The sequence below is a fragment of the Patagioenas fasciata genome, chromosome 11 (assembly GCF_037038585.1).
Source record: "Patagioenas fasciata isolate bPatFas1 chromosome 11, bPatFas1.hap1, whole genome shotgun sequence".
Classification (NCBI taxonomy): Eukaryota; Metazoa; Chordata; class Aves; order Columbiformes; family Columbidae; genus Patagioenas; species Patagioenas fasciata.
In genome coordinates, this window is record NC_092530.1 from 14,151,360 (window position 1) to 14,397,259 (window position 245,900).

Below are 245,900 nucleotides of genomic sequence, written 5' to 3' on the forward strand. Positions count from 1 at the left end.
AAAAATTGGAAAATTACAGTTAATATTTACTTTTGATTCGTTTCTTTTTTAACTGATGGAAATCTGAGAAAAATCTGAAAAATCTCAATAATGTTGAGCTATTAAAAGGTTTCCATAGTAATATTCATATTCAAACAGATAATAGAGAAAACAAAAACAAAAAAAACAAACAAAAAATCGAAACACCAAAAACAAACCAAAACAATCAAACAAAAAACACCCACAAAACTGAAGGAAACAGAAAGTTAGATGAACCAAAAACCACCTTCAGAAAATGAAACATTTCGACATCATCAACATGGAATCTGTCAATAATATAAAATAAAAATACAAATACCTATAACTTTTATTTTAGATTGCTTTAGTTATTTCTAAAAATGAACATTGATATTTTCAAGAAAATACTTTTCTGTAAAGTGCTTTTTTTCAGGAAAGTATTTTAACATTTCTATACATTAGATTCAGAGTTGTATCTGTATGTTTGCAGTTACAACTGTGATATATGTACACAAAATTGTGAATTGTATAATTTGAATCAATGATTGCATTTTATTTAATGCACTGGAGTAATTAAAAATCTAATTGCATCTCAAGGTGCCCTTCTTTGGATAGCAATCCTATAGTTACTATTTAATATGTTTTCAGTCTTGATATGTCATAACTGGTTTATAAGAACGGCCACAAAACATTCTGTTTCACTGTTAATAGCTTCATAAATGCAAAGATACCTAGAACACGTCAATTAAAGAGTGTTGAAAAGAAAGCTTGTTCTTTGTAATATTTCAGACGAAAGTGAAAAAAACGGCATATTCCAGCAACACATATCCACTCCATATTTAGGTAATCTTACCAAAAAACATGGATCATATCTTCACGCCCATAAAAAAATAACATCCTATTTTCACATGTTTCAGAAGCAGCAGAATAATATATTCACAAAGGAAGCTGAATATAAAGCTTGTGTTAAAATACGCTAATTAAAAATTGTATTCTGGAAGTAAAGCCTTCAAAACCTGCAACTATGCACAGGAAACATAGCAGTGAATGAGGAATAGAAACCTTTTAGAAACATCATTGCTCTGGAAGTCTGAAGTGAGCGTAGTGAGCATTCATAAGACTTTTGTTCCTTCACTTCAAGACAACATGATGAGCATTTCTTTTAACACATTCCTATATGGATAGTTGAGCATCCAAGCATTTAAAAACAGATGGGATGGAGGAGAAGCAAAAGTCTTAATGTGACCAAAATAGTAATTTTTCTTCAGAGTTTCAGCAGTTTGGAACAATCTCTCTTCAGGTCTGATCTAATGGGCTCGAAATGATACCCAGTACTAAGCTGGGTAGTAAACAGATTTTGGGCTACATATTGTAATATACATAGAGGATCTGGGATGTTCTAAGTAGAAAAAATACTGCCAGAATGAGTTTTCATGTTAGATTTTATTTATTCTGAATGTAACCTTTATATATTACAAATCTTTCTGTAGGTGGCAAGCAGCATACTTTAGACATTTCTTTTGCTTGAAGAAAAAAATGTTAAACTACGTACCATTGAAGTGAATTCCCTGATTTATTGGAAAAAATGTTCTAGTAATAAAGAATGGGTATTAAGCATGCATCACTTTTCACATCGCATAATCTTTCACGATACTTAATATTGTTTAAATAGAAGCAAATAAAAAGAACATTTAATATGAAAGCAATTACTGAACTGATAAATGTGATTCAGTAATTGAAAAATAATCTATCTGTTATTTTTATTTGACCATTATACCAACTACATCAAGATGGCATATGACCATCTTCCACAGGGTCGGAGTGGGAAAATGCAGCATAAATATACAGGAGTGAAAATAATTAACATGCACATCCTATATCTGCCTCCTCTATTGCAATGACTGTATATATTGTATACCTTTATTGTGCATGTTTGCATTTGTTTAGTGTTGTATATGCAAATGCAAAAGTGACCTTTGTTAAAGTTCAGCATCTGGAACATCCAATCTCACTGATGCTGACTACAGGAGAAAGGCATCAAAAAGAATTACGCAAGGACAGTATCCTGCCTTACATCACAGTTCTATCAGAGAGAGACATTAGGATAAAATCAGAAAGCTGTTTCTTAGATTAAAGCCAGAGTGTAGCGGGCATTCTCTTCTGTGTACAAAAAGCAGTATTAGCCTAGATGGTTGAACATAAGGTCAGTGTATGAGACTGTCCACTCTTTACAAATACAGTCAGAAACAGAAGCTGCAACAGGTTGTTACTAACCCTCACTATAGCAAAGGCAAGTTTTAGAAGTCAGGCATATACAGCCACTTTTTGGTGGCTTTGAAAACTTCTCTTCTAAAATTGATGGAACCACACTCATATGAAGTGTCTCTAACTCCTGTGAAAACCAACTTTCAACAATGCCATACAGTGATACCCTTCTGAGAAGAAGCAAAGAATATCCAGGTACGTTACTGTTATATCATTATTATATTGTATCACGCTGAACCATCCCCTAGAAGGAAGTTCTCATCCACACATGGAAATTCCACTTGATAGGCTTGAAACACCCTCTTTTATAAGCTTGATCTTAAGGGAAGACATTCTTCCTGAATTTTCAGGGAGAATCACGTTTTCCTAGCTCACAAATACTGTTTATTCAGGAATGCAAGACAGTCCAGCATCCTCAGATAACTGCAAAACAGATGCCAAAATCACCACTATAACCAAGTTTCTGTACAAATAGTGATGAGCTATTTGGCTTGCAGAAAAATTATAGATTAGCTAGTACACAAAATAGCAACTTCAATGTTATCTCCACGAAGCTGGTACCAAAAGGGAAAACACATGCATATTTTATTTTTTGATATTAAATATTCACAGAATGTTTATTAAGACAAATACATAACCTCATCAAGATGAAAGACTTGGGAAGACTTGCGAATTTTTTAAATTAAAAATAAAAACAATGTTAATAAGACTTAATGGCATAGTTAAATATTTAAAATATGTCTGTGAAAAACTTTTAATGTCTAGATAGCTAAATAGATTTTTCACTATGAAACAACATCAGTTACCAAAATTTTTTTGTGTATCAGTTGACTTAATCAAAATGGACTCTTTATGCTCTCTTACAGCTAAGCTCAGTAACTTTTATTGTCTTTATTCAGGAAGCTTTCATAAAATGACTGAAATATTTAAATATAATGTTTAAACAAATCAGCTCTATCAAACTTTGAACTATATTTTCGAAATTTAGATGAAAATACATGAGTAAACAGTAAAAAACTTTGCTGGAAGTGCCTGAAATGCTAATCAGAGTTTCAAATTACTTGATCCACTCAACCCAGGGATGACTACTGCCACATTCATGTTTCTTATGCTTCTTTTGGAAAAAAGTCTGATAGCCAATGCTTCTCACTGAAAAAAAAAAAAAAAAAAAAGTTATTGAAGCTGTAAATGAAGTTTTGTCTCCAGTGACCCTCATGGAGAGGGATAAATGAGCACGGTTTGTACAATAAGACCATCAGAGGGATTCAGCCCACCAAACTATCAGACTGATGGAATCATTTTGGTTGGAAAAGACCCTCAAGATCATCGAGTCCAGCCTTTAACCCAACACTTGGTACTAAACCACGTCCTTAAGAACCTCATCGATGTGTACACTCCTACTTGTACATCTTTCACTTGAAACATGACAAAAGCATTACACTAATCAGATCTTTTTATTCAGCTCTGACTTCACTGATGATTGTCAAAATTGGTAAACACAATAGCTTGACATATCCCCCAAAACTGCTTTAGCAGTCCATGTCTGAACATAGCTCCAATGTCACTTGCACAGCTTTTGCAAAGAGAGAAAAGATCCATGACATTGGAGTGTGTCTCACTGTTTCTTACCAACTGTAATGACATCCTTTCAAGAAAATCACATCAGTGTCCATATTTAAAGTATCAGTCCCTGACCTGACTTTCAATTTCATTAATTTTTAATCCTGAAGGTTTAACAGAATCCTGTACTTCTGCAAAAACAAAGTGATGCTAGATTGTTGTATTAAACACAGATGTTGCTGATCTACACAGTGATCCTGAAATCATGTTTTTCATCTCTTGCTCAAGAACTAGTGCGATGTCTAAACAGCTGCTTTGTTGAGTCCCACAGGTAGCCGCACTTTATTTTGAGAGAAACAATTTCTATATATAGTGTCCATATGTTCCTATTCTTTCAAAGACTTTAGGTAAACAAATAAAAAAATCCCACTTCAAACTGCAATGTACAGGCTATTATCTGCTTCTGTACAGATGCTAGGAAGTCTTCTGTGGAGATTATAAAGTTGAACCCTATAGTAGCATAAAGGTGGTAACTGGGGTAAAAAAAATCTCTCAATTTATGGTTGATCTTCAGTGTCAAAGCCAATAATGCAAATCCATGTTTAAAGCCTGGCACATGAGTCCTCAGCAATATTGGGGTCTTCATGTAGGTATTCAGACTGTTGACGTGTGCTCAGATGAGCAGTGAAAAAGTAGTAACAGACTGAACTAAAACTTTTACCCCAATCACATCTGCATTAGAAAAATGACGATAGCTCCAAGACAGAACAGCAAGCATTTCATGAAATGGGGTCAGGAATCTCATAATTCTAAGATGACCTCCTCTATTTTTCTCCAGCATGTTGCCACACAAATTGCAAGATAGTATTTATTTCATTCTTAAGTACAAAAGAGGCTCCTATCAATTTCTCCCAGTCCAAGTTTCAGCTCCTACAGTATTTGATCTAAATTCTTACATTACTTTTTTACAATTTTTGCTTGATTTGATTCTTATATTTGTGCCTTGTCAGAATACCATAAAAAATCTGTTCCATTTATGATGTGGGCAAAAATACCTTGATGCAGCTGACGTTCAGTCTGAGCTTAATTTGTAAGTGATAAGTTAGGAGGTTTGATCTCAGTGCAAGTTAGGAGGTTTGATCTCAGTGCCCATATGTCACATCTCAAAACCATATCATACTTTGGCATGAAGGGCAGGTTTTGCTTAGCAATGCTCTGGATTGACATATTGGAATGGGTTTGGGAGATGCTCCTGGGGAAAGCTTACTCATCTTTTATCACTGGTGGAAATATCCGTACTTCAGATATCTCGTATGGAAAAAAAGCATTTTCAAATCAAAGGATTCTTATGGACAACTATGAAATCAGTTTTTCTTGTAGTCAGTGATCTATGTGTAAAGATTGTTTTTACCTGAGCCAGTCCTCTAAATAATAGGGACAGTTTCCATCTAGCAGTTTCTGGTCCCATAGGATTGAAAACAGAATACAGAAAGGCAAGAACAGTCAGCAGATGCAGGGTGCAGATTTCTGTGTAATCATTGGTTTAATAAAATATTTTTTTTTTCTATTAAATATGTTCCTGTCTGTACTTGAGACTGTTGTAAGGCACTAAAACCCTATGTACAGCACACAGATACCTAGATGCCACATTTGAATATGTTTTCTCACTGCTTCAGAACTGGTTGTAAAAATTATCTCAAAAATGTAGAGGAAAAGAAAACTAACCCCTAAACTACGTTATCCAGTTCCTAAAAATGTAAGAGTAATAGAAAGACCAGTGTTTTGTTTTGTTTTTCATTTAGGGAATGTGTATTAGTATTGAATAAAATTAACCTGTGCTTACATAGTCTATTTTAGTTCTTGTATATCACAGTCTTTGCTCTGAGTAGTACCTATTGCAGGAAATAGTTTTTAAGAAGTACAGAAGCTTTCATTCAGTCCTGTTTACTTGTTTGATCATGCTGATACCTCCTGAGGAGACTCAATGCTATTCTGTTTCCTCATCACATAGAGTTTTAGACCAAATACCATGTTTTCTTTCACAAACATATTGAATGTGTTGGAGTGCATCTTAAACGCCACTGTTTCCACCAAAATCTTCTGCAGCTTCAAAAGCTAAATACGGCCAGCTAGCTGTCGCACCTTTAACTCAGCCTCAGACAACTCTTACTAAAACAGCCATTTGCTAAGGCTGGGGTCACAACAAACTGTTTTCTAACTACCACCTTATGTTAGAAGGGGGACATTTTGTGCCCAGAAATGCCATCTTAAATACAGCTTTATGGGGACACTAAACTCACTACTTGCAATCACATTATAAAGAAATGCATTCCAACTGCTAAGAGTAGAGAGAGAGAACCTTTCTTTGGAGTTGTTTCCCCCACCCAAGTGGGTCCTAACAACTTTACAAGGAATGAAAATGCCATTAAGAGCAAAATAACATGAAAAAATTTGGCCACATTGTTAGTAATCTCATACATAACTGCATGTTAGGAAGCCTATATAATTAGCTTATGTCACTGCAGAAGAACCTGCCAGTGGTCTTTGTTTCCCTCATTAAGTGGTTAAAAGAACAGAAGTTATTTAATTCTAGCTTTTCTGACAGGAAGGCTTAAGGGGGGATAACTGGAAAGGGAGACATTACAAGGTCTGATATGACAGATCAAGATAAACTAGAATGTGACAATATGAAATACCTTTAAAGTTTAAGAGAAATTTATTTCAAGAGCAACTTTTTTTCTCTCTTTTCTACTAATAAATCCATGTAATAGAAAAGTTACAAAAATTTAAAAGAGAACCTACATGTCATAGCCCATATGGTTGATTACTGGGGCAGATGCTGTCACGCTGTTGCCTGACCGTTAGGTGTTTTCCTGAGTGATGTAGCACTCCTGTAAGCTGGGTGACCCTGCTAGTCAGAACTGATCATGAAAAAGAAGATTTCTTCATAGTCTGTTGTGTACAACTGGCACCATCTAAATCACAGCAGCTTTGATTTGCTCTGAGTCACACTGGGATTGAAATTGGGGCTAAGATTTGTACAATATTGTAGATTCTAATTTTAACCTTTGCACTAGTCCTGTGACACAGTTCAGTAATTCACTTTGCTTTGCAGAGACCGAATTTTTATTCCTTTGTTTGTTTTTATTTTACCCTTTCCTTCTACAAACTTCATGTTGAATGAATTCTGATGTTGCCTTCTTGTTTCCTTAAACCTCAAAACAAACCGTCTTCAAGCAACGCAGCACTTCTAGGAATTCTGTTCTGCCAGCTGCTCAGCTCCGTTACAAAAGCACTTCCAGATGTAATTTTTCAGTGCTTCTCACATGAGCTCAGCTGTACAGAAGGAGATGGGTAAGAGTTATTCCCATGGAACAAGAGGCAGCAACTTGCTGGAAGAAGCTGACTGCATGGATAATTATCATCTTTGATATTTCTTCATCATTCCTGGAGAGCGCAGCTATCAATCCATGCATAATCCAGACAATATATTTCCAACATAAAGTCCCCATATAGCAGGAAATGACAACTGCGAAAGCTGATTTATCCAAGCTGCTCTGCTAACTCCTATTCCATGACAGAATAGTTAGTATGCTGACAGACAGACAGCTTAAGGCTGAGCTGTTACTTGATCTCATTATGTGCCAGTTGATGCATGTTAGCAACCCAAGTAGTAAATTGTCATGTAGACAAACAAACTTTTGCAGCAGCTAGTAGAAATAGTTTCATGCTAAAGCCAACAAACTTTCACTCTTTCGTATTCTTGAAAAGTAGCTTAGAAGTTGACTGCTGACACTATAAGTTCACTTGGAATAATTTAAATCAAAGCTTCTATACCAGAGAAATATTTTGAAGAACAGTATTTTACTAGTTTTCACGTATGTTTAAATTCAAAATTATTAGTGATTGATTAGGCCTAGTTATATCTATGTCAAAATATCAATTATAGATTGCCTGAGAAGTGCTTGGAGTGACGTTTATTCCTGATTCTTCCGCAAAACAACAATATTGTGTGACTCCATTCCCTTCTAGAAAAAATAAAGCAGAACAAGACTTTTGTGGTGAAACATCAGCAGTAATACCACCGACTGTCAAAGTCTATGGGAGGACTTCACAGCAGCAGTGCTGTCTTTATCTATAAGATAGTCAGTCCTACCTGAAGCTTGTAATCCCAAAGAAGAAGAGCTCTCTATTCGAATAATATGGGGGTTTGCCTACATTTTTAAACTTTCTCAACACGATACAATCTTCAACAAAAATGTTTGGTTTTGGATAGAGTCTGTTCTGTGGTATTGAATTAACAACAGCAAGTAAAAATAAGAAACCAAATGAGTGTTAATCCTGGAAAACAAATAAAATATTTACCATTTTATTTTTCCCTGGGCATTTCATTGACTTTGAAAGTCAGTCCTTTTTCCTGGCTTCATTTTGACACTTCATTAGCCAGTGGGTCATCACCTTTCGCTCTATTGAGTAGTGGTTATTTTTCATGCCAACACAGATAGAGGATTCCAACCCGATTCATATTGCAGGTAATAAATGGTAATTATCCGCAGCTTTTTTTTTCTGATGTGAATCTCTGTCTCTGAATTGGAGGAACTAAATCTTTGTAACTTTGATGACAGCAGATTAGACTGTAACCAGTCTTTCTCTGGTATACTTACTGGGGCAAAGACTTAGAGGTCATGCATTCAATTTTGTGTAATTACTGTCATTTTAATGATGAAGATGAAAGAAGATAGCATATACTTAATCAACCAGATAAGCATATGAAGCTTTTGCATTAAAGATTTAATGGAACAATAGACACGGAACTGGAAAATGGACAGTAGGCAAAACATGTCCTTCCTGTGACTGCTCCTGCTTTACTCATAATGGTCAGGACAAACAGTAAATACTTTCTTTTTCCTCCATCCTTTTTCTAAAGACACTTATAATGATGTCGAGGGTTAAGATTGCGGGGTGACAATCAAACCCTGGCAGATGTATTGTTAACCTCCTTTTCCCCCCCACTTCCCCCTTTTGCCCCTCCCTCTCCCCCCTTCCCACTCAGGACAGGCGATCGGGAGGGAAAGAAGGACAGAGAGAAGAGAGTTGGAAAAGTTAAAGATGTTTTACTAATGCTACTAATAAGAATAGAGAAAATAATACAAAATATACAAAACCAATCTTGAAAGTCTCAGCTACTGCAGAGCCAGCACCCAAAGTCCTGGATTAGACTCTGTAGCCAACCGGAGCTGGATTCAGTCTCTCACTAGGCCTCAGTTCACAGGGACGACCAGCAAGGTCCTCTCCTAATGTCAGCCATGAGGAAAAAGGGAAGGAAAAGGGAAAAAGGGACGAGATCCTCGTGATCTCCCACTTTTATATGAAGTATTCACGTGAATGGAATGTTATACACCATTGGTCAGTCTCTCGGTCACTAGTTTCTCGTTGCCCCTCTCACGAGATGTCCATCTGTGCTTATCAATAGGTTTGCATTCCATTGCTAGGTTTACCAAAACATGTGTCTGGTTCTCCAGGAAAATGCAGCTAATATGAAGGCTTTAGCTGACAGGCAAAATTCACTAAAGGAGAAACTTGTTCTTTTAACAAAACCATGACAAATGAAAATCAGGGAAATAGGAAGCCAAGAACAACTTCAGGAAATGTAGCTGAATTTCATATTTTTTCCTAGAGAATACAATTGTGAAAGGTGCCAGAATAGATGCACTAGAGTCTGAAACTATCCACAGAACAGAGACAATGTTGACACAATGGCACAAGCTTTGTTTTCCCTGACTGTAATGGTATCACAAGTAGAAATAGAATCTGCCATAGGTCATATATTTAAAATACACAACTTTTATTCTATTTCCCTCATAACACCGGTGATCACTGTGGTGTCTACAGTGTGTAAAACTCTGCATTTCCTCATCCTTGAAAGGCTCACACACTTAGGACTGGCTCTTACTGGACTGAGAGGCTCAGCATGGGTGTCACATCTAAACCCATTCAGGCTGTCTGGCCCCTCCATGTAGCACATCCCAGTGGGCTTTTCCTGGTCACACTGTACATGCATTATGACGCTCTGCGGGAAGCACAGCAAGCATAGCAGCTTGTCAGAGTAAAAGCAGTTGATTAGGGCTTCTTGTAATACAGCAGTTCAACAGTTGAAAAGATTGTCTGTATATTTTACAGAGAGAGGAGAAAAAAAAATGAGTGTTGTATAAACATATTCCATGGAGTAGGAAACACAAGCATGAGCCTACAGTACTGTGCTACAGAGGAATGCTAACACAAAGCTAGAGTAATGCTACCACCTGCTTCTGAGAAGATTATTTCCACCACTCAGAAAATTATAGGATCACAAAGTTGTTATATGAAAGGAGACAACAGGAAGCAGAAATACATCTTTCTTTAGATGTGTATGAAGAGAAAATAGTGATGATTATTGAGACATATTACACAGTTACCCACCTCCAGCTAAGATTCTGATCTAAGTTATACAACCTCAAACCAGGATTAGACTCCTAAACTGAGAAGGAATTTAAGTTCTAATATACAACCTCTTCTTCATCAATTCCTATTGATTACTGTGGATGATGTCCCTTCTTTGTGCTGATTATTATAAATTCCACTTCCTAATATCCCTTACTGCACAGGTATGTACCTCAGAGCTGTTGATCTCGCACTATCAGGTTACAACATACCAAGATGACCTGTGTATCCAGCTCTAAGGTCACAGACACGGTTACAGCCCAGCAGCAAATTGGATTCAGGTCTCCTGAAGATGATTGTATTTTCTAGCTTGTACAGGTTAGTCCACTAAAACGGTCATCACAGTTCTCAACTATATTTGAATACATGAACAGGAAATGTAAAGTTCTGTCACTCATTTTAGAAGCATATGAAATTTCAAGGGGATACAGTTCTAATTACCTCTCATATCCACTTTGCCAAGATAAGTAATAATTTCTATTCCTCTATTAAATGCAGATGTAAGGAGCATGTCAAACAGCTCAAGAGTACAGTTCTCCCCAGGTATTACACCTGCTTCTCATCTATCATTTTCCTCTGTTTCATTGTTTGTGTTTACCAGAAGGTTATGAATAGCTAAGATCTGCCACCAGGGAAGGACATCTCTAAATGATCCTTATTACTTATTACTACTATTTACTTACATCTCATTAATGGTCCACAGGCTCTACTCAGGATGTAACTTGGCTAAACGTTATAGAAACATATGGTGAATATCCCCTGCTGAACATTCTAAGCAGAGAAACAGATAACTGGCTGGAAAATGCTATACTGGAATGCGTATCAAAACTCGTTGGTATATTAGTTCCATTCTCTCTATCTATCCTTACTTCTAAATATTTCTCCACAAAATCAAATTCTAAGTTTTACTATAGTTGGCATTTAATCTACAATGATGTTTTTAAAAATTTTTATATATATATATATATATATACATATATATATATATATATGTATGGACTGGGATGATAAAAGAGAAGTCTGGTGAACAAATGATAATGTGAAGAGGAAATGAAGTTTTTTGGACTTCTTGATTCCATGTGCAATGAGTTCCTGCCACTATTTTTTATGAAGTTACATAAAATTGTGTTGACATGTTTGTTTATACAGAAACAATAGATTTCTTGTCCGATTATTAGAAACATTTTGAGCCATAAATACTCTCTGGATTTTAGACTCAGCAACTTCCCACAGATTTAGTGGGCTTCAGGTCTGATGTAAGTGTTTGGAGTGATCTTCAACAAAAGAGACTTAGTTGGATAAAGTGTATTAGACTAAAAGTCCAGGGGCTTTGTAGTCACCATCATTATGTACATGCTGACAAACAGGACCTGATACACAGTTCTGTGAAAGAATAGTACTACTGTAGGATATAGTATTGCGAGCAATATTAGTTATTTGCTGCATCTGTATAGATGCTCTAGAAGCAGTGGGACTGAAATCCCAGAGATACCTGAAGGCAAACAATGGAGAGGTGCACTTCAGTTTTTCTAAACATCAAATAATTGCAAGATAAGCCTTAGTAAAATATCTTACTGTGTCATTTCTATTTCTGAATGCAATTCTTCACCTTCTGCCATGATAGCTCTGTTTACCAGTGCAGCACTAGTGGTTAAATATCTCTTGTCTGCAACATCTGTTAAGAACTGGAGGGGTTTCAGACTGTAAACTGTAAAACTCTGATAATAAGACAGTAAGTCTGGCCCAGTGACCCAAAACAAAGGAAGCAATGGATGGAAAAGGGTAATGCTGGGAGAAAGAAGGAAAGTTCTGAATTAACCTGGGATGATTATGCGTTCTGACAGAATGAAGTAACTCCTACTCACTATACAAAAGCTACATGGCAGCAGAATGGAACAAAACCAGATGTAGACTTTGCATGCAGTAGATAATAGAGTATCTTCTCTCATACATGAGTAAGTACAGTTGCTGGAATAAATCCTGCCAACAGCCACTAAACGTACAAGTAATTAGACATATATTTAATACACCAGATATAATACATATCCTCATGGAAAAGTATATAAAGGTATAGCATAAAATCACAAAGGAGCACACATACTTTCCGTAAGATGTTATGTTTATATACAGAATATATTATTATTATTATCCTTATTCCAGCAGCTCCTGGTGCAGCTTTGCACCATCCACGTATCATTTCTACTAAAAACTGTGGAATAGCTGTATAAAGAAGGGTTTTATCTGTATTAACCTCCCAGTGTCCGTGCTGGCTCTTCTAGTTCATATCCCTTATAATTACAAGGACTGACACAAGCGATAACCCACATATTACTGGGTTCCACTGGACAGGGATCTCTTCCTTCTCCCAGAAGGATGATTACTTGTCTGCCTTAGATCTCTCTCTTTCACTACAGTGTCCTGGCACTGTTGAACAAATTTATGTTACCTATAAAGTAGTAACAGTAATACTGTGCTGTGCAAACAGCACTCGGCTGTGTGCCCCGGTTCATGCACTTCCCTGGCCTCTGACCAACATCTCCATGTGAAATGGAGCGCAAACAAAAAATGATGCAAGCAGCATCAACACCTCTACCAACTGACCATAGAACCCTTATTGCTCTTACAGCAGGCACTCATGCTGCCACTACTGCACAGAAATTGGCCTTGCCTGAAAGCAAAACCTTGACAGGATGCGATTTAATATCTGCACATTGACAACCTTCCCTATACACTAAAAAAAGGAATACAGTCATCTTAGATAGCCTGTGTATTGCTTGGCCAAACACTTTCAGCCAAAAGAAAATGTCAGCAGGATCCAAAGAAACAGGTATTGTTTTCACTGGTCACTTAGGGAGTTCAAGAGTTCTGAGGCAGATCTGGTCATGGTCAAGATATATTGGCAACAGCTTTCAGTGCAGCCAAGTGCTATAAGAACTGTACAGTCGATATTGCTGAGCCCTGAAGTAAACTTTGACTATTCACACCACGTTCCTGATGACATGAAGTAAGGCTGATAGCACACTGTGCTTAATGATACCTGCCACTCAAAGTCATTCTAAGGTCAGGATACTACTGCCCATTTTTCAGCCTCAGAGTTTACAACAAAGGACTAACAGGCATTAAGATAGACAAGGCTCATGCCAGCAAACCTGAACGGCATGGCGGTGAAATCCCAGACTCCTATATATATGGCTCTCACACAGTCACTATTGCTTTCTACAGAGACTCCTAATGCCAAATACAACTATGATGTTTGTACACAACCTATGTGAATACACACACCTTCACAGGCTTGGCTTCCTGGCTAATGGCTCCCACCTGGCTTTAAGGATCAAAAGTCAATGAAAAGGTCGATGGAAACCCCCAGAGCTTACAAGTTCTTGCTATTACCCAGTGTTTGTGAACAGACAAATAGATGAGCAATACTTTTGAAAGGTAATCTTCACATGAGGAAGAATGAAAGCCTGATGCGGTCACTGTTTTTTAAACTAAAGTGTGGGAGTCTGTGGAAAAGAAAATCAACAGCCAAAGGAAACAAAGCTTTTGGGGTATCTACTACTCTCCCAGACTGACAATCTTCCTTTCACCCTGTCAGTTTCCTTTCATAATTTTAAATGCTTTGGACTGTTAGCCTCAGATAAATATGGTATCAATGGTTGCACCTTTTCATGGGGGGAAAAAAAACATTAATAAAAAATAAAAAGCACTGCAACTTGTAAGATTCTTTTTCTTCTTCTCAGGATTTTTTTAAGCTTATTTGGAACTATGAGAACCTTTTCTGGGTTCTCATTTGAGCAGAGTCTCTAAAAGGACCAATCTGTTGTGTTTATTGGAGTTCCATAGTTTGGTTTGAACATTTCAGAAAAAGGAAGTGATGCTTGACTTGATATAACTGTAATTTGTCAATATTTCAAGATAATGACGGTTGAAATTCTGGTCATCACTGGATCTCAGAGAAATTATGTCTGAGAATGTCATGTTATTGGTTGAAAATGTGGATAGTAGCATCAAGTTCTGAAAGACACACTAAGTGAAAACAAAAATGATGATTCCCCAAACACCAGTGTAATAAATAATATTACACGAAACATTTGAAGAGATTTGAATTGTTCCTCTGAAAATTTCCGTTTGTGACATTCACTTCAAGACAGAAAAAGGGGCTATTTCTGCAATTACTTTTACAAATACTTCTAAATGAATATTCTCAACATATAATACCCTTCCTTTCCCACAGCCTCTAGAGTTAAAAGGTTTGCTATCATTCTTCTCCAGAACAAATTTCTGCTACCAAGGAATTCCTTAAGCTTGTTGGCTCATCATGACGGGAATGGTACCCAGGTTTGTGCCTGAAAGGTATTCCAAGAAAGCTGTCATGCAGATGAAAATTTGACAGTTGTCCCATTATCAGTGTAATTACACTGATGTGTCAATGTGGGAAGAAAATCTGTGTTCATTTATTTGAGGAGTTTCTTTGGTTCAGCAACTGTCTTCTGATATTACCACATAACATTAATATTAAATGGAATATTTGGGCCTACTTTTTCAACAGAAGTGCACTGTAGCAAGGTAAAATGTTAAGTCAGGCACATATAAATGTTTCTTATGTGAATCTAGTAGAGGCTGAATGACAGGCAGAGAGAGAAAAGTCTGTTCATATAAAAACAGGTAGTGTTGATGAAGGTTTCCTCCTCTTCTCTTCCATTTCTTCTCCAGTGGCTTACCAACATATCTGATGCTGAATTTGTGTGGCCTCAATGGCAGGCAACACAGCAGTTCAGTCTCAAGTCCATTCAGCCTTTAGCCTGTCTTCCAAAATCACAAACAATTTTGCAGATTCTTCAATTCTTCCCCATAAGGCACCAAAGGCATATTTGACTGTTGATGACTTGACCCACTATCGGATAGTCAGACAAAGACTCTGCATCTCTGTTAGGAGCAGATAAAGATCAAGCCAAACATCATCTGTCCAGCATTCAGGATCCTCTTCCTGCACCTTTATCCATGAACAAAGAAAGTCGCTTGCAAATGCCTCTCAGCCAAGGGACTGAGACTACTGTACAAATGGTTCACTCCCAGTGACTGTTCACCAGTCAGTGCGATGAATTCAGCATAGAAGCCAATGAATCCACAGAGTGACGGAGAGCTACGCCACTGCAGTGACAGATCTTGGGATCCCAAAGCCTTACAATACCAATTCAGAAGTCAGTTAAGAACAGAGAGACTAAGTTTAAGAATCTTACTTTAAATTTGATCTTCCCAATTTTTGAGACAAAGGAGGTACAATGACAAAGGAGTTGTGTTAAAAAAAGGATGTCCTTATGTGGAAAAAGCATAAGAAAAACATTGCTGCCCAGTAAACCAGGAAAATATGAACATAGATGGCTTGGCTTAAATCTCTGTATTCTCCTAAAAAACCTTTTGATATTGTTACAACAAAAATAGCCGAAACACTGTAAAAATTAGAAAGCTAGCTTCTTCCCTTTCGCACATTCTTGGAGGTCCTTTCTGCCATTAGCCTTAATGTCTGTTGTGATTATGTGGCGTTTCTGTAAATCGTACAAAATGTCTGGCCAGAAGCAAAAACACTGTAGTATGTCAAATAAAACAAATTTAATACCAATCAGCTGCACTAATTGGAATGACAGTGACATTCTGCACTACATTTGAGAGTGGAAATACCTTAAAGACAAGAAGACTGACATTTGACTGAGATTCCTTGTTTAGACTTACTACAGTGTTTAGAAATGCAACCCCTAAAATCGAAAGCATAGGGTTCAAAGTATTTTAGTCCAGTTACAGTATTTGTAAAATGTCTTAAGTCTTTTATACAAGAAATTCTGCTTATGAAAGGACCTTGTCAAAATAGTTCTGCCCTTACTCTGTGAAAGAAGGCTCTCCTTTAACAGTGTTAGTGAAAAAGGAAAAAAAAACGCACATGCTTCCTTCAATTATACCTTGAAATTCACTTCTGTTTTATAATCTCAGTTTAAAATAATGAGATTTTTTTTTTTCTTCTTTTGTTTTGGAGACCAAGCAAGAAATTCTTTCTGTCAGGCAGCAGAGAAAAATGGTAATCATCTGCCTGCAAGAGTCCTTGCCAGTTTACACACATTTATAACCCCCTCATCTCAGGGAGAAAATAAAACCATTGTTTAGTTTGAATGGCCTAGTCAGTCCCTGGTAAGACTAAATATCAGGTCTGGTGGCATTTTTGGAGTGGAGACACTTGTTTACTACAAATCAATCAACATTAGCAAGGAGAATTGTGTAAAAATGAGATTGTAAGTCCAAAACAAATAACAGTTTATAATAACTATTAACTGGACTAAAAGCTGCTTTGGGATGGAGGTCACTCTCTTTTCCAGGTAGTATCCATCTCAGAAGACTAATCTATGGTGACTCACAAATGCTAGAAAACAGAACCCATTCCACATAAAAGAACATAGGCCACATTTCTGAAGAAATCTCTAGAACAGATACCTTATTTACGACACAAACAACCGATGCAGATGACAGCTGTCAATACCTTTGGCTTTCAATATGAATCTTGTGACTTGCCCCCAACATAATCCAACATAATTCTCTAACCATCTAAAACTGAGAACAAAAATCAACGTGTGTAAGATAATGATGTTTAAAATTCAGACCTCAATCTTTCTGCACTTTTCCTTTTCCTAGCAATTACACAGGAAAAATGTTTAATTAAAAAATGTTAAAAAAAACCATACTCCACAGAGCTAAGGACATAAAAAACTTACAATGATAACGAAGTTCAGAGTATTTCTGCTATGTTAGTTGACCGATGATTAAATTGGTTTGAACATTAGCTATAGTTAGAGCTGTGCAAAATACACTTTGTTTTTCAGAAATTACACAGAACTTTTCAATTTCATAGAATTCTGCACTGCGTCAGTTATGGGCTTCATTTGCAGTGCTGATTAAGTAGATTTTTACACCAAAAATGCAAATATATACACATTTTTGATGCAAAACATTCTTTACTTGAATGCTGCTACGTCTGCTGTGATACTGGCCTGTTTGTGCTCAACAAATTTTTCTGTGTTACTGAAACTTCACAGTACATTACAGGCTCCAAACAGACCCAATTGGGGATAAAGAAAACAGCCTTAAAGTTATGCAAAATATTCATAACCAAATGCAAATACTGTTTACAGTTTTCAGCATCTCAGTATGGAAACTCATATTCTAAACTGCAAGCAGCTAGAAGCTATATGGAAAACTTTTACATCAGTCTGTGCTGGATACTTATATCATTGTCTTGTACAACAGATTTTGCAAAAATGCTTGGCTTGGCATTAGGTATAAAAATACTAGTTTTGGAGAAGGATAGTGCTATTAGATACATTTAACAACTGACACATTCAGTACGAGATTCATTTTTACTGCAACGATTTTCTGAGTAGGGCGTTCAGCCAGACAGGGGACTGTTTCCTCTGGGGGAGAAAAAACCTATAGCTAAAGGATTGGATTTTAATTCCACCAATGCTAAATTGCATCAAAAATGAATCCAGGACAAAATAATTATTCACATCACACACTGCTGGCTAGCTATAGATTGATGTATTTACATTTTGCCAGAACAAGCAATGTCTTCTGAGAAATATAAACCTCTTCTTTTACCCTTGCACCACTGGTGATACAATTCTTGTCACCACTCACTGACAGGGCGAACACACATCCTCTCTGTCCCCCACACATATTTACCTTGCTGTCTCCCTTGCACTAAGTAAAAAAGTCCTCCACATTTAGAACAAAATGTTCTCTTTCCTAACATGCTGCATCAATAAACTACTGACACTTGTGTCCACCTCTGGTGGTCAATTCTGCCTCCCCAAGAGATGTCCATAAACCTGACTATTTCTCTTGACTGTACCCAACTCAGCTTCACAAAATTATTCTGGGGAGAGAGAGGAAAACAGTTACATTGCAAAAGACTGTCAGCTTGCTGAAAAAGAAACACAGGAAATTATACGCATGAGATCTCCACCACCCTTTTTTAGCTCAGTGCCTCTGTAACCATTTTTCAACGAGTAGAGAAAAAGGAAGTATGTTTTAAAAGTACATACATGAGGACCTAGTCTCACTGTTTGTTTGCTGGATTTTGTTTCCTTAGAAAATTCGCCCATGCGTTCTATTGGACATTACTTGCTTTTGCAGTCTGAAAACATGTGGGGAAGATGTTCACTGGTAACTTCAATTTTTCACTCTGCAAAAGGCAGCCACCACATTGTCAGCTTGTGGAGAGACAATAACTAACTGAAAGGATATTGGATGTAAGACACAGTGAAAGGAAAATATTTCAGAATCTGTTCCAGAGATGAAAAAAATTTGAAGTTCACCAGACACCTTTTGGTGCAAATTAGGCATCAGATCCTACCTGATCTTTCACATCTGCTCCTTTTTAGACTCAGGCACCTGCAACTGATCTTCCATGAAAGCAATCTGATTAAAATTAAAGTGAAAGAAAATTATGACCATATTGGTACTGAATTGTACCAAAATTGGAGGCTATGTCTTAATTAGGAGCAAATGCTGAACATAGGAAAACTAGTGTACTTTGTAAGGGAAATAACTTCATGATGACAGATCTGTGTTTTATGTAATTTGGTTCCTTGATTATACAATACACTACAGTAAAATATAGTTTTGCTGACACAGCAGAATTTACACTAAAGGCTTCCCCTGCTTCTCTACATCAGCAGGGACTGGTGTCTCTTACCTGCCTTGCTCAATGACGTGCATTAGCTGGAAGTGGCAGGGCACACCTCTCCTCAGATGTCACAGTGCTCATCAACTTGGCTCAAACTGAAAACCAATAATGTGAAATTAGTGAGCAACAACAGAAACCTGGTTAGGTGAATAGTCCTACTAGTAATCAATATCTAAGACTAATCCTGGCATAACTCTTGTGCCAGGTACTTTATAATATGAATAAATAGATTGTATTCAAAGGCCACCATTTTCTAACAGTCCAAGCAAACCAAACACTTCAGAGGCAGCGATCAAAAGATGCATTTTTATTACATTCCAAGTTCTGTTTACTTTACATTTACTGTTTTAAATGTTCCTTCACAAGAAATTGTGCCTGACCCTCAGATTTGAGTCTGTGTAGCTCATACATAAGTAGCTCCAAGTCTGAATCACTTGTTGGGTAACACAAGGGAACAGATCAAGAGACCTTTTATCTACTGTGTTAGTTCTTTGCCAAACGCAGGAATCAAGAACATTCGAAGATTTTACAGGGCAAAACACATTGTGAGCTCAAGGCAAACGCAGTAACTAAATGAATGGGAGAAGACAACACTTTCCTGATACAGTTCACTGAAACCCATAAAAGTGAAGTTTATCCTTTTTAAATTGTTCCTTTGTGTAAAAGGGATTATACTGCCTATGATTTAGCGCTTCTTTAAATGGTTGCTGCTGGAAAAGTAAGATTACGAAAATGAAATTATTTAGGAAGAAAATACAAGGACAGATGCAATAAGCCCCCCCCAAAAGCACCTGAAATAGTTTTTGCTGAATTATTCAGTACAGCTATGTTCTTGTCTCCTTTTGCAACTTGTGTCTACTCTAGTTTATGATTATCATATTCTGGAAAAATTCCATTGTAAATTGGCATTAGAGAAACCTGTTTTCTAAGATATGCCTGCTTGTTCACGGCGTTTCTTAAGTGATTTTTTAGGAGGCTACTCATAGCTGGTATATGGTCCGTTTTACAGAGGCGTGGGCTGAACTTCATTAGTGAAGCGCTGTGGCAGTAATGCCTAAAGATGACCACTGAATCTCAGCAGGCAAGAAAATAATGGTTACTATTTAAAAAATGCAATATAGACAGCTGGAAACCAGTTCTGGCTGGCTGAGCGAGGTAACCCTTACCCTCTGCCCTTCCCCACATCGGCACCTCTCACAGCCTGTGCAACAGTATTAACCTGATGGACAAACATGCTGGTGCTTTATACAGCAAATGGAAGGATGAGAGCTGAGCAACACCTTGTGTTAGACAATAAAAACGAACCATACACTGTGAATTTGCTCCTTTTCTTCCTTAATACAGCAGAATTTTTCTCTTTGTGCTACCAATTCCCATGCTTTCTTTTTGAGGCATTTACATATTTTCATTTTTCTGAAACATCAGCTTTCATAAATCAATTTATAACACAATTTTATATGTGTTTTGTTCTTTGTTATTTCTTTCCTATCCTTTCTGGCACTATTCATTATACCAAATGTTGTTTTCCAGTATAAATCATGAAGCTCCACGAGATACTTTTACCAGTATGATTGAGAGCTGAGACTGACAGCTGATTATCACCATTCCACTCCCGTCTTTTGTTGATCCTTCAGTATTATGAAGCTGAATGTTTGTCTCCCACTCACTTCAGCTGGAGAGAGCTCTTTTTTTAGCAGTGAACATTCAGCTGGGTAGGAATGCTATGATAAAGTAATTATTAAATTATGTTGTTGTGAATGACCGCAAATTATTCATTTTCATTAAGTGACTTTACTGTGCAACCATAATGTAGAAGATCCATTTCCATTACATTAATTGACTTCACTGTAACTAGATAGATGGAAATACTTTCTCCTAAACAGAACCTATATCCAGTTTTGTGATAAAGAATTTATAAAATAATTTGTTCTATCAGCATATGAAGGGTATTAAAGAAAACAACAGATTTCAATAAATTCATACAATTGATATTACCCATTGTTTAAAAAAAACAATTTAATCATGGTTCAAGATTCAAAACTTATATGAAGTTAAATACTTATGTAGGCACTTATAGACAGTTTGGGGAAATGTTTAATATGAAGAAATTTTGCTTTTGATGGAGAACTTATCTATATCTATAGTTGTGATGAAAGGTAACTATAAATTGACATACAGATGGGGAACGATTCTGAAGTCCACAGAAAGGCTGAAATCAACAGAGCCAAGTTTTATATGCGTAACCTACACAGCAGCATCCGGGTGACTGTTGTACGCATAAACATTACAATAACACCTTAGGTAACTGCTCTAATAACACTAAACTGAAGAGCATTTTGGATGTATGGCTTGGCATATTAACCAGACATAAAGATCCAAATATGAGCTAATTAAGACTCTCTATAAATTATACAAGTCATATTTTGTATCTTATCACTACCTAACAAAAATTGATGGGGTTTTGTGTCTATTAGCTCTTGAAGTAGGGTTTTGTTTCTCCTAACACCTGCATTTTAGCTTCTGGTACCAGTAGGTCATAAGACGCTATAAATTACCCTCATTACCTTAATAATCAGAGGATTGCTGAATAAGCTTCATTCCATCATAGCATAATCACATTCCAGCATCTGCATCAGGCTTTAAAACTTCCTACTGCTTATAACAGTAGCCTGAGTCAATCAATACAAAAAGCATTAACATCGTGCAACATATTGAATATGCGATAGAGACACTTGCATACCATTACAGCAGCAATACTTCAATAATAAACTTCTGTATCTGAAGTGAATCAATACAAATCCTTGTTTCAAATAACACATGTAGGTCGTAACAACAAAACGTGTTTGTTGTATTTCATCTGAATACATTACTATTCTCAGTATTTTTTTCTTTCCACTGCAATTCACCGTTCACAATTCTACAGGAGGTAGCACTGAGGAAATGTAAATGGGTTTGCAGGCTAACAGCAGAAATCTGCTAATCTATCTAGTTAGTACAAGGAACAATTTTTTTGTCAAACTTTCAAAAATCAAGCTGATAACAGCATAATCTTGTGCAAGTTTTGCTAGCATATCTTTGCTTTAAAGATGCTGAAATTAAAGTCAGAATCTAAGCTATTCACTCTAGATTAGTAGTTGGTCTAAGAACAGAATCAATGGACTTTCCACCTCCTTCTCTTTCACTAGCTGTATATTTTTTCCCCTGAGTGTTTCTCAGCTATAACTAATACCAGCTTTTTCTGCTTTTCATTTGATGGTGAGATGTTTTACATCAATAATTTGTCTCAAAAGTGAAAAGTAAAAGGACACAGCTCAAAGCATTTCAAATAATCTGACTACTTTCTAGAAAAAAAAAAAAAAAAAGACAAAAAACCCACCGTATTATCACCACTGTAAAAACAGCCTAACCCCACCAGTTTACACTTTTCAATTTTACACTTTTCATAAACAGGGAGTAAAATATTTATTTAGACTCAATGATGCCATGACAACTGACTTATATTGCAATACTACTACTACTAAGCTTTATTCCTAACTGGCAACAATATCCTCTGATGAGATAAAACTCTCCAATAAAACAAACAAACAAAACAAACCAGTAAACCAAAAGCCTAAAAATAATAATAATAAAAAAAATCACAATCTCAATCATTATCAGTTTATTCTCAGCTTCGACAATCTTCCCAAAAAAAGGCGATTCACTGGGCAGACCACTTGGAACAGCGTCCATTCCTCTCTTTCCCCATGAATAACACCTTGGCAGGCTTCCTCGGTTAGGCAGCCTGCAAGCCTCATCTTAATTTCTTTGCGCTCAAGCATTTGAGTACAACTCCAGACAGCGAAATGCAATGAAGAAGAAAACACACAAATATATTCAGGTGAGATGTAAGAACCCTTTGAGTTTTGACTTCTTTATGCCATCTGAAATAAAAATGAGTTTATTAATGTTTGTATGTGCATCTCATCCTAAGGAAAAGACGCTACGACTCTTTCAAAACCAGTCACCTAGGCACAACATAAACAAGCCATATAAAATACTGTGTCACTCTATTGCAGGTACTATTTGAAACTCATCAAATCTTGTTCAAATTATTGTTCACTGGAATTAAAACTATAGCTTATTGAAAGTGATTTTAATTAGTTTCATATAAAATACATATTACATTTACACACACATTGCCAGAGATGAAATAAGATCTTTCTTGGCTTAACAGAATTTTGCAATATTTCCGGAAATACAATTTTTATTTGGCCTTTCTATGTTACCACAGCGTTCAAAATCTTACAGTCTTCACTAAAGCATAACAGATCCATCCCAAAATCTATTACACACAATGCCAAATGCATGTAGGCAAATTTGCCTCTCTCGTTTTTCTGTTTGGTTTCAGTACTACTCATTACATGTAGTGCAAAGGTCTTTTTACAGGTTTGTCATTACTTTTTGCCTTTGTAATCTCCTTTCTCTTCATGGCAGTGAATTCAGTCATTGATATATACCTATTTTTCTTTTAATCTGCAAATATTTCTGTTCTTTAAGTTGCTCGATCCTGTACCACTTGAATAGGAGAACTCCACTTGAATAGGTATGGAGTCAAGCTGCGGTACATTTAAATGCTATTTCTTTACAACTTTGAACAAAGTTTATAATATATATACCTCTGGTTAGCCCTTGTTATTATCTCCTCTAAGTAATCCTTTTCCCTTTTCATTACTTCATCAGATAAAGAAGGTTTGAGAAAGTGTGATCATTAACAACTTCTTCCACAATGGAACAGTCTTCTGAGACACTTCAGGGTATCTGCATTACTAAAGTGCTAAAACAACAGCCTGATATGAAGCTCTAACACTACTGAATCACCCGATAATTATTCATGAAGTCATCCTTGTACTCTCAAAGGTTGTTTGAAAACATACATTTCCAAGTGTTGCAGGAGTAACTTGTACAAATCAGAGGCCTGGGTATGTGGGGCTGGTGTAATGTCAGAGGAGAACCAGAATTAGATTACATAAGATTTGACCAATCTCTTACTGGGATCAGGTCTCGTTTATTTGTTGTGTTTTTTTTTTTTTCCGTAAGGAGTCAAGCACTTAAAAAAGCAGATAAGCATTTCACAGGGCTTTTCAGTCATCTGTGCCTCACGGATAATTTGCCCCTTAAGACGCAGAGATCAAATATTCCAATCGAAGAAGGTTGGGCACATTGCCCTTACACTAACCTGGCCTGAAGACCTGGCTCTGCTGCTGCTCCGTCGGTCCATCCACAGCAGTTACACCCAGGCTGACGCAAGTGGCTCCGTGCATGCCCCGGGCAGGCAGGCTGAGAGGCTGTTAACATCCAAAAGCCGTGTGATTTTGTTAGCATGGTGTCTGAGATAGTATCCTTTGCCTCTCACACGGGTTCCTTAGGTTGGCCTCATTACTACACAACCACAAATAAAAAGCTTTCTGTATCTTGTGAACCTAAAGTGGACTAAATTAGTGTTTCCTCACAGCCTACAGGCAAAAAAAATATTCCTTATTTGGATTTTTCTTCTTAATCTTAATTTCACATCTATTGAAAGGGATTAATTATGGCCATTACGTACCCATCAAACACTTCTGAGCAAATCAATTGAATATTTTTATAATTTTACTACAGTAATACCGAGAGCTTTAAACTAAAGTTGTCAGGGAAGGGTGTTAGTAACAGAATCAATTTTACAAGATGTGCCCTTCTGGAACAGGTGCAAAACTGATTCATCCTTTGCATATTGTGTTTTACCTAATAAGGGATTTGAGTATATTCTTATCTTATCAACCTAGCATTTATCTTAGCCCAAATATGTCTAGAATGAGAAGAAATATACACAGTATCTCTGGAAATTAAGCTAGTCAGCAGTTATGCAATTATAGAGTAGTGTGCATGTGCAGTACCCAAAGGTGAAAAGGACAGAAGTGATGAAGACTACTTACTTCATCCTGAAGACCCCCTGAAAGACCACCAGAGGACACTGCGCATGATCAAAGTAGTTCCAAGGTGTTGCAATCGATGTTGCAATAAATGTTGAGTAACTATTACGTATCCTAATGATTCTAATGAATATATGAATATGTATGTGAATGGACTGTATAAATACTGTGTAACTTAAACTGACTGCTGAAGCCAGCTTTGGGTGCGAACCCCTGGTTTCTCAGCGCTGAAATAAAGCACTGCATATAACTACGCCCGTGGTTATGTGTCCTGATTGCTAACAAGGGGAACATCAATCCATTCCATTTGTACCAGTTTGATGGGAGTGCCAGTGATGGATGCCGACACCCTGGAGCAGCATCATGGGTCAGCAGGAGAGCACCTGAAGAGCAGCACAAAGGAATTCCAGCCCCTCCAGCCAGTAACTTGGCTTCATTGGGAAAGCAACTGAAATGCCTCTGTGCAAACGCATGCAGCGTGGGGAAGAAGCAAGAGGAATTAGAGACGGGCACACACCTGTGGGGCTGGGAATTATCGCCACACTGTTGTGCAGTTCAGCCTGTTATGGTGACTTCATTAAGTTGTTTAAGGTGCAATATGCAAGTCTGAAGGTAAAACTCTGTCAAGTTTCTATTCCATTGAGACCATTTTGTGACAGAGTGAATTGAAAAATTTTGAAAACACCAACAATAGCTCTCTGACTTAAACTGGAATCCAGCCCTGAAAATAAATATGGACCCATGTAATTTGTTTAGTGATTCCCTTTTATTGTTATTTTTGTAAAAATAAAATGGTATCACCATGATTTAATTTTTTTTATCATATACTTTTTTTTTGATTGTTTAGTTTTTAAAGTGCTCCCTCGAATGGAAAAGGCATGTTTTTTCCCCAAATTCAAGTCAAATATACTTGACACCTTAGAAAAAAAAAAAGCAGAGATCCATAAAATGTCAGTAAGCTAAAATAACATCAGTGTGATAGTTTCATATAACATAAACATCCTGAGGTGATGGTAACTCAATAGGTAATAATCAGGATAAACAAGTAAAACATTGGTGCACCTAGCAAATTCATGTTATGTATATCTTTATTACAGTTTTCAGAATACATGGATTAACAATGGCCAGGCTGTGATTTCATCAAATTCCTATTTTAAATATTTATTACAAACACAAAGCTGTTTAAAAATAGAAATGCATGAGTTTTGTCACTTATTTTTTTTTTTGCATCAGGAGTCATATGACTTCCAAAAGGGAAACCAAATGGTGCATGACAGCAGACTGACTAAACTGTAATAGGTCATTGTTCACATTCTGTGGCATATGTATCACCTCAAACAGTGCTAAAAGAAGCACTACAAGAACAAATCTTTCTCCTTTAACGTTCTTCTAATGACATCAGTGGGTGCTGAGCGACAGCTTGCAGGACTGCAGAATTCACAGGCTTACACAACTCCCTCTCTTGGGCACAAAAACAATATGTGATCTGAAATAGAGACACCTGAAGCTGAGGCATTTGGCTTGATCTGCTTTGACTTATTTATTTACATTTTATGTGCATGCGTGGGCATGTGTGTAGCCACTGCAGAAAAGGAGATGTAGAGGTTTCTTACAATACTTATTTTAAAATTAATAACTGGCAAATACAGTATGGCACATAAGAGGTGGGCTGTACATTGCTTTATCGCTTAGCATTTGTTATGCCTGACCTCTCAGCAATTTCAATGCAAACATCAAAGTATAATTCAGCCAAGCCTTTGTTTAATGGCTAAGAAGCAATTTACATATACAGGTAAGTTTGCTCCCACATAACTATTACCAGCTTTAAATATTTACTAGCTATATCATTCTCACTACAGGAAGTACTAAATTCACCCATCAAAGCAGGATTTGCCTGAGGGATGCAAAAGCCGAATGATGCAAAATTTTCTTAATGAAAGCTATAGGAGGATTTCCAGAGCCAAACCTAAAAATCAGCCAGATTCTCATAGTTTTGCAAACCATTTGTCTGTTATGGGATGAATTTAAAGTAGGTCACTGATGAATTGTGGTTTGGATAGAAACCATGAAAACGTTTTTTTACAGCATTTGTCTGAGGTAGTACATATACCACACACAAAAATGCAAAAATATATGGATATTCATAACAATTTGCGTATTACTGAAGGGAACTAGAAGAAAGCTTGCATTTTCAAGAAATAACATAATTTTAGATAACATTTTTTCATACTGACCATGGTTCTCTAAAAGCAGAACAATTTCTGTAATAGTATTTCTGGGAGTACTTCCTGAAGCTGTTAGTCAATGCCCTCTGAAGCACTAATTTTGTTTTGGCTTTAGCATCAGTTCATAATACGATTAGCACTTCAACCAAACATCACTCATGTGCTGGGAAAGGACATTGAAGCACAAACAAACATACATGACAATCTGTGTTGCACTTTTTTTTTTCTCAGTAAATTGCATAAAACTTCAGCAAAGAATGTCTAGTGTCTTTATATTTCTGATCTGTACAGCCAGTAGCTAAGCAACAGAGATGTATATTTGTATATGACTTAAACATTTCATTCCCATGTCAATTGCAAATTTAGTTCAATTCATTGCAAAGGTAAGATTATTTTCCTCTTAAATAAACTAAGAAATGTAAACAGTGTAACATCATAAAAAAAAAATTTCTTCAGTACTTGTAACTGATAAAATGTGAATGCAAACAGATGTGCTGGTATATTGTTAACGTCATGTCTCAGAGGACATATAGTGAAACATAATTAGCAAGAAATTTATGTATGAACCCTCCAGCAATTTTCTTTCTGGGATTACTTGAATACAAATATAATTTAACTGATATATTTCATTTTTAAAAATTAGAAAATAAGGCAAGTGCATTTCTGAAAAAGGTGCTACTCCTCTACACTTCTAGATAAACATGTGACACTTCTGAAAATTAGATCAATAATAAAAACATTAAAAATATCTGCAATTTAATATAGACTGAAAAACTATCAAAAGACAAAGTGACCAGCATCAATTTCAGAAAATATTTCAGACTTCATAAATACGAGCACCCTATATTTACATAAATTATCTTCTAAACTAGTTTTCCTTTGAAAGACACTTTTGTTCTAACAGATATGTCCATTAAATTACATAAATGTTTCAAATATGAAAAAAAAAAAGTAGTAAAAAAGAAGCATCAGATGATGTTGTTTTGGGTTTGCCATTTTTTCCCCCCCTGTGATTTGGTTCCTGAAAATCTGTAGTCAGCTTTCATGGAGCTTTAAAAAAATATAACCCATGGTAATGAAAAAACTTGTGCACTAATAATTACTGCTACAATATAAAGATTCTGTTGTGAGCTTTTGAATTTTCCCGTATAAAGAATATACCAATACTTGTAAATCCCACCAAAATGATCATTTTAAAATTCGAATTCTAATATGCTGTTGATTATAGTACAAATTTAAATAGTATGCAGTTTATCCTTTTAAACTGGGTTTGTACATGAAGCACATTTCTGTAACTGAAAATTTATTAGTTCCATTTAAAAAAGTTACGCTTCAATATAAGGTTGATGATGACCTTGCATGAAACAATATAATTGTTTGTATCTCTTACTAATAAACAGGGAGATGGAAACCTGCTCCATGCATTGTTTTTTCCTGAAGTACCATACGACTCTTCAGTTTGACACTAAAACCACAAACAAAAATCCCAAAGAGTTTAGGAAGATTATTAATTGACAGCACACATTTCACTAGGCTTCAGTCGTATTCCTACGTTTAGAGATATAGCAATGGGCAAAACCCCTGTTTCCTTTGAAGACAATTGAAAAGAAAAATTCAATACTAGACTGAAAAGAAGCTGTATCTTTTCTTACAATAACTGGTTATTGTTCACCGTAGTTTGAAATGGTGAGAATTTATCTCAAACTAGTCAGATAGTCTTAAGAGTATCTTACCAGAGAAGCAAAAAGAATGCACTACTGTACAGATACACTTGGTTCAGCAGGTGTGCAAAGTTACACTGCCTCAGTATCAAATGCTCCTCTAGAGCTGGCAGCTTGTGCACAGAAAACAATGTGACACCTTACCTTCCAAATATTCTTTATATAAATTGAAAAGGAAAAAAGTTACCCATAAACCAGGCAATAAAAGTATTGATACTAATCCATCAATCAGTGAAAAGCAATAATAATTTGAGAACGAGTGTCATCTACTACATTGTATCCCATTTATTTAAATATCATAGCTGAGCAACCTACGAGTAGTTCCACTGGAACTCCTGCTTAAAATCCTCCATCCCATCCAGATAAGCAATGAACCTTTAATGAAAAGGATGGTGAAGATTGACCTGAACACCAAACAGGCTGTACATTCAACTAGAGTGTGGGGAGAAAAGGGAACAATCATTTCCCCTCGAGTGGCAGAACATCCACAGTGTCAGCGACTGACCTGACTGCTCACCTGAGCTACTGCAGTGCCGGGGCCTGGACACACAGGACAACGGGAGGAGCTGCCCCAAAAATCAGACTGCTGCAATCATTGATCACTGCTATGTAGTGCTCCAGGTAGAAAACCTGTTCTTAGCTGCTAAATCCTCAGCACTAAACCTCACCAGTAGAGATCCTGCTACATATTTTACCTGAGACACAGAAGAAAAACTCAGAGGCAGTTCTGAATAACTTTATAACGTAGCTTGTCTCTAAAAACCTACACAAAGGTATTTTGAGTGTAATTAAAATAGGACAATCATATTTTCTCCCAAATATATTTATAAAGAATATATAAATGCATAATTAGAAAAAATCCCTCTTTAGATACAATTTAAAACATATTCTGCCCTTGATATCATTTAATTTTAGTAAAATCCTATGCTCTGTTTTATTTATTTTTTTTAGCAGTGATAAGTAACTATACATCATCATATCACCAAAAGTGTAGATATGTGGTATAACCTACTTGCAGCCAAAATAGCGGAGACCACCAGGCTTTACATTGAGATAAGATTTTCAGCAACCTGACTTGGGCTGTGTGTTGCTTTTTTATGGTTAAAAAAAGATTCTGATAATGTAGACCAGCTTATCTCTGAATTTATTAACATACAATTTTATTATTTTTTCCTTTCATGTCCAAATCAGAACTTCAAATAGAATCCACAGCTGTATTCTTCCACAAATTTGTATTTTCTTACCCATATAAAACATAACCTAGAAATCCCCAACTCCTTTCATGTAAGTTGCCAGCTTTAAAAAGAAAAATAGGGTGGAAAAAAACAAATAAAGAAAGAACATAATAAAATAAGATATATATCCTGCTGTTTAACACTGTTTACAGATCTTGGTAGCTGGGGTTATAAGATACAGTATGTGGATTTTTTTTTTTTAGCAATAGCTTTTAAAATACATACTATTTATACACCTTCTCTTTCAATCAATACCAGTATTCCTTTATGATCATTGCCAATTCATATGATAAACTCTTTTCAAAGTATATCCATCTAACTGTAAATAAAACAATTCACTAATTCTTTGGCATCAGAAGAATCATACAGCTGCAATAGTTCCACTGTGGCGAGAACGAGACCTTTCCAAAGTTACTCGTCTGTTATCTGTAACACAAAGAGAGAAAAAACAAATCACTATAAGATTTGAAACACGGGTAATGCAATGTCAAGAGGTTTTCAAACAGTCTTGAAAATAATTTCAAATGAGATGTAAATAAGTAACTAGGAGACTGGATCAGAGAAGTTTCACACTGCAGCTGCCAGACTGAGTTCAAGAGTTCTGCAATCAGCAATAAATTACTTTCTTGATCAGAGAAGCCAGGTGATAAAAGCATTAGGAGAATCCTGAAACACAGTCCCCTTGGAAACAGCACAAAATAACTAAAATTCTGGGCAAAATCTTACTTTATAAACAATTTATGCGCAGAAGATCTGCAAAAATACATTTCAAGTTTCATGAGAATGCACTGACCAGTGTGGTGGTGAAAAGCCTAGTAGAAGTTACAAGTATAAAAGTGTTAACATTGTTCACTATAATTTAACACAAAGTAAAAACTAGAAGAGTTAAATCATCCCCTTCCTAAGCATTTCCTGATTGTGCAATGTGAACAACTTTTAGTATAAAATATTACACAGCAATTATCGCAATGAATAATGAATATGTCTCTATCACAGGAAAACAATCATGAAGTACCAGCCAGTTTCCTAAATGCCTTTAAAATAAAATTTTAAAGCGATGAATATATGCATTCACACATACAAAAGAGGCAGAAAACTAACCTGCATTTAGTTTTCTGAAGGTTTTGATCTTTCTTTTTAAAATATGGTCCTGCCACTTTGTTGTTGTTGGGTTTTTTTATTTTTTATTATTTTTTAAGTGACTGTTTGCTTTGGACCTGGTCTCTTCTATTCTCTCCTGTCACGTTCAGGTTGCTGCTCTTTGTTTGCGTCACTACAGTATCTACACTGCTGCAGCATCAGGGTGTCTCAGTCTATGGCTGCAACTCCTATGTAGTACTGGAGCATTTTAAAACAACAGTCATTTCAGAAGCAAAAAGTCTGACAGACAAACTGCAGGCAAGCAGTCTTTTTCAGCTTTTTTTCCAAATGAGCCGTTTTAGCTCTGTTTCCCCAGCATAGCAGACTATAACAGCATATGTTACTGGTACTGCTGGGACAGAGTCCTTAACTTGAGTCAAGGCAGAAGGTTCAAGCATAAAGCATGAGACCTCAGCACGTCTGAAGGTAGAAACACATTATTTGGAAAAGCTGCTAACTGAATCACTGTGTTCCAGAGACTGGTGAAAAGGCTGGAACAAAGACCAATCTGGGGTTTCATCAACGTATTATATATAAATATGTAAACGGAGGGTGCAAAGTGACTGCAGCTGGGGTCTTTTCATTGTTGTCTGGTTAGAGGACCTGACACAACTGGCACAAACTGCCTGGGGAGGTTGTGGAGTCTCCATACTCAGAGATATTCAAAACCTGTCTAGACACAGCCCTGGGCAATCAGCTCCAGGTGGCCCCACGTGAGCAGGGGGTGCACAAGGTGATCTCCTGAGGTCTCTTCCAACCTCAATAATTTTGTGATTCTCTTCTAAGCTAAAAAAGCCAGAAATAGTTCAAGCTCATCAAATAAGGGTCTGGAGAAGACAAAGAAAGTCATCTCTGGGATCTGTTTCTGGTCAGAGAAGACAGGATGCCTGTGGAGACTGCACAGACTCTGCAAAATCAACCTTCCTTTTCCCTGTTCAGTGAAAGTATCTCCAATGCTATAGGGAATTAATGGCTCCTTTAGCAAGATTATTAGTTCTTTTTATAGTTCTGCCTTGCCTCCTTTTCCTAATGAATCTATCCATGCATAAAGTATTCAAATTACCCTAAGTCAATCTGTTTTGCATGGGAATAAATCTCTACATGAGTTGCAGTGTCACTAGGCACTGGAAATTAACGCACAAAAATGTTGTCTAAAACCCAAGACGGAGAGTTGTCAACTCCAACGTGCTGCTGTTCCTCTCTAACAGCGAATGGTAAAGAGTCTAGTGATAGTTGCTCTCAGTGGGGAGAAGTGCCTTCACCAATAGACTTCCTGATACAATTTTGAGATGCCTACTGTACAAGTCAAAAATAGATTAAGAGCTGAATTGACCTTTTCTTGTAGCAGTGAAAGGTAGAGCAACAAAGGATTAAAATGGAAAACAAAGCATGTTTTTATATCATAAAATAATCTTCATCTTTTAGCTAGCTGGATCAAATTTATATGAAGTAAATATACAATTAAATACTGAGAAATCAAATCAGTAGTTCCTTTTTAGTATTTATAATACTGGGATGTAATTTTGACCATGTAAACTTTACACCTCCACTGGAAGAAATATATGCACTTTGTTATAATAGTAATTACTTGCTCAAGTCTTTCTGCACTCAATATAGTACTCAGACAGGAATAAATAATATCTACACCATACGAGACATTTGAAGAGGTGCTTTTGATACATACACATCATTCACCACATAATACGAATCTAAAATGTAATGTAAAAAAATAGGCAAAACCACAATAAGCTTAGTATATAAGTGCAATAAATAATATGACACAAAGTCAACAACAAAAATCTAGACTGGTATTTTTAGACAATGTATTTTAATTTTATGGAATTCAACAACTTCACCCTTAAGACGTTTTCCCTTATGCTTTATATATATAAAGCATTAGAAATTACAATCAATTAAAAACACATTGGTAGGGGAGAGGAAAATATTTCTGCAAAAAATATACTCTGCAAAATGTATTTCTCCTTTTCTTAAGTGCTCCTTCATTAGTTCTGTTATTAAAATAGAAGTCTCAATATCTGCAACAGATTTATTAACTCAGCAGCTTGTTATCAACATAAAACTCCATTATATTAGGGGAAAAATAAATTATATTTTGCAGAACTGCATTACTAAGATTAAGTGACTTTTCCATTTCACTTTCCTCTTATCCACTCTTCCAGGTAGTAACTTTGTGCTCTCCTAATTATAAACCTTAGTTTTTATGAGCAATCAATGCTAGGAATAATATAGATGTTGTGCTATTGAATGGACTAGTCATGAGACTGGGATATCTGATAACAGAAAAAGACAGAGTCTACAAAAACAGACCTCAAAGGTACTTGATTAGAATTTGTATTATCCTGCAACAACCACAAAAAAAAAAAGTTTTATTTTGACATGTCTTACATTGAAATTGTAAATGTATTAGAAACTGCTACCTTGGGCTTGGTACCTTGGCTGACTACCTGCCCAGGATTAATTTTTTTTTTCCAGTGAGTTGAAGCATTAAGAGTGCTTCTTTGAGCCTTAGTTATAGCAGACAAATCAAACACTAAACTGATTCTGAAATCTTATTTCCATGAAGACATTCCTAGAGTGCTCATCAGGAGACTACCTAAATTCCTCCCAAATGTAAATAACTGCAGCACCCCTAGATTAGCATGAAAAACCCAACAACAAAATCACCAAACCACGCAAAACCAACAACCAAACATAACTGGTGCAGATACTTACTTTTCACCTTTTTTAAAAACAAAAGGTTGAAACATTAATCTGTATGCAGAAGACAAAACATCTAAATGTTGTAGGAATGTGGGCTAAAAAGAATGCTAGGGGTTTCAGGAATGTGCACTACCAGAGCCACCTGGCCTCCTTCAAAGACAGTGGTCACAAGACCTTCATACCTGAACACCATGTATTTTAAACAATGTCTCAGTTAATAGATGCTATGTTTATCACATTAATAAGAGCTTAAAATAGTGCCAAAATGTTGAATTTGGAAGATGAGTAGTGTACAGCACTGCGTGCTCAGCTAGTGAATGCTGTGTTGGAGTACATGCTAGAGGGCACAACCCCAGTGAGGAGAGCTCTGAAATGAGCTTTTTCTCTTTTTCCCTCCTGACTAAGCACCTCAAGGTGAAAGAACTAACCTTCCCACAGCTGACAAGAATAAAAGGTGTTTAACGCTCAGAGAAGGAAGTTACCAGCTTGAGTTGGCTTGAAAATGGTTATATGAAGGTAGAACACTCAACAATGAATAAAATATTTAAAATTCCATGGTTTTGAAATAATGCAAAAGATGGAGAAATGCGTGCTGTAAGGGAATTTGTATGAGCTATACCTTTGGGAATCAATTAAAGCATTTACATAAAATATTTATCTATTCATTCATGTAAAATTTTCTTCACTGAGAAATCCTACTGAAACACATCTTGTTTTCATGAGCAGCCCAAGGGAAAATACTCATACAGTCCCAGGTACTTCAGCAAGCATCACAAACATATATAACATGGAAAACAATCAGAAAAGCAAGATAATTTCCTATTAGCATGGAAAGATTACACGAAAAATGAGTAAGCTGGTCACTTAAGAATGTTTTAAATGGAGATACTGTCACAAGAGATGCGAGGAGCAAACACTACCTCTGTGATATTGATGACATCAATATTTCTCCTTTAGAAAAGGTGGAAATCTGAATTGCACTTTACAAATGTCATTTTATTTCTGACAGAGATAAATAGTGTCATTGATTAAAACTGGGACAAGGTAGAATAAATGTAAACCACTTTATAGCTTGGGTAGTATGTAGTTTCCTCATTGAGGTATCTCTGCATAGGGAAAACCGAAGCCATGTTACAATGTCATTTATGTAACAGCGTATTACAATTGCTTTAAAGAGCAACCCATGACAAGAATTAACTTCATTATTTTTCTTTATTGACTGCCTGCACCTTCATCAGCTTAGCTTACCAACAATGAACGGTAAATCTTTTTGGAAATTGGAATTGATAGAACGTAAGACAGAAGCAGAACTGGTATAGAGAGTGGAACAGCAGGGAAGCCCATCAATCTCCAGCACCTCTTTAACAGCTACAGCTGAACACACTGTTCTCTGTGTTGCCTGGCCTGTACCTGTGACATTATTAGAGAATACCAACTGAGAAATAAGCTACTCAAGGAAATTAAGAGCTTCAAAACTGTTGTGGGTGTCCAGAAGAAAATCCTTTTGAGAAATAGCACCTTGAGAGAAAATGGCTCTCCTGACCTCAATTCTGTTAAGATTCAGTCCATCTCTGTGAGATTTGATTTCAAATTAAGCTTTCAAAATGTGTGGCCTATGTAAAAAATAGCAAGGGGTAAAAATCAGTTATGAGAGAAATGCAACCAAAATAGCACCTCAGAAAGCACTCTCTGAAACAGGCAAACTTTCCAAAAGTGCATTATTGCAAATAGATGAAACAAGCAAATAAAACAGTTTTCTAACTGAGTTAGGGGAAATCGTACAGTTATATGTTTTCCTTTAATCTTTTGCCAGTTTAAACACTCAACAGGCACCCTACACATGCCTGGCAAAATCTGAACCAGACCCTTTATAACCATCACACTGTGTCATTTTACATTCATTTGGATTTGATATTTTTGTAATCGAAAATGAGAAGAGATCAAGTGATGAGACATCCCTGTTCTCAGCTTTTTTTACTAAACAGAATGTCAAATTCTTGACATTCAAACTTAAATGACAGACACAACGGTTATTTTAGCAGCAATTTCAAAGAAAACATTGAGATTTCAAGCAAATCATGTCACTGTGAAGGTCAAATTCTATACAGTCTGTTTTATTTTAGTTTAGGTCCAATCCCAGACTTTTATTTGAAAGTTGAGTCATAACCTGAGCATATACACAGTATACATTGTTACGATGGAGAAAAAGAAACTTAACCTTAGGCCAAAGAAATAGCAGGTGTTTTTTTGGTGTGTGTGATTTTTGTTTGTTTGTAGTTTTTTGCTTGTTTATTTTTTTAAGCCCTCAAAACAACATAGCACATAAAAAAAGCCCAAACACATTAATTATAAAGGCATCACGTGCTGATCTTTTAATATTTTAAAAATTATGTTATTGACATGGTTAGTGGGATCTTTACCAATATATCGACATGTAAGAAATGGTGTTGAAGAATAAGAAACTGTTTTAGAATAAGGAAGAAGAAAAAATAAAAGGGTCTGCGCAGCTATTAAGAAGATTTCTAGGACAGGAAGAAAAACCATTCAAGAGAATTGTGATAGACCTAAAAGGACGTCTGGTTCCTCCTCAGAAAAACATAGAAACACACACATCTCCTGAGCTATCTGCAAAAGTCACAAGTGCCAACATTTTCAGCATAACATAACAAGCCTTCAGGTAAGGTAGATTTGTATGTAGATACATACTCTGTTTCAAAATATTTGCATCAAAAGTGTTAGTCACTTAGATAACCCACAGTACCTTCATTTTAAGAAGGTTCCCAGACCAGCCTACATGCACAATTCCTCATTGACAAGATATGTAGATGTCTGGAATCTTTTTAACTTGCTAAATAAAAGCTGTTAATATCCAAAAGCACAGTAGTACAGAGCCAGGTCTGAAAAATGGAGAGCTAAAGTAGTTAAGTCCTGACACAAAGGGGTTTCACTCAGATGAAAAGGGAACAAAGACATGTCTAATCTTCCCGCTGTCACTCAGACCCAGCTTGCTGGGCACCGTTAATTGTAGCCTTTGAGTCGCATGAAAATGCAGAACATCAGTAGAAAAACTACTTATGTTCTATGTGTTATACAAAAAATGCTTTAAAAATGAATAATGTGTGAAGTTTAAACGTTAAATGACATGTGTGATGACACTTAACCAGCTCAGTGCAACCCAACTGTGACCACAGTCAATGGGAACACACTAAAAGCAGCACTTTTGCAACCAAAATCTAGGAGGCGACTGTCTGTATCACAATTTCATTAAGGATATAAACACTTACCCTATTTAGAGCTGTAAAATATCTAGTAAATAGAAGTATTTATAGAATAAAAATTGATTTATAAACCCTATTTTCAAGTGATCTGCTTAAAATAAAATTTACTATTGCTTACTCCAGCAAATAATGAACAAACAGCAGCAAAATAAGCAAACAAGTAAAAAACCAAAACACAAACACCCCTCCAAAAAACCTCCGAAAACAAACCAACAAAACCTGACCTGTCTCAGTGAGTTAAGATTCCTCAAACCTTTAAATGATCTATTTAATATTTTAATTTGACTTTGCTTGCTTTGTTAATAGTATCACTTGGGATATGCATTGAAAGCTCTTCCACAAGAGTTGCAATGGAAAAGCCTTAGTTTGAGACAAGACTTGCCTGCCTCAGGGGTTACAAGACAAATCAATCTATTTTTCTCCTTTCCTGCAAGGGTAATTGGCCTTTAAAATTTCAGAGGAAAATAGGCCTTCATGTCAGTACAATGCAGGCACATATACAGCTATTTTCCATTTCTTTTTCAGTTTGAATTCTCAGCTGAGAACTAAACTTATAAAGGTGGGAAAATAAAAAGATGATGAAGAGGAACGATTGCATCAGTTCAAATCCTCTCCAATAACAACCAGCGCTGTGACCAGCATCTGAGTCTGGAATTCACTGAAACCTGCTATGAATAGCTGTCATTTCTCTAGTCAGTATTTTTTCACTCTTGTTTGTCATAAAATTTACTTGAATTTTTGTGACAATCTGTGCCACAGACATTCAATGCAGATTTGTCACAGAATTTAGTTAAACTGAGAAGTTATAATGATTGTTTCATTTGTTACACAATCTCACAAAACAATGCTGATTTTTACCTTATGAAATGGCGTTTTCCAAGAAGCAATGGGTATGAGTATCTCTGCAATCCTTACGCTGTGCTACACACACAACCATTTATAAACTCAGAGTTTCAGACTTAGAACACTGTTAAATTGTACACAGTAAATTCTAACCTGGTTAATAAATTGTTTCAAAGCAGTGAAATTCAGGTGATAGCCTTCGTATTTTTCCTGATTGCTATTAAACGTGATTTGCAAGGCATTACTCATATCATACCTCTAGTATGAAATTCTCATGCGAAAATATTTTCCAGTGCATAAAGATGAGTAATCAGCTAAACTACAACTGATACACAAACACAATGACAACAACAAAGTCGAAAAAAGTCAAAACAACTTGTTTTTTTTTTTAAAAAGAGTACTAAAATTCCCTTGAAACAGAGTATTGAAAATGTACCACTAAACCTTTTATATGAACTTGCTCGCTGGGACTGTGTATACAGGTGTAAAGCAATTATTACATTTGGTATCTGAATGAACTCAGGTTCCCATTAGAGCTTGAATGCTTCAGTGACCCATTTTCCTTCCAATGCTCCCAGACCTGATCAACTTAATTATTCTGACTAGTGAAACATTTAAGACATGAACATATGATTTGTTTTAAACTACATGAGACAACTGAAAGTACCTCATAAAATAACACACTCAAAAAAAGAACAAGATGTGTGGTGTGATGTGATGTGTCAGATCCTGGAAGAAGGTCAGGTCTAAGTAACAGTAGTAAAGAAACAGAAAGATAGACTCACTGCAATAAAACAACATTTATTCAGATATTTTCCCTTGAACCTCTAATTTGTAACCTTTATTGCAACTCATGTACAGCGCAAAAGATATATCTCTTGAATCAGAGGGTGAAACAAATCACAGTAAATAAACTAGGTCTGCTTCAGTAAGGAAAAAGCTCAAGCCTCAAAACACAGAAAATGTCTCTCTCCTTTCATGACTACATACACAATATCAGCAGTTCTCCAAAAGTAAAATTAGATCATCTGACAAAACCCCTTCCACGTCAGAGAGGACAGATTTGCTGATGTAAAAGATGTATTTACCTATTTCAATTGTACCTACTATTTTACCGTTAAGGAAAAGAGTGTAATATTGCAAAAATATGTATCCACATTTTGAACAGATTTGGTCTGATGGTAACAAACCATATTCTTCATAAATAATGTAATTTAAAATGGCTTCCAAAATGTCCTATTCCCAGCTCCCCTATTAACACTACCGCTCTTACAATGTGTATTTGTTTTGAAAGTATGTTGAGTGTAAGGTTACGAATAGGACAAAGAAATAAAGACGGTAATAGGTTCTGACCTTCAAGTACACAAGCAGCCATAAAGTTAGCATCTTCTCATCGGAATGCATTTGTCCTTAAAACGAATCAAACTGACATCAAAGTGGTCCCCTTGCCCCTTGCCTCCTTTCACTAATGATATGTAATGGCTGCTGAGCCTGCAATAAACGTGTTTATGTCCAGCTAGATTGCCATCATTTTACAATCTAATCTGATACTTTTAAGAAAGAAGAAATTCACGAGAGACCAGCACCAGCTTGTGCTGAAGGCATTTCTTGACATCAGCCTTCACTTCGCACTTCAAATGGAAGTATTCGATTTGACAAAACATACAGAAAGTCAAGAGAAAAGGCTCTTCACCTCTTCTCCAAAACTGCCTGATAGAAGTCAATACCAATTCCTTCACAAAGTTACAATCAAAACCTACCAGATGAAAGTCAAAGGCGAAGCTTTCTAGCTATTTCTTACAATATTTTATTAAAGAGTGTCATAGGAACACACTGATCTCGGTAAGATCACCCTACTCCACTGCGCAGTCTTACCCCTTAGCAGTTTAAATACTGGAAGTTACATCTCCCATGCACAGATGTTTTTTTCTTTGCATAGAACATGAAAGTGATGATTTCAAAGACAGGGGAAAAGGAGAAAGCTCTCTTTTCCATACAGGAATTTATTTCAGAACAGGAGTTAAATAACACTCCTGAAAAGCAAGTATTTTCTGCTGTTTCCTGTAAACTGGCTACCATAGTTTTTTCTCCACATTCCAAGAATTGACAGCCCTTGTCAAAAGCAAACAATTTTCCCTGTAGCCTGCAGAAGTCTGGCTCCTGTATTTTTTATGTATCAGAAACAAATTCTCTTTATATATATAAAAAAACCCATTCTGCAATAACTTGTCGTCTACATGTAAAATGAAATATTTTAAATAATACAATAAAGGCAGACTATCTATAATTATTTTTTGATTAAATAAAATATCAGCATTTTTTATTCATGGCTAGGTTAACATTTACAATTCAGCATTTTGCAATATTTAAATGGAATTGAATATGCTATGAGAAAACTTAAAACTACATCACTCTTATATGACCGGCTGGCACAGGCTGCAGTCTTCCATGCCCATCTGCACCTTCATCACATAACATTAAAGAAAAACTCCTGTCTGAGGCTGGCAAGGCGATTTCATCACTACCTGTTACTTCAACACTCCCCAGCTGAGAATAACTAGATACTGCATGCGACTTTTACTATAAATTAGCTGTAATGAAGGCATATGCAGGTTATGTCCATGTGAAATGGTTGCTTATTAAAAGAATTAATATAAGAAAGTAATTTAGATTCTACGTGACAGACTCTGAGGTACAGTTTAATAACATTTAGGAACTTAGGAGTTTAATTTCTTTCTTGACTGAGCACAGACAGCTCCCTTATGATTTAACCTGAGACCTCAGTGCTCACGTAAGGCAGAATTTGACCCTTTATGTTCACATAAAGAAAAAAAGTACAGAAGCAGTTAATACTGTGAGAGGGCAAATAGTTTTCATTAGAGAGCTCAACATAGTTTCTATTTATTATTTTATTTATTATTTTTACTACTTGTATCTGAGGAGTGTCATTTTCTAAGGTTTCCTGTTCTATTTCACTAACTCAGGCCAGTGGAAACGCCAAATCAACACCTGATCACTCCTTAATCTTGATCTATTTTGCTCGCAAAATCTGCCAGCGTATCCCTTCCCCATCAGCGTGGTTCCTTCTGACGTATAGCAAGGAGCTCAGAGAAATAAGGGCAGGGAGAGCACGTCATTACAGCACCACACCTGTGATTGGGATGGTTCCTAAGACCCTGCTGGTATTTCGGGACTGCCTTAGCATCCCTTTTGCAAAAACTAACATGTCAATGATGTTTAGGTGTACTGTTATTGCCTGCTTTTTAAAAACAGGTTGAAAAACTCCAGGGCAAAAATCTTATTTCCAAATGAGTCTGACTATCTAAATTAATCCCCATTTAGGGGAAACAAACAAACAAACAGAAAAACCCCAAGAAACCAAAAAAACAAACCACAAAAACGAATAAAAAAATAAACACACCCAAACCGAACAATATAAATGTGGACCCAACTGATCCAGATGCAGAATGCCTATATACATATTGTAACATCTTTCTGAAGTCAAGCTTTTCTGCCTTTCCCAGATGCATAATTACAAACCCTTCCTTTACTAAACAATGACCTATAATGGTGCTGATAGACTGTTTTATGCATTATGAGAAGGGGCCCTAAAAAGTTGTTATAATCTATATTAAAAGCAAGACCAGGTCTGGTTTGACAGACACTAAAGAATACATCCTATTTAGTAACAAGAATACGTAACAAGTTTGCAATGCAAGTTCTAGAAGCATTAAATAACAATTTCACTTGACTTTAAAGAAAAATTAACAATATAGAGCTAAAAAGAAGTTAAGTTCTTCTAACTGACTGAGATTCCTTCAACCCGCTATTTCTACCAAGAATGCTCTTGAGGTCACCAATTAACAGATGATACCTTGTTACAACTCACAAGTGTCGCACTCTTTGGACAAATGTCAAAAATTAAAAACTAATTGGCATCTTTCAACCTCTCAATAGCAGAGTTTTAAACTTTTAGGAAATTACCAAGCAATATCAAGGTTCACAATGACAGACATTGTTTTTTCAGGTAGTGATAAATCTTAGTATTGCTTACAAATTTTTTGAAATGTTTTGTTACATGTTTCTATGCTGACTTTTAGTTGAAATTAACTTACACTACGATTCAAAGCCAGGTGACAGATGAACAAGTTAAACAAGAAGTATTTTTCCATGAGATTTTAACTATTATTTTGGTTCAAAAATAGTTAATGCCAACACTCATAACATGAATAAAAACATTTTTACCTACATGAATGCTAAGAAAGCAAAATTATAGTAATGTGCTGACTGCACCAGAAAATTAGTCTTTCATAACTTCAGGCATGACCACCTTCATTTAAATAATACACTCATCCAAAATTTTCTGGCAATAGTCTACAGCCTGTTTTCCTGGAGATCTTATTTAAACAGATTCCCCTCCGCCCGCTTTACCATTATACAAGTTTATCAGGTCACCTAATCTTAATTAAGATAATACAGAACTGCTGTTCATGGACACCTACCTGGTTGCTGACTTCTGCCATGCAGTCTGGCTTCTCTAAGGCTTTACTGCCCCTCTTGCTCTCTGAAGAACTCCAGCTATACTGTGTTGGAAAAATATCATACACTTCTCCACTTGCACTAAGCAGTGAGAACTGCTGTTCTCTGCTTTCAAGTCTCACTTGGTTCCTGCATTGTTTCTGAAAGTTAAACCCCTTCATATAAATTGTTCACAAGCATCCTGTATTCTCTGACTTCATTGTCAGTTATTAATTTCCTTGATACATTATCTATCAGTTATTCTTCCCAGACATACTAAACCTACACTACGTTAAAATTCTCTTTAAGATAACACCAATACCATACTCCAACTTCTGCACTGATAATGAGTTGCATATTTAAATATGAACAGGAACTGAGAACTACTGAGCAGATTTATTCAGGGCAGGAATAGAAAATCATCAGTACTTTCTCAACTGTTGCCCAAGCTAGAAACCACAAATTCTAGGTAACATAGACAACCATAAGGAACCCTGTACTTCACCTTTTTGTTCAGCTAATAAACTCACTAGATGCTTTTCTCATTTATTTATGTTTTTATCAGCAAGAATCTGTAGCACATGATACAGCAAAGGACTGGTTAAATATGTTCCCCCACCTGATCACATTACAGGAGAACATACTTTCTTGGTTCCAGCAGTGATGAAGACAGAAAAAAAACCAGGGGGGGTGGGGATACTATAATTATTACACCAACTCTTGAAAACTTTTTGGAGTCTTCCCTCAACTTTCTCTCCACACTGAGCCCACTCTACCCATACCTCTGGTTTTGCTTTAATTTGTAGGTGAATCAGCTTCACTTTTACCTGCTTTTCCCTCCAAGTATTTTCAGAACATGGTTATACAGCCCTGCTTCCAAAAATTTTGATTGGTATCCACAACATTAGGTAAGCATCACACCATTCCCCTGCTACTCTGTATCTTCAAAGAAAAAGAGACAGTCACTCAGTCTTTTTATCTATCCTGATGCAGCGGTACGAGAACAGCCCATAGCTCATGCAATGTGTGTGAATGTAAAACTTTAAGAAATATATTTATAGTCACTTGGGTTGGATGGAAAGCAGTAATGATACCTTATACAAAGATGCTTAGGGAGGTTTTGGAATTTAAATTCTGCTCTTAGCCCTTTTCCAGACTGAAGCAACAGAAGGGAAGGGGAGGGCAAGGGTAGCTTGGCTGGGTATGAGGCAGCAGAAGAGGCAGGAACAGGTCACTGCTGAGACTGCAGAAAAACGAGCAAGTCATTCAGGGACAAACTTTGGCCTTAAGCATCTTCCGAACACACAGGACTTGATTGCTAATAAGGATAAAGGTTGTTAGGTAATCTTCACTGTCACATGGAATAGAATTTAGAATCCCATGTCTACTCTCAGATGTCTTCTAGCCTTGAAAGTAATTTTTATGCCACAAAAGAAACATTATTTTTCTTTTCAACTTTTTTTTTCCCTTTTAGAAATCTAGTTTACAGTACCACTCCAAAACTAGGTTTACCAAACAAACAAGCAAATTATGAATTTAAGTGGAAGTAAATAAAGTCAGGAGATTCTGTCTAGAGTGGGAGAGAATAGAAACCTATAAAGATTTTGCTGCCAGACAAAATTATTTGAAAAATACATCCTTAATGCCACTAAAAAAACATTAATCAATCAGATTTTTTTTTTTTTCCCAAAGCTGGCAATGTCCTTTAGAACTATGTTTTGCTGTATGTAAACAGTTTTAACTACAAGCTCCTTCAGTTCCATTTAAGGGAATATTTTTTCATGCCTGAACTAGTTTCATCTTTACAAATAACAAAGTGTTAGTGTGTTAATGGTTTACACCTATTTGCAGTTCACTAGACAGTGCAGCCTTTTAGCCATCACCCACCTCTTCCATGCATTTCCTTTTAATTTCTAAAGCCAAAGCAACAAAAATCATGAACAGGTTGTCCATTGTCCACCAGAATGGAGTGAATCAGATTTCAAACACACAAAGTCTGCTTTGTTGAATTAAACTTCTGATCAAAAGACACATTATCTTTTTTGTTTGTATTCTCTTTAACTACATGTTCTACACAGCACTTTCTACAAAACAGGACTGAGACTTTGCTGAACACTGATGATAATTCTTGATATCCAAGTGCTTCTCTTGCACTAGATACTCAAGGAAATGATGTGAACTTAAAGAACAAATTATATTTTGAGGCTCTAAAACTACCTTATCACCTGTTTATGTTGAATGAAAAAATCAATTAGCAAACTTCCTGTGTTTTCTAACGTAATATTTCAATTAAAAATAGCAAGAAAAACAATAGTAGACAAAAGACAGACTAAATTTCAGCTTAACAACCTGAGTTCCACGTTAGCCAGGCTTTGGATAGAGAAAGTCAACTCCACAGATTCATTTTTTTTTTTGTAGGGATGAGAACCTTAAAAAAATTTTTTTTTTAATTTTGTGAAATTTATATCGGTGATTTTAGAATATTCTACTCTGCAGAAATGGAAAAGCAAACTACAAATGAATTATTTTCAAAAGCTTTAATACACAATTTGTTGCAAAGATTTTTTCACTAGGTATGCAAATCTTGCCACTTGTATTCCAAAGATACTACTGACTGCAGTTTAAGGCAAATACGTATTTCATAAAACAGTATGCTTGCAAAGGGCCAAAAATAATATCTACAATACAGAAGGAGAAAAAAAAAAAAAATCAATGAGGATGATAAATGCTCTGAAGTATGTGTTTTCATAGCCCCTTTTAAAATTTTTGACAAGAATGCATTTAAATGCTCTTTGAACAGCACAGATGCAGAAACAGTAAAAAAGAGCCAAAGTGCTAACTGCAATTTGATATATTGTGTTTGTTTTGACTTAGAGTTCAAAAACAAGCCTTACGTACTTCAAGTCCAGCCCAGTGTGACACAGCCGTAACGTCTAGAAAGTCCAGGGGAAAGAATTAGTAAAATGTCACAATACCTTCAGGGTACAGTAGATCCTTAAGATAGGTAATGATTCAAGAGTTTAAACAGGAAAAGTACAGCAGGGTGCCTTGAAAAAAAACCCACACCAGGCTGAAAGGTCTAGTAACTTCAGCTTAATGATGAGCAAACTGAAAGGTCACTCTGCATCGTGATCAGTGTATGTTCAGTCACAGTTGTTTGATGTGACTGATGCAATTGCTTGGCAGTCCAGCAAAAGGACTACGAAAACTTTTCAAATCACAAAGTGCCTCTCAAAAAAAACTCCAAAATCATCCCCTTTTCTTTTCTGATATCCCATACAGATGATTACAAGACTGTTCACAGAAGGCACCTTAAATAAAAATGCCTTAATTGCACTGAAGAAACTATTTATTATTTCCTTCAATATGCAAAGTCTCACTAGAAAAAAATATATAATAGTTAATCTAAATAACTGATATCCAAGACTTCCGATTTTTATTTACAACATAGGTAATGACTACCTGTACAACATCTGGAAATTCATAAGCTTTATAATAAACTAGTAAAAATTACCATCATCTATGTTACTGTTCACATGTGGTCCTTTGACTATTGATCAACATATGAAAACAATTATGATTTTGAAGTTTAAAGACACTACGAGCAAATCACTTTCAAACTAGCTGTAAATTTTCATTCTTCCTTAAAAAACTCTCATAGTAGGGCATTGAATAAAAAAATACGGGTCTGAAAATGTTCCCAAAAAAATCCTAAAAATAACATTCGAATTAAGTCCCAATAAACGGACTAAATGAAGAACCAAACCCTTTTTTCTTCAGAAAAACACCAACATGGACTAATGAACAACTTTTAATACTTTTCCTGAAACTTTTTGAAAAGGATAAGTCAACTTTACGTATCTTTAAAAAATCCAAGGTCAAATACAGAGTCAGTATTTAAGCACACTGCTTAGCCCCGGATATTCTGGATCTAATCCTAGTAGTTTGGTCAGTGGTTAAGCTGTCTTTCCTTCTTTTCCTCAGAAAATTGCTTAATCATCCAGTCTGGTTTTATGCAATTAAAGATCTCCCCGCCTGTAAGTGACAAGTGATGTAACTAAACATTAAGTCTTATCCTACAGAATTTAAATTTTATCTATAACACTAATACTGATCATATTCAAATAATACACTAAAACAATTGATTCTTACATCTCCAATCCCCTGCCTTTGCAAAATTTACCTTTTGTACAAAACGCCAAATTCATTTGTACCATACAGCCTCTATATTTCTTCCTTATGAAAGGATGAAAATTCAGTTTGTTTTTTCTTTCAGATGATCTGTGAGATGACTGTTCACATGAACTATAAGGAGGCTGAAGGAGTTGGGCTTGTTTGCTCTTGTGCAGAGAAGGGTCAAGGAGGGATCTGCAGCTGCCTGAAGGTTCATCACAAAACCTGAGTCAAATGCTTCTTGGTCACGGCAGAATGTAAAGCAAGAGACAGCAGTCCAAACCTGCAGCTTAAATGTTAGGAAAAAAATTTCCACACTAGTAACGCAGGGCAGCACTAAAATGGGTTACCCAGGAGGTTCTACAGGTTTTTAGGACTTGGTTTGACAAATCACAGTTGATTCCTTCTAGTGTGGTGATATTCCTGCTTCAAGCAGGAAGCTGCACTAGATGATTTCCAAAAGCCCTTCCAAAGCTTTCTCACACCCTATCAACTCCCCAGCTCTCGGCAAGCACATTTCAGGGCTTCAGAAATAAGTATTAACAGCAGTTATTTTTGGCTTGTCATTAGTATTTTCATCCACACTCTTAGCAGTTCTAAATGCCAAGGCTCTGGTTGCAGAAATATTTTTCAAATAGGAAAAGGGGGTTTTGCCAATTTATCTTTTCTAATCTGTTCAAAGCTTAAGCCAGAACTCTTCAGTGAGGCTTCTTCCTAACTAACTGTACATAATTAAAATAAATTAACATCTATTATTTAGCTTCGTTCTTAAAATAGTTAACATATGCCCACAGGCTAAAGCATATATTGCAAAAATAAACAAAAGTTAGAGATAGGGGATCTTCACTGCTCTCAGAGGACTCAGTGATAAGATACGGTAGAACTAGGACTCCTGCTGCCTGATGAATTCCTGACTGCACAAAACTATCTGTAATGGTTCGCAATTTAATAGATGTAAAATATTGCTACTAACTTATTCATAACTACAACAGCCATAGTTAGGTACAACTCCACATCGGTGTTGCGGAGCAGGTGCATCCCTCAGTGAGGTTTCCTACTCGTTCCATTTGAGGCACCCAGTAGAGAATAAGCCAGGTCACTTCTGGCTTGTGTCTCTGGGTTTCTGTTCATATTGCCCAGAGGAACACTATGTATCCAGATGCAGATGCAACGAACACATGGACCAAGACTCTGGAATATGCCATCAAACATCTGTCCATGCCACAGACAGCCCAAGGGACTCGAGTCAGGACTGCAGTGGGGAGAACAGCCTCCCTGGATTAGGTAAAAGTAAAGAAAGAATAAGCTCTTGAGATTGTCTCCCATCACCTTGTACTAAAAGCCCAGCAAGGAAGTTGTGCAGGGGTAATAACGGAAGGCAGGAGAAAAATGGAAGACTGAGAAAGCTTAGTTATCCCTCATTAATTTAATTATGCCTCAATTTCTGATATATTTAACCAACAAAACAAAATACTGACAGAATCTGCTCTAACAGCAAATAAGAATATACCAAGAAGAGCAGCAACTTTTCACAAACTCTTGAGATGTCACTGACATTTCTATATGTTGCGTACCACAGGAAAAACGACACGTAACTGAGAAGAGTCAGCATGGGAAACAGAAGGAAATTAGCAGGTTAAAAGAAACCAAAGGAAAACAATAAAGCACTGACTTCTTTGTGAAACACCAAGAGGAAATAGATTTCTGCTAACTGAAACCTGTATAGGGTGATGGTGTGGTGGGTTTCTTCGGTGACTTTTTTTGGTTACTTTTTATGGCCTTATTATAGCGAAGACTGTATCTGTAAGGACAGGATTGATTGACAGATGGCTCTCTAGTGTACATGGTCTGAAAACATGAAGCACAAGTAATTTCAGCTTTACTTCATTGTAAATATATGACATATGCTAAGCTTATAGTGGAGTTTCCAGGAATTGGTAAATTATTTTGTCTAAAACTGTTGTGATAATCTTTTAGATTCTGCTTTCAGTTGTTGCATAACTATCAGTCACCACTGAAAACTGCATCTGCAAAGAAAACCCTTGTTTACGGTAGAATTATATCCAAAACAGAACTGAAGACAGGAACTACCAAAAGATACAAAAGAGTAATATGCTGTCATCTGATATGCCCACAAAGTTCGAATATACATGGATGTCAAAACCCTAATGAGTCCTGCCTGGAATGCAAACAAACTGATTTGAGGTGAAACTACATCAAATTCTCCTGCTCCCACACAAACAATATTTGTCTATTGAGATTTTGTGCCCTTTATCTGAATGGCATAACAGACAAAAAGTCATGAAACTAACAAAACATTATTAAAAATAGCTTTTGTTCTGGAAAGTATAAATATTATTTTAAATAGAAAGACTATGCATTGCCTGCAGGAAAGCAAAATGAGCTACATAAACTAACTTTTATAACAGTAAACCAGTACGGTTTCAACCTTCTGACTAAACACTTTCCTGTAGCTTCTAGTAAACCTGCTTGTTATCATTGTGTACTATATATGTACATTTACAATGTATGCAATATATTTTATGCATCGAGGTAGGACATTAAGTGGTGTGTAGCAGCACACACAAGTTAAATAAAGAGAATAAAGAAAGCAGAGAATAAAACTGCCTCTTGTAAAGCCATGATCCATGGGGGATGACTATACCGTGTCAACAGGAGAAGTCTGGCCTGTCGCTACAAGAGACTATAAGGTGCAGGGATAACATGGCTCTATATTCACTGATACTTAGACATAAAAGTGCATAAAACGTGAAAAAGACTATGAAAATCTCTTAAATGTTTGCAGCTTAATTGCTTTTTTCTCTCAGAGTTTCTTGTGATTGAGGAATTAAAATGTATCTACTCAACCAAAATACTGTCATAGATAATAAGAAACACTGGCTCTAAAGTTAAGTGGCCGTTCCTTGTGAGGTAGTATTAGAATATGAAAGTAAGTCCTTTATCTTTCCTTTAAAATAAAGTTGACCAATTCAATCAGAAACCAATTTTTTATTTTATTCTACTGAATATATTTTAAACTTTAATATAGCATTATATTTGATCTACACATAGGACTACATAAGTTCTTTATCAGAACTCGTATGAAAAGATGTTCTAAAGACAGGACACCCAAACAGCAATCCCCACCCAAAATCATATGCATTTTTAACCCAGCTGAGGGACAGGAGGTGGAAAAAAATGCAAAGAAGGATTTATGAATTGAATTTATTTTTTATCTACCAGTCAGCCTAGAGTTGAGACATGAATAACTGATTTAACACTGAAATGGTATTCAAATATTTGACTCCAATCCCCTATTGCTTCTAAATTAACTCAGAAGTCAAGATTATTAATTCTTCCTGACAGAAAATCAAGATTTAATGATCATCTGATAACCCTCAGGAATTAAAAAGTAAACTTAGATGATAATTCAGACAAAATAAAATGATCTTACATATATAAGAAAAACATCATGCAGAACGTCCATTTAGGCATTTCCCTTGGGGCAGTAAGTAATTTTAAGAAAATACAAAGCAAAAAAGTGTGTTTCAGTATGTACAGTAAAATGTTTACGAGCAAAAAGGGCACCTTTAGTAATATCTGCAGGCCTTTTACCATGCTACTCTCTGGTTAGATAAAACAGACAAGTAGAATCACTCAAACACACTTTCAAAAGAGCCTGTAACAGGAAAATGTATGAAAGAATTTTAACCCAACGACCTTGTTGTGATAATAACACTTACTTTAAGACAACATCTCTTCAAGATCAAGTTGTCTATTCACCAAGGCAAATGAGGCCAAAATAGTGACAGTAATGTGCTTTGTACAGTTTTATAGAGAAACTGATTTCAAGTTAATAAAAATGATGTGCCATGGTTTTTAGGTTAATTTTTAGCTTTCAGATCATGTCTGCAGGGAAGTAGAAAAAGTGTGAAAAATGGAGCTGGAGAAACTGAACAGCCTGTACATTATTTTTTTTTTTACCACAGAGCTCTCTTTGCCAGCAGAAACAATTTAAAACTAAGTACAAGCCAATAATGATCTATTTATATATGCCTATATTCATTTTTATTTTGTATACTGTTTAATATTTATACTTCAAAGCAATTAAAATTGTATCTCTCCAACATAGGTACCCTTTCCTTGATGCAAATTTAATATAAACACGAAAAATTCAACCAGAGCAGCATTCTGTCTCACTTGGAGTGAAATATCACACCAGAAATTCAGGAGCCCAAGTAAGCTCTAAAGGCAGCTCCAGTATGTCCTGGCTATAACACAAAATCCTGACAGATGCTTTTCTGAAATCCTTTCATTGTATAAACTTGAAACAGTATTTAGAGGTTCCCACTAATCTGACCTGCAAAAAAAATTCTTGCTGATGCCCAGTCTATAATATTTGTTTTACCCTGACCATTTTAGCAATGCATGTCAAATGGGCGAAAGAGGGGTGGGAGCCATGCCCTACTCTGACATTGGGGTATGTTTCAAAAAGGGAGACCAAAACAGCTGAGAAACATCCCCTGATCTCAGGTACTAATATAAAAGTGGTTAAGAAATATTAATGGTTTGAATGAAAGCTACAGCAAAATCTCAGGTTTACACCTTGCATAAAATCTGATGACCTATCAATGTCAAATACAAACAAACTTTCATAAAGCACCATTTGATTTTTATTTTTCCTTAACATTTCTGTACAGCAATTGAGAACAAGATTTGGAGACCTTCCTTACATCTGCAGAAATGATGGGTGAAAATGAAAGACAGGAACAGCTTTTCCTTTTTCCTTACTGTAATTCTAACTCCTTTAGCATTTTTGCTCTGCCATCACGTATTTCACCTCAATGTAGTTTTATTTTTAACAGTGCATTGCTGATATTGGCAAAGGGTTTCCATATATTTCCAGGACATTCACCAGCCACTGCATTTAATCATCTACATACAGTTCTTGATTTGTATACATCACTTGTATTACCTGGACTGCAGAATACAGACTGAGTTAAAGGTGAAAGCTTCTTTGAGTTGTCCTTCTAACTTTATATGACTTCTGGGTTCCCTAATGACACCATTCTTATCTTCAAAATCTACTTCTTTGCTATTTTAAACATAAAATTTAAAAGGCACACTGAAAAGTGCTGAATATCTTAAGTGGTATACGAGGAACCTGGGAGTTGCAGGAAGTAATTAACTCTCTTCTGCCTTTAAACCCCTCCCTTACTTTATCTTCCCATCCTGCTTTGTCAATTGGAAAAAGTATCTGGAGATACAATCTTGCTATTAAAGAGAGTGGAAGTCGGAAGCTTTAAAAGCAGCCAAAGTAATGATAAAAACCAGTCACTCAGTACCTGCAACCAAAAAGAATGGCCAAAATAATTTATTGTTCAATGCATCAATGCCTTTATTCTTCACTCAAGGTTTAAAATAAAAGCAAGCAAAGCAAAATGAAAACTGTTTTTAAAATCCATTTGGTACTTTTTTTACTTAGGTTTCAGGTAGTTTTTTTGATCAGTATGAATTTTCAGAATTACATGCACTTGATCTAATCCTAACAGTTTCCCCTGAAACTTCTTCCTCCTGTCCCCATCTCCAAGCAATGCACTGAGCAATGGATTGAAACACAAACATAATTTGGAGAAGAAATTCCTACAAAAACTCATATCACAAAATGTTAAATCAACAAACTCCCAACAGAAAATGCTTTAGACTGATAACCTGAACATATTTGCATACTAATCAAGTACCCCTTTAAGAATTACTAAAGCATAGATATACATATATTTATAATGAAGATTGGTATTACTGTATCTACTGCGTTTGTTATGATTAAGAAGACAAATCCTGTTAGAAGTGTTTTAGAGAGGAAGGGCTGATAATACACATAATACAAAAAAAAATTCAATGCCTGTGTTATATGACAGATTTCAGCAAGACCCACCACTTTCCATGTCTGTGTTTAGCCATAAATTTCCTTGGTCATTTTGGCAGTGAAGTTCTTGCTACTTTTCTCTCCAAATTCCTCAGTCTCCAAAGCATTTTATTTGCACACGAACCTACAATATGTAAGTATTTTATTTGAAGAGTTTTCCTCTAGGATATCCGAACAATTGGAACGCATATTCTATTCACAGCTGTCCAGTACAGATCAGTTCAACACAGAGTATTGATATAAGTTGTGTGCATTTCCCTGAAGTTTCTATACATGGAAACTCAGCATTACATAATGAAATATAAGTCAATGTTGTATTAAGTTATCTTTTCCCTTCTAAGTATATGTAGATGTAATGGGGCTGTGTGAGGCATTCAGAGGGGATGATACGAGAACATAACTGAGATGTAGGTTGCAATGAATATGTGAAATAGAGATAACAAGGATCTAGCAGTGAATTCAGTCCATAAAAGCAACCAAATTTATGACCCTTTACATTCACAGAACCTGATTTCAGCAATGCTACTAGATGGTAACCTGCGTTCCCAGGAAAACAACATCAGCTGTAAGATTTAAGATCATTTTGATACTTTTAATACAGCTTCTTATACCATCAATGTGAGTAAGGAAAGACAGGTAAAAATATAAACATAGGAAGTGGTAAAGCATGCGGAAACAAATCTGAAAATATACAGGTCAGAGTGAACATGGACAAAAAAAAAAGGAAATAAATGTAAGTATTTATGTAAGAGAATAGTAATAGGCTACTCAATAGCAATACACAAGCATCATTCTGTCATCAAGGAATAACTTGGGTAATATTTTCCCTTCCTAAAGGGTAAATATCAAACATTAAAGTTATAGAGGGAACTGGATAAACTTAAACAAATATAGGAACTTTAAAACAATATTTACTGAAAAGGAAAAACAGACATTTTCTTGAAATACTAGAAAAAAAAAAAAAGCTATTTCTCTTCTAAACTGTTTCTATATACAAACATTAATCTATACCAATTATGAAAAACATTTTTGGCTGGCAGCATATATCCCTCTTCTATATCTTACATTCAAATTTGAATGAGGATTAAGGTTATGCCAGCCTTAAGTATTGGACGATGATGTTTTGCCTGCAAGCTACTTTCAAGTACATAATGTAACAGTTTTTTAAAATGTAAAAATATAGAGTTCATATGTTAAAAACTTCATGCAGCAAATCTAAGCTTTTATGCAGAAGCTCTTCTGCATAGATTCATGAGCCTTGGTAAGAGTTTGGACAAGAAGCTTCATATGAAAGATGCTTTAAAACTCTTTGATACCACCTTTCCTGTTGCAGCATATAAATCTTCATGTGCTTTAACTTAAAATTGTTAGCAGTTCATATCGAGACTCAGAAAATGAGCAGGAAAGAAGTTTTGATATTTATTGTACATTTTGGCAGCTGCTCAGGAGAGCAGTGATTAATCCACTCCAGTTCATCTCATGGGGATACAGGCAGAAGAACTCTTTTTTTTTCGGCATAAAGCATTAAGAGGATGTGTAGTGCTGTCTTTGTTGGGAACAGCTTGCCTTTCAGCTCTCTTAAAGCAGGAGAGCCACAGGCCTGCTCCTCAAGAGCTTTACACTTCGCAGGCCAAGCACTTGCTCGCCTCCCTCTGTTTCCCTCAAAGAGTTGTTCTCTGCAATTTTAAATGACAAAGTCGTAAAATTAAAAAAAAAAAAATACACGAATGCTGGCATTTGTGGAATTGATGTAATTGCTGTCTTGCCTGCAGTAAACAGAAGTGATAATGATAAACGATGCTAAAAATTATGCTGTTATGGTTTTAAATTAACGACACATACAAAGTTTCCCTTTAGATTAACGTTCCCTAAAATATTAGGCTGGTCCAAAAAATTCTAACTTCTTGAATATATTAAAATGCTTACCTCACACTACCTTCCTATGTTAACTTCCTAGGGAAAAACATTACTTCAAGAGGTTTACAAAATATATTGCTGTACATGATAAGAAGAAAGAAAAAAATTGAACTCCCTTTTCTCTAGAAGGTTCTTTTCAATCTCAGTATGGAAGACAAAACTCTTGGTTTTGAAGACTGCCAATGAAAACTTTGAATAACTGTAACTCACACTAAGAATTACCACAATATAGTCTCCAAATGCATTCCTTACAATTTCTTGATTGCAATTTAATTCCTATGCCCACCTGCCCCTCTGTTGCTGTTGACTGCAGCAGCTGGTTGGTGTGGTCACAGTTTATAGGGACCCACACACGACTGTTACTGAGCTTACACCAATCACACACCCACTCACATACCAGCAGCCCCAGATGTCAACAACCAATCGAGCAGGAACTTCACACTTCAGAAGTCATTAATATTTTATGAAAAATATTAAATTATTGAATCTATTATTCCTAGAAGATCTGTGACCAAACTGCAGATTCCTATATTTACAGCACTATATGTACGTATACGTATGTAGACATATACATACAAAAGCAGAGTTGTGCGTACATAAATACACACACACAAACCTAACACACACACTTGTTTGTTCTGCCAGGCATGATCTAATCGGTAAAAAGCTGATTTTATGCATATATCAGTACTAAATGATGCTGAAGTGGCTTTTTTCTCCTTCAGACTATAGGCATACACTTTATGTTTCTAATAGCAAATTATATTTGACATTTAATTTAAAAATCAAGTTACCCTAATCTAGGGCTCTACTACAAACACCACTGATAAAGCAATGAAGCTTTCTATAGGACAAATCCATTTTAAAAAATTTAAGATAATTTTAGTCACAAGTAATTGAAAATGTAATTTAGAAGGCATTACTTTACGTGGTTAATTACAGCTAGAACAGTTCAAAAAATGATGATCCAATAAAGTAATAATTTTCTCTCTGAAACATGGTATCAAAGTAAATAAAATAATAAAATGTAAATTAATATGAGTAGTTGAATTATAGTGAAAACATTAAATGTATACCAATGCACAATCCAGTCCTGATGCTTAAGCATTACACCTACAAACATCTTCTAGCAATTTATTAAACTGAACTATCCAGACAAATCTACAAAACTTGTAACAGGCAGTTCTTATATCCTTAATTATCATAAGAACAAAATGGTTTTATTCAATTATGATAATGCAATGAGTCCACACCTCTTCTTAAACTGAGAAGGATGTTATTTCCTAATGTCATCAGTTGCAGAACACAACTAAGCCAAGGCTTTATCTCAATTCTATATGAATTTTGCACCTCTTTTTTTTCATAAGGAAAAGAGAGGGCTTGTGTTTAAACAAAATACCTGATTTAGAAAGATCATGAAAATTCTTTTTCAGTGATTGTGTCCAATCCATCTGCAGTTATTTAGCAGCAGAAGAATCTGTGACCTTATTCCTCTTTCATAAAGGACACAGAAGCCAAATTAAGTCCTTGACCATGTTCCTGAAAAACAGAAGTCTGAACTAACCTAAAATTTTTTGCACCAGTTCCCAAAGTCTGTATCTTTATCTGCCTGCAGCAGACTGGAAGGTTATCAGTATGTACATAGTTGATGCAATTAAAACCTTCTGAACAATTTTGTCTTAAAATCTTTAAAATAATTTCAATGGTTTTACTATAGCTCTGTTAAGAAAGAACAGTCATACATGTACCATGTAAGAAATTTGCTCTGCTGAGCTACATGGCTAATTTTAAATTGCTAGTATCGCACCTGAAGGTAAATTTTCTATTTAGGTAATGCAAGGTGATTTACTCTGGCCTAAAATATGGATTTTTCCTAATAATTTTAATTCCCTAGGGCACACATAACTTTAAACTCAGAATATACTCTTCCCAAGCATGTGTGTCCCTGCAGAAAGATTGTAGTCTCCATGTACACTCTAAAGGATTGTTTCATGATAGATCGTACCTGACAGTACTTAGCAAGAATGTCACGTATCACAAATATTGGTCAATAACGCGCAGTGCAAAGGCTGCAAATGTCAGTATAATATTAGAGGTACCACAAGACTAAACCACAGTATCAGAAACACTTGCAGAGACGCTGTCATGATACCATGCCTAGTGCACAGCAGTGCTTTCAAGATAAGTTTATTAGAATGTCTTTAAATACTTGGTTTTATAAAACGTAAATACCACGTTCCTGTCTATTTTCATTTGTACATAATCCAGCAAGGGGATGTGAAAGTCAAGATGCCCAGGGGTTTTGCTATAGTAAGTCACCTTGACGACACCAGCACATTTCTGCTGAAAGGAGAAGCTGCACAGAACAGCCAAAGCACAGGGCTTGTCTTACATCGCATTCAGATCCATCTTTTTCACCTCTCCCCCTCCCAAAGGCCCTAAATACTTTCTTTATTTCAGAATTGTAATGGGTATTTCATTATGGTCACAATCATGTTTTACTTTAAAACAATTCTTTAAAGAAACAGACTATACTCAAAGTTGCACGAAAAAAGCCAGCCAGGGTATTTCAATTTGCTAATTTTGAGGCGTATACTTTTAAAATCAACACTATCTCAAAGACAACTTGTTGCCCTTTATATAATACGAATTCTGTTAGAATCAAATTACACATAACACAAACCATTATAGCTTTATCTGTATGGAAATCACTTCCAAACTGAACTTCCCCAAAGACTGTCCAAAATATACACTATTTTGCTCTTGAATTGGACTATGAATTAGGCAGCCAGATATGAAACTGGACACCACTCCATCAACGCACTCAGCAGACCCAAAAGAAAGGCAGTTTCAGATACTTTTCCTTGAAAGCAACTTTAGCTTGCTATTTTTAAAAGTATTATGAATGAATCTGGAGAGATTTATTTCATTTGGAGATGGTGACAAGTATTCTGCTGGTCATTAGTTAGTGCCAATCTTGTAATGTATTACCTTTTTTGTATTCAAATTTACATTTTCAATGGAATTACAATACTTTAGAACACATTATCCAATACCACTGCATAAATATTATTTCAGAGGAAAATATATGAAAGGATGAAACAGTATAACCTTATTTTCGCTATTTCTAAACTTTGGAGAAAGATGGAAAGTGACAAAACAAGAAGAGTGAAGTCACTTAAAATTATCCTTTGTTGTTTATAAAATCATGATCTTGACTTAGTTATATTTGTGAGAGATGATGAAAATTTACGACCAGAAAAACGAGCAACTATTAAATATTCTCAAATACGTTTCAGACTTATATGGATAAAAACATGCTTTTCAGATAGAAACACATGAATATAAACACCAGATAATTAACAGTACCTAAAAGTATCTGTGAAGACTAATGGCTAACAGTCCAGTCCTGCCAACCTGGATAGGAGTTGTACAGGAATTTAAGTAGTAGAGCTAGACTTGGTTGACATGAAAAGAAAACATATCTGGGATAGCAAAGGTGCAAGGTTTATTTGCACCTGAGAAATATTTATTTAAACATATTTACACTTTTCTTGGAATAAACTGGGTTACAACAGGAAAAGTTACCAACACACAGCATGGATTATCATAAAAGGAAAATTTACAAGTCAGATAAACTGGAAGTGTATAAACTGATACGCTGGAACAACATATTAGATTTCTCACACAAATTATTTGACATTTTGGTTGAACTCTGTATGCAGAGTCAGCTTTGAACTAATGTCTGCTTAGGGTCACAACACAATTCTATAGCTTCATGAAATACTTGTGTCAGCACAGAATTTTTATACATGTGGGTATCTTTATAGATACAAACATACATATACATATGTATAAAGACACATTTTTGTCTTGTTTTCTGCACAGCAAAAATTAATTTTAAGACCTGCATATTCCCATTATGGAGAATCAAGATGAAGTGAATGATAAAAAGACATGGCAGTTTTCAATGATAAAATGTTTTGACATTTACTTTAAAAGTGTTTTACCTCTCACATCTGTAATTTGCACCACAGACAGGTTGTCTAAGATATGTTCTTAAATATATCAGTCTTGCTCATGGAGAATTTCACTCAGAGATGTGCCTGCTACGTTCAAATACTGTCTGCAGGATTCCTACATATAATGCGACACAAAAGATTTCTTCGTAATTCCTTCTGAAAATCACTAGAATCATGGCAAGGACACACTGCCAAACATGACAAGGATCATTGTCACCCTCTATGATTTTGAGGTTGATATAACAAAAGAAAAGGCAGGCAAAAAAACTTAATAATGCAACTAAAGAGAGGAGACATAACATTTGTTCCACTACCAGGTTTTGTTTTCTTTTTTTTCCTTTTGGATTACCATAAAATTGACAACACTCTGAACAAAAGAATAAATTATTTAGTTTAGGTTTGCCACTATTCTTTAATAGGCTTGAATTATAAACCTTCGTTACATGCTGAACACAATTTTAACTGATAAGTATATCTGCACAGCTACAGAGTCAAACTGGGTTGGAAATGCAGCTCTTATGGTTAATGAATTCCCATCTATGGACCACGTTTGAGCGTAGCCAAGATCACAATCATAACGTGCCTTTCCAACAGCAACATTTCATAAGTATGTGTAAAAGTTATCCCAGTATAAGGCAAATGTTTAATACTACCATTAAAATTCGGTTTGATAATGAAGTGCAGAGTTGGGTTTTTTGTTACTTGTTTCTGTTCCCTAAACAGGAACTGTAAGAGGTGTAGAGTCATAGACGCAGAACATTTTACTTCTAGACAGTTCTGTTTATAACTTTCTACAGTTTTTAGAAAAATGTATTTTTAAAGAGTAAGAAGATAAGTACTGATCCATGATGGAATCAGTGTCATATTTCTAAATGATTCATCAATGATCAGAGGTATAACTTGATACACCAACTTAGACCTTCATCCTCCTTTGCGGTGCTGCCACATGGGCTGGATTTTCCAGCTCCCCATCAACAGGTTTAGAAGTCCGTTCCGTTTTTTTTTTTTTAATTTAAGTTTGTGACGCTAAATGCTTAATTGTCAAACATGTTCTATTAAATCATTACTTGTAAAGAAGCATAGCTACATGCGTGACTGAGTCATATAAAATGTTACAACTTCTAAACATCTTCAGTACTTATAGCCAGAGTGAAACCTTCAATATTCATTTGTGGCATTTGGTAATATCTAAATCTATATAAAACAATCACTGTCCATCTGAACTCAGAAAAGTCAGGTATTCCCAGTCAGTGAGTTTGTACAAAGAAACTGATAACCCTTCCTCACCCACATACCTATAACTAATACAAAGTCCAGTTTCCAAGAGGACAGTGGGAACAACAGATGCTCAGAACGATTTCAAACTACGGGTAATCTGTTACCTTATTCAAAAATAACCAGCTACAACATTTTAGATGGAGCAAGCATAGCTATACACATGCATAATTCCAAGTATAGTTCACTACTTGGAAAACTCCACTTGGATTATTCTTCCCTAATACGAATTGTAGAGGATGTTAGTAGAAAGAGCAACTAAATGATACACTCACACATCTTCAACATAATGCTGTGGTTCTCTAGTTCACAATGCACTATTCTTTAAACAGAACAGTATCTACAGATCCCACAAGAACTTTACTACCATTCAAAGTAATATTTTGACCATGTCTTGTTTTGATATATTGTTGATAGATAATTATTAGGTTTATTTTCTTTCCAAATTCACAGGTAATATACTACTCAAATTATGAATTTGTTTAGTGTTAAATCAAGATGCTCTCTGCTATTATAATAGCTGTTTAAAACAGCTCACAAGTGAGAAATTTTGTAAGCACCAAGTATCTGAAAACTAATAAAAAAATGAGCGCAAAAGTACAAACCAAAAAGACCTCTTATTTCATCAAAGTGAGAGGATTCACAAAGCCAAGCATAAAAGCACATAAAATATGGTGAGAATGAGCCTATACTCTCCATATGTTTTAAGAGATATGGCCAAATTTTCAGTCTAGTTAAGTCCTATTTCTTGGCAAATGCTGACAAAATCCCACCATAGTCATGTGAAATCAAGCAAAGCCGTATTTTCAGTTAGATTCCCTTGTAAAACTGCAGAACTTTCAGAAGAAAACATGGAGAACATCAAGATGGAATTACTGTTACTGCATTTTTTAAAATGATTTCTTACACGTAACCACCTTGTACCTTGAAACATGCAGATTGCTGTCTTCAATACTGGTAATATATTACAGTATCCAGCCCGTGAAGAAACTCACTTTATAACTTAAGAGCTACTGACTTTAATATTTGCAACTGTGAATGTGTAGAGTAAGCCTGTAAAATATTATCCAGTTAAACTACCAGTGTACTGTTAAGTAAATTAATAAATCCTTATGAAGGTGAGACATTGAGGAGGACATACGATTATATTTCTGATGAAATAAAATGGCACAGTTAGGGAGGATGACTCTATCTGCATCTTGAGGATGTGTAAAAGTTTCTACCTTAATTTATGCTGTTTGAAAGCCCTGAACTAGTTTTCAAAACTTTATCCTTCAAAGGCATTCTTAATATTCAAAAAGACCTTGCTAATTAACTCCTAAAACTACCTCAAGTCCAACCTGCTTTTCCTGCTCCTTAGAAAAGTTTTAATTACACAGATTAAGCACTGGCATTCCAGCTGTCACCTTCCAATAGCTTTCTTCCTTTTTAAATAAGGTGCTTTTGTGCTGATCTCTCCTCTGCTTTGAGAAGAGCTTTGGACAGGTTGTTTTTAAGATTTGCAATTCCATATGACTATTAAAAATGATGTGACAGTATGGAAAGCACATTTAACCAGTTATAGAACATGTAGCTCTTTTCTGACATGTTATGACATCTGGTGATCGCATTAGGTTTTACTTAACACAGATAAAGAACTATTTGAATAGTGAAATGGTAGTTAGAGAGAAGATCATGGCAATCTCATCTGAAGGGTGCATGATGACAGGACATGGGGAAAAAGGGACAAATCCTTTTAGGTTAAATTCCTTCTTTACGTAAGAAAAAACAAACACCCAGCTCCATCATGACAGCCATGAAGCATAACAGCCTCCCCAGACAAGTTCTGGAAACTTTTTTGATAGAAAGGCCTTGTGCAGATCACAGGTTGACTGGATATGTCTGCGAGACAGGTACATGCAATTAGTGAAGGATGGTCATGCTGAACAATCTTAAAAAAATAAAATAAAAATCATTAGAATTGCCTACAAACCTTGGGCCAGAAATCATTAATACAATAGCTCACACAGAATATGCAGTAAAAACCTAAACTACTCAAATTATACTTTAATCAAGGTCTGCTGTTATTTACTCCAGTGTGATCAGCAGGAAGCACTTTCCTAGTTCCAGCTCCAATAAACTTGCCAAACTCTGTATGCTTGGGAAATACAGCAATTTGTCACAAATGCCTCCAAAAGCCTTGAAAGTAAGTACATACTTCCTCATAAATATGAGGAATTCACACATTTTGGAGTAATGTGAAATTTATCTGGGGTTCAGATCCAAACTAACCCAGTGCTGAAACACAAATGATCCAGAGTCAGGTCAATCCAGGCAACCCTCCTCATCAGCCAGGCATTCTTCCTGCCATCACCTCCGGCTGACTGACTGAATTTCTCATAACTCAAACAGAACTTTTATTCCCACTTCTCCCACCTTCCTTGCTACATCATTTCTAGCTCACTGTGAACAATACAAATATCCCCCATGCCACTGAACTTTAGCATTACTTTCAAAGTACGACTCCTTAGAGAAGTTTCCACCAAAATGAGGTTCCCTTGCAGGTTAAAATACACATTGATTAAAATATTACATATGAAAGTGACATAGCCAGGACTTCAGACTGATCACAGGTAACAGTTCATTTGCACAGTGATACCAGCATGACTGGGTTCTGCTCAAATACACTGCCTTGAAAATACTTAATTCTTTCATCACCATCCCTTATCAGTCAAGCTAAAACAGCTACAGATGTTCTCAAGACAGGTATGAGAGAGAGAAAGGAATAAAGCTGAAAAAGCTCAGCTTTCCTGAGCTAGACCCTTTTTCCTTCTCAGCCAGAAAACATGCAACAACTGGTTCAGGAAAGGAAAGGGAAAAACATAAAGGCGAGTAACAAATCCAGGAAAATTAGAAAATGTGGGAATAAATTAAATATTGATTGAGAGGTAATTAATTTGGCAGTGAATTAGACCTTGCAAGCTGATACTTCACTACAGCCAGAAAGGATCAGGGGCCCTGGACATAATTTATTATATTTGTGCAGTGATTATTTCTTTTAAGGGTCAGATACCATCTTCATTTCCTTGCACCAGGGAGGGAGGTAGAAATTGGATCTACATCATATTAAGGGGATGAATTTTGAAATCTGTTTATTTGACATGTAGGACATTTAATACTGCACTAAACTGCTTCTGCATGTTCATAGGAAGAAAGTCACAAAGAAAATAAGACCAGTCAATTCTTTATTAAATCTTAAGAAAGCATCAGTTTTTCTGATGCATCTGTGTTTAATTTCCCTGTCTCTCCTCAAACAGCAAGAAAGGGTCTAAATGCAGCAGCAGAGATCATTCAACACGTTCCATGTCACACGTGATGTCCTATCTGTAAATTTAATGGATTGTTTTCATACCTAATAAGAAGTAGATAAAGAGCCAGAAAGAATTCAAAGGAACACTGACATATGGGTGATCCCACTTTCAGATGCTTAATGGATTATCAAATGCTGAGCTTCTGCTTCTAATATATAAAAAAGTCATAATAGATAAAAAAGAAAACTTAAATACTCTCCTAATAAATTACTTTTTTTTTTACAGAATTTCCTTTATATCTCTAGAATATTTTGCATGCCTACACCAACTATTATCTCATTAAAGGCAGGCAAGGTATTTATAAAAACTGAAAAGTCGAGATAGTAATATTTGTATGTAACATGGAACTGCATACTTACAATTGCATGCAGTTTTTTTTCATCTTTACTATTAAATTTCAGTTAGTCCTGCTTTGCTGTGTATAGAAGATTTAAGACTATGAATATGAAGAGTGCAGCCAAGTAGAAGGACCACACCGTTTTTACAAGTAAATAAACATTACTCAAAAACAAACCAGTTCTGATTACTGTTTTGTGTTTCAATAGCTCAAATCTTTTATCCAATTTTGTTTGGGTCTTCAAATTGCTGACAGGGTGCACAGTTGAGTTGGCAGTCACGATTAAGAGGTCAAACACTGAATTAAAAAGTTTTTTAATCTGCTTTTTTTCCTCAACTACCATTTTAGTGTCATAAGTTATTCATATCAGCAGGAGGTTATGGGTGAACACTACCCCCTAGTTAAAAATACCGAGACAAGCTTCATTATCACTTATTGCTTGAAGTAAATAAATTCAATAGGACTTCAGATAATCCAAGCACATATATTGCCTTTCAAATTCAATAATTGCTTTCTTTCCCTTCTTCCGAACTATCAGTTCCTCTTTGAATAGCTTAAAAAAAAATTCAGTATTGTTTTCAGGAAAGGGAACCTCTTTTGTCATTACACAAAAAAAGCAGCAAAAAAGGTACTCCCATGGAAAGAGGCCGTTAAAAATCAGATTATTTCCACAGCATTCTCCTATTATTCACCTGCCAGTAAAATATGTAGAATCATTGTCTCTGTTTGAATGTCTATTTTTATCTGACTGCGGCTATATGGTCATTTTTGTATTTATTACTGAGTTACTAAGTTTTTTTCTTCCTTCTTCTAAAGCATGTTTTTCTGTTCTCAAAAACTGGGCCACATGCCTCTGAGGAGAAAGTAGTGCATTATTTCATTCCCACCTTTTCTTCTTTTTTGGCATCTCTGAGGCCTGCTATGCCCAGAAGTGCTTCCACTCAAGCTGGACCATCAAATCAATTATCACAGCAGTCTGCTTTCTAAATATGACTGGCAATGAATGACAACAGGCAAGGCAAACTTTCAGCTTTGATTTGTCATTGGTAATGTAAATTTTTTTTGTTTTCTGTTATAGATGTTTGTTATAGTGGCAATTTGACCAAACTCTTCCCCCTGCTGTCTGCAGCTGTGCTGCGCAGGTCCAAGATGTAAAGCTTCACTTTTGCTATGTCCAAGACACAACAGAAAATATGGAGTAGGGAACTATCATCAATATAAAAGTTCTCTTTCCTGATGATCTTTTATTATGATCATTATTGTTCATGAAAAAAAAAAATGCACAATAACAAACTTTACCTCTTTCCATTCCTGGGCATTCCACAATTTCAAGATGCAATTGCTTTTACTGCTGTTGCATCATTTCACAAGAAATCTCCATTTACAGTAATATGTTGCTGGTTTTTGCGGCTAGAATTAGCAGGGCCTTGTGATAGTACTAAAAGATTAATTACTGTAGAAAAGTATCCATGTATAAAGCTAAAGCATAAGACAATGCAAGCACACACAGTAAATTAGAAAATGAAAAAGGTCTTAGCTCTTATTCAAAATAATATTCTAAAATTGATGGTTTATCCAATGCAGACTCATTTATTGTTTTGTTAAGAAGAGAATTAAGCTATATAAAAATGATTTTGAAAAGCATTTTTAGTGCTTTGCTTCATTGACACTACTGATTCAAAAACATACAAAAACTAGAATTTATATTAAAAGCCTGAATTACTGTTTGAATAACTGATTACATACTATGAAAGTGGATATTACACAGCAACTGGGACACATACTCAAACTTCAGAGTGCACCAGAAAGTTTGTATTATTGTCAGTATATACAATCTCAGTGGCAGCATAGGAAAGACTGTCTCGCATGTTTTAGTGAAACCAATTTCAACCAAGCAGGTAATAATTCATTTCTGCAGTCACAGACAAAGGGGAAAAAAAATACCTTAACTTAGATGCTCTCAAAACACTCTTTGATTGTGAGTCACTATTAATATTCTCAAAAAGGGAGGTTTAATGGTACCACCTAGTGGTATCCACTGACCAAGTGGGCACCACATGGACAAATGCTATGGAAGCTTCCTCAACCCTTCTGCCAAACCCCAGAATTGTTGACAACATCACTTGAACTCTGACTTCCAGATGCTATTTTAGTACAAAGCACTTTGAAAGATTCTACTTGAGGAAAGCGATCATGCTTGTTTTTCTGCAGAGTATTCCAATCTTATTATGAAAAGCAGACTAGAACTGATTTCCAAACAGGTAATTCTATTAAAAATTATTTTTTCATATATGCAATTACTTTGACGTTTAAAAGGCTATGCCTTTAAAAGCCATGAGGCAAAATGAAATCTTACACTACTTCATTCATAAGACTTAATGAAAGACTAAGATTGTTCCAGTAGGACAAACAGACTCCCAGCAGGTGAAGCAAAAGCAGTATCCAGTGATTATCATTTAAGAAAAAACAAACAAAATCCCAAAAGAAACCCACAACTTTTTTTCCCCTGCAGATATATTGTTACCAAGTAGTTTGAACCCTTCTACATAGAAAGACTGCATACTTGCATGGAAGCGCAGAACTGAACAATGCCCTATCATATAAACTGATCCAGAAGATTAGTTCTCAGAATGGGATTAGACCCTACATCCATTATTCTTGTACCAAAACACAGCACTTAAAAAAGAACACTTAATACTGTAATTAATATAACAGACAACTAAGAAGTAACTTCATCTGCACATTAATACCTGCAGTACCAGTCTCTCAGATTCAGTAAAAGTACAAATTTACATGATGTTTTAAAATACAGTTTACTATTTTTGTGACAAAAAAAAAGCATAAGATGAGAATGATGACGTCCACACTACCACTTACTTATATAGTGTACAGTTGTAAGAAAACTACTGGTTTGGAGAGTTTTCAAAAGTGTGGTATATACATATATATATTTTAAAATGTGTTTAAATACTTTTTCTTTTATGTTTCCGATATAAAGCAGTGTTTTATTGTGACTGAGATTTGCATAGAAAAGTTGCAAACGCTTTTGCTTAGCCCAGAAAAATGTTAAACCAAGGAGAATGGAATTGCAAGCTTTTCCGTAGGAGGCAAGTAGATTGGCCATGACTGGAACAAACGACAGGGAAACTAACAGCACAAGCACGAGGAAAAGATAGACTTCTCCAAGTGCACAGTAAACACAAATATGGATTAAAACTTTTGTAGAAAATAAAGAGGTATACTCAGTTCTGAAGCTCTCTATTGTAGTTTTAATGTACCTATAGATCCATCAAATATTTAAAGGATAAGATTTGAATTTGTACAAGTTATTCAGATTGGTTATTCACTTGTTTAAAATTAATTTTCACTGTAAACCAGAATCCAGACAAGGTCATTTCCTCCTTAAACTATAATGCTTGTCCCTTTGTGTCCCTCCCAATGGCTAAAAATGTTAAAAATTCTGAAATGAATTGTTAGAAAATTCTGTATAGTTAAATAAGCTTTTTTTTTGCTTTTTTTTTAAGCACCTAGTTGTCTTCTGTGGACAGGAATCAAGTTCTTTCTGCAGCTTAATGAAAAATGGGTTTGCTGCTGGGTACTTTAATGCTCTCTCAAGAAGGCGCTTTCCACCAAGTGAGCATGTTACATCCATCAGCAATTTGAAGACCACGTACACTGGTTTCAATGACTTATATCTACCACCTGACAAAGAGACAGTCTTTGGTAAATGATTGACTTAAACTCATTCTTCTCTACGCCTGCAGCAACAGCTGCTATTTAGAAACAACTAATCATTTTCCTGACAAATAAAATAAAATCTACAGATACCTTAGATTACCAGCCGAATCAAGAAAACTTATCATGAGTTACAGCCACATGTACAAACCATTTCTTGCTGCATGAAAGGAGGAAAGGAAGGCTTGGAACATTTCACTTGGTCCTCCCCACTTCCCTTATGCCAGTTGTGAATTATGCTTGATAAGATAAATGACCAGTCAAGAGTGAAGAGATGAGCTGCTCCGGAGCACATCCTCAGGCCTGATGGGCTGACTTACCTGTCAGATAATGTTGAAAGCAGAACCATGTCTGAAAAGGTTGATTGACCATAGATTTCCCTCTCTAAATCAAACACTGTATGTTTAGTTAAACTCAGTGAACTTCAACTAATTACCCCATCATTACAGTACATTCCTATTGAATAATTTTCAAAAGGCTAAATCCAGAGCCTATACTACATATACTTAACTTGAAATACTGATAGCAAAAGCAAGCTATTAAATGAGAGATTTCTTCCTAGAAATTTCATCTGAAAAAACAGCAAATGCAACATTCTAATTTCAATTGTTCAGGATGAAGGGCACCACAAAACAACATTAAAAAACCCACAGTGTATACACACAATAGCTATTATGCGCATATATATAAAGAAAAGCTTATTTCACTAGGGCTAAAAGGGGAAATCAAAAGCTTATGCAGTCCTATACACATCTTACTTTTCAGTACTTTTTGTATTTTATATCAAGCTCTATATTAATGAAAAAAATATTGGGGAACAGCAATTCCACTTGAAGGAAAAGTACATTATATTCAAATTTACAAGGTAAGTCTGGCAAAAAAATCTAAAATTGGAATTGCAGAAACATTTTTGGAAAACATATCCTTTTTAAGAAATGAAACCATGTTTGTCTTCCAGTTTATGGTAGGAGGAGAGTATTTTTGTTGGAATAGAGTATACACAACAAATGCAACATATGTTACAGAAGAAACAGAAATGTTCTGTGCTTGGTAACCATAGGAGAGCTGTTGTTACAACTCTACCTTGGACTTCTCTAAATGTCCTTTCTTTGTGATGCCTTGTGCAACAGGCACTGGGGATAGAACAGGAAACCCAATACCGCAGAGAAAACTCCAAGATTGCACTTAAAAAATGTGACAGAAGAGTATTTGTCCAATTGATGAGTTCTGTACCTGTTCTTTATAGACTAGTATTTTTTCTTTTGAAAGAGTACAGAAAGGAGGGAGAAGAATATGCAGCCTCCAGTTCTCTCTGTGTTTCAGGGAGAACCAAAACCTTCTCAAGCTAAGGAGGACATTATTTCTCCTCCTACCCACAACAATTTTGAAAGTGAATTGTGGTCAGGAACATAAGGGTCACTCCAGTACAAAGTATCATAACTTGCATGCACATGTTCCATTCAACAAATAATGATACATTTGCTTGACAACACTTACTTGTCTTTCAAGTACCTTGTTCTACTGTTTCTGTTTACTATCACTCAAGATCACATCACTTCAACACCTGCCTCAACACAACCACCAAATTTCCGAGCCCATTTTTAGCAAGGTAAACCAGAGCACTCTCTGTATTACGATTTCTGATACAATCTTTACAGAATACCAGTCATTAAACAAAGATTTCTGGTGGGTTTTATGGTGTCTGTGTGGTTTTTTATTTTAAATTTTACCTCTAGGTATAGAGACTTTACGCAATTTAAAGCTCGGCTTCCCTGAAAACATCAACAGATTTTTCCAAGTCAGGGATGCTAGCCACACAAGAGAATTGAAAATTGTACTGAAGATGTTACTTCTGACATCTGGAGAGCAGAATGCACTCCAAAATCAGGCACTGAACTACAAGCAAAAGAATTGCCTGCAAGTCAGCACAATAACTGTGGTGCTTTAAGAGGTTTCAAATAGAACACAAGCAATTGCTTAGAAAGAAACACAAGGTGCTTTACATTTTGTTAGTAATCTCCCCTGACCTATAATAATTAGTTTAATGTTAAGTTTTACTTTCATTTATGAAAGCTTATTGTATTAATTCTGAAAGAAAACAATACTGCAGGTATGCAGACAAAGCAAATATGAAACAATCACAGGAAATTACAGAGCATTCATTGCCAAAATTCTGCAAGATAACAAAAGCTACAAAGGATGGCATCTAATGACCTGTATCTAAAAAACTACCAGTGATAATTCAAACCCGATCTTGATATTATGTGAAGCTTCAGTGCAAAGAAGAGTCATACAGACAATTTCAGAAAGCTTTCTGAACATCAAATGTTCCTGTGATATGCCAGCAAAGCAAAAATCCACATCATTTATGCTATTCTGGAAGACAAATGAGAAAACAACAGACTATAGTGTACTGAAGCTGTTCAGGATATTTTTACCAGCAAATCTATATATGCTTGTGCAGTCCCTCTGACACACACTATCTTATCCCCATACAGTAAGAGAGAAATGTTTCAGTGGATATTTAAATACACAGGTGCTATTTGCAAATTTGTGGCCTCAATATCAAACAACAAGGTCAGCTATGCATCCACATCAGTCCCTGTCTACAGGCTCACCCATACCTGCACTTGTGCGAAGCATCACGTCTTCCTAATATGTCTTCAGTATCTGACAACTGATACTCAATTGAGTACAAAATGCTTTTATGTTTTTCTCTCTCATGATATAATTTTATCCTCCATTATACTTTACGTGGCCAGAATCGCAGAAATTTTTGCAGACCGTGAACTGTATCTCCATACAGTGAAGAACAATTTCTCTACAGGCTTTATGTTCCATTAGATTGCTTTGTCTTTGAATGTTTCACCCTTTCAACTAGTTTTCTAACAATAAGAGCTCTAATAGCAATGCAATTCCAGCAAACTGCTAAACCAGCTTTTTAAAAGCTCATACATACCCCTAAACTCTCTCCCCTCACTGCTACAAAAATAGAACAGACTATTTCAGTTGGAACAGACTATTTTCATTTCAGTTGGAAGGAACCTACAGTGTTCATCTAGTCCAACTGCCTGACCAATTCAGGGCTGTCCAAATTCAAGCACATTATTAAAGGGCATTGTCCAAATGCCTCAAATGCTGGGGCATCGACCACATCTCTAGAAAGCCTGTTCCAGTATTTGACCACCCTCGCGGTAATGAAATGCTTCCTAATGCCCAGTTTAAGCTTCCCCTGGCACAGCTTTGAGCCATTCCCAACTATTCCATCACTGGATCCTGGGGAGAGGAGCTCTAGCACCCGCCTCTGCACATCCCCCCCTCAGGAAGCTGAAGGGAGCCATGACGTCGCCCCTTGGGTTCCCCTTCTCCAAACCAGACAAGCCCAAAATCCCCAGCTGCTTCTCGAAGGACATTCCTTCCAGCCCTGTCACCAGCTTTGTTGCCCTCCTCTGGATGCCTTCAAGGACCTTCACGTCCTTCTTAAATTGCAGGGCCCAGATAAAACTTCTCAATTTTTTAAAAGTACGTTTTAAAATATTTTCTTAAGATGTCAAAGCACAACACTGAAATAGATTCAAACTCTGTTCACTTAGATGATATGTTGCTACTGCTTTAAAAGAAAATCATGATTGCCTTCAGTGAAGAGATATCATCTTTTTCTGAAATGCATATTCCATAGTAATAGACTATATTATGTCAACAGAAAATAAATACTCAAAAGACTCCATAAAAATAAATCTACCTTCCTTCAAAGTGGTTGTCCATTAAGAAAAGAAATGTAACTTCTAAGTAAATCTCCTTTTAAGGTTTTTCACTCTAGTAAAGATGATTTTAAAATAAAATATGCTTTTGTCAAATCCACCTTGTAATGAGCAGTGTTTACACGTGAAGAAACTATGAAGCATCTTCGGAATGTCTGACAAGAGTGATAAAAGATTTTTTTCAGGAGTGAATCACCAGGTATTTAAAAAAAAAAAAAAAAAAGGTAAGGAAATAATTAGTGCATTTCTAAATAATTGAGTCAACACCTTGCTAGATTTTAATCGGCCCCCAGTAATGGCGAAATTTAGCTTTTTCTCAAATCAACCTCATTCAAACTCAAACTATGCTCTATGAAATCACAAGGACTTTCTGTGTCTTTCATCTAATTACTTTTATCTCTCATTCTTGCAGAGCTTGAAGCATAATTTGACAATGCAGCTTGATTATGGAAGGAAAAAGCTGCACCCCCTTAAAGGTGGATTATTTCTCTCTCCCCCTTTTATTCAGGGAAAAAAACCCAAACACATTCTCTTGTCTGCTCAGTCTGACTGACAGCTTCTATAGCCTGACCTATGGAACCCTTCAGCCCAAGAGCCTTTACGCATCCCCTGATAAGTGGTTTTGTGAAGTTTTACCTTGGGCATTGTCTCATAAGCCACCAATAATATCACCATAGTTCCAAGGTCTCCAAAAAAACCTCACCGTAAACACTTACAGAAGGTAAGCTCCTGCTGTCAATAAGCGATGTTTTTTCCCTATCGTTTTAGAAATCTGTTCACTTCAAAATGAAAAAATCAAGTCCACACAGTAACTGAACATTTTCTCTTTCAGTGTAATTTGCCTATTTTTCTTTGTAACTTACATTTGTGGGGAAAAATGCAGAAAAGCAGACATTCCATTCCAGTAATCTATTCATGGAGTTACAGACACATATATACCTGACTTATAATTATTTAAATAGAATCCTATTCAACAACAGAAAGAATACTCAGTGCATGAACAGAAAATGGAAGAAAAAAGATATAGAAATCGCAGAGAAAATGAGAAGTAAAAATAATATAGATCAAACTTGAATAACTCCAGTATCTTGTTTATTTTTAGACATCCATCTGGAAGAGACTGCACAGTACATACATGTTGTTAAAATAAAAATATTATGATGTCATATACTTCCATGAGAGGGTAAAAGAGGATTAGCTAATGCACAAACTGACAGATACTAATTATAATACTATTACAAAATTTTATAGTCTATATCACTTTTTCCTCAGAAAAAGTAATCAGGAGTGTAATATGCAGAGATCTATTGAGACAAACACAACAAATATCAAAGGTTATCTTCTGCAGTGTTTTTGAAGAGGACTAAACAAAACTAACTCTTTCAAGTTTGGTGTCTTGTTTTTACAGTATATAGATTACTCTAGGATTTGGAATTAGAGTTACTCAAACTATATCACTATTATAATTATTAACCTACACCATCAATATCTCACATCTGTTTTATTCATCATAAAAAATAACTTTATTCTAATTGTAGCACCCTCTAAAAAATAAGAGTACTAAAACGGAAACAATCTAGCAGTACAAATATATTACAATTAACTAGCACTAACAGTTTTTAGGATGTGAGGGCAATTTTGGAACTACATATATTACAAAGGTAACAGCTCACCCACATAATGTTGAGGCAATAATGCACAATAATTAGAGGAACCACCTGTGCTACAGTTTCAAAAACGTAATGGAGATACTGGCATGAAGTTGTGTTAAAAATGTTGAATGACCAGGTCCCAATACGCTCCCTGAAATTAAAACTGGTCTGCAGTACAACACCACGAAATTTAATATGAAAAGGTGCATTCCCATGCAAAGTCAGACCTATAGCCTTTTAAGCCAAATATATTATGAATGAATGGCCAAAGATGCCTTGGAGAGAGATGCAAAAAAAATCATAGTATAAAACCTGGCAACACGTTGCCAGTGCACCAAATACCTTCGTAAAATTATCTTTGCCTAAATTCCTAGAAGCATAAAAGTAGTGGAATTAAGGATGAGCTGATATTATAAAATCTATACCCCTAAATTGGTAAGATTTTCCACATGTAATAAGCTACAAAGATCAAAGTGTGGGGTTTTTTTTGGTAGCATGCCTCCAATTAACAATAACAGCAGATTTTAAGCATAGAAAAGAAAATAACAGATTATTTAAAGTCTCATCTGTAACTCTAAGACTTGTTTGCTTCCTCAGCTAAACTGTTCTATTTTTTCACAGGCAATTTTTCTCTTCAATGATATTTTTTGTTATCTATCATTGACTTCTGTTTTTTTGATCTTGTATTTGCAATACTACTCCCCAGTTTAATCATTCTTTACAGTATGCTAAAATATATTTAAAATTGCTCTTTGGCATGAAAATCTTAGTGGCAACATGGAAACTTGACCAGTATAGTATGTCTTAAAGCATTTTTCCATCAGAAACTATTAATGTTTGTCTAGAAACAATCTTCTGTAAAAATTAAGCTAAATGAAAATTACACAAGTCAGTGAACAGATTAAATATTGATTAACAAGTGTTTATAAGGGATTGATTAATACACCTGAAACTTATTTTCTTGATACATGTACAATGCCTATTGAGTCTTTTGCAGAAAAATGAACTTGTCTTTGCTATGCTGCAGGTCACTCAGAAGCCAACATAGCTGCGTTAGATTAGGATGGAACAGAAAGCATCCCTGTCTATAAAATAACAATTTTAACCTAATGTCAGTTAATCTGCTACCAAGTCACACACTGCAACACTGATTTTCATTCCTTTCCCTTCCTTTGCATTCATTATGTATATATATTAAAATATTAAAGCCAATGCACACTACTTAAGTAAACAGTATTGCAGCACAAAATTTCTCAAATAGAAGTGTTTCATAATAATTGCATGATAACAGCATCAGCGCTGACAAAGAAAATTCAAATGACCACATGCAAATTAAGTTAGCCTTGCATTTCATTCATTGCTGCTCATGTAGCTGGTAAATGAATGCATGAATTTCCTTCCTCTGTGTTTAAAATTAGTCACTCTAACTTCAGTTACCTCATACAGATGTAGCCAAAACTCAGCTCTCCATCTCTAGAAATGTAGGACTTAACATCTAGTAAGACATACCTCATTAAAACAGTTTGCAGATTCAGTGTTGTTAATAAATAATAATAATAATAATAATAATACAAAACTGTAGATGACTTCAAACTCGTACAAAATCCTACCACATGGACTTGGCAGTCTCCTCCTAGATTACACTTTTTGAGAGACTGGTTACTATGAACTCCCTGGTTCTCAGAAAAGCTTTGGTTTAGTTCTCAAAAAACCTATTTCACAACATAAGACATTCAAAAAGGCTTTGGAATGCTAAAGGCTTTTAAGAGCTTCAGAAGCAACTGTGCAAAGTCAACTCCCCGAAAAAGAAATGCATACAGGCTCTGTATGAACTCTTTAGCTGTTCTAGGTACCCACAGAGTCCTACGATGAAACAGCCAAAACAACTTTAAAGAAAAAATAGAACAGTTTCAATGTCTGAAGTAACTGGCACAGTCCTGCAGCTGGCTAGCATAAGCTCAGATGTTATATGGTTAATATGGTTATATGATAAAACTTAGCAATGTCAGGAACCTGCAGAATAATCCTCAGTCCTCCCATGTAATTCTCATCACCATTAATGGGCAATGTGGTTTTACTTCAAAAGTTGGCACTCTACTACGTCTTAAGCCACAAAAAAATTAAAACTTTGCATTTTGGGATTTTAGTTCAATTTGATAAGTAACACCGGTGTTAATTTTTTAAAATACTAAAAATCGAAAAATGTTCTCATACTTGCAATGTAAAATTTTACATAACACTTTTCCAGAAGAACTTACAAAGAAAAATTTTCATACTACACTGAAATGCATTTTGAAGCACTTACAATAATAAAAGCAACATAACTTTCCTTAGCCTTGTGTAATTCAATGCTTTAGATGAATGACAAACTCAGATGCAATTAGTAACAACTATATAGCACCAGTTTTCTGAAGGACATTTTTTAGTGTGTATATAATATTGACATTTCATGGCATATTTTCATTTATTTAAAAAAAAAAAAAAAGAAGTTACAGCTCACAATTAGACAAAGCAGCAATATATGCAAAGCTTAGAGTTTACAATATCACTTCTCTACATCTTTCTAGTTTATGAAACATTAATGTAAATGTAGACAACCTCATGGAAACCAAGATCAACCTGAAAAAAGAACCAATTTCAACTCTTGCTCTAGAGAAGGATAATTAAACCAATAACACAGGTGAAAACAGTTACTCAAATATATACAATTCTTGAATTTTTGTCTTTGTGCCTATACAACTATTGATCACAAGGCATTTGCAGGGTCTGCTTGGCCCATCAAGCTGAAGGGTGTTGAGAAGCCAGTCGAAGCAGGCTGGAGGTTAAAGTCTGCTTTAGTTCATTTTTCCCCTCCCTTTTTTACCACTTCTTCACCCTGCTTGTAAGTAGAATTCCTCTGAAATGCCAAGTAAAACCTCCACATACTACAGCTGTTGCTTTCATGTTAAGCCACCAGAATAACATATTATCTAATATTAGTCCTTTAATTACAAAAATCATTGGCCAAAATGCATACACAATAAGAAGAGATTACACCACAAATACCTAAGTTTATGGAGCTCTCTGCACTAAAGTAATTTGCTAAAACTTGATTTGAATGATACTATAAATAGATTTTTCCCTATACAACTCGTATTTATATTTAGCAATAAAAGTAAACCTAAATCTCACAGTAATGTCATGATGGCAAAACCACTACATTTCTCTTTGGCAATGCTTGTTTAGCTTGCTATTATGGTTCTGATAATTCTGAAGCACTTAGATAATAAGTGCAAGTCTCATTAGTCCACGATTCCTGACTGTAAGCAAAAAAACCCTCCATTATATAACTGAGAAAGCAAATCATGCTTTTAAACACTCAGCTTCTCAAAGTAAGATAACAACAAATTAAGAGATGCTACCTGAACATAACAATAATACTTCTTTACTATGGGGTGTTTAAAAATGGCCCCAATATGTTTAAAATGCACGCCCTTTTTTTTGAACTTCAGAGTAGCATTTTTATAGACCATTATGGATATTTCTAACTTCCTAACAGATACTTAATGATAAAGACAATAACAGACGGCTCAACTGAATAACAGCAATCAAGGCTACTCAAACCCCATTTCAGTTGAGCACAAATAATGATCTGTTAAAAGTGCACCTATCACATTTTTGGATTTTAACACTAGTAAATCTTCTCATCAACTCACAAACAGATGTAAGCATGTAAAAAAAAAAATCAATTTATTTACAAAATTGCAACATACAAGATTATTCACAATGCCTTCAGCGAGGCGGATATACTCGGAAGATTTTTATTTGAACGTGTTTTAGGTCAACACAGATATAGCACCCAGAAACCTAACTCCCAATAATTTATTTAACATTATCAACGCAAAGGTAAATATAGAAGTCTCTCTCTAAGCATAGCTATGTCTTTAAGCAGAAGACACAAAATTCCTAACACTATAACCTTTTTCACAGAATCCCAGAATGTCAGGGATTGGAAGGGACCTCAAAAGCTCATCCAGTCCAATCCCCCTGCTGGAGCAGGAACACCCAGATGAGGTTACACAGGAAGGTGTCCAGGTGGGTTTGAATGTCGGCAGAGAAGGAGACTCCACAACCTCCCTGGGCAGCCTGTTCCAGTGTCTTGTCACCCTCACTGAGAAGAAGTTTCTTCTCAAATTTAAGTGCAACCTCTTGTGTTCCAGTTTGAACCCATTACCCCTTGTCCTACTGCTGGTTGTCACCGAGAAGAGCCTGGCTCCATCCTCCTGACACTCACCCTTTATATATTTGTAAACATTAATGAGGTCACCCCTCAGTTTCCCCCAAACTAAAGAGTCCCAGCTCCCTCAGCCTTTCCTCATAAGGGAGATGCTGCACTCCATCATCTTCATTGCCCTGCGCTGGACTCTCTCCAGCAATTCCCTGTCCTTCTTGAACTAAGGAGCCCAGAACTGGACACAATATTCCAGGTGTGGTCTCACTAGGGCGGAGTAGAGAGGCGGGAGAATCTCTCTCGACCTACTAACCAGCCCCCTTCTAACCCACCCCAGGTACCATTGGCCTTGCTGGCCACAAGGGCCCACAGTGCTGGCTCATGGTCATCCTGCTGCCCCCAGGACCCCCAGGTCCTTTTCCGCTACGCTGCTCTCTAATAGGTCATTCCCCAACTTATACTGGAACTTGGGGTTGTTCCTACCCAGATGTTATTAGAATTCTGATGAACTTGAATGTAAAGTATGCTCCTACTTTTATTTATTTTTTTAGAAAGCATATTTTAAAGGAAGCATCTGGACACCATCTGAAAAATTACCAACAATCATTAAAAAGTAGTAACATTTCATTGTCTCAGATCTTTTTTTTGTCTTCTAAGAGTTAAACAAGTGGTGTCAGTGCTTCGGATGCGTTCCACAAAAGATTCAGGTAAGACGTGGAAAGTGAACACAAGAGGTTCATTCTTTCTCCTTCACTCTCCAGGTGTTCTGCTAATATGGAGATAGTAATGACAGCGTAGCAATTCTCAATAACATCAAATTCAGAAGTTCCTAAATTGTGCGTACTATACATCGCACTCAGCTGATTAGATTTGGATTTGTGGATTGAAAAATAATCCTAAACCTGTGTACTAACAGACCACATGAAATACTTGATAAATGTACTGTACACTGAAACCTAAAGCAGAAAGAACCTGCATGCATGTTCCTTCTAGCTATGCTTTCACAGTAGTGAAAGACTACAAGAACTAATTAGCACATATTATCACTGCTGCAATAGTTTCGATATATAGGAGAGGGCATTAGTTATTAACACTTCTGAAAAAATTAAACTTAAATTCCACAGTAAAAAATTTAGCAGCTTAACAGAAAGAACCCTAACAGAATCGTTAGCTCTGTGCAGAAATTTGCTTAAACTAATATTAGAGAAAAAATATTCCTGAATCAGTCTTCTTTAATAATATCATACCCCAAGGCCAGAAAAAAGGTCAGGAATAATTGGTGTAATAGTAGTGCTGGACACTCATTTTAAACATGTATCCTGTGATGAATGTCAGCTAATACTGTTCTCTATTATACTCTCATTCCAATATTAGCAAACTTGCAAAAAGCAAGTATATTTTTGGAAGAGGAAGTAACATTTCTGGACACTGATTTGTAATTATTATTTTACAGCTTCTCTACACTTAAAATCCAGTAGCTAGAAACAATAAAAATACAGAAATAATCTTAGGAGAGAGAAACCACGCAGAAACTTTCTTTCACATTGAAAAGCCTACATAACAAAGAACACATACGAGTACAATGAAATGAAAAACTGGAGGAGGAGGAGGACAGGAATTTTTTATTATTACTTCTGTGACTTGATAACAAAAGGATTTTTACTAGAAAAGCCCATAGTTACAGTGCAACCCATTAAACTGTAGCATTTCATTTACAGGCTTAGTAAACAAACAAGAACAATGCAGTTAAACATATTTTAAATGAGTTTTACTTTTCTAAACCTGTCCGTACATTTCACCAAAATGTTTTTGCCCAGTAGGAAAACTGCGATATGGAGTAGCTCCCCCTGCACAAGGCTGCCATTATAGACAGAGCCCCATTCCTTTACTATCTCCATCTCTTACCCACTCAGTCTGACCCTTATTCTTTGCAATATTTTAAAGACATGCCCATGTGAGCACAAATATATGCTACAAGGTACACCAGTGACATTAGTAAAAAAGGCTAATTAAACAGATATCTTTGGTAGAATGACACTCTTCTAGGGGAGCTGTAGGCCTGTAGTAACTGGAGATCCATTATCCAACTGACACCATCACCCCCTACATCCAACCTACTCACCTAAAGGTAGCAGTAAACCATGACAGTGCAGAGGGTTTTCTTTTGGAAAGCTGTTTTTTGTTGTGTTTGTTCATTTTTACTTTTAAGTCAAACTGATCAAGAATGCCACTAGCAATAAAGCTACAGTTTGCTCATCTAAGTTAAATTTACTCTGTGAAACCACTGGAAGAAAATACAACAAAAGCCAAATTTTTATGGTCTACTGGTTGTAACCATTGAGAAGGTTGTAACCTTCTACAGTTTTCATTTTCACCCTGAGTAGATGCAAACAGAACAAGCAAGTTTGCAACAAGACTTATCTAGAGCTTACATGAAAATCAACATAAGTGAACTTACTGTATTGTTGAATGTTTTTGGGGGGTGTTTTCTTGTTTGCAGTTTTTATAGTTTGCTTTGGTTTTATGCTTTTTGTAGGGGCTACCAAGTAATAAACACACAACATGTAACTAATAAAACTGCAAAAACTAAGCAAGCAGAAGTTGTTTTTTCTCCTCACTAGATTTTAACTACTGATACTGGGAGTGAGAAAGCCATGTATGACACAAAAAAGTGAAATCTGTGTCCAAACAGGCAGAAAACATCTATTTTTCTTCTCAGGCCATGACAACTACCAAGACAAGTTCAAGCTCAAAACTTTGCTCTACAAGTCTAACTTTCAAAATGGCAGCAACTACATCTTAAGAATATGTGCTGATTACAGAGAGTGCAGCAAGCTACTAATAATGTACAGAAAACACCTACACTGGGCACCACATAGAGACCATGCTATACCATTTGCTGTATGCTTGCCAATCACAAGCAAATGACCTGGCTAGCCCAGTTAACGCCCCAGCCTCTTCTCCCCATACTTATATTTACTTTTTCTTCTTCACAAAAATCTCACCGGATGAAACTCTCTGGAACACTCAGTCTGTTGATGGTACCAATGAGAAACCTGTCGTTATCTCTTCTTTTTTTTAAGGAGAGATATGGAAGTTTGTAAACATGATCCCTGCTTTTTAATGCTATAGTTCACTGCTTAGAGATGTCAGAGCCATATTTTTAAGCATCTTCTGGTTAGCAGACAAGTTACTGTCTGTATGTCATGTATTATATGTTCCTAAATTTACATAGTTTATACCAGATACTTGACTGGGACTATTATTTATTGCCTCCTGTCAAAATTTTCAGCTATTCTCTGAAACTACATAATAGTTATTTCTGAGAAAATTTTGAGTTGCCCAGAGCTTGGAAATGGATCATCTAGACCTTTTCTCACAGTAAGTTCCACTTAGTCAAGCTCCTCAAACGTAACAGCCAGACCCCACTAGAATAACAACTGACACAACAACATTTCAAACACAAAGAAAGTGAGTGTCTGAAACAGAAAAGAAACAAAAGGGATTGTGAATTAGCTTTGCCCCTGTTGTTGCAGGGGAGTCACTGGGTTTTGGACCTGGGTTCAGTCACTTTGGCTTGCAGCAGATTGTGCACAATCTTCTCTGGTCCCTGGGAAGCTTTTCTTTGCCACCACTGAACGACAAATCTCTCCTCAAGCCACAACACAAAGAGACCATCCCTCACATTGACATTTCTCAAGATATGGAAAAAACATTTTGATCGAGGAGTTCTTTCAGTTCTGATCAGAGAGCAGAAACAAGCTCTGAATTAAGAATTATACTGGAACTGTAGCAGAATTCATTTCTTAGTATGAACAAATTAATGTAACTTATTTTTATATTTCCATAAGATCAGGCATATGGCAAATTAAAAATAATTATATACCATCTTTGCTAGCCAGATGAAAGAGGATAGGAGAATTTGCCTTTACTTTTCTGTTTCTATAAAAAAAAATAATCGGCCAACATGAATCTAAGCCTAGGTCATTGAGGATCAGGTAGATATACATTGCTTTTTTTATAAAATGACTCAATTCGGCCAAACCTTTAACAGTATATAAACAACACAAGTTTCTGGTTTTATGCAAAATAACTATACTCTTTCAACTGTAAATTTTTAAGACTATTTTTTACTGTAAGACATGTTTTAAAAGAAAAATTGCAAAATACAGCATTCTACCATGAGCTTTGATGAAAGTTAAATGCAGAGTAAATTATGTTCACAAAGTGTATGCAACTGGTTTATGATAAAGAGAGAAGAGTTTAGAGGAAACACCACAGCTGGCTTTGTCTTCTCTCAAATTTTCTCGAAACCAAATTTTCAGGAAAAAATAATTGTTCAGACTAAACCAGGAAATCAGACTAAATTCACTACAATACTATTGTCTCCCTCAAGAAAGCGAAGCTACTTTACTGTAATTTGACTTCTATGACACACTGCAGCTTCCAACCAAACCAGAACATATCTAAGACCCGTGCTTGAAAAAGACTATGAGCTATATGCTCAAACTGTTCTTGGTGTAAGAAGCTAATATTTTTCACAGCATCACCTAACATAAATTAATCATACTTATGGTATTAAAGATTGAGACACGCATACTTTGTGCAGGAATGTTTTAAATGCCATTCCAAGCACAATAGGAACCTTTGTCACCTCTTAGAGTCCTTAGTTATCTGAAGCTAGAGCTATCAAGTTAAAAATCCATGATCACAAATATTATGCTGTTTTCACAGTAGCTAAATGATCAACAGTAGCTCAAAGGTTTTCAGTGAAAACTTTTGGTAAATCTTTGCAAAACATCTTTTGCCCACTTAGTTTATGACTGAAAGTTTTTAGAAAGCATCTTACCTTGTGGCCTTGGTGTTCGTTTCCTGCGATCTCTGAACGCTGCTCCTGACTGTAAGGCCTCAAGCAGACTATCCATCACTCCTGTCTCATCACCTTCTGGGAATAGGAGAAAAATAATATTAATCTCAGTGTAACTGAAATCAGACTTGAAAAATAAAAAAGTAAAAGTGTTGTCAAGTTTACATAACGCTTCCAAATAAGAGACGTATACACTTTCGATGTAATGGATTTTGTCAGTGCTTTAGGTATCACTGTCTAGTTTACGTATGATGCTCTATTAAGCAAAATTGATGCCAATCCTACTGTTCTTTCAACTCAGAGATGTTATCTTGTGCATTATTGATGACATTTTCAGCATGCAGATAGACAGCTCCTGGTGAATGACTGCTGTTTCCCCGTTAAATTCTTTTAAGACTTTCCTGAAGTAGAAACAGGTCACCTCCTCTTGTTTTAACCAATACATACGGAAGATCTGATGAAACTGAATGGCATGAAGTAAAATATTGTAGCATTGCAAATACTTTATATATTGCCTCCCTTCTTTGTGATGCACTAAATCCTTGAAAAAAATAATTCTCTATGACATATGAGGATACTTATACCATATGCTACACATCCCTGTATACCAGGGATGATCTTAAGGTAAGGAAAGAACAGAGGGGAAGATCCAGCCATGAAAAGTAGGTGGGATGACATTTCTTGAAACCTGAATTCAACTTCTACTAAATCTTTCTCTTGCTTTTTTCATACCCAAGCTGACCTGTAGCCTTTAAATTGCTGGAATGTATAGTGTACTATGGAAATCTGGGTAAAAATATTATGTTCTTTTTACATATTCAAGTCTGTAACTTCCTTTGCATTTCAGTTAATAACAGTTGATAGCAGCATTCAATAGTATGACAAATAGAGGTCAAAGAATTGCAATGTTACAAAACTATTGATGAATGCCTCTTCTTCTGTTCACATGTCTCTGCTATAACCCAAAAATAAAATCTAGGCTAGAATCTGCAGGTAGGTGGACATTTTATTCACATCTCTCAGACTTCAAGGTAATATAAATTTCTCCATCACAGAGTGGGAAGATAATTTCTTTATGCAAAAGATTTAGATTACAGTAAAATACTTCTGACTCACACTGAGTGTAGGAGGTTAAACGTACATTCAAAGTCTCAAATGTTCAAGTTTAAAAGCAGCTCACTAATGCAAAACGTATTCTGCCCTGCTTCTCTATTACATTTAGATTTATTAGACTAAATCCAGAACCAATATAAAAGCATGACAATCCTAAAACAGTACCCACTTGAAATTTCTACACGATGATCATCAGTGTAACTACTCGATAAATTTAAATTATACATCAATGTAATTTAAACTATTATGTATAATATGCAACACATACATAAAGTTCTCTCCAGTTTAAGACGAAAGGGAGCAGAGCAAGAGTCATAACCAGCAGAAGACTCTGAAATACCAGTTTTAATTATGTGCCATCTAAACCCCTTAAAAACTAAGCTCTTGCAAAACAAAGAGTAAATTAGTTTCCCTCAATTTACATTCAAATATACACGGCCAGAATCTTGTCTGAAGAACACAACATAATTATTTGTCTTTGTGGTCCTTATCATACACATGCTTATTCATTGATTTATTGTTCATACTGTATTAAATTTATTTTCTGAATCAAAATTCTGTGAATATACCTTGTCCAAACTAATACACCTCAAGTTGCTCTGAAACATTTAATGAACATGACTGTAATACACAGAACCAGTTAATATGTTAGAATACTTTATGCACAGAAAAATTACAGTATCATTTGACCTTCATTAAAAATAAGACTTGGCAGAATTTGTTCAAAAAAGACTAAAATCCTTCAATACTTCATAAATGTTTATGTAGCCTTTCACTTTTTTGTTGAGTATGCTATTCTACCTGCTAATTACTGCAACTGCTAAAAACCACCCTATTTTTAGAATATAAAAATATAAAATATAAAGACACATGAATTAAGGAAGCTGTAGAGCAGAGTAATGAGATTTTTAACTCTTCAAAATAAAATTTATGCTGGGTGTGATCTCAGCACTGCATCTTAATCAAAGTTGTCAGATGATTAAATGGAAACTGGACAAAGAACTGCATTTTCAGTTAGCCTTCATTAAAATTTATAAATAGAATTCTACAGCCATTTCAGTCCTTCTCCACAGTTCTTGCTGAGGTACTTCACATATTACCAGCTATCTCCTCATATTACCAGTTATCTCCTTGATTTGCACCCCCCCCCCCCCCTTTTTTTTTTAATACGACCTATAGTAACTTACAGACACAAATCAGAAACAAAGACAAAAACTACCCAAAGTTTCTAAACTGAGAAACACATAATCCTTATTTCTCTTTTGGATATCTTCCATTGTACATAAGGACAGGGGTTTCACCTGGAACAAGTACTTTGCTTCCTCATTTTTCTTTTCCAAGTTGGTCCCAAGCACTAAAGAGACCGTACATGTATGCATACATGCAAAAAAATTGCAGTCTGTTTCCATCTTATGACTGGCTCTACATTTCCAGTCCTAGTGGTATTCAAGCTTGATTATAGCATTCACAGAACACAAATCACAATGGGAAAAGCCTTTACAACAATCATGGGAACGGATTCTAACAAGAAATGCCTAAGGCAGTGCAATTTCTTTAGACTACATAAAGCAGCCACTGAAAAAAGGTATGACAACCTCCTTCTGTGCTCCAAATCTGTGAAGTCCCAAGAGAGAAAACTCATCCCAGCAGAGAACTTCCCAAGAGAGGGCTGTTTCCGTTCAGCAGCAAACAGGGAAACACTTGGGCTCAGTTAGTGGACGTACTTTTGCGATCAAAATCAACATTCTAGAAAGCATTCCCAAACTTTATTTGTATGAGGAAAACTGTCCTTCTAAATACATAGTTTGTTTAGAATATTTATCAAGACAAAAATGTATTAGAAAGTGTACAATCAGGTGTGACTAATCTGTCTTGACTTCTTCATATAACACAGCAAATTCAAAACTATAGAATCTATTAGCAGCTTGACTCTCATGTAAAGTACTTCCCAAAGAAGTAAATATCAGATAGAAACAAAGTATATAATCTATTTCCAGAACATTATTTTTAAACTTCAGCTTTCCAAAGATAGATCCCCTTTCCCAGACTCAAGCCATTCTTTATGTTTTATCCATTAGCAAATGGCACATGGAGATGGAATGACAATATTAACTTTAGAGTTGCAAATATTTAGAAACAAGGCAAGAAAAGAAGTGTTTTCTAAAAAGGTGAAATGTATTTAAATGTGCCCTTGCATCTGCAATACTTTTGCAGGAGAGACTGCAATAGTATTACATTATCTTTAAGCCTCCCTTCATAAAACATAAAACCAAGATTTAAAAAAATAAATGCGTGAAGGACTAAAAGTTTCAATTGTGCCTTTAGAAAAGTCCTATTATCACTGAGTCTCACTTCAGCTTTTTATGTACATCTAAGTTTTTTAATTGTCACCCTCCTTACACAGAACTCTCTCTTCGACAAGTACTTAAGATAGGAAATGTTAAAAAATATATATATCAAGATGTTTTTCTCTTCTGTGTGCTTTATGTTGCTTGCATTCACTATGTAAGAATTTGCATTAAAAAGTTCAAGCAGTTAGCACAGACAAAAATCTCATCAAGCACATCAGGTCTTTTACCTAAAACAAATAGGTGTATGGAGCTGACATTTAACCTCTCTCTGGAACACAGCAAAGAGATGAAAGTGTCTCTACTTTTTCAAATAATTATATGAAACAGCCTGCTCTTGCACTGTATTATGAGTATATCTGACAGAGATGTAGAGCTATGATTCTTCTGTATAGCTAGGTAATTTATTTTAGTATAATCTGTACACTGCTAAAGTAACCATGAGGAGTGTGTTATAAAGGTAGAAAACAAACACTCGAGAATGATAAAGAATGTTTACTTTATCTTATTTTTCACAGAGCAAATGTAATCTTTCACCTGCTTCTGCAGCCATTTTCTCTGTTCCTCTGAAACAGAAGAACCATTTCAACATGAGAATGAAGATAAAATTTGTCCCTTTTTTATCACTGCTAGCACCATATGAAATGCGACCCTTAAGTTACATTTAGCATAACACTTCCTGACAAATCTCATCTAATCCTCAAGAAGAGACCCCAACATCCATACCTCCTGATACTAAATGCAAAATAGCGTTCTTTTCTATTTATAATTCACATGATTAAAATGAAAATTGAAGCTGACAAAAATGTACAGGTAAAGTATCATTTTTTGCTAGCCTGAGTAGCAATAAAAAAATACAGCCAAGTCAGGACAACAGGTTTTACTGTCTTATTTTTTAAAAAATAACTGCTGCTGAAATTTCCTATTGGAAATTGAAACGTGTTTAGTCTGTTGTAGCCTATGAGGTTTTTAAAGTCACTGTTGCTGTTAAAAGAGCCCTGAAAGACCACACTAGAAAACACGTTATTGTTCTGTTTAGGGACCAACCTGAACCATAAATGATAGATGTACATAAAATCAGAGCTCTTTCATAGGTTTTACATAAAGATGAGCATATTTAGTTTCCTGGCTTGCCTCTGTTTGAGAAACAAGTGCAAGGATGCCTGCTGTGGTAGTCGCCAGCTCTGATTATTTCAATTTTGTGCAAGTTGTTCGTGTTTCTCCTCTAAACAATCATACTGAATTGCCCTAAAAAAAGGTCCTTACCTTCTTCAAGAAGCCAAGCTCACTTTTTATGAGATATTTTTACAAGAATTTTTAAAATATTTAATGTCTTTTATACTCAAATTAATTTGAGAAAAAGTAATGAAATATTTTAATTTCCCTTCTCCCTCCCCACCTCTCATTACAGGACATAAAAAATGAATAGACATTTGGAAGAGGTTGTCTAACATGGTCTCCAAATGTTAGCTGTATTTCCAGGCACTACATAAACAGTCATGTTTCTCCCAGCTCAAAATGTTCAGTACATTCCAGAGAAAGGATTCAGAAACATAACTTTCTGATTCAGATAGAAAGAATCAGAAATTTGGTCTTGCCTCAGCCTTCAGCATATTATCATCTATCAAAAAGGTACGATTAAGCATCTTGTAGCAGATTTTTTTTCAGGACTTTGATGATGACTGATTTTTCAGTTTACACTAAAAGGAGGCTATTTTGATGAGAATATAAAAAACCTCAACACCTACAACTGTTCTTAAATGAAGTATAAGAACTGGAGTAGCACTATTGGTGGCAAAGTGAAACAACAAAATAGCTAAGGCTTTTAAAGTTTCTTGAAAAACTCAGGACTACAGAAACTGGTCTTGAAGCTACAATAGATTAGGTGAGACATGCCGCCTTACCTGCCTGCCTCTCCAAATGGTTTCTAATTTATACTTCTATTCCCATCTTGCACTACCCTGTTTTGCTTTGAACTTAGACATACTTTTTTAAGTCTAATGTGTGTCCTGTATAAACTTTTCAACAAGACTTTTTATTCATAACCAGTACCACAATTTTAATTGCAATATATTCATTTGAAAAGGTCAGTTTTCAGTGTCTTTTGGAAAGTCAGTTTTTGTGTTCTCATATATTTGCATTTTGTTCATTTGCTAAATTATTTTGCATGCATAATAAATATCTTCAGGAAGCAGCGTTCCTGAGCATTTTGCACTAGAATACAATCTCGTGACTGTTATTTACTTTTTAATTAAAGGAGAACAAGTTAGGACAGTATGACTGATACGCGAATCTACATCTCCTGTCAGTTTACAAAACAAGGCAAATCCTTGCTTACATACCAATTAAGCCCATTGCTTATGATGACCTGATCTCAGGCTTACATAAAGTTAACAGAATGAGAAAAAAAAAATGCTTTGTTGTACAGGCAGGTTACTGAAAACAAATTTTTAAATGCATACACTTTTTCCAAAAATATCGCAATTGTCAAGGTCTGTGTGAGCAGGAATGTATGTAATTGAAATGCATCAGCACTGCCCCCGGGGTCCCACACTGTATGGACTTATGCCCCTTGCAAGAATCACTTCCACTCAACTTCAAAACCAGGCTTTAATGTGGATGACTTAGTAACGAACGGGAAGATGTTGCCTCTACGTGGGGAGGGAAAGATTGTGCCGCTCAAAAAAATGAAAGAAAAATGGTCATTTGATACCTAAACAAATGCACCTGTAATCAAGGTCTACTCCGTGAAGGGTACACATCCGTTACAGTACTAAGCAGCTTTTAATATATGTGATTAGCAGACTGATAAGGCAGTATAAAATCATCAATGATTTTAGCATTAGAAAACAGTTTTCTCTATAAAATTGCTTACAGTTGAACAACTGTTGCAATATTTTAGAAGAGAAACCAGTCTTGGCGACTCACTTTGTGGAAGTGGATTTATTGCATATTCTTTTTTTTTTTTTTTTTTAATTACTATTATTTTTTAACCTGGTAGTGACAGCATTTAATTTATAAACTATTCCAAGTCCTAAAATAATTTTAACCAATTGTACTAATTGATGACTGTCCTAAGAGTGTATGTTTATTTATATGACACATTTCATGTCAAAAGAAGGAAAGCAATTAGTTCAGACTAAACTGCCAAACTTCATTTCTTAACATGATACCGCACAATATATCCAGTTTGGAAAAAATAATAAATCCTTCCAACCGGAAATTTACTGTTGACCCTGATACATCACAGGATTTACCCAGAATCTACCGACTAGCTAAGCCTACTGCAACCACAGAAAACTTGAGTCAAAACAACCATTCTTACAGAGTATATTGTTAGAAAAATAGAGAAGGTTGCAGAAACCACAGCCTATTAGAACTCATTTATAATCTGGAGTTCAACCTTGAATATAGATTTCCTCATTAATACAGATACCTGTTTTGTTACGCTGGCACAGACCAAATATTGGATATTTGATTTTTCTGCAAATTTCTAGTTGATAGTTTCTCATTACTACAGTATTTCATATTCTAAAGAGATATTTTGTTGTTAACTTTTGATGGCTCTCTGAAAATGATCTTTTATGTGGTAAAGTTGAACATTCTGTACTCTCAAGACAAATTTTACTACATTACAGCTCTCACCTTACAGAATTTGACACCGAATGATGTCTCTCTAAATTTTAAATCCCAAATTTCCAGAGATGCAAAGCTGCACTTTTACCTTTATTGTCCATCCGGCAAAGTCTAATAAGATCCAACCATATTTCTACTTTTTGCTTTTAACAAAAATGTATCTCCTGGATATAAATCTAGAAGAAGAGTCTTTGTTTCTGCTGCACATGTTAAAGATGAAATGCAATATGTTTAGAATTTTTAAAATCTTCTACAATAGATTACAACCACAAGAACAACTGAAATCAACACCATAAAGTTCAAGTTAATTTATAGTTCTCTACATTTGAGAAAAAACAGGCTTTTATAATTAAAATAAATGTTCTTTGGTGCCTTCCAAAACTTTTCCTTTTAAGCATACATTGCCTTATCATCAAGACAAAATTTAGTCACTAAACTTGTGCTGCCATTATAGTCAAAAACCCTTCCCTTTCACAGTAGTTCTACATGCAATTCTCCTCCTTGCGATCTGATTCCTGAGCAAACCTTATACCAAAGAAGCTGACCAACTAACTATTTCAGAAATGCTTTTTAACACTGGAAGTTCTACAAAATATACAAATATAATGTTACATAGCAATCACATTGAGATAAGGAATTTTACAGGCATTTTCAAAATTAACAATAAGAATACTTTCTCCAGGAGAAGGAAATTTGAATTTGCCTAGAAAGCTATGCAAAGTTAACACTTGTTGCTGTTCAGTAAATAGTCCCAAAGAAACCTACTTTTAAGATAAAATAATCCAATTGTTCTGCCTTTCTTCATCTGTAATTATCCAAACTTCAGTTTTCACATGGTCTAATAATATTTTTTCCCATTACAAATGACCTCATTAAATCAGTTTACTTGGAAGTTATCACATGCCATATTAATAAACAAATTTTTCCATTGCAAAATTTTAAAAGTTGAGATTAAATTTGAAATTGTAATTTCTTTCTAACTTCCCATCCATGCTCTCATCTATTTGCATTTATCTTGAGCTGGTTTTGACCCATATTAATAACATTTACAGCAATTTTGACATTTCCTGCCCTATTCTCAAGATGGCTACAAAGTCCTGCATAAACATATTTTAAAAAATTTTGGGCTACTCATGGAGAATTGTTTTGGAAAAGAATAAAAAAAACCCCAACCTCATCCAAGTTCTATAGATGCTCACATTTAAGCTTAATGTAAATTTCCACCTGATTTTTTTCTCTGAATATTACATTTCAGGAAGAGTGCAGCATATTCCAACAGACCATCGACATCAATATGAAAGATAATGACTTCCCAAAGGAATTGTAACACTTGCCTCATTGTCATCCACTACCATGAACTAATAATCTGTAGAATGCAAATAAACCCCAAGTTTTCTCACTCCAGGTACCCCATGCGATCACTCGCCAATACGTAAATTCAAAGGACTAAGGTTATATATCTCGTAATAAACTTAGTACGGATTTCTGCTTATGCTAAAGGACATAGAAGGAAGACATAGCAACGAGGAAAGCACAGAATCAGTAGAAAATTGCAGCAAAAGTAACCCTCTTGAATTGTATCCTGCAACAGCCATTGCAAGTGTAACCATAGTTCAAGGAAACACAACAGAATTGTTGCTGATACTAGTACATACCCATTTGAATAAATAGCATATGAATTCTTATATAGGAGTACTTGAAAAGGGAAAGTAAGAATATCCATCAACCACTAGCACAGAGCTTCATTTCCATTATCCTCATCTGCTTTGGGGAGAATGTTAATATGTCTTCAAAACAATTAATTCCATACTAATTGGGACAGAGGAAGCTCATTTTATCTTTTATCCTAATACTGGTAGTTAAAAGGTGATTTTAATTGCCAGAGTAATCAGATATAATGAAGAGCAAAACTGTTTCTGATTAAATAACATTTGCATCAGAATTGCTGTTATATGCTTTTCAGCTCCTAGGAAGCTGTCTTCAGTTCTATTTTTTTCCTCTCTTTTGTTCAGATATGCACATGGAAGCAATGCTGCAAGAATTTTGCAGATGTTAAATCAGATGGAAGTCATGAAAGACTACGTACAAATGTATCATAGCACAGTCTGCTACAGCCCTCGAAAAAAAGGAAACTGCTGAAAAACACTTATAAAGAATGTTCTTTCTCCATAGAGCTAGTGAATGCTATAGAAGAGAAGGGACTGTTAAGCCCTTTTCCTACAGAATTACTCTTCTCTAATGAGAACAAATGGTTCATGATTTAGACAGTGAAATTTGGGATCTCTAGCCATGTAGGTAAGTCACTTAAGTCTTTCTGTGTCTCTGTGTTTCATCAGGAAAACAGAGCTACCCAAGTACCTTTCTAGGCTGGGAAACACAACAACCAGATGCATAAATAACAGCGGAGTGACAAGAACACCAGAAAAGAACAAATGTTTCCAAGCCCCACAGCTACAAGTGCAGAGGCGGAGCTGCCCATGCACAGCAGGACTGGCTGAGTACAAGAGGTGCCAGAATGTCTTGCGATGGCTCTGACCACACCACAGATCAGATGTTCCGGCACCACATAATGGGAAGTAAGTATGAAGACTTTTTTTAAATGGAAGTTTTAATATTAAGCAACAGATCTCACTAGAAATTTCCTTGAGGTGTCATTTTAAATCAATGATATATGAAATACACATTTTCCCTGAGAACAGTTCAAACTTTATTCTGAAAAAAAAAAAATATATTGACACAAATAAGAGTGTAATTCCATGACAAAAAAATACTTCTCTCAGTCAAATTCAACTAATTCTAACAATTTTGATAAGATTTTTTTAAATTGTAATTTTTAATCAGTCTTTAAACTACCACTTCTATATGGATAGTAATATCTTCCTCAAAACATCTTAGGCATGTCACAGATAGGGCAAAACGGTGTTAAATTCTAAAAGTATTTCTCAGAATGTTTGAGGTGTTCTGGAAGTTGAGTACAGCATAATGCCTTGTCTATCATACTGCTTTTATATAAAGTCACAAAAGTTGCCTTTGACTCAAGTCATTACACAACCTTTTCTGTCTAAGTTTGTATGATGCTGTCCAGTGTAAAACACTTCAGAGTTCCTATGGAACTCAGAGCTTTTCTATATTTTTACATTCATCTTTATACATTTTGAAATGTTTAGCAGGATTTATTTAAGCTTAAACATAGTATTTATGTGGCTTCTCAGGTACACTAGCCACTTCATTAAGCTAAAACCACCAAACTGAGCAACCCGGTCTTTAAAATATTGGCAACTCTGATGTGATAAGTAGGAATTACACAGGACAGTTCTTGATTCTGGCCACGCTGCAGTTTTCTGCTCTCTCAGTTACACCATGAAACAGATATTAATTCCAAAATTAATTAGTTCTAATTAATTCTAATCTGGATTCTGCAATGGCCAGGAAAAAAATAAGAAGTTGCAGCTCTGTAACCAGATAACAGCAAAAAAATACTTATTACTGAACTACAACACTAAAGGGCTGGAAAATGTAGGAACGTTATTGCTCTGACCTGAAAGACTGTAGCAATGCGTGAAAATTTTATTCTTGAAGATATAGCTAGAGAAATAACTGAAAGACAGGTTATAACACTCTTTGGGTGAAAATCACCTTGTCAAAATGACAGCTTGAGAGGACATCTGCCTCCTTCCTCTAAATATTCTATGTCACATTCACTTAGACAAATTTGCAAACTATTTACATGAGCTGCAACGAGCATACGGAGGTAGATGTATCAAGAAAAAACAACAAAAAACCGAAACAAACAACCACAACAAAAAAACCCAGTTACTTAGCAAAAATTATTAATTCAATATCAATGTCATGGAATCCAGTTGGGATGTATCTATCCCTTCACCTCATATCATGGTAATAGAGTTGTAATACGTGAAATGGCTATTTTAAGATATTTAAATTTTGGAAAATATATTTTAGAGGTATTAAACTAACTTTGTGTTACTGGTTTAGAGACATCAGTTATTTAAATGGCAGTTTCAGTGTATTTGGCCATGTACAGTTATCTACATATTTCCAGTTTCAGTAGAAAATAAATGTAATACAAAATAAAACTTTAGTTATGTCTGTTGGCAAGAAAAGTATTTCACGACAAAAAGCAAACTTCTATCAGAATACTGAGGCAACTGTTACTGCTAAACAGGGTTTACTCCTCACCTGCCTGAAAAATGAACAGATGTAGACAGGTACACTCTCACCGAGCTGAAGCAATTTAAGAAGGTGTAACTGCAACCTGTTAGCTACAGCCCTTCAACACAGGCTAACTTGCTGACAATAGTATCTAAGTGGCTTCTCATACTTTCCAACAGCTAGGAAAACACGTTGGCTTGCCCTATGTGGAGTGGTAGTTTAACCTAATCTCCCTTGGTATGTCTTCAAGCACATTGATACAGGAGAGGCGACGATGGAATATTTAGGTTCTTCTTATCACACTCATAGAAAAGTGCCTGTCCATATTGCAAAAGACCTTTTTTTGTCAAGTGACAGATTTTAAAGGTTAATCAAGTGCTGAAAGAAAAGTCTCATTACACATCTCCAGGAGCTTAACTTACCAGAATAAAAGTATTTATGCACTGCCTGTATTTAAATTTTATCTTCTGCTTATAGTTGAACTGAAATTATTAGAAGAACCTTTATATGGTATGAAATCTAAGTTTGTCATCTATACAAAGCAATAGAGTTGCTCACTGAAACTTATGCTATAGTATATTCCAAGCAGTGCTGCTGCCACTTCAAGCAAGGCCAAAAATAATATTTGTGGTACCACTGCAGAAACTCTCCAAATCAGCCCAAGGGAAATCACTTTAAAAACAACAGAAACCAACTGAATAAACAGCAAAACTCTGAGGCTTTGTGGCAAAGTGATGTACACAAACACATGAGAATTTTAAAAGATTCCTATATAAATTGTTTCCTATCATGGTATTCAAATTACAGTGCATTAATACAAATTCATTTTTAAGACTCAGGATGCAAAGAATGAAGGACTGGGAAAAACCATTTATCACAATCAGCAAATACAAGTGTAAATCTAATTTATGATTTCTCAAAGTATAATTAATAGTACATACAAGATGATCACAGAAGACTTTTTGCTAGTAAATAAAACTTGTTTTAACTTTGTACACTTCTTTGTTTTGGCAGATTTATATATTGGGTGCCAATGTTAACCAACTTTACATCGTGACATTATTGAGCAGAAAAAAAAAAAAAAAGAACAAAGTTGTGACACCTGTATACAGATATCAATAAAGAGAAAACAGCACTACCTGCTGAAATCATTGTAAACACGATTCAGTGCCACAAAGTAATGCCTAAATAGATGGTATATTTCTAAGATATATTGATACAGGTGTAACTGTAGGTTCTAGAGAAATGTGGTTGCCAAACAGGAGGGGGAAGTTGGTTGGCAACTTGTTAGACTGTTCAGAGGATTAAAAAGGACAAATGTTTTACAACTGGGTCAGATTAGCAGATTAACAAATCATGGAAACTTACAAAAATTGCAGCCTCAAGTAATCTCTTGCACAATCCAAAGTACAGTTTTACCATGTCTAATTGTCATCTAGATTCAGAAGTGAAGAATAAACCCTAAGTTTTGCAACCTTCTGGAAATCCGCACAGCATCAATAGCAGGACCACCTGATTCCTCCTGCTTTCCTATTTCTCAGGATGGTCTCATGCAAAATAGAATATTCTCACATCTGACAAGTTCAAAACATTGGTTTTTATCATGCTGAAATGCCACTCTGTACTTAGGCTCCAAGCTCAACCAGATTTTCCAGCTCCTAATAGGACTGTTGGGAGAATATCCGTCATAACACGGAGCCTCCAAGCCCCAAAAGAAAGATGTTAATTGCCACACTACCTTGATTTTAGAGACATTTATAGAATGAAATTTACCACAAAGCAAGTAAGATAATACTCCTTGGAAGTAAATCCATATTAAAAAAAAAAATCATTTAACTGCTACAAATGAAAACAAGCCAATAATTCACAACATGCCTTGAAAGGAACATTACACATATTAAGTGGCAGCTTTCCATGGAACTACACAATCAGGTAGGCTAAACCAAAACAGAATCTTCACAAAAAAAAAGTTTGTTTGTTTTTTGTTTTCTGGTTTTGTTTGTTTGTTTGGGGGGGGAATGTTTGTTTTTTTGGTGTGTCTTGTGGGGTTTTTTTTGGTTTTTGTTTGTTTGTTTTCCAGCTTTTCAGCTGGACAGTAAATATTTTTCAAATTGATCACCAAGAGGCCTCAGTTTGTTACTCTTTACTTACTTTTTCTTTTAACAAACCTCTCTACTAAAACTGATGCCTTACCTTTGTTCATATCAATCAACTGCTGCTTCTTCTTCTGTCTCTCCAGTTTCTCTCGTTCAGCCTTTTCTTTTGCCAATTTGGCTCTCTTTGTTTTCTCCTCCATTTCTCTTCTTTTGTTGTTTTCTTTCAGTGCATCCTGTATTAGATAAAATGAACATGGGTGTCTTTATACTGCAGAAAACTAGAAAGAACAAGAAACATTACCTTGTTTGGACAGACACTATAGTTATATACAATGGCAGAGGAAAAAACAGGGACCAGCACCCCGTAATTCAAGCATCTTCCGAAATCTTGGAACATAACTTGCAATACTACTTGTACACATAACCATTACTACATGATCAGAAGAATGACAATTAAAATAGCTTTGCATTTACGGTGAGTGAAAAGGCTCCAAATTTTTCAACAGCAACATTTGTAGGGTTTTTTTTTCCATTAAGAATGTAAATCTAGCTTAAACCTGTGTCTTGCTGTTAGGAGGGATGAGCAGGGATGAAGCCAAGCTCCCACTATAATGGTCTTCAATTACAAGTAACTGAAACTGAGTTACTAAATTTAAGCTACGATTCCTCAAATATTTTTGTTGAAATATACAAAGTAGTCTGGATCACCTAAATACGCAAAACACACCAAAAGTAATGGAAAACAGTTGAATTTATAGACTAAGACTCCAAATCTAAAGTCTCTGAGTCAATAGCTTGTATCAAATGAAAAACTACAAATGTAAGAGAACATCCCTGGATTAAGAAGCAAAAGCCAAACACACCCATACACAAAAAAAACCCCACACACTTCCCACAATCTTGTCTCCACATAGTCTAGAAGATACCCTTGTTTTTCCAAAGGAGGTTAATCTTGATTTCGTGCTGTGGTGGGTTGACTTTGGCCGGTACCAGGACATCCACCGAGCCACCCTCTCACTCCCCCTTCTCAAGAGAATGGACAATGACTGGCACATAAAACAAAAAAAGAAGTCCTATCTAAAGCACCTTTAAGATTTATTTACATTATATCAGTACTTGGTAATCCAAGACTCCAAAACACCTCCAAATACAGAACATACATTCAATCAAGAGACAGTGTGCATATGCCACTACCAGAGTTTATTGAGGTAAATACTGCTTATAGTCCCTTCTTTAACAGCTGATACTGTTTTGCAGAGCTGCTGGATACCACAGTTAGCAGTGATGTTATTTGCAGCCACACTTGAAAATTGGACCAAGAACTGCAATAGTTGTACCATCACATAACCGATTGCACTGAGAAACACCTTTTCTCTCAGAAAAGAGAAAAGAGAATTATAGGAGAAAAATCAATGTTTTATCCTTTTTGGTTCTGGACAGTTCTGCCTCTGCACATTCAATCACACTTGACAGAGATTTCCTTTTACTGCAACTTCACAGCCTGTAATGAAAGTAAATGCCCCCAATCTTATGAGAGAAAGCAAATAAGAAATGTCATGACTGAACCAGCAGCCCACTAGCCACTGACATACTATGATTAGATCATATATTCTGTCACATTTTCTAAGAGAAAGACTACAGATTGAACTAAACAAGCTCCAAAGTTCCTGTATCTGGAAATTCACTTTGAACCAGACTCTACAAGTCCTAGTTGAAGGGAGACTATATGAAAACACAGATTACAGCACATAAAATATGCTGGCCAGCAACAATGACTCAAAGAAAACCCATTCAAAATAAAGGTTTAATCTTCCTGAAGAACAATAAGATAATAAAACACTGATAACTGTGTGAGGGTGCCCATCTTCATCTACCTACACTCATCCCTACATAAACATGCATATGTACATACAAACAAAAATAAACACATGCAGCACAAGAAGCGCAAAGGTCGGTCAGATGATCCTGTTCATTATTTCTTCAAAATGCACATTCCTTAGTATTTAATTTTATTCCAGAACGTAAATGCTTTTAGCACATCTTCACGTATAGTCTCTAGAGACTATAAAGAAAGAATCAGGACAGCAAGTAACAATCCACTAAGTGCCAACCTGAAGAGCTTTTTCCAAAGAACCTCTTGCCAGAACAGGTACAGGTTGCAGCAAAGGGGCATTAACCCCCAGTACTTTCTGCACTGGTCAAACCAGGCACTCCGCAAGGCAGGAGGCAGCAGAGCATCACTCCAACATGCCTCTGGGGCTCTTGAGTCTTGGACTGGCCGTTTCAGAGCTAGCGGTGCACTACTGCAAACATACAGCTCCAAAAGCATGTTTGTAACAACAGAAAAGGGTTACTCTAGAGGAGAGGAAAAAAAAAAAACAAAACAACAATAATCTGTTCTGAGCTCTGCTGTAGTACTCCAGTAACTGCTTGGTAACATATCTAGTATTTTCACTTGGTATCTATTAGATTCTTTCCTGCCATCCCCAATTTGCTTGACTCTCCTACTCACTCAAAAAATTTCCTTGAAATATAACATATTTTCTTTTCATTTAGATACTAATTCAAAATGAATACAGCGGAAAAAAAAGAAAAAGTATGATCTACTTGAAGCATCACCACCATTTAGTGCATAAAATCCCTTTCCTTTGTAAAGTCAGAACTAAACCACCTGGAATGTACTTGTTTCTTATTACTCTGCATCAGGCAATCTGACTCCTAACCATTTCATATTTGTTATGTCACTTGCTACTGTACATTTATTCAGAGTTGGATGAAAGCTTGAATAAATAATCTGCAAGAACACACTCCCAGGTGTTCTCAAGTTATGTGCTAAAAGCAAAATAAATATATATTCAACTGCATTTATCAACATACTTTATATTTGAATTCATATTGCTAAAAAATTTGATCATAGTTTTTCAAAGCTGATTGAAGATGACTGTAAATAAAGGTAAAGAGAATTTTGACTCATATGTTTAGTGGTTTCTGCAGAATTCGCTCTGCCTGAACTATACGACCAATCCTCCTCCACAGTTTTACTGCAAAGGGCTTCATTCGCTTCATTATTTATTATTTCCTCACTTTCTAGACCTCCAGACTGTGGACAAGCTTAATAATCTCTAATACAAAGGTGACATGATTCTACATGTGCCCGATCACAGTATTATTTGAGCCTCATCAATCTAAAGGTAAGCCTTAAGTTAAAAGAAATCTGAACATCATCTTCAGTTCTGGGCCCCTCAGTTCCAGAAGGACAGGGAATTGCTGGAGAGAGTCCAGCGCAGGGCAACAAAGATGATGGAGTGGAGCATCTCCCTTCTGAGGAAAGGCTGAGGGAGCTGGGACTCTTTAGCTTGGAGGAGACTGAGGGGTGACCTTATTAATGTTTATATATATATAAAAGGAGAGTGGAGCCAGGCTCTTCTTGGTGACAACCAACAGTAGGAAAAGGGGTAATGGGTTCAAACTGGAACACAAGAGGTTGCACTTAAATTTGAGAAGAAACTTCTTCTCAGTGAGGGTAACAGAACACTGGCCCAGGCTGCCCAGGGAGGTTGTGGAGTCTCCTTCTCTGCCGACATTCAAACCCGCCTGGACACCTTCCTGTGGAACCTCAGCTGGGTGTTCCTGCTCCGGCGGGGGGATTGGACTGGATGAGCTTTCCGGGTCCCTTCCAACCCCTGACATTCTGTGATTCTGTGTGATTCTGCTTTCACCTCTCTTTTCTTTCGCTTATTCCTCTATACCTATTCTCTTCCGTACTCTGGAGTTTCAGTGGACTTCTTTTAATACAGCACAGCGTCATTTTGGTTATTATTATTTTTTAGTATCAAATGCCACAGAAGTGCTTTCTATGTAGGTTTGAAGACTAAATTACCTAAAAGGTAGAGATCAGTTTGAATACTGAAAAGCTCTGTAATTGGCATTGCTTTTAAAAGAGAGGAAAAATAAAACAGCAGTTTTGTTACTCAATGTGGCTCAACAGTGACAAAGTACATGCTAGTGTTCATAGGCATACACTACACAACTATATTTTCTAATTAAAGGATAAAAGGAAACTAATTTAACAATTACAAATCAGACAAATGTCACAAAGGAAGAAGCAACTAATAGTTAAGAACAAAAGCCTCCCGACAGCTTTGGAAATATTTTGAACGATATTCATCTAGATGGTACTGTTTTTTCAAAACACATAAGTGCATGCAAAAACTGAAATCATTTTTGTGTGATTCTCAAACAAATATTTTCATTTATACAACCCCCTTTGGTTTTTTTTTTCGTGCTATTCACTTTTGGTTGGTGCACAACAGCATCCAGCTTTGTTAATTCAACTACAAATTAAAAGTTAGAGAATGTTTGAGGGTTTTTTTTTTTTTCTATTATTTAAATAAAACCAAAACCAAATTGTCATCTCTCCTAGCAGAGAAATAGATTCAGGAAGCAATATTATCTCTTGTTAAGGGAGCTGGTTGAAGGGGGACATAGCTTGACGTTCCCCTTGTGTTTATTAGGATTCATTGAAGTCAGGCTCTTGTGCTCAGGACTGCCAGTTTATCGCTTCGCTTCCTTAAGAAGCAAATAAAAAATTAATGTCTCTCTTGCATTCTGTACATATCTTAAAGTTTTGACAGACAAACAGATATTCACACACCAACATGGTTGTAAATAGACTCTCAAAGGTAAATTATTAAAAACAAGAAGAAAGAAAACAAACTGTAATGCACAGATCTCCTTGGATATTAAAGATGCAGTTGGCTACAAAGTGGCCATGCACCAATAGTGACGGTTGCTTGGGATCCCTCAGGCCTTCCCTAAATTTGCCTTGCAACTGCAAAATACGTGCACCAAAGTTCCAATGAAAAAAATACATCATCTTTTTCAGTCATAACTTACTAAGAACAACGAACTCAGAATGTTAATCTACAGAAATAAAGAGTTAAAACACAGCAGACAGAGCAATCAGTTCACATGTAAAAGAAAGATCTTTCGTGATTATTCCTTGGAGGATAACGTATACAAATATATTGTTATCCTCATGACAATAATGGAAAAGAGATGCAATGAGCTGGTATTAACAAGAGCAGACAAAATTTCCTGATGGGTAGGCATGGAACAGCACGTAGAAAAGATGATGTTTAGGATACTGCCCCATGGTTCACGCATCAGGGACATTATGTCTGACATGAAGTGTCTTTGGCATACTATTACACATTGCCATTTCTGGCAAGTGTAGCCGCTGATGTATATGCAGGTAGAGAGAAGGGTTTTGCTAACGGCTTTCCAGCTGTGTTGCAAAAATACTTGAAACCACCTAACAGTGTAAGGTGGAAAAGGTTTTCAGTGTTTACTCAGTCAAATTTAAGGGAATCAATGAATAACTATATTGTGTTTTAATTACTTAACAAGTATACGTTTGAATAATTACTAAATAGCCTTCAAGTGGACAGATTTGGGGCTGTTTTAATAGCTCCTTTAGATCCATATTTAGAATACCAGAATAAACATGTATGCCTAATTCAAGTTATTCCTGAAAGACAGAGAGGTAAAATACATACTTACACACTAACAAAACCGTATTATTGTCACCACAAAAAAATAACCAAAAATAACAAACAAACAGAAAAAAAAGTTAGCTGTTTTTGGTAGAACCTGAGCAGAGAAACCAAGGTCCACAGCTGATGAATTATTCTGTTGTTCAAAAAGTAATCTTTCTGGATCAAGGAAAAGACAAATCAATAGGTCAGGATGTGCCTTGCATCAACATGCAAGCACAACTTTTTAAATTCTTTAACAGAAATTCACTCTTTCTAAGGTAAATCCGTAAACTCTGTTCCTACAAAAGCTTAAACTCAGTAGAGAAAGGCTTTTTTAATTTTTTTTTTTTTTTTTAAAGCATCATGACACAAAAATGTGTTAAAAGGTTTCCAAATTTCTGGCCAGAAATTCTTGACAAAATTTAATAGAGACCATGAGAATTACACACAATGCAGTGGAAACATAGTATTTAAATAACAAATTGAAACTGCCTGGGTTTGAAATATTTTACATACTTCCTTCAAGATAAGGCTCATGGACTATCGAAAGAACGAGTTACAGAGGTTGTGTGGCATCACGCTCCAAAGAAATGATGAATGTGAAAAAAACCCACAACACTGAAGGGATATGCTTATACATCTGCAATTTTTTTTCTAGAGGTTCCTTACACCTTTCACTTCATGTTTCATATTTTAATTTGACAGGATAATCCAATTCTATTAGTTTGCTTTGGATTTTCCTAAACCTTGTAAGCAAGCAAATATGAACTTAAGGAAGTGAATGAGCTATAATTTTCTACAACATCAGCAAGCTAATTGAAGATGCAATAAAGCAGTGATCAATCTGAAATCACAATTAAGACAAACATGGATCCAAATTATCACATTATCATAATATGATATATGAACAAACAGAACCATGAGGCTAAGTCTATATGAAACAACCTTGCAGAGATTTTGGAGGGATGTCAGATTCCTGACCTGAGACAGCTTGTTAGAACTACGTTAGGTGCAGATGTAAGCATCTGTAGCCTGGAAGCATCTTCTACGCACAGGCCTCTTAGACTTTAAATCTTGCCAAAGGCAGTCACTTAGAGCAGGTAATAAAGCCTACTGGTTTACAAGAGGTTTTAAATATCTGGGTTTGATTCACAGCTTAAGTACTGCGATAGTCAAAACCTCAAACTACGCCTGGTTTCAAGAGCTGAATGAGGATTCAAAATCCTCATTTAAATATCATAAACTTCCAATATAATGCCTGGAAATAATGAGATTACTCAGCTGGACTCACTGCCATCAGCGCTGAATAGATTGTCTGTTTAAAACTGTCAAATGGAAAATTCCCAATAAAAGTTTTTAATACTGTTCCTTTCTAAGATTAGGAAACTCAAATTCATAGTTTCCTCTAGATCATATTTTCCTATATTATTTCTGAAAATACTACTTAATCAAAGGCATCACTACCATGAAATGCAACATCTATTGCTTTTACTCCATCCACAAGGACAACCACGTCACCAAAGAAACAAGTTAGATTTGTAGGAAACAAATCTCAACCCCATCTGAGCTGACTGGTATTTCTACACTTGCCTACCTTTAAGTGCTTGCAAATGCAGTTTAACATAATTCAGTTTAATTTCTTCATTATTTATTTTTACATCTTTTGGATATCTTCCAAGTGAAACGTCATCCTTACCTTTTATATCATTAATAGAGTAGCTACTTATAAAGCAGTGCTAACAGCTTGTTAATAAACTTGATGAGTTACTGCTCCTATGTGAATTCTTTTGTTTCTGCTTCCATTACTTATAAATTTTCCTAGCCTACACCTAATTTCTGATTTGTTCAATAACCTGATTAAAAAACAAAATTATCCTCAGCACTAGTTGGATATACACACTCAGCTGAGAATTTAGAAGGCTTACAAAAGGGTCTTTGTGTGGGGTTTTGGGGCGGGGAGGAGGAAGGGCTCACTCTATACTGCCTGTTAATAAGGACAATGTTTCACTTTTGATATCACCTCTTGGGAAATTTCGCTGGAGAAAATACTTCTTGCTCATTATTCTTTATTTTTTCATAGCTTCCTGCTAGCTAGAAATTGTTATCTTTCAGAGTACATTAAAGAACTGTTTCTTTTTGGGCAGAAGGGAGAACCTGTATTCCCAGACAAATAACCAGGGAGAACAATGAATAAATACAGCCTTTCTTTTAAACCACTCCTGAATTACAAACTCAATTTTTGACTTTGAAAGCTGGGAATTTGGCTGTACTATGTACTGCATTTCACAGTAAATTATATTTTTTATTATGTATTAATTTCTGTACCGTATATTCACTGGTTTATATTATTGTAGACAATGACCTGCTGTATTCAAGGGACACTTCAACAAAACCACAGAAAAATTGTTCCTGAATCACAGAGCTTGAAATTTACTTTGAAGCATATTGCAAGCAAACAAATATTAGAAAGGAAAGGTCTTACAGGTACATTTATGCTCAAGATGCTGAATCCACTGTGGTGAAAATTGTTTCTTATGAAGGCAACAGATTGTTTCCTGTCTGGTACAGAGCATCGATCTCATACAATCTTCAAAAACCAGGGTAGGGGTCTCCCAATAAAAAGTGTGTGTTTCTTGATCATTTAATATGTCTTATTGGGGGGGAGTGGGGGCGGATTTTCACTTTCTAGATTTTGTATTACAGGGTTACTGCAAAAGATCTCAGCCACACAGCAATCATCAATCAATAGTCAGTGTTGATACAAAAGGACAGTTTATTTCGTAGGTTTTGACAAGAACCCATCTCATGCTGCCAGCCAATAAGCTACTCACATCTGCTTAAATGTTTACTTATACTAGAGTAAAACCTTTTCTCCTTAAGTACATTTAAAGATTTAATTCTTTATTCAAAGAGCTCCATATACACAAATGTTTCCTAGGTGAGAGAAACAGTCACCACTGATAAAACTGTCTACCAGATCACTTCACTGAAGGAAAAAGCTTCTCTGCATTTCATAACTATGCCCATAAATGCCTGTTACTGCTTCAAATTTTACCCAACTGTTCTTATAGGCATTTTTACAACGTCGGGTTTTTAGACTTCAAATTCACCTTCAAGACTATCTGTATCAAAGGGGGATCCCAGAGAGCAAACAAAATCCGAAACGTTTAAGAACTGTATGAGAAAAAAAGATCATTTCATATCTAATGCTCAAGTATATATTTCATATAACTCCCACCAAGCACACAACCTGATTAAAAGGAAGTTCGTAAATGTAGGCATGGCAGATTTATTGGATATTTTTAAACACTCCAGCACCAACAGAAACAAACATTCAGGAAGCGACAGATGAAAATGTATTTCAGATAATTTGATATAAACTCTCTGAGACAACAGGTTAAAGTGAAGAACCAAACCAGGAAAGAACAAACTGGCATCTTGCTTCAGGCAACTGATTAATCATTATTTAATAAGAGCCTGAACTTATATCAAACCAAAATGTCTCAGGCTGCAATTGTCCTCAAGGACAAGAGAAATTTGTGTGAACTTGCAATGGAACACTGGACTAAATCAAAATCTAAACCCCATTTTTTCTTCAAAATATTCCTAAATATAAAAGGTATATTATTCAGTGGATCTGTTCTAACTGCAAAGAGGAGAAAAAAAAGTTATAAAAACAACTTTATTGCTACTTTTGATTCAATTTCTCTGTAATCATTGGCTCCAAGCATAAATACATTTTTTTTTTTTTTAATTTTTTTATCTTCCCCCTACCTCCCAGCCTGATTTTGAATCATGTTCCATTTGCAAAGCAAAGCCACGCTCAAGTGCTTTACTTATTTCTTGTGATATGCCTTGAATCCATGAGGTTATCAAGACTTACAAAATCAAAGTAGTAAACACAGACAGACGTGACTCAAGTACCAAGAAAAAAACTACTTAAAAGCCCACTTCAAAGGTTTAAATATTTTACCTAATCTTAGGACTAAATAATAACAATTACTAAAAAAAAAGACTGAGCAAGAAACAGTACAGCCACAAGGGACAAGATTTCTAACTGTAAGAGGTAGAGGGCTAAAGTGATGCAAACTTTATTCATTGTCTCACTACACCCTTGGTTCTTTGTTTCTTGCAAAAATGGTTAGAGAAGACTGAGGATAAAATAGGAGCAGGTATAGAATAATAGAAGAAACAGAGTTTGTGTTTTTATCTGCATCTCTAGGTTGATTCACTGTAGTGCAGCTCAACGAACTGAAAACTCACAAGGAATATTTGGTGAGATTACTGCTCAGAAGTGCTGTAATTTTATTTGGCTATTTGCACCTGTACAACAGGCAGTTTTAATGGAGTCACTTAGACTGTGAATTCTTAAGTACATAGGGCTTTTTTCTCCCTGACATCACAGAAAAGCCAAAAAAACCCACTTATTCTCTCTCACACAAAGGCAGACAGATGTTGATAAAACTAAATACAAAAGATTAATTTGGTACATAACTGAAAACTTGGTATCTGAACAGTTTTAAAGACACAGAACAACAAATGACAAAATGTCCACAAATAAGCCAATTTCTGGGGTAATTGTCTGTTGCCAGGAAAAATATAGAAAGTGTTCCAACAGCGATCAATATGTCTCACAAAGAAACTGAGAAAGGTCAGCTACTCTATCAGCCCACACTGCCTACTTATAATTTCCTTTCCTCCTGTTGTTTAGGGATAACAGAATAACAACTTATTTATATGGAAAATTTTGTTGGAAGAAAAACTACTGGACCCAAAGGAATATCCCTGTTTGGCTGATACACTTTGATCAGAAGAATGAAAGATGAAAAAACAACATTGACTGTTCCGGAATTTTTTTTTCTCATATTCTCTACATTTTGTCATTCAGCTTAACAGCTTCTGAATGCTCATGCCATGTGGAGATGCATTTATTAAATACTGTTTCTGTCCAACTTACAAAAAGCAAGCAATTAGAAAAAATGCCACATGCATATATTTTTTTCTATTTCAAGTAACAAAAAATGGGTATTATTTTCCACTCGATATATGACATTTCTTCTAACAAATTTCTGATTTGTGTTTTTAAACTTTAAGTCTAATGTCTTTTTCCTTTTGGGAAACTTCTTACAGGCATCAAAATGTTGCAGAAAACTTCAATTCTTTCGAGTAATTTTTTCCTTATAGAAAATAAAATCACTGTGCTATGAACTTCTAATGCTTGCCCTAGGCCTTCCTTAAGTGTCTGGAAAAAAAATTAAATCCCTAAACAAGAATCTTTATGCCACTAAGTCTACAAGATTGTGCTGTAGTGGATAAACTAAGTCAAGAAATTCTCAAAAGACCTAATTACAATTACTACTACCACCGTATATGTCTGAAGAAGTGAATTGACTGAAGCACAAATGATGCCAACAAAAAGAAAGTCTCTTAAACTATGTAAGGCACAGATTTCACTTTTTTATATTGAAGCATTACTATTTCAATTAGCATGCATCGTACATATGGTCCAAGTTCATTTCCTTATTAAATAACTTTTTTAAAAGAAGCTTAGAGAATAAAAGGAAAGTAAAAAATTAAAGACCATAGCACCAGATGGATATAATGAACTATTTAGATCAACACATAACATTAGAACAGCATCCTAGCAAGCTATTTTATCCACTTTCTAAAATTATAAAGCAAAGCAAGCAATTAGCCCTGTTTTTCCAGAAATTCAGAAAGACTATTTGTAGAGTCGATGATCCTGAGGGTCTCTTCCAACCAAAATGATCCCGTGATTCAGTACTTTATATATGATTCAGAACACTTCACTCCCACAGAAATATTTACAGAAACTCAATCTAAACCTGGAACAATGACAATTTCATGTGTTCCTGGAACTGCGATGTACACATAGTAGTTTATTTTCTGCTTTTAGTCATTTCAAAAGGTCATGAAAATATTCCAGCTCTGTCATTAGAAGAGTTCTTGAACTCTGTACTTAATTTCTCAGATGTACCCACTGAAAACCTGAAATACCACTTTTTCCTACTGCCTCTGGTACTACTCAACCACTCCAAAGCAATTCCCCCTGGAAATTTAGTAATAACCTTTGAAGAGCAACAGGTCATCAGCCAGATCCTTAGGCAGTCAAAAGGAAGGAAAATAAAAGTAAGCAATTTCAAGTATTTCCATTGTAATACACCTTCTAGAAAACACTTGTCCTCTAGCTCCTATCACCTTCATAGCAGTTGAAATACATACTTGAGGATAGACTTGTATCACAATATTTGGATATTTCTAGTCTGAAGTCTGTTTCAAGTAGTTACAATAGAGTAGATTTCCAAACTTAGACATCCACATTTGAAAATGTAAGCCCTGGATTTATGAAAAAGTAAATACACTGAAATAACTCTTGAGAAATATTCCTGTTCTTGACAAGTCTCCACTCAGATGTCCTGGTATACTTACTAATTATAAAAGAAATGGTGATTTACTTATTTAAAAAAAAAAAATCTCAGTGAATGTAAAATGAATAGTTAAACATATTGCAGTAAAAGCTTTCTAATAAAGTAAACTTGGTATGAAAGTTACGTTTTAAAGTAGTTATTCCTCCATCACATTGAAAGTCCTTATAATTACATCATAAATTAAGCCAACTACTGGCAACAGACAGATGAGTGAGCCACAGCTGTATGGTGAACAGTGGTATTTCCAAGTGATGTTAATATTCTCTACAGACACAATGTGACATTCTAGGCACCTGTTTTCCCTGTTCATTTCCTATGGTGCAGCAAATTAGGGCTTCCAGACAGTCACTAGGAAAGACAGCATTAAACCCATTCAAAAACTTAGCTGTTTAAAATTAAATTCTTCAGTTCCTTCATAAAAAAGCCATACCCTAACATCAACCATTCTGGATGACTGGAAATGGTAATATAAGCATTTAAGTGAAGTTCATGAGTCCTGTCAGAAATATAGAGCTTATCTTGAAAGTTTCAGCCTTAGCATCCAGCATCACGGAGGCATCAGGCAGATTCAAACACAACATGAATGCAGATACATCATTCAGGTCTTGAATTTAACATATTTGTCAGTATTGGGTCTGTTTGTTGAGAATCAACCAACAACTAAATTTTATAAAAGAGGAAAAACATTCTAATTATCCATGTCTGAACCACATTGACAATTGAGTTTGCAAGTTACGAACTGGAGGATGACAGCTATCAGTGATCAAAATCTAAGTAATTCTGGAAACATTCATCTAATTTTCTACCATAGAACAAAACAAAGTTAACTACAACATGAGAAATAGAGAGAATTAAATAGAGATAATTAAGATTTGAAGAATGAAGAAATAAAAATAGGTATGATATTTTGCAGACAGTACTCACCAAAAATAGAGTTCTGAAGTTGCTCAGATCACCAAAGAATTCTTCTATGCTTGTTACTTTGGGATCAAAGGTGAAGTATTCTCCCAAATTTTCATACAATTTTGTCATGTTGTTGTGCATGTTGGACAATTTTTCATATTGCTCTCGGGCACTCTCAGCAAAGCTGTAAGGTTTTATTAAGGAAAATGATTCAAATGTAATCCAATCTAACAGTTAAAAAAAAAAAAAGTAAATTCAGTACAAAGGTTAGAGTTAGAAAATTTTCTAGTGCTATCCTGCTTTCAAATATGACATTCTGATGTATTAATGTTTATAAATCTGCAAGACCATAACAACATAAGGTGGTGGCACGCCTTTTCCATTAAATGATCCCTTTCTGATCACGAAGGTTTGCCATTAACAGACTATACTACTGACTTCATAAGATTTCCAAACATCCTGGACATTTCTCTTCTAATCAATGATTAATTTTGTAAAGTACATTCTATGAAAAGACATGCTGAAAATTAGTTTGCTCTTAGAATCTGACTATAATACCCCTTTATATGAAAAAAATAGTTTTAGAACAATTCATTTGCAAATACAGGAAGGGTGCAAGCTACTAAGGGAAACATTAGTCTGCCTAAGTTTTAGTCTGTTTTCTTTGGTTGTGATTGTTTATATCCACAAAGATACAAAGTCCTAAATCACTGTTAAAAAACACCAGCTAGTACACGATTAAACTGGTTGTGCTGATACTGAATTGTAGCTGATGAAAGTGTTGTGCTGTACATATCAAAACCCAAGAACAAAAGACACAAGTTATTCCCTGAACTACAAAAATGACGCAGCCTGGCTCCCTGTGGTTTTTTCTCGAATGACTTCCATGCGAATTCCGATTCTTAACACAGCACAGCTCATGCTTCAACCTTTCCCATACTTGAGATTCTAATTGGAGACTCTGCTGAGTATCACTCAATATCTTTGAGATTCCTATATCTCTGCAAAATAGCAACTAATCTGGAAACTAATTAGGGAAAAAAGACAGACAGAGAAACCGTATAACTCATTTATTTTTGAGATTAGACTAAATCCAAAAGTGATCCTTCAGAAAATAGTCAACAAATTGCAGAATAAAGACAAGAAATTCAGGTGGATATTCTATTCATAACATTTCCCTAGTGTTTGCATACTCTCAAGTACTTAAAAGGCTGCATTTCACAAGCTACATGCGAGAGGAACAAGTCTGAAAATATCTTCCAGAAGCCTAATATTTTACCTGGATTTTCCTGTTCTAACCAATGGGAAGGTAGATAAATGATAGTTTAAAAATTGGGGTTTTTTTAAGCATGATCGAAAACTCTATATAACATGAATTTTCCTCTTAAGAAACTCATTTTCCAAGCAATCTTTTCTTCTTCATTAGAGCCTCAGTAGCATATAAGAAAAGCTGTATTCTTTCGTTAGCTGATAACGTCCATTTAGAATGGCAAAAAGAAGAAACTACCAATATGATGGTTTTTAATATATAAATATGAAGATTTTAAAATGGTAATATCTACCTATATGTTTCATATCAGTGCTAACACAGTAATAATACCTATATTTTCAGTTTATTAAAGTGAAGTTTAACCTGCTTGGTTAGAATTTCAAGCTTGGACTGCTCATCTTAATACAAGACAAACTTGGTATAGTTCTGTCTTCAATGACATTTAACTGTACAAAAGGAAATAAAAGTTTAATGGCAAGAATACATTAAACAGGTAATAATGGCACATTACTGAATTATTGAGCACAGTCTAAAAATTTTTGAAAAACATGGCTTGCCTCAGAGTCAGCAAACTACTGTGTTGAACAACTCACAAAAATACTAGGGAAAAAAGAGATAGAAAGGTATATAATTATTTTTAAAGAAACTACAGACAGAATTTGTATAACTCCATTAATATAAAACCAAATTGATATACTAAAAATGACTGAAGAGTCTGAAAAAGAAAAAAACAATCTTCAAACATTCCAGATTTGAAATGAATTCTTTGAGACAAAGCTCCCGGAGTCAAATTCTCCATTCAGGTTGCTCATTCAACATGAAAAATAACAGTAGTAAGTACTAAAAAGGAAAAAAACACCCCACGACTGGTATTGAAACTAGAACATATTTTAAAGCAACACTGTAGAAACCTATACTGTCATTTCAACATTATTATTTTTTAGCTAATAAGTACCAAGCTACAAATAAGAAACACTGTTAACAGACAGCTTGTAAGACAAAAATGTCAGTGAGACAGATGAATATGATGAGCAGAGAGAACAGAGCACTTTAACTGTACTTAATTTTGAAGCAAACAAGTCAGTGCTGTAGAAACAATAGTTTCCAGCCATAGATCATGTCATATTAACAAAGGTATTCTTTGTCACACTCTATGTGCTTCATACAATTGTCACACTTATAAAATATTAGTAACTTGAAACATCACCTTGAAATGTACAACTTCAAGTCATTGCAAAGACTTAGTCAATACAATAATCCCAGAGAGGCAAAGCCACACTTGCCTACACTATTTCACACACACACAAACACACTGTTGAAAAAATCTAAGCTATCAAAAACAGTATAATAGAAATACTTAATTCCAAGTTTTCATTAATATAGATTGCTCATTTAAAAATGGTAAACAAGGTTTCATTTTTACTAACAACAACAAAAATCACAGAACTATCAAGTGTGAAGATGTTTGTTCAACTGAGAGAAATTACTTTATTTACAAGCTTGGTTTTCCATATACACACATTTTTTAGTTTCTTTCATAACCATATGAACATTCTAAGCCAAGACTTTACTGTAAATACTATTATTTGAAAAATAATAAGTAAACAAAACAAAACCCTAACACACTTGGACACATTCCCCAAGTTCCACATAAACAAAAATGGGTTGTAAATCTGAATATACAGAAAGTTATTGCTTTACTAATATTAGGAAGCATGCCACTGCAACAAGGACAGAACCATCTCTAGTCACCATCTACGCAACTTCATCCATATAATCCTTACTGAAGTTTTGAAATACATATCTAAGAGACTATGAGGCAAAGGAAAGTTTATGTTCGTTCACCCATTTCCTTTTTTTAATTTTAGTACTACTGTAGGTAGCAACTACACAAAACGACCCTGAGATTTTCCAAGTGTCAGCTTTGAATTTTTGAAGCAGCAGTATTTCAGCTTAAAGTTTACAGATGTCTTCCAAAAGTGCTGTCATATTGCATTGGTTTCACCCTGAGATTAAAAAATAAATAAATCATAGTTCAGGAATTGGTACCATGCAACCCCATAAAATCCTCTGTACGCTATGTGTCTGAAGAGCTCTAAAGCAAATTAAAATGCAAACAAATAACAAAAGGAAACTTCATGTCTTTTAAACTACAAAGATACAGGTAAATGTAGAACATTAACTCCATTATCCTTATTACTTTCTTAATCTTTGCTGCCGAATTTCAGTTATGTACTAATTCTATTTTTTCCTGTCTCTTCTTCCTGTTAAGAGGGAGGTTGGGAAACTTCCACTTTTCTTTTGTTAGGTTTTTTTAAAGGATTATATTTATGTGTTTGCAGTTGCTGCCAACTTAAGCTTCCAGCCAGTTGTGTGGTTTGCTTGACAATGACCACCAGTGGGGCGGGGGGGAGAAGGGAACAAAAAACCACAAACAACCTGCTTAGAAACCCAGATGAATAATATTCTTACTGCAGAAATCCTTAAGTGTAGTGTCAGTATCAGAATACAGGTAAATATTAGTACAGCTGTATAAAGCCAGATGTCCTTAGAGAAAAGATATTTTCAGTCGCTACGTCAATGATTTTTATACTTTGCAATATATGACCAGATTACTACAGTTTGCTGGCATTTCAGTGCAATGCCTAAATTAATTCACTTAATTAAGCAAGCAATGGATACAAATGTTACCATGACACACTATGCTACCACATTGTGTCAAAGGTAAAGAATCGCTAATTACCACCAATAGTTGAATTCAAATCTTCATGTACCACTACCATGGTTCTTCCATGCTTTCTTAGTGGTTTCTTCCATGTAAACAGATGAAAAAAAAGGATCTGAGAAATCAAGGTTAAAGACCTCAAATGTGCTGGAGGGAAAGGCAGCACTTCCACCGTAACATCTGTTATAAATTTCACATCAATATATCAATAACTTGAATAATAGTTAATAAAATACCTGAATACACACAAAAAAAACCCCTCATTTGCCTGAAGGCAAGACCTATTCCTGTCAGCATCTACAAAGAAAACGAAAGCCAACACTGACAGCTTGGTATTCATCAACAATGAACATGCCACAGTAGAAAGAACATTGGTCATTTAACTATAATTATAAAAACCACACCGATGTTCCAGCAGTTAAGGAGGTCCCTCTCCAGGGCATACGGCGATTATCAAAATGGAGTTTAAGGGATGTTGACCAGCAGTCTGAAACAATAAAACAAACAGACCAGAGAGCTGATGTCTTTGATACCTCAAGAAGAAGAAAGAATGCACTGCAAGACAAAAAGGAGATACCTGCCAGAAATATTTTAACACTTTCCAAATGCATTTCAAAGACTAAACTGAAGTTCTTTTGACATACCCTTCCAGCTACTGGTTACAGGAAGCTGAAAACAGGTGAAAGCAGCATTCCATTGGGAGAGTGTTTCATGTAATGCTTGATTCTCAAAAGTTTGTGCCGATAGAAAAAAATCATTTAACAAAGGCAGCTGGTATTACGCTACAGATGGATTAAGCCCTAATAGAGAACAAAAACACAGGAACAAAAGAAAATAAAGACCCACTGGGACTAGAGATGGAAGATGTTCTCATTTACAAACATACTCAACCCAAAGGGAAAGAATCAATGTATTTAGCATAGTATATAAATAAGCATTATAACAAGGAGGTAAAAAATAGCCTGGGATTTTCTAGGAGTCTGGAAAGAAAAGCCACCTATACCTATTTAAATATCTGATCTACTCATTTTTCAGTTAACTTTAATTTTACTGAAAGTATCAAGGTTTGTCATTCTACTACACACACTGATCCTAACATTCATTACAGACAGAAACTGTTCTCAAAAGACAGCAAAGCATTATTAAAAAACACAAGCATGGTTTCATATGATTTCCTTTCAATTTCTCCATACTAGTCTTTTTCGGTACATTTCTGTTGGTTTCTACAGTTAGATTTTATATGACACACTGCTTTCAGATAAAAGTTATAGTCAAAGCTAATTTATAATTTAAAATAGGAAAACTGGTAATCCATTTATTATTTCCAATGTAAATCTTTTTTCTCTCAAAATAATGCATTTATAAAAAAATACATAGTGTTTGTTTGTTAGCCCTAAATTGCAGATTGATAAATCTGCATTGAGGAGCACAAAATGTCCATGAAATATATCATTACGTGATGACAAAGCTCTGAGCCTTCATAATCCTAAATACTGCAAGACTGAAAATATATATGTCAATGTGTATTCTTCTATGTTTTACTAAATTTACAATCTGAAATAATGTATCATTCTGTTAGCTATTCCAGACTCTTAAGTACTCATTTACTGTTGTGAAAATTGACAATTTCCATCAGAATGTTCTGTGCCTCAGATAATACAGTTTAATTAAAGCTGGCTTATTAAAATTTCCATGACAAATTATATGTTTGAATGTTTCTCTCCTGTCCTGAGCTGAACTACAGAATTAATGTCAGTTCTTGAAGCGGGAGGAAATGCAGCCACAAATCATAATGCTGCCTTATTATTCTGGAGATACACATACACATTACAACTTTAAACGGAGAGATGCATTTGGAATTTCTCCAATAACTTACATACCAACAGTTGATGTTCCAATAAAATTACAGCATTCTTAGTTCAACAACACAGTCTACAAATTGTAAAGATGTAAACCCAGTCTATTAATCTTTACTGAGTATTCTTCTATTTTGAAGAAACAAAAGTTAGTTTTACTTCCATTAACTAACTGTCAGTCAACTCAATCCATAACATGTTACTCCAGATACTGTGGGAAATCTAATAAATGTGCTGAAAAACTGCCTATTCAAAAAGCTTGAAGGTAAAACTGTTGGAGCCTGAAACAATATAGTTGGCGGAGAATTAATTAGGCAGAAAGAATTATGTAAACAATCACACAACAGCTGATTTTTGTTTGTATGTCTTTATGATTTGTTAGATAAAGTATGTAAGAGTGGGATTAAAACACATTTGCGCCACCACTCATTACAAATCTCGTGTTTTACTAATATCAATATGTGGATCACCAGATCTGCTCGCAAATTTATTCTTAGGTGGCACTTGACATCCTCAGCAATAAGAACTGAGCAACAAAAGGACATTAAGTGTACAGTAGAGCAGGTACAAAAATCAGAAAACAATTAGAAGACTCTGCTTAAACAGGGGGCTCTGCATTTATATATTTCAATTAAATGGATTATTCGCATCATCAGAATTTCACAAGATACTAACAATTCACCTAAATCAAATACAAGGACCAAATAATTGAGTTTATTTATCTGCAGTGGGTTAGACTTAGGTTCCTATCTGCACTTCAGACAAATAATTGTCTGACTTTACAAAAAAGAACCAAATCCATGCTTCAAACTCATCCATTAATACAATGTAATTCCTTGACACGATCACCTGTAGTTAAAACCCTAAGCTGACTGCTTGCTAATCTATAGTTATACGCTATTCATAAAGCAAAACATCCTTCCCCCCATGGGAAACAGCCTTCAACAAGAACACAAATATTTTTGTAATGATTTCCAAACAAGTATCACTAAGTGTGAAATTTACTAAGAATAATTCAACCATACATACCACATTCTGTCATTTAAAAGCTCTTACAAAGCATTTCAGAGCAGGATTCTGGATCAAGGAACTGCCAAGCTAGGCAAAAAATATATTTTATAGAGTTGGAAGAGAAAGTTTGATTCAGTAGCATCATCCTCTTTCATGAAGGATGTACTTTTAGGTTCTAATCTCCAAGCTCATTCATAACAGAGCATTCTTTGCATTGAACTGGAGAAACACAAACACAACTTATTAGCTGAAGACAGAAATTCAGCTTTAATAACAGTGAGTCATTTACACTGATAGCTTTATTTTCACCTGGTACCAGAATGTAAATGGATGCTAACAATTTTATCATTCACATTACATACATAATGTACACAGAAGACTAGACTTCTGGAGCATAAACCGATAATTATGAAACACAATCATATACCTAATATTTTCTGCCTGTTGAAAGCCTTTGTTCTGTGAAAAAATAAATCCAGAACTCTTCATTACAATACACCTCATCTACACAAATTAAACCCAAAAAAACTGGGACCCACAGAAGGAGCCCCATTTTGTCTATTTACACAAAATCACGTATTTCTGAAGACCTTAAAGGTTTACTAATAAAGTACCCATAAAAAGCTCAGTGTGATAATTTCCTTCTCATTACAACACAAATTACCTCGTCACCCAGCATTCTGACAGCATAGCCCAGAAACAAACAAACCAACCAACAATCCCCACACACCACAAAAGTACAGTTGCTTCTCAGTTATCACACAGCAAAGAGGTCTACTCCTTTCCCTGGTCTTAATTGCATTAATACCTGAAGAAGACAGAAACTATCAGAATTATTTAATACAACTGCATTCACTGTGTACAGACACTTTTTCAGTGCTTGTGTTTATGAAAATGAAGCACAGCAAGATCATAACCACCTGATAACAATGCTGGCTGTGACCTGATCCTCCCTCAATTGCAGAATCGTGCTTAAGTTCATGTTCCTTGAGGCTTTCTGACTTGTCTCTAAATGGCCATAAAATTTTCATCTTGATGAACACTAGAAAAATCCCTCAATGTTGACTTACTCTCAGCTCTAAGCAATCATATCAATTCCTAATTTTCATGCATTCAAACTTCCCAATAATAAAAAGACCATTTCCGTTGATTCTACATACACCACCTCGCTATGTACAAGAGAAAGTTTACGCCAACCTAATTCCAATACTGCCTTTTTTTATTTATACTTCTGTTAATCAGGATGCAAATAAGCACTCATTTCTCTAGAAGTCCCATTGGAACTCTCTAGGCAAAAACTGATAAACAAGGGTCTATTTTATAAAATATTCAGTCCAAGAGACAAAGCTCCACAGGCTCCTTCTTAAATTGGTTTACATTGGAAAAGTCTGTTCAAAGACTTATGAATATCCTGTGGTAGCATGAAGGAAAAAAAAACACTTTAAAAGTAAACAAGAGCACTTGGTTCCTCAAACTGAACACATGGAAGGCAGCATTTATAAAGCCATAGGCTAGAGAAAAGGGAAGATCTTGGGTATCCTGAATATATATATATATATAATTTTTTTTTTTTTTTTTTAATTGGAGAAACTCCAAAACTAGAGCTAGGTATTAACCTAAATTATCTTAAGAACACTAATACTACTATCTCTTTAGAGAGGGCAAAACAAAACAACAACAACAAACCCCACACAGTTGCTGACCTCATAAGGGGTTTTTTCCCATAATTGTAACAGGGAAATAATCCCCGAAGTCCATACACCCATTTTTAATAGGAGATAGAAAGATCAAAACAATTTCTAGAAGTTCTAGAACTGAAAGTGAAACAAACCTTTCAACCTGACAAAATGCTTTATTTCCACTGATGAAGTCATCAGAATTTTGAAACTGCTTTCATAACAACATGCAGAGAGCAATTGAATTTACTGACACTACCTGACAGGTGAAAAACTTCCTTTTAAGAGAATGGCAAAATGCCATTGAAAGAGGCAGACTATTTATAGCTTCATTTGTTCTGAAATGGATGTTGTGAGAACTGTTAAAAATCAGGAAAAAAGATCATAACAGAAGAAGAATGAAATAGATAGAGGTATAGAGTCTGACAACAGAGGGTACTGGGTGACAAAAGAAAGGCAAATAGATTCTTATAAAACTGCAGAACAATGTGAAGAATTCTCCAGTTCATTATTCCAGATTGGTAATGTTTTACATGTTATTTTCTTATATTTGTGTACAAAATTCATAGATCTTTGCTCAGATCCTTCCAAGTCACAGATAAAATTTTTTGCCTGGCATCCCATACTAATAAGTCTGAAAAGGAGTCACTCCCCATAAATTTTATGCAGGTGCTTTTCCAGCACCTTTTATAACAGAAATCATCTAGTTCTTAATTCTCCTTTGTGATATTTTGGTTTAAAAATAATTTGAAACAGTATGAAGTACGGTATTCATAGATTTTTCAAACTCAAATCTCTCTCTTTTTTTGGTCGCAAACAATTAATTATAATCACTATTCATGCATTAATTAGAAAGCAACATAGAAGACATAATAGTCAAGAATATATCAAAGAGAAAATGTTGCAAGAATAATGGATTTCTAGTGTACCTTCCCTGGAGAACAATTAGATAAAAATCTGTTTAGATGAATAAAAACAAGAAAGAAAACAACTAAAATGCAGCTACTACAAACAAAATTATTCTGCAAAATTTGTTTGACATATTATATTCAAATTAATTAAATGTGACTGCTTCAAATAACACAAAGCATTGACAAACAAATGTTCTAACAATAAAAAACATTAGTTGTTGATGCCTATTTTAGCAAAGCCATGGTAAGGTGGCCACTCCTAGAAATATTATATTAGCTTTGCAACACACAACGAGATGCCTTAAACAATAATTACAGCTTTGTGTGCCCTGAATCTTTCAGAGAAACTGCAATCACTTTCTCTTTGATCATGCAGTTTTTCCTCACTTCATCTGGATTTAATTAAGAGAGGTATGTTTGAGCTGTCAGTTGTACACTGCTTTAACAAGCTTCGATCAGTAGATCTGATGGTTACTTCATCCAGATCAAGTTTTTTGGCAAAGTGTGGGGAAGGAAAAGAGAAGTGACTTCTTCTATTTCTAGGTTTCCTTTAATACAGCAATGTCAGAAGTAATTATTTTCTTGTTTTTTGAAATCTGAAAAAGTTCAGATCATATGTTTCAAGAGCCTAGATGTTCAAAATCAAGGAGGAAAAGGAATGATTTTATATCACCTGATAAAAAAGCAAAGAATAAATTTATTCAAATTAAGATTTGTTTACTGCAAACAACTGTTGTGATGAAGTGAAATGGTGCATGTCCTTTCCCTCCTATTTTCTCTCCAGATATTAATACCAAAAATATGTAGCCATAACCTACTGGAAATGATTTGCTAGGAATTCACCACTATATGCACACAAATTATCTTGCCTCAAATGACTGGGATTAAAACAAGAAGAAGTCAGGAAAGTGAAGTAATCCCTCCAATTTCTATATTGGCCAAACACTCAAAGATATTTCTTAAACATACCTGGTCAGACATAGAAATAAAAAGCATCATCACAGGGCAATCAATATCTGAAATGAAAGTTTCCTATACTCAGATACATTGCTTTAAAAAGGAGTTCACTTTCTGAATGACATCTTTTTCCTGCAAAAGGTTTTTTTAACTACTTTTTTCCTTTTCATGGAGCAGAGAAGTGTAGAGAGCAAAAAGTAATTCCATCAATGCTAACATTTTTGATAGAGCAATATCTCATGGAAGTTTGATGTCGATATCTTATGCTGCAGCTCCAGGAACTTATATAGAATACTCTCGCTCTAATTTGGATTTTTAAAAAAGTATATAGCAAATTAGAAAATGGATCTCTAACGAATTATCATTCTAGCAGTGCACAATTCTTTACAAAAATATATTTCAGTGATTTCGACAACTTAGTTTAATATAACTTAAAGGATGAAAGCACAGTTTCCCTCAGGCAATTATTCACAATCAAGAAGCCTTTAGATTGCCATGTATTTAAGTACATTTTTGTTCATGGAATTTCATTCTTTAGAGTCTCCTAAACAAGCAGGCTTTCCTCCTATATAATTTTTCATGTGTCTGTGTGGATTACTGTCAAAAAATTATTCTCTCACTAGTTGGCCAACATGTACTCTAAAAATGCATTTCAGCACCCTTTCTTGTATTTTTTTCCTTTGTTGTATAAAATTCTCAGTCTCACTCAGTACTGGCTTTGAAGCACAATTTAGATGCAGTCTTCAAGGTGCAGAATAGAATGGGGCTCCCTCATGTGGTAAATCTACATAATCTCAGGGATTAAATAAAAAAATCCAACACAAATCTATAGCTGAATGTTTGAGTTTAGCCTATAAAATTCGTACTATGTAATTTACAGAATACATGTTTTTTGATAAATAAAAATTAGAAACAAATGCTATTTGAAGTTTCTAATTGGCACACAGCTACCTGTTGCATATTGTGCGGCCTATTTAGGAGGCTGGTTGACAGAGTCACTTTGGCAGCAGCTCTGAAAAGCAAAGGAGACCAAGAAGGTTGGTCACTCCTCGAGAGGCGCAGGAGCAGACTGGCCCCACGTGCCCAAAGACGAGCCGGTGGGGAAGAAGAGCAGCCTGGCTGGGTAGAGAGTTTCAGCTGGAACTCGGAATAAAATGAGAGTTTCTGACCATCAGAAGCACAGGCTGGCTGCTCATGAGGACTACAAAAATGTGTTGAGGTTATGCAGGAAGAAAATGAGAAGAGCCAAAACCCAACTAAAATTTAATCTGGCTACTGCCGTGAAAGACAATTTAAAATGCTTCTCTAAATACATAAGCAACATAAAGTGGCTAAGGAGAATCTTCGTCCTTTATTGGATGTGGGGGAAAACTTTTTCTTAAATATAGTACCACACACTTTTCCAAAGTTTTTCTCCCTCCACTATGTCCTGATTCCTCTCCCAGGGCCCTTTGCTATATCTTTCCCTTGCACTTCCATTATTTACTGATTTGTTACCTGAGAATTTAACTGATATGCTATTTGCATTTTGTTAGACTCTTCTTGAAGAAGTGGACTTGTCACCTCAACAACCTGATTACTACTTATCATCCTCCTTTGTTTACACCTTTTACAGAGTCTGTAGTCTGTGAGACTGATCTTGTTTCAAAGCAAATCAACAGTTTTCACATGACTGGTCAAGCACTGAAACAATGATTTACTCATATCTCTCTGTTGGTTTATATCATATTTTGTTCATACAAGAACAGAATATCTCATGATCAATTATGCAGGCCCATGTAGAATTCCTTTTGCAACAAAGAACATAAAAATATTCAAATACAGAAACATTAAAAAAGGAATCAAACCAGGTACCAAGCAAAAGCACAGCAAAGTATTGTAAAAAACTCATTAGGACAAAAATAAACATCTGGAATCTTGCCAGATTAGACTTGGCCAATTTAAAGTTTTCCAAATTCTATTTCACTGAGCAACACACAGACTGTATCAAATTAAACAATTAACATGAAATATCTGAACAGTATCTCCAGTATAGAATAAAAACAGACTAACAATTCTTTTCATGCACAGTGTACCACAGCGGAAAACACAACATTTCAGCATGCCTTAAGGAAAATTACATGCTTTGTGTGATTAACCTCCCCTTTCCCCTGAAAAAGCACCCACACGTATTGCAGAAAGCCTCAGCGTACCTCATCGAAACTAAAAAAGAGATTTAAGAAAACAAAGATGGCTTTAGAGTTGCAACCAATAGCGTGTTCCCTCCGGTTCAAGATGAACCTGCTGCTCTACATAACCTACAAGAAGCCCTTGTAATTTCACATGGGCTGTTTGAATTTACAGATTTAATGTAGAAGATGGACTGACACTTTCTTCTTCCACTATTTCTCACATACTTCTTAATATCACATTTACTCAGAAGAAATTAAACAGAAGGTATAAAAATGGAGACTAAAACTATGCCCAAACCTCCTTCATTCCTCAACTCACTTTTGTCTAAGAAATAGTTTACGGAAAATAAACTCAATGTTATACTGTCTCTCAAGTAGGAAGACTGCACTTGACCAAGCAGCAAGATAAAGAGGTTTTTTTTTTTCTACAAGGTTAAACAGATCTTTAATTGGGAAGTCTCTTTAATTCTACAATGGTTGCAGCTTAGTAGATGCTGAATGCACATTAGTAAATCAATGAAAACAAAGTTGCATTGCAAATGGCTACTATAAAAACCTGTATAGCAACTCTGAAATTGCAAAATATAATACTTCATAGAACTCTCATGAGGATTGTAACGATATCATGACAAATTGATTGTTCCCTTAATGTAGGAAGAAGTTTGTTTGGGAAATCAACTAGCAACACTGCTATTTACTGTAAATAAATAACAAACCAAACCCAACTGGTTTTCAGTCAGGATCAGAAAAGTAGACTCATTCTATTACAACAGTAAAATAACTTGCCTTGTTTCAGCAATATATCTTCATAAGAGAACTTTGTGCAAAGATTCAGTTTTCATCTGCTTCATAGTACAGCAAACACAATGGGAAAACATGTTGCAGGCCTAGAATATTTACACAGAGCAGAAACAGTATATTTAACCTTACATTACTTCAGTGATGTTTACTGACCTTCATAACAAATATCTAGTCATACAAAATGAGATACCAGTCATGTAAATATTTCAAAGCAATTTTAGTGGGGGATTATTTTTTTTTTCAGGGTGAAAAATTAAGTAAGTGAAAGGATTAGTAAATGCCACAAGGCCATAGTGACATTTCTCAGTGGAAATGAAATTGAATAGAAACCGTTATATCATGACCATCACTGAACAAGATGATGTGCTAAAAAAAAAAAAAAAAAAAAAAAAACCAAAAAGAAACCAAAAAACCAAACAAACTAACAAACAAAAAAAAACAACCCACACCCAACAAACAAGCAAAAAACCCCAAATCTCCAGGCTCCTGGGGTTGTCTCTGCAAGTGCTGCTCAGAACTGTGATCTTCAGGTGTTTCAGTTGTTGTCCCTTCTAATTACAATAGGTTCTGGTCATATTTCTGACCTGCTGATTATCTAATTGTTAAACTGGTACCTATCTAAAGGGTAGTCTGCACAAGAAGATCATTTTGTATGCTGGGGAGGCACACTCTCTAAAGACTAAGTAAACAACTTAAGTACATTTGAGCTCAACAACATCAAACAGAAGTCTTTTTTTTCCCCTCTTAATAATGTCAATTGCATATACATAACTAAACACAGCACAAATTGCCTGTAATCTTATTTTGAACTTGGCAGGGTCAGTTCTTCAACAGGATTCAAAATGCTGAGATGCTATGAGCTTGAAGAATTAGTAATGCAAAATAAACCAAAAACACAAACCTAAAAAACAATGTTTAATCAGTGATATTCTGAATTTTCTAACAAAAGAAAATAGGAAAAAAAATAAGAAAGAAGAGCAGTTTGGAAAAGAAAAGCAGATTATATGTATGTACTAATTTCTATCACAGTGCTTTCAGAAGTGGGATTTTCTGCCTATGCTGATGAAACACGTCAGACCTTCAGATGCACTTCTAAGAATTACTAGCACGATCAGTTTAATCAAGTGTGTCTTGGTTACTTTAGCGTATCCATTTAAGTATGATGTGAGTTTTCAGAGATAAAAGGTTTTTAAATGTAACCTTTCAAAATGATACACCATTGATTTTCTTTTCGAAAGTGCATTTTAGTGGTTCCTCTCTTGCATTCGGGGCAACACAAAATAATTCAAATTTGAGGCAGACACATTTGGTGGCTGTCAGTCAAGCAGCCAGGCAACTCACTAACATCTCAAATATGATGCTCAAGTCACAAATTTGGCTTCCTTAGAGGTACATGACCTTAGAACAAAGCATCCTGGATGCAAAATTTAAAGTACCCGAGCCACATTATTTTTTTCTCTTTGCTTATCATGCCAATCAACTATGCAAATTGGAGTAAAATCCTGTAGATTATGCAGAAGAAGGTGGAAGTTCTTAAGAGCACTTGAGTATCACATTAGCAATGAATTCAAATTGACCCAAGTCTGCATTGGAAGGGGGGAAAAATGGTATTCCTAGTACTTAAAGGTACATTCTACTGCAAAAAGGTCCTCGCAACATGAACAATTTATACACTTGGGAACCTTCAGGGTGTAGGCATAAGCTTAAAGTATTCCATTTTCCCCCACTGGAAAAAAGCCTATTTTAATGTCACATTGTTTCTAGGCTTTCCTCATTTATAAATAATATCAATAATATGAATTTAGTTATTTATTCTCTTTTCTCTGTATTAGCAAGAAAGACTAACAACTGTTGAAAACACAAAAAATTGCTCGACTAAGCATTTCATCGAGTATTATTTTTTTTTGAGGTAAGACCTGGAGAGAACAGCCGAAATGTTGATCTCTTCAACTAGAATAAATCACTCCTGTTTCATTTCCTTCCACTGTATGCACTCGTAAGTCTTCTTAAACAAGACTTTATTCCCTGGTGCTGGCACTTCTTAAGAAATGTATTTTCTGTTGACTGTTCCTTGGGTTCGTTTTTAACTGCAAGCAAAAGGCTTAACTTTAGACAAATGTTCAACACTAAAAGTAACAGAACACCCTGATTACATTCCTACAATGTAACCATAACTTAAAAAATAAAAGTCATGTCTTTCTATTCCTTTGTTTTCATTACATAACTTAATACTTCATAACTTTCAAACTACAGTAATTACTTTTTCAAAGCCTTTTTTGGACAACATAGGTTTTCTCACTAGGGTAAGGAGGGCAGAAGAGAGAAAGAGACCAAAGTAGCAAGTGCATAAGAACCAGACCTTCACTCCCTGGACACTATTTAAGAAAAGTATTTTATCTGGCTAAATAACCATTATTTTCCCTAAATATCTCTTTTAGTCAAGAACTCCACTTTCCAACGAAAGTGTTTTCAAATATCATTTTTGCAGATAGCAAGAACAAAAACATAGTATAAATATTGTTAGAGAAGGCACATGCATTACATTGTCTTAAGGATTATACATGACCTAGAATTTGAAAAATCATTGAATGGTTCCATTTTCCAGTTCCTAAAATACTGAAAAACACCTTTACATTTAAAAACACATTTGAACACACTCAGGCAAAAAACATTTACTTCAAATGTAAGGGCATATACAAAAGTTCCTAGAAATCCTCCCCCTTCAGAGTTATTTTTGAGAAGCCCCCAGTTATGAGGAAATGTAGTTATTAATGTACATTCTCATGCAGAAATGAAGGCATCAGTGCATTTCAAACTTCCTGAAAAACAAAACCAGGCTTTCCTAAAAGTGACTTCTCCAAACACTAAGTGATTTACTTTTCCATAACAAGCTAGGAGGAAATCCCAAGTGCTAACAGATGACAAGAGTGTTAATGCCATCACCATCCTTTCAGCACCCCATGTCAGGGTGTAAATGATGTCCTGCTGCTCAGTCACTCTGAGAGGAAAAAGGTTCAGAGCCATTTTCAGATGCTGAGATTATGATTCAGAGCCTATTTGCTTCTTCCCTAGTGGCCTGCTCTGAGATTCTGCACTACAGTCCTTCGTACAAGAGAATTACCAGTTGATGTTTTATTGCACATTAAATATTATCTAACATTCTCAGTACATAAAAGTCCCACACGCACTTAAAGTCGGCTTCTCCCCAGATCATTTCACTACCACTGAAGTACATCAAGCAAGGAACTAATAAAACTCCTATTTAGTTGTGAAGCATTAATCATTATTAGATAGAACTATGAGCATAAATACATATCAAGTAAGAATATATGCCTTTCAAGAAGACAGACTTTTTACTTCATAAAAAGGATTCTGTTTTAATGAATGATGTTCCTTTCTGAAAATTAAAATTCGTTCACAAACCACTGTTTTTCTATTTAATGATAAGATGAATACACACAGCTTTGAAAATTTTTTATCTGCAGTGATTTTTGTTCTTTTATTCATGGTCGCCTTAATGTTGCAATTCTTTAAAAATAAGCTTTTAATTCATCACAAGTATGCAAATCAGTTAGAAAAAAAAACCAACACAAGTGGCACCCTTTATTGCTCTGGTAGGCAAAAGATTTCAACAAGATTGAGCATGTTATTATTTCTTACTGGGGTAAACAATACAGCTAAAACCAGAAAAGCTACCAAAAAAAAATCTTAATTTAAGGACATACTAATACATCTAGGATACATTATATAAATTAATGTAAGATTACTTACAAGCTATCTAATTGTCCACAAGTAACAGAGCAGAAAGTCATTCTCTCTAACTAGCAGGATAACAAAAAGAATGAATCTAATGGGCAGTGACTGAAGAGCGTGTCCCTCCGGCCACCCTGGCTCTACCAGTTCTCCCTTCTCTTCAGACCAAAGCTCCTGCCTCTTTTCTAGAGGATTAAACCTACATCCCTTGGAGGTAGGTGCATGTTGGGAGGGGCAAGAGGTGGCATTTATTATTTACGTATCTACAGTTTAAAGTCAAAACTAATAAATTAACTCTATGCAACTTCCCATTACTGCCTTTGAAATACCCTCTTAATTCTGTCGTCTTTAATCTTCCTCAATCCCCAATTAGACACTCATGTTTTAGCATCACTTAAAAGAAAACAGCACATACACCTACGGCAAGTCAGTATTAAATTCAGAGTTTTCTACTTTAAAAATCTTCAGTTAGAGGCAGGAACACTGAAATAAGCCAAGCAGTGAAAGCCAGATTTTTCACATTGATTACTTTTCCGAACTGTTGAGTCAGACTCCTCAGTGCTGCATGAAGCTTGGCTAATTATAAAAGAAGCTGAATGTGCTTCTCTTATCACATTATCATTTAGTTGCCTATAGTCTTACTTTAAGTATAAACTATTCAGATAACATTAACCCATTTTCCTCAGTTTGTAAATAATAAACATATTTAAAATAACCATTTGATATGTATCAAATTAGCAGAATGCAGTCAAGACTGCATGATTTTAAAATCTGTAATTAAAAGTTCTTAATCAACTGGGTATAATTACCTGAACATAATACTTCTGCAATATACTGCAAATTTTAAAGAGGTTGTGGAGCAGTACTATAATCCTCTTCCTCTCTTTGTATTTCATTCCTAAAGCAGTTTGAAGTTATTTTTAAGCATTCAAGAGTTACATGAAGTATTATGCACTGAGACGAAAAAGTGTATAAGCTAAATAAAAAACTGATTAAGTGAAATCACAAATTAGCCTGCTTAGAAATAGGTCAGGAGAAAAATTCTAGATGAAAATCTAAGCAGAATTTCAATTCATCTTTTTTTTCACTCACAGTACTAAAACCTTGCCTTGTTTGCTAAAAAAAAGTTTAAAACCTAAAATTGAGTTCTTTCAAAGCATTTGCTTCTATATTATGAATATTAATTGATATTATTATTATGAATAATATGAATGGTATTTTTATTGTAATTAATCTCCTACCTTAGCTTATATTCAATTCATATTCTCTGAAGAAATTCTCATCCACAACTACTGGTAAACAGCTTTGTTTATTAGCAGGAATGGGAAGGAGAAACTATGCCTTTAATCCTGGAAAAATTCCTGCATCCTGAAACTCTCAGAGAGATTATTTACGTTCAGACACATCTCAAATTTTCTGAAACGCTCAAGCAGTTAGAGGGAAGTTCAGTCTGAAATTCTTTAACTTTCTAATCTCAGTATATGCTATCAATAATTCTTCAACAAGCTGACAGAAACAAAATAAATACATACTGAAGATGTCGTTTCCCTCCCCTTAACTTTTATTCTCCTGACAAAAAAACAAAACAAAAAAAAACAAAGAAAACTCAACCTAAACTAAACAACCAACCAACCCAAAACCCAAACCAAACTATGCAACCACAGGAGTATAGAAAATTTAAAAAATTCAATAGGTAGAAATCAATTCTAGAATTTTACACAACCGAAGACAACTTTATGAAAACAAAAACCACCATTTATCAGGTGATCTATTAATTATGAAAACATAAACACTTGGGCAGAATCAGTTAATTTCTTAGTCTTATCCATTTTGTCAAGCCACCAGTTTCTCCAGTATGATAAAAGCTGTCAGACACCTACAATTCAGGGTGATGGTTTTAATTTTTCAATTACCAGGAGTTGGTAATGTAGCCATGACATGAATGCATGTGCACTGAAATTGCCAAAAGACCTTTAACAATTAATTTTCAAAAATTCCACAGAATCCTCATACATTAGTGCTATAATAAACAAACACACACACACAGTCTCTTGCATTGTCAGATGATCTTTCTTTAAGAAATTCAGGTGATAAACCACAGAACAGAAAAAATTAAACATTACCTACCTGTCTCATTTTTCTCACCAAATCAATTGAATGATGCAAATCATTTTCATAAGCACAGCAAATACATAGGTAGCCAAACAACAAAGGGCAAAGCATTTACTCAACACAACTGAAAAAATGTATATAACCTGTAAAAAAAGCTGTCAAACTTAACAAGAAAACATGGTTGCAAAAGGTGCGCTTTACTACCTTGGTTTCACTTGCAAACTAAAGAGGGGCTTACTTGACAGTATTCAGCCTACACATGAGGACGAAGCAAAAGACAATTACAAGGCAATATTATAAGACTTCCTTATGTGAATGTATCTCAGGAAAATAATAAGCTTTTTCTTTAAATAGCAGAACTGATTACTAACAAGTCTCCTAGCCTCATAAATAAGACAAAGTAGAAGAGAATAAGTAAGTAACAAGAAATAATTTTCCACTTCATCGTGAGTTGTCTCCTTTAAGCTTCTTTTCTGCAGTCTTGTCAGAAACTTAAAATAAATCCATATAGAGATTATATTTAGTATCTTGTGAATTTCTGTCACTGAATCCGTTCAGGTTGTTAATCCCACTGAAACTTAGTTTCCATATACACAGTAGTTTAAGAGAACCTCTTTGTTGTATCCACCTACTATATGCACTGAGCAGATACTAATGGTTCCAGACATGAATCCCCTCTTTTTTCCTTCGAAAAAACAACAAAAATGTGACTTCTGTCTGGTTACAGTAAGAAAGAATATGTGTCACGTGAATTATCTGTGCTTCTACAAATGCACAAAATGCCTTGGATCTCGCCAAGTACCACACACCAAATACTTCCATATATATAGAAATGTGCTTCATGCAAAGTAAACCCTGCATATTTCTTTTAAGAAAAAAAAAACTTCTGCTCAGTCTTTCTCAGAGTTTTGTGAGCTTCTTGTATCTACAATATACTTGTTAATTATACTTTTGAGCAAAAGTAAAGCTGGATATATAAAAATTTTAGAGGAAGACAGGCTGAACAGACAAAGATGCTGAAGGGAGTGGAGCATCTCCTGTGTGAGGAAAGGCTGAAGGAGCTGGGGCTCTGGAGCTTGGAGAAGAGGAGACTGAGGGGTGACCTCATTAATCTTTACAGATATATAAAGGCTGAGTGTCAGGAGGATGGAGTCAGGCTCTTCTCAGTGACAACCAATGGTAGGACATGGGGTAATGGGTTCAAACTGGAACACAAGAGGTTCCACTTGAATGTGAGAAGAAACTTCGTCTCAGTGAGGGTTCCAGAACACTGGCCCAGGCTGCCCAGGGAGGTTGTGCAGTCTCCTCCTTTGCAGACATTCAAACCCACCTGGACACCTTCCTGTGTAACCTCACCTGGGTGTTCCTGCTCCGGCGAGGGGATTGCACTGGATGAGCTTTTGAGGTCCCTTCCAATTCCTGACATTCTAGGATTCTGTGATTTGGTATTCTCCCACAAATTTTACTCACTAACACTCAAAGAACCTATGGTCTCTATTCCCTATGACATGAAAGTAGAAATCACTCTTGGGAAAAAGAAAACAAAACAAATCAAAAACAATTAAAAAAAAAAATTAAAAAAAGCCAAAAACAAAAACACACCCCACAACATTTTCTCTAAAACAATGTTAAAAAAAAAACCAACAAAAAAACAACAAAAAAGGAAAAAAAGAAAGCACAAACCCATGTTAACGACATTTATATTCCCCCCCTTCCAGAACAATACATCTGAGGCTAAAATAATTAATGCTCTCACCTCTAGTTCTGATAGTTTTTTAGATTTAAATGATTCAACAATCATTAAATACCATTCTTTAAGAAAAAAAAAAAAAAAAAACTACTATATTTGTGACTACTTCCTCTAAGAGAGCTATCTGGTTTCCTCCTGGGAAGTCTGATTATAAGCACTTTTAAGTTATCTTCAGTTCTGTGTTTTCTTCTATTCATTGTGTACTGTTGCGCTTTTCTTTGTGCTAGAATAAAAGCATGGAATTGCAGAGTTAAAACTTCTTATCCAGTGTTGTAAATACTTAACCAGACAATCGGAATGTTCAGATCACCAATGAAAACATGCAAAAAGGATATGCTCATCTTTTCTACAAACTTATCATGTTCATCTTGTGTTTTCGGGAAATTCTTGATGTCATTTTCTAGGCGCTGGATTTGCTGGTTCATTGAATCGAGGTTGCTCTTCAGGGTCTGGGCTGAAACTAAGAAAAAAATGACAATGAGTAAAAAGCTTCCAAATTCCAGAAAGGGTATCAGAAGGGGAGAAAACAATGTCAGCATAAATGGTCCTAAGGAGAACGAATCCATTAAGCAGACTCATATTTTTCTGAATTACTGCTCATAAAAGTTCTAATCTTCATAAAAATTAAGTGAAAAATATCTAATGTAATATACCAAATCATCATATTTAATGTTGAAATGTCACCACTTAATTCTACCATTAGTTCATATCATTCAATTTCTATTTAAATTTATTGGTAAAAATTCTAATATTTCATTCTTTTAAGTCTAATTCAAATATTAAAAAGTAACTAAGGTTCAAAGAGATTGTATCTTATTAATGGATGCACTTGGTTAAATGAGTGATCTTATTAACGCACACACTCAGTTACAGAAATTATTTAAAGAATATACATAGATAAAAGATCAAATATTTTTTCTTTTACTGACATTAAACTGATTTCTAAAAACCAACATCTGGGGAACCCGCTGTTAATATCAAAGGTAGATTTGAATAATAAAAACTATGGATAATTAAAAAAGGACTCACAGTATAGCATCAAAAAAGAGGCTACTCTAAATGAACATAATGAACATTGCTTACTCTGCCATATTCTATTCTAATATAAACCACTATTTCTGTAATTTGTATTAAACAACCACTAATTTATACACCATGAGAGAAATCTCCATTGGAAATCTTGACATCAGGATTTTGAAGGTGAAGCAATACCATACCACAAACGAATTCCAGAACGAGAGGAAAAGTGAAAAGCCCCTGGTCAAACTGTAATATTAAAACAAACTGAACCCATAATATTGAGGTTTATGATATAATCAATGAAGTCCACTTACCATTCACAATTTAATCACAAACAGCAGTTTGATAAGCACTGCCTCTCAACTGAAAGACTTACTTTAGAACAAAATTCTATTTTTGGTGCTTTGTCTCCTGTTGCATAGTTTACAAATAGGAGTTTTCAAGAACACGAAGACAAACTCAACACCACCTTTCCCCAAAAAACATCGTAATGTTTGCACCGATTCACATCCTTCCTCTGAACTGAGTACAGGATATTTTAAGTATACTGTGATTCAGAGGCTGTTTAGATTCTACAAAATACTTCATCTTTAGTGACAGTGCATACAATCTTTAAATAAAGACAGTGCCACCAACAACTTTTGCTCTGTGGAATCAGAGGTGAGAACATCCCGCACGTTATTGACTCTTCAGTAAGTGGCCAAGTCCACACTCTTGTGTGACTGCAGGCAGCTGCTCCTCAAAGCTGACACTGCAGAGAACCTGAGGATTATTTGTGTACTCAAGATATGTACATGACATTATTATTAAAGGGGTTTCTCTTTTTTTTTTTTTTTTGAAAGTAAGTCATTTGTCCAAAAGTAGTATAGATTTTTTTTTTCAAAAGATTGGTTTATTTTCCTATTTAAAAAACCTGTGCTGTGACTACATGACATTAAACAGCATCAGGAGTTTGATTCAGGATGGCTTGAAAAACAGAATGTAGGAAATAAAAGTTCTGTAAAGAAGGAAGCTGTTCTCAAAACATAATTAATACTATATTGATTGTAAGTAATGATTCATATCAGCCCTAACACCACTGAATTAACTTTTCACAAGCACGTTCAAATACATAAGGCACCAATATAGCTGTATTTATCACAGACATAATCTTTATTTTATTTGCAATTTTATCCATTTTATACTGAGTACCAAAGGAACTACTAATCATGTAACCTTAAAATTATAGTGAAACCATTTTTAAGTGTAACTGAACAGGGGAGGGAACCAAATAAATCTATACTGACCACAGCATCCTTGTAGCTATTAACTTTCCAGACATAACCTTGAAATCAAGCACTACAGTAGTCTGAATAAGAAAAATTATCAGAGTTTTTAGGTTATGGCTGCATTAGTTTTATTGTTTGACATTATTATCAGAGAAGGAGCACACATTTTTGCTTGAACTGAAGAACTTTAATCACTATATTATTTTTGTTGGCTTTTATGTAGTGGGATATGGAGAAAAACAGCACTAAAGTAAAATGCTAGAACTGAAAAATAAATTAGCAGGATGCAAATGGCAATTTTGTGGGTAAAAAGAATAGCAGCTGGTAAGTAAACAGGCAATATAACAGATAAAGTTTAACTGTTTTCAGCAATTTGAAAATATTTATATGCATGACTGCTTAGGAAGAGTAGTAGTTTATATTTGTCTGAAATTTAAAAGTGCAAAGAAATTCAGCAAACAATGACAAGAAATCTTAGCCTCTGTGATTAAAATGGAAGAAAACGTTCAGAAAACAGTTTAGATTAGATGCACACTGACTTTGAAAGTAAGAAAGAACTCTACCCAAGCAAGGCAGCTGTATGTCCCCCAGCTAACTTCTATATTCACACTGAATCAGAAACTACTGCAGAATATTCATTTTCATTCACTTTTTTTTTTTTTTTTTTGCTTAGCCCAGGTAAATGTACAAGTTCCTGTTCAAACAATTTATGGAACTGTTATTCTGCAAGACAAGCTTAAAAAGATCATGTAACAGGAAACATATATATATAGACTATAATAAAATATCTGCATTTTCTCCCATAAAACTGTTTTATTAGAGATATACTGCTTCAGTAACATGAAGAGGAGGCAACATGAATCCCTTCTACTCTTTCAGAGAAAATAATGTGAACTTCTTAAAACTCTGACAAGGTTTTAATTTATGAAAGCATAAACTCTGCTTGCAGCAAAATGCCATTTCTTTGAAACCATTCCATAAATGCAGGTACTAAACAGACTGTCTCTATCACTACACTTGTCAAAGCTGGTGATTGCAAGACAAAGGCTTGTTCACCTTCCATTTGCCCATCATTCCACCTGAAAATTAGGCATCCTAGTAGAACTAGTCTAAAAATCTACATGAAAGGTGACATTTAGTCTTCAGTGGCACACAAGCAGTGTACTCTGTAGTAGTAATTGCAATACTGTTCTCTTTAATGTCACAGCAGGAGAGAACCACCAGCTAAATCCACAAGACAAATATACAGATATCAAAAGGAACATATAGGGATGTAACACTTAATATGTCTCTGAGAACATGTGCAGCTGTTGGGGAAACACATCTGGGGAACTGCAATGTTCTCCCCAAATCAGCACACCTGGCTGCCAGCACCAGGCAGAGCACCAGGCCCTTGATACATCATTATGCCTTAAATCAAAAACACCAAACCAAAACAAACAAACAAACAAAAAACCACAACAGAAAAAAACCCAAAACCTATATACAGAACCATCTTCAAGGTCAAACAGAAGAAAAACAGCAGCAAGATTTCTTAACCTGTACCAAACTGGCCCATTTTTTAGTAATGGCAAAAGGGTGGCTTGCAAAGAGCTGCTGCAACTCTAAGATAGAAAAAAATACATCATCTTTAACACGTGCACCTTAAATTCTGATAATTAAAGGATTTATGAGACAGATATAAAAATCCAACACCAGAAATGCAACTTCTGTGCTTCAATTATCTGAAATATTATCACACAGAATTACTATTAACATATAGGGCTAATATAAACAAGGTGAACATGAAATTATGCATATTAATCATAGAGTTCCAGGTTGGAAGGGACCACAAGGATCATCTGATCCAACCTTTAATGTATTGTCAGATTATTTTTCATGTCAGTGGAAGACTAATATAAGCACCTAGATTCATCAATATTCTCTCTGCACAAATACGGAATGAAACTCAGTTAATCGTGCATCATTAAATCTGCAACTGATTAAAAGATTATTTTGTATATTATTATTTATTAATAATAGAAATCCACAGTGATTGAAGTCACAATGTCATTTTGACATGGAAGGTGAAATATATATATATTCACTTTACTATTTTCATTATATTAATTCCTCCTCTGTGTAAAAAAATAAAATTGCATCCACCTGATTTGGAGAAAGCAGCAGCATGGACTGCACGCTAGGGAAAGCTTAGTGCATGTCTGGTGGACCACTTTAGTCCTAGAAAAATGCTGAAAGCAGTTAATCTCATGTTAATGTAAAAAGCTAGCTAGTCTCCACAGCCAAGCTAAGCATTTTATATTTACAGTAATATAGTAATAGTACCAGAGGACAGACTAATCCTTTCCAAAATAAGATTGTGTCAGACTAAGAGTCCTTCCCTGCAACAAGGGATGAAATGATACATTTTGATTAGGTGCAGTGTTTCTTGCATAATAAATTCAAAGTGTCTCTGATCATGATGCGAAACAGGGATGGCCACGTGCATGTTTAGTAAAAGCTCTGAAGTGAGAGTCAATGATATAAATGACTTCAGTACCCAAAGGCAAATCTATATGAAGCAAGCGAACTGTTGGATTTGTAAGTCTAGACAGTATTTGTGCCATAACTACATTCTAAGAGTACTTATGATTATTTATTTCTTATTGCCTGAGGGCAGATAGAAGTAGTCTTTGTCAAAAGTCTAGGAAAAAAAAAAACAAACCAGTTTGAGGAGAGATGGGCAAGCAAGTACTTAATCTGCAGGAATTACAATAACTGATTACTCAAATTCATACCACTAATAAGTTTATATTTATTAAAAGAATAAAAGTTCTGTTGGAGTTAGGTGATTCTGTGATGTGCTCTAGCCTCCTTGAGGATTCTGAATTCCACAGTGTGTGTGTGTATCCCAGTATATGCCTCTACATTATAAGTGTGTGTATATATGTACATATACTGTGATAAATATCTCTCACGGGTAAACATCTTCATACATTTATACATATTTGTGTGATACAGGTGTACCATGATGTGTTTATCTCACAGGCAAATATGTATGTATACACACATTTATATATGTGCGTATACAGACACACATACATATACCTCTATCTGCAATGTGTACCACAGTATGTCTGTATCACACGAAATCACCTATACGCAAAACTTCATGACTGAACAGCTTCCAAACCTGCGAGTAGTACAGCTCCCTTAACACGTTATTTCTCAAGGAATTAACATGTCACTGTTCATACTAAAAATCTTTCTTAACAACTATACTGTCCACAGGACACAAACTACAATCCGTCATGTTGTCACACTTTGACATACGGAGAAACCATTGTTTTAAAAAGGTAAATCGAGCATTAGAACTTCAACAGTAAAAGTAACTCTATATTGGAATATTTTCCCAGGAAGTACACTGAACTTAATCCTTAGAATTTCTGAAGAAGAAACCAGATAAACAGTCAATACAGGTGGGATCAGGCAAGCTCTTACGACCACATCCAATCAAGCCAACTAACAAGAACCAGCAAACACATTTCTTACCCAATAAACATCATGTGTCTTTCACAGAACTCAGAAGTAAAGTAGTATTGAAAAGTACATTATAAGGCCAACAGTGTCAAGATTTCAAAGCAGAACCCCAAATATTGCAAAAGAAATTAAATTCATAGGCTCAAAAGAAATGTTAGAAATGCTTAAGAGCAGTGGTTTAAACATCTTGTGGGATGAACGGAAAAAATCTAGAGAGTATCCACCTCTTCTTCCAAGAAAGGGAAAGCCTTCTGACACTGAGTACTTATGCTTAACAGTCAATATATCAAACACAACACACTTTTTTTCCCTGTAAATCTTCCACTGAATGTTTTAAAGTTTAGGAAAAAACCACCAACTCTGCCCAAATGGTAATGTTTTGTTTATATATTGTGACAACATACTGTAAATGAAAACATGTAATTTGAAAAAGCTTTAAAATAGAATTTTTAGCAGATACATTTCACACATAGATGTGCATTTCTACTTCTAATTTGCATGTTAAGATTTCATTCACCAGCAGGGTCTCTGCATTTTAGTTGCGCTATCGCAAGATTGACACAGAATGGTGAAAGCAATGACACAGCTGTGCTTTATCACTTCAGACTTCTACAGTAAAATCCTCATCTTAGTTAACCAAAGATAAAGCAATTGTGCATTGATTCTCTTGTCCTGCCCATTTGCAAGCAGAGGTGAACCACAATTGTAAGAGCATCTTGCAACAAGTCTAGCCCAAGTAGCTCTTAGCTTTAGAGTTTAATGAGAGATTCAGCCTAAGACACTAATTATCTTCCAATCTGAGATGATGTTTAATGAGGTATGCATGTGGATAAGCTCTAGATTGCAATATTGTTCTCTATCTACAGCAAGAAAGGAAGGAGACTTATCAGTCCTTATGGGAGGAAAAACCAACCACCACCACTCTACCAGACCAAAATGGGTCACAATCACCACTAAGATCAAGACCTGAAATTATCACAGTACAAATGTTGAAAAACTTATATGACATCTTCATATGTCTTATCAGAGCAAGAAAACAGATATAACTCATACAATTTAAGAAAAGGATGACAGAATTTAAACACACATTCAGAAAAAAAACATACCACACAAGCTAAACAGTTATAAAAACCAAATTTTGGGTACAAACTATGAACAGACTTGCAGCTTCTCAGAATAACAATAACAGCTGTCTAAAGTGAGGAAATTTAATTTAAATATTACACACACCGAAGTGCAAATGCCATTAACAAATCTGCCTTGACAAGTGAGATAGTGGGAAAAAAAAAAAAAACAAACACACAACATTGCCTGTTAGGCCTAAAATCAGAAACATCATGAGCAGCACATCTTCCTTCGCTCCTCTGGAGCTGAGGAAATTACAAACAGCATTCATAGTGCAGAAACACTCAATATATCCACAGAACAAGAAGAGAAATTTCTGTGGGGAGTTTATATTTAATATCAATACATGTACAGAGTTGTATTTAGGTTTAGGGAATGAATCTGTCTCAGTTTCAGCAATTATGTGCCTGCATACGTTTTAAGATTAATTCCAATACACATAACTCAAGTTATTGAGACATTAAGAATCAATTATAAACGACAAACAGTGCTTTAGGAGCCCAAACTGCATTAGCACTATCACTAGTGACATGAGTCAGTTGTTAAAACTCCTTTGCAAAGCACAGTACAAAGTCATTGATCTCCTCCATGCCATATCAGAACATACAATCTCTTCCTTGCTTTGTGAAGCTCATATTATCTAACTCATAACTGGCTCAAAATTGTTTACTTCTTACAGTCAAATTAATTGCCAGCAAAAGACCAGATTTCTGAAAAAGAAAAAGCTCTTAGGCCCATAAGATTCCTGTTGTTTAAATCCTGATAAACGTTATGCTTGTTTTTGTTACCTGTCTAAGTTCTGTGCGTACCAACCTCCTACTCACTCTGAACTCTGTTGTCAGTACCAGCCTTTCCACCTCACTGTTCAGGTAAAATGATAATACATCATAAAATATAAGCTTGTTAGTTGAATGTGAACTGACAGATAAAAATACTTTAGAAAACAGAAATCCTAATTTCAGAAACACAACCAGAGGTATTAGAGGTGATTGGTGAGAACAGCATCGTGTCCAGTGCAATATGGATAGCTCCTCCAGAGTACTCCAGAAACTCACCTTACTTCAACGTTAATTCTGAAAACAGAACTTATAATTACAAAACCAGTATCTGTTGAATAAGCACACTGCAGCAAAACTTCCTGGACAAGGTATAAAGTCAAATTGCAAGTGAGGCAAAGGAAAGAAGTGACTGGACTTTCATATTCTATTCACTGCATCCAGATTTGGATGTGTGAACTGAAACATGCTCAATTCTGCTGTGTTTTGTCCAAAAGTCCATAATTTCCACCGTCACTATTTCTCCATAGTCTAATTTTGCTTGGTTTGTATATCGAACTGATATGCACACAATGTAGTTCAATGTGAAGCAGCTTTGGCACACTATAGCCCATGGTGCATACGTGCAAAACGTGTCTTACACCAATGAAAGTGCAAATTCAATAACAGAGAAGGAGGAAAAAAAGATGTAGGAGCTGTTTTGTAGCCTTCACCTCTCTCTTGCGGCTGGTATTAAGGAATTCCAAGTAGATTATGTAATTTGAGAAGCCATTTAAAGCAGTCTTCAAATCTGGATTAGTTTAACTACAGTCAGAAATTATTAAATGCTTTAATTTCCTTAATGAGCAACAGCCCATGAAAGTCATTTTAACTTTTCTTTAATTTTGCCCTTGATATTTACACTTTGGGGAGCTGAGTGGATCCTTAAAATGCATGCTATACAAAATAACTCTAATGCACAATCCAAATCGTATCTTCAAAATACAGCTTCAGAATTCAGAACTACTACAACTTTGCACATTGTTTATTATACATTAAGACAGCAACTAAATAAATCCTTAAAATCTTCACAGACTGGGAAAATTTAATAGGCAATTTTGCAAAGTGCAAGACAATCCAGAATCCTACCAAGTGTCCAACAGGACCTTTTGCAGAAATTGCCCATTAGAACTACAACACAAAAATGATCTGTGAAGTTTTTGCTTCCCCATCTTCCCAACTGACACTTGCCAATGAAGGAGAACACGTCTGTCAAAAAAATCCTAATGAGATGATGCATAAGCTACCATCAATATGGCAATGCTATAAGCAAACACAGGAATGTTACTAGAGAGGGGAAAAAAAAAAAAAAAAAAAGCTTTCCAGTATTTGATGTACCTAACTGTGTATTTACTACATTCAGAAAAACACACTGAGTTTCTGACATTTCAATATTGCAGTTTATGTGAATGAAAGGAATGATAGAAGTCACTATACAGTGCAAGATTGACTTTTGATTATGATGCAAAATGCCAACTTCAGATTCTATTATGGAGAGAAAAGTCACAGATGCAGGCATTAAATTTCTCACGCCAGAAGGCATTGTCTATTTTATATTCACTAATGTGCCAGATTGGGCAAAATCTGTTTCAACAATTTAAACTCTGCAAGGTGGAAAATGCTGCCGATCTCTTTGTAAAAACCGTTTCTTCTGCTGCAACAAACTATAAAACTCTTTTTTTTTGACAGAAAAATGACTACTACTTATGAGTATGTTCTAAATTGCTAAGCTTTAAAGCAACAATGGCACAGAATGTTTTAAAATATTTTCCCCACTCTAAATTATGGCATTAAATCACAGTGTATACATATATACAGTATACATACATATGCAAGTATATACATATTTGCATTCCACAATGCTTCTGACTGTTAATGTCCTTTCCAAAGAGATGCCTCAACCATCAGAACCACATGCTTGCAAATTAGAGAAATAATGTTTCTGTGTCAACAAGAGTGAGTAATCTGTGCTCCTGTTACTGGTACTTTCTAGTCTCCTACGCAGACATAATTCACCACCCCAAGGCACCTTTCACATTATTTTACTCAGAATGTCCTGTGTTTCTTTTAACAATACTTTAAAACAATAATTAAGTGGTCTACTTTTATACTGGGTAGAGAATTCTGTATGTTAAACACTGAAAAAAACCCCCTCATTACTTCTGAAAGAGACTTTATTATCTATACTGGTGTTCAGTTAGGCTCAGCCCTTTGCTTGGAGTTTAGCTGTTCTTGGGAGTCCTACATAACTGCTCAGCAAACCCCAAAATCCATACTCCATCTATACATACGAGGTACCACTTCAACTTGTCCAGCATTTCAGTAGAACATACATAATGGCCAATGGCCAACTACAGATAAGAGCATTCTATACCCAACTGTTTCTGAAGTAAACAGCAGTGGGACAACACATGCTCACAAAACTTCACATGACTCTACACATTCTAGTAACTCCTACTCTCGGTAGACAAAGCAAGAAGGTAACATAAGTATATCAAGAACTGTTAAACTTAGGAGGAACTGGACACAGTGTCCAACTCAGACATACTCTAAATAGAGGCACAATGTTTCAACACCAACTGTTGCTCTCTTAAAATCTGAAACTAAGTTGTTACAAAATATATAGCTAATGTTCCTCTTCTTGATTCTGTGTGTTACATATTTCTCTTTTTTTAATTTCTGGGAGGTTTGACACTCGGAGCCTCACTCTCTCAGCCTGTCTCCATAGCAGAGGTGTTCCAGCCCTCTGATCATCTTCACAGTCTCCTTTGGCCTCTTCTCCAACAGGTCCCTGTCCTCTCATGTTGAGGCTCCAGAGCTGGAGGCAGAACTCCAGATGAGGTCTCACCAGAGCAGAGGGGCAGAATCACCTCCCTCCACCTGCTGCCCACACTGCTTTTGATGCAGCCCGGGATACAGTTGGATTTCTGGGATGCATCCACAGAAAGGTATGGGAATTTGCCAGGTATTCAATAAAATCACAGGTTATAAGACGTAAGAGCAAATACCATGAAAAGCAGCAACTGGAATAATAAGCAAAGGAAATGAGGTAGAAATATTTCAAAAAAGCTTTGCAAATTTTCAGCAGTAGGTGAACAAGAGGAAAACACTGCAGACTAGGGGAATGTAAGTGAATATCACTCCCAATGTATCCAGTTTGTCACTATCTCGTGGGTTTATATTTTTATTTAATTGGTTTTCCTTTCATTCAGTCTGCTTCAAGTAAGAATGAATGCTTTTCCCAATAATCTCTTAATAGTTAATCAGTTTGACCTTCGCTTATACTTTCCAGAATAAAACTGTTTCCTAATTCATTTTTACTTTTCATAAACCTCTAGGTTGATCCTCCATCTTTAAAAAGATCAAATATTTTATTATATCTAATATCAGATTATTGAAGATTTTAGTACATGTATGGGCAGTTCATTTAATCCCATTGACCTTTTCATATTAAAATCCAGTTTAATGCTTTATCTGCTATTAGTTTAAAAAAAAAAATCATACATTGTTCAGAAGCTGGTTCTTTATTCTTATATAAAAATTAAAACAAAGCAAGACTTTTTTTTTTGTTTACATAGAACTGAGAAAATGCACAAAAAATCTAAAGGAAGTGGAAAAAAGTCTTGTATTTTGAATTTAACTTATAGTTCAAGCTACTAGGCTGCCTTATGCCTTAGAAGAAAGCAGTATACACCTCAAATAATCAGACTGTCACCAATTTAGCTCATATTTCCTTATTTAAAATTCATACAGAGATAATTGCTGGTAGATTTCCTTCTATTTTATGTATAACTAACTGATGCCAACATCCTCATATCTATAGCTGTTTTTTTCCAAAAGAAGCCTCCTACAGGAAAAATAAACTCATCCATCCATCCCTCAAACCACTGGTTTATGAAACACCCAACAATAAACAGGAAGTGAAAATCTTCTCTTCCACACAAAGTGCATTAACTTCCTACACAGAAACAACGACTACATGGGACAGAACAGATGAACATCACAACCACATGTGACAGAGCAGATGAACATTAAAATTAAACACAACCCCAAAAGTACCATGGGGAACAGTTGAAGCAAGTTGCACAAATCACATTAATTCTGCCAAAAATCTGCTTTGCTACAGACAAAGAAGGACTGAATGGGAAGTTTTGGTCATTAAAAATGAACAGTAATTTACGCTTCTGATAAGAAGTCAGCACTGTTTCTAAGAAACATAATGAGCTTTTATCTTACAGAATGAAACATGTTTGACTGCAATAAAACCTTTTTTTCCTATATACTCTAAGCATCAGGATTATTAGTGACTTTGTTCCCCATTAATATGCTTTCTCTCTTTTGGATGCTGTAGCTTAACTAAACTTAACTAACTCTTTTGGTTTAATTCCTCAAGACAACTTAAAGAACATCAGAGGCTTTGAATCAAACTATAAAAATCTCAAAGCTGCAAGGTTAAGTGTTAGCCACAAGAGACAATTAATAAAAGCTGATCAAATGTGCCTGGTAAACCAAAAGGCTTTGTAAAGAATTTAACAAGAGATTCAGGATGAAAAAGATTAAACTTAAAAAAAAAATTATCACTTCCAGCAAAGAACTATTGAGTGGTAAAAAAAATTTCTGGAATTTGATCAGATGACAAATTGCTATTTGCATAAATAAAATTAATCAATATGTTATTCTATCATAGTGACACTTATGAGGTGAGTTTGAGAAAATCGTGTGACTCCATATCAGAGGCTGGGAACAAACAACATTGACAGCAAACAGAAGCAATAGTAAGCAAAGATTCTCTGTGTGATATTCATAGTAGTATTCACACATAAGTAGCCAGCTGTACACTCTTTAAGCATGCACCTTTTTTTTATATATATATTTATATTTATATGTGTGTGTGTATATATATATATGTATACATATATAGTCTCTTCAGTCTCTATACTGCCTTAAAACACAACACCATCCTCAACCCTATATAGATCAGTTTCATTTTGTCAATAGACATTCATGTCAATGATGTATTCATCAGCAAAGAGGAAAGTGAAGCACAGAGACATTTCATCAATACAAATAAAGCTTAGTGTACATGCAGAAAAAAAAATCCAACGTGGAAAGGTACTTCTGAAGTTTGAGAAACAGCAAAAAAATCGTATGACAAAGACAATCACACAAATCTCTGAATAAGTTGGAGAGGAAACAACAGCCAAGTTCGGTTGATTGATGAACTACTCCCTAAGTCCTTGGGGAAACGAGAGTTCTGCTCTCTCTACACTGAACTTTAAGATAGAACAAAAACAAATGATGGCCTAATTAAAAAAGTAACTAACAGCTAACAACTGCACTGAAGAGAGACACTGACTGATAACACTGGAAAAAAGAAAAAAGGAGAAAAAAATTTGCAAGAGAAAACCTGGATAGAGCTATTGGAAACATGTATCCAACTTCTTGACCCCTCTCCTTCCCTTCATATTCTTGTGCTTCCCTAAGTATTTATCTTCTGATGAGTCGGTAACACCCAGTCAAAATAAAACTGTTCACATTGTCTTCATCAACCACTATCACACAGCCTTCGTTTTCCATAGCTGAGCAACAAGGGTGCCAAGCACCACAGTGTATTCCACAGAAAAAGATAAGTAACAATGCACAAATTAAGTTTTCCATCAGATTCATCAGGTTATACTGGTGACTGTCCAAGAATAAGAAGCAGTATTAACTGTTGACTGTACAGGGTAACTATGTATTTCATACACAGTCTAGTAACTTCAGGAAGCTTTTTGTTATTTTGCATTCATGTGTTAAATCAAGTGTGAAAATGAGAAACATACTGTGTCTGTACACACCCGCACACACAAGTGTTCATTCTCAAGCAACAAGACTTCAAAGGCTCAATGGTAAACGAAATATCATCATTAAACTGGTTAGACAGCTTCTGACATGTGATTTTGCAAGTAGTTCACTGAAATATGCTGTATTTTTTCCACAAACTACTTGAGAAGAAGTTACTTTATTACTGTTTTTCCCCCTCCTCACTTTTTCTCAGGTCAATAAATACCAGAAAAGCAAAATCCACCATGTGGATTATCAATGTTCACAAGTTACATAATCCTACAATCTAAAGTGAAATGTTGGAAGTACTTAATGTCAAAGCAAACAGCTATTTCCATTGGGTGTTTTATCATTTACTTACCTTTACTTGCACTCTCAACATGCTGCAATTCATCTGGAAATTTTAAGATATCCCGGTAATTCTCCTCACAAATTTCCGCCAGAAAATGCAATAAGGTTGTTTTCTGGTCTGATGATTTAGTATCTCGAATCTAAAAGGTGAACACAGGAGGAAAAAAAAAGAGACTAAAACACCCATTTTTTTTTAATGCTTAAATAAAGTGAATATTGTAGGCTCCACAACTTGTAGCTGAAGCAAAATCTGAGCTGTGCTGCTTTATCCTAAAGACTTTCAGTCAAGTTCTGTACAGACACATGAAATAAATACACCTAACCAGAATACAAAATGACAATAGAAAAGCAAACATACCCTAATTGCCAGTATAGGAAATTCAATATATCCACTTTTATTTACGAAAAGCTGCATGAAAATTGTGCACAGTGTGAAGAAATACGTAATTGCTTATTTTCACTATTCTCTCAACTGCAGAGGGAATTTTGAGTGGTCTGAAATAATCTAGGCTTCTTGAAGGTGATGAGACCTTCTCCTCTCCATTAACCTGCTACAGCAGTTTATTACAAATTAATTCTGAAATAATTGTTAAAATACAGGGCTAGTGGCATTTTTCCAAGTAAACATAAGATACTTCTGGCTAAATCCCACGGCAGGTTACACACGTAGATGAAAAGAAACATCATGAATGTACGAGAATAAGAAAATGAATTTAAGTCCAAATTTAGTTTCTCCATTTTTAGGCAGATATAAAGAATGACTGCATGAGTTGATTGAGGATTTAGTGGAAGTAGAGATTACCCCTTATTTACAACAGAGAGAGTAGGTGCGTGCAAGAGTTCGAGACAAGTCTACTTCACTTTTTATAGAGAATTAGTATTACAAGTATATCTGTAAAGATTTTTTTAACTGCATTTTACTAACTCATCTAGTACAGTTCTTGTACAGAAGTAAGCTACAACGTACACAACAAATGAAATCAAGGATTTATTTAAGAAGAATACATAAATGTGTGTGTAAAATCTCCTATTTGTTTTCTCATTCTCTAAATCACTAGAAGTTCTAATTCTATAATCCTCATGACAGGCTTGCCATCGATGTTCAATTTAATACAGGCCTTTCAGCTTTAAGGATTACCCTGTTAAGAATAAATGACTGTAGTCGAAAAACAGGCTTTTAAAAATATAAGGTATTTAGGCAATTAAGAATGCAATTTAATTCATACCGATTTGGTGATTAAAGACTAAACAATGCTTGGTAATGGTATGCAGTTAAAAGGTTTTAATTTGTTACGTACATAGAAGTTTTTCCAACTTGAAAAAAAAAAAAAAGTAGATTTAGTGGCTAAACATCTGCATGGTAGAAAGAAATTGCATTTCAATTTGTCTGTGAACAAGAACTGTGGGATTTTCAGTCTTTGATCTCTCTGACATCATCAAGTGGATAAAGCATTTTTTTTCTAAATGGACAAAATTATTTTGCCTTCAGATTACAACCGAAACATGTTTTATCACCAACAGTAACATCATATTAACAAGAGTTATTATTAGCACCTGCTGATTTGTTCAAAACCAGTAGTAAACATTCAGATCTCAAACAACTGCATCAAATTCAATTATTTGACCCAATCCAGAAAAATCTCAGCTACACTCATCCATATTTTCAATAGCTAAGAGACACGAGTAACATTTAGTTCTGTTTGATCTTTATAACCAAAATATGCATCTTAAAAATCAAGTTCTAAGCCTAATAATACAGAGGCAACATAAGGAAGATAGGTGTTTCTTGAGTATAGTTTAGTAGATATTATTTAAATATAAAAATAGAAATGAAAGATAGAAACTGGAATGCTAACAACAGCATGGCTGTGTCTTTACAGTCTCTGTATTCACAGAGGATATTTGCAGACTAATTTTTTTTGTCTTTGCTTTCTTTTTATTCTTGCGTAGAATTTAACATTTTTTACTTCATGGAAAAGACAACTCTATGAATTAAAAAGTCACCTCTTAAGAAAGTGAATTTTGTTTTTCTTATATCCAGTTAAAGTGTCCCTACTTCCAATTTATGATACCTATCTCTCACTCTACTGCTGCACACTTTGCTGAAAAGCTTGGCCTCACCTTTACAGTAACCTGTTTGGTATCAAAAGGTCACTACAGGTTCCCCCCCAAACCTTCATTTCTCCGGACTGGACAAGCCCAGTTCCATGAGCCTTTCCTCTGTGCGTCAGCCCCTGACCAGCTTGGTGGATCTCCACTCAAGTTTATCAACAAAAAAAGATTTTTTTTTTTTAGAGAATATTGAACACCGTGCTCCATACACAACCTAGAAAATTCTGAGTTAAGGGCAAAAACAAGTCACCACCTGCGATGTCCTGACTATACACCCATGGCCAAAGCACAGGATGCTGCCAGGGCGCACACACCACTGCCTCCTTTTTGCCACTAAGATTCCAGGTTTTCTGCAGAGTTGCTTCCTGCTCAAGACAACTCCTTTGCAGCAGTTTAAGCCTGTCCCAAGTGCAGAACTTTGAATGCAGCACATCACAACATCACCGTGTTAAGGGCAAAAATCAAGATTACAATGCTATTATTGCCCTTCAACATTAAGCTAAATTGTTCCTTTATAAGCCAGAGGTCTGGAAAAGGGAAAGTTTAAGATGTTAGACTTACAAACCAAGTACACTTGTGGTTTCTGTTACTTTAAAAGGTTAATAAACAGAAAATCAAAACTAAGTATCTAGTTTCTGATAAAAAGACTAAAAAAACCTCAGACACCTGACATTTAGTCAATGCCTTTTCAACTAAAGAAATGTCTTACAACATTTGTTAGCACACGAAGAACAAAACAAGGGAAATCAATATATTTTCCCCCTTCTCTTCCTTCAATGTACTTTTACTCATTACTTTCACTGATGATAATTGTAGCTGTGATCTACAGTAAATAGTGATTAGAACTATTTTTTTAATGTGGTGGCTCTTAAATACATATTAACAGGCAATTGAATGAGAAACACATACTTCAATGCAACAGTCTATGGGTTCTAAATTCCAAGTGACATTGTGGGTTTGTATAGGAGCAAAAAGGAAAAACTACACCGATTTCACAGTCTTAAAAAAAGAGTTCCAGTCTCAGGACTGTAGGTATGTATGGGCATAGGCCAATGCAAAAGAGATCCCCTTTGCAAAGGAAAAGGTGGACTGTACAAAGGGTTACACCTCTAGAAGGTGTAGACTTAAGGTATATCAAATTTATTTATTTATAAAGACACTAATACTATGGTATTAGAATTTTCAGCTACAGGTTGTGATTCTGCCTTTATCTGAGAGACAGAATTTGGGAATAAAACATGTAGTTAAAAAAAAAAAAAATCACTACAGCAGTGTAGGCTTCAGAAAGCAGCTTCCAGCTGAATGCTAAAGTACCAACTTGAGTGATCAATACTATCAGATTCATTGTTTGGGAAAGGATTAAAGACTAATATACACAGAGCATAATACAGCGCACCCATTCAAATCAACTAATATACAGAGTATGATATTATGACGTTGATGTCTGCAGCTCAGAAACAACATCAATGTAACAAAAATCTTCCAATGTATGTAGTCTATTGGTAAAGTATTTAAAACATACAAATCATACCAAAATTTACTTCCAGATTTTTTTTTATATAAATATTTTTTTACTGGTACTTCTCAATAAGCTTTTCAGGTGTAAGTGTTAAAAGTTATAGATAATGTAAGGGAAAAAATGTTATGTTTTAACTACCACTAGACTGTCATTTGATTTTTATAACTATAAAAAAAGCTTTCTATTGATTTTTCTGAGATTATATAATTTTTCATATCCCAGAAATCGTTCCCACCTTAACAGAAAGGTGGCTGGTAGACAATAAGTGCACACTAGTCAGATAAAGAGCTTGCCTTGTCCTCTTTGCACTATTTGAACAAGAAGCCACATAATATTATGTATTACATAAAACACACATTGATCCAGCTAGAACACTACAAAAACTTTATTGAAACAAAGGGATCCTTGCTTTTAGTCTTTACATTAATTCACCACAAAACGAACAGGAGTTGTACCCAACATCTGCCTGAAGCAAACCTCTTCTCTGTCAATTCAGTTTCTGACTGGCAGAACTTTGAGGGTTCTCCTGCCATTGATAAGAGACAGTAATTGCTGCAATAGGGTTCCGAATAGCAGTTGGATCATTTGTACACATTAATCAAACACAACAACGGGTAAAAAGATCTACCCTTAGTGAATTACTACAGCAGCCTTCCTGAACTTTACTACTTGTTCTCCCATATTTATATTTTCAGTGAGCACTTAACACTCAGGCAATCGTGAATGCTCTAGTGCATCCAGAGCAGCTGCTATTGTCTGCCAGCCTCAATACAGCACATGAATTCTAATGTCGATCTCTTATTTGAACAAAATTAAGTTCTCTGTCTCCTGCCAAAAGTTGTTTACAAATCATTTCTTTCTTCAATAACATCATACACTGCAGTATGACATGCAGAAGGATAATCTGTATTTAAGGATTTGCAATTACTATACAGGCATTAGCCTTTTAGCTATGACCAGACAGGTTTGAATTCATGCTCTCTTTTCTTTATTATGTTTTAATAACGGTTGTTACACAGTAACAAAATTCTGTGTACAAAACGACCAGCTCTGTTTTAAGAACATTTATTTTACAAAAACAAACATTTATCCCAGATCAATACCTGCCTTATTTCTTTTATTTCTTTCAGATCATATAGCATAAGTAATATACCTGCTAAACAGACAATTAATTTTAAGATTGTTCAAGGATGATAAGAAGATATGATCAGGTTTTATGGAAAAGTTAATTCATCATGTTATGATACCTCACTATTAAAACCACTCCATGTGTATTCTGCACAAAGAACTGCGTACACACAGACGTGTGCTCTACCTTGTTGACAGCACGCCCAAAAAAAGAAAAAAGAAAAAGCTATTAATGATACAATTTCATGTCTAGATTTTGGTGAGACCTTTTTGCTCCAACAAGCATCACTGTCTTTGTCTTATTTTATTTGTAGACATGAACTTATAACAAAATATACCTAGTACCCTAACGCAACAGTGCAGTCAACATTTTATTAGGGAGAATGTTTTAGTACATCGTCTAGTCTCACCAGGTTGGGGAACGGACTGTTCCTGAGCACTTCCCTCAGAAAAAGGTCTTGTTTCTGAGTACAAGGTTGAATTAGATAGTCATAGATTTTTGTCTCACTTATTTTAAATGGAATCTAGCAATAAGTACAGATAGCTATGCTTCAGCAATTATTCAGGTCAGTAGAGAACAATTTGCAGGATAAGTCAATCTACCTGAGCTGTGTCAACATCTGTGGGATTTGCATTGACAGCAATTCATAAATCTATCACCTGGAGTGCAAGAATACTTTTCAAATCTACACCATTCACACACATTCATCATTTCCCCTCCCACCATTAACAAGTAGTTTTCTGCTTAAAACACAAATCTCTTTTAGATTCCACTACTACCAACAAGAAAATCCAGCACTAGCTTTCTGAAAAAGATCCTTCAACTTGGCCTCTCTTTAAAAATAGCTATTAAAGAATGAAAGTATTTCTCGGGTGATGGTTTTTAATTTTACCAGAAGTTAGCAACATCTTTGTATTAAACTACAGCAAGCAGAGTCTTTCTCTACTGAAATATGTCAGATCAGACTTACTGTGTACTTGAAATATTGTTTTCCCCAAAAGGTTAATTGTCCTTGAGTTACACAAGATTTCCTCACGGTGCCCAAAAAAGGGACTTGAAACCTGAACACTCTAACTGAACCAAACAAAAAATAACTGAAAATTTCCTCTGCAAGACTAATGATAACTCTGTTTTTTTAAGACGTTTATAAATGTTGCATCACATTGTTTTAAAGATTCTTTCAAAGGTACTCTACAAACTGAGAGATGGTCAAGTTCAGATCGATTCCTTACACACATTTTACCATATGAACAAACAAGCACTGCACATTAAATTCTGAAGTTCCATTGCATCCCATACTTGGCCACCAGAACTGAAGTTTAACCTAGGATAACAATGTCCATCTTGAATCCCAAATACTGATTTCTGTGGCAGCGCTTGAGGGACAGCTGGGTACAACACGGGAAGAAAGACGAGTAGCTAGAGCTATTTAACATATTCAGAGCTCTATGCATATTCTATTGACAAGATGAAAGCTGAAGAAACTCAGATGGATGGAGGAAGCTGTTCTACTCGTGCACTCCAGAAAGAGTCAGAACAGGTTCAGAATTAAACAAGTGCCTTAATTTACCATTGCACTGAGAAAGCCAGCTATAGCAGCGGACTGTCGTACAAGTGTTTACTCTGTATTAGTTTATCCATTTTTAAGAAAGGAGGTGCAGCCAGAAAACTACATTAATTGAATGTTTTTCCCTCCTCAAGGTACTTTCTCACGTGTTACGATTTTAATGAATCTGCCCTCACAAGTTTTATAGCTTCCACTTACCTTGCAAAGAAAACTGATGTTAAAACCAAGAGACTGTGCGTTTCTGGAGCCAGAGTTCATGTAGTTTCCAAGGAACAGCACTAGCTCTAAAAGCTTACTAAAGCTTTCACTCTTCTTCAGCTCTTCACAAGCCAGTGTAACCGCCATAATGTCAGGTTTGATATTGTTTACATGCTCTTCAAACATCAGCCTGAAAAGGATCCCGTTGAGACGTGACCGCAACATTTTCACTGAACTCATCTAAAATATAAGACACATTAAATCAGAACAAAAAAATAAAAAAAAAAAAAACAAAAAAAAAACACAACAAACTCATTTACACCAAATAGAATACATTAGAATACCAATATTGTGCAGCCAGCAAGACTACAGTTTCTGTATGTTTTCATTGCCTGCCTTGTATTTCCAGGAATCCATACCTGCCTACAAGTATTTTTCCCCAAACTATACATTTTGCCTGGAATAAAATAACTAAATAAATCAATCTGTGAAGGGACATCTTGAAAATAAGAGGGTGTTTTGTGCTACCAAACCATTTAACTTGTGAATTGCAAACTCACTGGCAATAAAAGCACAGTGTCAAAACCTTTCCTCCCAGCAAAGCCAGTTCCACCAGTTAACAAGAACTGAAGATCAGCCCATTTCATTAGTCTAGCTACCAAAATATGTCCATGTCTTTCATGTTTTGCACAAATGATCACTAACATTTCCTCCTCCTTAGTAGCAGTCTATAAGTCACACGATATATTTAGATTTCCAATAAAAGTATGTACTGAAAATTTTTAATCCACTTAAAAATTTTCATTTAAATGCAAGAATGATTACCTTCCAAATCTACCTCCTAATTTTAATTAGCAGAATAGAGAAAGATTTCTCCCCCAATGTATTCACTATCAGTGGTGTTCCTGAAGCACTTTGTTCCCCTGAAAGAAAAGCTTTGTTATGTGTCAAATCACAGATCTTGGCTATCACAACAGACAGATTTTCACATGTTCATGTCCCTGTTGCCCAAAGCTTTACCTTGGCTCCTTGAGGAGCCACAATTCTTCTACTAGTGTTATCTACTACAGACAGCTACCAGAAGCAGCAGTAATAATCTTTCAGGAAAGATTTGGGTGGCCTGAATAATGATGAATTCATACTAAATTGAAAATAAATGTAAAGGCACTCCAGATGGTCTCAAATAACTCATACGATCAGACTGGAACGAGGAGAAGGAAAGGATCAGAAAAATGTTTCAGCATAACTTGCAATCTCTTTTTATATGTCTCCATTGTCACAAATTTCTCTGTGAGCCTCTATAAGCTGATATCATGCAAAGACTTGAAATATTATTCTTCTAATCATTCTGTTTTTCAGAAATATCGTACTGAAAACATCTGCCTTGAAAGGATCTCCCTTCACTGAGCTGCAGTTGATGGAAATTAAAATTAATCACATAATTTGCTTTAACTTCTGTAGAACTATCTCCAATTACCGATTTTACTCAAAATTGCACTGAAAAAGTTGAGAAAAGCTTTAGATCCTGTAAAACAGAGTGCAACAAAACATGCATAAGCGAACAGAACAGCATGACTTACACACTTGTGAAGAATAACACTTTACAACTTTTCAGCCAATTTGTACTTTCCTTCTTTTTTAGTGCTGTGAAGTGTTATGGAACACAGACCATTTATTTGTTTTGTGAAGTACTTTGGCCACCAAACCAGTAGTAAGTTTTAATTTCATTTGTTGATCTGCATAATATGAAATTGTCAAGGTACTTTAAAAATAAGGGCTGTTTCAAGTGGGTTGTTTCCTTAGAATTCAACACATTTTTATATACATTATGCTCTTTATCTATCAATAGAAGATCACAAAAACTGTTTTATTTCCTCCTTCCCTACCCTGCCCTGGTTTCTCTTTGACATGCATATTTCTAAATATACTTATTCAATGGCTGATAAATATCTTGAACTTAAAGGAATTTTATGACAATACATAAGGTGCAAAGATTATACTCACTTGAGAAAAAGGTCAAATTGTTTCTAATTCTACAAAATTAGTGTCAAAGGCAGACAAGAAATAACACTTTCAAATAAGTGCATGTAACAGCAAGCAGTAGCTTTCACCACAAGCAGTTAAAGCAGCAAGAAAATGAGTATTTCTTTTCCAGCTAACTGTGAGCACTGGACTGCATGTCATTATTTCCCTTCTAGGCTTTCATAAAGGTCCTTGTCTGAATTTTCTACCTAATAAAGTTCTTTATTCCATTCTTTATTATTATCATTCAATTCTCAAGCCCAGTATTAAAACCAGGATCAAAGGTTATTGGAGAAAGAGGCAGAAAGCACAATTAAATTTGCCTCACTTCCTAAGGAAAAAAGCTGAAATTCCTATAACACGAATTTGTCAACTTGCTCAGACAACTTACTGAGCCTCTTACCTAGAGTATAATAAACAGTTGCCTTTTATTTGCTAGCAATTTTCTAGAAATATTAATTCTTCAGCAGCTCTAGAAAATACAATGAAGCAAAACAAGTGGCAAATGAATCCAATTAAAGTGAATGAGAGACTCTAAACCAACGCAGGTGCAACAAACTTGTACAATTCTTCCCACCTCATCTATCACCCAGCAAGGAGTGTTCAGGATAGTTAATCCTGGTTATACAGCTTAAGGGGTCACAGAATCTGCAAGTCTCTACAACTACAGCCACTCAGTGAAACTTATCCTCTTGCATTAACAAGGAAATTGCTGATAACTCAGTTCTTAACAGCCATAGGAAAATTTGCATCCACTAGAAACCAGTTAAAAAAAAAGTCCTACTTTTCCAGAACACACAAGGAAATGGAATTGCTTGATTGGTTCCAGTCACTTGTTTTGTTGGTTCACTAAAGGCCTGAAGGATGATCTTTCTAAAACTGGTAATATTCTTATTGACTTAAGAACTCATACTCGGTGGTAAAGTGGATAAAGTTCTCCAAGTTCAAATCCCACTAACCCTATAAAAGTTGGGATTTTTAAGCCTGTCCTCTGAATTTACATGAAGTAGTTAGTACACCTTTTAGCACAGATTAGAATAAAATATAAACTGCTCAACTGGCACTGAAATTGAAAGCAAGTATCCTTATTGAAGTTGCAGCTGTTCCCATGACATAAAGAAAATTAACTCTTCAACACAAATTTTACATTTAAAAATACGAGAACATTCTGCCTAGCTCACGTAATGTCATACCACTGATCCAGTTAATCTGTTTTTCTTGCTCTACTTCAACATCAATGCAATCTTTTATTTTAATGAAGTTGCATTGCCTTTTTTGATCCCAGGATTTAACTTCAAAACCAGTTCCAATAACTAATTGGAATATATCATTGATTTTGACATCTCATCTACATTAAAATGCAATTCTCATTTTCATTTACGTATCAGATGAATATTAAGTTAATCGGTCCCTTCTAAGAAGTTAATACTTCACTAAGTATGGTTTTTCTATCACAAATTTTAAACAACTTATTTGATGTTTATTAAATTTGATGGGCACAGTGATTATCCAATTAAAATATTTTAATTATTAACTTGCCTAAACTTATGCAAAAAAGGTATACATTTTAAATATCACTTAACATAGTCTTTGTGTCTTCTTCTATCCCTAAATACACTATTCTTAACATCAAGGTTAAGATTATTATTAATGCAAAACTCTGAAATTCATTCAACACATAGCAAAAAAGGACTCCAGTCAGGTAAGGAGCTCACATTCAGCTGCATTTCTTCCACATTAATGGATTGTTCAATTAAATCAAAACTGGAAACAAACTCAGCATTTTAGTAGTATTATTGTAGTTAGCGGATGCTAAAAATAAGACCAAATCACTACCCATAAGGAAATGTAATATTTTCTTATTAAACCAGATGGTGAAGTTGAATAAGCAAATAAGCTTCAGGAAACTTAGTCCCTTCTTAAGGCAAACATCACCATTTGGAGATGTTTGATTAAGCAGGTTTTTTAATTAACATTTCATTCAACTCTTTAAAATTCCTTCTCAGCCTTTTGTAGTCTCTCGTTCCTCAAAAGAATCAATCAACGAAAAAGTGATCATGATAGAGCGTACTATCAGCAAGTTTGCTGATGACACCAAGCTGGGAGGAGTGGCTGACACGCCAGAAGGCTGTGCTGCCATCCAGAGACCTGGACAGGCTGGAGAGTTGGGCAGGGAAAAAATTAATGAAATACAACAAGTAGAGTATTGCATCTGGGTAGGAACAACCCCAGGTTCCAGTGTAAGCTGGGGAATGATCTATTAGAGAGCAGCGCAGGGGAAAGGGACCTGGGGATCCTGGTGGCCAACAGGATGACCACGAGCCAGCACTGTGCCCTTGTGGCCAGGAAGGCCAATAGCATCCTGGGGTGTATTAGAAGTGGGGTGGTTAGCAGGTCAAGAGAAGTTCTCCTGCCCCTCTACTCTGCCCTGGTGAGACCCCCATCTGGAATATTCTGTCCAGTTCTGGGCCTCTCAGTTCCAGAAGGACCAGGAACTGCTGGAGAGAGTCCACTGCAGGGAAAAAAAAAAGATCTTGAAGGGAGTGGAGCATCTCCCTTATGAGGAAAGGCTGAGGGAGTTGGGGCTCTGGAGCTTGGAGAAGAGGAGACTGAGGAGCGACCTTATTAACATTTACAAATATATAAAGGGTGAGTGTCACCAGGATGGAGCCAGGCTCTTCTCGGTGACAACTAACGGTAGGACAAGAGATAATAGGTTCAAACCGGAACAGAAGAGGTTCCACTTAAATTTGAGAAGAAACTTCTTTTCAGTAAGGGTAACAGAACACTGGACCAGGCTGCCCAGGGGTGTGTGGAGTCTCCTCCTCTGGGGACCTTCAAACCTGCCTGGACATCTTCCTGTGTAACCTCATCTGGGTGTTCCTGCTCCAGCAGGGGGATTGGACTGGATGAGCTTTTGAGGTCCCTTCCAATCCCTAACATTCTGTGATTCTGTGATTGTAACAGTACTGTTAGAAAATTAGGATACTTTTATGACTTTTTTCAGTTACAACTGAGTGAAAAAACAAGGACCATTTCGTTTCAATCCAGTAGTAATAATAGATCAGATAAATATATGATCCCCAGGAATGTAAGACAACCAATAGAGATGACACAGTTTCCCAAGTGACTTTCATAGTTTCATAATTCTCTGGAAAATAAAGTGACAGCAGAACTAGAATGAAATATTACAAAAAATAAACAAATCATGCTACTGTATAAAAAGAACGAGGAAAAAAATTAAGAATTGGACCTAACAGATAAGACATTTGATAATAAAAGCAAACAAGCAGCTACCGAACAGCAGCAAAAACCCAAGGCTACTCCTCTCAGTTCAAGAGGTTTTCAGATATTTATCAGTAAAACACAAATGGACCTGAATTCAAACTCTGCTAAAATGTGTACTAACACTTACTATCTACGCATATTTAATACACACTACTTGCATACTGGCAACTTGATTAAATGCTTCTGTTTTACCACTACACCAAGACAATGCAAAAGAACTATTCCTTCTAAGTTGTGCTCTTCTGAATTGGAGGTAAACAATCTTCCGTATTTGAGAACAAAAATATTCTCCAAGTGTTCTCATATAGTTAAGTTTTGTATTATCTTAGTACTTCACATTCAATGACAAAACTTAGGTTTTGCACTTCCACTTACACTCGTTGTGCAGCCAATTCATATACAAACAGTTAAACTAGAGCATCAGTTACATTCTTTCACTTACGAAATTCATACTTATCCAAGTGAGATGAAGCTGAATTTGTGGCAAAGAATGAAACAGGTTTATTTTTTGCAGGTTTTCTTTACTTCACGAAAACTTCCTTGGATCAACTTTTTGATATTTATAATAGTTACACCTTAAATTCATTTTCAATCTTTCATTTCCAGCAGCATATTAGTATACATACAAAATAAAAAGGCCAATAGTTAACCACTACCCAAATTAGCGCAAAATGCAAAGCTTGATCCTGCCTGTCCTATGCCTTGCCAAAATTTCAGACTAGGTGATTAGTGAAGTCGGAGACATTAATGAATCTCTCTCATAACACCTTCTACACAGAGGTGAAACTGAGGAAATAATTTTATCTGCAAAACAAACAGCCAGCACAACTTATCTGTGTAAGTGGTCAGATATAGTTACCCCAGTTCTTAAAAACCGTATGTTTCTGTGCAAGCCTGGGCAAAGCACACAAGCCTTGGCAGCAACAGAACAAACAGAGCCTTTTATTAAAAAGCGGGTTTCATTGCTTCCTTCTAAGATACCTTGATTTCTGTTTTAACACATTTTAATGCATGCAAACTGAGCTTCTGTGGAGTTAGGGATAAATTCTAAACATTATCATCATCGTTATAATCTTTTAGACTGACCAAGTGACAACAGGAACTAACTTGCCTAAGGATTTATCAGCTCTTTGGAAGACCAGAAGCAGAAAGAGAGTCTTTCAAGTCCTAGATTAGTACTTGGTACGATACAACTAATTATAATACCAGCATGTATTAGGGTAGTTTCTGCAAATTTTCCAATTTCATTCAGGGACAGGTTCTAGCCATAATAACACTTGATATCCCTGCTTTTGGAATAGATATATGCATTGAACACCAGTAAAAGCAACACAATATCATCTACTATTTCAATTCTAATATGAATCTACACCTCTTCTAGAGAACTTTTACAAGGTTCTCTGTGTTCGTATATGTATTTTATACACATATGCACACATACATATGTACACATACACACATAAAATACCTATCCATATCTATGCACATACTTTTTTTAACTGAAGGTTAAAACATGACATGAAATATTGTGGGCACATTCACTCATGCAACTGTTTACAGTTTTTGAAACAGCAGAATAAATTTAACCAAGTTGTCAATGCCATTGATTTAACGGTTCTGTTATGAACCCTTGAACTACATGAACCGAGTGTTGTCCGTAATTGTTTAATAAACATAGAAGACAAGACAGTGAAACAAAAGATTTGGTCTGGCACAGAACTTCCTGTTGCTCTTAACTGCATACTGTAATTCCTTCCAGAGAAACACCTAATACATATTTACAGAAATTTTAGATTATTACTTATCAATAAATAGATGGCAACTTCTTCCTGCTGCAGAACTTGCCAAAACATGAACCAAAAAGATTTAAACCTAAAACTTTATCTATTTGACAAAACAGAACTCTTCTGTTAATTATTGCAGTAATACATACCACAACTCCAAATTGTTCTGGCTCAGCAAGATCGTTATATTCATCCTTTAATTCAGCTAAGGCATTGAGTTCTTTCTGCTCAGGAAGGTTCTTCACTAGGTTCTACAACAAACCAGACATTATATTAAATTTGTTATATTAAACTAGCTCAGATCTCAAAATAACACACTTAAAATACCACAACATGAAAATTATGGGAAGCTTATCTTATTAACGCAGCTTTAACACTCCATAAACATCAAATCAAACCAGTAATTATTTAATACAGACATCAGCACCTCTGTTACAGTTTCTAATTTGAAGAATGCCTTCTCAGTATTTAAAAAGTTAGACAAAACTGTTCGATGCTGTCAGAGCCTGAAGAATTATACTCTATCTACATCTTTTTTTCCCTCATGACTGTATTTTGCTCATTAAATACAAATCAAGAAATAGCCGGTCTGTGTAAAGCTAGACATAACTACTCTACAAAAAGTCTTGAGACATTATTCAAAATAGCTGTGCACAAACATCAATCAGGAACACCTTACACGGAAAAGAGCAACATATCAAAATTGCACAGATCTTCTGGATGTGAAAAAGTAGAACTTGCTTGAAATCTTGTCCATTTTCCCAAAGAAAATTGTATGCCTTATTACATGATGTTAAAATCTCAAAATGCAGATATGCTAAATGGATAAAAGATCTAGATTAAGGTAGAAGAATACCTTGTCTTAAGAGACACTCAGTAAAAGTTTAGGTTGTATTTAAGTTTTGATATATATGTTAGTTGAAATCAAACCAGTAATGTAATTCTTCAAGTGAAAAAAAGTACACATTCACATTCAAGCAAGTAACTGTCAATAGGCCTTTTGTGTTCAAAAAGGTTCATAAATCTTAAGATGAAAAACACAAAGTGTATTAAAAAGTTATTAGCTTATATGAGCTGTCTAGGCATACAGGTGTCATTTACTTCATTTCCAATCTCCACGAACCACCTTTGTTCATATTAAAGACTTGTAACAGGAAAACACAGGAAACAAAAATAATGTAATATTTTAGAAACTGGATATGGGATGAAAACACTGTATTGGCTTGCATGTAAGTGTGGGTCTGTGGAATTTCAAAAGGTGTTATGGGAGTTATGGCCAATCACTGGCCACTGAAGAAATCTAAGGTATTGAGTTGGAGACATTTACATCTAGAAAAGGAAGACAGAAATACTTGATCGTTTCTTTTTTCTTATCCGTACCCCTTTATGGCCTAGAACTAACAGATCAGCTCATTCTACCCTCAGCTTCTAAGACAGAGTTTGGCTCCACTAGTGCTGCAGCTCCCACTGTATATAAAAGTTTAAATATGTTTACTTTTATTAATTGTATTGAATAACTGAAAATGAAGCTAAAGAATGCAGTGATCACATACTCAAATCCTTGTCAGTACTTTAAGAAATGGAGTTTTATAACATATTCACAATGATGTGGCTTTAAATAAAAATAGAGTAAATAAAAATGGTTTACATAAGGATAAAAATAAATAGAAATATAAGGCTAACATGAAGAGGCTGAAACTATCACTCACTACTCACTGTCACAATGCGGTGTTTGTCAACTGTATCTTTACAAGAACTTATTCTCTCAAAGACTCATTGGGAATTGAGAATATTTTTTCTTATAGTGTCTTCCTCAAGGAAGAATCGCAACAGTTTATCATCTACCAGGTACTCAAAATGATTAATCAAACTAATTCTAGTAAGTATTACAACATATATTTGAACAGCAGCAAGAAACGAGGATTTGAAAAGCATAACTGAAAAAGCGCTTTTCTATGTGCTCACTTGTGCTATACCCATTTAGCTTTCACCACTTTAATACTTAGAACAAAGTCGTTTCTATATGTGCATTTTTAAAAGGTACAAGTTTTGCTAAGCATGAAAGAAAGCAAGGTTTGCTTTGTAAAATTTTTCCAATCAGTAGTAGTAAGAACTGTTAAACTGGTAAATTACTTAATAAATCAGTTGGAAGATTAGAATAAAATAAACCAGAAAAGACTGAACATGAAATAGATGATACAGCCCATTTACCCCAATACATTTCTAAGAATATATCTTTAGAAACACAAAAGAAATCTCTTTTGGGTTATCAGCTAAATTTCCCTGCTATCAGAAGCAACTCTGCCACACCATTCCCTTCAGAAATGGACCAATCTCCATAGCCTCAGTTTTTCGAAGATTATAGGCAACTGAGTTTCTAGATAGTTTCACTGATGATGAATTCATATACATTTATTCTGGTGTTAACATTACCTTTTACTTATGCAACTTCATTTTTCTCCCCAATCCTAACAGCCATCACTCTTCTCATATAGTTCTAATGCTGTCATATCCCCTCTCAGCAATTTATATTGCTAATCTAATCAAGTCAATCCTTTCTACCCCATTTCCCCAAAAATAAGCCCTAACCTGAAAATTAGCCCTACCATGATTTTTCAGAATTTTTGAAGATGCTCAAAATATAAGCCCTACTCCAAAAATAAGTCCTAGTTACAGTTCATTTAAAAAGTCAATTTAAATAATGTCCAGGTAGCTATACATGTAAAAAAAATAACAATTTTTGCAGCAAAAATTAATATAAGATCCTGTCTTATTTTCTGGGAAATGGGGTAGCTTCCTTCTGTAGAATGTTTCTCCATCCCTCAATCATCTTCAGTAGTTTTTAAGGTTAGCTTCTTTTCTCAATTCTCTTAAATGTAACAAGTAGTTTAAATAAGGTCTTAGAATTGCATTATTCAAAAGCATAGTAATTATCCTCTCTACTAGAAATACTTGACCTCATACACCTTGTAGTCACATTTGCCTTTTTTTATGGGGTACTTGGTCTGGCTGGGACAAAGTTAATTTCCTCCATAGCAGCCCATCCAGTGCTGTTTTGACTTGTGACCAGTGTTGATAACACGCCAATGTTTTAGCTACTGCTGAACAGTGCCTGTGCGGCTTCGAGGATTTGGCTGGTTCTCATTCTGCAAGTAGGCCAGAGTGGGCAACCTGTGGCCCTGCTCGGACAAGTAGGCCAGGGCGAGGGCTTAACTGCTCCATGTCCAGCTACACTTGTCCTGCTGAGCGCAGACTCACTATTATTTCTCAATCATTTTCACCTCCCAGGCAGCCCTTACATCACCAGCTTCCAGCAGTTTACTATTATCATGACCTCATATTTTAGCATAACATATTATGCCAGGAGTTTCAAACTAATTTTCACCAGGGCCACATCAGCCTCGCGATTGCCTTCAAAGGGTCAAATGTAGTTTTAGGATTGTAGAATTGTAGGGGTAGTTATATTTATGTAGACCTAAAACTATATTTGGCCCATTGAAGGCAACCGTGAGGCTGATGTGGCCCCCAGTGAAAACAAATTTGCCACCTCTGTATTATACCCTACTTCTATTATCCAGGTCTCAAGATACCTCCATATTTGTTGTGGAGATAACTATACCAATATGAAACTATTCTGTATTTCAGGTAATCTGAAAAACTATAATAAGAGATTTCCTTTTGAAAGAGAAACCTCAGAAAGTTAGAGATTCAGAAGTTATTTTGTTAATAGTGTGTTTTAAAGACAAATTTACTGCCACAATCAACCAAGTAGAAATAAAATTAAAAAAAAAACGGTAAACACAGCTAATACATTTGTAGCTGATAACTAGAAAATTCTATGCATTTCTTACTTCTGAATTCTTATACCTTTAGAGTATTTCTATGTGGAAAACAAACTATGAACAAAACCAGAAACATTTTCACATACCTGAATTAAAGATTCACTCAGCTTCTCTTCATCAACTTCTAAAATTATATTTTTAATTTCTTCATAAGGCAAGCGGAAAGAACCCAAAAATATTGCTGAAATTCAGTAATAAATCGTTAAAATCAAAAAGGTCCAAAAGATTCACACAAGAAGGCAAACACTTTCTAGCAATTCAAAACTCGTATCTTGATCCAAATCTATATGATTCACAATGAAGAAGTTTCCTACATAAAACAGTAGATGAGCCACAGTACTGCAATTCAGTTTACGAATTTTACTTATAAGAAATTAAACTAAGACAACAGTTTTACTGCTTAATCAGCCTCAGTTGCTCCCTAGTACTGTTACTTATCTCTAGTAATGAAGTCTTGTTTTTTCATGAATGGCATCATGTCTGCATTACTACTTAAACATCTATTCAACCTCTAGAAGACTTCAGCTATTATTTTTTGCTTTCATAACCATGTATGTGTAGCTGTACTGCATTTACAATTGATTGAGTGGTATTTACATGACATTCTAGAAAAAATTCCATGTCAAAAGGATAATGGAGAGCTGGGCAAAGACAAATGCTCTAACCACCATTTTTTAGGGTAACTAAACTTATATAAGACACGATGTATGTGGTATACTCTTCAAATTTGGACAAGAGTTCTCAAAGCAATTTGATCTCAGGATGTTATATCATCTCAACATAGCCCCACTCAATAGAGTACAAAGTATTCCTAACACAGGTGGACTAGCATATCATTGTTATAAAGCGCTGCCATGGTTGAGTTTCCTACATCCATATTTTCTAAACTTGAACTTTTATATCACTTGTGTCACAATGCATTTTCTACTTAAGAAAATGTGCTCTTGCAAATGGTAGCAAACAATGCACAGATTTGTTTTTAAACATTTCATTTGCCATGGACATAGACAGACTAGCGACATTTTATTGTATTTCAATTTCAAATAAAAGAATCCACTATTCTTAGTGATTGATTTCACTCCGTAATTTAAGAGCAAAGTAGCAAGTGAAAACAACTGGTGGAGCTGGGGTATTTTTTGCAATTTATGGTAGAAGTATTTGCACCTAACTTAACCTATTTTGTAATAGTTTTCTCTTTAACAGTCTAACCCACATCAAGGTTTCTCCATTGCTCTAACCAGGAAGAACCATTAGGAATGGCCTCTCCACTCCAATCCACAAAACCTACCAACATTGTGCCTTCCCTGTCTAAAACAAACACATTAGCAACTTTTTGTTTAAAAGAAAAGTTAACATTAAAGTTCACACCATTTCTCTATGTTAGTTTCTAAAGTTGCTCCAAGTTGTATAGTAAATTCAAATCATATGCATGTAAACAGCTTCTAAACTTAAGACTCATGTTCACATTAGCCAGTTTTTAGAAAAATAATATTGTACATGTAAACAAGCCAACAAAAAAGAAATAAAACACTTAAGAACATGTGTGCATACCTGCCAATTAGATATTTATCTAATGCATTTAATAACACTTACATAAGTTTTGTGCTGTTTTTCCATCCAAAATTCTTAATTCTTTAACCTTCTTCTTTGGCTGAACTGTTTTCTTTTCTTCTGTTTCTTCTACTGCCTTCTTAGCTGTAAAGGACATATTTATTAAATTCTGATTTATTATTTCAACTGTTATATCTAATAGCAACTCAGTTAGAAAGCCATAATAACACAACTATTACAATCAGTTGAAGGCAAGAAAAAAAATCAATGCACTGCCTCAACATTCTTTAAAATATGCAAAGAAACAAAGCAAATTTACAAAATTAGGAGGAACATGACACGAAAATGTTGATATAACAATGGCCCATTTTCCCAAGGACTATCAAATTATATTTATGTATCTTAACCCACAAAATTCATTATGTTCAGCTCCCGTTTATTCTGAACACCTTGAAAAACACAGTGATCTGGTGCTACCTCAAAGCACATGAGTGCCCTCTGTTGAAATATTAATAAGAAATACCATTTGAAGTTCTTCATCCGAAACAAATAAGATATATAATTTGAGAATTAACACACTAAAGGCAGGTTTTTACTAATTATTTATGTTGTTATTGGTAAAGGGCAAAACCAAATAAGAAAACTTTTTTTTTAAATCAGCAAGGACCACTAGTCTTATATTAACTACTTAAAATTATAGAAACCAAACACTACTGAAATATTTAAAATATATGTTGATTTTTTTGCATGATTTAACATACTTAATTAATACTTAAGATAATTCTGTAAAAATTAAGTAAACACACTGACAAGGATTGATTTCATTTTAAAAATCACATCGTGTACTTGGCTCTGTAACATGCTTAACATTAATTAAACTTAGTGAACATTTCAAGTCGTTCAAAAGAAACTCAAACACTTGAAATTAAAATTAAGTGGAATTTTAAAGCAGACTAAATACATCTTTCTTCTCCGAGCATTGTGTTTTACTGTACTAATATCATCAGCATGGGTTTCATTACAGGTATCTCCTAAAAAAAGATGTTCATTTTTAGTATGAAGAATAACCAAAATCTCAGTTTCAACCTCCTAAAAAAACAGAACAAGGAAAACAGTTTTATTCTTCTCCTTACAGACATTTCCATTACAAATCTATCTAGAATAAAACAATTCTACTGGGTTTATACCACTTGAATAATTAGTTTACCTTGAGCATTTTCAAACTAAACTAGAACAAAATAGCTCCCTCATCCCCACCTCTTTCTCCCACTGATCCCATGTGCCTTTTTTAACACTGACTTAATTGTGGCAGGACCATGGACTACAGATTTTTTTAAAATAATTTAATAAATAAAAGCTGCTCAATAGATTCCAGAATCAACATACTATTGCTGATGAACCTCTCAACCCTTTGCAGGTACTCCCATCCCAAGTGCCTGTTCAAAGATCAGACATGCTTTTCAGCTTGATACCACAGAACCAGAGGAAAAAGATGAAAAAAGGAATTTTTAGCAGTCGACACAGGGCAGCTCAAAAAAAGCAAGAAGAAAAATTAATCTGGAAGCTAGAGCATCTGTATTAATCATACAGATCTTGGACTTTAATGCTGTGATTATTCACTACAGCACTGATAATGGCACTGGCTTACATCTTCATGCAAAATCAGCTTGTTTTCAAACTGACAAGTCTTGAAGACTCTACCTAGTGACAGTCATGCCCAGTTTTCCATAACAAATGCGGTCACATTTTAGGCAAAAAGCTGTAGCAGAGGGGAAATTTCCTCGCTTTCTGACCACAACATCCAGTTAAGCAATCGGACATTGAAAGAGACGGGTCAGCTCTCCAAGTCTGAAGCTTTATTCCACAGCGTCCACCTCCCACCCAACTCCTGCTGAGCCTGTCATTCACCTCCAAGCAGCCTGCTTAAGTTTGCCTCTCTCGTTTCAGAACACATGACCAGCTTTTTCCCTTCTTAAATAAGGCTTGATCCAAATTCAGCCTTCCAAATCCACGGCTCACCTGTTTCACTTCCCAGAACACACTCACTAATCAAGTTTATGTCAGTCTTCCGCTGCATTAAACAGCCCCGAAATGATGGCAGAATCCTCCAATAAGTGATTCAGTCTGTCTGGTACTCTAGCAAGACACTCTTTGCAAAACATTTCCTTCACAAGTTCTCAGTAAGAGAACCCAAAAGCCTGAGTATTTTGTCACCAGAAGGGTGCACAGCAGCAGGGTAGAGTTCAGACTCAGAGGGCCTGTCAGGTTGTCCTCTCGTGTTTCAGATCACCACGTCTCTGATAACTGACAAGCCTCATGCATTCTGTTGTGTTAATACAAAACATTTTTACATCCCCTACCCTGCATCTCTTTTTTCCTTGAAATTTAATCCCTTTCACACAAATTTCTGTAGATTAATATTTGGACTAACCTGGAAAATGTACATGTATATATACATATATACAAACACCAAGGCACACATACATGCCTGCATTTTTTGTTTTGAAGACACTGAGGAAAATATAATCTTCATTGTTTAAAACTATTTCCCCATTCATTTGGGAAGAAATTAAAATAAAAAAAGGCAGGCACTTTCTTCTAAAAAGAAAAAAAAAAAAAAAAGAACAAGTGTCATGACAAAATACTCACTAATGCAATTCATCTCACATTAATTACACTTATACAAAGTTCTGGCTGGGCTTACTGTACTGTCTACTTCAAGTAGACAGGAGAGGGAAAGGGAAAGAGCCAACATGATAAAGCAAAAGGGGGTTTTAGCATAGGCAGATGTCTCTGAAAACCAGAAAATACAGATCTAAGCACCACTGTTACATAACCTACTTTTTTTTTTTTAATTTAGAATAGAGTTCTGTTTTGTTAGTAACAACATATTTGTTTATCAGTGTTGGAGGAAAAAAGCTGATGCAACATGCTGCAAGGGATTGTTTTCTGTTCATATTCCATCATGCAACGCATGTGCAGCTCAAGTGTGTACCTTTAGTGATACCTTCAGCTGGGAACTCATTTAATCCCACAGAAAGTGCACTGCTTGAAACACAAGCAGTGTTTATAGAAAAAATGGCATCACTAAACAAAATGTTTTATAAGTTTACAATACTTTAAACAAGAGGAATGATAATTATGGCAAAGAATAAACACAAACATGGTGGAATACTTCAGAGATGTAATTAAGAGAAAAAATTCTACTACCTTTAGTTTCGCACTTCTGTAGCAAAAAAACTAAGCACACCTGTTCATTAATTCAGCTATTGAATGGCATTAAAAGATGTCATAATAAATCTTTAGAAACACGTACAACTTCATTTAATGTTATTGGAGATGTTAAAGCATTTTACTCTGAGCTGAAAGGACCAGTTCATACTAACCTCCTTTCTATTTTTAAATAAGCAGTGAATAGTTTTAATAAAGAATTAACAGTAAAAACTGTCAGTCACGAACATGGTGAGGATGAAAATTAAAGGGAGACAAAAAGGAGTACATTGAATTACAGTGTGGAGAAAGAAGAGACCTAAATGAACTTTAGCCCATCTGAACATGAGCCTTAATCTCTGATTCCTATCAAGTCTGTACCCACAGTGAACAAATGCCCTTATATTGTCACAAGAAATGAATGAGTAATTTCATCTTCCTTCCATCTTGCAAATGGCTTCCTAATGGTATTTACTAGTATTTGGCAGCAAAAGTAAATATACAAAATAAATTAATTGCTTTATTATTCCCTTTACCTAAGAGATGATATATGGCTGCTATAAGACTACAGGAGAAAGAAAGCATGCATATAGTTTAAAGTGACATAAATTTTACAGACGGGCATATGCTTGAACAGCTGAAACTATTAATTACACCAGGAAGTTCACTCAAGAAAACCCTCAGGTGATACAACTTGGTACAAAATTGAAATAAGGCCTAGGAATGCCATTGAAAGATTAGAACATATTTTGCAGCACAAAAATTAAGTAAATTCTACTGCAACATAATAAAACTTCTTTAAGCCTGGATAAATTGATAACATCGGGAAGCTACTGACGATATTCTGTGTTACTTGTAGGGGCACCCAGGAATGGAAATAAAAGTCAAAGAAAGGGGGAGAGGGAGGAAAGTCAAACGTAATCCAAAATTTGCACTTCCCTCACCAACTTACCAACACTGAGTCTTGCCATTTGCCTAACAACAGAATTTCCACACTCCAATGAAAGAGTGCAGCAGTTCACACAAGTGAGGTCTACTTAGCATAGGTCTTCACACAAGCCTGTGAGCTTCCACCAAGCACTTGTTTCAGTAAACAGATTAAATATGACCAACCTCCTGTTCAGACAGCAGAATGAACTCTGGAAGTTTTGCATGCTCAAGCCAAACTATGCCAATAACCCGTTGATCAGCATAAAGTGCAAATGTGTCCAGGAGCGCCCTGAATGAGCAGAGCCCTGACAACAGCAACAAGTAGTAAACAATGGTGCAAGCTAAGTGGACCAGTGACCAAGGAGGTTTTCTCCATCTGATCGCATAACCAATGGATCCAGAGAATATTCAATGGATCCCAGAGGAAATATTCTGGGAGATGCCACAGTTTGCGCAGCTGAAGCCACAAATCCTCTCCTGGACCACATAATCTCTCCTGTAAAACACAGATGTCATGCAATTCATGAACTGCATAAACTGAGATTAAAGTGGTTTGGTATGCAAATTCATTTATAGTCTCCACACTGTCATTTGATCTTAAACTTTTACAACCAGCAAACCATTTCCCCAGCTATCTAGAGATAAATGCAAGACTATTAACAGATGCTAGCCATGCCCTCTTGTCAAGTCAGTCAGCAGAAGTGTGATCTCATGTTTATTCCCAATGCCACCTGGCATTTTTCCGTTCACCTAAAAACAAAAATCACTCAGTTATCAATACCTGAAGTAAAATTAATTAAGCACTCCTGCTGTCACTCTGTCCTTTCTGCAATCAGAACAGCTAAATAACAAAACAGCTAAATAACAAAAAACAAAGAAAACAAGCAATTGATCTGAAAGTGGATCTTCGTTTCAGCTCTTAAAATTAAATAAATTAAAAAAACAAAACAAAAACAAAAAAAAATCCACACAATTCACAAGGAAAAAAAGATGGAACCTCTTGCAATCTCATACTTTTTTGCCTAATTAATGTAATCAAGCTGCAGGAAGTGACATCAACTCAACAGATTATGCTCTGTGGTACGAAAAAAAAATCATGACTTAGTTTTACAAATTAGTTCCACCAAAAAATAGCAGGGGATCTATATTCCTATTATTTGTTCTTATAATAGAATTTATTATTATTATATTTGACCACCACATTTAATGACTATATCAAATATTTTTTGTTCTAGTGAAATTGCCCTAATATGGATGTAATTAGCGCGATCTAATTTTCAAGTGAAATTCGAAAATCTGCATCAGGAACTTGTGCAATGAAGTTGTACAGGTATAGTTAATTAACCACTCCATAATGCAGCTTCTTTCAGCTTTCTATCAACAGCTTGAAATCAAATAGATGTCTGGGCCACAAATAATCGGACAACTGATTTCAACCCCTTCTATTTATGCTGCTAAAGGTCAATGCAAAAGATGTTGGTTTTGCTGAAAAGACAGTAAGTATTAACTACTTATCACATGCAAATGGTCACAGAAATACATCCAAGTACTCCCTCTGAACATTAGAAATCAAACAACAGCAGGCAAACAGTGATTCAACTGAAAACATCCTCAATGGGCCTACTTAACTGTGTTGTGTGATGTGCTGTGAGAAGCCGGAATAAAAGCTGGCAGCCTTTTCCATGAACTCTTCTCCCACATTCCCTCCACGAATATTCATACAGAAGAAAGCCTCAGGACAGTCCACCCCATTTCTCCCTTTACCTCTGCTCCAATATCTGCAACATTTCAGGAGAACATCCCGGCATTTGCTTCAAAGAGATGCTTATCCTTGGTGGGTTTTCCTGGGCACCGAGACATTCCATATATTTGCTCCCTATATATTAGTGCTTGACTAGTGACTAAAGAAATCAGTCAATGTATTTTAAAAGTAATAGAGTAAATTTTTATGTGGGTCAGGGAAGACATTTGCCCATAAAAGTAAAATGCTGCCTAGAATAGTACTTCTAATTTAGAGTTGTATGTCCCAGTTACACTTTTCTGTCTGATATCAGGTCATCACCACCTCAGAACTGCGAAATAGGATAGAATCTAGAAAATAATTATAGCTAACTGGTATGTCTTATCCATACACCTTTTAAAAGTAAAAGAAAAGCATGACTCAGACAAAAAAAAAAAGTAAAATAAAATGTAAAAACCCTGCTATAGTATTTTATAAAGATTTTAATAAACTCATTTTCTGTTATTAATATGACATGTCTAGTAAATAAAAATCTTCTAAACAAATTGTTCGGCTGCTGTTTCTCTTGATTAGGCTTGTAAAAGGCACATCTTTCCCCATAAAGGTCCTCATGGGAACTAAATTTTCTAAAGGAATTTTAGAAATAATGAATCTAAAAAAGGTCCCAAGATTCAAAAATTCCTTCATACACTCAAGTTAAATAGATAGTGGTGTTAATGGAATGGACTAAAATTTGAGTAAAATAAAGAGTTAAATTGATTTCTTTTCCTCTTTCCGGGTGATATTTCACATACAAAGCTTTTGACTAAATATTTAAGCACTAAGTAAAATACACATTTCCAAATGTATATTCTGGTATACTCTTCCTTTTGAATATTTCACTATCCTCAAGGTTTTAAACAAACATTCATGAAACATTGTTTCACTTGTATATATCTACATCCCCAAACCCTCAGTTTGTTTTCTATCTTCAAGTTCTACTGTAGTTATTTTAAGTGTGTACACTCTGGTTATACACTGTGACCTGCACAGTGAAATACACCATGTTACATCTCCATTGATCTAGTACTTAATAAATATTATTTAATGTTTAGTAAAAAGAATTCTATTCTCCTACTAGAGTTTTAAAAAAATATTGGTAATTATCTTGTATTTATTGTTTCATTGAGCCCACAGAACCCAGAGGGATGCTTTCATAGGTATCAGGTCCAAAGCATAACTCCACTGGAGAAAAAGATATTATTAAAAATAATTAGGAAATTTTCTCTCTTAACACATTCCATTAATTTCTATAACCAGTAAGCAGTGCCCTGTGAAGTTGACTGGCAATCACAGCTTTGACAGTTAATAAACACAAATAGAACCTTTTAACCTTATTTATAAAATGTTGAAAAATTAGTCTCCCATAAGCAAATGTTTCAAATTGTGTGCCTGTGGTGAATTATTTGCATGTAATCTACAGCAAGCATGCCTTTCAGCCTCATTATATGTGGGCACAAATATTTTTGGTATGTTTCAGTGACAAGAACACAAGCTATTGCAATCTTTAGATTAAAATGACTTAGAGTTTTACCCAGACACGTTAGAGGACAGTGACTTGTTTGGGGCAGAACTGCCACAACACAGTGTCACAGGGAGGACATACTGCATCTTCCCACATTACCATCATTCTGACTAATGATCATTCGAACTAAGGTCATCCCCATAGAGTTTCAATACACTGTGACATTGAAACACTCCTGGCATACTAATGTAATTGTCTGAAAAACAAACAGTAATTGAGAGATTTGATGATTCCATACTAAGATAACAAAACACATGAGGTTCCCTTCCCAATAACTGGGGTGGATCAACTGATACTTATCAGATACTGGCCATCATTCAATGATGTATTACTGTTTGTCTTTTGTGTATCATGTACAATTTTGGTCGTCTTCTCTGTGCTCTTTGAAAACACAGAGAAAGTAAATATAAATTAGTAATTCATGAAACCTGAAAGACTAGCAAGCGGCGCTACTAAAACACTGGAAAACTAAACATTTGTTTGGAATACAGACAAGACCAATGCCATAGGTTATGAATGATCAAAGATTACAAGTTCACTGCAGAAAAAATACATTAAAGACTTAACTACGCATCAAGATGTGACCTCTGGCTCAGAAAAAAATGTCAACTGTTGAGACCTGGGAAGTATCACTATTCAGTTTATTCTATGTACATAAAAAGACAGATATTTAATACATATTAATTCATATACATTTACTCTTTTGCCTGAGCATCTGCTCTTGGTCACCTGCTGAAGATAAAACACAAAGCTCAACAAGCCTGTATGGTTGTGTATATATATTATTATTAATTTCTAACAGATCTACCTTGAAAAAGCTTTCTTGAGGTCTGAATATCTCAAAGAGTCTTGAAAACACCCAGGTGCTCACTGAATACATATGCAATGATTATCTGCCTTCTAGAGGCAGAAGATAAATTACTTCCACACTACAGGATTAGTCTTCAGGGACCTACCAGAATACTAAATTAAGCCACTTGCACTGCAGTAGCCTAAAAATAGTCCTGAAACACACAGCTACCAGTCTCTCGTCTTTACCAAAATCATGTTACCTATGTTCTGCTTAGCTTTATATTACCAACATAAGCAAGATTTGGCTGAACTGATTCATTAAGAAGGCAGCATCTCAGTGTTAATGATCAAAATGTCTTAAACGCAAGAACAAAAAGTGTCAAAAGGAAAACCTTCAAGCTTATTCTATGCATACTACCATTTAGAATATGCAGCCTACAGACAGGTCCACATCATCCAGTTTACCATGCAGAATTTTACTTTTAGAAAGCCTCTAAGCCATAGATTTCTTATTCCCCTGCCTCTACACCTTGGGAAATTATTCTGTATTAGTGTTCTAAAATAATTATATTCCCACCTTACAGAACAGAAAAAAGTATCTGAAAGAATGAAGTTGCAGAGAAGTTTCAGTTGCCCACAACCACAAGCAGTTACAAAATATGCAAATTTGTAATTTCAACTTTACATCCTTTAGAGATCATTAACAGGTAATTAAATAACTCGACAAAATTATCAGCTTCTTATCTGTGCTAATGCCTATGTACCTAGTATTTTCAATTTGTCAATGAATTCAGAGACTTAATAGCATGATTGTTAACTTTTAATCCTTTATGTAGCTTTTTAATGTATCTTTCTCCAAAGAACCCTTATTCACTTCGATAACAGACCTATACTCAGTCTATCCATATATGGCAGAAATTCTTGCAATGGCAAATATTCTGTTCAAAGCACCTCTTAATAGCGTTAGATTTGAAACAACTATCAATCAATGGAAGATGGATGGAAGTTACATTCTCAAAAGCAGATGAGGAATATTTTTTTTGGTCAGCAAAAATAGGAAGAAAAATCAGTTTTGCATATAAAAACAGCAGGCAAGGGGAAGGGAGCATTTTTTGTAAATACATCATTGCGGATCAGCACAATACATAACTGGAAATAGGCCACGAATCACACCACATTCCGTCAGTATTTTTTACAGGATAAAAAACTCACATTGTATTTCATAGAAGAAAAATGTGAGAGAAAGTATATTTAAGAAGTAATGTAGTATGTACCAGCCATGGTGCTGCTGAAAGACAGAGGGGAGATCTCTTTAATACAGACTGCAAAGAATTATTTTACAAGTAAGACCATAAATTTTGCTTATAACTACAACTTTGTTTACAGTGGGTTTTTACTTATTTAAACAAATACACTGTTATTTCTGGAACTCTGCTGGAAGTTTTCAGGATATTACAACACAGGTGCATCGTATACTTAAGAGTCAGTACAAACTTTTCTGGTAAGCAGCTGATCTGTTTTCCACCCTTCCCTTCAGACTTAGCTTCTTTTTAATTTCTGCTCTCACCTTCACTTGTGTCACAAATTCATAGCCAACTGTTGGACTTTAGCTGAAGAACCTGCACTACAATGCTCAGCTTTCTACAAGCAGCTAGATAAGAAGCTTTCTTGACAAATATTGAGAAATACTTGAAGAAACACAGCTTCTTAAAACACCAGGAGGCAAAAGACATTTGTTCAGAACCACCATGCATGGAATTATAGAGCACACACCTCAAAAAGACAAGTAATTGACCTCCAGCTCATTATCTGTGTATTTTATGTACATTTACGTACATTTCTTACACATGAAAGATAACACACAATTTAGGAAAAACTCCAGAACAGGTAATCATAATAGTTTGTTTAATAAAAAAGTACTGTAAAATCCATGGAATGGGCTATTTAATCATGTTCTGAGAAACCAGATTAAATTAAATAGATTTTTCTAGTATCTAACTTAAAATCCCTTGCGAAAAATGAAGTTGGAAAGAAAAAAAAATATGCTTGAAAGAATATCTTTTGAAGGATTTTTTGGTCTGTTTTGACATTACAGGAAGCATTCTTTTCAGTCTAATCTTTTTACTTATTCATACAGAATGTGTTTTCTTCCAGGAATACAGATTTTTGTTTGTTTTTAAACAAACAAAAGTCTCTTATTTCTTTGAGTTCTACTTCCAAATTTCTTTTTTGTTGAATTCATAGCAAAAAAAATACTCTCTGTAAGAGCATTATAGATCAAGACTACTTCATGAATGTATTCATATTTCATGCTAATTAGACTTTGTACACAACCTCTTTCCCTGGTGTGCCTAGTACATGTGTCTCTGTCCTCAACTGCTCATTAAAGGTGCTATAGTTTATCTCAGCACTGCATCACTGCGACTGAAACAGACATTTCGGAATACAAAACTGCCTTTCTTCCTCTGCTGGATTTTATAAAGCTGCTACAAACAAAAGCTCTGTCTCCCTTACAAAAACAAGGTAGATCGTGGGTACAGAATGTCCTAACTACTACCAGTTATCACACAGTAGTTTCAGGGATCAGTTTACTTAAACAATGCAAAGCTTTTTCCATCTCTGAGTTTGACAGTTTATTTCTCAGATAAATCCAGTTGAGAAGGGAAGGCAACGGTGAAAAATGGCAAACTAATAACTCTTTCTTCTTTATGGTACATTAGTTTATTCACACAGTAGGCTGGAAGTCCAAATTTGTTGAATATATGTATGTGGGTAACATACACTTTTCTGTGTACGACAAGTAGTAATCCTTACTCCTTCCTAATGGGGACCTTCGAGACAGCAAATATAGGTAAAAAACCAACACATGCCTTTGAGAGTTTAACTCCCCTTCTCTTGTCTTTATCATCAAGGCAGATAATCAGCCTGTATCTGTAGAAGTAATACAGTCAATAGTAACTACAAGGGTTTCTTATTTTGTATCCTTGCTCCTCAAGTCTTCAGTGAGGAAGCCTAAGTCGTCCTAGTGACATTTCAAAAGGGTTAAGCAGTGCTAATTAAACTAAAAGTGAAGGAATGACCTCCACATTAGAGTGTTTGAGCTGGATTCAAAATAGATATTCTGATTTTGATAATGAACTTAATTTCTATAGGAATTTTGCAGAATACATTATTGTATAGCTCAAAGCAATCGATGAATAAAGCTAGCAACTTCCAAATATCCCAGACCTCAGCCTATTTCCCATTGGTCTCTTAATCTGAATATGATTTAATTCACGTACGGACTACCTGTGTTTGCTTTTCTGAAACTGGAATTATTACACTTCTTTAAGTAATGCTAACCAAGATAATATCCAAACTACTCAATCTGAACCCTTCTGATACAACACCAATGCTCTGAAAAAAATACTGACTTTAACTATCACACATGTAAAGAAAGGAAGCTCCAGGAGTAACAACTAGATCTAGGAAAACAGCATCTATCTGACCTGTCCCTCTATAAATTTCCCTTATGAATATACCACAAAGCTTATATAACCAGTGTCTTAAAAGAGACATAATTAGAGTGTCCTACAGCCTGAGATGTCCAGGAAAATTCCTGCATCTGTTCAACCCCATGGCACAGTCATTCTGAAAGCACAATGAAAACAACTATACAGTCCCAAGCTGGAGCAGGGGGAAATTATACATCTCAAACTTTCTGTATGTTTCAAAGGAAAGTTTTCACAAAATGTCAGTGTTCCCTCACATTAGCATACCACAGAGAAAATAGTCAAAACATCAGCAGTCATTTATGAAAAGAAAGCCTTCATTTGTTTTCAGTAATATTTACAACAATGCTTATCTGTACATTTCATCATATAACATGTTGTTCTATCACACAGAGTTAGTGTTAAATACAAATACAATCAACACAAAACTGTCAGGCACTCTACAGAAAACCGAGTAAAAGTCTTTTTTTTGTTACAATGGTTTTTAGATACAAATTTGAGGGTGAATATTCAGCTTCTGATGTATTTCTAGCAAGTAAGTAATGTAATTGTTAATAGGTAATATCAACAGTACATCTATTTTACTTAGTGGGGTTTTGCAAAATAACAAATATTCTTTGTGACTCATTGCTACAAATTACCTTCCACATAGAAAAAGAATCATTTAACTTATTGAAAGGTAAGTGTGCTAAAATACTATTTGAAACAAAATATGAAGAACTAAAATTTACAAACATTGCCTCCTAATTGGAAGCTTTGTTTGTTTAGGTCCCTTCCCTATTCTCATTTTAGTTCTTTTGTACTATAATGAATGAAATGGGTACTGATGCTTTTGAAATAAAAGACACATGCTCCCTTCAACAGGAGCAGGTGCTATCGAACCGCTACCATTTGCACAGCAGCTTCCTCATACGAAAAAATTTATACAGGAACATACACACAAGTAATTCTTGGGAGGCCTCATTTGTGATTCTCCTGAACAATAGCCCAGCTGCAGCATAACTACAGGCATCATTCCTAAGGTCAGTTTGGAAACTGTGCTTCCCTATGTAAGTATTGAAAGTTTATTTTTAAAGCACAATTATTAAGGAGTCAACTTCTACAGTGAAGCCTTCGTAACTGATGCAAAACTTAACACAAAGAACGCATGTGCCTTTTGTCCCCGCTTCTTTTTTTCTCTCGATACTTTAAACATGGCAAGACTGGGTATCATTATCTGGTACAAATTGCCCCTGACACTTCTGGGCAGAAAAGCTTTTGTTGTCTATACATTTTTTTTCCTCAATCAAGAAATATATGCTTAAGCGTTTACTGTGATTGTTGTTTAAGTAATTCTAAGCTCATTTAATAATTGAAAAAAAATCTAAATATATAAAAATACAAATACAGACATACACATATCTAAATCTATGCTGAGTGGTAATTTCAAGGATCAGTTTTCTTAAACAATGTAAAGCTTTTTCCATATCTGAGTTTGACAGTTTACTTCCTGAATAAATCCAATTGAGAAGGGAAGGGAATGATGAAAAATGACAAACTAATAACTCACTCTTTCTTCTTTATGGTACTTGAGTTTATTCTGTCATTGAAAAAGAACAACAATTTCAAATACACTGAAAGAAGAAAAAAATTCCTACTTCACTCCTATATGAAACTGAGATATGAAGATCGATTACCTAAGAATACAATCTAACTAAATGAAAATCCTATATGACACACAAACATTTGGTTACTCCTACACTGCAAAGCAGGTTTTCCCTTTGCTTTGGATTCGTACACTTGCGAAAAGGAGAGGGTGAGGAGGGAAAGGCAACAAACATACACATGCTGAATTAATCAGAAGACCAAGGGAGCCACCTGCAGTTTGCAATCCAGAAACAAATACATTATAAGTTTGTGGGTTTTTTCTGTTCCATAAAGCAATACATACAGTTGAGCTAGTGCAGCATATCTGTGCTTAATACTAGAGATTCCTCTATTAAACTGAAATTTGCCATCTCACACCTACAAATATAGCTGTGTTACAAGAAGTTGGGACAAAACTGAGTCCCTTTAAAGTCTGTAAAAGTTTTAAGTTCTCTGATGAATTTGATCTGGGCTTCTTAGCATATCAAATTCAGGTCCATTTTTAAAAAATACTGATCGCTTTTCCTTTTATTTATAAGCACCAAATGTAAACGAATCCAAACAGCTTTCCTTCACCAACCTCATTCTATGGCTGCTACTTATCTATTTACAAAGAAATAGCTGAAAAGTAATATAAACAAAACCTTTTTCTCCCCACTAAGAATGTTTCATTACATGTAGAAAAAGGGAAGGGCCGATGAAGAACGATGCGTATTTCATATTGTCATTTGTCAGACAAGAATAACAGTGAATATAAACTTTGCAATATTGACAGAGGAACACAGCACAGAGTTAGAACAAACCTTGAAATATTACATCACTTTGATACCAGAATAAAACCTTTAAAAGTTCATCTAATGGATGCAAATCTAATTACTACAATGAGAATGTTTGAAGCTAAAGCATTCATTCTGATCAAAGAGAGAACACTAACTGGTTTAGCAGACTAACTGGTCACAGGAGGTTAAAAATAATTAAATTTATGTCAAAATGACATACCTATGAAGAAGCAGGGCAAGGGGAAGGAACAAAAAGTCAACTGAATCAACAATATCAACTGACACACCCCACTTGCCCAAGAATAAGACCTACCCCAAAAATCACAGAATGTTAGGGATTGGAAGGGACCTCAAAAGCTCATCCAGTCCAATCCCCCTGCCAGAGCAGGAACACCCAGATGAGGTTACACAGGAAGGTGTCCAGACAGGCTTGAATGTCTCCAGAATAGGAGACTCCACAACCACCCTGGGCAGCCTGGTCCAGTGTCTGTCACCCTCACTGAGAAGAAGTTTCTTCTCAAATTTAAGTGCAACCTCTTGTGTTCCAGTTTGAACCCATTATCCCTTGTTCTACCATTAGTTGTCACCGAGAAGAGCCTGGCTCCATTCTCCTAACATTCACCCTTTTTATATTTGTAAATGTTAATAAGGTCACCCCTCAGTCTCCTCTTCTCCAAGCTCAAGAGCCTCAGCTCCATCTGCCTTTCCTCGCACGGGAGATGCTCCGCATCCCTTAATCATCTTTGCTGCCCTGCAGTGGACTCTCTTCAGCAGTTCCCTGTCCTTCTGGAACTGAGGGGCCCAGAACTGGACACAATATTCCAGATGGGGTCTCATCAGGGCAGAGTAGAGGGGCAGGAGAAAGTCTCTCGACCTACTAACCACCCCCCTTCTAATACACCCCAGGATGCCATTGGCCTTCCTGGCCACAAGGGCACAGTGCTGGCTCATGGTCATCCTGCTGTTCACCAGGATCCCCAGGTCCCTTTCCCCTGCACTGCTCTCTAATAAGTCATCCCCCAACTTATACTGGAACCTGGGGCTGTCCTTACCCAGATGTAAGACTCCACACTTTCCGTGTTATGTTTCATTAATTTTTTCCCTGCCCAACTCTCCAGCCTGTCCAGGTCTCTGGATGGCAGCACAGCCTTCTGGTGTGTCAGCCACTCCTCCCAGCTTGGTGTCATCAGCAAACTCACTGATAGTACACTCTATTCCCTCGTCCAAATCATCGATGAATATATTGAATAATACAGGTCCCAGTACTGACATGGGGGCACTCCACTAGATCCAGGCCTCCAACTGGACTCTGCCCCATTGACCATGACTCTCCGGTTTCTTTCCTTCAGTCGGTTCGCAGTTCACCTCACCATCCGATTGTCCAGACCATGCTCCCTCAGTTCAGCTGTAAGGATGCTGTGGGAGACTGTGTCAAGTGCTTTACTGAAGTCAAGGTAGACCACATCTGCTGCCCTGCCATCATCCATCCACCTCGTTATGTCCTCATAAAAGGCGATGAGGTTGGTCAAACATGATTTCCCCTTGGTGAAGCCATGTTGACTGCCCCTAATAACCCTCTTATCCTTGATATGCCCTAGCATGATTTTTTTTCAGGATTTTTGAGGACGCTCAAAATATGAACCCTACTCCAAAAATAAGCCCTAGTTACAGTTTATTCAAAAAGTCAATTTAAATAGTGTCCAGGCAGCTATACATTTAAAAAACTAAAATTAACTGTCAATAAAATGCAGCAGGAAGGACAAACCCTCCACCAAGAAAAGCAGACACCTGACAAGAAAACTGAGAGTTGTGTTGCCATGTACTATGAGCATGCTATATGGGCAAGAGGAATTTGGGCCAATGGTTCTAAAGGAAACAGAATCACAAGAAATTCATGATGCAATTCAGGGTCTGGAGAGTTATGATGATGTTCCAGAATGTGACGACATGATTATATTTGAATAAATGTTGATTTTTTTTTTTTTCAAGAATAAATGTAGATTGTTGTTCATTGAAAAATAAGACATTTCCCGAAAACAAGCCGTAATTCATCTTCTGGAGCAAAAAATAATATAAGACCCTGTCTAATTTTCAGGGAAATAGGGTACACTGAAACTAGCCTATATTCCTCCCTCGCATCAATATCCAGCAGAGGTGTAAATGGAAAGTGTATAATTTACCCTAGAACTTTTTTAAAACACTGCAAAATAACACACTATCTTTTAAGAATGGGTGGTTAAACAGAAGAAAAAAAAAATATACACTATTTTCTTCAGGACATGAAAAATCAGCCTGCTTTATATCAGATGTAGAACACAAAAGACAGCTTTAAAATTCCCTTTCAAACTAGGTGGTTTGGTAAGGCAGGTCTGAGTTGCATTCTCATGTAAAGGTATCTTGCACAATTGAAATTAGAAGGCATGACAAGGTTCGAAAGACACAAACTACTGTGAACATTCAGTGGCTCAACAAGGAGCACCAAAGAGCCTTAAAGAAAACCCACAGAAGATGGCACATGGATATTTCACACGTGAGCATAACATGAACATGTTCTGTATGATGTCAACAAGACTATACTATCTACTTGCAAATGGATATTATAGAATTAACCTGTTAATAGCATCAAAATGTTTTCAAACAAGAAGGGTAGATTTCATTAAAGCCTGATAAAAATATATCAAGGACATTGAATGTTCCCAAATCAAATGCTCTAATTTGTTCAACACACATGAAAGAATTAGATCGTTATGTCTTTCATATTGCTGTATTCTAAACTTTTTGGGGAAGGAAAAGAATTTCAAATAATAAAGTAGGTAAATTGTTTAAATTTTCTGGTATGTTTTCTTAACAATGAAAAAATAAATTTAAGGTATAATAAGGTGTTCTTGTGGATACTGCAAGCAAGGGAAAACAACAGCTAACGTGGATGGGAATAGCAGCCCACCTACATTTTGGCCTTTAATTCACTACTCCAAGAAAGCTGACATTTAGACCTCAAATGACATGTGTCCACAGAAAGTAGGAGGCAATCAAAAGACTACCACAGCTCAAGTTTTAATAATTCACTTTAATTAGAATGTAGTCATCCAAGCACTTTAAGGCAATGAAGAATAAAGTAGAGAAATTTCACCAGAGCTGAAGGAAGTCTTGATAAGACACCCCAATCAACAAATACAAACAGAAGAACCTACTGAAGATCTGATCCACTTAGAGCAAGAAAATCATCAGTATCCTTTAAACAGTATTTTACCAGGAAGGTAGAACAACCCCAAGCGGCCTTAAAAAGAGGAAAAAGTCTCCACTGTAAAATCATACACCTTGTGGTGAAGAACTTGAGATGCTGATGACTTGTTATGACACCATTTGACCTCCACTCTTCAGGGGCACATAGGATGGGTGAGTATAGGACAGAAAAGAGAAGGAGTAGATGAAAAGGAGGTTATTTTTGAGTGCTACTATCAACGTAACTGGCATAGTAAGTGTTTCTTGTATTTTGATTAGACTTAACACTTTAACACAGTACAAATAAGTGCTGAAGTCTCCATATAAAGGCTGTACATTAAAATACTGAGTGCAACACCTGTGTACATCTATCACACCACTTCTGTACAGTAACAGCCACTATTCCACCTTTTTCTGTTTTTAGAGCCAGTCCTCTCACTACTTCCAACAAATTTAAAAATAACATTTACCTTGGAATGTTTACAATACACTTATTTAGATAAGCATTGTTATCTGCTTACAGTTCTGCACAAGTAGAACAGTTTATAGTCTAACCTTTATAGCCTAAAAGAGAAACTATCATCTTCAAGTAAGTATTATTGTTGACAAAAGAGGATATTCATATCATCACTGTAGTTCATCTTATTTTAACATCATCTTTTTATTAACCTCATCATGTCATATGTTGTGTCTTCCTCAGAAGCAGTGTCGTCTCCCTGGACTGTTCTTCAGCTTTTTCAGTATGTCTATTATGTTTTGTCTTAAATTTTTCCAACAACCTTTTCATACTAAATTCAGTTGCCCATTTCAACTCGCTTCTTCCTCAATCAATAAAACAAGTTTAGATACTGAAATCCTAGCACTGACCCAAAATATCAACAAGTTAAAACAAGTTAATCCTATCAACTTTTTACTAATCTTTCATGATTACTAATATTTTAAAACTGAGCTACAGATGAATCCTAAAAGTTGTTCAGATGGAGACAGGATTGGATAACCACCTAAGTTTTCAGACCATAATTAGTAAAACAATTACATATATATTACGACATTATATATAGAAAAATATAAACCTAAATATTTTGTTCATGTTTCATTCAAGAACGCTTCACACGTATGTTTGTAGGTTTTTTTCTCATCCTTTCTCACTCAAACTCCCATAATATAAAAAAATACAACTTAGCTATTAAAACCTTAGTTCAATTTTGAAAACGTATCAAAATGATTGCTGAATTGTATTTTTAAAGTCTAATCATAAAAAAGCAAAGGAATCCCAATCAAGAAGTTTTCCCTTGAGGTAAGTTGGATGGATAATGAATTCTGTACTGGAACAATCCCAGTAGTTACAAACTATTATGTACTAATTACTACCTTTACAGATCTACTGTACACATAATTAATTTATTCAGAGCACCACTATCATTCTTGACTGGCAAAATACACAACCTAAATTACAAGAGCCAGAAATTAACATGATCCTTAAGGGAAAAGGCATTAACTTGCTTTGTAGTGTTTTGCAATTAGACTATCAATCAAACAGTGAAAAGTGATTTTGATAGCAGCAGGCCAGACACAGTGAGTACTGTCACATTATTACAAAGTTATCTGAGGTTGTGAGCATATGATGTATCACAACTTATCTACAGTGCCCTAGCATTTTCATCCTTTACTTTCACCTGCTAGAAGACACTTCAGCTTACCAATCATATATGTATTTAATATTCAAAAACTTAAACACCACTGTAGGGAGTTTTTGAGATCACATTCCATGAAGCACCTCAGACATGACACTGCTGCTGATAGCATTCTTTTCCCTATGTCAGTAGCCAAAAAGTATGATTTGATGTCAGTTAAGGGACAAAAGCAAAACTGGGAAAAAATAATGTACCAGCTGCACAACATAACATGACCTGCTTAAATGATTTGAAAGATTTGCTATTAAGTAGGTTCTTGGCAAGAATACTAACATTTTAAACACTTTATTTTAGTTGGTGAGGTTTTTTCTAAAGACATTCTACAGAAATACAAACATACAGACCCCCAATCCCATCAAAAAGCAGTAGCTCAAGCTTCCAGATATACACAACCAGTCCAGATTATTATACTGAACATAAATTCTTGTTTCACTTCACTACAATATTTCCCCCAGAAGAAAATTTCCATTATGTACTTAATCAAATACTTGTAACTTTTTTTACTTCTAGAATTTTGATAGTGGGACCATTTAAAGACATCAACAAGAAAGCATTCTTAGTTGTCATCACATTTCATTATTTCACTGTGTATTTACAGAAGTTAATGACTTAGGATCACAAAATAGACTCAAATGCATCTCGTCCTTCTATCTGATCACTTGGATCTACTCCCTTCAGTTAACAAGAATTACTGCAGGGTTCATGCTATGTACTCCAGCTAAGAATGATTATTCATTATTTCACATTTTCTTTATAGTTCATAAACTGGAAAGGATTTTTTATTTTTAAATTAAGAAAATATTTATGTGATCACAAAAAGCTTAGACTTGATCACACAAGTTTTGAGGAGGAAAAAACTTTACTATGTAAAGGTTATGTAAAGGTTAACCTCTTCTTAAAAAAAAAAACTTGTCTGAAGAGATTGGTGCTTGCGAGTAACATTTAACCATTTTAAAAATAAGAAGATACAGTTGTGCTAACAATACCTCAACAGAATTCCTTCCTTTTGCTATTTATATATCAAAACGCAAATCAATCCATTTTAAGATTATCTTTGCAAACCAAATACTACTGAGCCTGAAATTTCCAAGTCATGACTCAAAAGCTGTAAAAGGATGATTCATGTTTTCAGCAGCAAAATCAACGCTTTCACTTTTAAGTAATGCATGATTCACAGAACAAAATTCTGCATTATATCAGATTCTCTCTTATAATTTACCAGGTTAAAAGAAAACTAGTAACTGATGGGAAGCCTGTATCTAGTGGAGTGCCTCGGGTCAGTACTGAGGCCGGTATTATTCAATATATTCATCGATGATTTGGATGAGGGAATAGAGTGTACTACCAGCAAGTTTGCTGATGACACCAAACTGGGAGGAGTGGTTGACACGCCAGAGGCTGTGCTGCCATCCAGAGACCTGGACAGGCTGGAGAGTTGGGCAGGACAAAATTTAATGAAATATATTAATGGTTCACATTCAGTGGTTCAGCTTAAAGTGAAAGAACTGCATATCTATCTTATGAAAAATTCAGCTATGACTCTTTGAAGAAGTTTCAAAAGAGAAAAAAATCCCAAAACATTCAGAAATAACTTGAGGAATCTACTCAAGAAATGGTTCAGCAATGTTATGGTCGTCTGAGAGACCTTCCTTAACTCGAGTTAGCTTTTCAGACACTGGATTAATATAAACAGCAGTTCTTGTTACTGAAATTCAGACAACAGCCAGGATACCGCAAGTCTCATGTGTAATACAACTTCATTTTGAAATAACAGAACCCTCAAGAAACTGATAAAAGTGAGAGCATTCTGATAGTTCAAATTAAAACAGAAGACTCCTTAGGTTAAAATACAAAGCATCACCTGAGTTGTTAATTCTGAAAGTCAAATTAAGGAAAAAGAAAAAAACCACACACAAACAAAAACAAACAAAAAAACAATGAAAAAAACCAACCACCACCACAACAACAACAGTATTCGCTTCAAAATCCTAACTGTGTGCTTGCTTATTCAGATTTGGTCTATAAACACTTGATATATCTGATTCCATCCACTTCAAGAACTGCCTATCCCTAAGGTATATCGGATTCTAACTGGCTGATGGACAAAAAGATTGGTAGCTAGATCAGGAATTCTTTCTTTCAGTATCTACCACTTCTTGGACTCATTAGCTCCTCAGTAAGTTATTATTGAACCCTACTTCAGCAGTACTTGCTTCTTTTCAGTGCCTGAAACAAAGTAGCAGTACAAGGCCACATATGAGATGCTGATCAATTGACCATTACCCATGGCTAATAATGAAAAGACCTGAAGAGGTTGTGTGCAGCTTCAGAAGTACTCGAAGACCATCTGAGAGCCATGAAGAGCTGAGAATGGTATTAAAGCATGAAAATCATAACTGATATTAAGTTGTTAGTAACTGCATTCCCACGCAAGATATAAATATTATCGTATCTCCTATTGAAGGAATAAAGTGTTCGAGAAATTCGTGATTTTTCTCATCTAAAACCAATAGCAGCAGAGCTATTTACATGACCTACCTCGGTCACACTTGACAGAAAAAGCTCCAGCATTGTTTTTCCTTTCACTGTATTGTTACCTACAGTAGTCAAGCAGACCCATTATCACACTGTTCCAACAAAAACCAGTGAGACTATCTGCCACTTGCCTATGCAAACAGCTTAAAGACTGTGCGCTCACACATTCAATCCTTTGAAAAGTAACTTAGATCATTCACTAATGACAGTAACAATGCAGTTTAACTGGATATGACCTTGTGGGGGTGGGAGGGAGGAGGGGTGCTTCTTAGATTATACAATACAAATTTAAATACTAATTTAATTAGTTTATTGAAATACTTTTTTTGCATGAGAGCTGCATACAGAATTAAAAAAAAAAAAAGGGGGCGGGGTGGGAGGGGAGGGAAAGCAAAGACTAAGGACACATACACAAGAACCTTGAAAACAACTATGGTTTCATATTCCAGAATCATGACAATAGGCATATTACAGAATTGTGATTTTGCGATTCAACTGCATATTGTAGTTGCTACATTGTAACTTGTAGAGGATTTTGATTTAGCAGAGTGATACAAGCAAGTACATTTTTGTTACACAAACACGTGTGCAATATCTAAAAGAACCTGACAACTTACAGTTCCTGCAGCTAGGAATATTAATACAGACGAGCATGATTTCAGGATTAGAATTTAAATTTAATTTTCATTTCATTTGAAGAAAATTTACATCTGTCTGCAACATATCCTGCAGTTTTAAGAGGTATTATTAGGAAACATTCCTTCTCTCATGCCGTAAAGCGAGGGAGGAGTAATTCTTGAAATACACTGCTATTCTTAAAAACATACGTTTCGAATCACCTTCCCACTAAAAAAATCATTACATTAATTCCATGATATTGCACAAAGCATAAGAGAGACTGTCATTGCATAGTTTTAAACTTAATACAAGCATAATACAAAAACCAAAGAATGTACCTTTCATTTGTGTTCCAAAGGTAAGCGCCAATTTTGCAAACAGTTCTGGGTTTTCAAACTTATCTTCTTCAGCTTTTACCCAAAAGCTGTTTTCTGCTATCTCTTGAGGCTCAATCTGAAACAAAAATGGCATTTCCAAAGTTAATAACCAGTATTTTCAATAGCCAAGTTAAAGCCAATGATACTAGACTTTTGTGATAACTGGACTGAATTAAGCTTAGCTATGTTCCATGTATTATGTTCTTTCTCTTAATGATGCTTCGTGAACAAAACACAACAACATGAACTGCCCTCTGTCTACCCAATGATTATTATATTTCTCCCATTCAGCAAGTTTTCCAAACAGACTTGACAACCCATTGGCCTCTGGGTTTGAAAGTGTTCTAGTTTTCTCTTGATTATTTTCTAGACAACTGTCAAATTCTTCAGCACTGTTATGCATCCCTTCTACTTGAGAACTGTGGAAGGAATAATCTTTCCTACACTGCCAGAGTATGGAATACCTTATTGGCAAACAACATCTCAATGTGGATCTTTCAGTGACTCAATATTTAAAAAGAGAATTCTTCCAGCAATTAATATCACAAATAATTGTATATTTCATATCATTTTTTAAATACAGTTTCCATTTTTTCAATAGTAGAGAGATTTCATTACAGTGTCTTATTTGATACTGGCTGTATTAAAAGAAGAAAATACAATATAGAAGCTGAATGCCAATTTTACTCTTTACTCTCCGTGATTCTGAACTGCTATTTTGTTTTCAAAATACATCCCTCTTCCAGTTTTTAAAGTCTTACTGATTCTTGTTTACAAGCTTAAAATGTCAATTAATTTTCAAGGGCTATTTAATTTCAGGATGATATGAAAGAAATTTATCAATACCATATTCGTAAGGCTCACTAAGCTTTCACTGCAATGCATTGGTCCTCCACCTGTTACCACATGATCAATGTGTGAATGTGGACCTGCTTTACCACCAGCTGCAGGTCAGACATTTGTTAAAACTGCCTTAATCTAACACTAATGGTGAAGGTAGTTGCATCAAAAGGCGCTAAATAAAATAGTAAAAATTTTATTCCCAAAATGATGGCTCCTTAAAAGTGATGATCAAATAGACTTTCCTCTTTTTCAGTAAGCAGAGCTTTGGCACTGTTCCCAGAGCACTTAAGCAAAATCTCCATCTGCAGTTGCTTTCCATTGTCATACACAGAGTTCAGATGTACACTTTATAAATTATTTCTATAAACACACGAATATAATTGATTGCAATGAAATTGGCTGGAATGACAAACATGCATTACAAACTAAAAAGCTTCTTTTTATATTGTTTACAGTATAGTGGTCTATGTTTCACAGTTACAAAATTAGTGCAACTGATGCTAGAATTAGATATTACTTAACAAGGACAATTGAGTGTGGAAAACATAAGTTGTATGTATGGCAGGAATTCTTCTCTGCTTAAGTGTGATGTCTAAATAAATGAAAAAGGTAAATGAATTCTGGGAGGGACACTATCCTAACCAGACAAAGCAGTGGCAAGTCGAGGATGAGCAGCAACTCTGGGAGAGAATTATCTTATCAATGGCACACAAATTTTATTCCCTCCCTTAAGAAAACTGGTAAAATATACATCTGCGGTGAAACCTATATTCTATAAGGGAAAAAAAAAGTCTGGATGGGAATTCCCAAAGAGATACTTGGTTTAATATTTAATTAATTGATTTAAAACATTTTTTACTATTTTGAATACCCTCTACTTAATATTTTGAAAGTCTCTTTTCAAACTACCACTGCTAGATACACTTTAAGATTATTTTGGCACATCTCCAAATATTTCGAAATCCAGTGACAAAATACTAAAGGTAAGTTATAAACATTAATTATTCTGGTAAAAGGAACTATAAATTGACAAGCCACACATTTCCACACAGGTTTTATCTCATCCTTCCAGATTCCTCCTTCCAAAGTTAGTGAGATTAATAATTCCTGATACTGCTCTTATTTGTTACTCCAAAGAAACAGCCAGTTTGCTATTCCACACTTCAGAACTTGGAGGAACACTAAACCTAAGTTTACATTTTATTTTAAAAGACAATTAAGATCATTTATTCAAAAATATCAGGGGACAGTCTAGCTCCTCTTTCAACAGTAAAATCCTGTCACTACTAGTCCTTGAAAGGTTTGGGTTTAAGTGATGATGATATATATTCATAATGATACAAAGCAACTTACCTTGCATCACCTGAAAAACCCCATAGAAAAAACTAGAATAATTTCCAGGCACAGTCCAGTGTTGCTGCCCTAAGACCATCCATCTTTATAATCACTCTTAAAAGTGAAATCCCACTGTGTCTGACAGGATCAATAGCTACGTAAGAATTGGATGAACATATGATCCTGTGGCCGAGCAATGTTGTGAAAACAGTCTACAAAGGACTGTTACTGCTGTCCAATGATGTGATTCATTTCAGATGTTTCATATTGAGAAGATACAGCATCTTCAGCCAGGAGAACATCTGGCATCCCATGTCATCCAGCTCTATCCAGGACAACATAACACGCAACTTTATAGAAAGATGCACATCTATATCCATATGAATTTCCCAACAGTTTTACCAGCTGTGAATCCCTCTGAAAAAACCTGCACCATTTCAGAATGCGATGTAAATTATGTGTTCAACAGTTGTTCCATTTTAAATTGCAACTTAGGCCAGCAATGACCATCTGTAGCCACTTAACAGCTTACTTTCAACAACAACTTCATTTTACTAAGTTCCTGGTACCAACACACTATTGATATAGAACATGGTTCTCAAGGAAAGTGTCAGACAATAGCTGGTAGTAGAAAGAATTCATATCTTGTAGCAGATACCCAGTTAAACTACACTAAAGTCCACCAGATAGCATAAAATATATAAAGGTCCTCCTTCAATTTGCATTGATGATTTGGTGATCTATGTATTTTTTCCTACAGCAAACATCAATACATCTATTGCATTCTATACCACTGAAAACTGCCAACCACAAATTGCCTTTAAGATGTGATGGGTTAATCTTGATGATACACAGAATTACCCGGTAGCCCAAATTAATTTCCTTTATATGGCAGGACAGTGGTTAGAGTGATCAAAAAAGGATTTTAAAGGCACACACATTTGAACACCTGCATAACTCCTCTTGTCACAAAGCGATCAATTACTTTGAGAGGCAAGAATTACTACTAACTGCTCAAACAGGTTAGTTTGCAAATCACAGATTGTGCTGTTTACTGCTCAAGTAAACAACATTTGATAAAATATAACCATGTTGAGATTGTGCAGAAGCTCACATTCACTTCAAGTTAATGGCACCCAAACGTTTCACTGGAACAGTCCCATAGCTCCTCCCAGTGGCCAGAAGCCAGGCCTGGCACATTACTAACCTGAAACAATAAACGTCTCTGAGATTAATAACCTGCAAGTACCATTAAAGCACAGACACCGGCATTCTCTGAACTTGAACTACATTAGACATCACAAATTTAGAAGGTTTCTACAAGAAATAATAAGCTGTTATCTGAGTTTGAAAACTATTCCAGGTGAGTTGGATGCAGCTTAATACAAAGCCACAATTCGCATTCACTGCACCTAAAAGAACGCAATCCTGTCTTTCCATTTCAGTCACAGTTTGTCTCTCTGCTTTGACACAGAACAATGATACAAGCAACTCTCTGCATTACTTATGAAAATCAGTGAGCATTCACCCACTGGTCGTATTCCCCACACCTCAGGAGTCACAGATACCCTCTCAGACCCATTCTCACCACAGGACCACAAGAGAAAGGAAACACCGCAGGAACCTACTGCCACCTCCTGCTGTCCCTGCATAAATCCACTGAGCCCAACACACATTATCTGAGAGCTCTCACGGCAAGAAATCTCTCAGTGTGCAACCCACAGACTTCTGAAAAATAATTTTGTATTGGAACACAAAGTTCTGTCAACAAGGATCTCATTTAAAAATTCATTATAGTATACAGTATCAACTATATTTGTATTGTAAAGGAGAGGGGAGGAACACAAGCTTCACAACTCTAATAGAACCATGGCTTTAACTCATGTTTAATATTAAACTATATACTGCTAAATACAAAAATTAACTCCAGTAAAAACATCTTCAATGCTTCTAATAAAAGTCTATGTTTAATAACACCATTCCCTTTAGAAAATTCTGATAAGCTTTGCAACTGTCTTCACAGGGTAAACGCCAGCCTTTCTCACAGCGGGGGGAAAAAAAAAGTTGTTGAATTGTGTTTTGTAGTACAGCTATCACTGACAGGCAGGTAAGGCAATGGAAGTCAAATTCCTTTCAAAAATTCCAGAATGTATCACAAGAACAAAAGAAATGTGAACACAAAAATAATTGGCATCATTTCTTAATTAGATGCTTTAATTTATCGTGAATTCCTGTATTTATTCAGACAACTGAGTTTAAAATAATTCTTAATGTCATGTCAAGACGTCTGCCTTTGAACAGAACATTTTAGTAGTTGAAGTCTGTGTCCTTACTATAACGGTAAGTATACAGTTATTTCTTTTAATTAGGAAAAAATCTTGCACCAATACATTCCCACCTTTCTTTTTTTAAGCTAGTTAAGTTTTTAAGTTTCATGCAAGGCTTTTAAAACGAAACTAGATAACCCACTGAATTGGCACCATAGCAGCTTCATTCATGTTTCATTTTTAAAAGCAATTCATAGAAGGTACAACCAGAGCAATCATGCACTGTTCTGTCAAGAAGATATCAAAGCTAAAATTCCAGTCTCTGAAAGCCTGATCCACTTTCAACCTGTCTCCAAAAAGGCAAGGAAAAAAAAAAAAACAAAACATAAACCACATAATTTATGGCTCCTAGAGTTTGTTTAACCTAGAGAAGACAAAACTAAAATCAGAGTTCTGCTTTGCATTGTCTTCCAAAATCCCCTGTACCCATTCACACCAACTTTTACTGCAGTTTATACCTACAGACTCAAGTAAAACCTCTTAACACATCTCCTTTCCCAACATCCTTTATCATTACTCAGCCACAGATACTTCAATTAAGCAAACAGCTGTAGTTATCCTTTGACTCCAGATCCTTCTTTCTGTCAACTCTCAGAATGTCAAAGTTCCTAAATTGCAGTCTGCCCAACAGTTTTCCACCCAATTGTCTTCTTCAAGATTCATTTGCTGTCCCAAAACCCAGCAGTCCTTTAACTAAACCTTTTGCTGAAAATATAGTAGCATGATTTACAAAGAAAACATTTTAGTTGCTTGGTAACTTACACCTGCTTTAAACAAGACATTTTATCTTTGAAGTGCTCACTTGGCAAGTCAACTATCAACTATAGCTGGAATCATGTAGAACTTAATTCTATACAAAATCAGGCAAGATTTTGAGAGCTGTTAGCTACAGGTATCCCCACAAAAAGGGGTGTTATGAGCTTGTAGCAGCATTAAACACTTGGAGTTTACCTCATAGCATAAGGTGTGTTTGAAAACCAACACCATTCGAATCACAACCACCACATCAAAAATGGTTTGGATAAAGAATAGAATGAATTCCCCAAACTTCATGAGCACTACTAACAACCAAATGTAAACCCTAGCACATTACTTCCTTTTTCCTCAAAAGCCACTTTTTATCAATGGGAATAAAACCAAAGATTTTATTACCTTGGACCAGTTAATTCTCTTCATTGAAACTTCCAGTTTATACTTTTTCTTCTCCTTCATCCCATGTGGTAATGCTGGTATCACCGGAAAGGGAGCAAAAGGAATACCTCCAAGAGGTGGTGGCATTGGGGGCCCACCAAAAGGTGGCGGTGGGGGAGGAGGTACTGCTCCACCAGGTAGAGGAGGTGGTGGAGGAGGTATTGCTCCACCAGGTAGAGGAGGAGGTGGCGGTGGTGCTGCTCCACCAGGCAGAGGAGGAGGAGGAGGTGGTGCTGCTGCACCAGGCAGAGGCGGAGGAGGAGGTGGTGCTGCTGCACCAGGCAGAGGCGGAGGAGGAGGTATTGTTTCACCAGGTAGTGGAGGTGGTGGCGGAGGAGGAGGAGGTATTGTTCCACCAGGCAGTGGAGGTGCTGGCGGAGGAGGTGCTGCTCCACCAGGTAGGGGAGGCGGTGGAGGTATCGCTCCACTAGGTAGGGGAGGCGGTGGAGGTATTGCTCCACTAGGTAGCGGTGGTGCTGGTGGCACATTCTCACTTGGTAGGGTTGAAGGTAATGGTGCTACTTCTGTCACTTGACCCGTCAGGACTGGACCCTGAAATATAAAAGAGGAATTATTTTTATCGGGGAGGGGAGGAAGTTTAATATGAAGCTGAACCAACTAGGATGCTTCACACTCAACTCTACCTCAAGAAAGTGAGAAATGCAACCATTCTCCTATTTAAATCAGAAGCAATAGCAATAGATTATACCATGTACCATAAAACTGCCAAGTAAACTGAATAACCTAGCATTTTTATAAAAAAAAAATTGTTTCCATTTTAAAGAAAATTTAATAGTAGCAGTAACATTTAAGTGAACAGAACAGCATTTTATTTCTTACCAATGCACAAAACATTTATCCCACTTAGGATATCCTGGCAAGCTGGGGCATAAGAGATGGTAATAGCAATGCTGAATTTTAACAACACTAATCTGCTGGTGGAAAATTTATACAGAAATCACTGAAGCAGATATTGCAGTGCAAGAGTTTGTGGGACCACAGTCGTTCATAATGACCCTGATATAATGTGTGATGGGTGAGGGGAGTACAGGGAAAACTATCATGCTTTCCTTTGAATCAGTCTGCAGTTGTTTCTGCAGTGGCAGGAAAAAAGATCAATTGCAATATCTATTCTAATAAGTTGTGAAAGCAACGATGAAGAGAAACAGCGGTATGTTAAACCATCACAGAGGTTTCTGTAGTGGTAACGTGATCCCAGTCTAGTACAAATTCCTCACAGATTTTTGTCTTTCAACACTATCTATTAGGAGGCATCATCAGGAGCTGTGTACAAACCACCATGTGAGCTCATATTCTGTTTTCTCTACTATTTTTTAATTACAAAAATGTTAAGAAATATAGGCTGCTAATTTAATCTGATTCACATAATATTTCCATATGCAATTAAATGAAGTTTAAAGGAAGGAAAAGTTTATTATTAAAAAAAAAAAAAAATCAAGCTGAAAAAAACTAAACGCATCTAAAAATAAGCACCACAATATATTGTGTGGGGAGCATAGCACTACAGAAAAAAGCTACAGATACTAGAATGTTACTGTGTATCACTTTTAATTGTAACATTATGGGGAATGAGTTGTAATGTCTGGACAATCTGAACTGTGCTACAATCAATATAACAGATTAATAATTAGACTAAAATTAAGTATTTGGTTTGCACAAGGCATGTGTTTCTTTCGCCCATGAACTACTACATAAGTTGTAATGTAAAAACTGCTCAAGAACTCATTAAAATAGACTGTCATATTTCAGAAAACAGACTGTTGAACTTCGACATAACGCACAATGAGAAAGAACAGCAATCCTGCTGTTAAATGCAATGTAACATCAGTACGTGCAGATGAGAAGGCCAGCGCTCTGATAAGGCTACAGCACAGACAACTTGCCAGCTGAAGACCGGCAACCTGAGCAGGATGACGGCAGTCGGGTTATAGCACATAACTTACTATCCTTCCTCTTCTTATCCTAACAGTAACTGAGATCACAGGCATTAAGATATCCACAGTAAGGACAAAAGGTAACAGGCAGACCTTGCCTAGCATGGAAGGAGTAGGAAATAAGTCAGGTTGAGGCAAAAGCAGCAAACCAGAGAATCTGTTTGATGCTAAAGTATATAAAAGACCTGTCAAAAACCTAATTCATTGTCACTAAACAAAATGAAGCCAAGAGATGTTGTGAGGGCTCAACAGCAGCATTTCTTGATCCTGAACAGAACACTTGCAGATACAGTTTTGGTGCTTGTGAGCAAAATATGAGGAAATGAATGCAAGTAAAGTCAGCTTAGCTGAAACTAAGTATAACCTTCCCCTTCCATAAGGGCTTCCATTTTTTATTGTATTTATTTGAAACTGTATAAAGCTAGTATAAATATATTCATTTTAGAAATGGCTACAGTCTCATATCCAGAGTTCCAAAAAAAAAAAAAAAAAAACCCACAAAACAAAACTGATGTTACCAGTGGAAAGGTATGTATATTGTGCACATAGCTATCATGATTCCTACCTTTGCAACTCAAGCATAAAGCCTTCTAAAATACTTTCTGCAAAACATACAGAAGTAATAACGCTAAAGCATGAACAGATACTTGGAGAAAAACAGGTTAGGCTGGATTCTAACTTTTCATAGCCTAAGGAAATATTTTCCTGTAATAAAGCAAACACCTGTGACAGGTGTTGAATATAGAACTGTTTGAAGAATGCTACCTTCATCAGCTATTCTTCCTTAGCTTATAGTGGCTTAAAAACAAATCAATACAACATATATTTCAAACTCCATAGAGACAAGATACTCCAAGGCAATTTCTTTTCAAATTAAAAAAAAAAAAAAAAAAATCCACTCAACTGTAGAACTTACTGTGATTTAGTTTTATTACCTGGGTTCGTAGCTGTTTGATTTCTGTTTCGAGTTCTTTGATTTTCTCTTCTCGTTTCTGAAGCTCTGCTTGTGCCTCTTGTCGAGCTGTGAACTCTTCATCAAACTGTAATGATTAACCAATACTGAAGTGTTGGTCCATTTATATCCACACTAGATACTATATTTTCAGGAATTCTTTGAGCAATACTGTAACTAAAGCAATAGATGCACTTTTAACTTAATTAAAAAAAAAATCCAATATGAGTTATTCTAGTACCGTATGTCTTCCATCAATAAGTCATGACACAGAACCACTCAGATCCAGTCACTTACTACATCTGTAAGTTTGACAGAACCCCTCAACAAAACATTACAGTCTTGACCTGAACTCAGGTATATGTCTCAGTTTACATCTGAAGAGAGATGTGTGCAGCTTCAGCAATATCTCCTTTCTTATGTTACTTTATGGGTGATATCCAAATAGGCCAAGAGACCCCCTTTACTCTTGATGTCCCCATATAAAACAGAAGCCCAGTTTACAGTGCAATTGTGAGAAATTTGCTGTGTATTTTCATCCTGCCACTGTTTACTATACTTAAGAGATTATCAGCATCTTTAAAAGTTTCTGTTATTCATTCTACCATAGAACAAAACAAGTTTTCACTAGGAAGAACATGTGTTGACTGCCACTAAGAAAATACATTATGATAAATATCTCTGCCAGGGAAGCATCACTACAATTTGCCGTCTATAAAGCACAGACACCATAACTCCTATTAAAAATGCATCTACATATAACATTAAAGAGAGAAAAGCTAATGACTTAATTCCACCCTTCATTTGAAATTTGTAATCTTCATGTTCAAGAACACATACTGCCTTTTGGCCTGCAAAACACTTCTTAGACCAGACCACCAAAATACAAAATTTTGAATGCTTTTAATACACAACACCATGCTATGTAAACCTCAAGTACTATTGTAGTTATTATAATATATTCAGCATTTCATATCCTTAGGTAGGATGTGATGATCTGTGACTGACAAATTATCCATTAGCATAATCTCAGAAACAAGAATTTAAGTAACTTGAGAAAACATGTTATATCAAGATATTTTCAGCACAAACAACAATAGTGATAAAGCAGAAGGATAAGTGCCAATTTCTTTAGAAATACCCCTCAAAAATTTTACTATGAAAAATACACGGAGCTGCAACTCTTCCTACAGAAATAATTTTAAATGTCTATCCTGTCCTTTCTCTAGTAATAAATGAAAACAGCCCATGACTGAAACACCTCTTAGTTATCAAGTTTCTAATAAAATAAAACTGGACCAGAAGAATAAAATTGCTTTAAAACAGGTTCCAAAATGCACTGTAAGATTCCTAAATATGAATAATTAGGAAATAAGTTACTCTCCCACATTACATAATAGTTTATCATGGCCATTATAAGGACATAAAGCAATATCTTTATGTTAGTATCTCTGTGCCTAAGGAGTTGATGCTTTTTCAAACACTGAATGACACTGCTTTTCAATAAGTTTCTTCAGGTTCTGAAACAAAGCTAGATGAAGAGTTATGAACATTTCCCCTCACTCCCTCGTTTTTAAGTATATAACTGCACTTTAGGTATTTAACTATGACTAAGTATATCAGGACAAAATAGCAACAAGTAGGATTTTTTCCATCAGTTATCCACAGAAGAAGAATATAACTGAAGATACATATAGTTAATACCACTCATCTGCTTTTGAATTCAAAAGGAAGCTAAATCTGAGCCATGCACACACAGAAAAACCCAAAACCCACAGAGCTATTAAATGTCAAAGAACATCCTGCCTGCGAGAGACACTTTTTCCCCATTTCCAGTATGTTTCAACTGTGAAACAAGTCTACCGTGTTCCTGTCAGGCTTCTGTCCCCTGCCTTAAGAAGAATTATGATTAGGACTTACCTTTCTGGAAAACTCTGCTGCTTTCTTTTCACTCTCTTCTACTTTAGCTTTGTCCACACAAGCATCTAGAATTTAAACAAAATACCACACAGAAGTCAGGTAAAATGTTTCACAGCTCTGAGATGCCTTCCAACCATAATTACCCTCTGACATCATGACACAAAAAGTTAAAAAATACAATTAATTACTAGGCTGATCTGACCAAACATTTGGTGAATTATTTTGATGAGTAAAATCCAAAAATATTTTTAAAAAGTGGTGAGGACACATGACCGAGAAGGTTGAAGATGAATCATCATAGTTGTCTCTGACTGATCTCAGTTTCATGCCATTCTCTTTTACATGAATCTACTAGTGAATAAGAAAAAAAAAAAAAAAAAAAGGTTTTTCACATTAGTATGAAGTAATAGTTACTGCTGAGGTTTCAAATCAGAAAGCCTCCTTTCCAGATTAGGAATATCCACAGTCTCTCAATGCTTTAAATGATTAGTTTGCCTCAAATACTTAAAAAATATTACAGAAAATAGTCTTAGAATGAACTACATAGCTATTATAAATCCACTAAGAATTAATGTTTATGTAAATTTTGATATTTGTAACAGACCTGAAATTCACGGAATTTGTGAACAAACTTTTTTTTTGTTATTAAGACTGTCATACTTCGGTATAAATCAGGACAAATTTTGAGAAGCAAACTTCATCAGTGCCATTTTATTGACGGCTGCAAAGCTTGATCTGTTCTTCTCTACAAGTACGCTTGTAGGCTATCTGCATATTTCCAGAAAACTGAAGTAATTCACACTGTTGACTTAATTTAGACAGAAGCATACAAAGGAAAACATGCACTTCAGTAAAGCAAGGTAAAATTGCTTAGAGGATACAAACCAACAAGATGAGTAAAATCCACATCCATTCTTCCTCTACATTTAAAATCTGGGTCCATGCCACTGCAGTGCAATACTATCTGTGATACACATTCTTCTATTATCTTGTAATACTGAGGTCTAACAAAGAAAACATTTCACAAGGTAATAAGAACATGAACAATCATTTAGGTGACAAGGAGGGGGGAAAAGGGGGTAACTTCAACTACTAATGTATGAACTATACAATTGCCAATAAAAGGATCAAGTTAAAAGTCGTATTTGTACTCTGACTAATGAAGCATTGTTGCTATTTCTCAGGATTCCTGAAGTTCAGGACTACACAAAATATTGTTCACTTTTCATTTATCCTTTACCAGACAATAATAAAATAAGCAATGTCTTTAGTATTTTCAATATATGCAGCAAGAATTTATTTAGCATGTCCTCAACACAGTGAATTCCATCACTCACAACAGTAGCAATATTCAGTTATTTCAAAAATTAGTTAATTATTACCTTAATTGCTTGATATACATATCTACACAATCACATCAGGAATCTCTAAGATTAGGGGATTCTGCCCTCAAAATTATTAGTTCTTACCAGTGCAAGGTATTACATCTCAATTTCATATACCATTGAGCTCTCAAAGTAGGAAACTCTAAACCTAAACTGAAGAGATTCCAAACTTTCAAATTTATTAAAAAAAATTAAAAGATTTCTCAGGTTATATTTTACTTCTAAATTTTATCATCTTGCATATCAACTGTTTTTATCATCCCTTTATAACTAAAATATTGCTTCTTATAACAAGACTTTGTATGTGGTACTATGACACTGCTAAGACACTATGAGGTGCCTATAAGAGAAGCTTACATTGAAAAGACAAGGTCTAAGACACTGTGGGAGTATTTTCAATTACAAGTAATGCAACTAACTTTCAATTATTTTGAAGCCATGAAGCTATTAAATTTAAATAAAGGAAAAAGTGCTCAACAAGTTAGGACATTTTGGGATAATGGTGTTAGAATAAGGTTCAAGTGTTTGAATCAACAAGTGATACCACACAGGGTGTTTCAAAAAGACGAACACAATCTCAAAACAGTGTGATTTCAAATTGAGTCCATCTTTTTGAAACACCCTGTGTTAAATAAGATCTTTTCAATATTAACATCGAGCAGAAAGAGAAACAACACATCAGTTACTGCGCAACAGTCCATGTGTCATTATGAGCTACTCAGTTTATCAGGGTCTTGATTTCTATTCTTCTCCCTACCCACTCCCAAAAAATCAAACCTGACACTTACCGGACATAGTAATCATTCCTGATGAGAAGGAAATGTTGGAGAATTGACAAAAAGTAATTTTCAGAAGAAGTATCTTTCAACATATTATACAGTAGATGAAACACTTCATGCACATCAGTGCAAACATTGTTAAGGAAACACATGGTCTTAAAGAAGAAAAAAAACCACACCCCACTACACAACAAAACATCTCCCTCAAACCCATTTCTCCAGATACCATTCATACTGTTCAAGTAAAACCTTTCAACAATCTGAACTACTATCATTATTACTAAATATCCTTTTTCTACTAAGATTATCCACATAAACTCTGTCCCTCAGAAAAACCATGGTACATACTTATCAAGAATTCTATAAGTATATTTCCCACAAAGCTTTCATTTTCATTCTGAAGTGAGCCAGGCTATTGGCAAATACACAGTAGTCAATCTTTTTAATTTCTTAAAGCAGAAAGTAACCTGTAATTACTTGTTCTGTAATGCAACAACACTACTTATTAGTGCTTTTATATTCTTCTCATTGATTTTTGTCTACCTTCCTCCATTTAAGTATCAGTTACTACTCTTAAAAACTGCAAGCAATCATCATGAACTTGGTAGCTTTAAATTTACTGCTTCTTCACAACTAGAGAAGGTATGCACCTTAACTGCTTCAGAACCTACTAGAAATTTTGTTCCACCTTATCAAAACTCATTTTTCTTCAAACTTAAAACCTTCCATGGGTGTAATTTTACATCTTCATGTATTACAAGCCAGATTTTATCTTATTAAATATTATTTAGAATAAAACTAATTCAGTTTCAAATGACTCAACATTTGACACGCAAATTTAAATACTCATTTTCTAAATAAGTCTTTAACAAAACATAGAGCATTCTAACTTACATTACTAACATTGTTATATGATGCAACAGGTTATAACATCATTTCTGTAAAGGATATTCCATTTCAGCTCTGATATCATTAAGACGATGTGACAGTTCAATTAAGTCTTCTTCTTTGTTTTCATCAAACACTTTCAGCTGAATATCAAGCTCTTCATTCTCCTTATCTTTCAAGCCCTATTTTTCAAGGCATAGTATATGTTAATTTTCCCTTTTTCAAAGCAAGAATTCCCCTCCTTCAAAGATTGTATCATAACAAAACATAAGACATTAACCTTTGGAACAGTGCATAGGGTTTTAACTGCACAGTTGAGAAAAATTAAGGCAAAATATCAGTGAATATAGCAGGTATGGGCTGCAGAATGAACATTAAGCCTTCTAATTCAATTAATCTAGATCATAGCATAAAAGCAACCAGAGTTCACAAGAGAAGTAAAAAGCCAAGACAAAAATTAATACTTGGAGCAGGGAAAAATAACTTTTTCTTGTATGAAATAAAAGCAATTTCTTCAATATACTTAAGAATGAAGTTTATCTTCCTCTACCCCTACAGATATGAGCTTGAAGTCTTCTTCAGGTGCTTTATCATTAAGACAGTTGCTTTCTAATGCAAAAAAACCTCCTCAACCTTAGACATTCATTCTCTGCAGAATTAATGATCTGAGCTCAATGTGTATGTTGTAATTAATACCTTACAAATAAACAGTATGATTGTATTGAATATTTTAGTTGGTATTACAGCTTACCCACCCTAATTCTTAAAGTTTAAGCATTTTTTGAATATGTAAACTAATTTTCAGTAGATTAAAAAGAACTAAGAGTTCTTCAGGCTTTCTAATGTTCTACAGCAAATAAAGGCAAAGATCACTTTAATGTATATACATGATATAAAACCTAAATACGTACCCTAAGAAAAAGTAACATACAGACATGAGTAACAGTTTCAAAGCTGAATGTACTAAAAACTGAATGTTTTTTTATTCCTAACAAATGTTGATGATTCAAAACTTCATATCCTAAAAGTTACAGAAGTTTACATTTTTTCAGACAAAGGTATTCTTTAATTTATCTTACATTTTGTAAGAAACTGCTGAGTAGCTTAATTATACATATTCTTGATGTAAGTATCAGAATGGTTTCTAGGAAAAGAGCTACAAATCTACCCCCAAGTCACAAATATGCATCCACAGCCACGCATAAAAGCACACTTCTGTGTAGCAGCACGAAGACAAACAGGCTTCCACTGTCAACAACTCTGTCAACAAAAGAATGAAGGAGTCCATTTGATTCTCCTTTAAAAACACATTTTAAAAAGGCAGATTAAAGAAAAATATATTTTACAAAAAACAACAGGAATGGCATATACAAAGAAAGTTAATCCAAGACTGGTTCCACAGCCAGACTCACGTTAGCTGCATATGTCTTGAGCTCATTACGCTAAATTTGACCACCCTAATTAAATTTTTAATATATTTACTACCACTATGGTTTACATAGCTAATGAGAGACTAAATTTTCAAGTATACAGAATGAAAGGAGATTTGGTTTGACAGTCCTTTGGAGGCCTGACATTTCTCACTTCCAATCTTCCACACCTGCTACTCTCAGTAAAATGAATTGGTTATCTTCAACACACACAAACAGCTGACTGTGATCAGTTCCTACATACAGACGGACTTACAGGTAATATTTTCTTCAGGCCACAACGTAAAAACTCGTTTCTCAAGTGTATCCTGAAATCAAGATCTTCTGGAGATGTAACAAGGGCATTGATGAGCTGCATACATGCTACCTGTTATTGGAAATATAGGCAAACACTTTTAGTATGTATACAATGAAAATAAACACTGGTCTTTGACCATTTCATTTTAATTATAAAACCAATGTTAAGAGATAGATATTTTTTATTATATGGCATACATGCAACAGTTGACTTTGGTTAATTTAAGCAACAGTAAATACTGTTGTGTTTTCATATTGTGAGTGCTTCTGCTATGTCAGAATTGTATCACATAAAGAATCTTATTTTATTTCAGAAAGTTATTCTCATGCTATGGTTTCACACTCAACTCCTCCTCTTTTTCCTCAGTATTTACCAATTTGAAAATAACCTGGTTTTACAGTAATCAAAAAAATTAAGAAAAACATCACCACCACTACCCCAAAAACACCCATAAACAAAATAATTCACATCACCAGGTGTCTTTTCTACTCCTGCACAGTACTTTTGCTAAATGCCTGAAGTCTCAATATACTGGCTAATGCTTTAATTGAACAGCTGTGCACTTGAATTGATTTACTTTAAAACAGGTAGACAATAGCATAATGCCAAAGTGCTGATCCATGTTAAAAGACTAAAATGGGACTCCAGGGAAATACCAAGTTTAATAAAAGATGTTAACTGCAAACAGAAGTAGCATTAGAGTAGCAGAAATAAATAAATAAAAATCAATAGCTGCAGAGAAAAGTCAGATAACAGCACCCTTCCTATTTTGATTACATTCACTATTTAATTTTAACACAACACCTTATGGAGTCTTAAATTTCTATTAAAACACTCTTTCAAAGGCACTCCCTTTATATAGCTGCATCTTCATGTAATGTAGTATCATCATGCTTGCTTGAATGATTCTTGTTATTTCACTACTATGACATGACTTAACAAGCCAAAGTACATGTCCAATCTGAAATTAATAGAGAGAAGAGGTGCCATCTGCTATGATTGCTTTTGCCAGAAGAAACTCTGGCTTAATGGCTTGTGCTAATACATTACAAGTCAAGAACGATTTTGTCAGAAACAAGGTAATGAGTCTTGCAATTCTACCTTTACTGACGTATAAGTCAGGTCTTGGGGGCAGAGGGGTGGGCAAGAATGTTTTGTGGTTGTTTTCAATCAACAACGTCATAAAGTAGGAGAACACTTCAAAATGAATTGTTTTGTGACAGCATTAATTAAGAATAGAATGTCATTTATAGTTCCTGAAGTAACTCTTTTCAATGCATGACTTTGTATGAAATATAAGCATTCCCTGCACAAAGATATTACATTAAGCTACGTGTCTATCTTCAGCTGACTATAAAGTCAGTACACTGAATGTGACAGCTATAAAAACCTACACTTCACACTGATCAGTTTTCACTATGGTTTATTTCTGTTAAATGTAGGTGGATGGCTGTATTAAGAGGATGGCTATGTTGGATGAAACTGAGCTTTAAATATCTAAACCTAGAAATTTTACTCCCACTCAATTTACTTCTCATATTATTAACTGATTCATGAATTATCACACTGTCCTGGTGTCATTGGTTTGTTTTTTTGTTTGTTTTTTTTTTTTGTTGTTTTGGTTTGGTTTGGTTTTTTTTTTTGTTGGTCAAAAAAAGGTCAACCATTCAATTTACCAGAAATAGGCTAGAATTTCCACTAATTTGTCATTACCAGGAGAAAATATAAAACTAAAATCTTTCACAGCCAAATAAATATGTCCAATACTGAACATATGTTCATGCCACAGGTACTTCAAACAATAAGATACTTGAAGTTTGTGCTCAGTTAAGGCATTCCAGTTGTGCTTCTAAATTAAACACTCTCCTCAAGAGCACAACACAAACTTGTTCCATCTTTTCACAAACAAATTACTTGGATGAAATCCATTCAAAGCTGTAAGAGTTTTTCTTTACTTTGGATGGGGCAAGATTTGGGGAGAGCTGTTTAAAGAAGCAATGCAATTTAGGAGTGAGTACTTTTTCCTGCTTCTTTCCTAAGCCCAAAAGATGCACCGGGAGCAATGCCTCCAGCTCCCTAAACTGCAGCCTCCTCTGGGCTCCAGTAACAATAACTGAAACATTTCAGAGGACAGACTGGGAGCTGGGTTTTCATTGGTCCAGTAAACACAAAATTCCCAGTCAAGAAGATTAAGCAGTGACAAAGATAATAAAATGCTTTCACAAGCTTATTACCTGAACATTACATCTGGCATCCAAGAAAAGGAATGTCACCCACTAATTACTCTCTTTTTATTATGGTCAAGAATTTTCAATCTTATTTTTGGGACAAGAAAGTGAGTTTCTTCATTTCACACCATTAACAGCTAGAAAATGTAATATCAGCAGGCCATTTCTATTTATTTCTCCTCTTTTACTGAACACTGAAGTAATAGCACTAAAAGATTTTGCGGGTAAGCAATTTAAAGATCAGAATATAATACACAGTCTTATAGTGGTTTAGATTGTTTCTAAAGTATTAGTAAGCATATAAAAATATAAACCCACCTGCAGTTGTAAGAATTCATGGTTTTCCAGTCCTTCAACAATCTGAGAAAAACGTTCCCTGTTGTGCCTTTCAGCAGCAGTGGTTATAGCACCTAAAAGCTTGTCCAGACTAAGAGAAAAATAAACTGTCAAAAAGTGTACCAGTCAACTTCCTCACTTTAAAGATACTATCTACTCCAGACTTCAGTGCACTGACAGAAAATCTGAATGCATTTATCTACACTTATCTATACAAAGTTAAAAACAAACCAAGAACCAAGCGTTATAATATCTACATAATGCTGAATTTTTAAAAAAGTGAGTAAATATCTACATTATTGTGACATTCAGGTAAGAAACAATCAATAGGAAGAAAAAAAAAGAGTAGGAAAAAAAAAAAAAACATGCACCAACACCACTACCTTTGCAAGAGTGTATATTAGGTACTACCTGAAGTGTTTGACATTTGGGAATTCTAATTGTCTTTTCAGAAATCAAAATGTCTTTTTATTGCATACAAGACATTGAGTTGGCCATTTTTAACCTTCAGTAAACTAAGCCCATCAATAATTCAAAGCAAACATAGCTCAGGAACATGTGGTACATAACTCCATAACTTGAACTATTCAAAACTTCAGCTTCAAATGTTAATTTTCTGCCCCTGTCATATCTGTTATTTTTCGGTAGAGGCGATATTCTAATAAAATATATTTATTTCTATAATATTATCTCGTAAACTAATAAAAAAATCTTAACATGTGGTGTCAAACCAGTAATTTTCAAATATAATAAATTCACCTCCCCTCCTCAGGGAATATGTCCCAATCTCAGTCTTCCCCACAATAACAGGCTCGGTAGTGCTCCATGTTAATACACAATGTTTTTAATTGTCTTTAAATCTGACAGCTTTACTTATGGCAATTAAAAGTTCACAATTCCTGATCATACTCAGAGATATATTAAATATTTTTTTTCAGCAGGCACTTATGAACAGTTATGGCTCTGTAAGTCTTGTCAGTAGTAAGCAATCATATTCCTTTCAGACCTTCCACTTAAGCCATGATTTGTACATCTCTGCTCATTTGCTTTTGTCTGATTTAATATTGGATTAATGCATCAGAACAGGTGAAGGTCTCTTTTCATTTAAGCTACATTAAGAAAGTAAATACTTAACAGGTGATATTACATTTGTTTCGCTGACAAGTTTTCTCACCTGTGTACAAACTGATCATCTGTGAGCATTCAAAAAAATAATTGTTTCAGTATCTTACTTACATATTTTCCTCTCCAACAATGCAGATAGCAGAAAGTATTTTCACTGTTTCAGTCATCATGTGTGGTTGCTTTGGATCGATTGCTCTTGATAACAGCAAGAGACTTCTTTCATCTCCTAGAATCCTTTGCAATCCGTACTTGAAGAAACAAAAAGCTCACAGTGAAGAAACTGTATTTGCCTTGAATACTCATCATCATCTTTGGGCTTTAGATCCTTCAGAATCCTCACACACACATCCCTTCCCATATGAAGTTTGGCAACATTCTACACTAAAACCTTCTGGCTGACACAAGTCAGTCTTCCCAATCTTACATTTGAGGTTTTCTCCTAAGAAAGCAAGCCAGCCAGCTCCTAAGGAGGATGTCATATCTTGTAAAATTAGGTATCCACCAAAAGACAGACAGATAGAAGATAAATACTGGTTTGTATCTGAAACACCTCAACAGTAGGAAAAATTCACTCTTTTTTTTCCTGTAATTGTAACAGCTGCTGGCAAGTTGAAATAATATTTTCCACTCAATGATCAATAGAAGTTAAAATTATTTTTTGAAACAACCACCTTCTTTTATTTATTCCATATTCTATTTCACTTTTTGTACAGATTAATAAGAAAAACTTACTTAAATACTGTCATTTATTCAAAAGTAGCAGAATTTTTCTTTTTTGGTTTTGTTAACTACAGGATAGTTGGTAAATCAGATATCTAATTGTTCCAGGTTACACTAAGTGCAGGAATAGGGGGAAGCATGTGACTATTTATGTTTGCTTTTCCCACTTCAGGTGGGCTATTCTGGAAGTGAGATTTTACTAAACTGAGTAGCAGTAGTTAAAAGTAACTTAATGCATAGCTATATTTGCTGCAGGTGGGAGGGAATAAATTTATTATAACAACACTTCAGATTTTGCTATGAGTAAAGCAAAATCACAAGTTTAACACATCAACTTCTAGAAGCAGTACTCACAGTTTGTGAACATGAGTAACCCATGTTAGAAACAAGTCGAATACCATTTAAACTAGACCAAAGTTTTAGCCCTTATCTACCACCTACCAACCCAAAAAACTGCAGGTAGAGAGGTATTAAGCCATACTCAATTTAAAAATCAGGTTAAAAGTACATTATATTAACAAATACAATAATGTATTGAAATCAGAATTTAGAAAGAAATATTTTCCTTTCCATTTCACATGCAATTGAATTCCTAATTCACTTACCTTAAATCCATACTATCACTCCCTGCCCAATATTTTACTTCCAATAATTACTAATGTTTAACAAAAATCAGACAAAAATGCATATTCAGAAGGTTTATGAACAAAACACTGAACAAAAGGTTACACTAAATTTACAGCCTACGTTTCCAAAGAGTCAGCAGAGTCTGGATACACAAGCTTTTGTTCCTTTTCTGAGATTCAACATGTTACAAAGATCTTAAAGCCAACAAAAAACAAATATGCTAAAAATATCTGAATTTAAAATGGTTCTTACTTTATTGTTCATAAATGCTTTGAGGCACTGGATAAGTTTATGTTGGTTCTTCTTATCAATATTTTCTTGCCTTGAAAGGAAGGAGGAAAGTAACTTACATACAATCTTCACAAGCTCCCCCACCCCTCCCTTCCAATGGTCCAAATCCTTACTGTTTCTTGTCCAGAAGCTTTTCCAAGACATCCAACAGAAGTCCAAGACCCTCATGTCCAAAATTGTTAACCCAGCTGAAAAAATGAAGAAAAATGGTTATAATTATTTCTTAATCAAATGTAAAACTTATGCCTCCAATACTGCTTGAGCATCTTCACAGACACTGCTGTAAGCCCCACTTCCCAGGAAGGCCTGATTAGCCATTAAGACAAATGCTTAGCTCCCACAACTAGAAGTCGACACACACCATGAAAGGTGAGAAGATACTGCAACCAGTTGCAAACATTTCACTTATCCTTTTCCACTGTGCTGAGAACAACATTCTCATGCCAACAACTATAAGCATAATCACTCTGGTTTCAGAAAAAGCCCCACAATTCTTTATTGCTAAGCAAAAACTACAGCAGAAATTATTACTTACCTGACTGGATTGCTGGTTAGAGACACTCTCAAAGACTCAAGACAATTAAGCAGCTTTTCCTCTGAAATTCCAGATCGCAATTCATGAATATATTCTTGCGAGGACAGTGTGCATTCATGCTTGCTGTTTTTCAGTCCACCCTACCACAGAAGACAGAATGCTGCTTAAATTTCTATTGATCATAGTAGCGTTTAGACGTTAACATGTAAGGCAAATATTTCCACATGACTTTTAAAATCACCATTTTCCCTCTACAACTATTAAAGACACCCAACTTGAATTTGATTTGTCATAAGGGTTTAAATAGTTTAAGTTTCACATAACAATAGTAAATACTCTTCTGGAATCCTCTTTGAGTAAAGTGCACGTACTACATCTTTTATACAAAAATTCATTCGGTTGTATTAACATGTTTAGCTGTTACACATTTTCATTTAACATCTACTCCACAACACTGCAGTAGAAGCAACCATAAACAGAGAGACATAAAACCCTCACACTTGTTATTAAGCTTGTCTGATCATTCCCACTGTACTTGTCTTCTTTTTTAAAAAATGCTGTGCATTATCACTATGGACATATCCTGACTCAAATTAATTCTCTCTTCTCCAAAAGAAGGGAAGCAGATAAACCTCTGAAAATTACTTTGAAAAGGAGCTGGCATCCACCATTAAATCAGTTTTTTTAAAAGTATGCAACTGCATGACGTGATTTATTTCTGTAGCATAGTTCCATGTTTGGCCGCTAATAGAGATATTTAGAGGATCTTATTTGCTACAAAAGAATCATATGGAAGATTTGACAAAGAGCTCATCTCCCTGCTGAAGTGTCATTACAGAAGAATACCTACAAGGTATTTCATTATTAAAATACCTGATAATCAGTTTTTAGAGCTCTAGTATTCAAAACCATGAACAATATACACAACATTTGACTCAAGGGTGCAACTAATCTTTCGTACAGCTCTGACAAGTTGCGGAAAAGTAGGCTCAGCTCAGAAGAGCAGTTATGACTATCACACAGTCCCTGAAGCTCTTTAGCTCTAAATGGTCTATTGAAGAGAACCTGATAAAGATGTGTCATGGGTGTAAAGGCAACACGAAAAGTGTCTGACCTAGAATAGTATTTACACATATTTGATTTTAATTATATCAGAAACTTGTTTGACTACTGTAATCTTCCCATTTTCTCTCTTTCGAAAAGTTACAGTTTTCATGAAGTTTCTGGTTTCCTCTATTCAAATTCTTCCCATTCATTTTCTAAAACTGGCACTAAGTATGCCTGATGACAAAATGACTTGTCTACATTTAAATTCATGTTTTTGACCTAGATATATTCCAGTATTAATGCATATAACTATACTGTGAAAAGCTACACAGTTCTCTTTCAGATTATTTGTCCTCAACAAAACAAAAATATGCCACAAACTGTGACTGCATTAAGACAGTGTCCTCCAGACTATGTCAACTTCAGAGATGTTTTTTGCTGACACCCACAGCACCTTCAGCTGGACAACACAGGCCAGTTATACAGCATGTTTCGAAAAGAGGGACCCAATTTGAAATCACTATATCTCTGCAACCACAAACTGCCCAGGAATTAAACTCTTGCTACTTGAAGGGGTGGGTCATAGAGTCTCCAATGATTACTGCTAGATGTAATTTTTTTGCGTAATTGTAACATGCTGCCATTGTGAAATATACTGTTTTGAAACTGGGTCCATCTTTTTGAAACACCCTGTACACTGAAGGACCAAGACAGACATAATAAGTAAAAAGAATATAAAGGAACAATCTGTCACTATCAGCCTCCTAAACAAAGAGATGCTCTTCCACTGAAGGAAAAATAAACAAACAGGTGGAGGTTATCTTTATAAGAATAAAAAATTACTTTAAATGAGGTAAGTATATCAGCACTACATACTAAAAATCATAATACTACGGAAAAATCATTACTCTGAAAAACCATAAGGTAAAGTACTAGAAAACAGGAACAGGTTTATGTCATTCATTGAATTTGATGGAAACTGAAAAAAGATTATGTGTAACTAATGTACAGCATCTACACACTATTGATATAGGTTTTGTCATTTCAGACAACAGCCATTCCCAAAACCCTAAGAGTAAAAGATGCAAACAGATGCACCGCTGTAAGCCACTACATCTATAACGAGATAATGGAAAGTTCAATTAAATGCCATTATATGTTAAGTTAAACCTTGAAAAGCACTCTAGAATGCAAGATGCATTTGTTTCTCCAAAAAGATTACTTCCTGTGGTTAGCCCTTCCACTGTACTCTGCTGCAAGCTCCTAGCGACATACCTATTCAAACCAGGCATTTAAGGTCCTTGCTACAGTTTCTTTCATATTTAAATCAAGGCTTGCTCTTGCTGCCTCCTCTTCCCAAGCATTTCAGAGGACCTATGACTCCCTCAAAACCAGTTAAAATAGGCTAAAAAAGGAAGTGGCATCATGATCTCTTAAGCATCCTTACCATACCTTACAAGACAGGCATACTTCTCCCATGACTAAGCACGTTGAACTACAGAGCAATAAGAAACTGTCTCTTCTTCCTTTTTACCCCCTGCTTCAAAACAGATGACAGCTAGAGATGGTTCATAAAAATCCATTCTGAAAACTTTTGACACAAGTACTCGGATTCAAGCTAAATGATTCTCAGCTTAACAGGATTACTTGCTGTTATTTTCTGCAACTAACTTTTCAGTCTCAATGCACTTCTTACCTCTAGACACACTAACTGGGATGCTAAAAGCAGATGCTCTTTCTTTAAATTTCCCCAGTCATAGATAGTTGGATATTAATACTATTTTTAAGTAATGCTATGCTTTCATGTGGATCAGATTTTACTATATACATTTCTCATTGATGTGCAAGGTCTCAGTGAAAGTTACACTTTACGTGAGAGCAGCTAATAAAGACTAAGGCAAAAGCAAAGTACAAAGAAACACAGAGGGCTAGGTCCCGTACCAGAACTTTGAGAGATTAAATCAATACATAAGATCAAAAATCTTAGAAATTACTTTATGACCAGTGACCTTTATAGTATTAGAATTACAGAATGGAATTATTAATTCATGACAACTCAAATGAAAGCCTGGACCACACATTGAAAACCCTTTCCTGAGAAAGTCAGAAGCAATGTAGTTTTAACGAAAAACTAAGTTTAACAGAATTCCTGGAAGTCTCAAAAAAAAAAAAAAAACCCAAACAAGTATATAAAACTGTAGCTTGATTTCCCATTAAGGAGGTAAATCTAATCAATTAAATGTATCATACTCAGATTTTAAGTGTTTAAGGGACAACAGTGACAAAGAGACACGAGAAACACCTTACAGTGCAAGATTTAGTGAAAAATAAATTTCAGCATAGCTTTTATCTCCACACAAACTTTTTCTTTTTAATATTTAGAAAACCAGGCTGAAAGTAAGTATTTTAGCTATTTTTATTTCAGTTTGTCTTACTTTACTTTGACTCCAGGTGATTTCAGATTTGTTAGCTAGACAAAGAAATTTCTCACCCAGGACCTCCGTAAATATTAGAAGGGACTTAGCAAACATCCAGTTTTATACACTACCCAGATGTGCCACCAAAAGACTGTAAACAAGTTTGAGAATCAAATTCTAACAAAATAATAAGGATGTGCCTGGTGACAACCAGCATGGCTTCACTAAGGGCAAATCATGCTTGACAAATTTGGTGGCCACCTACGATAAGGTTACAGCATTGATAGATAAGGGAGGAGCAAGTGCCGTCATCTACCTGGACATGTGCGAAGAATTTGATGCTGTCCCACATGACATCCTTGTCTCTAAATTGGAGAGACATGGATTTGACAGATGGACCACTCAGTGGATAAGGAATTTGGTCATACTCAAAGAGTTGCAGTCAAAGGCTCAATGTCCAAGTGGCCAGTGACAAGTGGTGTTCCTCAGGGGTCAGCATTGGGACCAGCTCTATTTAACATCTTTGTCAATGACATGGACAGTGGGACTGAGCGCACCCTCAGCAAATTTGCCAACGACATCAAGCTGTGTGGTGCAGTCAACGCACTGGAGGGAATAGACGCCATCCAGAGGGACCTTGACAGGCTTGAAAGGTAGGCCCATGCGAACCTCATGAAGTTCAACAAGGTCAAGTACAAGATCCAGCACGTGGGTCAGAGCAATTCAGAGCACAAATAGAGGCTGTGCAGAGAATGGATTGAGAGCAGCCCTGAAGAGGAAGACTTTGGGGTGTTTGTTGATGAGAAGCTTAACGTGAGCCAGCAATATGCACTTTGCAGTCCAGGATACAGTTGGCTTTCAGGGTTGCATCAGAAGTGTGACCAGCACACTGAGGGAGGAGATTCTCCCTCTCTGCTCTGGTGAGGCCCCACCTGGAGTCCTGCATCCAGCTCTGGAGCCCTCAGTACAGGAAAGACATGGACCTGTTGGAGAGAGGCCAGAGGAGGGCCACAAAGATGATCAGAGGGCTAGAGCACCTCTGCTATGAGGACAGGCTGAGAGAGTTGGGTCTCCAGGGAGACCTTATAGCAACATTCCAGTACCTAAAGGGGGCTTACAAGAAAGCCAGTGAGGGACTTGCCACACTGGCAGGTAAAGACAGGACAAGGGCTAACGGCTTTAAACTGAAAGAGGGGAGATTTAGATTAAATAGAAGGAAGAAATTGTTCACCATGAGGGTGGTGAGGCACTGGAACAGGCTGCCCAGAGAAGCTATGGATGCCCCATCATTGGGAGTGTTCAAGTCCAGGTTGGACAGGACTTTGAGCAACCTAATCTAGTGGAAGGTGTCCCTGCCCATGACAAGGAGCTTGGAACTAGATGATATTTAAGGTCCTTTTCAACTCAAACCATTCTATGATTCTATCAGGTTTTTTAGGAAAAAAAAAATTGCTCAATTCAGTCCAACAAATTAAGTACTAAATTCTTGTTACCAAAAAAAAAAAAAAAAATCACCAAATTCAATCATGACAACATAAAACGCAGCTGAGCACTCAATAAGAAAAAAAGCTATGCTGTGAGTGAACTCATCTTATGCTTATTAATTGATCTTCTGAATCCTCTGTATCAGTCTTCTTCTCACACTGATATTCAGCAGTTGACATGAATACTAACAATTAGGATATTAAAAATATCCATGTCTAAAGAGAACCAAGTAAACCAAACATGGTAAATTTCAAGTTTTGAGTGACTGTCTTCAAGACAAGCCTAAGTTATATTTGTTACAATGAACAGATGAGTTCTCAGTGAGTCTGAAGTATTTGGAAATAGATTTCTGAAAACTTAAGAACAACTCCCTCAAAAGTTCTATCAATGATCTCTTACTGCTAAGATAAACATGATTGAGGTAGTTGATCATTATTTTGATAAAATAAGGATTCAGTTATGCCCACTGAACTTTTAAATCCAAGATAAGAGTCCATAATGTTACAGCCTAATCTCTGAAAATGGAAGCGTATTCATAAAAAAAAAAAAAAAAAAACAACAACAAAACTATCATGTTCATACTCACCTGAACTTTACTTCCGACTATCTGCATGCAGTGGTCAGCCAAGAGAGGTTATTGTGTAAAAGAGATAATAATAATACATAAATAAACACAGCAAAGTACTTAGTAGGATGTAGCATCACACAAATTTTTCAGTCTCTAATCATTAGTAGTAGTAGTTACATTCTTTTATTATCACACTCTTTAAGAGTTACATCTTCTCAACAGGAAAACAGTAGTTCTACTGTAGGAGAAATAATTTGAAATTCCTATGTTCTGCTGTTGAATCATCAGAATTTTACACATTCACAAACAAATAAGTAAATTCCTTGCTTGACATCTACCTCTTGAAAGATTAAGGGATATGCCATTTTGTTAAAATTATCAGGTCAAATATTTTATATATGACACTGAGAAAACTACAGAAAAACTAATGGCATACTGACTTCCTTGTACATATAACAACTTGATTTATTATGAAGCTTTTGATCTATTCCTATGATGTCATCACTGAATTTAATTAGGTTTTACATAATCAAAAACATGCCCTAGAGTTATAAATCTAACTTGCATTTCAGAAAATGTCATGTGGCGTTTTTCTTTAACTGCTCAGTATGGATGCTTTTAATTATGTGGATAATTAAACAGTGATTTGCAGAATGACATCTTCTCTTTTTACCATGAAACACCGTCTCTGTGTATTAACGAAAAAGAAGCTGACTTTACACAGAAGAAACTCTACAGACAGGCAGCACATTTCTGCCCTGTTCTATCATTTTGCACAAATGACCATGTTCCTGTGAGTGCCAGGACTATGGACTTCTGCCTAAATATTGTAGGCCTTTCCTTGTCAGGCAATTTATTAAATAACCACCTTTTACGGATTAAGATCCTGGGACAGTATGAGTTTGTTCCAAGATCTGAATTTGATTGCATCTGTTCAGCCTTTACCTGCTTCATTTTCTACTCTTATCTCCTCCTTTATTCATTTAGGAAGTCCTTCAAAAGACAGAAATCCCTGCAAGGCTTTCAGAATCACTTCTCTAGAAGCACTAGACAGACTGTCATCACCAGACAATCTCTTTTCCTAATTTACTACCTTTTTCTTCCACCAACATTCAACTCATTCAATATGGCACGAGATGTTGCCAAGTTCAGTTCTGAAACAGAACTCCAAGCCCTCACCATTTCTCAAGTATCACTTCCATGGTTAACAATTTTTCTCTTTGAGCAAGAGAAGGAATCATAAGTACAAATAATGACCTCACGTGAAAGCATCCAGCTTATTATCTTCTATCTTTCCTCCATCCTCAAAGGAAAAGGAAAGCTTTTTTCAACCATTGAAAAAGCAAGGTTTCTTTCTCACTCAGAACTCTGAAGACAGCACAGTGTTTCAGAAAAGCATGGTCAGCATGCTGCAGATGGCACACAAGGCAGAGAAAACAAAGCACCAAATTGAAAAATAATTTGGTTAAGACAAGGTCAGCAGATGAGAGTGATATTTTCAAATGAGTGGAGAGCTTAAAAGCCTAAAAAAAACATGAAATGAACCGGAAGAAAAGTCACATCAACTGTTAAGTGTGTCTCAGGAGCTCTAAGCAGAAGAAAAGGCCCAAGTATTTTCAGTATAAAAAAGAAAGACAGGCGACCAATTATCTTTGGCCAAAGACAAGAGTAGAGAATTTCAAGAAAGACAATTTTGAATGCAATCAGCATTTTCATGGAAGACAAGCCTGAAGATGGCCTGATGAAAAGAAATTTTGATGATTCATGATGCAGTAAAAATTGGTTAGAGCTTGAACTCAACTAAGCAGAATAGTAGTTTAACTAAACAGAAGATAAAATTAACAGTGAAAACGAGGTTTTGTTTTACTGTAAGATCCCAATCAACATTTTACAAGTGAGCTCAACTTTCTGTATTTTTTAAATCAGTTAAGATGCTAAATTAAAAGCTAAATTAGAGTAACACGCTACCGAAAGGTCATTCATATTTCTGAACAGCCTTAAATCATTCCATTCAAATGCTGTGATTCAATTGCAAGAAGGACTTACTGAAGCACACAAGCTTCAACCTAAGTCCTTTTTCCATCAGTAAAAACATTTTGCATATGTTTAAAACATCCATACTGGCGCTGACTTTAAAGCTCGCACTCCTGTATGAGGACATTTTTTTATTTTTTTAAATTGTTAGTATATTTTGGCCAACATATCCCCAGTTCTGTTAAGCTTCCCATGCTGCAGTGCATATGGTGGTAATGATGCAATCTGTTAAACTTTTCAGCAGTTAGACATGCAATGGTAGCCGTGCTTTTCACACTCTGCTACAAAATCAGGTTATTTGAGGCAGCTACATTGTAATATCACTGTATGTAAGAGAGAGAATCATCTTCCAACTACTTCTTGGGAAAGAATTGCAACTGCTTCCATTGTGAAAGTTTCTACTGCTTCAATAACGTATTTTTACTTACTAAGCAAAACTTTACACTGATCACCAAGTGAAGACAAATATCTCACAACAGATAATCAACAGCTCATGAAAACAGTCTAGGCAAAGTATATACTAACAGGAAACTTCATAATATTTACTGCATAAGCTTAAATAATTTCCCAATAACTTGCATGTTTAGCTGGACCATGCTTTAGGCACTTGATTCCTTCCAGGATAGACTAAAGCACTGCAGATTTTGTATAAGATGAACTCATGCAGGAACATCAGTCCTCTCAAAACCATAAATCATCATTTGCACATTATAATGCATGTTTTTCCTCACTTAAGTTTATAAATTTTGGTGCAAAACCTTTGCATTTATAATTGCACGTCACTGTAGTTTTAATTTTTTTGAAATATAACTCTGCAAAGCAGATTTTAAAGGTTAAAAGAAAAACAAGTCAAATGTACTGCTTACAGTCCATGCTTACAGATTCATTATTCAGACAAACAATTTAATTTGTTAGTTTATTTCCCAGAGAAACTGATTATTATTTAATGCTATCTGTACTTAGCACTCAAGATTCAGCTCAGTAGAACTGCTGGCAGTGCTGCCATTATTGAACAACTATTCCGCAAAGTCTTCATATCCAGTAATCTTTTATTGCACATAACTTAGATGTGAAAAAAAAGATGAAATTCATCCTAACTTCAAAATAACATAATACGCATTAACTAATTTCATTAAAGAACTATGCTGATAGCAAATTTTACTGCTTGAGACTTACTATTGCCCCTTCAATACACAAAGCTACCCCCCACCAAAACTTCTTCCCAATACTGTAATATGTTCAGTTCCTGAGAAATCACACTAGCTTCTTTAGAGTTCCTTAAACAACAAATATTGGCACAAATCAGGACAAATTTTTTTCTAAAGAAGTCACAGCATATGTGTGTGTATATATATATATTTGTTTCATCGCACATTCATGAACTTTTGTGGCATATTCTTCTTTCACATAAGAACATGTGTGCCATAGTCTATTTTTAACACACCGCACACATTACTGTTGCATTGTACAACTAATTAGTACTATTAAACCCACTACTATGACTCCCACTAAAGAAAATTGCTGCTCCTCACTATTTTAAATTGTGTTTCTCCACCCCAACAAGCATTGGGGCATCCCATGGTTCTCTCATGCTTCTGGCACCCCAAACAGACAGACTTCAAATATTTTGAATGCACAATCCATCAACTAACAGTTAATCAATCAACTTAAGTACAGAGAATGATCAACACAAATGAAAGCTCTGAATATATTTTTCTACTCAAAATATAATTTGAAACTCGTTTTTCACTAAAGGAATAATTTTATTTACCTTTAGAACATTTCTTAGCAGAATATTTAATGCAGTTTTCAACCCAGCAACAATACTCAACATATTCAAACCAAGCTAAAATACTGACTTCATTTCAATTTTGAATGTTTTCAATATTTTGTTCCCCTGTTTCTAATACTGCAAATTGTACATCTATTACGTATGTCATTAATGAAACCACAAAGTCATATTACCCCTTCAAAAGCTTTTGGTACCAAAAATTTGTAAGATGAATCCCACAGAAATATGCTCAGGTTCCACACATTACTCTACATCATCGGATTTGCAATTTCTTACCGTTTACAAGACAGTATTAAGTTTTCACATTGTCCAATAACTGAAACACAAACTAACCCTTCAGATACATCTGTAAGCATTTAAAATTATATTAGTACAGATTTCTTTTTTTCTATCACTCTTAGAAGATAAATCCAAACAAAAAAATTGAAAGTTTCAAGCTAGAAAAGTATACCACACATGAATTTAAGCTTCTTACTTTCATTTGTCTTGGAGAGGTGACTACTTACAGATTTGGCAGTTGCAGAAATGTATTGGACAACCATCTCACGTTTTGTGGTCAAGTCTTTATCTCTTAAAGGAGCTTTACGTTCTTCATTTAGATTCATATCTTCCTGTAAAGAAACAGACCGCACAACATCAATATTCTATTTCATGCTTTTTATTAGTCTTTGTTATTATTATTCTCCTTTTCTTAAATAAACAGCTCACTTTTAAACAAACTGACTTTTTTCCAGCTTATCTGCATTTCAGTTTGTTCAATTCTGAGCTACCCAATTTTCTCATTTAATTCTGTCACTTTAAGTGTTTGCTGTTTGAAGACTTAACCAAAATTACAATTTCATCAAGGGTATTTACCATTAGTGAAATCTGGCTCAAGAAATAAAACCAGAGGACAAAACCAAAAATTCTACACCCCAAACTGATCACCTAAGCATTAACTCTTATAAAGTTTCTGTGTTTTTTTAATAAAGTCTTGTCACAACAGACACAATTTCTGCAGCATCTAATCAGAAGGTTGTTATTACACAGATTATTAGCTTGTGGCAGGGGTAGATGTGAATGTGTTCCAACTGACATATTTAAAGGAACCTAAAGATTCAAATATTCTACTAGATTTAATTCAAAGACACCTGTTTCAACTCAATAACTGATTAAACAAAATATGCAGTCATCACTAGTCATGATGGACCTTGTCACTGAAAGCCAAAGCAACTTGAGATTAGAAACTAAAACCAATAAATATTACTGTACCAACTTACTAGCTAATAGCTTTTTCAAATAATTATTAGTTTCTGGAAGACAGAACTATTGTCTGCTTCAGCTAACATAACTTGGAAAAGTTAAAAATAAATCCCTTAATCTAACAAGCAAATCAAGCAAGTATTAGTTAACACTGATCCAGTCTTTCAAATGAGCTTTACTTCATTGAACAGAGTAGACCTACACAACAAGACAGGACCATTCTTAGGCCATAGTGACGGTGTGAAAGTTTACAATTTCAAAAAATGATACAGAAAACACTATTGCCAACAATGCTCAAATATCACACTTCATATATGGACACCAATGCATATGACAGAATTAATAACATATCTACTTCAAAAGATTATTGCTTTATTACTAATAGCAAAGCTTGCCTGTGACAGGAATCACAAACCTAGACAAGAGATCTTAAGACAGAAAATATTCAAGATCACATAAAAATTGAGCTTTGGTATACCTTAAGATTTTATTAATGGAAATTACTATTTTCTAATGTTACTTAGGTAGTAAAAACTATCCTTCAACAGCAGTATCTAACTACTGCAACTAAGGTCTATAGAGGTTATCTTAATGAAGCACTCAACTGCTTAAACTTTTTATTTTTGGCATTTTGCCTTTGCTTTCTCTGTTAGAAACAGACCAAGTAATTTAAACATTTATTACTAGCATTCTGTGAGTTACTCAATTGCTTATGTGCCAATTTAGACAAGTCCATCAGGCCTATGCTATGCCCTCCCAAGTAGTTAATACTTCCAAAACAATAATACGTGAAAAAATCACTACTATGTAACAAATGCCAACACGAAAAAAAATTAAAATCCCATAAAATGATCTAGCACATCATCTTACCATCATTTTTTCAAAGAGATCCATAACTTCTTTTTCTGATAAGTTCATGCAACGCTCATCAACAAGTGCCTGGGCAAGTGGGATTTCACTTATAGAAGGTTGAGAGTCAATAGGATGCTGAATGAGAGGCTTCTCTTTTTTCACTGTTTTTCTGAAGGTTGTTATTCTGTCACGCTGCAAAGACATCCATTTAAAAATAAGCAAAAACAGAAATACAGGAAAGCAGCCAATTACATGGCAGTAATACACACATTTTTAGTTAATCCAAGCAGCAGAGTTAAAACTCAAATTGAACTGTAAGTAAAAATACGCTAACATTCAGAGATTACTTTTCACAGAAAGACAACATTTAAAGTAAATTCATGACAAATCACATGCAAAAAGGATACAACTATGTCTCACAGTTTCAAAAGTACCTATGTTAAACTCTTAGCATTTCAAAAAATCTTGAGTTCATATTTTCAAATTAGTCCCTAATTATCCTGATAGTGAATAAATATGGTACCACAAAGGTAATGTCCAAGCGTTCCTTCACCTGAAGAGCTATATGTCTTTGGAGGACAAGTGAAAAAGCCAGCGTTGGGAAGGAGGTACTCACAAGTTCATCAGGCTTATTAAAAAATCCTGCTAAAGTAAAATAAAGTTTGTAGAGGAATTAATGCTCCAAGCATAGTTCACAATTCCTTGAAGTGTTTTTGAGTACAGACTCCTGAAATTAGTGCAAAATTTTAAAAAGCCAGGTAATGGATTACTCGCACAGAAGCAGCCACCCATAGTTAAACACACAACCAGGCGTTAGTGAAAGCATATCATACATTCTGCAACGACATTTCACGGGTTAAGGTCAACTTGTTTTATGCCTTATACCAAACCCCCACCTTTTTTCTCTAAAGCATGCTTACTCAGTTAATTTGTTAATATTGGAAACAACCAGAGCACCTTCCTTATAAGGCCATTTATTATTGTTTTATTAATATATTACTCTGTCTGGAATCAAAATTTTTTTTTAATTTATAAATTCTGTCTTTAACTATATAAATATGTTCATGTTGAGAACATGATGTCTACAGCATATATATATATATATAACATTATGTCTAATTTTTCTAAATTAACCATTTCCATCAACAAATACTGCTGTATTTGTTTCAGGCATTGAACAGCCTTATGAAGACATGCTTTCATCTAACAGCAGCTTACGTAGGGCTACCAATATCATTCATTGCAGTTATTGCAATCTCTATGAAGACACGTAACCCAAGATTTCTATTTTCTGTAATTAAACAACTACTATGAGGTATGAAAAGTGTAATGGAATATTTCGTTTGTAGGAAATTTGGATTCATTTTAGTCCAGTCAGGAGGGGAGAAAGCTGACCAAGTGCTGTGAAGTACAGGGAAGAAAGGTTCTTTCTCTTTTGTTGTTGTTTTGCTTCTTTTTCTGGTTTTGTTGTGGGGTTTGTTTTGTTGTTGTCATTTTGGGTTTGGATTTTTTTATTTTATTTTGAGATACAAGAAGACTATTTGTTTTAGAGAAAGTACCCCTAGATAAGCTGCATGACTCTTTGAATATCTCTGGAGGTTTATTTGTTTGTTTGTGTTTTTGAGGGGAGGGGGATTGGGTTTGGGTTTTCTCCTTGCTTAGAAGTCTTACATTTGTGGACAGAAACACATTCCCTACAAGGATATGTTAACAGCTTTAACAAGGCAAGAATTTAATCTCGTTTTTTCCTTATTAGAATAGTTTCCAGTTTTTGAAGCTAAAATTAGGGCATAGCCTATTGAAAAGCCCAAAGATGGCATAATACCTGAAAGGCAGTATCCAAAATTAGTCAACACACATCAAATGCAAGTTAACTGTTCACTTACATTCAAGTGCCCATTCAGCAGTAACAAAAAAAGAAAAGAAAAAAAAAGCCATTTAAGATCAATTTCACCATACTATGATCTGTCTCAAGTGTACCTTATTAACAACTAATTTGTTTCATCAGATTGCAATGGTCTGGTCACTTTAAAGCCACAAACCAATCTTCTACATGATTACTAGGTACAATTTCTTAATTTCAGATCAGTGAGTGATGATTAAATAAGTCGCCCGGGTGGCTTCACTATTATATATAGAAAATCAAAGTTTGCAATTTTAATGAAGTCAATTTTGATGTAAGTTTCTGTAAAATCCTTTGCAACAGACTTCAAAGTATTCAGAATGATGAAGCTAGTGACACCGAATACAAGCTCATTTTTTGACATCAGTACATACTTATTACCCAAAATGGTTCCACTTGAATCATGTGACAACTAACTTTGAAGAACTACTGTGGATCCTTTACTGTTGAAAAGAAGGTCAAGAGAAATAACACTTGAACTATGGAATAACAGCTTCAACCTATCCACAGTATTACTGAAGTATTTACAATGTGGTTATAAGAAGCTTCTCCAAATATATATCATTTATTACTCTTCCTCAGTTGAGGTTGCAAATGAAGATCTTTAGAAATAGTGACTCAAATTTTCTGAAATCTAATGCTTTATATCCTTATAAGAACATGTTACATTGTCCACAACATTTGAAATAAAACAGCATGCAGCGTGGAGTTACCATTGCAAATTAAGATGTGACAAAGACCTTACCACATCATCTGCCAAAGTTTTTATTTGAATATTCTATTAAAAAGAAACACACACATACACATAAATCAAAGATAAAAAGACAGTGTCATCTACTGTTTCAGAATTAAGTAGTCTATATACCACATATTCTAACATTAAAAAGCACTTAAAATTTCAGTAACTGTCCTATCAAAACTGCAGCCACATGAACATGGAATCTTTTGCATGTGACAAAGTAGATTTGTACCCCATTTTACCTTCTCTTTTGACTATTTAACTCATGAACCTGGAATCTGTACAGCTTTAGAACTCCCACTTTTTCACAAAAATGCAGTAAGATCTCTTAGAAAGCTTTCCAAAACAAACACGGACTAGTGGACCCCAAACCCAGTCAGCAGATAGTTTTGATACTCTCAGTTTTGACAGTTTTTGAGACTCAGAGAGTTGAGGAGAATTTCTTCCTGTGTCCCAGCTTCCTGAGCCTTCTGCCAACTTCTCCTTAACAATGAGTAATGCAAAATGATCAAGGAACCGGTTAAAGCCAGTATCCTGACGATGCACAAAGCAGCCACTACTGCCTCTCCCTCCCTAGTACCTTCTCACTTTCTCCTTAACAACAATAAAATCCTGCTGACAAATATCACCAACATTACATTTCTAGTCATGGCCAAAAAAGCAACCTATATTGCATATAAATATCAATAATCTTGTCAAGTAAGCAGTTAATAAATATTGCTCATTTTACATCAAGCGGTCATGAATAGGTAATTAAGGTCTAAAACTTCAGAGAGACAGGCAGGAAATCTGCAATAAAAAGAACTGCCATATATGAAAAACTGTGGTAGTTGATCCATAATAGACAGTCCTGCAAGTCACTGGCTAGGAAACAGCAACCTTATGTTCTTGGACAGCAAGATTTCAGATTCCTTGGTTGTGCTCTCATCAGCTGAAATGATCAAGGTGCCTCAGACAATACCCAGTACCACTGCTAACAGATGTTGATGCCACCTTCCTACCATATCTCAAATCTCTTCCTTACAGCTCCATCTCTCCTGTCTTTTCATTACCTGAACTTAGTATGGAGACAGAAGAGGAGGTAATACTGTAATCCTGAAATCAAAAAAAGACTTTTGATTTTTAATGTAGGTTTTTGAGCAAGGAGTTCAAATGAAGTAAAGCCTAACTATGACTTCAACCCAGAGACAGCAATGTAACCAAGAAGTTCTAAAACTCTGCATCTGTTTTAGCAGATATTTGTACTAGAAATATTCATTTTACCCTTTTTATTTAAGTACTGTCAATCTTTTCCAGAACCTGGAACAGGATAATCTACTCCATCTCTACATTTATATTGCATGTGTCACTCAAACTCTTCTGGGCAAAACACAGAATATTAAAGCAAGATACCACACAGCATTTTTCCAGGCATCTCAAGCTCACTTCCTAGATCTGCTTATAGTGCATAAACTCCACTGCTGCTAGTAACTACTTAAGATAAGCAACACATGTAACAGGTAGAACAAGTAGCTGAAGGCAAAGGCAAGGTAGTTATGTACCTGCAGATTCCCATCAACACACAGTTTGACAGTCTCTTATACTAACAAAGACATCATGCTTCCAGTCTGATTTAAGAACATAAACCACAAGTAGTTCACCTCCCCAGAAGGAAGTTTAATGCTAGAGGTCTGTCTACAAAAACTGCGATATCTTACTCTTTCAGCCATCTGTAAGACAGCCAGAGCATCACAAGATGAAAAGAAATCAACTCTTTCCCAGCTCGTTAAAGACACTAACTCCCCAATTATAGAAACGGCCCAAAAGCAAAGGTTTTGCAAGAATTTTCATGATAAAACACTTGCAGATAAGAGATATCAAATTAATATTTTTATATATATATAAACACACAATGTAGGACAGCAGCATATCATCTCTCCCTGGTTTTAATATCACCACAAACCATGGAACATCCTCAACCCCTCCATTAAAGAACTATTTCCTACTGATTTACTTAGTTCTTCACTTAAAAGATTTGAGTGACAGAGCTTCTCCCTTTCAAACAGTCTTTCCAGTCCATCAATAGCTGAAAGTATCATTTTCTATTTAGTCCTCCTTACTGTAAGTATCCCACTATTCACTTAAGTACTGACAGATCATGACAATAAGGCACACAAAAATCACAGCATTTACTAATGCAACTTCATCACATTTTCATCTTAAAACAGTCCCAGCCATGTTAATACTCAGAGTAACTGAAACCCTGCACATAAAAACAGTAGACAGATTCTCACCGTGGTTCACTAAGTTTATTGCTATTAAAACAACAACAACAAAAATCAGTTTCCTCATCCAAGCTCAGGTGAGGTTTCTGCAGTAACAACATCAACATTCAAAGAAACAAACAACTGGAGACGATTACATAAACTTTTAATGCAAAACTCACAGCAAGTCTAATTTTTTTGAATCTTTTTCCAACTTAAGTGTTCACAAAACCTTCCAGATCACTTGATCTGGCCATGAGTTGTAAATTAAGGTGCATTTGCATGGGTTAATTATCTTTCCGTTATATTTCAGTATTACTTCGCCATGTTCTTAATTGTTGCACTCAAGACTCCAACTTCCACTACAAAAATAAAATGAAAAGAAACTCAGTGTCTACCACATGTATAATGAAACACCAATCAGCTGGGTAACTTCTAAACTTAACAGCAATTTTCACTCCACAGCACACTGCTCAGGCAAATCACAGGGTGCTACAATACCCCTTCTGCACACAGGCTACAACTTCAGGTAATAGCTCCAATCGCTACTAGTTATCCTAGTTTTCCAAGAGCAACAAACAGAAATGTGACCTTAACATCTTGTTTTTAAAGTAAGGTAATATGATTGTTTTCCAAAATTTACCTGGATGATAATACCCACAAACGACTTTGCAAAACTTGGCTCAAGGCAATGTGATTTTTAACTGCCTACAAATAGATTTGAACACAACCAAGGAGGCAATAACTCCCCATATAAGTACCTGAACCAAGGGAGTTTAAAGGGACAAAAACCAAAACTGGTTAATAGCTGAGGTACAAAAATTGTGTGCAATTTAATTCTACGTCTCTGAACCACAAAACAGAATTCATTCCAACAACCTATGTTCTTCAGTACAGAGAATGAGTAATATCCCTATTAAACAATTTAACCATCTGTTAACATATCCAATTTTGTAATTAAATGTAAAAAGGTGCCTAGGAAATTGTGAAAAGATAACAGGGTCACATTAGCTGATGTGCAGAAACTAGAACTACACACTCATTTACGACTTTCAAGATCTTTATCCACAAAGTATACCTGGCACTACTAAGAAAATTAGTGCAAATACAATTCATAAAGTGTATGCTTTACAGGAATTTTTTTTGCACTTCAAGAAGCATTTATCATGCTTTCAAAAAAGAACTTGAAATTACTGTTGTAGTCTATGTGGTATATCAAAGATACTCAAAGTTAGCAGCACTAATAATTTCATTACTATTGTTGCACATTTGTGTTTAGTCTACGTGACACCACATGGAAAATTCTTGTTAGCTTTGCAGCTATTCATTTCACAAATTCCTTAAATATGCATTATTTAAATTGTTAAACTAAGGCTTAATCTATAACCTGACCATGAAGGTAAACATGCCCTGTGGCACTACAATGTGACACCAAGGATCACGTGGACACCTCACACCAGATTGCCACAGGGAAGCTGGAAAGTTGTTTGTGTAGACAGCCCACAGTTGGTGCTGTTAGACCCCAGAAAACTGCCTCTTTTTCCCCAGTTACTTAACTTGTTTCACCGGCAGACTGACCATCCAAAACCGAGCAATACTAGGACAAGAAGTCAGACAACTGCTCATGCTAAATAAAGCAAGAGGGTCATCCAAGCTGGTAATCATTAACAGCAGAGGGCACCAATTCTTTAATCACAGTGCTAGGAGACAAAATGCCTCAGGACTGGTCCCAAACAGGAGGGAGTGGAAAAGAGACCAGAGACACCTTAATCCTATTGGACACACTGGCTTTCTGCTTTTCAGTACAGATAAACTGTCCCTCTTCAGGATGCTCTACAGCTTTTAAATTCCGTACCTAAAACTACCAAGCAACAGTTTGCTAGCTACAACTTTTACAAACTAGACTTTTGAAAGAGCCAAGTTTTCATTCCATTCACAAATTTCACAACAAACAAGTATTTCAACACTGCTTTTATTAAGTGCACACTAGCTTACTAACCTCAATACACAGGTCTAATGTCCTAAGAGATATTTAACTAATCAAGATCTTTACAGAGGTTAAGAAACATGGCAAATTCTGACCTTACAACAAAGATTTAAACCTTTTTATTTTAGTTTGAAGCCTACATTTTTATTCAGAAATTCCACCCACTGGTTTTCATACTTATTTTAGAAGTGTTCGTGGCATTGCATAATCATTAACCAACAGAGGGTTTTATAGGACACATCTTAAAAAAAAAAAAAAAACCACCACACAACACACAGAGCCAACAACCAAAAACCACAAATCACAACTCATACAAATAAACGGGTATAAAACATGGCTACAGCAAGAAAAGGTGTAATTAAGAATCTTCCACTTCTAGGTTTCTGGGCAATCTGGTAAATCTCGATAAAACAAGTGTAGCAACAGAAATTGATACAAAGTTTCTGCATAGGAACTACAGGTACCTCCAGGGAGACCTCACATGTTATATGCACTGTCTAAATTGCACTAGAACAGTTAAATATTTGCATTAAGAAAATAAAAGAAGGAAGCCATATTTGATAATATTAATACAGAACATCAGACTGCACCAATTGTCAGCAGTATAAATGGGGAAAATAAGTAAGGGAGCTCTAACTCTTCATGTATGCGAATAATAGGGCTAAGCATATGCACTTGCTATATACATTTCATTGGGGGGGTCATATGAAGACTAGCATTGCATTTATTTTGGGTTTAAATAACTTCACTTTCAAATCTATAATCTTGGTAACGGATACACCACTGGCCTTTCTTGAAGAACACTGTGATTAAAAAAAAAAAAATAGTATTCAGATAGCTGAGTGCCAATTACATTTCATGCTTTGCTTGATAAGAAAGCTTATTTCAAAAGCTGCACCCCCTAAGCTTCCTCTAGTAAAATGTTAGTAGATTACAAGTGCATTGGCATAATTTCAAAAATCCTTTGATATACCCATGTAGATTTCTGTACACATATTTGGTGCCTGTAAAGAGTGCCAGATATACTTCATCAGACAAGAAGCTGTCTGTCCAAGGGGTTGCTGCTGTGCTGGCAATGGGCAGGACTGTTTATCAGTACCAACATAGCCTGTTTACCACAACTATACCAAACAAATTGGTTGGTTTGGAAGAAAATTACAGTGTTTTTTCCTAGGAAGACAGAGATCACTTGGTAAACTAGTCACTTGAAAAGTTATTGGACCAACTTCTGGGACTTGATTAAAAATGAATGCAGAACAGCTCCTAGTGCAGTAAATGGGTGGTTTAGGTGCTTATAGCACTGGTTAGATGCCTGTTGCTTTTCTGTCAAGTTTGCCTGTCAGTACCATTTTCAGCTTCTGCTGCTTGTTTTTCAAAAATGCAATTGTTTGGCTTCTGAGCTTAGAGTTTTTGGGAACATGGCTATTGCATTTTTGGTATATTATTGTGGAGTGTTTTTGAAACATTCTGGAACATTTAAACTGGAAAAAACTATATCAAAACAATTCTTGACATACAAAGTGCGGACTACATCTCAATTTTACCCTTTGATATAAGCAGTGGATTTGAGCTCTTCGCTTTCAATGTAGCAGGGGAACAAAGCCAGTTTTGATAGATAGCAATACTTGATGTGCATCAAATTGCTGTTCATCTTCCTTCCTTGATCCGGGCTCTCCTGAGTGCAAGTGGCTGATCTTTTTCATTTAGATACATTGTGGAGCTGCTCAGAGTGAAAGCTATTATAAAGCTACAGAGTTTGGTCAATTAAGAGTAGTGAGAATAGGCTTCTTTTATACCTCACTTCCTAAAGAAAGACACCTTTTTATTGTGACAAGGTTCATCTTCATTCTTACTGAAGTGCAGTCTTAGCTTGTTTTCACCATTTTATAGATATGTAGGCCTTTTAACTACAATTATATGCTTTGATTCTGGGATTAATCTTTTGCTGAAACCTAGGTTTTTCTTTCAGGATGAGCAATGACCAGTTAACTCAACAGTGAGAGAGTTATTTTGAAATCATTCTGAAAAATAAAGCAGAAACTGCTTTGAGAAACCTTTTCAGTACTTTTACACATTTTTTTTTTTTCCATTCCTACTTGCTTGCTTGCTATTTCACAATACACACCAGTACAGCCTGGTACCCCTGCACAAATGACAGGCTCAGTTTCTATGTACTTCATGTCATCTGCAGAGATAGTTCAGGGAAGATTCTTAACTGAGGATGCTGTTGGTTTCATTGAACGACTCTTGCTCTTGTACAAGTAAACACTGAATATAAGCATCCCAGTCCAATTGATTTTTCCTCTGATACCATTTGAGGAGAGGATAAAACTGGTAGAATGGATTTGTTGGGAGAGAACTGATACACTTAAGAACTAAGCAGAAGACCCACAGCAAGTCACAAAAGTTGACAGGAAGTGAAGAGCCTCATTGGATACCAGGCAGCTCCTTGAAAATAGTGTATTTTGCTTTTCATAGACTTTGAGGAAGAGACGATGTGTATTTGCTTTGTTTGGGTTGTTTTTTAAATAGTAAGAAAACCCCCACGAAATCCAACCAACCAAAACACAGCCCACAAAGGAACTGGCAGTGGAAGGGATTCAGTGAGCCAAAGAAGCATGAATTACTTGTGAACATTATTCATTTTGTCTGTACCCAGCAGTTTTAGAACATATGGTCACAGGGATCATGTCAACAACTTCTTAGAATAATCTTGTTTGCCTTCCAAGACACAGACTTACCAGCAAAGAGCAAGTATTTGATCAGAGCAGTATTTGAACCCTACATTTTTAAAAAAGTTCATAGTAAAGTTGCTTTTTTACTCCCCTAATAATAAACTATGTGATACAAAGATGCGGAAAAATTAGCAATGCTGCTGCCATAGCAAGGAACTTTGAAGAACAGAAATTCTAGGTCAAGTCATTTCAGTGAGCATGGACCACAAATGTAAATCAATAGTCAAGGTGTATGAGATTAAACTGAATTTATAACTGTTGTGATACACACAACGGCTTTCTGCTCTGTTTCTTACTCTTTCCTGTTTATAACAGCTTTGTGAGAAGATTATTTGTCCTTCATGGAAGTAGAAAATGAAACAGCATGTGAGTAGAGAGGAATAATGCTGTACATAATAATGAGGAAGCCAATAGTATCATCTGACTTCAGTACAAGTGAGGTTCCCTGTTAAGAAGTAACAGGAATTGAGGAAGATTATAAATGCTTATGATGGGTTACAGAAAATCTATTATCTTCTCCTAGAGGAGAAAGTAAGCAAAAAAATACGGTTTATCATAATATTCAAGCGTGGTGTGTGCCTAAGTTACCCATGAACACCCACACAGATTTTATAAATGTTTTTCCATAAATGCATGAAACAATTATTTTTAAATATAAAATGTTAACTGACGGGATCATTCAGGAATTACTAAATTCAGAAAACTGCAAAGTGACCTTAACAGCTTTAGGAAGCCTATCTTAGCCACCCAAGCTTTGCCTGAAATTCAAATGTGAATGCCTATCTGTAAAATACGAAAATTAAAATTGTATATCTGGTTTACAGATGGAAATTTTATCAAAGTCTACTGCTGTACCCTTTACATTTCTAGTTTGCGAGTGATTCCACCAAGCTGTAAATAAACTGCAGAATGAAAATGAAATTGCACTGCTGGAAGACAGTAGAACAGTAGAGAATGGAGGGCCATAAAGGTTAGAGAGGCTGCAGCAGACATTGCCTGGTACATTTTTAGCTCAGTCAAGAAACTGTGTGCTAAATCAAAAAGACTTTCCTCATCTCACTTTTTTCTGTTGATGAGAATAAAGCAGAGGGAAATCCAATTGACTTAGAGTAGAAAGGAAGAAGCGAAGCAGTTGTAGTAAAGTGGGTTGCCTGAGAGCAACAGTTCTTGCTGCCCCATTATTTAATATAACAAAACAAACAAAAAAGAATCTGGTTTTATGGGAATTAAGACTGGTAGCAGTACCAGAAATAAAGCATTGTATTGATACAAAAGTTGGGATTAAAATCGGTTATTTCATTGTTGAACCTTTTGTTGCAAATTCTGTCTCAAGTCTGGTTATAAACTAACTTCTACTACTCCATCACATTTATTAGTTCACTCAGTCTGTGGCTAAAGCTTTTATAAGACAAGACTTAAAACTACTATGAAAACAGCTCTTATTGCATTCAAATTTTACCTTGGTATATACAAAATTAGACAGAAAGCCTGCCATATGCCTTACAAAGAGGGACAGACTAAGACTGAAGTATCTCGGTTTTGAGCTCATGTGCTAACTTTTGAACTTCACAAGCCAACATGGGTTTACCCTTTGCATTTCAGATGTGTATTTAAACCTTTTGGTTTTAATGTACCCTCTAAATGTGGCTGCCACAAAAATTAAAATGTATATGTCATCAGCATATATGCTTAACTTGATATGCTGTTGCCTTTTTACTTCTTTATGCAAATACTTACCTCTTCTAATGCAACTGGAACACTGCATGTAACCAGCTCAGCTATCAATAACTGTCAAGTTCTCATCTATTTATGCACTCACACAATTACAAATGCAAACATACAGCACAGATCCACTATGAAGCCACAGTATTTTAGAAGTTACTCCAACTCTATAAGTAAAAAATCATTCACAGCAGGAGACTACGAAGAACCAAAAATGTAACAAGAAAACAGACAACACTATACAAGAACTAACTACTTGAATCTGTTGTTAATAGCCTAGAATCCAATGAATCTCATGTTGGCTTAGTATTGAGACCAACGTGAATTTATATAGAGCCACTTGTAAACACAACATAATTAACTAGTTGTTTACAAAAAGCTACAGTCAACAACATTTAAGGTCTGTTGTTATTTCCTATTATCTTCGCATCTAGATATGCATTATGATGCAGTTTTGTTGATGTCATCTCATACAGGACTAAGTCATTGACGTTTCACTAGCTAAACCCTGAACAAAGAAACAGGAGAGAATGAGCCTGTGTACCTTCAAGCCAACCTGTATCCACCAGTACTTTTACTGCAGTTTCCTTGGCCTACATAATCTAAAATTACAATTGCTGCTTTACTGGCTGTGCAGCTACAGCCCTGTAGCTCCGAGTGCTGGGATGCTGCAATGCTATTCCCTGACTGTCTTAAATTTAACTTCTTTTATTTAGAAATTTGTTCTAAACTACTATGCAGCACTCATATGAAAGTTTTACGTTCCTCAAGCAAGTTCTCCTTTACTTCTCACATAAAGACGTAAACTAAATATGTTAATTTGGTTTTGTTATAAAGACATAACTTATTACTTCCACTACAATTAGGAGAGCAGTAAGAGTATGTTTCTTAAAAAAATCACATACACAAAAATCACTGAGGAATAGAAGGCAGGATTTTTTCCAATTATATTTTTTTTATTCTGTTAGTGACTTTTACATTTATATTCTATGCTTTCAAAACAAGTATAAATACACAGAACTGTTATGAAGTACAAATTGAAAATATGTTTTAGTAATAAAAACATTTTTCCATGTTCTATGTCCTCCATATCTGATAATACTATGCAAAGAACACTTGCAAGCAGGAAACATGCATCACACATTCAGCACACCTGGTATACTCTCCAGTACCATATTGTCTCCAGTGATTTACTCTGATCACTACAAGGACCAAGAAGAAAACCTTATAAGAAAGCCACCTGCCACAAGCATCTACCTCGAACTTCTTTTCCCACTCTTCCCAAAACAGTCTGAAAAAACCACAAAACCACAATTTCCTGTTTATACAGGAAGAGAGCGAATCTATTAAAAACTCTTAATAACATTTTTGGTTTATAACAGAGAAGGTGTGGTGATACTACAGTATGCACTACACCTTAAGACCAAATATTACCACACCTAGGTGGACCAAATACCTTCAGCAGCTGTATCAAACTACCCATTTTCCATGTGTTGGCTTCTTCCAGAATTGAACTTCCAAGGTATTTCTCAATTTCTATAAATCAGATGAGTTTGTGGTTTATATCACAACACAGGTTACAATATCATTTAAGTGCCATAGCAGATCCTCTTCAGATCTGCCCATGTGGATACAACGTGCTGCTTTCACACCATGCCCAATTAAACACCTATCATGAGAAGATGGCGGAAAATCAGACAATCATAATTTATTACTAGTGCATGAACATTAAACAAACCAATAGGAAAGGAGGAATTCTAGTGCGCCATAACACCAGTCATACTAATTCTAGCAAATAATTGAAAAAGAACACATAATAAAAAGGAGGGCATTTGCCTGGTTCAGTTTCATGGTCTTGTTTGTCCCAATGCCACACAAAAACTTAAGTCAGTAGACCACTCAGGTAGGTATGGAGAATGCTTAAGCCCACACTGCTGCCTCAAAAAACATACATTGTCACCTTTTTCTCCCATACAGTTACTTAACAAGTGAAATGTATTTGCTTTGCAGACTGTGTTATTATCACTTTTGTCAAGTAAGATTCCACTTATCTACCTATCAGGAAGTTATGCTTTAAAGTGAGAAACCTAGAGGTGCTTGCTCCACCAATAATGTAGGAAAAAGCTACTTGATTCACAAGATCTTACATTAAAGATCGGTTTGATACAAAAATAACATACAAGTTTAAGACAAGTTAGCTTTGTCTACCTGCAACTTCATAAACCGCTACACAAATACTAAACACTTTCAACTGTTAATCTTCTCTCAAAATTATCTGCCCTACTACCATAACCCTCTAAAATGAAAAACTTATTTCCTCCTTAATAAAGTTACTGAATTATTTTAAAATATACTGAATGTAAAGAATGACCACGATAGACAAAGTTGTAAGGAACTGTGTAAAAACATTTATTTTTGCGATTTCCTAACTTCTTGTGGTTTTAAGGTTGAACAAGTAAACTGATGAATAACTAACCGAAACTGTCAGTTGCTTCAGTAGCAACTGCCATCTCTTGTTCTACTTTACCTCTAAATTTAGACAGGGATGAAAAGAATCAGAGGAAAGTTTTTAGGCATTATTGCTTACCCCTAAAGAACTGCAACTGACACAGAACAGGTTAAGTCATCTGGTAACCTACTCAACAACCAGCTATTTATAATACAAAAAACAAAGTTCATTCTCAATAACTTGGATATTCACTACCACAGTGCTTAAAATATCAGAAAACATCACTTCTATTTGATATGAACACTTGCAGGTCTCACTGTAGTTGTCTTTCACATAGCCTGGGTGGAATCTGCTTTGTTTGCAAAGCTTCCTGTGCTCCACAGAACAGCTCTACAGTTTTGTCTTACAAGCTCTAGTTCAGGAAGTTTAATTACCGCAAACAGATAGGCTTATCACTGAATCTATCACCTCATTTAAACAGTGCCAATATCAATGCACATTAAAAGCTAAAGCATTTACCTAAACACAGCACCAAGCATGCCCTGCATATTAGAAGTAGTGCCTAATCAGTATACTTTTCAGCAACAGAACCAGATCTTCCCAAGACATCAATTTTACTCTTTGTTAACTGTTGCACCCTAACTAACTTCACTTGCTGCAATATCTTGACTTTGATACAGTAAGATCAAGAGTCTTCTAAAACACAAACATTTCAGTTCAACTTCTTCCTCAGGCATCCACTTGAAGTAAGAATCCTTTGCAAGCACACACTGACTTTACTCAAGAGACACAATGATCTCAAATGCAATATATTTTACTCAGAGGCCAAAAATCTCTGCTCAACCTGACTCATCATTCATATATGCAGTATACAAACATCTAAACAAGTTCTGTGTAAAAAGCACACTATGTCTCCACAGGAGAATGACATTTAACAGCCTTGAGAGTGAAAGGTGATGGTGTGACGTAGGTCCTGTAACACATAACCTGTCCGAGAGTGACTAATACACAAATTTAAAGCACTCATCAACTCCTGCACTGATCTGGGTGGAGCAATATAGCTGTGAAACCATAGCTGTGAACCTCCCAAGCACACTCAGTTTACTTGTTTTAAAAGTAATTGATAAAAGCTTTTACCCACTGTTTGGTGCCAGTTTATGGCACATTAGTCAGAATGTTGAGTTCACAGTTTTTGATTCATCTCAAAGCTCATGAGATTTAAAAGACTACACTACTAAGCATAAACAATTTCTGCTTTTAAAACAAAGTATGAGTTGCTCCTTGTTGGATGAATCACAAAATCCCCTTGCTCTCCAACTAAATAAACTCTCTCTTACCCCCAATAATGTGTTGTTCATGTTATACAAGACCTTTATTTTAATCTGCTTTTAAAGACAGCATCACAGCCAGAAGACAGCCCATTTAAGAAATTTAGTGTGTAGTATCTATCACTGAACAACTACCACACAAACCTGAAGAGAATGTGGGGGTAATGGAGCATGCTTTTAGTGTGGCAGTAGGCACTACACACACAGAAGTATTTCTACTCATGCTAATACCAAACTGACATGATATATTATTAACTTAAAAACATCCATAAACCCTTGGCCATATTAAGTCCTAGTTAACCAGTTTTCCAATAGTCAGGAAGCACCACTAATATTATAAATACAAATAACACCTCTTTTCAAGTATCCATTCACAGAATTGCCAATACTTGAAAGAATCTCATTCCTATCTCACCTTAATCCAAACTCCTGTCCAAAAAGCAAGGGCAACACCAAATTCAAACCAGCTTGCTCAAAGCTTTTTCCAGGTTTCCAGGTGTTGAAAACCTCCAAGTACTGGGATTCCAGTGTCTCTGGTCAACCAATGCCTAAGTATCCTTCATATTACTTTTTTTCCCCTTATACACATCTCCTCTCCAGTGATCTCTCCTGCTCCTTTCTATGACCTCTGTCTCCCATTCTTCTCCCATGAATTTCTGTAAAAAGCCTGGCTTTGACTTGTCAGCTGAAAAGATTAAAAACTTGAGAAGACTTTGGGTTCAGCCAAGCTATGATAGCTATGTCAAATCAGACCCGACACTTTCAAGGACTTACCAATCTACAGAATTATATACTTCCCATGTAATAATGAAGTGTTAAGGAGAGCACACAACACCTAAATTGAGGATTAACAAACACAGGAATCCCAGCAATCTCCCTGACAACCTTAATTTAGTCTGTTTCCCCTAGTACAACAAGCATACTTTTAAATAAGCAAAACAAGCACATTGCCAAACCCAGTTAGGAATGTAACTGCTCATTGCCATCTCATGCCAGCCTATTCTCTGGGCTGGCAGGAGATCACATGATTGTTTGCCAAAACAATTTGATTTTTTTCTGCCTGTTTCATTGTAAACACTGTAAAATAACGACAAAACCATCAGGTGTTCATTCCCACCTTCAGTCCTTGTGCCAGCAAAAAATTAGGAAAAAAAAAAAAAAAAATCAGAGGTCTTTCAGCCATTGCAACATGACAAGGTGCTCATAAGACAAACATTAGATTTTAGAAATATACTCCAGTTTACACACTACTAATACAAAAACTGGAAGTCAATTCTCATTGTGCAGTTATGTTCAACAAATTATATGAAACTTCAATGACTCTCAAAATGACCTAAAGCACAACAAAATAGTTCTAATATAGGCCATCTCCAACTATTTGTGTGTGTACATATGCATGTATTATCTTACAGAAAAGTACTTTAAATCATCATTTTCTAGCACAGTTCCTCTCTTGATAGCCTTAGTCTTCCTGTCAATCAGGAATAAATGCCATCTAGTAGGCCCATTGCCCACCTTTTACTTCCAGAAAGAGAGCATGAGGAAACAAAAAACTTTCACCTTTTTTTCCTAGAGTCTGCCTTCCCCCAGAATATTGACTTCAGCTTTCCCAGCTCCCTGTCATCTAGAGTCATTTTTAGTCTATCATATAAAAATCATTCCCCTAGACTTCCTTCCAATGACTTGCCTAATTTCAGCTGCTATGCCAGGAACTAAAAATAAACCCTCTGTCATATGCAGTTGCACACCCTCTCCCACCAAGCCCTTGTTCAGCACTCCACTTGATGTGTGAAATAAGTTCTGGAGAAGGGACACGCTCCTCTCAGCACACTGCAGAGTTCCTTGAATTATACACAACAAACTGACAAGAGTGCAGGTTGATTCATCACTGTAACTCTACTGAAACCTGATGAATTATAACTTACGAAGCTGAACCAAGAAAATCTCCACACCAAGCTCTAAGAAACTTTGTGACAACTTAACACTTGAACAAATACTGTGGCTTCCTTCACAGAAGTACCTTTAATCTTATTTACAGAACCAATTGTCTAAAATTAAATCCAGCAAAAATTAGTAACACTATTCTCCCCTACAATGGATGAAGTCCTTCCCCAACTACAGTCCTGTTATTCCCTTGCAAACCCACAGCAGTAATTGATAAATCTGGCTGCCCACTCGCATCACTTTAACTTAAAATACACCCGAATCTCATCCCTTTTCCTCCTCAGAGGTAAATCCCTCTTCATATCAGTTTTATACATGTTTTGCGTACATCATTTCCAGACAGGGGACTGGAGGGGATGAGGACAAAACACACCACTTTCCCATTCAACCCATTCATTCTATTATGCCATCAGAAGCTAAGTCATCTTATCTCAGGGCAAAACTGTCTTTCAGAAGGTATCTCATTCAAACAAGATACCACTACTCTGATCCTGCTGGACTGTAATCATCCACTTAAGAAACAAAAATATATGACTGCAAAGTCAAATATTAACATAATGTACTTTTTCCACTAAACAGAACAATTGAAGTCTACTCTAGTGAAGTCTAGAATAACTGAAAAGAACAAGCAATGGAAATAGTTCTGTTCAATCCATTTTTGAGCTCATATCACTTTTTTTAATTATGCAGTTCTTTCAGAACAAAATGTTCTCTGCTAGAGCAAAATTCAAGTTTCTATCTTCAGCTACCAATAGAAGCACCTTCCTGTGTGATTTTTAAATCACTTCCCTGCAGAAATCTTCGAGCAGCCTTCCTAGTTACTTCAGCTAGAAGATAAGCAAACCTCTTGTTTATATGAAAATGTTTATTTATATTTATCCTACAGGAGGAAGTACGAGTTTGTTTCCAACAACACCACAAAACAAAATAAGACATTCTATTTGTTTACCTTTTCTAAGATACACACGCTCACTTCTAATGCAAACATAGTTCAATTTATTCTGTATTCTGCCTTCCTGTCATTCTTTTAAATAGTTGTAACCTTCAGTAACTTTTCAATGCACCATTCGTTACAAATGTAACATCTTCCACACCTGCACTGAGACTTAGTTTTCAGAGACATAAAAACAAAAAACAAACACCACACCATATTTCTCGGGCTGATCGGCCAAAGGCTCTGCCGAACTAGACTCTATGAAATTAACTCAAGGTAGGAGCACTTACATAGTGACTTGGTTCTACTACTATCTGTAAAAACTCTTGCATAATTAAATAGTACCAGTAGTAGTCTAGTCCATAAGAAAAGTCAGGTAAGTTTTAAATCTCCACTACACTGCTGCTCTTGAAAATCCATCAGAGAACTGATGTAAAATGATTTGATTCAATGTTAAAACAAATAAGTGTAAGTAACATAAGCAAAAAATTAAAAATGAACAATGTCATATTAACTGGTTTTGCTGCTACTGCATTTATAAAGAGAGATACAATCCAGTGCTTCTAGGTTTGAAATGTACCTGTACTTCAAGTTATCAGGTCTGTAAGGAGAAGTATCTTTTAAATCGAAAAGCAAACTCCACAGTCTTAAGGAGGATTTGTGTTCAAAAGCTTGTCAAATCTTTCCAATAGACTGGACAACATCCAAATCTTTATTTTCACATTAATTCAGAAGTGCACGTGGGAAGCACCGCGTTCGCATCATAACCACCAACACTCTGGATGCTTCAAAACAGACGTGGGGCTTGGTGGGGAGGAAGGCAAACCTATGATCTTTCACTCAAACCGTGATCAGAACAGAGGTTCCACAGCAGGTCCTGCTCCCCGACCAGTGTTGTTGCCGCACCTCTCCCCGCAGGGACCGCCCGAGCGACACCCGCGCGGAGAACGTGGGAATTCCCGGCTCCCGTCAGCGCCCACCCCCGGAGCGCTCTGCAGCCGGACCCTCCGCACGCCCCCCACCAGCTGCCACCTCTTTCTTCAAAGAGCACCCAAAAACGCCCACGGAAGTTCATGGGTTTTTTCGTTTTTTTTAAAAAGCCTTTAATTGGTGAAAGCCCAGTACCCCCCAGGCCGCACGCCCCTCCGCCCCAGATTCTCTACTTGGGAAGCGACAAGACGCATTCGAGTCGCCACCGCCGCCTCCTCCCCCGCCTTCCTCCTCGTCCCCAGGCCGTCCCCTGCCCCCTCCCAGCCCCACAGCTCACTCACCAGCTTGGGCTTGTTCCTGCTCTCCTCTTCCGCGGCGCGCACACTCCGCTTCGGGTTCAATTTGCGAGAACCCAGGGGCTCCTCGCCGCCGCCAGCGCCCGGAGCCGCCTGACCCTCCATCCTCCCACCGGCTCTTCGCCCCAGCACAAACGTCCGTTCTCACCGGGGCTATATCCTCAAGGCCCCATAGGACCGACACGCAACACCGGGCGTCTCCCCGTCCCCTCCCAGCCGCGGCTGGAGTGGTTCCTGATCCCGCTGCCCCGCCGCCTCCTCCCAATCCGCCGCCTCGCAGACGCCGCACGCACGCGCGCCGCCCGCCCAGGCTTACCGCGCATGTGCACGCGCGGCGCGCACGCGCGGTTCGGGCACGCGGAGGCAGCCGCCGCCGCCCTACGGGAGGGAGCGGGGAAAGGTCGGAAATGGCGGAACGTGGGGGGTTCTAAACAGAAACGCCCGTTGGAAAGGTGAAGTGTGAAACTGGAGTGACCGGCCCTGGCTTTGGCAGCGCGGAGCCGGCCTGTAGGTGGATTTTATGCCGAGGGTTCCCGGCTGAGTCGTTTCTCACAACATTTTGCAGGGGCTTTCGAGAGAGCCGGGTGGCTAGCAGTGGCCGTGGCTGTTTCTGGCAAAATCCTGTGTCCATCTGATGTGCCTCGCTCATCAACTGCTGAGCCCTGGGTGCAGAGTGCCCAGGCACTTCACACGCCAGCTGTTTCCTAATGAGGTGGCTCAGGCTTAAGTGTATTTCCTTGCGTAGAATGTTCTGAGTTCGAAGGGACCCACAAGGACCATCGAGTCCAACTCCTGTCCCTGCATGTGACAACCCCACAGTTCACACTATGTGTCTGAGGGCGTTGTCCAGTCTCTTCTTGAACACCATCAGGCTTGGGGCCGTGACACCTCCCTGGGGAGCCTGTTCCAGTGTCCAGCACCCTCTGCATGAAGAACCTTTTCCTAATGTCCAACCTAAACCTCCCCTGGCACATCTTCCTGCCATTCCCTTGGGTTCTGTCATTGGTCAGTAAAGAGAAGAGCTCAGCCCCTGCCCTTCCTCCTCCCCTTGTGAGGAAGCTGTAACGGCAATGTCTCCCCTCAGTCTCCTCCAGGCTGAACAAACCAAGTGACTTTAGCAGCTCCTCATACAGTTTCCTCTCCAAACCCTTCATCAACTTTGTAGCCCTCTTCAGGACACTCTTCAGCAGCTTTTTTATCCTGTGGCACCCAGAAGTGCACACTGTGCTCCAGATGAGACCGCAGCAGTGTAGGGTAGAGGGGGACAATCACCTCCTTCGAGCAGCTGGCAATGCTGTGCTTGTACTTTACTTTGGAAACACACAAGAGATAACTGGTGTTTTCATTAAAATTAAAGTATTGTTACCACAAACAAAAGACTTAATTTTTCTTCTCTCAAATTTGAGAACTCCAGTCCCCGACACCTGAGTCATCTACACATGCTCATGGTTCACAACAATGAAAAAATGCTTAAACTGTTTCTGTGGATTACAGAATCCTGCTGGCTGAGCCTCACTGTATAAACTTAAGGTCTCTCAGCGTGGATGTATCCGTGTGGATAGTGGAAACAAAGATCATATGCCTGTTTATTAGAGGGCTCATGTTGACAGATGTCTTCATATCCTTATTATTTCAAAAAGAGAAAAAAATACACTTTGTGTCGGTGTAGCTGAATCTATACTTGTTAAGTTATACTCAGAAAAGTCGTGAAAACAGTTGTTTTGGTGGGACAAGGACAAATCATTGAAGTCCAAATGTATTACTTGATTGCCCTCTAGAAAAGGGTCCAAGCTTAGCACTGCTTCCACAGTGGGTATGTTCATTTAAAAAGGGAAGCGAGATCAGCACAGTGAGTTTTCCCCAGCTCTGTCTAATACACACATAGTTAAAGCATGTCTGAGATTCATGTAGCTGTCTGTGTTTCTTGTGACTCTCTGAGGCTTACCTGAGTACTGGTTGAAATAATTTATTTTTTTAAAGTCCGACAGTGAAAACGTGTTGATAAAATCTGACAATACCAGCTTTCAAATAAAATGACAGCTCTAAAACTTGCAAGTGTCTTAACATCAGAGTGACATTGTTGTAGCACAAGCTAGTAGTTTATAAAACAGGCCAGCTCTGTCAAGCTACTCAGTTCTGAACTTTTCTTTGGGATGCACCTCTTTTCAGTACAAGTTTTCCTTTTATTTAATTTTACTGATTTTAAGAGTATTTGGGCATAGTTTATATTATCTTAACCATACGTAACTTGGGAATTATTAAACTAATCAAGTAATCATGCATTTAGTCACTTGTTTGCAGTGACAGGCAGTGTTATGTTATTTCCAGCTACATCAGTTTATAGCTTACAGTGAATCAGTTTAAGAGTTTAACAACACTTTGCCAGTTTCATTTAAAAATAAATGTTCAGATCTGTTTTTTTCCTCAGTGAGCCCTGATGGCCTTTTTCTTTTTCTGTCTTTATTTGTCTGTATTAAGCAGCAGCCATAACTGGCACACAAAGGTCAGTCATTCTAGAGTCAGAGAAACCAGAGAATAATTTCCAACTGCCTGACATATCTGTACAAAAACTTAAGAGGTTTTAATCCAAACTCTGTAGCATGATTCATTCAGCATAACTCTTAAGTGCTCAAGAGGTATTTTACCAAAATGTTCTGAATTTGCTGCAGTAGTACTCATACTTCTTTAGCCACATCTTCTTCAGTAAAACTTTTATGTCAGACAGACCACTAAGATTCAAGAGCAGCAGACATAACATTACAAAAATACTTTGTGGTATGAGTGAAAACAAGTGTACATGGCAGAACTCAAGAAAATTAAGCAAATATACACTCAAGCATTGAGTTAATTTAATTTTTGATGGAGGAAAACTCATCCCGTTCATGATTTTAAGCAGAAGAGGAGAAAAAGCACAGAAGTCAGGTTTAGAGACCATGCACATAACATTGAAAACACGAAGCATAGGCTATTTTTAGTGTCAGTGTGCAGTAATAACTCTATCCTTGTCTAAGGGATGGAGAAAAGATGTGCAACCACCAGGTTACAGCTGCATCGTGATGAAAGAGCTGCCCCACAAGAACTTAGTTCCTCTTCCCCTCTTGCCTTTTGACTGCTTTCCTGGGACAAATGGCTGGTTGATGAGCACACTTATTGTCACTTTTTTTTCAACTCCAACTTACAAGTATTTTACAAGTCTTCACCTAGAGTGCTCAGCTGTGACTTAAAATTGCTGTTTGAGTTGTACACAACATTACTATAGGATTTTCTGGAGACCTGGTTTTGAATAGATTACTATGAATCAAGCATCATTAGATCTACACAGCCTTCTCAGCAGAAGTTAAAGTTTGCCATGTTCTTTTCAAAAATGTTTTTAGCCATACTACAGCATTTTTGTATTCTTTTCTTTTTACTCTCCATTTTCCAGGACTGAGAAACAAATATTCGATGTATGAACTGAGGACCTATGAGCATGTAAACTCCTCAGGCAATTCTAACCAAAAGCAGTGAGGTGAAATAATGCAACTATTCCAATTAGGAAAATTTAAATGGAAAAGCTCCTCCACACCAAAACAAAACAAACAAACAAACAAAACCCCAGAAAACCTCAACCCTGCTTAAGGCAACCAGACAAACCTCAGATCATTTTGGCAATCAGTTTGCAATCCAGTTTTTTGGCCCCTCTCCAAGAGCACCATAATATGGCCTGAGGGTGGAAACTAGTAGTTGTACAAACTGTTCTTAACTTGGCTCAATTTCTGAAGAAAATTTATTCTAAAACTAGGCATTTTATAAAAATTATTTCACAACATTAAAAACATGTAACTACAAAAGGCCACTGCTCTGTAGATGCTGACATTTCTCCTGGTGGTTTTGCATGTAATCTTGGTCACATTCAGTCACATAACCATAATAGCTAACAGTGACAGAAAACTGCAAATGTGCATCTAAAAAGAATAAATAGAGTCACACACTTAACTTAAAATGATCATAGACCAATAAGCATGAGGTATTTTGAGCCTCCCCAAAACAGTCACTATTTTATATCTGAATCTGGACAAAATGCCTTTGAAGATGACTGTCTGACTCAGCCATATAGGAACTTATGCCTCTAGCACCCTCCCTCCAAACCTATAAAAAATACAACCATGCAAGGTTGCAGAAGACACATACTCAAGAGTATCTGAAAAAGAATAGACTTCTGGGTTTATGAGATTTTATAAATTCAGTGACAACATTTCTATTAAGCAGAGAAGGCATAGGCTTCTGCTTAGTAATAACAGTCGACCAGTCACCAAACCAGCTATTCAGATTGTTGTCCTTGAGAAATGTTGTATTTTCCAGGTTTCTGGTATTGAAGAACAAAGTTAGCAATGTTCAAGTCTTTATCCTAAATGCACTGGGAAAAAAGAATGTTCTGTATACTACCACAAGAGAAAACGAACAGTATTTAACTTAACCACAAACAGGAAGCATGCCGCCAAGTCACTCTGTAGTACATATTCCAGCTTTTCATCCAGAAATTCTATATCATTAGCACAACCACTCTACCGCAGAAAACATGCTACAATCCTTCTACTACTCCTGTCAAGCTATAAACCTTCTTCAGATTGCCGTGTCTCTCTTCCTGATCAGTATCATCCCTGCAGTTGGTTTTTATGCTCCTACCCTGTCCTTCTTTTTGTAGTTTTACTTGGAATCTGTTTGTGTTTAGGGATTTAAAAAAAACCCACAATTTATCTTCAGAAGAAATCAGTCTAAGATTGTTTACAGTGCATGAGAATGTGGTAAATATTAAAAAGAAAATCATGGTCTATGTAGCTTATCTTAACAGGTAGGAAAATAGGATTAGGAGCATTAACTACTAAGCAATGAAAAACAATGAAGGGCATTATTTGCGTATGAATAGATATTCCCTATTGACAAAAGAACTTCACTTTCTAAAAAATACTCTGTGTGACTGCTTAATTTATTTGCAAACGTAAATCCAGAGAAAATCCACTCACTGATAAGGTAATTCCAAGAAATACCTGTTTGCTAAAGCTTTATTTAACCTAAACAATAATTTCCTGGCCTTTTAGAGACAATAATTGTATATTCTATAGTGTTTCTGTAAATAAGTCTCAAGAAGTTACTATCATATTTATACAAACTTTATGTTCGTGGTTTGAAGGTACATTAAAACTTCCTATATTAACCATTACAAGAAACAGACATTTCATGTTACAAACCTGAGCAGTATCACAAATGTTAATTGAAAGCACAGCTAACTCTGAACTTTTCTACAAATGGATAAGGAATACAGCTCCAGCAAGGTTAATTTTCTATGGCTAAAGCCACATTTTGTTTTCAATCAGCTGTGAGATGGCTGCAGAACAGTTCACTGATTAGGCTATATACTTTTCAATTTTTAGTCAATTTACATGTTTTGCCTGTACTTACTTATAGGAAGAGGAAGCTGACAGCTTCCCACCTATTGTTTAAAAGAAGTTTTCCTGCTGCATATGTTAGTGAGGTAATTACCTCTGTAGTCACAGCAGACCTACAGTTCGCTCGCCGTGTCTAGCTCTAATTTAAAACCTAAAGCACTGGAGCTAGATGAGGTATATCATTATTACAGAACAGTAAGCAAACAGCATTTGTGCCCCATTTGTGTTTTCTAGAAACAACACTGGTAAGAAAAAAATGCACAAGATTACTTCCGAGGATGATGTAAATAAATAAGTAGGAAGAAATTCCTTTTCTCGATGTTGGGCTTTTCCCACAGGAAAAGCAGAAGAAAACAAACAGCTGATACATGAAGTAACCAATATACATGGCAATCAGTTAATTTCCCCTTTGCTTTTAAAATACCAATCTGTAGTCTTACCTGTTACAAGATGTTGTTACTAGTGCAATTGTTATCTAAACTTTGCATCTAGTGCTAATTTCTCAATATTGATGGCAAGTAAAATGTCTATTGCCTTTTTTTTTTTCTATTTTTTTTTTTTTTTTAGGATAGAATAACCCTTATACTATAATACAGAACTGCTTAGATTAGTACTTCCATTTTTTTCACAACATTTTTTGTGCTGGGACACACTGCTCTAGGTGTTATGCCTCATTTTATAATACTGAGTTTTCTTTCCAACCTGAAAGAACTGGAGACAATCTATACAGAGAGAGAAAAACCAAAACAAAACAAACAAGCGAAAAAAACCCCTGTGATATTGCCACTAAATACTATGTCTCAGTTTTCAAACATACATTTAATATTACTCATATGCACTACCTTACAATTTTTAACAATATAGTACATCTTTGTGATTTAGAGTAAAATCCCAATAAATATTTTTTATTTAAACAGACTATTTAAGGTCTCAGTAAAAGCTAGTAAATGTTTACACTTTTTCTAATATTTTATGTATTGAGCACATATGTATTATCTGTATCTGACAATATAATGCAGAGAACATGTTCTGCCATTGCCTGCAGTTCTGGAGAAGGCAGCCGAAAAGGTATTTGTTTTCAGAATGTGACATTATTTCCCCCTTTCTACTGGGGGATTCTGTTGTTTGTTCTGCATATCTTTTTACAGACTGATAGCTGAGTTACATAGCTTATCATGCTGTGGTATGTTCCCCAAATTGTTTAGAAAATGTCTTTTGATATTCCTATCTCACAGCAATATTTACTAAACATCACTAAACAGTTCAATATAAATTCCTTTTATTTACTACGTGTATTCTCGTGGCCATATTCAGTGCTAGAGACCTTTCTGTTTTTCTTGCTTTTCTACATCTTCGGCTTTTCACAAAAGGTGAATACCGTACTGCAGCCATTCTGTAGCAAACCGCTCACACATACCTCGTAATTACCCAGGGCCGGTCAGAACAGGACAGAACAGAACTGGGTATTTAATGGTCAGGCTGGTCTACATGGTAACTTTCCTACTTTGTTTATTTTGTCTACAAAGAAAGCTGTATCATGGGCAAACAGTGCTTATAATTTCTGTAAGTGATATGCAAGCTTAATAAGTAAGAATTCTATCATACAGGGAATTAATGATCAGTGGAATAGTTTTGTATGTATCTCACCATAGCCCATACTCCAACAAGTAGATTTCTGTGTGGAATTAAAGAAGCTCATTTTCATGGAAATACACACGTTTAAGCCATTAGTAGATGGTAATGAAGAGTTTCCAGGCAGTTAAGCAAAAATAGGCCTGATTAAAGCTAAAGATCATGTTAAGAAATCTTTTTTCCAAGCTGTTCAATGGTAGATTTAGGTAAAATCTTTTGGAATTTTCATCCATGGTAATTGTCTGTCCAGGGTATTAATTTTATTTTCCCTTGCTAGAAAGAGATTTTTTTTTTTTTTCTAAACTGTTCATGCACATATCTTGTATTGGTCATATATACAATGTACATACATACATACATATACAATGTATGGAGGGATTGCCATCACCAGATCTGCATCAAGGTTTTTTTCATAGTTATGCTAACTCTGCTAAAGAGCATTTTGGGCAGAATGGTGGGACACATTTTAAAAGCGTGTCCTTTACGTGAGCTAACAGGGATTATTTAAACAGCTTCTTTCAAGGGAGGCAAGATAGTTATATTATGCAATTCTTTAGTAGGTAAACTAATGCTACTTTATTAAATATTTTCTTAATGGTATTTAAAGGATTTACTGAGTTTAATATCTTGAAAAGCAAGTATTACAACTTTGAGGAATGAAAAAAATTACTCTGAGCAGGAATGTATTTGGTGTTCTCCCTATATTGGTTTTGGTTCACTTAATATTTGTGTTTAATTTATAAGACTCTTTAACAAGTACCACTGAAATAAATTGTATATTTAGCTTTTCTGATGGAAAAGCCTCTGAAGTCTAATGTGCTTATTTGGCATTTAACACACTTCTAGCAAGATTGTATTGCATGAGGCTTGCAGAAAACAAAGTATCTTCTCTTTTGTTCTAGATTTTTGGTATGTTCTGAATTAGTCTTCCTTTCATGTCTGTTAATTCCTTAAATGTTGCTTACAATTAACTTCTTTGTGAAAATCAAAATTCTAGAACATGCAATCTAAGTTCTTTGTTTTTCTACTTAGTCCTCTTTGTAAATGAGTGAAGATGAAGTGTGGTAAGATAACACCAACAAGAAGCAAGACTAGCTCCAATCGTACCTTACACGTGTACAATTGTACATTTTCAGTTGGACAAGTAGCTGAAGATGTGTTTGAGGCTCAGTCCAAAGGAATATGATTTTTCACATCATGAGAACACACATTAGACTTCCTCGAGGAGGTGATTTAGGGTGGCGAGTGGTGTGTATTTCCCTGTCTTTATGCACATGCAAAGTGTATTTATTCAGCGATCTTAACAACCTTTTGTGATACAAAATTAATGAATAACCATTATTTTAAAAACAAACAAACAAAACCTAGCTTTTTGCCAGATTAGTCTACTGAGTTAATTCACATGTCTATAGTATCCCTAGCTCTGACATAAGGAATAGGGGACAAATATGGCAGCAAGAGATTACCCAGACTAGCAGTAATATAATATAAAATCCTCATTACTGTCACCTTTATGTTTCCACTAAAAATACTCTTATTCATGAGATTTGATGGTTTATACTGCGATAATTGGCAAGATTTTCATCCTTTCCTGGCTACAACATAGACTTAGGGAAGAATACTGTCAGCACTCAGGCTGCTGCAATTCAGAACCACGTGTTTTAAGATCAATTGAAACTGTGCACAGAGCAGGTTGTATAATGCGTAGACTGGGGGCAAGTTAAGCTTGTCAGCCAGATCGGTGTATTATTGCCATTTCTGGGTCAGAACCCTTTGGCATTGTGTTCTCACTTGAGTCTTCAGTGATGGGGGTATGAATACAAAGCTCACAAAACAAAACACTCTCCTGGAGGAACATGAGCGCAAGGATGTGACAGATGCATTATAGAAAGGTGACACAATACTATGGTGATAAGGACAGTACAAGAATTGCAAGTTTCTTGTGTAGAAGAATATGGGTTCAATTTACAGGAATGATTGTTATCCAGTTTTTAAGAAACTTTTTTTTCTGACAATCTTACATTTTCGGAATAGAAATGGTATGGAAATCTGTGACTGAAATTGTCCAAAGACAAGACAGCAGGAGGAAAGAGTTAAAATCCAGAGGAGAGGGCTCCATAATCTGGGAGAGGACTGCAGAGAGGTGTCTGATAGAGAATTAGGAGCAATAAGCAGCAGCTAAGAGAGGGCAATAACGTAGCTGTGTAGTCAGCTGCTAAAGGTGTCTAATGGCACAAGAAAGGTCAGGGTTACCCAATTTGGCTAGATGGTTACTCCAGACTTCACCGAGGGTGGTTTCATTGCAGCCTAAGGAAGGAGTGGAACT

General features: G+C 35.6%; 1 protein-coding gene across 5 annotated transcripts; it reads right to left on the reverse strand.

Annotated features, from left to right (window-relative positions):
- Window positions 1-26,051: 26,051 nt before the first annotated feature.
- DIAPH2 (diaphanous related formin 2) lies at window positions 26,052-236,783 on the reverse strand. Of its 5 annotated transcripts, none has more exons than XM_065846123.2 (28): window positions 236,502-236,783; window positions 219,895-219,927; window positions 217,265-217,438; window positions 215,659-215,763; window positions 211,345-211,365; window positions 205,810-205,949; window positions 205,388-205,462; window positions 205,236-205,305; window positions 203,748-203,884; window positions 202,494-202,602; window positions 199,906-200,016; window positions 198,283-198,401; window positions 197,341-197,457; window positions 196,053-196,171; window positions 195,168-195,232; window positions 193,231-193,335; window positions 190,302-190,892; window positions 184,606-184,720; window positions 162,108-162,209; window positions 160,601-160,695; window positions 156,822-156,923; window positions 149,579-149,818; window positions 143,064-143,193; window positions 129,467-129,592; window positions 108,161-108,324; window positions 95,348-95,483; window positions 81,870-81,965; window positions 26,052-30,588 (listed from the first exon to the last, which is right to left on the reverse strand). In XM_065846123.2, the coding sequence occupies exons 1-28, from the start codon at window positions 236,619-236,621 to the stop codon at window positions 30,524-30,526; spliced, it is 3,582 nt and encodes a 1,193-aa protein (XP_065702195.1). In that variant the 5' UTR covers window positions 236,622-236,783; the 3' UTR covers window positions 26,052-30,523. The 5 variants fall into 5 exon arrangements, with proteins under 5 accessions (XP_065702195.1, XP_065702197.1, XP_065702196.1 ...); XM_071813474.1 differs by lacking the exon at window positions 26,052-30,588 and adding an exon at window positions 80,033-80,760; XM_065846125.2 differs by lacking the exon at window positions 219,895-219,927.
- Between the last annotated feature and the right edge of the window lie 9,117 nt (window positions 236,784-245,900).

Coding starts and splice junctions, on each gene's coding strand:
- DIAPH2 (XM_065846123.2), bottom strand. CDS start 236,621: ATGGAGGGTCAGGCGGCTCCGGGCGCTGGCGGCGGCGAGGAGCCCCTG. Junction 203,885..205,235: donor AAGCATTTATGAACAATAAA/GTAAGAACCATT, acceptor TGTTTCTTCAAG/TACGGATTGCAAAGGATTCT. Junction 162,210..184,605: donor CTTTGGAACACAAATGAAAG/GTACATTCTTTG, acceptor TGTCCTTTACAG/CTAAGAAGGCAGTAGAAGAA.